This window comes from Erpetoichthys calabaricus, chromosome 17 (assembly GCF_900747795.2).
Source record: "Erpetoichthys calabaricus chromosome 17, fErpCal1.3, whole genome shotgun sequence".
NCBI classification, from domain to species: Eukaryota; Metazoa; Chordata; class Cladistia; order Polypteriformes; family Polypteridae; genus Erpetoichthys; species Erpetoichthys calabaricus.
In genome coordinates, this window is record NC_041410.2 from 19,452,089 (window position 1) to 19,739,538 (window position 287,450).

General features: G+C 39.3%; 1 protein-coding gene across 1 annotated transcript; it reads left to right on the forward strand.

Annotated features, from left to right (window-relative positions):
- The first annotated feature begins 15,312 nt into the window (after positions 1 to 15,312).
- Positions 15,313 to 140,101, forward strand: polr2m (RNA polymerase II subunit M). Its single transcript, XM_051920775.1, has 18 exons — positions 15,313 to 15,692; positions 24,706 to 24,795; positions 43,822 to 43,908; positions 47,524 to 47,682; positions 48,599 to 48,691; positions 55,041 to 55,154; positions 65,319 to 65,471; positions 72,906 to 73,031; positions 76,225 to 76,353; positions 78,328 to 78,425; positions 92,410 to 92,515; positions 96,628 to 96,711; positions 104,328 to 104,434; positions 107,443 to 107,557; positions 121,542 to 121,708; positions 131,858 to 132,454; positions 132,904 to 133,129; positions 139,603 to 140,101. Exons 1-18 carry the CDS (start codon positions 15,630 to 15,632, stop codon positions 139,744 to 139,746), a joined length of 2,658 nt encoding a protein of 885 aa, XP_051776735.1. The 5' UTR covers positions 15,313 to 15,629; the 3' UTR covers positions 139,747 to 140,101.
- The last annotated feature ends 147,349 nt before the right edge of the window (positions 140,102 to 287,450 follow it).

Consider the following 287,450-nt stretch of genomic DNA (forward strand, 5'->3'; position numbering starts at 1 on the left):
GGGCTTCTGCTGAGGGAAAAAGTAAAGGCAATTTCTATAAAAAAAAAATGAAAAGAAGGTTTTGGCAAAATGTTGCATCTCTAATCTTCTGTTTTTTTTCAGAATTATCTTTACTTATTTTCTATTTGCTGCATAAAGTTGATCAGAAGCCAAAAAGAAAAGACACCCACTTGAAGGAGGAGAGTGTTTTCACAGCCGGGAAGGAGTTTGGTTTTAGAAAGTGCACTGCATGCTTACTACCGAAGTCCAGCTGATGGACCCTCTCCCACCCGGATGCCATCTGTGCATTTGGAGTCAATGCCACATAGTGAAAGGCGCTACATAAGTTCCACCCCCACCCATCTTTTCTGAACTCCCCAGAGATTCTCCTTCATCTTGAACATTTCTTGTCTTTTTTGGATTTTGGTCTTCTGCAGGATATTCATGGTTGATTCTTCTCATTTAAATTTAATGCCACCCTTTAAATAAACCATCTCTTCAGGTGTATTACGTCTGAGGAGAACCTGATAATGAAAACATCACAGCATCAAATGCCAACAGCCAAGAGAAACCCGTCTCCTCCTGAGGCTTGGGTGTTCATTACCACTTTTTAGTAATGCAGAACGCCAAGGGGCATCACCACTGGGCTATGAAGAAAGCACGCCAGGCCTTACGCCATCATGTGTGTTCACTTATGGATTTCAGAGGTTTTTTTTAATCTCACCAGTTTTCCATCCATTCATTTTTTCACCCACTTGATCCATTACAGGGCCACAAAGGCCAAAGCCAGCTGCAGCACCAGGGCACCAATGTGGAGATGAGCGCCAGTCTGTCCCAGTTACTGTACCTCTGCCAGAAATAAGCGGAGCCACACTGAATGTGACCAGGCTTTGCTCTGCCTCACACCTTTCTTAGAGGATTTCTGACATACGTGTGGATTAAAACAGAAGAACAAATATTTTGAATGTGGATTGTATTTGGAGGCTGCAGCACTTCTGATTCATACATGCAAACAGTTGACGCCCTGTGACAATAGGAAACGAACGGCGTGTGACAAGGGAGTCACCACAGCCCCACATGGCTGCATACTGTATGATGGACGCCATCAGAACAACGTCAGCAGCACAGCAGGGTGGGCTTCTTTGAGTCCACAGAACATTAAGGAGGCCATCCGACCCCTGAGTCCACAGGTCATTTTGGAGTGCATGCGTGAGATTCACCAAAAAAAATTAAGAACATGTGAAAGTCGAGACATAGCCGTGAGCCTGCTGTTAGCACCAAAATGAAGAGAGCAGCCACAACCCAATATCCGATAACATGCTGCCTGATGGGGCTGCTGTCCACACCACAGGTTCACAGGGACGGAGAGTTCGGCCGCAGCCTCTGCACAGAACACCAGGCAATTGAGCCTTTCTGTTTACGAGATCCAAAATGTCTGCATTCCTTATTTGTGTTGCACCTCCAGCTGAGCGCTCGTTTGTTCTCAACTCTCCTGCACACAAAGGCTGTACTAGCGGGGAGTGAACCGCTGGGTATGTCAGATTACAAAACCGGCAGTCACGGGGGCGCACCGCGCTGTAAGTGAAGCCTGCGTCTCCATGTTATTAAGTCATAAAACACAACTGGGCTTTATACGGAAAAGAACTGGCACACGATGTGCACTGTGCAGTTCACATGGCACGTTTGATTGGTTACACATGAGTTTGTACGTTCACCTAGATATTCTTCTTTAATTATGCATTTCAGGGCTTCTGTATGAAGTAGTGTAACTAAAGCTGAGGTCACGTGACACGACTTCTGGTCGGAGGGGACGTCAAAGTTGAGAATTGCCACCACTGATCTCATCGCCTGAGTGAGTCTCTCAAGTGACACGACTTTTTCATCACATTGGATGACCTTCCAGCACTGTTCCACATTCCCAAAGTACGGCAAACTCATCCACTTTCCTTTTTCTTTTTTTTTGCATTTTATTAAAATCAAATAACATTCCATACAAACAAGTCAAGTTTTACAAAACTTTGAAAGAAATCAACCGCCACCCATGAGAAGAAGAGCTAGGCCAACAGAATAGAACTTTAAACTAGTAAAAATAAGTAAATAGTGTGGACGCTAGGGGTCGCTGGTGACCCGTGAAACCCAACAGATAGACGTTTAAAAGCACCAAGAAGAATTTTGAATACTTTCTTCAATAAAGTGCACAAAGCACCACACACTCCACAATTCTCCAATAACAATAATTAATAATTATACAATAACAATCCTCCACACCCAGCAGCTTCGTCACCCAACCCCCCAACTCCGGCTCAGCTTGCAGGGTCTCCAACAGTCCTTTATATATTCCATGATCCGGAAATGTTTCTCCTCTTCTTCCGGGTCAAACACCACATCATCCTCCTCAAGCATCCCCGAAGTACTGTGGGCTTCCGTCCTCGTGACTCCGAAGTACTTCCGGGTTGTAAGAAAAGTAGGAGTCCCCAGGTCCTTTATTAGCTCCCCTCACGGCACCCAACAGGGCTGAGAAAATGGACTCCATGTCCCATGATGCCCTACGGGAATCCGGGGTACACTTACCGTCCAGGGGAGCTGCCACCTAGTGTCCCGGGGGAGGCAGTGTCCTGGAAAGGCTGCCCTTCTCCATTCTTCCCATCCTGGGACATCCCGGCCGGATTGAGCTGCCAGCCGTCTCTCCCAAGAGATAAATTAATAAATGAATAAAAAGAAGTAGAATGAAAAAAGAGGGGAGAGAATCTGCTTCTTCAATTTAAAAGCTTATTCTAAAATGTTATTGATCAGATCCTGTCAGGTTTTGAAAAAGTTCTGCACAGATCCTCTAAGTGAGAATTTGATTTTTTTCCAGTTTCAAATAATCTAAAACATCAGTTAGCCATTGACTTAAAATGGGAGAGTTAGGATTCTTCCAGTTGAGCAAAACAAGTCTGCATGTAGTGAAGGCAATCACAGTTTGTTTGTCCTTCTCCACTTTAAGCCCCTCTGTGAGCCCACCAGACACAGCTGTTAGTGGGTTAGGAGGGACTGGGACACCAAGGCTGTCTGAGAGGCACTTAAAGATTTTGTCCAGAATGATGTTACTTTGGCGCAGGCCCAAAAAATGTGACCAAGTGAGGCTGGAGCTCGATTGCAGCGTTCACAGGTTGGATCTTGCCCTGGAAACATTTTGGACAATTTTAAACAAGACAGATGTGCTCGATAAAAGATTTTGAGTTGAATAATTGTATGCTTTGTGCATATGGAGCTCAAATGAATTCTGTGCATTGCTACCTTCCACTCCTTTTCTGAGATGTTGAGTTGATGTTGATCCTTTTCCCACTGTCCTCTGGGATCTTTGAAAGGGAGGGACTGTAAAATGGTTTTATATATTACAGAAATGCTGTCTGAGGCCTCAAGACTGTGCAACATTTTTTCTGACATAGAGGTAGGTGGGAGGTGAGGAAAATTGGGCAGGTTTTGTTTAACAAAGTTTCTAATTTGAAGGTAGTGAAAGAAATGTGTTGTTGGAAAGTTAAATTTAGAGTTCAATTGTTCGTAGGATGCGAAGATGTTGTCTATGTACAGATCTCTAAGTGATTTAATCCTGAATGTTTTCCAGACATTAAAAACTGCGTATGTTTGAGAAGGTGGAAAAAGGAGGTTCTCATGCAGAGGTACCAGAGATAAGAGCTTCTCTTTCTTAAAATGCTTCCTACATTGGTTCCACAATTGAGTTATTAGTATATTGGCGATAACTTGTATTTATTGGGGTACAAAGAAAGGAATATAAAGAAGTACTGCAGGATTTTATTTCTATTGCGGACCAAGCCTGCGTATGCTCATCTATTTGTGTCCAGGTTTTTATAGCTTGTATATTTGCCGCCCAGTAATAAAATTAAAAGTTAGGTAGAGCCATGCCACCTTCTGCTTTAGGTCTTTGTAGGGTTGCCCTTTGGATACGTGGATATTTTGAATCTTTATATATAATCTTCATTTGGATCTTGATCTTTGTTTGTCCGCGAATTCACTGCCTTGTGTGGTGTTCCTGCTGTGTTCAGTAGAGGGCAGTAGTGATGGAGGAGGATCGTTGGATGAGGTTGGAGTGTGGTGATTAAAGAGGATTGAACTAAAGGAGACTACGTGCTGTTTGTACTGGCTGAATACACAACACCTTGGTTGTTACTTTTGTTTACAAACACTGTCGATACCACTCTTTGTGTTTAGATCTGGCGTCGACACCGTGCTTTGTGTTTAGATCTGGCGTCGACACCTGCTTCGTTGTCGAGACTGTGTTTTTTTGTGTTTCTATCGACCGTTGTTGGCAGCACTTCATCCAAATCGAATATTCACCCACTTCTTGGAGTCGGCAGTCAGAGTATATAAGTCGGGCACACTTCTGTGATTTTCCATCAGTCGGCGTTTGGAGTTCAAGAAAGAAACATTAGTTCTTTCTTACTCTTTGGATTGCCACAAAGCAACCTGCGAGATTGGAGAAAGGTTGAGAAGAGATCGTGAGAGGAAACGACAGCGTCATGAAAACGAGACGGACTGTGAACGGAGAGAAGCAGAAATGCTCCTACACCACCACATAATTACTATTCGGACAGTGATTCCGAGTAGGCCGTTCCTATCGAATCAATGTCCAAAAGTTTTGTTTTGTAATTTTGTTTCCCTTATAAAAAATCATAATGTTGTGCGACGAAGGACCCAGTTCACGACTGGCAGCCGCATTTAAACAGGGAGCCCTTCACAGACAACTTTAACACGCGCAACGTAGTTGGGCGCACATGGCTAATTCCAAATAAATCTCGTCCCTTTTTCTGACAGCCAGTGCCGTGTGCCTGCTTTCCAGGTACAGCAACTTCAGCTGTCATCTCTGACCTTTTTTCCTCTTTTTTTCCCCGTATTCTGCTGTGGTACATAAAGCACAAGACATCAGACAGACGAGCCTTTCTTGCATGTGGAAGTGGAAGAAACTTCCAGAAGGACAACCATCACTGCAACACTCCCCTGATCCGTGTCACAAATTGTGCACTATGACTTTTTTTTCTCTTCTAATTTTATCATGGATTTAAGCTCTCAACTCTCCCTCTGTGGAGTTTGCTTCCCTAATTTTCTCCTAATTACGACAACAGCCGGCGGGGGCGGATGACACACAATGCTGAAAGGCTTGAAGATTAGGAAATGACGGCTTAAATCAGAGTCCTGGAGACCCCCGTGGCTGCGGCTGTTTGTTCCACCTAGCGTCTCATATTCAGTACGTTTTTTTTTTTACTTCTAATCTCATTTTAATTAGCTCGTCTTTTTTCACTTCTCTCATTCTACTGTATAGTCAGAAAAGTACAGTTGTGTGATTTTAATGTTGTTAAGACATTTACAGATATTTGTTATTTTTGCCATGGCTTTAAATGCTAAACTGTTTTTTTTGTTGTTTTCCCATTTGCAATAAAAACAGAGAAAACAGAAGAAGGTTTGGAGTAGCCACCCCATATTCTTGAAAACAAGTGATAAATGAACAAAAACGCAGGTCTTCACGACAGATCTGAGATAACAGAGTCAAGATGGCGTTTATATAGAAGGGCCGGAGGAAGTGATGTCATTAGGACGGAACCGGAAAAGACAACCTCGGGATTTCCTTCTGTTGGTCTGCAGAGGAGGGAGAGAAAGGTTAGTGAACACTGCCACCCCCTGGTCTGGCACGTAATTACAATCATTTGAGCCTCCCATGCGAATGTGTGTGGCACCATACATTTGCACTTTTCTGTGTGGGTTAATCCCTACGTTGCACCCTAATAACAAGCAAAGCAGACACCCAGACGAACGACACTTCTGTTCTTACACTTCCGAAAAAATGCTACAGTGGGTTTATTATATTAGAATTTAGACATTTACCAAACAATCAATAACAGAACACAAAAGATTGAGACGCTCCGTGTCGGCCACGTCAGTGGAAATGTTAAATGTTTGGTGCGATTGGAAGACAAACCATTCACAAGGACGCGACTCGTTTACGGTCTCCTTATTCTTATTATTACATCACATTACATTTCTGATTTAGCTCTCCAATGTCATGAAGTACTTCCAGTGGGGGGAATTCATTTACATGTAGGTGCAGAAATATTTTCAATGCTTACCTCAGCAGAGATGCTCCACGTTGTGAAAGTTCTGACACGTCTCCATGACGTACTCTCAGTCTGACTATGTGGTGTTGACATTCGAAATGGAGCTGTCACCATTTCAGATTGTGACCACCCTGGGACCACCTGCTGTACTTAACTTCATGGGCTCTTCGTTTTAATTTCTTTCATTATTGCTGACAACTCAAATGTATTGAACACGTGCTTATTGCTTTTTCATGTTTATTTTGCTTACAAGGAATCATAATGATAGTTAATTGAGCCAATCGTTGAACTTACTTAATTGAGATGAAGGGTCACAGGGAGCTACAGATCATTCCAGCAACACTTGGCATAATGCAGAATTCAACCCTAGATTGTGCATAGTAATGATAAAAGTACTACTATTAATAATAATAATAACAATAACCTATTAACTTATTGAACCACTTGATCGAGTTCTGGGGTTACAAGGCGCCAAAGCCCATCCCAGCAACACTGTGCACGATCCTGGATTGGGGGTGTCACACGTGTGCACATGGGGGGCAGCTAAAGGGCCTGAATGAGAGTAACTCCACGCCTGACCAGGGGGTGGCAGAGTACACTGACTCTTTATCTCACTTCTCTGCAGACCGGTTATGGAAAATTCTACCTGGCCCTGATGACGTCACTTCCGGTTCCAGCCCCATTGATGACGTCACTTCCTCTGCTTGCCTTTAAAACTGCCATCGTGACATTCTCAAATCAGTTCTGTGTTGGACTTGAACCTGTACACATCTGTACAACTAATTTATCCATTTGCAGCCAGGAATATTATACGGGTGGCTGCCTCAAACCTTTTTTTTGGCTCCTTTAATTGTCTGTCGTTGACAGGGGGCATAAAAATAATCTGTCAATTTATTGAGCCCACTTGATTGAGTTCCAGGGCCATGAACTCACATCCCAGCAACACTGGTACAACCGTGGATTGGGTGAAGTAATAATCATTTAAAATAATGATAATAATAAATACATCCCTCTATTTTCTTAACCCATTGAGATTAGAAGCAGAGCAAAGGGCAGGGCTGCAATGTAAGAGTGCCCTCAGGTGGCCGCAGATATCTGGTCAGTCCCTAAAATGCCAGCCTTCAAGCTGGTTGCCTACTCTCTGTTTTGCATATTAGGGTCCCATCAATCTCAGGTAGCCTACCACTACTACCGGATACCAAACTAAAGAAGTCCTACTGTCCTCTTGGTCCTGGTGATAGGGTGAGGCGCTGTGTTGTCATAGTAGGGTCCTAGAGTGACCCTATTATCCCCTTTATACTCTTTATTATGTAGATCTGACCAAACTGCTCCCAAATCCCTCTATAGCCCTCAAATGTTGCATTACATTTTATATCTATGACCTCATCAAGACAGAGCACTAAAACAGGCAGGAGAGAAAGTTACTCATTGATGTATTATAGACAGAATGTCCAAAATAATAAACTAAGTAAAATGAGTGTGACAAAAATGCCATTACAACGTATGGAGCAGTTCATCTTGTGTCTATATGCTCACTAGCAGGGGGCTCTGTCTCCAGTCCGGCTTGGTCTTTGCTCCAGCTTGGCCTTTAAAATGGAGTCATCACTGGCTTGGTCTCTTCCTCCTTCACAGATGGAAAATGGCAGAGAGAAAGAGAGAGACAGAGAGTAAGCCTCCATATCAGCCTTCATTTCAATGAAATCCTCTTTAATAAATAGGTGTGTGGTTCCCAATGAAACAGCTCAGACAGATTCAGCCCCCATTCCAGCCCATGCTTTCCTCATGGAGGTGGATGGAGTGTTGGAATTTTACCTACCTCTTCCACTCCCGGCTATGCCAGCCTTTTAATGATCTTTCTTCTGTGCCTACCTGTATTCCCCCAGGCTAGCCGACCCATTAGTTTATTAGATTTTATCATTACTAGTTTTATTCTATTTTGATATATACTGTATTTTTATCATAATATTATTACAGCAACCTCATGAGAGGCACCCAAAGCAAGTGATGGATTACCCACACCCCCGCATCTTGGGAGAATGTTACAGGTCATGAACTGTCACAGGAGTTAGATAGATAGATGTGAAGGTACTATATAATAGATAGATAGATGGATGTTAATGGCACTATAAACATGTACAGTGTGTTATATTATTTCACATGGTGTGCTGTTGACTTATAGGAGCTCCAAGCTTATTACATACACGGACCACAGTAACGCACTGAGTTAGGCTGGAATTGAAACTTTGTATGAAATGCAGTGCCTAAGCTGCTCGGCCACACTGCTTATCTCATCACGTAGCTTGGAGCAGCTCCAGGTGCAAAAAAATAAAAATCGGGAGTGTGCTCCCCTCGACTTCCTCGTATACTGGGATATACTGTGAATTTCCCCTTGGGATTAATAAAGTATCTATCTATCTATCTATCTATCTATCTATCTATCTATCTATCTATCTATCTATCTATCTATCTATCTATCTATCTATCTATCTATCTATCTAACTAATTGATAATATAGATACATAATCATTTATCTCTATTTATCTATCTATTATCCATCCATTTTCCAACCCGCTGAATCCGAACACAGGGTCACGGGGGGTCTGCTGGAGCCAATCCCAGCCAACACAGGGCACAAGGCAGGAACCAATCCCGGGCAGGGTGCCAACCCACCGCAGTATCTATCTATTATCTCTATTTATAATCAAACGATATTTTCACAGTTAGGGAGGTCGAAAATGGTGGTGGAATTTTTTCATGATTAGATAGATAGATACTTTATTACATATGCATTACCTAGATTACATGCAAAGTAAAAAGAGTTATAGTCACTTAAAAACATAGAAAAAGTGTTAGTATTATATAATATTTGTTGCAATAAATTGCTATAGGTAAAACTTCATTTAGCTACATTTAATTATAATAATGATGATGGAAATAAAAAAAAATCATACAATTAAATGTATTACCAGGAACACGACGGGGGCATTGCAGTTTATTGTTCCCATTACATCTTTATATTTGCATGGCATGTTCAATTTTTACATGTTATTATTAAACTGATTATGTATAAATTAAAATAAAATTAATAATAGTTATTGAAAAAATATGCATTATATTGAATACAGTTTTCAATATCATGTACACATTTATATTTCCATGATACAAAAAATTTGAATGGTTGTTTACTCAACCGGAAGTTGTATTTTATTTAATTTTTTTCAAATTTCATATCTGTTAGCTTTTCCATCCATCCATTATCCAACCCACTATATCCTAACACAGGGTCACGGGGGTCTGCTGGAGCCAATCCCAGCCAACATAGGGCGCAAGGCAGGAAACAAATCCCGGGCAGGGCGCCAACCTACCGCACCGAGGGCAAAGTGTTTACAAATTATCATGTTTACACACAGACAGAAAAATATCAAAAACGGTATTTTCAGATGCCATTTTGTGTACTGTTGTCAGGGTCACATCCCACGTTTCTAGGGGGCGTGGTCCCCGGGGTCGTGACCTTCAGTTAATCAGCAGATAGAAGGTCAGCCTTTCGCTCGGAGCCTTACTGGATCTGTGGATTAAACCTTATTTACGGTTCTGACTTCTTGCCTATTATTTGAATTTTGCCTCTCGTCTGGGTTTTGCTCAATTCGATGTATTTTTATTTTTATTTGTTTTGCCTTCTCCTTCAATCTTCCGGTTCACTCTAGAAACCAGTTATCTGTTTTTTCCTGCCGAATCAGGTCAGGAAGCCAATATGCTGGCTACTACAATACAGTTTGGACCACCTGTGTGTTGGTACCATGGTATCACTTGCTATTCACATATGTGTGCCCATCCACACTTGGGGCAATTATCTTTACGTGTGTGCCCAATTATATGAATGCAGTTTGCTTTAACATTATCTCACATGGATTGGTGGGTAAAATGTATAAATCTGCAAATCATCTCACGTGTTCTAAGGACACTCAAAGCTTGGTGCATATTTCGAGAGATGGTTGGTTGGGACATACCAAAAGCATTGCTATTGCAAAGGTGCATGTTCCCCGTGGCCAAAAAAACATAATGTTACCAGCATCTTCATTTCGGTTGGCTTCTCTGTGTAGATGGATCAATCAAAGAATATTATAATCTTACACATATTATTCCACCTCTGTCATGTCGATGTCTTTTTATGAGTTCATTGTTGTCCAGCATTTCCAAAACATTGTGCTTTTCCTGGACTGTGCATGCCAATCTCTGTCTGAACGCCATCTTCTCTCTTCAGCTCACAAGTTCTCCTAAACTCTGGTGAAGTCAGAAGCAGAGTCCTAAATTATGAAAACTGATAAAATGCCATTACTGATAAACTTGTGTCACTTTGACAATTTCGATCCACTTAGGCCTGTTGTCCTACTCTGAGACCCTCGACAAATCTGGGCACAGATCTCAGTCTAGCTGAGAATTTGTGGCGGGGCTTGAAAAGAGCTTGAGCAGATTTGCAAAGAAGAAGGGGAAAAACGGCAGAGTTCAGATGGGCACAGCAGACAGAAGGAAGGAGAGAGACCGACCTGTGCACATGGCTGACAAAAGTGCGTCATGAATACTTTTCTGTCTGCTGCTATCAGGCAATTCAATGCTTCCTCCTGATGACCAAATTAAATGCTCATAGTCTAGGTTCATTTTGCAATTTTAATTTCATTTTTCAATTTCTTCACAATAAACATGATTTATTGAATGATTGTATTATCTGTCTGCCTTGTTTTTTATGTTACTGCTGCTATATGCATCTAAATTTCCCCTTGGGATTAATAACGTTTATCTAATCTAATCTAACCAATTATTTTGTGATTTATATTTTGTTACACACATGCATCGAAGGATCTTGTCAGGGAATAACTCGAGGTACAGTATGTAATAACCCACCGGGACAAGAGGGGGCGCTGTCACTAACACATATTTCTCCTTCTCTCCCTGCAGCACCAAGAAACCGCCCAATGAGGGCATTTACAGCATTAAGCCCCGCCCCTTCTGGTCTCGCAGCACATAGACATATATAGATAGACACCGCATTCCCTGTGTTGCTCAGTCGACACGATACGTCAGCACGTCCGCCATATTGTGAGTGGCAAAAGTGCCATTTAAACTAATAGAGGTAGACGTGGAAACCGGGTTTTCTGATGTAAAAACAATAATGTTTAAAACAGTTTCGTTTACATACAACAGATTTTGGTGAAGTGTTTAAATGCAATTATTTATATCAATATAAACACTAATAATGGCAATTATTAAATAATAATAATAATAATTATTATTATTAAATGATTCCTCCCATCTCGGACTGCCTTCTTCCATCTCTGAAACATTTCTAGACTTCGTCCTGTTCTTACGCAACACAGTACTGAAGTATTGGTTAATGCCCCAGTCACCTCATGTATAGATTACTGTAATGCTATTCTATCTGGCATCCCACAAAACTTACAACTTCTTCAAAATTCTTCTGCCAGGATAACAGCCTGCTGTTCTAAATCCACTGAACATATTACACCTCTTCTCTCTCAACTTCACTGGCTCCCTGCTAACTACTGAATACAATACAAAATCCTGCTCTTAACATTTAAAGCTCTCCACAATCTCACTGATCTCCTACAGACTTACACTCCTCTCGCTCCCCGAGACCCTCATCTGCAGCTCGACTTTCTGTACCGCACATCAAACTCAGTTCTATGGGAGCTCCAGCGTCTCTCATTGTGCTCCTCAACTCGGGAATTCTCTTCCCTCTCATATCCATCAGCTCGATTCAATAACACAGTTTAAAACAACCAGGGCCGGATTTTCCTATAGGCTAACTAGGCTTCAGCCTAGGGCCTCAAGATCAAGAGGGGCCTACATTCAAATTGTTAGCAAAATTTTATTATCTCTCATGTAATTTACAAACTTAAAAATGGAAGGTGAAAGGGCCTCATAAGTGGAATAGCCTAGGGCCTCTTTTCATATAAATCCGGCCCTGAAAACAACCCTCAAAACTTATCTTTTCAAACTGGTGTACCAAGTGTGAATTTTACACTGTTACTGCCAGTTATCTTTGTTTGTTTGCTAATTATTGCTTTTTGATTTATCATTCTCTTGTTTTAATTTTAGTAATGTTGTTTAATTTTATTGTAAGGTGACCTTGAGTACTAAGAAAGGCGCCTATTAAATAAAATGTATTATTATTATTAATTATTGAGACGAAAACTTGACCAATGTCTGAAAGTCAAAATAGTAAGACTGCAACTGGCAGTCTGGTCTTTCTTTTAACAGTGAAGTGATACACTCAATGACAAAAAAATGCAAGTTTATTGTATACAAATTGGCTTAATAATTTCTGAAAACATTTCACTCATCCCTCTCTCAATCTCTCACTCTCTCACACAGACACGCACACACACACAATGTGGTTACTTAAATATATACAGGATAAGATCTAAAATCCATGAAACAGAACTGTCTTTCATAGCTTTTTCCATGTGTTGCCACTCTGTAATCTGAGAGTATTCAGTTTGGCAATATGGTGCAGCCTTAGTTTGTGGAAGACAGACACAACTAAAGACATGAGCATCAAATGATGGTTGTCAATTTCAAACTGTGTTTCTTCAATGTGTTCCTTGAGAAAAAACTCATCATCTGAACCAATCTCAGCCCGAACAAACTGATTGATCAAAGATCCACTGACAGCTTGCCCTAATGTCGACTGTCAGATAACACGCTCAGCTACTTTGCCCACCTTGACTGGACCCTCAGAAGGAATCATCAAACCTCCTTTGTTTTTTAATGTGAGCAAGTGGTAGGTTTGATCATCTGATACCGGTACAGCATCTGTTACCAAACTAGCACGGCACACATCACAGGACAGCTTTCTCAAAATCCCGTCTAAGGGCTACCTCCCACTGCTTCCTGGGGTGGATTTCTTTGGGAAACCTTCAAAGTTTGAGAAATGTTAACAGCTAACAACAATCTACATAGTTAGTGACTAAATACGTTTAGCCAAAACGTTGCTTGGAGGCGCACTTGAGCACATAAATGCACAGCTTTGCTAGCTTAGCCTGACGTAGCTAAAGTTAAGATTATAAAACGGGATTTTCTAATGGCCAAATATAACCAAAACAATTGTTCAGCCTTACCTATGAAATGTAATCTCTGTTATCTGGTTTGGAGCGTTCAGCGGTTTGTACAAGCACAAGCAGCACATGCGTGAGGCATCTTTATCCATTACTTCGCTCCACAGCAGTGCCACTCACAATATGGCGGCGACGTTGACGTACAACGCTGCTGGTCATGAGGCGTCTAGTAATTCTATGTCTATGTCGCAGCATAAGAAGCCTGGCTGCCCAGAAGGAATTGCCTTTTTATATAGAAGAGACTGCTGGATGGAGTTCTCCGAAAAGACAATGAAGAACCTACTATTTTCGTTTTGTTGATTGCGTTTTGAAGCAATAAAGGCACTTATTTTAAATTAAACTGTAGAATTACACAAAACAACCCTGTTGATGTCCCGATCATTCTTTCGTCTTTGCCCATTCATTCTGTCACTCAGCCACAATTTCTAATTTACATCATTTTGCAGAGATTTTTTTTTTTTTGTTTGACATTAAAGAGGCTTTTTCTGTTGGTCATTTTCTAAAAAAGACAAAGTTAATTCCCTGTGAATCAATGTTGGAAGAGTTCACATTTTATTATTATAAGCACTGATTCCATCAAACTTACCTCCTTTCCCACTAGTAGAGTGTTTCTCATCCTTTTTACTTTCTCGTATACGAAGTACAGGGAAAGTATTGTAATTGTCCAAACATTCTATTGTGAGATGTTCATGAATCTCGATGTTTTAGACCTTCCTGAGTTCGAAAATACAATTTTTAGAATTATGTCTGTGTGTGTGTGTAAACTTGAGGACGCTTTCACTTTGGTCAACCAAATTTTGCATACAAGTATTAGGAACAAAACGTAGATCTGAATTTAGAGTGAATAGATGTGAAACGTAGATGTGAATTTCCCCTTGGGATTAATAAAGTATCTATCTATCTATCTATCTATCTATCTATCTATCTATCTATCTATCTATCTATATTTGTATCAACTTTTGCGCTATTTTCGCTAACCGGAAGTGGTACTTTACCTTTTACTGTATTCATGCAACTGCAGAGTCCGATTTATTCAACTTTTCTTTTATAACAATTGTTGAATATATTGTTAATTTGATTTGCTTTATTGTTGATGGTTCTTTAATGTACATAATATAAAAATATAATTATTGTCTTGCGGTGTATTCCTCAAATATCCATCCCCATATCGGAGTATACGAGAAAGTCGAGGGAAGACCACTCCCGATTTTTTGTTTTTGTGATCCACTTCTTCTTCGCATACACAGTAAGTATCTTCACTACGGGCGAGTGCGATCGTCGGAGTGACCCGATGTGCGACCCTCCGCCACGCACTACCAATATAAACGATAGCAGCTCGTGACCCACCAGCGGCAGCAGCTGCCCACAAGTGGGCCTCGATCCCCTCGTTGAAAAACACTACATTGGTGATCAGGCTGCTTTTTGTTTCCCAGTCTCACTTCTTTACTAGAAAAAGACGAGTTGGCACCTGGTAGTAGTTGCATAAAATATCATTATAATAATATTTATACCACAGCATTAAAAATGAGATGCACAGTTTCCTAGCACACTAACACTATTTTAATTTCTTATTTAGTCTTTTATTTTTCTTTTCTTCATTATGTAAAGCACTTTGAGCTACTTTTTGTATGAAAATATGCTATATAAATAAATGTTGTTGATGTTGTTGTTGTAGCACACTAACAGTTTGGGTCATTACTGTTTCTCTGCACTCCAAGCCACATACACTGAGTTGGTTCCCCATCCATGATAATGTGTACTCGATTATGTAAACCACTCGGTTAACAGGCTGTGCTCTGTGTCAAATTACTTTCGGGAAATACATGTGGGTTTATAGTCGTATTTCCCCGTTTATCGACTAAAGTTGTTGAACACTTCGTTCGGTATGTGGCCGCTCACACGCTGATCAAGTGTCAGACGCTCCACGCGCGTTTCGCTCACTGATGGTATTGGTGAGCTGACGCTGACAGGACCGTCACTACATAGTGATAGGAAATGCAGCCTGACAGGTCAGGTGAGATGTCAGGCCCAGAGGTGTCTTTGCGTTGCCGAGCAACAGGCGAGCGGGGATGTGCCCAGGTGTTCTCGTGTCTCCGTCCGCCCGAGCCTCCTACCAGTGCAGTCTGACACCGCGAGCTACTCCGACCGTGCGTGTTCGTCGCTCTGCTGCTTTGTTTTCTTTGGATTATTTCGGCTTGTAGGTCTTTTTTTTTTTTGTTCCCTTCATCTACGTTTCTGCTTATCAGGCGGAGCTGGAATGTGAACACTGCTGATCAGCACTGCACGCTTTCTGTTGGGGTGGAACTTTTTCTTCATTCACAGGCAGGGCGAGTGACAGCAGGGGAGTCGACAGCAGGACTGGGCACGGTTGGTGTGCGCGTGCAGCTGGGCTGCCCTGCATGGGAACATGTTAAAGCACGGCTCGGCTTCTACGGTGACCACCGCCGACGTCCAGGATTCCAACAAAAATGTAAGTTTGCTTTAGTGATTTTAAAATGACAAAAGGGGGACACCGCGCAAAGTGCACAAAAGCGGGGTTCTGCTTCTGTCTGTCTGTACTTATTTATTCATTTATTTATTATCACACCGGCATATATATGTTTTCATTTTATTACTTCGATTTTGCAAGTTTGATAAAAACACTGGAATTGTCCTCACCAACTTTTTCAAAGTGCGGTGTACTCTCGATGAAGGGTGTAACTCACTTTATTAAATCCAAAGGGCGTTTTCGTTCCATTCGCGTGTCTCTTTGCAATGCTGTCTCCATAAATAAATTTGCAAAACTGCAACTGTTTGTGTTTCCCACGCGCTCTTTAACATTGGGCGTTTATTAGGATTACATTAAAAAAATTATGACAGCGTGCCATGAACTGACAAGCGTGACAAGGACTGTCGTCCCGAAGAAGTGTAAGTAAATAAAAATGGCGTGGGGTCTCCTTGCTAGCTGTGCATTTACAAAATCCTGTTTTAAAAAGTTTGCAGAAGTTTCACTGATAAATAATAAAGTCAATAATAAAGGGGGAAAAAAACATTGTGTGTTTACATGGCGGCAGAGTGGCGCAGCGGGTAGTGGGGCGGACTTCTCACAAGGGTCTCGGTCGAGCTTCCCTCCAGCATCCCAAAGACAGTCGCCTTAGCTTAGTGGACTGGCGACTCCTCTAGTGCGACCCAAACAATCAGGCAAAGCAGGTGGGCGATTACTGCATTACATCATCATGGGCTTCAGCAGCAGGTGCATTTCTCCACATAGTCAAAGAGTTTGATGATTGTCAAGAGCGGACAAGAGCGGCGTTTGGGGGTGGCAAGTGGGCCCGCTTATATACAGTATATACAGTATATATATATTTGAGATGCTTCTAAGAGGACCCCTTTTAAAATCCCTCATCAAGGTCAAATCCTTTACATGTACATCTTTGAAAACATTCCATAGTCCACCTTCATCACCCGAAAACGGTGGCCAGTATAATCCCTTCCTAAAACAGGTATAGCCCCTTAGTCGCTGGGTTGGCTTCTCCTATCCATAGAAAAAGACATTGCAGATCCAGATTAGACCATGAAGATGTCATCAATGACTTTTCCATTCAAAAGTGGATTTTCGTCCCTGAACCTGGAAACCGGTAACAGATTTCATGATGATACCTCTACGTTAATTTCACACTTCCTGTCGAAACACTGAAACTCACATTTCATTTGTAGGCCATAAACACGTCTGAATGTCAATGCCCAAAAACATGTCTCGCTAATGATAACTGGCTGACATGACATCAACGTGAGTTATGACTATGACATCCTGCATATCGAGACTCAGAGTAGTCTCGCAATTTGGGTTCGTTTTCTAGAAGAGGCCCTGCTAATTTCCGCATGACCACCACATCACATTTCGCACTGTCGTGGTATTGTCATGAATTATGAATTGCACTTTTTTAATAGATTATATCGTTATATTTTGATAAAGTCCATGTTATCATGCAAAAATGTAGCTGTATACTGTAATGAGAAAATCTGGTGTGTACAGTATTAACATTACTTTTATTAAATTTGCAAGCAACTTTATACGGGCCACACATACCAGTAACAGCATTTGATGTAACCGGCCCCGCATTGTGATTGGTCAGCCTGAGGCCCCCCACACCCCTAAGGCCACCTGAGATGATTGATGCATACTTTATGTATATGCTCTGTGGAAACTGGTCCGGACACAGACAGGTAGACATGTTTAAATCACCCAACACACGTTTATTTTCACAACTAATATTTACAACAGTGCACACAACCCCAAAACTCCCCCAAAGTCCACCTCCACTCCTCTCCACCAAGACTTTGTCCTCTGCCATCGAATGGAGGGAGGCGGCCCCTTTCATACATACCTGGATGTGCTTCAGGTGCCTCCTGATTAGCTTTGCGCCGGTGCTCCCCAGTGTCCCTGGTCTTCTTCCCCCCCAGAACTTCTGGGTGTGGCGGAAGCACTGAGTGCCAGGGCTCCACAGGCATTGGGGCGTCATCCTGGCGGTGACCACGGGCCCCTATAGGGTTGAGCTTCAAAGCTCTGTTCTTGTGGTCCCTAAAGCCACCAGGGCGGTTGCCCCCATGTGGTCTGGAGGAGGCGTAATCCCTCCTCCGGTCCTCCTGGGCGTCCCGGCAGGGTACCACCCCCAGCCACTCGCCACAGCTCTTAAAAATAAGAGCGCCAGTGTGGTTCTATAGAGCGATGCCATAGGGGAACCAATTTTGGTTCCAAAAAGACCCATCCACATGTTCCAGAATGAGCCTTTATGTATTTAGATCAGTGACGGGCTCCATACAGAAAATAATGCTAAATGGATGGCAACAGATTTGTGTGGGTCATCATTTTAAAAGAACTCGTCCAGCATACACTAACACAGGCTACAGTCCCGGTGTTCTTAATCTGTTCCTGTCCTACTAGGTAGCCTGCCGTAAATTCAAGATTTGTTTTTTTTTCCTACATATTAGGAAGTCTTTCAAAGCACAAAGCACCAACTTCATATGCAGAGACCCCTTCCCAGAATGACAAAGGCTCTATGAGGGACCACACATCCCAGAAAAGAGCCACAAAGTGCTATTAAAGAACCAGGATTTTTTTAAGAGTGTTTATCGTAGTTTATTTGTCCCAATGGGAAGCGTAGCTTTTAACAGAAGCCGAGCCATCGTGGCTAAATAACTTGTTGGATGAAAGTCGTCAACGCTAGTGAGTCAGAAAGAGAATGCGCAGTATTGTTCATAACGGCCCTATTGGTTTCCATATGTTTTGTCTATTGGACTTACTCAAGGTGGGCACTGAACCTGCATCATTGACCCTTAAAGTCTGATGCCTCAGCCACCATGTCAGGAGGCTCTCACAGGCACATGAAGAGGCACCTACCAGGCTCCACTCCTATGCAAATCCCAAAGTCTGTGCCATGTACAAAATGCAAAAACTACTTCAATCAATCGATAAATCATTTACAGCCAGCGCCACCGCAGGGGTGTTAGATGAAGCAAGCAAGCCTACCATACACCGTAGCCACTGTGCCACCTGGATGGTCACTGAAGAGCAGGCCACATGGAGTCAGTAGGCCAAAGGGGGTCACTGCATGTGCACAGCTGTCAAGATGGCCAGTGTGCATTCTAAGTTTTAAAATTCTCGCCTATTCTTTGTGTTTCACACAACAGAGTGGAGTGACAGTGGCAGACTGCCAGCGCCGTGCCAGGCCCTTTTATTTACTTTGTAACAGGTCTGAAAAGTCTGTGTTGTGAATTCCATGATGGGAACATGATGTGTGACAACACTGGCTGAGTTAAGCTGCCTCTGCCACACGCACCGTTGACACAGCCTGGGGACAACTGAACACATCACTCAGCTGTGAGCCTGGAGGCTGGCAAGAGTGTCATAAGCACTGTCTGTGGGTTTTGAGTTGAAGGAAGGGAGGAAGAAAACCTCCAGTGGCAGGAGAACCTCGAGTGCATGGAGAGCAGGTGATCATTTATTTACTCATCTCCTGAACCTGCCTATTTCAGCATAGGGCTGTGGACAGATACTGTAGAAGCCCTCCAGAATGCATCAGACAAGTGGCAGACACCAAGTATGGATGAGGTGCCAATTCGTTGAAGGGCGCATGGACACACACATTCTATCTACTACCACTCACAACTGGGTCAATCGAACGTTAGTCTGCATATCTTTGAGATGTGGGCAAAAACCAGAGGACCCAGATTAAAAAAAAAAATACATGAATGCTGGGAGAAAATGTACAGATGATGGGTGACCAGGCTACGAGTGCATTGTACGCCTCTGGAGCTTTCAGGATCAATTTGTGAGGTGAGCATCACCTCAAATCCAGGCTTGTCTTACAACTACTAGCTGCAGGCCTCCCTTTTAGCACGGGGAGCTGACAAAATAACTCGAAATCCATCAAAATCCCCACAAAAAAGGAGGGTGACCGTAAACCCCTGGCCTGTGCACAAGAGAGCAGTAAATAAAGGAATTATTAGAACAAAAAAGAAGAAGAAGCCAAAAATTCTCACAAAAATAGACACAAGGTGTTGCCTAAAAGGCAATCGTACCACAAACACGTATAAAACCACAATCTGAAAGAGAAAACCAGGAACAGAAACAAAATAAATCTGGGAAAACCAGAAAGTCCAAAGTAAAAAACAATACTTGTAAAGTTCTTCACAAACTGAATGATCTCCTACTCTTGAGCTGTCTCTGCTCTGGCCTAAATAGTTGTGGGGGGGTGGGGTGTATGGGCTCAGGAGTAGTCATATCAGGGTGGCCCCACCTCCTAGGGCTCCACTCACAAAGAACGAGGATCACAGATAAACGATTAACTATTTATACACAAAATCGACAGCACAAAAATCTGAAGAATAATAATTCAAAACATAAAATACACATACAGTAAATACAGACTAATAAAAAAACGCCTTTTGGTCAGGGGAGGGATGAGCAAAGGGAGCCACACAAGCAGACAAATATAAAACAAAACACTTTGGCTTATCCGTGTGATGCTTGGCGGCCATCCACTAGACTAGCACTTTATAATGCACCTTCTCATCTTTGAATCGGCCTATGGGAGGCACACATGCCTCAGGTCAGGGGTCATTTGAAAAGCTGTATATCTCCCTGGCACCCCAGCATTTACTTCACCCCTAAATGTAAAGTCAGTTTAATAAATGTGGCATCCTAGGATCAGCTCCTCCTTACAGAACTGTGCCATGGCAGACCTGCTGCACCAGTAAAGAACGACAAAGGCGTAATTGTTGCCTTGCCAGTTTTACAGGAAACTTCCTCAATAAGCAGCATGAAAAGCTAACACACCTGCCCTGCACATCTTTGGAGCACCCAGAGGAAATACCCACTCAGACTCAGGTAGAATGTGCCAGTTCTACACAAATAAAGACCAGGGAGGAGTGCAAACCCAGGAAGGTGCTCTGGGAGGTAGCCGCGCAGTGTTTTTTGGGCCTGCTTAATCCATTTGTATAGCTGAGGGAAGGTAGAGCCTTCTCAGCAACATCGACACAAGGCAGGAATGAACTGCCTTTAGTGATGTTAGATCAGGGGTTTAGTGGTGTTCTGTGCCACCGCCACCTGACCAAGGCATCATGCAGCCCCCTGTTCTGGCAGATTGAAGGTGGGTGTCCCAGCATCCACAAGACAAAATCCTCAAATCCTATCATGTGAGGCCTGAAAACAAAGAGGACTGATTTACGACCATTTATGTTATGTAGAATGCCCAGTGGGGGCTGGTGGTCTTTTTGGCCTTAGTACCCCTGCAGATTTTTCCTTTGTTTTAATGTTATCAACAACTTTTTTTAATTTCATATAACTATCATTTTGTTGCCTTGTAAAACACTTTGAGCTACATAACTTTTTGAAAATGGACTATATAAATCAATGCTGTTGTTGTTGTTGTAGTGCTTTTTGTAATTTGCACAAAGAAATTCATTATACAGAGAGAGAGCGTGAGAGAGAGAGAGAGAGACAAATACCGGTCATTCATTCTGTGCTATATGATGCCTTTCATACCTTTTACTGGCACAAAGGACTTTATGAAGAACCTTCATAATACAATAAAAGCAGAGTGAAGGGTCAGTCATTCAAAGAAGTGAGAAAGTAATTAAGCAGTTTTCACATAAAGTCGTGCCTGCTGAGGTTCGTTATAAAGGCGACAGTAAGATCAAATAACTTTGTATTTGTTATTTAACTAAAGACTGTACTAAAGAAGAGAAAGAGATGAAATGAGATCAATTATTCAGTCAACAATATAGTGCCTTTCATATCAACACACGTAACTGTTCATGCAGTATACATAAGAGCGTATTATTATATAACATCATATTCTCAAGCCTATTTAATCCAATTCAGGTCAACAAGGAGCAGAGCCAATTCCAGCAGTTTCAGAAGCAAGGCACAAACCATCCATGGATATGCCACAAGGACACTGACAACCACACAGGGACAATTTCGAATCTCTAGTTAATGTAAGCTCCGTGTCTTCATGTTGGATTAAACTGAAGTCTCTAAAAACAAAGCCATACATGCACAGGGAGACCATGCATACACGATATAGACAACAGTTCGGCGTGAGATTCAAACCCAGGATTTCTGTTCCTTGAGGTAGAAGCAGCACCATGCTGCCTTTGAGATAAATCTGTAAATCAAACAGCACTTTAAACCGCCAGCACCGTTGCAAAACACTTTGAAACCCAATTCATATTGCAAGGTATAAGAGAGTGAGCAATCAATCAAACATTTACAAGAATTTCTCTCCTTGTTGGCCCAATGTTACATCTTTAAAAAGTACCGTATATACTTGTGTATAAGTCGGGTCTTGAAACCCGAAAAATGGTTCATAAACTCAGACCCCGACTTATATGCCCGTTCAAAAATTTTTGCCTCAACTTTTTGCCTCCTCCAATTTCACATCAGTTTCTCAGACGCATCAAATTTTGTTGCAGCAGCACAGTTACCAATTTCTTTCGCCACTTCAACGACTTTTAATTTTCAACCAGCTTCATATTTTCTTCTGATCGAACGCTCCATCGTAGATAAGGGATGCTCTTACGATAAAGGTGTATGAGGATGTGAGATACAAAAACAGTGCAAACGTCGCTTCGGAATAGTTTGGGTCTTACCGTGTGGTCACGTAAGCACAATAGAGAGAAATAAAAGGCCGTGTGCTCTGTGGTTAGTCTCTTAGGTACGGAAGTGTATTAGGGCCACGGAGAAAAAAACAATACAGACACAGTGAAGCAAAAAGAGTATATGTCGAGAATAAAGTCGAGGAGAGGAAGTCAGTTTAAGAAGCATGTACCGAGTAACATGGGACAGGGAAAACTTAACACAAAGCATTTAATGTGCTACATATGACGGGGTTTGAGAAAATCTAGTAAATTAAACATTGATTTTAAAATGACATTTACGACGTTCTACTTTAATGACAAAATAAACTACGAGAATAAAGTCAACATGTCGACTTTAATCTTGACACAAACTTCTAGAATAAAGTGGAAAAGTCGACAATTTTTTCTTCACTGTGTCCGTATTTTTTTCTTCTTCTCCGTGGCCGTAATACGCTTCCGTACTCAGGTGGGTGTTAGCATAGCATAATCTTTTGGACCAATAGCGTGAGTTTTCTGCATTCAACTTATACAACCACCATTATAAAATACTGGAAATTATACGGTAAAATCAAGTCCCGACATATCCGCAAATATATATGGTAATTTGCATTTTGTTACAAATGCGAGTCATCAATTCATCAAAGTTTCTTCTTTTTAAATCAGTTAAATTCCTATAAATTGATTTCCTTCACATTAAAAAAATGTTAATCAAAGTTAATGGTGTATAGAATAGTGCAGCCTGATTATCTAGTATCAAGCATATGATGCAGGACTCCTTGGCACCTTTAGGGTGCAGTAGTGTGAGCGTTAGCCAGTCGGACCACCAAGCAATCCCCCTTACTTAAAGAGTAGAGGTCAAAAACAGAATCGTCTTTGGACATACTTGTGTAAAGTCAAATACAGAAGATCTCTACAGACCTCGTCTTGGGTGATGCATTTAGTCGGCCATTGTTGGATCTGTACATAAGACACTTCTGCAACACTCCATTCAAATATTTAGAGGCCACATGGAGACACGGCTAAATAGCTCGAATGGTAAGGACAACAGCGGCTCACTAATATTGGTTTAGTTGTAATCGTCACTTGAGTTTTTGTTTTTTACGTCACTATCACTGCCATAGAGCAGGCTTCACCATTCAGGGTGTTGATTTTGGTATGCAGTGGTCAGTGTGGCTAATTAATAACTGAAACATAAGACTGCAGGTTTAATCTTGACTGAGACTTGCCACACTGTAAATTAACAAAACAGAGAGGGACCCTGTATGAAATAAAGCTCACCCGCTGATTATGCCTTCAAGGGGAGCTGAGGCTGGTCTGAGTCAATCACAGCAGCAGTGGCGACAATGGATAGGCCCGCTGCCTAACAGCCCCAGAGTCTTGGGTTCAAGTCACCTTCCAGCAACAGCGGTGTGGAATCTGCCTGTTCTTCTCCATGTCTGTATGGTTTTTTTTCTGGAATCTCATCACATCCCAAAAATGTGCAGTTTAGTTAACCTGGGACTCTAAATTTGCCCAGTGTGACCAGATAAGTCTGTGTCTGTGATCGTCTAGTGACCGATCCTGAGATGATTTGCTGCTGGCATAGACTCCTGTCTCCCCAGCCATGAATTGCGATTGATAATGAGTGAAAGTGAACATATGCGTGAGTGTGTCCAGAGGACTGGTGTCTACAATTCAGTTTAGAAATTAAGAGGGCTCAAAAAAATGAATACATAAATGAAAACCATGACTGATATATGGGGCTTTGTGCCAACCAGACTGTTTGTGAGGGATATGGAGGTGAAGAAATTGTCATGGACTTAAACCATTAAACAAATCATGGCAGTCTATCTGTGTGGACATTTTGAACTTTAAATTTAAAGCAAACAAACAAAAAAGGTTCAGCATCAATTATTTGAATTGCACTGAAAACGGCACATAACAGGAGTGAAGAGCGGTCAGACTCCGTCTAGTAGATTACCTTTACCATTGGGTCCAGTTCAACAAATATCAGTTACAATAAAACATTTGGGTCAGTCAGTTCATTTTAGTGACCAGTGTGGTTAATATCATATTTCATAACTAAGCATCCACACTGCAGTTATTTCCTAACCCCAGTAGTAATATGATTTACTGTATTCTACTCTCTTCTTCTTTCGGCCGCTCCCGTTAGGGTTTGCCACAGCGGATCATTTTGTTCCATATCTTCCTGTCCTCTACATCTTGCTCTGTCAATTTACTGTATTCTGCTATGTTTGATATGAATTTTACTCAGAGGATGAGGTAACAAGGCTGAAATGAACAAATCACCTGCACTGTATGGTATCTTCATCTTTTTTCTTATTTTATTATAACTCCGGCTCATTTTTGATTTGTGCCAGGGGAACATCCGCAGACTGCGGCTCACTCTGCACACTCAGGAGTTGCCAGAAGAGAACAATGAAGTCCAAGAAAAAGGAAACAAGGGGAGCGTAAGTACACCAAACAATGGCCTTTGTTATAAGGAGAAAACAAGTGTTAGGGCCGCCGCTCCTCCAGTACAGCACTTGTTGGGGATAATGACTGTGATGTGATGTTATCGCCGGGGTTTAGGTGTATTTTCTGTTTTATTGTCATTTTTGAATTATTATTTTTATGACATTTTGTTCAGGTTTGTTCATTTTTTTATATCTATGTATTATTTCTTTAAGTGTTTTTATACCTTCAGCACTCTGAGGGTGGCCCCTCGCCCTAACTTCTAAAGGGAGTAGCAGTGCACTGGATTTGCTGGTTTTCTGATTCATTTGCTTTTATTTTTTAGATTGCATAGTGGGATGTGTCTGCCTGTTTTGTACTTTTGAGCATTATTTGTTCTTTTCCTTATTTAGCTAAATAAATCTTCAAGTTAAAAAGATTAACAATTTGGTCTGTCTTTACAAGCTGGAGTTTTCTGTGGTTTCTCCCTCTTCTGACGCATGTTTGGTGGAATAAGTGACCAAGTAGTTTGGTGGACAGTAGACCTTTAGGGATATCCAGAATTCAACTCGATGATGTTTTGGAGGAATTAGGTGGATAGCACTGGTGAGCTTCGTGTGTTTGTTTTTTTTGAATGTTCTAAAGCCATTCACACTTTCCAGTTGGATTCAAGCTACATTTTATATAGTGCCTGTCACATCTGTCTCAGTTTAAAACAGTCCCTGGCACATCTGTATTTCTTGGCGCTTAGGATAGCTTCTCATATTGATACATTTTTATACAGTAACGTCTGCTCTGTCTTCCTTTTATATACTAAAGTGGCTCTTATGCCATAATTCCTAGAAGTGTACAAATTTTAGATGCAGATTCATCCAGCCATTCTGCTGTGACACATTCCAGTTGAAGGAGGGGCGGGGGGGATGTGGCTGTGCATTCATTCCACTGCGTAGGAACCATAGAGTTGTAGAGATGTAGTGCAAGGTTTCAGAAAACAACAATGGAGAGGCGTCAGCTGCATTATTCACACAGATATGCATGTGTGAATCCTTATATATACAAGCACGCACATTTATTTGAACCTATATACAGTATTTCTGAAAATACTTGCTGTGATGTAATCTCACATTGACACATATTTTAAAACTTTCAAGTGCTTTTCTTTTCAGTATATGCAGTTCCCTTCACAAAGCTATAAATGATTGTTAGGCAATATAATGGTACAGTGGTCAAGGCTTGGGACCGAATCCTGTGCCCAGTCAACATCTATATGGCGCTGTGTGCAGCAAATGGACCAGTTTCAGTGCTGGGAGTGACGGTCATTCTGCATGAAAGCCACAACAGTGACAAATTAACAGCAACAAAAAACAAAAAACAAGAATCACAGCACAAATAATAATTGTATACTTAGCTTGCATTAAAGAATTTTTCATCGTAGAATCCAGGTCAGGCGGTGAATGTTCATGAAGGACCCTCGCTCACTCGCCCTCTCATTACACGACTTCTAGTCAGAGGGGATGTCAAACATGTCAAAACAGCCACAGTCCCTCTCTCCGACTCTCGCCCCATTTACCTTAGGCAGTACCCGCTGGGGAGCTCAAACCCAGACCTCCTCATTTCTACTGCTTCCATCGGTGTCTACAGGACCTCTCACAGTACCCAGTGCTAAGTGTGAGTGACCTGCCCTTGAAACACCGCTCCTCTCGCTTCCTCACTGGACCACTGACCGCTCTGCCTCCTTGCCATCACGCCTGCCCAATTCAGCCTTTAGTTTCATTTTCAACTGATCTCCTTTGTTTGCTGCTCAGGCTGCTCTTTGGACTTCTATGGTTGCACTAATGAGGCAATCGACTGAACTGCAAGTGAATGCGTAGTCGGCCGATCTCCCCATGAACCTCCAGGGTTGAACTACCACACACACCTACATGTCCTTCAGGTCTGAGCGTAGTGTCTTTATTTATCACATAGTGATAGATAGATAGATAGATAGATAGATAGATAGATAGATAGATAGATAGATAGATAGATAGATAGATAGATAGATAGATAGAGTGCATCCAGAAAGCATTCACAGCGCATCACTTTTTCCACATTTTGTTATTTCTCAGTTTTTTTATTTTTAATAAATATGCAAAAACCTCAAGTAAACTTTTTTCACATTGTCATTATGGGGTGTTGTGTGTAGAATTCTTAGGAAAAAAATGAATTTAATCCATTTTGGAATAAGGCTGTAACATAACAAAATATGGAAAAAGTGATGCGCTGTGAATACTTTCCGGATGCACTGTATATAGGTAGATAGATAGATAGATAGATAGATAGATAGATAGATAGATAGATAGGTGTGAAAGGCACTATATAATAGATAGATAGATAGATAGATGTGAAAGGCACTATATAATAGATAGATAGATGTGAAAGGCACTATATAATAGATAGATAGATAGATAGATAGATAGATAGGTAGGTGTGAAAGGCACTATATAATAGATAGATAGATAGATGTGAAAGGCACTATATAATAGATAGATAGATGTGAAAGGCACTATATAATAGATAGATAGATAGATAGATAGATAGATAGATAGATAGATAGATAGATAGATAGATAGGTGTGAAAGGCACTATATAATAGATAGATAGATAGATGTGAAAGGCACTATATAATAGATAGATAGATGTGAAAGGCACTATATAATAGATAGATAGATAGATAGATAGATAGATAGATAGATAGATAGATAGATAGATAGATAGATAGATAGATAGATAGATAGATAGATAGATAGAGTGCATCCAGAAAGCATTCACAGCGCATCACTTTTTCCACATTTTGTTATTTCTCAGTTTTTTTATTTTTAATAAATATGCAAAAACCTAAAGTAAACGTTTTTCACGTTGTCATTATGGGGTGTTGTGTGTAGAATTCTTAGGAAAATAATGAATTTAATCCATTTTGGAATAAGGCTGTAACATAACAAAATGTGGAAAAAGTGATGCGCTGTGAATACTTTCCGGATGCATTGTATATAGGTAGATAGATAGATAGGTGTGAAAGGCACTATATAATAGATAGATAGATAGATGTGAAAGGCACTATATAATAGATAGATAGATGTGAAAGGCACTATATAATAGATAGATAGATAGATAGATAGATAGATAGATAGATAGATAGATAGATAGATAGATAGATAGGAAAGGCACTATATAATAGATAGATAGATGGATGTGAAAGGCACTATATAATAGATAGATAGATAGATAGATGTTAATGGCACTATCAACATGTACAGTGTGTTGTATTATTTCACATGGTGTGCTGTTGACTTATAGGAGCTCCAAGCTTATTACATACACGGACCACAGTAACGCACTGAGTTGTATCCATCTTCACTGTGCCTACAGGTGTTTACGTTCCTCCCAATGGCTGTGTTGGTTTTCCTCCAGGCACTCCAATTTGTGTTCCACATCCCAAAGACTTTGTCAGGTTAAACCCCAACACTAAATAGACACACAGTGTGTGTGTGTGTGTGTGTGTGTGTGTGTGTGTGTGTGTGTGTGTGTGTGTGTGATCGAGTGCTGCTGTGTGATGGATTGGTGCCCCCAATGCTGACTCCCTGTGACCCCATATTGGATAAGTGGTTTAAAAAATAGACCAATGGATGTAAGGCAACTAAATATATATCTATATATATACATTCTATAACCAAGTACAATGAAGAAGAGAGAATATAAATACACTAATTATGGTCTAATATTTGCCACAGGAGGATTTTTCTGGGTGAATTTGCCCTTCTCCACCTCGCACTTTTTAACAGGTCTGGCTGTGCTCCTATGTAAGTCACAGCGGCCATTAAAAACTAAAGACCAGCTTCGACCTTTGAGTTACTGTTACTCCTTACGCTCTCAGTGCAGGAGGTGTTACAGTGAATGTGCCTGCCACAGACCCTAAAAAGGCCTGCCGCTAACAAGCAGTCTGATAAAGAGCCATGTGTGAAACCTGCCGACTCCACAGGAGGAGACAAAAGCTGGAGCTCAGTTAGCAATGCCGGGAATGCAGTCTGCGGAGCTGATGATGTCAGAGGTATAACCAGTCAATTTGAAGTTAATTGACCTCAAGTTGTTGCCAGCCCAGCTGTTAACACTCATTACTTGCACAGAAATGAAGCAGATTAACAAGAGGCTCGAAACTAATGAGGTGTGCAAACTGGAGGAGAAAGAACATGCTGCATGTGAATGTTCAGCACAACACACTATTAGCTCGGGTGAACAGCTTGGAATGTGATTATGGCACCTTGGGCTATGACTTAACCCTTCAGGGGGGAGATAAAGAGAGGCAGTCTAATAGAATCCTCAGTCAGAAGCCTTATTCATCGAGATGAGGGATCTCTTACAGTGGTGGTGTGCTCTGGATGAAGAGGGTGATCTGCGTCTCCTGTGCTCAAGGTCTGAACTGTGTGTGCAGAATACCAGCAGCCCACTGCACCCTTGTATCATTTCAAGCTTCCTTTTTCTGTCAGTGTTAAGCCAATACAGCGAAGATCTCAAAATGAGATCTCAAAGACTGAAATGTCGTGTTGCTCTTGGACACACATTCCTCTCCTCATCTTCTGTAGTGGATGTTCAGGTTCCAATGGGAGAAAAGGAGAAAAATGTGTTTTTGTTGGGCAGGACCTTGGCAGAGCTTTGCTTGAACTGTCACTGTTGTCAGAGTTGTAAAAATAATTAGCTTTTATGCACATCTTTTATTATTGCATGTAAACTGTCTTTTGTTCATTACATTTAAGTTTATTTTTCACCTTGTTCAGAATTCATTTGTGCCTTATGGTTGATGCTTCCCGGAGAGACTCTGGCCCTGGCAGCCATTGCTGCAGGTGGGTGGCAGCCAGCTGGAAAATGATTGTTTTTTTGGCGGTTTATTCCATTAAATAACCTTTCGGCCCTAACATCCCATTACTAGTACATAAATATACAGCCATTTTTGTAAAGCACAGGCACGTTTGTAGCCGTTGGAACCGGACATGCTACTATTAGCGCAGACTGGAGAGACAAGCATACAGTCCATGAAACACGGAAGTGAAAATGGACACTTCCAGACTGTGCGCACCACATACTAAGTAGCTCCACTTTCAGTTTTATTTCCTCAAGAAGATTGAAGTATTTGGCAGCTATGGCATAATAATAGTGATAATTTTTGAGCTTCCTAGACACCCCAAAGGTAGAATATCTCACAAAATATTTTTTCCCATAAAAACAGAAAATCCAGGACCAAAAGGGTTAATGGCTTATCACCTACTATAAAAAGCAGCACGATCAAAACTTTGTTTCATTTTAGAATCTGAAAAAAAATACTGTACAGTTTTAGAGATCGTATTAGTCACAAAGTGACAGTTCTGTGAAGTAATCTTGGTTAGTAAAAATCCATGGGTTTCAAGGTAGGACCCCAGTATTGACAAGTAATAGTGGAAAAAGTCCAAACAGACTCGGCACATCCTGGATGGCCTGGATTACTTAAGGCAGCAGTACTAGTCAGTTTATATATGTGTGTATACACTGCTCAAAAAATGAAGGGCACACTTAAATCACACATCGAATCTCAATGAATGAAATATTCAAGTGGACAATCTTTACTGAGTTATGCTGTGTAATTCATAGAGAACAAAATGGTGTAACAACGGTCAATGGAAACCAAACTCACCCACCCACTGAGGGCTGATTCAACATCACACCGACAATCAAAGTCAAAAACTGAAATCACAGGCTGATCCAACTTGCGTGAATTTCATCATGGCAACTCCCAACCAATATGACTCAGTAGTCTATGACCCCCACTTGTCTGTATGTACTCCCGACAATGTCTGGGCCTGCTCCTGATGCCCTGGGGGTCTCCTCCCAGACCTGCATCAGGGCATCAGTGAGCTCCTGGTCAATCTGTGGTGCTACTTGGCAGCGTTGGATGCACCGATACATAACGTCCTAGAGGTTCTTACATTATTTATGGATCTTTTCAACATTAATTATTAAACTTTGTAGGTATTGTCATGTATGGATTAGGACATTTGCATGGCTGAGTTTCTCTGGATCACCATACCCATTACTAGTATTATTAATATATTTAATTGTTAGAAAGAGGTTTTGTCATATAAATGGAAACGAACAGAATGAGAAATTCTAAGTTAAGAAAATAAGCTTATTTAAAACACCATTGCTTCATATGTATCTGTCATGTTTCGCTAATTCCGAGCTCCAAGATCACTTATAAGATCTGCACACAATTCAGCTGTTAATGTATGGCTGGATGTTAAAGTACATTTGAGTGGTTTGCTCAGGAGATGGGAGCCTTGTGCCTGCCTAACAATGCACTTAAATTTATAAACGTGTGCAACAATCACCATAAAGTAACTTGATTATTTCTTTTACAGTTCACTCTCTGTATGTTGTATCTGCTGAATATTGGCGGTACCAGGATGTCACTGCTCTGTGGCAATCATAAATAGGTGTGAATTTTAGTAATATGTTTGGACTACACTTTGGAATTTCTTCATTTCTTTGATACAACATAAGTATAATCATTCAGTTTCTAGAAGTGTCTAACATCTTTTGAGGTGTAACACACCCTACCTTTATATGTATTCTCTATGTTTAATGGAGGAAATAAGGACATCTGGGTGTGCTGCATCATTAAGCTGCATTAGGATGAGAAGTGTATTAACACACAAACACATATATACAGTACTGTATATAATATATATATATATCCATCCATTTTCCAACCCGCTGAATCCAAACACAGGGTCACGGGAGTCTGCTGGAGCCAATCCCAGCCAACACAGGGCACAAGGCAGGAAACAATCCTGGGCAGGGTGCCAACCCACTGCAGTATATATATATATATATATATATATATATATATATATATATATATATATATATATATATATATATATATATATAGATATATATATATAGATATATATATAGATATATATAGATATAGAGAGAGAGAGAGAGAAGTAAATAATACCCAGTATAAAAATTATTAGAATTAAAGTAAATAAAAATGAGTAATAGATTAAACTATGTTTCTGCCCTGCTCATAAGTCAAACTGACAGACAGACAGACTTGCCACCTTTTTTTATATTCACACTCACTGAGTAAATTCTTTGAAACCACAATACCAATAGTGGTCAGGGCCTCCTTTTATTCTCAAAACAGTCTCATTTGTTAGAAGCATGGATTCCACAAGGTGTTGGATTCTGGTCCATGTTGACTTGATTACATCACGCATTTTCTGCCGATTTGTCAGCTGCACATTCTCCTGTTCTGCCACATCCCAAAAGGAGTTTTATTGGATTCAAATCCAGACCACTGAAGAAGACTGAACTCACTGACATGTTCATGAAAGCAGTTATCTTTGTGACATGGTGGGTAACCATGCTGGGAGTAGCCATTAGATGGGTAAACTGTGGCCATAAAAACACCACATGGTCAGCAACAACACAAGCGATGATTGATTGGTATTAATGGGCCCAAAGGGTGCCAAGAAAACATTCCCCACACCATTACACCACCACCACCACCACCCTGGACTGTTGACACAAAGCAGGTTGGGTACATGGATTCATGCTGTTGGGGCTGACTTCCCACCTTACCACCATCATACCAGGCAACGTTTTTCCAGTCTTCAACTGTCCAGAGTCTGTGCCCATTGCAGCCTTAACTTTCTGTTCTAGGCTGACAGGAGTGGAACCCTCAATGGTCTTCTGCTGTTGTGGTCCACACATCTCAAGGTTCAACGTGGTGTGCATTCTGAGATGCTTTTCTGCTCACAGCGGTTGGTTATCTGAGTTCCCGTAGCCTTTCTGTCAGCTCAAGCCAGTCTGGCCATTCTCCTGTGATCTCTTTCATCAATAAGACATTATTGTTCATAGACTGCCACTCACTGGATGTTGTTTTGTTTTTCTTACCATTCTGAGTAAACTCTACAGACTGTTGTGTGTGAAATTCCAGGAGATCAGCAGTTACAGAAATACTGAAACCAGGCAGGTCCTCATGCCACGACTGAAAGTCACTGAGATCAGATTTTTTCCCCATTCTGGTGCTTGATGTGACCAGTAACTGAAGCTCCAGACTTGTATCTGCAGGATTTTATGGATTGTGTTGCTGCCACGTGATTGGCTGATTAGATAATTGCCTGGATAAGCAGGTGTACAGGTGGTTTTAATTATTAGCTCAGTGAGTGTGTGAATATTAATACATCTATATATATAAAAATGGAATGGGTGGGTCGTCGGGTGGGCCTTTTTTTCATTCCGTCGTTTTTTCGACGTTTTGAAAATGTAGAATGATTATTTGATTTTTTTGTTTTTATTTGATCGTGTCTATGTAGCCGCCGTCGTAATAAAGTATCGCTAAAATCGTCATTTATCGTAATTTATTTTTGACGTATAACGTCACCGTCGTCGAGGTCAGTGATACCAGTGCAAAAAATCTGCTTACGGTTGAAAGACACGCCCTACTCACTGGACAGTTAAAAACACCAATCAAACTAACGATGACATCAAGTATTACCCAATCAAAAGTAGGAAAGGAGGCATCTTCATAAAATGCGTGTGGGATGATTTGCATGAGACGCTGCTTTAAAAAAAAATGATAAAAAAAATACGGGATAAATCCCGTCCAGTATTGATTCAAAACGGGACGCGCAATTTCATTCTCAAACGCGGCACGATTCCGTATTTTAAAGGACGGGTGGCAACCCTACAGTGCCAGGTAACCACCCATACAATCACATTGTGATTCAGACTAGGAATGCAATGAATGTAATTACCCCGATCTACATACAAGGCGAAAGTCTTGCAACATTCAAAGATGATGGTTTGGGATAAGTACACCATACAACATAAAAGAGCTTATGAAGTCTTGAACCAAAAAAAGCAACATCTCAGAGATCGTAAAAAAAAAAATAGGAGCTAATGTCGTTTTACTCGCTGTAGATTTTAGTCAAACATTACCAGTTATTTCACGAGGGAGACCAGCACATCAACTCAACGCGTGTTTAAAATCCATGCTTCTCCCACGCTCGGTTATATGTCGCGTGTTCTCGGGTAGGTGCACCAAAAAATTTATACATTTAAGCATGTAATGGGCAAACAAAAAATGAGGTATACCCGAAGGCACAGCAGTAGTACTTAATGTAACTTTACTTCTTAAATGTTAATGTTTTACTGTTTAATAATTTATACGCTTCTTATATGTTGTTCAAATTCTTTTATCAAAATACCACTGACAGCGCAATGCACGATAACATCGAGTGAATACACCATACGCATCCGCCCACGGCTGCCCTGCTGTGCGCAGATAGGACTTGATTGTACAATAAAATAAAATAAAGATAAAAAGACTAAAACAATCATCACCCATAAAGCGGATAGTAGACGTGACGTACTATATGTGTACCACATTTCAAGTGTATAGGTGCAACGGTTTGCGAGCTACAGGTCATTTAAAATCCTGGACAGACACACAAATTGCCACGGTAGCAAATTACAGAAGAAGATTTTACTGTTTAATAATTTATATTTATATGAAACGATCTGTATATACCCGGCGTTGCCCGGGGCAGAAGTAACGTAATCGGTCAAACACTTACATATATACCAAAGTAAACGTAATCGGTCAAACAGTTACATATATAAAAAAACCGAACCTAATCGGACAAACAGCTTCATATATACAGAAGCAAACCTAATCGGACAAACAGCTAATCTATATACATAAGCAAACCTAATTGGTCAAACAGTTACATAAATACAAAAGCAAACCTAATCGATGAAACAGCTTCATATATACAGAAGCGAACCTAATTGGTCAAACAGTTATGCATGTGCAGAATAATTTTACAAAGATTATGCGTGTTAACAATCATTAAAAAGAAAAGATTGAGGAACTCTTCTTCTATATGTGATGAAGCTGGATAAAGCTGACTTGACGAAGACGTAGGTGGCATAGATTGGTTTTTCTAAAACAGAAGAAAAAAATGAGTATCTATTATTATTTTAAATTAGAATGAAAATGAGAACCTTGATTAGAGATAGATTATCCGTATTAAAATATGTGCATGAATAAACTTTTGCTAACTCTCTAGCAAAAGTTTATTCATACAAATTGCCATGGGATGGCTTTGTGAAAAAGTAAAAATTAGATAAAAATAAATTGACAATGCGTACTTCGATTTGACTGAGATTATCTGTAATGATGAAAAAAAAGTTTAGTATGTTTTTTTTTCCATACGGGAAGGATGTAAAACCTTACATAGGCACCCTTCAGCCCGTACTGAAGGGTAGTGTCAGATTCTTACTGACTAAAAAACACCCTTTTTATTCCACAGCCACCCCAAAAAACCAGTATTAGGCATTACTTTGGGGGTGGCAGTAGTTTAGTTATGAAACAGCTGGGTCCTGAAAAAAATCTGTCTTATTAGTGGCTTCATCACATATAGAAGAACAGTTCCTCAATCTTTTCTTTTTAATGATTGTTAACACGCATAATGTTTGTAAAATCATTCTGCACATGCATAACTGTTTGACCAATTAGGTTCGCTTCTGTATATATGAAGCTGTTTGATCGATTAGGTTTGCTTTTGTATTTATGTAACTGTTTGACCAATTAGGTTTGCTTATGTATATAGATTAGCTGTTTGTCCGATTAGGTTCGCTTCTGTATATATGAAGCTGTTTGTCCGATTAGGTTCGGTTTTTTTATATATGTAACTGTTTGACCGATTAGGTTTACTTTGGTATATATGTAAGTGTTTGACCGATTACGTTACTTCTGCCCCGGGCAACGCCGGGTATATACAGCTCGTACTCTATATACTGCATACATTCTGTGTATACAATATACAGTATCTTTGTATAAATGCCAAAAAATCTGTAGCTTTATTTCCAGGATCCCGCTATCTTCAGTTATGCAGCTGCAATGCAGGTGTCATCATTTATTCCATCCCCGTTTTCTGACCCTACTCCTTATACCACAGGTTATCCCAGAGCCCTGGAGGGACTTCCAGTGCCCACGGCACACACTCGTGTGCCCACCTCACTAATCCTGTTGGGCCAGTTGAGAGTCTCCAGTCGGGCTCTTTTAAAATTCTTCTCTTGGCTCTGTTGAATCCGCCATTTGCATGCTTCTCCTCTTGTGTGGTGCGCGGTGCTTGTAGCGTTACATTCACGTCACGTCCAGTCGTTTCAAGTTGAAGTTTAAGTTTATTATCATGTCTGCTCAGAAAAGTTCACGAAAATACAATGGCAGCAAAGACACACACATACAACACACATCCACGCAGAATACAACATATACAGTATGAACAATTATATACAATATATATATACTTATCTGCAAGTATTTGCAAACCTTTTTCACAAGTTTAACGTGCCAAGTTGTCATCCATCCATCTTCCACCCCCGCTGAATCCGAACACAGGGTCACGGGGGTCTGCTGGAGCCAATCCCAGCCAACACAGGGCACAAGGTAGGAACCAATCCCGGGCAGGGTGCCAACCCACCGCAGGATACACACAAACACACCAAGCACACACTAGGGCCAATTTAGACTCGCCAATCCACCTAACCAGCATGTCTTTGGTCTGTGGGAGGAAACTGGAGCGCCCGGAGGAAACCCACGCAGACATGGGGAGAACATGCAAACTCCACGCAGGGAGGACCCGGGAATCGAACCCAGGTCCCCAGATCTCCCAACTGCGAGGCAGCAGCGCTACCCACTGCGCCACCGTGCCGCCCCAAGTTGTCATACTTTGCCATATTGTTGAGTTCAGTTAGAGCTCTGGTCTGCTCAACCTGCTACTATTTTTCTCTGTGACATTTTCCACCATTCTGAAGCTCATGCATTATTTTTTTTCCATTTATTTTTATTTTTTATGTATGTGTGAAGTGGAGCAACACAATGTTGCATTGTTTTTGGGAGATGACAAATGAATAAGAAAGAAGATGCCATTAATGCAAGCAAACAGAAGAGAATTGTCTTGAGTTACAGATGAAAGGATTCAGTTACCTGCTTGATGAAGGCAGAGGCAGCGCGGCAAGTCAAGGTTAAATAGGCCAGAACATAGCGGTGAATGCAGATAAAGGCCACGGAGTGTAACTTTTAAATAATAAACAAGGGCGTGTCGCAATAAAAGCCTCCCTGGGAGAACACCTCGTCAGATTGGCTTTCATTCCTGATCCCTCTGCTTTTGTAGCCATTCTTGTCACTTCTGGGAGAATTAAAGAGACCCGCGCCTGTAGCCATTTAAAGCAGGCCGGGGTGGATTATCCTGTGAAGTGATAACTTGAACAATAGAGCAAATAGTTTACACGTGTCTTGGGATGAGTCGTGTACAAAAAAGATTTTTGTGAAAGCGGTCAGTTCCATTCGCATTAAGAAGTGGATTCTGGCAGGCCTGAGTATGAAGTCGCATAAAAATGCTTTTGATTGTCAGTAATGACTTTTTCGAGAAAATATTTGTGCCACTATCGCAAGAGTGAAATGAACAGGCAGAGAAGCAGCTGGACTTAGAGGCAATAAAATAACAGGTTCAAATCTCATGAGTGCTCACCTTCATTCTAGAAGGGTGAATTTGCACCATGTCTCTGTTACCTGGGCTCTCCTACAATACATGAAAAACCCCCTGGGGTTGGTGATCAACGTAAAAGGCATGTGCAAATACAAATTCACTGGTTAAAAGATTCATTCTCAGTCCGGAACTGGAAAAGCAGGTTACGCAAATGGAGCACACAAACAGCCTCTGTTTGACGGCCGTGAATGGCGCTGTGTATTTGTGTTTTATCTCCTGTTGTGTGTAGTGTGGCTGCACCTCTGCTAGAATTAATGATGGGATTGCTCTGCGACACCAGCCAGTTAATCAGACTTTTTTTAAATTGAACCCATTATATTAAGGATTATTATGGGCCATTGCAAAACAAGCATTCATTTTATATAAGACCTTTTGTGATAAGCGCTATCAGCATGTACTGGGCAAAGCAAATACAGGGTTCAGAGCGCATTTTATATTGGAGTGTTCATGTAGGATTCTTTACAATGCATTATTAGAACATTACAAAAAGTTTTGATAAGAACAGGTCATACAGGCTGAGAAAGCTTCCCAATCCTATCCATGTAATTCCTCCAAAATAACATCAAGTCAATCTTTGAAGGTCCCTAAAGTTCTACTGTCTACCACACTACTTGTTCACTTATTCCATGTGTCTATGAGTCTCTGCACAAAAGAAAACTTCCTAAAGCTTGTGTGAAATTTACACTTAAGGTTTCCAACTGTGTCCCCATGTTCTTGTTGAACTCATTTTAAAGTCACCGTCTCGATCCACTGGACTAACTCCCTTTCATGATTTTTAACACTTCAGTTAAAACAGTTTTGTTTAAACTATAAAGGCTCAGCTCTTTTAATATTTTAATCATAACTCACACCTTGCAGTCCTGGAATTGGCCTTATCATTCTCCTCTGGACTTTTTGTCATATTTTTTCTGTTGTCCGGAGACCCAAACTGCACACAGTACTCCAGATGAGGCCTCACCAGTGTGTTATAAAGCTTGAACCTCCTGTGACTTGTACTCGACACATCAAGACGCTATATAATCTGACATTCTGTTAGCCTTATAATTGGCTTCTGAACAATGCCTGGCAGTTGATTCCACTACAATTCGTCAATCCTTCTCATAAATATTAAACTTAATCTGCCCAAAATCTACCTATTATATTAATTATATTAAACTAATATTCAATTTTATTGCATACAGCCCTGATTTATGTGGCCAACAGTACCATAAAGCAATGTGCACAGCAAACATTTTCTTTTATGTACTACATGAGTTCATCAAGAACACAGCTGGAAACTTGTTAAGTGTAAAATTTACATAAACATTAGGAAGTTTTTCTTTACACAGAGAACCACAGGCACATGGAGTAAGTAACCAAGCAGTGTGGTAGACAGTAAGACTTTAGGGAATTTCATAAATTAGACACAAGGTTATTTTGGAAGAATTAAATGGATAGGACTAGTGATCTCTATAGTGTTGAATGGCCTCTTCTCATCTTGATTGTTCTAATGTGCCTGTTGAAACATATAATAAAACACAAAAGGTTATGTGTGTGTGTGTGTGTGTGTGTGTGTCCACTTCCTCAGAGCATTCTGATTGGTCCGTGTCTGCGTGGGTTTCCTCCCACAGTCCAAAGATATGCAAGTTAGGTGCATTGGCGATGCTAAATTGGCCCTAGTGTGTGCTTGGTGGGTGGGTGTGTGTGTGTATGTGTGTGTGTACGCCCTGCCTTGTGCCCTGTGTTGGCTGGGATTGGCTCCAGCAGACCCCCGTGACCCTGTAGTTAGGATATAGCAGGTTGGATAATGGATGAATTCTGATTGGTCAGTTTGGATTTGATGTGATTGGTCAGTTTGGCTTTGGTGATGCGATTATAACTTGTACTTGTAATATTTTTATTTTACTATCATATTGTATTGAGGATTATGTGTGTTTTATTCTTGTATTGTATTGTATTGACCCCCTTCTTTTTGACACCCACTACACACCCAACCTACCTGGAAAGGGGTCTCTCCTTGAACTGCCTTTCTCAAGGTTTCTTCCATTTTTTCCCTACTAAGGTTTTTTGGGGAGTTCTTCCTTGTCTTCTTAGAGAGTCAAGGCTGGGTGGCTATCAAAAGGCAGGGCCTCTTAAAGTCCATTGCGGAGCATCTTGTGTGATTTTGGGCTCTACAAAAATAAATTGTATTGTATAAGACAACGAGAAAAGGCATAGAAGGCATGCTGAGGGAGTTGCCTTTAAAGACAGTAAAGTAGAAAACTGGATTGTGGGTGAGAAAGGCGCCTCGAAAATGATGACAGAGTCTGAGAAGCAGGCTTTATGGGAATGTGCTTGTAAGAGACATTCACACACACACAAATAAAGAGGAGAAGCACTGAAGGTACACACAGGGTAAGAGATAGCAAATATTTGTAACAGGTACAGGTTCTGTGGCTAATTTATATAACACCTTTAGTATGCACACCATCTCAAAGTGCTTTATTGAACTAACTTTTGTTTATTTCAAACCAAGCAGCATTCCAAAGTACTGTACAAAACAAGAATTCATGTTATTCTGTATAGTATCTTTCATGCTGACGATTACACAAACATTCACACAAAGCAAGCTTACATTCATTCATTCTGTATCCCACATCAGCCAGTTCAGGATCATGAGGGCCAATGCCTATCCTAACAGCACTGGATGTCAAGCAGGACAATACCCTGGGCTGGGTGCAGGGACCACTCACATACACACCCACAGGGGGCTAATTTAAAATCATTGATTACATGTTTGGGTTGTGGGAGGGAAAACAAGCAGAAAAACCGTGGAGAACGTGGAAACACTACACAGACAACCGCCAGGTACATAAATCAAGTGTAATAAAGCTGGAACTACGAAGCAACAATGCCAACCTCAGTGGTATGCTGAGTGCTTATTTTTATATAGTGGCTTTCACTCTGAGCATCACCATCACCAAGTGTTGTACATTATAAACTGTAAGAAACTTACACTGAATAATGAAAGTAAAGTCAGCTCTTATTAAAAAATTATTACAATATTAAAGTAGGTCGGGTGGCACAGTGGTGCAGTGGTAGCGCTGCTGCCTCACAGTTAGGAGACCCGGGTTCACTTCCTGGGTCCTCCCTGCGTGGAGTTTGCATGTTCTCCTTGTGTCTGCGTGGGTTTCCCCCCACAGTCCAAAGACGTGCAGGTTAGGTGGACTGGCGATTCTAAATTGGCCCTTGTGTGTGCTTGGTGTGCGTGTGTGTGGGTGTGTGTGTGTGTGTGTGTGTGTGTGTGTGTGTGTCCTGTGGTGGGCTGGTGCCCTGCCCAGGATTGGTTCCTGACTTGCACCCTGTGTTGGCTGGGATTGGCTCCAGCAGACCTCCGTGACCCTGTGTTCGGATTCAGTGGGTTGGAAAATGGATGGATGGATGGATGGAAGGAAGTAGGTCTGACTGATGACTTCTGTTGTTGTACAATACAGTATTCATTTTATCCACTGGAAATCTTTTTAATTTTTGGCTGAGGATGAAAAGAGTCAAAAGGCTTAACTGCATTTTGTTTAAAATCAGTGCCAAGCATGAGATTCTACTCACAATTCAGCCCTTCATAAACAGTGTAGAAACTCCACATAAAGGGTTACAAGATTTTTATTCGAGTATGCAATTTGAAATTAACTTTATGAGTTCAAACCAGGAAGACAAATCAGAACCAATTCCAAGGGACAAAAAAAAAAAAAAGTCAGAAATAAGTCTTAACCAAAATATGAAATCTACCAATAGGCCTACTTGAATACCAAACTAATTACTGGTAAAGATTGCAAAGATGGAGTTTCTGCCAAGGGATAAAGTGGTACACAACTGTTGCCAATTTATCACATCACATCTTGTGACATCAGAAGTGGAATGAGCGTGAGCATGTTACTAAACGCAAGATGGCATTGTATAAGTAACATAAAACAGTAATAAAAATCAACCTTTAAATTATAAAATAAATCTTGAAAGTGACTTTAAAAATGAAAAATAAACATACAAAAGAAAAAGCAAAAATGTATTTATAACAAATGCTAATTATGACACTGACATCATGTCCGTGGTGCTTTATTTACTCTTTTGGAACTAGTTATTTCAAGCAGGCACTCTCGTCTGTACACTTAAGGACAGATGACTGAAGTAAACCCTTGTCGATTCATCCATAAGGCCTACATGTTGAATTTCTTTGTCCTTGGCTGATGACAGAATGTGTTGTGGTTTATTAGCATCATTGCTGTTCTCATTATTATTATTATGATTATTTAATCCATGGCTTCTCCTCAATTATTTATCAAATATTTTCAGTCTCACCTATACAAATTGTAAGAACCTGGATTATTTTTTTTTAATGTACATCATAAAAAGTTGAAAGCCAATGTTTTCATAACAAAACAGTTTATTTGCGTAAAAGCATGAGGGTATGGTGGGCATCTCTCCAAAGTCAGTCATTAACTGTTTTTTTATATAGTGCCTTTTGTAATGACAGAGCGCATATGTAATTTGAGAAAGTGGGGAGAACAAGTAAGTGGTAAGAACATTCCTGGGGCTCTTGGTGCTAACTGGGCATCGGTGTCCTTTCCCTTCGTTTGGCTCCATAATTCTATGCTATGTATAAAAAAAGGCACACTAAAGGTCTCTGAAACGCAGACATCGTGAAGTCTGTAAAAAGCACAATTTGTGACGTTACCATTATTGAAGCTTTAGAAATGATTGGGTGTGCATACCATAATTATCTTAGAGATATCAAGTTATATATACTGCCGACATTAAGCCTTTCTAATAGAAATGAGACTTTCTCATTTTATTTAAAAGAACCTTTAATTAAAGAAAAAAAGCCTTTATACTAAATTATGACTGGATAAGTGACAAATACCAAAAGCTCTGTGAAATGTTAGTGACCTTATGTTTAAAAGTAAAAAATAAAGAGAAGAACTGCAGGTGAGGATGAGAATGATGATTTTTTTCTTCTTAGTCTCGCTCTCACATCTATTACCCAGGAGTCTGTTTTAACACTTTTCTGCATGAATGTGAGGAGGAACTGGACTGGAAATCACGAGGGCTTCAGGTTCAAAACACTATCACTGCCTGCCTCACTAGGTGTCCCTAGGAAAGTCGCTTGACTCAGCCACATTACAAATGGTGTTCAACTTGACCTGCGTGTGGTCCAAGTGTGAAATGGTAACAAAATGGGAAGCACAAATGTGAGCTCAAAAGCAGAATTGCGTAAAGAGATGTAATGGCACAGTGGTTATGGTAGTAGGTGCCTTAAATAGCCCTCAGGCGACTGCAGCTCCAATGACTGCAGCACCTGAGGGCAGTAATTTAACAAGACGCTCTACCTATGGAAACAATAAAATACAATAAGGGGCAAGAGACCTGAAAAAAATGAAAAATTGTAAGTTAAGCATGAAGAAGAGTAGGTAAAGGTGCAGAGGAAACCAATCAACACATACGTAAAAAGGGGCGAGGCACACCAAAAGTCCTAGCAGATACTGTTGCAGCACCTTTCACATGACAATATGGAATACTGTGCATACACGGTCAGAAACCTTTTCTCAGTTTACAAAGCATATGTAGACAGGACTGGCAATTGTCAGGTTTGGGAACAGAGACATCAAATTAGAGAATATAGCCAATTAAACTCTGAAGAGGGAAAAGGTGAGGTTTCTAAATGTTATTTGAATGGACAACTGGTGGATCTTCACAGACAAACCCTGGGGTGAGTGTTCCACAAAGCTCAACAGCCTAAAGCTGCATTATGAATCTTTAGAATGTCGAGAAGGTTGTCCTTGGCAGATCTTAGTTGTCCAGCAGGCTACAAAGCCTAAGGGCTGAAAAGGTAAAGCAGCATCAATACTCTGGACCAGCTGTTGACTTCTTGGTACACCAACAACAACATTTATTTCTATAGTGCATTTTCATACAAAAAATGTAGCTCAAAGTGCTTTACATAATGAAGAAAAGAAAAATAAAGGACAAAGTAAGAAATTAAAATAAGACTGCATTAATTAACATAGAATAAGAGTAAGGTCCGATGCCCAGGGGGGACAGAAAAAAAAAAAACAAAACTCCAGACGGCTGGAGAAAAAAAAAAAAATCTGCAGGGGTTCCAGGCCACGAGACCACCCAGTCCCCTCTGGGCATTCTACCTAACATAAATGAAATAGTCCTCTTTGTATTTAGGGTTCTCACGGAAGGACTTGATGATGATGGTCATGCAGACTTCTGGCTTTTAATCCATCAATGTTGGAACATCACGGTGCTTTGAGTAGATGGTGGTGGCGCAGGCAGCCACCACAAAGAAACCAGAAAAATAAACAGAACACAGGGCTTCTTGAAAAAACGTAAAAACGGCAAAGAGGCAAAGCTTTAAAATAATTCCCAACACCTTTTTGTATCTTTTCATTACAGGATGAGATGACAGCTGGCTCTGCTAGGCGAAGGAAGAATGGCCACACGTACATCGAGAATGCTGCCATCATGGAGTCACCCATACTGGTACTGTAATTACTGATAACAGAGAACAGGACTTTAGGGACATTCACAACTCGACTCTGTGCTATTTGGGTGAATAGAATGGACAAGCTTGTTGGGCTTGTTGTTCAAATGTTCTGATAAGCCAATTCAGGATTACGAGGGCTCTTTGACTATCACTAGCAGTACCGTGCGCTGGCCAGTTCATCTAAGGGTCCACTCACACACACACCCACTCACTTTACTCATATGTGGCCAATTTAGAGTCATCAGTTAGCCTAACACATACACGTTTAATTTAGGAGTACCAGGAGGAAAACCCCTGCAGACATGAGGGTGTGGTGGACATCCAACCAAAGCTGTCAAGTGAGAGATTTAACCCTGGACTTTGGATTTGTGAGGCAGTAGGGCTGACTACTATAGGGTTGGGCTATAGTGAATATTGTGAATTTCCCCTTGGGATTAATAAAGTATCTATCTATCTATCTATCTATCTATCTATCTATCTATCTATCTATCTATCTATCTATCTATCTATCTATCTATCTATCTATCTATCTATCTATCTATCTATCTATCTATCTATCTATCTATCTATCTATCTATCTATCTAGTAGGGCTGGGTTCAGAGTCAGTGTTTCTTGTCTGTTTTGTTAATTTTTATGCCTTTTATTTATGTTACTGTTTCTTTTGTTTAATATATGCATTGTTCTTTGTTTTTGTCTGTGACTATTAAATGCCTTGATTATGTCTCATGTGTTTTATGGGTGGTCCCCCAAGAGGCGGGGCCACCTGCCAATCACTGCCAGGAATGTCCCTCCGTCCTATAAATCCAGAGGGTCTCCCCTTCATTTTGAACAGAGTCGAGTGTTTACTTGTGTTTTGCTGTGCTTTATAACTTTTGGGATTACTGGATTTTTGAACCTGTGCTCTGTTTTTAACTTTGTTTTGGATTTTGTATTGGGACTGCATTTGCCTTTAGGTAGTTTCATGTGTGCTCCCCAGAGCTTCTTGGGCACTGAACATTTTTTGTTAAAAATAAATCTTTTATTTTACTATGATTCTTTAAGGCACTTTTTGTTTCTAGTCGAGGTTTTAACAGTAATCCCCAATGGGCAATTTTGGAATTATTTATGGGACTTATCTGCTTTTGGGACTCCCAGTTCTCCCACCATTCTCTCACAATCTTAAAGTGCTTCACAACTTAATAAAGTAATCATTATTTTATGAAGAACCTTTCATGTTGAACTATCTCGAAATGCTACTAAAATCAACTTTTTATCTAAGCAACCAAATCTTACAGCAGGCTGTGTCTGGACAGGCGAAACTCCCCCCTCCCCATAATCCCTGTAGTAATAATTCGCTTGGAAATATACATTAAAGAAAGAAATCTTGTCTTCACTAAAACCTTATTGAGTCAGGAACCAGGCAGGAGGAAGCTGGTCCATAGGGTCTTTAATTACTGCTGAAGAGGGAACATTCATCACAGCAGTGTATTAGTCTGTCTGAACAGTCAAAACAATAAGGGCAGAGGTCTGTTTTGTAAACAACTGAATTTACATAACAGTGCTGATTAATTCATACATTTACTCTGATTGGTTCGTTGACTTACATCCAAATGACATATAAATGAAAGTCTATTCTTCTACACTCTTGTTTTCAGTCTTCTTGTTTATAGGACATCTGCTGCTCTTTTAATCATCTCCTAATACATTTTGTGTATTACACCAACCATTCTCCTGGTACATTCTTGTCTTTTATTTACTTAAGCATTTCAGTAGTTCTCTTCATGACATTTGTAAAACAAATGCTTACATATTTCAATGTGCACTCCAACCCAGAATACGTAACTATTGTTACCTTCAAATTATTCTCTCACATCCCTCAATCATTTTAAGATATGTGACTGGTTGGGAGCATGCACTCATAGTGTGTTGTGGCACCCACCACACGACATACCACCTGGGTGAGACCTCAACACCACACTGGAACAGTATGAGATTTTTTTTACAGTGGCTGGAGTGCCAATCCTGCCACCAACCCCTAATTTTTCCCTGTAGGTTGGAGGACCTGCTGCTGACCTGGATGCAAGTTAACGTCACACCCAGGACGAAGCAATTGCAGGTTAAGGGCCTTGTTCAAGGGCCCACCGGAAATGAGTCACTTCTGGTGTTTACGGGATTCAAACCAGCAATCTTCCAATTGCCAGTGCAGATCCCTAACCTCAGAGCCACCACTTCATGACAGGGCTGAGACGTATATCCAGGCTTACAGTATAAAAAGATCATTACCAAGTGTAAAAGCTTAAAATGGAAAATAAAAAAAAAAAATCACTTCACAGAAGTACAGAAAAGAAAGGAAAGAAAAGAACAAGCAAAGATAAAGAAGAGGAGGAGGAGCTGGTAAAAAAAGCTGTCAAATCTGCCTTCTGTCAAAGAGTTGGGAGGGTAAAGTAAATGTGCTGCAGCTATGGATGTGGTGCAACTATAAAAACGTAGAAGGCTCGCATCTACAGAGGGCGCTGTTTGCACTCTGCCAGTCACATGACCATCGCTCTTTATTTGACAGGAATCACTAAGGCACAGCAGTTATGTTGTTAGGCACAAAATGTTAGTAACACCCACATGTATCAGTATGTGTCACAGATTTAGGTGGGATGGTTAGCACTGCTGCTTCCCATATCCAGCAAATCCCAGCCAGTACCCCAAGTTCTCCCTGTGTCCGTATGGGATTTTCCTCCCACATCTCCAAAGATGTGCTGGTACAGACAGCTGATGATTCTTAGTGGCCCATGTGGGAGTGTGCATCAGTGAGTTCCACTGGCACCCTGTCCTCATCTGGGCAACCCTGAATTGAATTATGCAAGTTTGAGAATGTTATGTATTTAATGTTTTATGATATCCTGTAAATATCTTGTGCTCTTTAGGGAAAGTCCATCCATCCATCCATTTTCTAACCCGCTGAATCCGAACACAGGATCACGGGGTCTGCTGGAGCCAATCCCAGCCAACACAGGGCACAAGGCAGGAACCAATCCCGGGCAGGGTGCCAACCCACCGCAGTTTAGGGAAAGTCACTGTATAGCAATACATTTGCTTTCTTTTCCATCTATTTTGGTTTCCAATGAATCTAGGTCAGGCCAGGTAAGAAAATATTAAAAATAAGTGATCCATACACCTGATCAAATATAAATGAGATTGTTCTTACATATCTAATTGCATATTCTATTTATATTTCATGCCTATGAATAATGAATATGATGAACTGCCCCCATGTCTTGCCTCACACTTGCATTGCTGCATTGTGCTGATATCAGATCATCCGTCTGTCCATCCAATTTCTGAGTCTGCAACCTTGGAAAGGATAAAAAACAAAAATAGAAGTAGGATGGAGACAGAAGTGCCCTGGGTGCCCTTGGCAATTTAAGGGGAAACTGCTGCTGCCATGCCACTCTCTCAATGTCTAGCTTTTCAGATGACTTCCATGCTGATCCTTGACCTGTTAACAGTGACTGCAACCCAGCGCCAAATTACTCAAACATGACAGCCACTTAGTGGGTAACCTCAGCTGGGCTCACCTTAATATCACCTCCAAGATGACGCTAATCTCCTCTGTTCTTATCTTGTGCTCCTCTTTCAGCATCTATCCACAGCGGTGTCCAGAGTGCCAGCCGAGAAGCCAAAACGAAGTGTGGTCTATGGGGTGGTACGCCGGCCAGACACGGAGAATCAGAGCGAAGTGCTTGTGTACCAGTGGTCTGTGAACCAGGTGAAGGAAGACATGGAGTATATTAAGGAGGTATGGGGGCATCCCACCTTTTTCAATTTTTAATCTTGAATCCAGTTTGGCTCTTTCTGTGCCAGGATGCCTTTCCATTACCATATTGTACATCTGTTGGGATAGTCCTGAATTTTGGTCAAACCCAGAAGAAAGCAATGCCAGCTTTATATGTGCCAGTGGTTTCCATTCATTAGAGTGTGTAGATACTCAAAACACTAAAGTAAGCTTCAAAAAGCCTGGTAGCTTGAGGGAAAGTCCTAATGGGCAACCTCACAATGTCCTTTTATCTGCACTCCCCTGTTCCTTTCCTCCTATACTGTAGGCCAACCCTCCATCCACTTGCTCCTGATTTAGAGCTTAGCGTGACCCGGCAGATTATACCTTTTGATAACCATAGACAGCTCCAGAGGGTATGGTTTAAGGGAGCACTTTGGGTCCACTTCATCCCTGCTGCCTTTACATTCACAGCAAAGTTCAGAGTTCTTTGACTTTACCAAAATGAAAAAGAAAATATAACTGACCACATATTGTACTAACATGCTGACAATTTATCCCTGTAACACCGTTATCAGGAGTGTGTCCTCTAGTGGTCCCCCATATTTCATGGGGAACCACATAAAATTTTGCCTACAAACTTAGCATAATCTATGACAGTGCCCTGCTGGGCTTCAGTTCTCTTATAAATACCCAGAATCCTCTGCTACAGCTCCAGGCCAGCCACTGAGGTGTACAGTAAGTCCCTATGATAAAATACCAGGAGACAAAACAGCAGTAGGCATGAAAGGGCGGGAAAAAATGTCACTATGGCCCAGTAAATAAAAGAACAAGGTCTGTGTCCAGTGAGTTCTGACCATGACTTTTGGAATCTGTACTCTTGCTGAGGCAAAGTCTGTATTTTCTTAAGGAGCTCTCTCTGTTCTTGTCTTTCCCGAAGGTCAGGAACTCTTTGGAAAAAGTCAGCGAAAGGATTTATGGAGAATTTGGAGGGATGCAGGAGAAATTACAACAGCTGTCTAACGAAATTCGAGTAAGTGGACGTGTTTTTGTAGAGCTTCTGAAACGGGCTTCTCAGTGCCGATCATATCATCAGGCTTTGAGGATTAAAGTTGGAGTGTAAAGTCTAGTGGGAGTACAATTAAACCAACACGCAGAGGGGTCTTCAGTGTCACATGTGCAGTCTGCTTATTAAGCCGAGAGGTCAGCGTTTCCTCACATTATTTGTGTGGATCAGTTCTGTGTGTATTTCTTAGACTTCATTCTGACATGAATGGAGCAAATGCTGTCAGTAGGAGGTCTAAGAAACACAAGGTTTGTTGACCATAAGTGGATTATGGGAAATTAATACAAATGAGGAATGGATTCTTTATTTATATATCATCCTTCACTGTGAGCTCTGTCTCATGTCAATCTGCCTGTCGATCTTTATAGTCTGTAGCAACTTTCACGGTGAATGCCGTCCCAAAGTGATTTACAGATCAATTGTTCAAGCAATGTACTGATCTTTGATATAGCACCTTTCATGCTAAACAATTTACATAGCAAATCAGTCCACCGCCATGAAGTGCTTCACAGAGCTTTCAATCGACCAGTCACTTTATTTTATATCTGGAAGTGGGCAGCGTGACGGCACAGCGCTTAGCACTGTAGTGGTCTTTGGTTCAAATCCTACACCCTGTAATAGTACTGGTAGCATTTCCAAGAGCAAAGAGTACGGTGAAAATTCTTACTTACACCACATTGCCACTCTCTGCTGAAAGATGCAAACTACATGACTCCATCATATTTAATAGAAAACACACGTTAGTGCACCTGGTGTACTCCTTAGTCCTGTATCCATAACCCATGTTCAGTGCTGTCTGCAACATTTTCCATTTTGCTCTCTTCTGTTATCTAGGAATTTAGGTGCATGCATCTGAAAAAAATAAAAGAATTATTATAGCTACAATATACAAATGTTCCATGCTGTTTTTAGGTTAGGTTAGGTTAGGTAGGCTTTTATCATCCCAGAGGGAAATTTATTTTCAGCAGGAAATACAAACCATAGGGCATTGATAGACAGAGGCAAGGAAGGTAAGCCAAGAGACAACAAATAACAAGCATTATTAACAATCAGAACACACACATAAGAGATTTCTAACAGGAAGAGCAATGATGGTCTGTGCACAATTTGAATGTTCTCCCAGTGTCTGCATAGATACTTCACCTGGTACTGTTGTTTCCTTTCCATATTTAGGAAATACTGCATGCTCTGTGTGTATACATATATGTATACTAGTGAAACATGCAGACAGTGGCCTGGTGCAGGAATGACAACTCCATGCAGTAAAAGAATGTGGGGCACCAAGCAGGTAGTCCTGTTTATTGTCCAAAGTCAAGTCAAGTTGGGGAGCATGCACTGGTATAGTATGTTGCTGCTCCCACTACACAACGAAACAACTTGGGTTCCCGGTTTGCAACCCCCCAGGCAGACACGCCGTCCAGTCCCACCCTCCGGAAATGACCCTCTATCTGCCGCAGCCAGGTGTTATGTGGGCGACCCCTTGGCCTGGTCCAGCCACTCGGGTCCCCAACAATGAGGATCTTACGAGCTGATCACCCTTGGGGAAACGCGCCACATGGCCGTAGTGCCGTAACTGACGCACCCTCACAATGCAGGTAATGTGCCTGATTCGGAACTCCATGAGCAACACAAAGTCAAACCAACGGTACCCAAGGATTCTTCTGAAGAGACACAGTACTGAAGAAGTCCAGTCTTCATCTCAGGTTACTGGATAACATCCATGTCTCGCAACCATATAGCAAGACAGGAAGCACCAGAACTCTAAAGACTTGAACCTTCGTCCTTTTGCATAGATATCAGGAGCGCCACACACCCCTGTCCAGCGACCTCATGACCCCCCATGCTCTCCCAATCCATCTACTGACTTCATAGGAGGAGTCACCAGAAACATGAATGTCACTGCCAAGGTACGTAAACCTCTCAACAATGTCAACACTCTCTCCGCAGACAGACACACTGCTGATGGCCGTGCCCAAGAGGTCATTAAAGGCCTGATGGTGGTTTTTATCCAGGACACTCGCAAGCCCAGACACTCCAACTCCTCACTCAGTCTCTCGAGCACCCCGATCAGAGCCTCCATTGATGCTGTGAAGATCACAACATTGTCAGCAAAGTCAAGATCCGTGAATCTTTCTTCACCAACAGATGCCAGATGAACCCCAGAATCAACTGGGAAAAATGCAGAGGTTCTGCCTCCACTTTGTACAGCACTCACAGTACCAGTGTACAGGCCTGCCATGATATCCAGCAACCTCGAGGGGATACCGCAAACCCTCAGGATGTCCCACAGGGCAGCTCAATCAACTGAGTCAAACGCTTTGTGAAAATCGACAAAGGCTGCAAAGAAACTCAATATTCGCGTTTGCGCTCCATGAGAACCCTCAGTGACAGGATGCGGTCGATGGTAGACTCCTTAGGCATAAAACCAGACTACTCCAGTCGCTGGTAGGTGAGCAAGTGATCATGGATCCTATTGAGGATGACCCTAGCAAGGACCTTACCCGGCACCGAGAGCAGTGTTATCCCCCTGTAGTTGTTGCAATCCAGGCGATCACCCTTCCCTTTCCAGATAGGGACGATAAGTCCCGTTTTCTAGTCAGTTGGGATGATGCCCGTCTCTCAAATGGAAGCAAAGATTGCTTGCAATGCCAGTAGGACAGCCTTACCACCAGCCTGGAGAAGTTCACCCCGGATACCACAGATTCCTGCAGCCTTTCCCCCCTTCAGCTGGTTCACCACCTGTGCCATCTCAGTAATTGTCCAAAGACGCAAAATTAAAAAAACAACAGGCAATGCTCTATGCTGTATATTCTTCGCATTATGTGGGATCATCAACTTAGATTTAAAGCTGATTGGGCTGATTAGCCAAGGTCACTGTGGTAGTGGAGCTCCGTCTGGCAGGTTGCTCGTGCTAATAATGACACCTCCTTCCGGAAGGTTACGGTTTTTGTGGAGGCTGAACCAGATGGGGCGGGGTTAGTTGCCCTAACTGGGTTGCTTCTCCGCACTGTGGAGAAAGAAGGAGATGACCGTTTTAGCGATAGCACCCCATCTCATCCCGGAGAGTTATTACATACCCCGACAGAGCCTTTGTGGAGGTCCTCTGACATGCATGCATGACAGGACCTATGATCTTAAAATAAAAGGTAAATAAAATCATACGAGTATTTTACTTCTTTTAGTTTCTCTAGAAGTTTTAATGTGCTTTATTATTGGTAGTGGCTCATATAGAACAAGCTGAAAATGGGCTTGTGGGCACCATGGAAGTTAAAAATGGAAGAAGTACTTAATTTAAAAACAAAAATGTAAAATACAAATATGAACTTTAGATCACATAAAAATGATGTGGAAAATAAATAAATAAATAAGCAAATCTAAAAATATGCAGGCCAGAGAAAACATAACATAGACATTTTTACACACTACTTGTGTAAAAATGCGCGGTGACCTTTATTGAAGAGGAGTGTCTTTTATCATTACTTTAATGTCATTATATTTATAAACCACTGAAGACATTACATAGAGTGGTCCATGAAGAAAGCTGGCAAATCTTAAAAAAGTATGACTTTGCTGGATGTTTGTCCTTGAGCTTTATTTATGATAATTTCAAAGGCTGGGCAAATGAGTAATTGCCTTCTTTTCATTTTAAAAAGCCTTGTTTGGTTCTCAGTAGATCCATGCAAGATGAAAAAAAATCTTTTCGCCAATAAAAGATCCTGTGATGACCTCAACTTCAATTACGTTTTGAAGGAGAGGCCTTATCCCACTTCTGGTGCCAGGGACTATTCCTTTATTGCCGTTAAGGTTTCTAAGAACATTGATGGTTGGATCTTTTGTAACAGTAAGCTTGTGAGGTGGCAGTCCTGAAGGTGTCAAAGAGTTAGTGAATTCAGCAGGGAACTTAATTTGGTCATTTCCATTTTCAAAAGTAAAACAGTACATTCAAAAATAGGATTTTGTTTTTATAAGCAGATTTTTTTAAGAAGGTAAAGAACCTTCTATTCTAGGAAATGGGTTGTGTGACACAACAAAAGGCTAGATATGAACAACATTAAACTTTACACACATAAAAGCTCTCACTTGATTATGAATTCTGAACATGTATTTGACCATTGCATGCATTTTTCCATCTTTGTCGTTCTTGCTTTCTATATCCTACACTTAATGCTATGCCAGAATGGGCCCCACTTCTTGTCCTTTTTCTTTCTATAATGGTGTTCTTTGTCACCTCTGCGATTTATTTGATGCTCAGCAGATGTTGCTGCTCTTCTTTTTTGTTTCTGCAATGTCACTTTGCTGTAATAAACGCATAAGCGCTGGTCAGTTTGGTGAAGTTGCCGCTACCTAATATTGTTTGAATTTCCAGAACGTCATAAGTTTTCCACCAAGACCAAGATCAAGGTTCAAGCCCCAGTAGTTTGCAAGGATTCTCTTGACAGGCGGAAAGACCTTAGCATTTTATATATATACTAGCTGTATAAGCCCATGCTGTAAAAAGCCTGGATGTTCCTAGAAACCATGGATTCTGGCACTTCAATCAATCAGTCGCATTAGTTGTGTATTAACGGCTCCTCGTCGGTTTCATTTTGCTCATGTGCTCTCCTCCATTGTGTATCAGTGGCTAAGCAAGTTCTTCACTCTTTGGAGGTTTTGTTTTGACAATGTGCTTGTCTTGCTTGTGTATAAGTGGCGCCGGTTTCACTTTGGCGACAGAGTCGCTTTCTTTGTGCTTCATGCTGTAGTCTCGCACTTCCGGGCTGGACAGACAGACACACTTCCATGCGTAGACGTTTATATATATATATATATATATATATATATATATATATATATATATATATATATATATATATATACATATATATAGATTTGTGGCTAGCACTGCTGCTTCATGGCTCCAGCATCCTCAGTGCAAATCCTACATCCAGTTCTGCACGTTCTCCTTGTGTTGACATGGCTTTTTCTTCAGGTTTCCCTCTCATATCCCAGTGGTGCTCATGTTAGGTTATGAAACCTGACGTGTTTCCTGACTCACACCTAAACCCCCAGGATAGGCTCTGGGTCCTGAGCCCTTGAATTGGATTAAGCATGTTTGACAACGTTATGTTACCATTCAAAGGGGCTTTACAATTAAATTATTTGCCCTATCTTTGTTTTATATAGTACTATCTTAAAAGTGTGTTTTGAAGCAATTGTTAGGTCATCAAGCTTTCTTTTATGTAGAGCTTTATTAAAACACTTATAACAAATAAAACACTGAATGAATCACTTCATTTATAAGTCATTTTTTCTGTTATACAGTGCCTAATTATTTTTCCCAATTTACTTTCACCTTTATTTATAAGAATCATAATTAGAATTTCTCCCATGTATGCCATCAAGATAATTGTAGAATGTAATTTTTACCTGAGAGACGTGCAAAAGTCGTGAACGGTGATAAATGCAGGAGAGAGAATATACACAGGATTCATCATTATAAGTTGAAGCTACACACTGAATTGTGAAAAAGGCCTTGAAGCCTCGAGTGCTTAGGTGGCTGGTGCTGCTGCCCCATGGATCCGGCATCTTGGGCTGAAATCGCACGCTCAGCTCTTGTCTGTGTGAAGTCTTCATGTGTTCCTGGTGTCGGAGTGAGTGTTCTTCTAGGCGCTCTGCTTTTACTTTTATATCCTCAAAGATATGCAGGTGAATTGAATTGACAATTCCAAATTGTCCCCACATGCATGAATGGACCCGGTCCAGAGCTGGTTCCTGCCTTGCAACCGTATGAACTTGTTTAAGCAGGTTGATGCTTTTGATGTTATGTTATGACTTGAGGCCTACAGGGAGGAGCTCAGTGTCACTGTCACCTGTATAAAGTGGATGGAGCTTGGTGTGGCACATTAAGACGCCAATCTTCTCACACACTGGTCTCTCTTTTTTTTTTAGAACATTAGAACAGGCTTGACAAGAACAGGTCATTTAGCCCAACAAAGCTGGTCAATCCTATTCACCTAATTTTTCCAAAAGACACCATTTCAAGTTCTGAAGTTACCTAAAGTTCTATTTTTTTCTAAAGGGAACATGTATCTCATGGAAAATGGCATCTCATTAGTTTAAAGTTGGCTCCCCTCAATGCAATGTCATTTGCTCTGGTTGCCTTTGATATCGGGGGCTGGACAGAAGTGAGCTGAAAAGTTTTTTTTTTTACCCCTAACAATTATAAGCAATATACCAGCCTTGTCAATAAATCATAAATCCAGAGGTCACTTATGCCCATTCCCTCAGACTGAACTGCATCAGATGGAGCTTCTCATTCTGCCTTCACCCTACACAGGTCGCCAATACACAGCAACAGGTCTGGCAACATGAAGCAAAAGTGAAATCGGCAGCCCTTGACAGCTACAGCCAGATGAACAGCGCTCTGTCCACGGTGACACTGGACTTGCAGGTGAGTGACATTAAAACCTGACCAGAATCCTCACAGTTCAGTTCTTCATAAATTATGCCAGTCCTTTGTATGCTTCTAAAGATTTTACTTTTGACCTTAACATTCAGTATGCAAAATCTCCTACAATTTACATACACATAATGGTAGATAATCCAGCTATCTTTGCTATCTATCTTTGCTTGAGAGCTCTTCTTGTAAAATAAAGCTTGTTTGCTAACATCATTAAGACCTTCAGACTACCTCCTGTCTGTTGTGGTGTAGTACCACAAAATGGCTAAAAGGGGTGTAGACCTCAAACATGAACCTAAACCCAAGTAGGTACATCACTGGTCTGCCTAGAAACAGGCCTCACCACAGGCAGGCTGTTCTCAAACTCAAAAGGCTGGCTTATAGGCCTAGACATCCCAAAATGGAGCTGGGGCTTTTAAAAGTTCACAAGTACTTCAAGTGCTCACAATACATAAAAATACACCTCAGGAGGAGGATTACTGTAAACTTATGGCTTGAGAAGACAAAGGCAAATGAAGTATCTTCATAAATCAGGAATTAGTTTTCAAAATAGGAAACCTTTAAACCACCAGAACCGGCTAGAGTCGGTTCCCAATGCAATTTGCCAGCATGCCGGAGCTGAGTATATTAGGAAAAGTACATTCGTTGAGCACAGCAACCGGATAAAGTCAGTTTCCAGTGCAATTTGCCAGCACGCCGGAGCTGAGTATATGCGGGGACATACATTCGGTGATGTACATTCATTGAATTCCACAACCGGCTAAAGTTGTTTCTCAGTGCAATTTGCCAGCACGCCAGAGCCAAGTGTATTCAGCGATGTATATTCATCGAATGCTGCAACCAGCTATAGTCGTGTCTCAGTGCAATTTGCCAGCACGCAGGGAGCGAGTGTATTCGGCAACGTACATTCATTGAACCCCACAACCGCTATATTTGCTTCACAGAACAAATTGCCAGCACGCCAGAGCTGATCAGTCAGTGCCGTATATTCGTTGAGCAGCCAGCTCACAACCACTGCTGGCCGTGGCAGAACTGCAGCCCCACTGTCTCTGGGATTCAGCCGCTACACTAGACGAGCCTGCAGTTATCAGCGTTTACCTGTTCAAACGCAGTTGGCTCGGTGATTTACTGAATTTCATCAATGGCGTCAGTTGCACCTTGAACATATAATAATAGATTATTGCAGTAGTAGTTCACATTGCCAGTGTGTAAAATGATCAGTGTTGCAGTAATTGTGATGCTGTTTGCATGAAAAAAAATATGCGTTCCATTAAAATTTCACATTTTATTTGTGAATTGTGACGTTTACTTAAAAAGTACAGCTAAAAAGTATTTGGTGTCCAAGGGTGTGTTAACCCCCAAGACAAACAAGTCCAAACCTTCAATTCAGAGGCAAGAATACAATAAACAAGAACAAGCTAAACAATACCTGCAATAATGAACCCCACTCAGCAACTCTTAATAATAATAATAATAATAATGAATTTTATTTGTATAGCACCTTTCACATGCTGAAGAGGCTGTAATAAATCTCTGAGGGGTCTATGCCACTCCCTGAAATATAAAGGCTGGGGGGATGGTAGCTAAGTAGTGATGTCATGGTGGTCCCATCTCTTATGGTTCTACCTACAGAAACCGAAGAAATAAGAAACATTAAGTAAAGAGCATAAATACAAAATATATAAATATTAAACAATAAACATAACTATATTAGAAAAAATGACATAAATACAATAATTCCAAAACAACAGAGATAATCAAAAAGAGAAAAACAAACATAAAACAGGAAGCAAATCCTGGCCAAAACATAACTTTGTTGCATTAATTGTTTATTATGATGCCCACCCTTACTGATTACCCCTCAGTTGCTAGCACCGTACCACCACATTCTGCTGTATTCACAAATTGATTGGCCACAAGATATTTTACAGAACTGGTTCTAGCTTTATTGTTTTCTTCATTAGCCCATGAGTGCACAGTTATTTTCCCCACCTAAAGCTTAGGACACCTTCGTCTTTGAAGCAATGGTCAAATACATGTTCATCTTTTTAAATGGTTAAAATTGCCTATAAAGACGACAGTCATTCTTAAATTGAAGGAAGTTTCACAGGAGGTGGGAGACTTTCCTGACTACATCAGACGCAAGGCAGGAAATATTCCTGGACAGGGAGTGTGGTGTAGGCTGAGTGAGAAGATGATCTCAGCTGACATTACCAAGAAGTGCTGCACTTTGCACTGCTCATAGTCTGACCCTGCACAAACAATTAATGGAGTCCTCCTTCAGCTAACACTTTAGGGAAGCTGCCTCTGATGCCGCTTGTAATCCGGACTCAGCAGATAATGCAACTGACAACTGGCAGTTACCACAGTGTAAATTGTGTGACCTGGCATGTATCCTGGTTTGATTTCACCACAGTACACTTGGCGTAGTCAGCAGGATTAGCTCTGTGGAGAGGAGGAGAGGGGTGGCAGTGCTGCACAATATGTTGGAGGCTCTGAGTGCGATGGAAAGCTCAGCAGACATCACCAGGAAGCACTTTGCTTTGCATTGCTTGCAGCCTGTTCTCCTTTGGAACCTGTTTCTGAGGGTCCCTGTAATCCAAATATCATGGGTAGTTACCACGTGCGAATTAGTGTGCAAAGTGGTGGGACACCATGACAATACAGGAAGCCTGTCCACTGCTGGGTTGAATCTCATAATTAGCACAGCCTAAAAAACGCATTTCAAAAATGAAGTCCTTTAGTCAGAATGGAAGTCATTTCCATAGAGAAATAAACCATAGCTGATTATTTCAATAATCTTATATAAGAACAATCACCAGACCAAAAGGAGCATCAATTAATCATAACCATGTAACCAAAAACAAAAGGCAAAACCAGGAAATCTTTAATGAACTAAGTACTGTATAAAAACAGGCACTTAAGAAGGCAATATCACAGTGAACGGCAGTGGCATCAGGTCCTTTTATTTTCCTTTGGTTCTCTTTGAGCAAGTTTGTGTAATTTTTCAGTATATTGTTTAAAATAACATAATGATTTTGGTGTAATAATGGTGCCATTTTGTTGTTATTTTTCATAAGCACATAGTACCTTATGCCCCGAGGGTGATCCGCCTCGCAGGTCCCTCATTATTGAGCACCCGAGCAGATGGATCGGGCCAAGGGGACACCCTGGCTGCGGCAGACAGATGGTCATTTCTGGAGGGTGGGACTGGAACACATGTCTGCCGGTAGGGGGGGTTTGCCAACCGGGATCCCAAGGTGTTTTCTTTCGTGCTGTACCAGTGCACGCTCCCCAAACTTACCTGACCTGCAGTACTTTAGCAGTGATTTAGTTAAGGAAAGGATATTAGACAGTTTTGACTCATTTTGCTTTGTATTTTTTTGTAAACTTTTGTTATGCTTGTTTTGACTTTGGTGATTGGTTCTTCAGTCTTTTCTTGGCATCTCGAATCCTGACTTGTCTCTAGATTACATCTTCATGCTGTTCCATATTAATTTGTGTTCTCTTTTTTAAACAATGATCCTGCCGCTTGCAATCATAAGTTTGGAGGAATCTTTACACTATGGACCACAGACCTATTTGACTTTAAAATAAAACTGAAAACAATTAACAAAATTGGTAAGGGAAAGAGGGTTGTAACAACAAAGGCAGGAGTTTCAACGACACCATGACAGTTTGGAAAACAAATGAATGAAAGAATGTCATCTTCCAAAGTACTACACATGTAGCCTGAGACACGCGAGGCGTATGTGACGCTCACATCTTCTAGGCTACCATTTGTACTCCAGCTCAGGGGCGGAGATGAGCGGAGTGTGATGTTCCGTTTGTTCATACCAGCCAATCATCTTCACTCCTCAGAATGCAAAGTTATTTGCCCCAGGGGCACCGTTAAAGTACGTACTTCTTATTTTTGCAAACACTATTTTAGACCCCAGAGTGGTATAACGGGTTTAGCCAAGATCCTCAAAGATATCCATTGCAGTAAGGACAGCTTAGAGACTGCTGTTATTTTAACGGCTCTCGTTTCCCTTGTCATTCCGGATCATTCTTGTTTAATGTCTGAAAGAATGTTAATAAGATTTTTCACACAGCAGACGGCTGAAAACAGATGTTATTGTGCTGTGCTGCCTAATCCGCCATTACCTCATAATCTGAAACATGCAAGTGTTTGTGAAGGAAGCACCTGAGGCTACAAACAGCGGGCATACTATGGTGGACGCCGGCAGCTGTGGCACACTGCAACCTTCTTACCGTATGTGTTTTCTATAGGGCTGTAGTCTGATTGTCAAATGTTTCATGATTGAATACTGGGAGTCTGTACTGCCTAATGCAGGCATGCGCAACCTTTCCGCTATTGACGGCCGCACTACAGACTTTTTACTTTAATAACGGCCGCACTACAGACTTTTTACTTTAATAACGGCCGCCAGTAAGTCCAAGTAAACTTAATAATGTTTTATGATTTATGTAAAAATTTACAGATTACACATTAAAACAGAGTATGATATATCTGACAATATTCAATTTACTGGTCTACATTTGTAAAAAAAATGTCTACGAAACGTCATATAGGACAAAAAACCTTTACAGCAATTGTTTCAGGAAGTTTGGAAAACATCGCCATTAATGGCTTCCTTGCTCTTGCATGTTTGCAGACAGACTTGCAAAGTCAGGGGACTCGCTGGAGACCATTAGCCGTATTCCAGACTCTAGATTGCTGTCTACCAATCTGGTTCGGTACTTGCGGTGTTTGAGATTCTACACTTGCAGGAGTCTAGAGACCCCAGAGTCCAAATCGGCTTTCGGCGTCACCATACCGACCCGGCCGACAAAGATTCCGCGGCGTTGAGACCCCTTACTCGCTGGAGTCCAGAGACCCTACACCTGCACGGCCGCCATTACGTACACTTTAATATACACGTCCACGGCCACCAAAGTCCTTGCCCACGGCCGCATGCGGCCGTACGGCCGCAGGTTGTGCACAGCTGGCCTAATGTATTCTGACCTGAGGGAAGCATGGGGGACATAAACTAAAAGTGTTTTTTAGATGTATAAGCTAAGAGTGGACTCAAGGAGTTTATAGCAATGAACACAACACACCCAAATTCAGCTGCATCTGAACTGCTAAAAGAGAGTGTCAAAAATGAATGAATAAATGAAACTCACCTTAACAAAATGAAACCTGCAAGAGAAGAGCTGTCAGTTTGTGGCTTACAGGGATAGTTAATTTGTCTCATATTTCTTTCACATTGTCATTGTCTATCGGAGGGGTATGAGTACTTCCAGATTCCAGAGTGAAAAGACCTGTGTTAGTTTGTAGCAATAACCTTCCGTAGTTCCTTTAACTCTATGAGGGCCGAGTATTTTTTCCAGTTTTCTGAAAAAGCACACAAAGCAATGGTTTCACTCATAAATCAATATAAAATGTTTTTTGCTGCAGTCAGCACAGGGGCAGCTCAATGACCAGCAGGAATATGCGATGGGCCGGCTGCCTGGCTGTCTTCGTGCAGCAGTAGCAGTCGCAGTGTGATGCACTCTGGTTTGTACCTCTTGTCATCGGTAAGAGGCAGTCGTCCTAGGTGAGGTGCGTAGGTGCATTAGCTACACGGACATGTTCAGCGCCACGATCAGCTGACGATGGCCACTCACTTTCGTTTTCGATCTCCAGATCACTTACATCAAAATCCGACAACTCAGAGTCTGACTTGGTGATATGATATGCAAAACGTCATCCACAGAGTATTTTGCTTTGCGCATTCGCTTTGGTCTTTCAAAAGATGTCGATGCCATTTGAGGGGTTGTTTGCACTTCGCTACTCATGCACACGCAGGAAATCTCAGTCAAATCAACGAAGCTAACTTTAAAGAGAGTCAAACTAAAACATAATGGTTAAGGTTAGGGGTAGGGTTAGGGTTACAGCTGATCACAGTCCTCTACCTGTGAATTTCTACAAAAGTCGACATCCGCCCTGAAAGAGTTAAAGCATTCTTCATCTCCTGGTCAGGATTGTCACAAATACCCAGGGCTTTTCACCCTTTCTATAACAAGTAAGTGGCTACTCAGAGCCCTAAGGTGTTGTCCTAAAATGCCAAAATTCCTGGAGAGAAACGGAACCTTTTAAGTCAACAGACAACAAAGAGGAAGCACTAGAATGGTACCCTGTATCTAAAAAGGGCCACTCTCCCCCAACCACAGGGGTTTAAATCTGCCATATAAATATGACAAGATTTGGGGTGAAGACTCCTGACAGGAAGGTTCAAGGTAGAGGGCTTATAGTGAGCCTGACAGACGGGGATCAGACAAGTAAAAGAAGGCCTAGTGGGCCTGCTAGGTGTTTTGATATTTCTTTTCAGTTACTCTTGTCTTCTTGCTTGTCTGACCCATACTTGAGTGGCTTATAGTTTTACATAGCTGTACGATTTTTGGGAAATTTTCTTTCTATGGCCTTATTTCAGGTGAGCGGCAGTGCAATGTAGAGGCACATATTGTGCATTAATAAGAATAGAAACAGAATAGAGAAGGGCTGGAAACAGTTTATAGCCATTTTTGTGCAAATGACTGAAATGGCATTGCTTATAAATTGTAAGGAGACACATTACTCTATGGCTTTGGTGCCCCGCAAGTAACAATTTCACGGTAGTCTGAACTTGTGATTATTCTACTTCTTCTACTACTTCCTCTCGAGAGGTTTACTTACCTTGGCGGTGACCTTCATGTCTCTGGTGACTCCTCCTATGAAGTCAGTAGATGGATTGGGTGTGTGGCGCTCCTGATATCTATGCAAAAGGATGAAGATCCAAGTCTTTAGAGTCCTGGTGCTTCCTGTCTTGCTAGATGGTTGCGAGACATGGACGTTATCCAGTGACCTGAGACGAAGACTGGACTCCTTTGGTACTGTGTCTCTCCGGAAAGTCCTTGGATACCATTGGTTTGACTTTGTGTTGAATGAGCGGTTGCTCATGGAGTCCTGATTGAGGCACATTATCTGCATTGTGAGGGTGCGTCAGCTACGGCACTACGGCCATGTGGCTCGTTTCCCTGAGGGTGATCCGGCTCATAAGATCCTCATTGTTGGAGACCCGAGTGACTGGACCAGGCCAAGGGGTCGCCCACATAACACCTGGCTGCGGCAGATAGAGGGCCATTTCCGGAGGGTGGGACTGGACCGCGTGTCTGCCTGGAGGGTTGCCAACCGGGATCCGAAGTTTCATCATGTAGTTGATGCGACAACGCACTATACCAGTGCATGTTCCCCAACTTGACTTTACTTGACTTGATTACTACTACTATGCTCCCTTAAGGCACCTGATGAAAGCCCTACATCTAATGCAACTTACAAAAGTGGTAACATTAATTGAGTAAACAGGACAAAGGTACAAAATTGATCGCCACATGTGTAGAGCTCAGAACAAACTACAAGCATGTTACAATTCCTAGGTTACAAAACCAAACCTAACATCAGCTATTTAGAAACTAATCAAACTAGAGAGTTTTCATGTTGTGGGTGTCACAGTTTCAGATGGAGGTGGGCAGCTCATTTCATGAGATAGGAGATACACATGACAAGAGTCTGGATTGAGATTTGATGCCACCTCTATTCACCACTGGACCTGAGTGGTTGAGAAGGAGCAGAGGAACTCACAAGTGTCTCCATATATATAGATGCTGACCCACTGGCTACTCTGTAGGCAGGCATCAAGGATTTGAAGGCAATACGTGCTGCTACAGGGAGCCAGTGGAGTGATCTGAAAAGAAGAGAGTGACGTGTGCCCACCTTGGATGGTTAAATACCAGATCTGCCACTGCATTTTGAATCATCTCCAGCGGCTTGATACTTGTGCCAGCAGAGAGAGATGCAGTAACCCAGATGTGACTACTGGACCAGGATTTGTGATGCATACTCCATCAGATACGGTTTGATCTCGCAGATGTTGTATAGAGTGAATCTGCAACACAGAGAGACCGTTGCAACATGGTCAGTGAGAGACAGCTGATTATCGAGCATCACATCAAGGTTGCGTACAAACTTGGCAGATGTTAGCAGTAATGAGCCAAGATGAACAGAGGAGGGGTGCTGAAGTGACTAAAGAGCTGAGAAAACAAGAAGGCCAATCTTTGCCAGGTTGAGCTGGTGGTGGAGCTCCTTCATCCAAGTTGCAATATCAGTGAGATGTGCAGAGATTCTAGTTGATACCGTGTGGTCCTCTGGAGGAAGTGATAAGTGCAGCTGTGTATCATTGGAAAGCACTAATAAGAGAAACCACAGGACAGGATGATGGTGCCTCGTGAGGCGGTGTAGAGAGAGGAGAGAAGCGGAGAGGGCCCAGCAGCGATCTTTGGGTAACTACCATGCTTTCCCGGTACACCCCTGACATCAGTCCCATTGATGCCAAGGTCAGAGAGAGTGACAAGGATGATCTGGTGGTTGACGAGAGACTTACTATCTTTTTTCAGATTTTTGTTTTAATATTTTGTCCAAATGGAGTGAAAATTAAACTGTTTTTTTACATGTCCCTATATTAACAATTGCAACCCTTTTCAAAAGGGAAATCATGATAGCCAAATTATAGTTTGTCAGTGAATGTGGGTGTGTATGTGAGTGGGCCCTGCAATGGAATGCCACACACCCATTGCTGCTGGGATAGGCCAGGTCCAGCATGTCTCTGATTTGGATTAAGTGTGTTTGAGAATGTTAGGTTATATTATGTTACAAATCTTAAAGAATGTTATACACTCAGCACACTGAAAAACAAAGATTTTTTGCTTAGTATTTAAAACAAACAGTACTCATAACTCATAACACATGCCCAGTGCCTAAGGAGCCCTAACGTTTAAGGCAATGTGACCTCAACAGCCTCTGCTAAAGACGTGGACAATAAAACTGTTTGGGAATTCCAGCAGTAAGGCATTATACATAGAAAATCAAATAAATCATCTAAGCCAAGGCATCTCACTGTCCTGATCTCACACTGTAGAAAAGTGAGTGGACCACACAGTACAGTATGTGTGGAATGGCATGTGATGGTGAAAGGCACTAATAAATAAAACTTGAATAAACTTGTTACTTTTGATTATATTATCTGTCCATGGACTTTCTAGCCCACTTCTTCAGTTCAGGTAGCTTTAGCGGACCTCAGTAGCATAGGCTAGAATGTAAGAGAACTAGTCCTGGACAGGGGACAGTCATGCTAGGCCACTTTACAGTCACCTATTCAACAAAGCAGCCCATCTTTGGGGTGTTCGAGGAAAACCCACACAGACCCAAGCAGTGGTGGGTCAAGATTGGAACCTGGGACTCTGGGGGTGTGAGGTGGCAGCACAAGCTATGGTCTGTACCCACTAGAGGGTGTTGCCACACCCCAAACCAACAGACACAACAACAGTAACACATGGAACTGGATTCAAAGAAAAAGTGTATTATAATAAATTACCTTAACAAAAGCTTTGACATAGTAATTCAAAGGGAAGTACAATCATAATTCTTTTCTCTGTCTATTCTTCCTTTTTTCCTTTTCTGACTTCAAATCGCCTGGCTGAGACAGAGCAGCTCCTTTAATGGAAGACCTGGCAGTACTTCTAGTGCCACAAAGTATGGATCACGGATCCCTGTAGCTGCAGCTCCCCCTGGCGGCACCCATGGAATCCAACATGGCTGCTCCATGACACTACAATTCCCAGCATGCCCTGCAGATGTCCATATGAGTGTGGAAGCCCAGGGATGCCGCCATCTAGCATATTGGGGGAGACTGTAGCCATGTCCAATAGTCTCCCCCTGTCCTTCCATGATATTGGACTCTCAGCCGGGTAAAGATCCTTACTCAATCCCAGACAGGATGCCGATACACTTGTTGTATTGTTGGCATCTTCTACCAGCTCCCTGACAAGGACAGGAATTGTTCTGTCCTTCCTTCATCCTGGCCTCCCAGCCAGGTAATGGGTGGGCACCCATCCTGGAAGAAATGCCAGCCCCATAGGTGCTGCCCATCACAGGTGCCCCTAAAAATGTATTCTTTATCATATTTCAGATGGTGTTTTTGGCTGATACCATTCTGCATTTTTGTGTGAGAGTGTCGTGTCCTGTACTTTCTATATCTTTGTGTTATAGTATGTGCTCGCTATGCATTATTTCATTTTACTTATTTATTTTTACAGAAAGCTTTGGTAGATAGCAGCTTGGAACGGAGTGATATGACAGAAGAGATGAAGAATCTGAGAGAGTCCTACCAACAAGCCATGGAGAAAATGAAAGAGAAGGAGCATCAACTGGAAGCAGCAATATCAGAAAATGAAATCTTGAAGCTCAAGGTATGGAACATTAAGTTAAAAAGAAAACAAATGCAACTTTAAAAACGCAGGTCTAGTAATTCAAGACGCCAGACTCACTTTGATCTTAGCTGTCCAAGTAGAGATTCAATAGCAGGGCATAAGCAGAAGGAGAGGCCACAAGACTGCTGCCTGTTGACTTTTTAGAAACCTAGCATGTGTGTGACAATCATTAATTTGTTTGTTTGGAGTCCACCTATGGTCAATTCAACTGACAGGATATGATTAGGAGGGGCACACAGCTATCTATGGAAGGTCCTACAGCTGACAGTGTGTATCAGAGCAAAAACCAAACCATGAGGTCAGGACAGGAGAAATCACTGCAGAACTGAAGGTTCTCAAAAGCACAATGGCTTTCACAATTCTTAAATGGATGATGTTTGGAACACCCACGACTGTTCCTAAAGCTTACCACTCAGCCAAACTGAACAGTCATGAGAGAAGAGCCATTGTAAGACAGGTGACCAAGAACCTAATGGTCACTCTGACTAAGATCCAGCTAAGCTGTGGAGATGGGAGAAACCATCACTGCAACACTCCACTGCTCTGGGCTTTGTGACAGAATGACCAGAAAGAAGCCTTTCCTCATGGAAAGCCCATTTGGAGTTTTCATAAAGGCACTTAAAGGACTTTCATACTGTGAGGAATAAGATTCTCACATCTAAAGAAACCAAAGTTAGTATCATGTCTGGAGAAAGCCAGGCACGACTTATCACCTGTGCAATACCAGTCCATCGGTGGAGCATGATGATGGCAACGTCATGCTGTGCGGTTGTTTTTCAATGGGATGGACTGGGAGACTAGTCAAGGTTGAGGGAAAGCTGAAGAGAGCAATGTACAATGATACCCTTAATGAAAACCTGCTCCAGAGTGCTATGGACCTCAAACTCAAAAGGAGCACAGACCCTAAGCACAAAACAAAGAGAACACAAGAGTGGCTTAGGAAAAACTTTTGGGAATGCCTGGACTTGAACCCAAATGATTGTCTTTGGAGAGAGCTGACAATGGCTATTGTGGAAGATCAGCCCAACCCAGACAGACACACAGACTCACAAGTCCAAAAACGCACATGTTTATTTTGTTCTTTCTTCAGCACAATACACACAGTGCACAAATCCCAATAAACTCGGCCCTTTTCTTCTTCCGCCTCCACTCCTCTCCCGCAAGCTCGGTCCTCTTCCTCCTGACTCCGGCTCCCCGAGTGAAGTGAATCGGCCTCTTTTCTACTGCACCCGGAAGTGCTCCAGGTGCTCCCCGACCAACTTCCGACAGCACTGTGGTGGAAGTGTTAAATGGGAATCCAGCTTGACTTCTGGGTATGGCGGAAGTGTTGCATACCATGGCTCCGGAGCTGTCCAGGCACCCCTTGTTGGTAACCACGGGCGGCAGCAAGGTTGACCTTCTAAGCTCTGATAAAACCCGGGGGGATTTGCCCTCTCTTGTCCCGGGGCAGGTACTGCTGTTGACATGTCCTCTCCCCTGGTCCTCTCCTCAAAAGGGTGTCCCGAACAGGCAAGGACCCCAGCCATCTGTCACACTGACCATCTTCATCTAAGCTGACAGAGCTTGAGAGGCTCCACAGAGAAGAATCCCTAAATCCAGACCATACATAGCAAGACTCCAAGTGCTTCGACTGAGTACTGAGTAAAGTGACCTGAACACTCGTGTCAATGTGATATTTCAGTTTTGTAGTTTTAACAAATTTGCAAAAATTTCAAAAATCCCATTTTCACTTTGTCATTCTGAGGTATTGAGGGCTGCTTAATGAGGGGAAAAATTAATTTTAATGATTTAAACCCATGGCTGTAACACGGCAAAATGTGAAGAAAGTGAAGGGGTCTGAATACCTTCTGAATCCACTGTATATAACACCTTATATTAGGAGCACTGTGAAAAAGATGGCATTCAGCCATGAAGGGTAATGGTGCCAATCAGCTGTTGACCACATAAAAAGGATCTAGTGAAATCAAGAATATATAGTGCCTTGTCAGTAGGAAAAAGGTGGACTGTCCTCTCTGAGTGGGAAGTGAGTTACTGCCTCAAGTGGAGGAGTTTAGGTACCTTGGGGTCTTATTCACAAGTGATGGGACAAGGGACAGTGAGATTGATAGACGGATAAGGGCATTGAGCGCAGTTATGCAGTCACAATACCGATCTGTAGTGGTGATAAAAGTGCTGAGCCAGAAGGGGAAGTTCTTGATTTACCAGTCAATCTGCGTCCCCTACCCTCACCTATGGTCATGAGCTTTGGGTAATGACTGAAAGAATGAGACTGTAGTTACAAGCAGCTGAAAATGAGCTTTCTCCGCAGGGTAACTGGGCTTTTCCTTAGAGACGGGGTGAGAAGCGCAGACATCTGGGAGAGGCTACAAGTGGAGCTGCTGCTGACCCTCCGAATTGAGAGAAGCCAAATGAGGTGGTTGGGGCATCTGATACAGTTGCCTTTTGGATGCCTCCCTGTGGGGGTTTTACAGACTCAACCAGCTGGATGTCCCAGGGCTTGCTGGGAGCATTATATCTTCCAGATGGCCTGGGAGAGCCTTGGAATCCCACAGTATGAGAGGGCAAGTGTGGCTGGAGAAAAGGATATATGGGCCTCGACCTGGCTTCGGATAAGTAGTGAAAAATGAATGAATGAATGAAATAGTGCTCTGTAAGGGGAGTGTTATTAAAAAAGATCTTTGAATAGCAGTGCAATGTTCATATTTATCAAAAATGCTTTATTTAGCATCTTTCAAGGGGATCTCACACTGCTCCATTCCATTCGAACTAGTGTGGTGCTGAGGTGTCACCCGTTGCACGAATACACTTGGGTCCTAACTTGGCATCCTGCGGTGGTTTGTCTTGTGGTGGGTGCAGCAACATGCTGTGTCAGTGCATGCTCCCCACCTCAACAGCGATCACTTTACAAGGCAGCTAACAAGTATGAATTCATTTATGTATTTTCTAAAGCCTCTTATTCTGGTACAGTGTCATGGCGGGTGGGCAGAGACCATTCTAACAGCATCAGGAGTAATGCAGGTACCGACCCTGGATAGGATGCCAGTGCATTGTGGGGCTAACTCACATACACTCCCTCACACAAGGCCAATTAGGATTCACAAATCAACTAAAGCAACACCTTTTTTGAATGAGGGAGGAAACAAAGGTACCCTGATTAAACCCACTGGGGCACAGAGAGATGACACCCAAGAGCCAGACTTGAGCTCGAACCCAAACCCAGGATTATGCGGAGGTGATGCAGCAGTGCTAACCCTTGAGCCACCCGTTAAATCATAATACTGGAGAGTGGTGACATATTAGCACATGCTAGTAAGAATTGCAGTGTACTTGTGGTAATAATGACCCTATAAACCTATAAAGAATGAATACCTTTATTTTATATAGTGGATTTCTTTTTTTTTTTTTTTGATTTTATTAAAATCGAAACACATTCCATACAAATAAGTCAAGTTTTACAAAAAACGGGTTGGAAACAAATCAACCCCCACCCATGAGAAAGAGAGCTAGGCCAGCAGAGTAAAGCTAGTAAGCCCCTCTGTGAGCCCACCAAACACGTCTGTTAGTGGGTTAGGAGGGATTGTGACACCAAGGCTGTCTGAAAGGCATTTAAAGATTTTGGTCCAGAATGACGTTACTTTGCTGCTCGCCCAAGACATGTGACCCAGTGAGGCAGAAGCTCGATTGCAGCGTTCACAGGTTGGATCTTGTCCTGGAAACATTTTGGACAGTTTTAAATGAGATAGATGTGCTCGAAATATAATTTTGAGTTGAATAATTGTATGCTTTGTGCATATGGAGCTCAAGTGAATTCTGTGCGATGCTACCTTCCACTTCTTTTCTGAGATGTTGAGTGAGAGATCCTTTTCCCACTGTCCTCTTGGATCTTTGAAAGGGAGGGACTGTAACACGGTTTTATATATTACAGAAATGCTATCTGAGTCCTCAAGACTGTGCAATATTTTTTCCAGCATAGAGGAAGGTAGGAGATGAGGAAAATCGGGCAGGTTCTGTTTAACAAAGTTTCTAATTTGAAGATAGTGAACGAAATGTGTTGCAGGAAAGTTACATTTGGAGTTCAATTGTTCATAGGATGCGAAGACGTTGTCTATGTACAGATTTCTAAGTGATTTAATCCTGAATGTTTTCCAGACATTGAAAGCTGCGTATGTTTGAGAAGGTGGAAAAAGGAGGTTCTCATGCAGAGGTGCCACAGATAAAAGCTTCTCTGTCTTAAAATATTTCTTACATTGGTTCCATATTCTGAGTGAGTGAAGCACAATTGGGTTGTTAGTATATTGGATATACAGTAACCCCTCCTCCATCGCGGGGGTTGCGTTCCAGACCCCCCCGCGAAAGGTGAAAATCCGCGAAGTAGAAACCATATGTTTATATGGTTATTTTTATATTGTCATGCTTGGGTCACAGATTTGCGCAGAAACACAGGAGGTTGTAGAGAGACAGGAACGTTATTCAAACACTGAAAACAAACATTTGTCTCTTTTTCAAAAGTTTAAACTGTGCTCCATGACAAGACAGAGATGACAGTTCCGTCTCACAATTAAAAGAATGCAAACATATCTTCCTCTTCAAAGGAGTGCGCATCAGGAGCAGATAATGTCAGAGAGATAGAGAAAAGCAAACAAATCAATAGGGCTGTTTGGCTTTTAAGTATGCGAAGCACCGCGGCACAAAGAGGTTGAAGGCGGCAGCTCACACCCCCTCCGTCAGGAGCAGACAAAGAGAGAGAGAGAGAGACAGAGAAAAACAAACAATCGAAAATCAATACGTGCCCTTCGTGCTTTTAAGTATGCGAAGCACCGTGCAGCTTGTCGCTTCACGAAGCAGCTGCACAGAAGGGAGCAAAGTGAAGATAATCTTTCATCATTTTTAGACGAGCGTCCGTATCGTCTAGGTGTGCGAACAGCCCCCCTGCTCAATCCCCCTACATCAGGATCAGAGAAAGTCAGCGCAAGAGAGAGAGAGAGAAAAGTAAGTTGGGTAGCTTCTCAGCCATCTGCCAATAGCGTCCCTTGTATGAAATCAACTGGGCAAACCAACTGATGAAGCATGTACCAGAAATTAAAAGACCCATTATCCGCAGAAATCCACGAACCAGCAAAAAATCCGCGATATATATTTAAATATGCTTACATATAAAATCCGCGATAGAGTGAAGCCGCGAAAGGCGAAGCGCGATATAGCGAGGGATTACTGTAGTGGATTTCTTATCACAAAAAAATACAAAGCTTCTGAGAACACCAGCACATTGTAAGTAGTGCAGATCATAACACAAACCTTTAATACAGCAGCTAATTATCCACTCTTCTTATTGAAATATACGTTTGTTTTGGGGCCTGGGATCATTTGGGCAGAGGCCAGCCATGGTACTGTGCCAGTTCAACAAAGGGCTCCCTGTGTCAAATAAAATGTCTTAGTGTTGTGGCAGAAAACTTAAAAACTTTGAAGGAAAACCAACTGGGACCAAGAACATGCAAACTCTTAACAGCCAGTGAGCAGGCTGGGACACGACCTCAGTTTCCTGGAGCTGTGGAGGCAGTTGTGCAATGCAGTTATGCGTCTTCATTTTACTGAATCCTTCTCAAAGCCAACAGAGAGCTGAACTGGCACCATTACTGTTCAATAAGTGTAAAAGGCAATCGAAAATCCCTTGTGTTGTTTAAAAAACTTTTAAAGGGCAGCAAAATACATATGGCACATGAAGACACCAATGTCCTTGCTGGCCTTTGGTGATTACCATACAGGAGATTTTGAAATGTCAAAAGTTTGTACTTTATAAGGGCAGGGATTTAAATCAGCCATGGGTCTCGTCTGGATGTTTGCTATGCAAACTGCAGCTGGCATTTTTGTCACTCTGTGAAGTGCTTGCCATTTTAGACAAATTTAATTAATTCTTGCAAACTGAAACACTTTTGGGTAACACTGGGCTTGGCTTATGGATGAGACAATTTTGGCTGATAGGTTTTTTTGTGTAAATTTAACAACCTGCAAGCAGGAGAGGTCCGCTGAGCAGCTCTTTTACCTAAAGGGTGGAGCTGCAGTTCCTCACGTGGAACCTGACAAACAGGACTGGACAAGGAGGAAAAAAGGACTTATTTATTCTCACCACGTGTGAAACACACGCACACATCCAGGGCAGGGGAACAAAGAAGAAAGCACAGGTAACGCAAGTCTGCCCCTTCGGCCTGCTCAGCCTTCAGGGAGGCCCCTTGTCAGCATGTCCTCTGCACGGTGGTCTGGCAGCTTCAGCTCAAATATGAATACATACTGCATGTGCCACATAGTGCTTGGTATAGAAAGGCACTATATAACATAAAGCTTAGTTTGTCCAATAGTCTCACCCTCTGTGTTATGTTCAGTATTTTTATTTTTGAAACTTCCTATGTCTCCTTGGGCTTATAGTCAAACATTATGTCATTTCTAGGATTTTGACACCCAAAGAATTCTAATCTACCGTTTGTTTTTGATTTCGGGTTAATGTTAAAACAGTTCATTTTTTTCTGGTTTCATTTTGTGTCTCTGTTGCTGTGATGCTGTGACCCGTTGTTAGGTGACGTGGTCTCGGAGGTCATGAAATGTGACTCAGCGGTGTGATGGTATGAGAGTCGACACAATGCAGTTTGTGGCCATCTGAGATTACAGATAAACCAGCGCTAACAAGTGCATTTTTCTGTTTGACCTTTGTGTCCTAAAACTATAGTGTACTGTACAAATTTTGGCTTCTGTTTGGGCTTATGTTAAAAATAGGAGGGTCCCTGGTTTGGTGTTCTGGTCTCGTAGCATTCCCATCTGCCCCTGGGTTCTGTCAAGGCAGGACTCTCTACACCTCTTACCTTTAAGTCTTAACCTGTGAAGTGCCACCAGTCATTATAAACTAGAGGGCACTGGGGGGGGGGGGGGGGCATTGTCATGTTCCCTCTTGGGGTTAGTTGCACACTTATGAACATATGAAAAGTTTTTGATAGAAACAGGCCATTCAGTTAATTCCTTTCACCTAAACAAAGAATAACCCTGGCATAAAACTCAGAAAAAGGGTCCAACAATTACACTGCAGTGAATGTGTTGCCCCTTTGCACACTGAGGGTTGATGCTGTCCGAGAGATGTGACCCTAGTATGTGTTTGGTGTTTGTGTGTGTGTGTTTGTGTTCACCCTGTGATGTACTGGCGCCCTGTCCTGGGTTTGTTCCTGCCTTATGCCCAATTGCTAGTTGGCATAGGCTCCACTCCTTTTGCAACCCAGGTCTGGATTAAATGGGTTAGAAAATGACATGACATATTACATACTAGAGGTACACCATGACACTGAACCTCACAGGCAGGATATTTGAATTACAGCTGATGTTCTACACTAGATGAATCCAGTTCAAACCTAAGTGCTCTTTGCTCACTTGTAGGTGGAAGCATCTCAGGAAGCTAATGCCGAAGCTCTCAGGGACCTGACAAGAAATCTCCACAGCGAGCATGAATATAAACTTAGAGAAGAACAGCAGCGTTACCAGGCTGAGCTGGAGGCTTTACAGGTACGACTGAAACACATCCTGCAGCTTCAGTGCTGCAACAAGTGCCAGAAAAAGCTGCTTGATTAGGCTTTGAAGACTGGCACATGCTGCCATCTTGCGGCGGGATGCTGAAACTGCATACTGTTACAAAACCCAACGACTTTTTGATAGTTGATAAAAGAAAATATAAGTAAATCGTATCACATTTAAACAGATTGCATGATTATTTAATTTATATATATTCTCTGAATAAAGGCAAGGAAACAAATAATTTAGTAGAGATGTATTTCCTGTGTGTCTTACAGTTAACTGTGCTGGTTCCTAACTTAATTGGTATAACTTCCTGCTTCTGGTGACCCATCAGGTTTGAATAAATGAATAAATTAATTTACTGAATGTCTGCAATGCTCTTATAACGTATGGTGCACAACAGTGCAAATTTTCAAATCAAAATTAGCTGGAATTTAAGTAATTTTGTGTCACAGATTTGAACTTCTTCTCCTCCTTCTTTCGGCTGCTCCCGTTGGGGGTCACCACAGCGGATCATCATCTTCCATATCTTTCTGTCCTCCGCATGTTTTTCTGTTACACCCATCACCTGAATGTCCTCTCTTACCACATCCATACACCTTCTCTTAGGCCTTCCTCTTTTCCTTTTGCCTGGCAGCTCTATCCTTAGTACCCTTCTCCTAATATACCCAGTATCTCTCCACTGCACATGTCCAAACCAACGCAATCTCACCTCTCTGACTTTGTCTCCCAACCGTCCAACTTGAGCTGACCCTCTAATGTCCTCATTTCATGTCCTGTCCATCCTCGTCACACCCAGTGCAAATCTTAGCATCTTTAATTCTGCCACCTGTAGCTCTGTCTCCTGCTTTCTGGTCAGTGCCACCGTCTCCAGAACAATGTTTGTTAATATTTCCACAGGCAGCATACTTATTATTACCTGGTAATTTAAAAGGAAAGCAGTATCAATCTATATCTGTTAACTGAACATTAGAGCAATCTGGAAGAGAAAAGGCCATTCAGCCCAACAAAACTTGCCAGTCCTAGCCACTTAATTCTTCCAAAATAACATCAAGTCGAGTTTTGAAGGTCCCTAAAGTCCTACTGTCCACCACACTATTTGGTCACTTATTATGTGCGTGGTTCTCTGTGTAAAGAAAAACTTTTTAATGTTTATGTAAAATTTACCCTAAAAATGTTTCCAACATTGTCCCCGTGTTCTTGATGAACTCATTTTAAAATCACAATGTTAATCCACTGTACTAATTCCCTTCATAATTTTAAACACTTCAATCATGTTTCCACTTAATCTTCTTTTGCTTAAACTGTAAAGTCTCGTCGGTTCTTTTATTTTTTTCTTCATAATTCATTCCCTGTAGTGCTAGAATGAATCTAGTGCCGCTTTGTTGATTATAAAGCCTGAAGACCAAAACTGCACATAGGACTCCAAATGAGTCCTCACCAGTGGGTTATAAAGCTTGAGCAGAACCTCCTGTGACTTGTACTCCACACATCAAGGCGCTATATAACCTGACATTCTGTTAGCCTTCTTAATGGCTTCTGAACACTGTGAGGATGTAGATAGTGATGAGTTCATAATAATAATAATAAGGACTGATAGGTCCTTCTCCTAAGCAGTACTTTCAAGTCTCAGACCTCCTACTGTGTATTCTGATCTAAAGTTTCACTTCCTACACTTTACATTTGTTTCCATTACATTTTATCTGCCACAAATCGGCCCAAGCCTGTATGCTGTCCAGTTCCCTTTGTAAAGATTACATGGATTCTGGATCATCTGCCTTTCCACCTAGTTTCGTAATCTAGTGCCTTACGTGTCTGTCTAGCTATCTGAGTAGATAACTTTAAATTTTCCACTCGGTAAAACTACATGCTAATTAGTTTAAAAGCAGCTGTGATTGTGTTGCCTTATAGGTGATTCTCACAATGCCTGCAATTTTTCACCCAAACACATTTCCATACCATATACCCTTACTATGTTATTACCAGATGTATCACCTGTAGAAACATGAAATGAGTGAACTGGATTAATGATAGAAGTAAGAATTGCTGAAAGAGTACAAAAAGATCATTAATGTGTATGCTTTACATAAATGTCTTGATTATTTCTGGAAATGATACAGGGCTACAGAAGCCCCTGGGTATCTCTGTTGCACGGCCTGCTTTGTTACTGTACTGCACCCATGGCCAGTGCCATCATTAAGGTGAATTAGGCATTTTACAAGGGTGCAAATCATAAGTGGGGGAAAACCCAGCCACACGGGTTAGTTACCGAACAGTCAGTTGGCGCACTAATAAGCTTGTCCTAGTGTGCAAAATAACCTAGCACCAGCACTGCCTGCACCGGGGCATTAATCTTGGAAAAAACCTGCCCAGTGTTAAACTTTAAATGGGTTTAAATGCCTTTCATTCACAGGAGTCAAACACTTCTGCAAGTAAAGCTGCAAAAGTAACAATTCAATACACTTCAGTACAAAGCATCCATCCATACATCTCCTGTGAGGCCTGCCTAATCTAATTCAGCATCACAAGAAGGACCGGGGAAATCCAAGATCTGGCCCTCCTATCTTAGACATCACAACATAGATGTCTAACCTAAAACACACATGTTAGGGATGTGGAGGAAAAAAACAGAATATTTCATGGAAGCACCACAGAGATCCGTTTTAAGTGAGAGAGTTCCACATTAGCGGCACCAGTGGTTGGGATTTGTGCTTTGAGTTATGACAGAGCTAACCACTGAGCCACCATACCACAACAATACAATGCAATGTGGGGAATATTAAAGAAGCTGAAAAAGGAATAGAAAAAAACAAAAGACTGCCTACTCATGTAGGATGCAAACAGAAGCAAAACAGTATGAAGTGAAAATTTGCTAAATGTATGAGCCCATGCATCCCGGAGTGTGTGAGTGAGTGCACACATTAATAATAATAATAATAATTCATTACATTTATATAGCACTTTTCTCAGTACTCAAAGCGCTATCCACACAGGGAGGAACCGGGAAGCGAACCCACAATCTTCCACAGTCTCCTTACTGCAAAGCAGCAGCACTACCACTGTGCCACCTGTGAGGACATTGAGCTTTTGTGTCCTTACAACACATGAAAATTGAGCAGGGCTGCAGGGAATCAGGCAGACCCATTCACTCATTCATTTTTCTACTGTGTTCCCCTCAATAAAGGCTCAAGTCACCAGTTACGTCCTGCAGATTGAAGAAGCCAACAGAAAAGTGAAGGAAACAGAAGAGAAAATAACTGAGAGAGATCAGAAGATCGGTGAGCTGGACCAATTCATCAGCCGCATGGAGCAGGTGAACAACTCTACGATATTGAGTTTAAGGGTATTGCATAAGTTTAGAAGCCACAAGACCTGAAATGATGAGAATATCAGATTAATTCTGACTTCTGACTTGTCATCAGTATTATAGTTTATCAATGTTGAGCTGACACCTCAGGATTATTTTACAGTTGGAGTGCAGGCAGCTGAGGCGAATTGCTTGGTGGGGCAAAGGCTGGAATTGAAACTTTGTATGAAATGCAGTGCCTAAGCTGCTCGGCCACACTGCTTACCTCATCATGTAGCTTGGAGCAGCTCCAGGTGCAAAAAAATAAAAATCGGGAGTGTGCTCCCCTCGACTTCCTCGTATACTGGGATGGAGGAAAAGGTCATCAGAACCACTTCCAGTTGCACAATATTTCTCAAATATCATATCTCTATGTTTCTCATCATAACTAATTGATAATATCGATACATAATCATTTATCTCTATTTATAATCAAACGATATTTTCACAGTTAGGGAGGTCGAAAATGGTGGTGGAATTTTTTCATGATTACATATGCATTACCAGGTAATGATTACCTAGATTACGTGCAAAGTAAAAAGAGTTATAGTCACCTAAAAACGTAGAAAGAGTGTTAGTATTATATAATATTTGTTACAATAAATTGCTATAGGTAAAACTTCATTTAGCTAAATTTAATTATAATAATGATGACGGAAATAAAAAAAAATCATAAAATTAAATGTATTACCAGGAACATGATGGGGGTATTGCAGTTTATTGTTCCCATTACATCTTTATATTTGCATGGCATGTTCAATGTTTACACGTTATGGTTAAACTGATTATGTATAAATTAAAATAAAATTAATAATAGATATTGAAAAAATATGCATTATATTGAATACAGTTTTTAATATCGTGTACACATTTATATTTCCATGATACAAAAAATTTGAATGGTTGTTTAAATAAAATACTACTTCCGGTTGAGTAATTTTTTTTCAAATTTCATATCTGTTAGCTTTTCCATCCATCCATAATCCAACCCGCTATATCCTAACACAGGGTCACAGGGGTCTGCTGGAGCCAATCCCAGCCAACACAGGGTGCAAGACAAGAAGAGAACCCCGAGCAGGGCGCCAGCCCACCACAGTGTTAGCTTTTTATCATTTTAAATATCTATACAAAATTTTAAACATCTATCTATAATTATAACCATAACTTACTTGAAAATTCGCAAAAGTATTCAGTTAAAGTACCATTTCCGGTTGTCGGAAGTGGCCCAAAAGTTGATAGTATTCCTTATTTTTGATATAAAACAGGTGTACAAAATCTCATTGACCGAGGGCAAAGTCAGTCAGTCAGTCAGTCAGTCAGTCCGTCAGTCATTTTCCAACCCGCTATAGCCTAACACAGGGTCACGGGGGTCTGCTGGAGCCAATCCCAGCCAACATAGGGCGCAAGGCAGGAACAAATCCTGGGCAGGGCGCCAACCCACCGCACCGAGGGCAAAGTGTTTTCGAATTATCATGTTTACACACAGACAGAAAAAATATCAAAAATGGTATTTTCGGACTCAGGAAGGTCTAAAACGTCAAGATTCATCAAAATCTCGAGGTCACAATCTCACTATGTATATGAGAAAGTAAAAAAAACGAAAAAGTAAAGAACTCTAAAGTATCCCATTTTCGTATGTTGCCCAGAGTAAAGCTGTGTATCTAATATACTGTACTGTATAATAATAATTATTATCATCAACCTCCTAATAATGCCTACCTCTGACTCATTGCATGTCCTCAGGCCTGCCTGTTCCCCAATTGTATCCTAATGTATATGAGACCTAAAGCCACTTTGAACATCAACAAGTGTTTTTAGCTTTCAGAGTGAACCCCAGGGCTGAGACTGGCTATGTCTATATAAATTTAAAAAAAATAAATAAATCACCACTTTCTAGTTGGTTATCCTCATAAGGGCTACAGCTTATGCTAATGATTTCAGGAACGAGAGCTACTGCAGAGGAGCCTGGAGGAAAAAGAATACGCCTTGGTTCGGATTCGACTGGCAGATGAACCAGACAGCTTGGCTCATAACAAGAGGTTTGTGTCTACCTTGAATGGTCACTGGTCACTGGCCCTCTCTCTTTCACATCCTCACATGAAGAGAATGGACGCAAACCTTTCGCCTCTAAGTCAGTAGGTGGCAACTTATCCAGTCGTGCTAAAGCAGAGCTCCTTCAGCCCAACAGCCAGTTGAGTTTCTAACTGTGAAGGCACCTCTTATGCAACAGTCATCTCTTTGTTTCACTACACTCACTTCCTCTCCTGGTCAAGATACCATTTTTCTCTGCGTTGGGTGACAGCCCCCTCTGAGCTGCTCATCCTCTCTGAGACAGCAGAAATGGTGGGACTGGACATCTTGGGATTACAGGGTAGCTTTCTCTGACACTTTACCAAAAGAGTTTTCCTTTAGCTCGACTGGATAAACCATAGCTTACTGACTGTGGGTCCTGGGGTTCATGGGAGAACGTGAAATGGAGAGGGACAGGATCCTGACTTATTTCTCAACATACTACTATGTCGATACTTAAATATGGCTGCGGTTTTGACTCAAAGTAAGGAATTTGATTTTCTCCAGCCAGTTCTGGCTGCAGTGTAAAGAAACATTACAAAAGTGACTTGTGCCTTCCGGGTTGTGTGTAGCTCTTGGATTTTAGCTGTATTATTAAGAGTGTCACCCCTTCTCCCACCATCTGTCATGCACATATTGGTAAAGCAATATTGAAACATGATGCCATTTAGAAGACAGAGGTATTCAAGGTAATACTCAATGATCATGGCGCACGAGAGTGGTGATGTGTCGCATGTTGATTAGCACATGCAAGTAAGAATTTCACAGCTGTCTGTATATGTGTTAAGGATAAGGAGAAAGATTTAGGAGTTATAGTGGACTTGTCACTATCAACTGCTAGACAGTGTTCAGGAGCCATTAAGAAGGCTAACAGAATGTCAGGTTATATAGCGCCTTGATATGTAGAGTTCAAGTCCAAGGAGGTCATGCTGAAGCTTTATAACACACTGGTGAGGCCTCCTCTGGAGTATTGTGTGCAGTTTTGGTCTCCAGGCTACAAAAAGGACAAAGCAGCACTGGAGAAGGTCCAGAGAAGAGAGACGAGGCTGACTCAGGGCTACAGGGGATGAGTTATGAGGAAAGATTAAAAGAGCTGAGCCTTAAAAGAGATTAAGAGGAGAGACATGACTGAAGAGTTTAAAATTATGAAGGGAATTAGTTCAGTGAATCGAGAGTGTGACCTTAAAATTAGTTCAACAAGAACACAAGACACCATTGGAAACTTGTTAAAGCTGTGACAGATAGAGGGTGCTCTTGTCCCCTTGAACCCTCAGACCACACATCAGACACCAGGTAAAATTCCAATATTTGAATTTATTATAATAGCAGTGTGCACAAAGCACCTACACTCCACAATACTCAATAAATCACTACAATAATAATCACAATACACTAATCCTCCACTCCCAGCAGCTCAGTCACCCTTCCTCCCAACTCGGCTCACTGCTGGGATCTCCCACAGTCCTTTTAAACCCCTTGACCCGGAAGTGCCTCTGTCCCTCAGTCCACGTGACTTCCTAGCACTTCCGGGTCAGATCAAAACTCTTCTTTTTCTTCAGCCCAGAAGTACTTCATTTCTTCCGCCCTCGTGACGAGGTAGTACTTCCGGGCTATAGTGAAAATATAAATCCTTGTGCCTCCTTGCAGCATCTACTGGCGGCCCCCATGGTATTCAGCAGTGCTGTGAAGGAAAACTCCAATGTACATGATGCCCTGCGGGAATTCGGGGTAACTCCATGTTTCAGGGAGGACTCCACCTAGCGGCGTGGGGGTATTGGCCAGGATACACTGCTGGCCATCTCTCACAAAGGTTAATTTCACACAAACATTAGGAATTTTTTTCTTCACCCAGAGAACCAAAGTTACATGGAATTAGAGACCAAGTAGTGTGGTCGACAGTAAAACTTTAGAGACTTCTAACACACAACTTGATGTTTTTTAGAAGAATTAAGTAGACAGGACTGGCGAGCTTTGTTGGGCTGAATGGCCTGTTTTCATCGAGCTTGTTCAGATGTGATATTCACAACCATATGACATATGTTGTCTGCAACTCTGCAACTCTTGCTTTCTACACTGTGGTCAGAGGCACTGCCTTTATGATCAAGAGGATTCAGCTCAGCTGTGAAGGCTTTGGCATTTGGATACCTCAACTTCAGTGGGCAAGAGTGACCCCTCTTTGTTATTTAGTGATTAGCACTGAGCTAGTCTAGGCCTTCTTTAGTTTGCATGGCAATACATATCCATCCAACCCGCTGAATCCGAACACAGGGTCACGGGGGTCTGCTGGAGCCAATCCCAGCCAACACAGGGCACAAGGCAGGAACCAATCCCGGGCAGGGTGCCAACCCACCGCAGGACACACACAAACAGACTCACACACCAAGCACACACTAGGGCCAATGTAGAATCGCCAATCCACCTAACCAGCATGTCTTTGGACTGTGGGAGGAAGCCGGAGAGCCCGGAGGAAACCCACACAGACACGGGGAGAACATGCAAACTCCACGCAGGGAGGACCCGGGAAGCGAACCCAGGTCCCCAGGTCTCCCAACTGCAAAGCAGCAGCGCTACCCACTGTGCCACCGTGCTGCCCAGCAATACATATAGTAAAAGATTTCTTTTTATCTTTTTAAATTATTAATTTTAAAAAAGTTGTTTATATTTAAATCATCCAGTCTTATCACTTTTCTTAATAACCCGCTAATCCATTGCTTGTATGCACTGGGGATTAATACAGTGTACCAAACACCAAATTATCCACCGCACCTCGACTATGATATCCAGCTCTCCATCATCTTTCATGAACTGTTCCTTAGGATTCAGGCCCTGGAATAATATTCTACAGTCAGTTGGTGTGGAGTTGGTCTTGGCCTACTGAGTACCTTAACATCACATTGTGCACCTCCATGACAAGTCTCCTTTAGATGATGAAGAATCTTTTCCTGAGAGTTTCATGCTAATATCACCTCAAACATTGCTCATCAGTGAGTTATCTGTCTTCACCGTTACTGTACTGCATGCCAGACATGCCTGGATATCTTTCAGAGTCAGTGAGAGTTTCTCGTCTAGATTGCAATACTTACATGCAAGAAGGTCTAGTCATCATTTTTAACTAAGCATTCTGGAATGTGGTTTACTTTATTGAATCAGTAAAAAAAAAAGTTATGGACTCTATCATTTATTAATTAATTTCCAAGCATGTTCACTCTAAATTAAGGTTGTGTGGAAGTGGAGATTATCCTTACAGTGTAACATCAGGTGCAAGGAGGAAAACAACTCACGATGCAATACCAGGGCATCCTCATTCATAGTCTCATACAAGACCAGTTTATATGCACCAATCACCCTAACGGGAACATCTGGTACCCACATTATATTTGACTCTAATGGCATTAGCCAGAGCTTTGGCCTTGTAGCTCAAGTTCCACAGATTCCAATTCCAAGTTGCTTAGTCTTGGTCTGCAGATACTGTATATCAGCTTCTTCACCATTATAAAAATAATGCATTTTAGGCGTGTTGGTGACCCTAAAGTGGCTGGACATGAGTCAGTGTTCCCCTTGATGGTGCACCTATCCCATTTGGGATCCTAATCCATCAGGCCTATCCCATCTAAGTCTGGCCACTTTCAGGTCCAATTCCTGATGCTGCTAGGTGAGGCTTTGGCTCTGCCTGCTTATGAACCAGTTATGGAAAAAGAGATCTATAAAATAAATGGATGGATGGGCTGTTCATAGCTTCTGCCACTATGGTAAGGATGTTGTAACCTGGCGCTGGTGAGTCATGAAGTATTGCATGCTGATTAGCACATGCAGGTAAAAACTATGCTCTGTACACATGGCCATATTGACCCTATAAAATAAAAAAGATTAAAATGAAATTGTTTTATAAGAAATAATTTATATTACCTAAAATGAAACTTATATAAACAAAATGTATTATTATTATTATTATCATCTCTGTATTATATTAAAAAAATTTTCCGTCATGTCCACGTTATTCAGCCTTGAGCACTCCCCTCCACACCACTCACCCAATCGTTACTCCTACTGCGCACATCCTCTCCCCATCCCACCCCGTGACACTCTCTCCGTGCTGCTCACTCCCCCTTCTACGTAGTCGGTTATAATGGCAGGCAGAAAAGCAAATTATCTATTCAAGAACGTTGAATTTTAGATTACGAAAGAAAACAATTGGCAAGAGCTAATAATGAACGTCGAAAAAAAGAAAATGAACAAAAAACAGCTGCATATAATGAAGATCAAGAGCAAAGAGAATTGTCCAATAAATGAAAAAGAGAAAAATATTCTGAACAATATGTGAACAGAAATACAAAAAAGCAATGTTTGTAGAATGAAAGTTAGAGGATAAATTAATTCATAATATTGTTTATGATGAGGCGTTATTGTAATTTAATTTTCTATTTACTTTTTATTACATTTTATTATGTATCACTATTTTACTACGTTTTATTATTCATTGGTATTTAAAATAGACAGTTGTAGTGAGACACTCAAGTAACTGATTTTCTATCTATAATAACAAAGGACTAAACCGTCTTCCTCCCACACCCTGCAAACTCTTCTATATGCCACCTCTTTAAATGCAATCACTTTCTGTAATGGAGGAGTGCCCTAATACCCTTCGAGTGGGCACCTAGCACCTGTCCCTGGTGATTGGTGAGCAAAGGAGGCTCCGCCCCCTAATTATTATAAATAATACTTTCATGGGATGCATTTATCAAATATTAAAAATGAATAACATCTTTGTTTTTAATTTTACCACAATTCCATTCTGAGGCATGAACATTAGGCAGGCAGTGGTGTAGTGCTTAAGGCTCTGGACTTCCAATCCTGAGGTTGGGTTGGATTTGAATACCCTCAGCAAGTCACTTCACCCAATACAAAAAGAAATGTAACCAATTGTATCTCAAACATTGTAAGTCACTTTGAATAAAAGCGTCAGGCAAATAAATAAATGTAAATATTACGTGCAACCTTTGGCGGTTAGTTGGTGTGTCCCTGGAAGTCACGTTTGAATCGCCATCTTTGCTATAATATAAATAGCAGCCTTTTTGGCAACTCCTTTGTCCAACATGACTTTTCTCAAGTTTATTTTTTGTTTTTGACTCTGCTAAGTCTTCTGACTTTGATTCTTGGCGTCTCCACTGCATGTTGATAAATAGACCCCAAGATCGAAGTGCTTACTGTGCTTGTTTGTTTGTCATTCACTGGCCATTCTCCTCTGACTTCCCTCATTAACGAGGCGTTTCCTTCCATAGAGCTGTTGCTGGATGTTTTTTGAACCATTCTGAGTTAAGTCTAGATACTGTTGTGTGTGTAAATGCCAGGAAATACTTAAACCAGCTTGTCTTGCACCAACAATTATGCCCCAGTTGAAATCAGCGATATTTGTTGTTTGATGTAAACATCAACTGAAGGTCCTGACCTGTAGGGTTTTATGCACTGGGCCGCTGCCACATGATTGGCTGAGTAGATAACCATGGCTAAGCAGGTGTACAAGTGTTCCTAATAATTTGATCAGAGTGTATATTATGCCATCCAAAAGCAAATGCAGATATATTTTCTGACCAGCAGATGGCACTGCCTGTCCTGTAATGTGTATCCGAAACGCACAGTGAAGTCATTGCAGACAGCGTCATTTCCCAATCGGAGGGAACCTCATCACAAAAGTATTATTTCAGATGGATTTGTAGGTGAAATCAGATGAGCTCAGCTCTACGTCAGCAAACCTCATATTCATTAGCTGTCAAGTGAGTGAATACGGTCAGCAGTTCTCAGAAATGACTCATTGAAAATCAAAAGCTACATCTTGTAAATGTAATTGTGAATTGACTTTTTTTTTAGATGTCAGACCTGTATTGAATAAAGAGAGGCAGGAATGAGAGGAAGTGAGGGAGGTGTAGGGATGAGTGTGCATGGACATTACAGTAGAAGGCCAAGAAATGCTCCCCTCACTCTCTTGGGAAGCATAGAAAGTAAGTAAGGCTTTCCAGCAATGATGATGAATAAATGTCTGGATGAGATATTTCAACAACTACAGGAGGTACAACAGGAATGGAGAAGACGGGGCCCACTGGAGACATGAGGAGCCTAGGACAGCTGTTCAGAGCAAAAAGCCAAAACTAATTGGACGAATGGTGCTGAGATGTTAGACCCCAACAGCCAAACCACTCCCTATTCCCCCACACCCTGGGGTTCTTTGGCCGAGTGAGTAATGAAACTTTCACTCATGAGTATTAGAGAAAAAAACAGACCCTGGCTTCAAATAAAATAAACACATAAAAGTCATCCTTGAGCAGCAGCACACTGGCCGAAATGCTGGCTTTCATCTCTTACTCATACTTATAGGAAATGGGGCTGGCAGCCGGAGGTGTGTGTGCTGTCCGAGTTGCCTCTCAGAAAGAGTCGGACTGTACGTCATGTCTTGCTCTCACTGAGGAGTCCCTCGACAGACAGCCCGATGGCTTGCACACATTGCTTGCACAATTCAAGATACCGTACAGTGGTGATTTATTAGGAGAGAGACTGAGGTGAGGGAGGAGAAATTTGCAGAAGCAACAGCTGCCAGTCTGGTCAAATGTCTCTCCTGCTTTATCTGCTTAACGCTCCCTAACAGATCACTTTCCCACGAACCTTCTGGCACATAATTCATGTTGGAGACTGTCCACCGTTTACGCCCGTCTCTGCCCTGCTCACTCCAGGCCAATAAGTAAATGAAAGCACAAACATTTAGAGCTTTATTTTTTGTTTTATTTTTCAGTCGGGAAAAGTGGACAGAGAAGTGAACATTTACTTTATTCAATCAAATAATTTGTCAATGTTCAGCTTAAATAATGCTGTTCATAGTATGTGTTGAAATAAGGCACTTTATAAAGCAATGTACCTGACTGCTGTAGAGGGGGCACTCGTAACGAGCCTACATAGATGAGCCAGTGTTTAGGTGGAGAAAGCACCATGTTTAACTACTCCTCAGGTGTATGTAGAAAAGATGCTATCACCAAGAAGTGGCAGATAACATACTGTATCAGGAGTCCATCAATCCAAAACATGGCTCTCAGGAAGTCCTTTACCTTATTTGTGGCTTTATGTTATTTATTATAGTAGACAGGCTACTTGGGGGTTGTGGGGGGGTTCTCTGATGTATTAGCAGAGAGTCTGAGCTCAAGATTGCTGGAGTCACTAGGAGCAGCTGTAGTAGGAACGCTCCAGAGGTTCCAGAAATCTTTTATGATTACAGTTATAATGACAGCGATGTCCTCGGAAATTGGCGTGAAAACTCCTTTTCAGACAAGTTTAGAGTTGGGAAGATAGGACAAGGAGGAAGAGAAACCCAAAATTGTGGAGTGAGAGGTACAAGTGGTGAGATGGAGAGAATGCTGGGGACAATTGCAAAGATCAGGAGGTACACCAGTCCAGGGCCATCTTAACAACACCATAGTCCCCCAGGCAAAGTAGTGCACTGGGGCCCCCCTTTTGATAGCATAGGCGTAGGCATACACAGGCATCAGAAACATTGTGGGCCCCTGTGCTCCTGGGGCTCTCACCCAGTGACCATTTGTTAAGATGGCCCTGCTTGACCAGCCAAGTAACTGGGTGATTTGGGTGCTTGAAGAAGGCCCAAAGAGGAACTGAGTTTTGTTATTTATGTGCTTTTTGTATATCCTCCTTTTTTACCCATTTTCATGGAATAAATTTCTAAATATATGTTGTCACAAAAGCAGACCATAGACATAAAAAGGTTTGGGGCAGCCACCCATATATTGCGCCTTGGCTGCAAATGGGTTTTAAATTGATCAAGATGATCACAGGTTCAAGTCCACAACAGAACTGAATATAACAGAAAAAGATGGCATCTTTAAAGCCCGGGACCAGAAGTGACATCATTGGGACTGGAACCAGAAGTGACGTCCTCTGGACTGGAAGTGACGTCATCACTGGCGCCGGAAATTATGTGTTTTGTCCTGGAAGTGACATCATCTGTGGTGCTGGGACAGGAAGTGACATCATCACGGGTGCCAGCAAAAAAATGGAATTGACGTCATCACTGGCATCGGGACCTGGCGAGACTTCCCGTGAATGGTCTGCAGAAGATTGAGAAAGAGAGATAGTGCAGCTCGCCACCCCCTGGTCTGGTGTGGTAGCACTATTCTTAAGGCCTTTCAGATGTCTCCCAATCGCACATGTGTGACAATATATATATAAAGTGCATCCGGAAAGTATTCACAGCGCATCACTTTTTCCACATTTTGTTATGTTACAGCCTTATTCCAAAATGGATTAAATTCATTTTTTCCTCGGAATTCTACACACAACACCCCATAATGACAACATGAAAAAAGTTTACTTGAGGTTTTTGCAAATTTATTAAAAATAAAAAAACTGAGAAATCCCATGTACATAAGTATTCACAGCCTTTGCTCAATACTTTGTCGATGCACCTTTGGCAGCAATTACAGCCTCAAGTCTTTTTGAATATGATGCCACAAGCTTGGCACACCTATCCTTGGCCAGTTTCACCCATTCCTCTTTGCAGCACCTCTCAAGCTCCATCAGGTTGGATGGGAAGCGTCGGTGCACAGCCATTTTAAAATCTCTCCAGAGATGTTCAATCGGATTCAAGTCTGGGCTCTGGCTGGGCCACTCAAAGACATTCACAGAGTTGTCCTGAAGCCACTCCTTTGATATCTTGGCTGTGTGCTTAGGGTCGTTGTCCTGCTGAAAGATGAACCGTCACCCCAGTCTGAGGTCAAGAGCGCTCTGGAGCAGGTTTTCATCCAGGATGTCTCTGTACATTGCTGCAGTCATCTTTCCCTTTATCCTGACTAGTCTCCCAGTCCCTGCCGCTGAAAAACATCCCCACGGCATGATGCTGCCACCACCATGCTTCACTGTAGGGATGGTATTGGCCTGGTGATGAGTGGTGCCTGGTTTCCTCCAAAAGTGACGCCTGGCATTTACACCAATGAGTTCAATCTTTGTCTCATCAGACCAGAGAATTTTCTTTCTCATGGTCTGAGAGTCCTTCAGGTGCCTTTTGGCAAACTCCAGGCGGGCTGCCATGTGCCTTTTACTAAGGTGAGGCTTCCTTCTGGCCACTCTACCATACAGGCCTGATTGGTGGATTGCTGCAGAGATGGTTGTCCTTCTGGAAGGTTCTCCTCTCTCCACAGAGGACCTCTGGAGCTCTGACAGAGTGACCATCGGGTTCTTGGTCACCTCCCTGACTAAGGCCCTTCTCCCCCGATCGCTCAGTTTAGATGGCCGGCCATCTCCAAGAAGAGTCCTGGTGGTTTTGAACTTCTTCCACTTATGGATGATGGAGGCCACTGTGCTCACTGGGACCTTCAAAACAGCAGAAATTTTTCTGTAACCTTCTCCAGATTTGTGCCTCGAGACAATCCTGTCTCGGAGGTCTACAGACAATTCCTTTGACTTCATGCTTGGTTTGTGCTCTGACATGAACTGTCAACTGTGGGACCTTATATAGACAGGTGTGTGCCTTTCCAAATCATGTCCAATCAACTGAATTTACCACAGGTGGACTCCGATGAAGCTGCAGAAACATCTCAAGGATGATCAGGGGAAACAGGATGCACCTGAGCTCAATTTTGAGCTTCATGGCAAAGGCTGTGAATACTTATGTACATGTGCTTTCTCAATTTTTTTATTTTTAATAAATTTGCAAAAACCTCAAGTAAACTTTTTTCACGTTGTCATTATGGGGTGTTGTGTGTAGAATTCTGAGTAAAAAAATGAATTTAATCCATTTTGGAATAAGGCTGTAACATAACAAAATGTGGAAAAAGTGATGCGCTGTGAATACTTTCTGGATGTACTGTATATAATATAGATCTTGCTCCTGGTGCCTTGTTTTTCTTCATGAAATTAAAATTGAAGCTAAAAGGAAAGAGATTTGCTACCATGGAAGAAATCCAGGAAAAAAAAACACAGGAATTTCTAGACAACAAAAGATGAGTACAGGAAATCTTAACAAGGATGGGATAAGTGCTAGGACAAGTGTATTGCATTTTGAGCAGCAGTATTTTGAGGGTGACTGAAAGGGAATCGCTCTAAATTTTATAATAAAGTTTTTTTTTTTTAATAATTCCAGGAATTTTTGGCCCCCCTTCATATAATCATGTAGCTCCTTTTATTAGATCCATGATTCAAAAAAAATTCAGAAAGCGATTGGCATTGTTGCAGAAAGAAAAGTAGACGGTCAATCATCTATCTTGTTTTAATTGTATTATATTCAATCGTAGTTATTAATTCTAATCCTGTAATGCCATTTTGCACCATATTATAAAAGGGAAGTGAAAGATAAATTATCTTTATATTACATACTGCCTGGACAGGTGATCCCAAAGCAGTTCTCAATACAGTAGGCTCAAGTATTGTATTCATGAAACTTTTTAGTGCCTTTCACTGTGCATATGATCCCACATTTTACAGTGTAGTGAAAAAAGGACAAAAAATGAATCCTCTATCTATCTATCTATCTATCTATCTATCTATCTATCTATCTATCTATCTATCTATCTATCTATCTATCTATCTATCTATCTATCTATCTATCTATCTATCTATCTGTTATTTAACAGCTTTCTTTGTGCTCATAGTCCCCAAGCTTTTAACTTCACAACATAAAAGGTCACAGAGGATCACATATCCATCATTCCTTGTATTGTACAGGGGGTTTCTCTGGGCACATCATCGTAACGCAGAATAAAAAGCAAGCTACACTACTCCATAAAGAATAGAAGAAGATCAACTATCCTCCAATAATCCATCCAGTTTCTAATCTAGCACTTCCATTTCATGACTGCAGGCAGCCAATTGCTATTTTGGAAACACCGGGTGCAAAGTGGGACCTGACCATAACAGCGTGCCAACATATCACATAACACACTAACACACAGAGAGAAACTCGCATACATCAGACAGTGTTACAGTTGTTGAGTAACCTAACGTCCAAGTCTTTTGAGATGTGGGAGGAAAACCCACACAGGCACATGGGAAACATGCCAACTCCACACATGATGCCAGAGTCTGTGTTCAAACTTAGGACTCTGGAGATGTGAGATGACACTGCTAGACATCCATCAGATGTTGCTTTTTCAAGTGTCTTTCAAAGAGAGTATGAAATGACTTCACAAAACTGTACAAAAGTTTCTAGAACTACAAATAAATTACCAGCATATTAAGATCTGTGGCAGTGGCAGATCAAATCACCCACCAGACTTACTATATGTTTTATACAGCATCTTTCCTCACATTCATGGTCCTAACACAAAATGCCAAAGTAGACATTGCGTGTCATTGATGAAGGCTGAAAATGCCATTTGTGTTTGTCTTTAGCAAAACCAAGCAGCACTGCACCCCCACAGGATATCATTGGCACAAAATGAATGTACTGCCATGACGCTGTAAGGCGCTTTAGCTAGCTTGATGCACATGATTGCATCTTGGCTTTGTGCTTTGCATTGTATTCTTGTTTGCTTTGCCTAGCGTTTTGTGGGCAGACGATCAACTGATCACCAAATGGCATAAAGTTAAAGATGACACATTTCTTTTCAGCATTTTATGCAAGATTAGTATATTGTTTTTGTTTGGTACAATTATACAGTGAAAACAGTAAAGGACCACCATACAAAAGTCTGGGCACCCCAAGATATTTGAGGTCTCATATAACTTTTCCCAAGGTGGTCTCAGACCTTCATGAGCTCTGTAGGCCTATGGCTTGTTCACAATCATTGTTAGGAAACCCCAGGTGATGCAAACTGCAAAGATGTATAAATTCTCAGACTCCTCAAACCTTCTCCCAACTATCAGTAGCCATGGGCTCCTCTAAGCAGCCGCCTAGAACTCTGAAAAATAAAAGAATTGAGGCTCACAAAGCAGGAGAAGGCGACAAGAAGATAGCGAAGTGTTTTCAGGTTGCTGTTTCCTCAGTTTGTTATGTTATTAAGAAATGGCAGTTAACAGGAACGGTGGAGGTCAAGTTGAGGCCTGGAACACTAAGAAAACTTTCTGAAAGAACTGCTCATTGGATTGCTAGAAAGGCAAATAAAAACCACGTTTGACTACAAAGGACCTTCAGGAAGACTTAGCAGACTCTGGAGCAGTGGTGCCATGTTCTACTGTGCAGTGACACCTGAACAAATATAACCTTCATGGTAGAGTCAGCAAAAGAAAACCTTTCCTGTGTCCTAGCCACAAAATTCAGCACCTGAAGTTTGCAAATGAACATCTAAACAGTCCTGATGCATTCTGGAAATGAAGTCAAAATAGAACTTTTTGGCTACAATGTGCAAATGGATGTTTGTGGAAAAAAGGTGCAGAATGCTAGGAAAAGAACATGTCTGCAACTATTAAGCATGGCAGTGAATCAATCAGATTTGGGCTTGTGTTGCACAGAGTGGCACAGGGAACATGTCATTGGTAGAGGAAAGAATGGGTTCAAATAAATACCAGCAAGTTCCGGAAGCAAACATCACATCATCTGTAAAAAAGTTGAAGTTAAAAAGAGGAACAACATCATGAGCTGAAACACACCTGAAAATCTGCAGTGGAATACCTCAAGAGGCACAAGCTGACGGTTTTGCCCTCACCTTCACAGCCACCGACTTAAACATCATTGAAAATCTGTGGATGGATCTCAAAAGAGCAGTTCATTTATGATGGCCCAAGAATCATGCAGAGCTAGAAGCCTTTTGTAAAGGACGAATGGGTGAAAATACCCCAAGTAAGATTTGAAAGACTCTTAGCTGGCTACAAAAAGTGTTTACAAGCGGTGATACTCGCCAAAGGGGGTCTTAACATTTGCTTCAGGCCCTTTTCATTTTTTTGGTATTTTGTACCTGTGAATGGTGGAAGTAAAAATATAATTGTGCTAAAAATATTAAAGAAATATGTCATCTTTGACTTTATGCTTTTTGGTGATCAGTTCATCTTCTGCTCACTTAACTATTCACAGTAACAGACAACTTTTGCATGCCACTCTATTTCGTAATATGTGCAGTTTGTAATATTTGTGAATCACACAGATTGCTGCCAAATATCCATCCATCCATCATCTAACCCGCTATATCCCAACTATAGGGTCACAGGGGTTTGCTGGAGCCAATTCCAGCCAACAACGTCGCGCAAGGCAGGAAACAAACCCTGGGCAGCCCACTGCAGGGCATGCACACAGACGCACCCACCAGGGACAATTTAGGATCACCAATGCACCTTACTTGTATGTCTTTAGGAGGAAACCCACACAGACACGGGGAGAACATGCAAACTCCACACATGGAGGACCCGAGAAGCGAACCTAGGTCTTCTAACTGCGAGGCAGTAGTGCTACCACTGCGCCACCGTGCCGCCCGCTGCCAAATATAATAAATTGAAAGAGAGAGTTTCATGCAGTATAAAAATTACTCAATAAGTAATTTTCGGAATCTTACTCTTGGATGTTGTATTCTGTCTGCCTAACTATTCAGTCATTCAATTAAAGAAGTGACTACCTAAGCTTGTAACCCATTGGGTCCTCGGCCACAGTGTTACCTTGGTTTGTAATTCAATATTAGAATTCTAGTTGTGTGAAAACTTTCTGCTTGCATAAAAGGGATGGATCCTCATAATCTGCCAAAACCAAACACGCATACTGTAAAACACACAAGAAGGCCAAGTTTGTATCTGGTATGGCTGTATTGTTTTTGATAGCTTCTGCGGAGGGCATAAAAAACATCTGGCAGCAGACGGAGAATTTTGGTGAGAAAAGCTACTGAACACAAAACAAAAACAAAAAAATAAAAAAATAATTAATGTTTGTTGTTTCTTCATTTTGTGATAAAAGTCCAAATGACACAATAATCTGTTACATTTTCAGATTGGCACCGCTATAGCAGATCTCAAGGACTAACTGTTAACTGGCATATGTTTTAGGTCACAGCAGCTGCAGGAGGAGGCGTCCAGTCTGAGGGAGCGAATTAAACACCTGGACAACATGGTCCACTGCCAGCAGAGAAAGGTCAAGCAGATGATCGAGGAGGTGAGAAGCACAGGCAGCGAGGCTTGACTCCTTAAACGAATAATATGCACAAATGAGACCCAAGTCAGCGTGAAAAGAAATCAGAGTGTGGGTAAACAGGAATATTTAGATTTACCATCTGGAAGGATGAGACAGTGAGCAAAAAACAAAGGGCAAAGTGGCCCTAGTGCAGATGTGATGAGCATGACACTTTGAATCATTTATTTTATTGAGTTTCTTTATTTGTTCTTTACCTAAATTTGATAAATAGCATATACCATATAAAAATACCCAAATAAACTAGAAAAATCAGTCCAGAAAAGGTCATTACAACACATCTTCTGCAAATAAAATGTATCTTTATTAAAGTGTCTATCTGTATGTACTGGATAGACAGGTAGACATATAAATATATTGTACAGTAATATATTGTAATAAATATTAATATATATATAGTAATATATATTGTATATGATACAGTACATTATACATAGATATCAGAAATTATTCTAACAAAGATGCACTTACATTTTCTATAGCATAGGTATACAGTGCCCTCCATAATGTTTGGGACAAACACACATTTTTCCTTGATTTGCCCCTTTGCCCTGTTTCTGTTTAAAATCTGTTTAAAATTACAAATCAAACAATTCAGATAATTGTGACTAAAGTGCACATTGTTAGACTTTCATTTAAGGGTCATACCTTTTGGTTACATCATGTAGAAATGACACTTTTTCTACATGGTCCTCATACTTCAGGGCACCATAATGTTTGCAAAGAATTGCCAGAGGCAAGCAACTTTTGTGCATAATTTTTACACAACATTTTTTGACAATTCCTTGTAAACACTGAGCTCCTACAGAAATACACAAACACTGAACACACTTTGTGACAAAAAAAAGCAGTGATCCCATTTACACGGAAAACGTCACAAGAAAGAAGTAAAGTGAGGAGCTGGCTAACACTGTTAGGTGTTTATGTCTGTTATAACAGACTCTAAAGTGCCATGCAGCGTTTTGTAATAAAATGATAGTAAGTGACGGTATTAGTAAACCAGGGACACACAACTGACCGAGAAGGCCTAGATGACATATTTGTCAGTTGTACAAACAATGAAGTGAGTTTGATGGGACCAGATCTTTGATCTTGGCGAGATCTGGTGCTCAGCTTAATGTATTGGCACACATGGTGGCCATATGTATGGGAAAATGCTGGCAACAATGGATGCAGGAAGGCTTTAAAGTTCAATTGTAGGAGACACAGAAGCCCTCAGAAAGGTAGCCACCAGATGACCAGAGGATCAGGTGGCAGAACTTCTCAGCATCTTAATCGACACTTTACTACAGCTATGTGTTGCCTTCCCTGGGTCAGTAGGCAATGCTTCAGGTCATGTGTCAACTTAGAGATATAGAATTCCATTTGTGGCATTCATTGTAACATCTGACACTGATCACTGGGCTTGAGCAGTTGGGTTATCTGCAAGTAATGAGTCACGCTTCTGTGATGATGCTCACCAAATGAATACTCTGAACATCATTATTAAGTGGTACACCATTAACCTAGTGTGGGTCACAGTTAGCATCTTAACTTCAGTCAGACTGCATAATAATATACCTAGGAGAGTCTAGAACCTATTATAAAACCTTAAGTGACAGGCCTACCTGTTGAAGTTTTTGCAAATGACAACATTCACATAGCTGTGGCAGCCATATCAGTCGATTGCATATGTGACAAAGGCACACTGTTTGCAGTATGACCCACACCAATTTTCTTCTAGAACAGCAACTGCACCTTCTTTGGCTGGATAGCAGCTGTCTTCTGTATGGCTCCATGCCACGACACAGCTCTTTTATCCCTAAATGTAGCCTTGTCTTGGGTCATACACTGTGCTTTATTCTGGTTGTAGACAAATTTCGATGTGAATTGGACTGCTGCTCCTGTTACATTTTTCCAAGAGTATTTATGTAAAAATTTGAATAAGGCTCACATAATTTAGTTTATTGGAGAATATTTTTAAATGCCAACAAACCTGATGTTCTTTTAAAAGTGCTGCCTCATATATATCTTTCTATCAACATACCTGGCCATGGTGTAGTGGTACAACAAGTGACAAGCAGTGTTTGAGCTTCGGTTTCATTTCATGCAACACTAACCGGGCCTTTGTGAGCAGGTTTAGCCGTGCATGTACAAGTCTAGCATATGATGAATGACTTTTGGCTTGCATGCTCTTAAAAATATACACTCACCAGCCACTTTATTAGGTACACGGGTTCAACTACTTGTTAACGCTAATATCTAATCAGCCAGTCACTTAGCAGCAACTCAATGCATTTTGGCATGTAGACATTTTCAAGACAACTTGAGCATCAGAATGGGGAAGAAAGATGATTTAAGTGACTTTGAACGTGGCATGGTTGTTGGTGCCAGACGGGCTGCTCTGAGTATTTCAGAAACTGCTGATCTGCTGGGATTTTCATGCGCAGCCAGAGTTTACAGTGCATGGTCTGAAAAAAGGGAAAATATCCAGTGAGTGGCTGTGCTCTGGGCGAAAATGCCTTGTTGATGCCAGAGATCAGAGGAGAATGGCAAGACTGGTTCAAGCAGATAGAAAGGCAACAGTAACTCAAATAACCACTTATTATAAGCAAGATATGCTGAAGAGCATCTCTGAATGCACAACACGTCAAACCTTGAAGCAGATGAGCTACAACAGCAGGAGACCACACCGGGTGCCACTCCTGTCAGCTAAGAACAGGCAACTGAGGCTACAATTCACACAGGCTCGCCAAAATTGGACAATAGAACATTGGAAAAACGTTGCCTGGTCTGATGAGTCTCAATTTTTGCTATGACACTCAGATGGTAAAGTCAGAATTTGGCGTCAACAACATAAAAGTATGGATCCATCCTGGCTTGTATCAACAGCTCAGGCTGGTGGTGGGGGTGTAATGGTGTGGGGGATATTTTCTTGGCACACTTTTGGGCCCCTTAGTACCAACTGAGCATTGTTTAAATGCCATAGCGGAGCTGAGAAGTGTTGCTGACCATGTCCATGCCTTTATGACCATAGCGTATCCATCTTCTGATAACTACTTCCAGCAGGACAACACCATGTCACAAAGCTCAGATCATCCCAAACTGCTTTCTTGAACATGATAATGAGTTCACTGAAACTCACTGTACTCCACAGTCACCAGATTTCAATACAATAGAGCAGTTTTGGGATGTGGTGGAATGGAGATTCGCATCATGGATGTGCAGCCAACAAATCTGCATCAACTGAGTGATTCTGTCATGTCAGTATGAACCAAAATGCCTGAGGAATGTTTCCAGGACTGTGTTGAATCTGTGCCATGAAGAATTACGGCAGTTTTGAAGGCAAAAGGGGTGTTAGCAAGGTGTACCTAATAAAGTGGCCAGTGAATGTTACTGTGGTATCTTGATGTTTAATTTAATACATTGTAAAATATATCTATTGTTTCAGAGTTTCATATTACCCATTATTAAACCCAAGTTTAACAGGGCTTATTCCAAGTCTATTGATCCATCCAATTTGGTTAATGTTACCTTTCTCAGACGATAGGCAGAGGTATAGAAGGATAGCTAAGGACTGCACACTGGAGCAACATGGTGTATTCCCCAGCTCACTAGGAGGGTACTCTGGTCTGGACTCCTACAGAGTTGTTAGGGAGTTGTAGTTTGTCCAGGCAACCCTGTTGGTGGGCGGTAGAGCTACTAGGGGGAACTCTCAGGAGGCAGTCTCACTGTTTCAATGAAGATTTAGCTGTCCTAGAAAGAAGTGTTTCTGTGTTGTGCTCCTTATATGTACCCCCAGGTCTGACTTCCAAAGGAGTTCCTGTTGAGAGTAAATCATTGCAAAGGCTTCCTTAGTAGAGAGGAATATAGAAAAGAGGAAGAGGACAAGGCCTACGTTACTAACTTGTCTGTTTTTGCGTGTTTTTTCTGTACCCTTCTCCAATCATTAACCCCCTTTATTGGGTCCTTCAATAAACTCCCATTTGTTTTTGCAGCCCTGTGTTTTGAGACAGGGCTAATCAAGAACACCCCAGCCTTTTCACAACATGTGTTAATACACCACTGAAAATGTTAACATATATTTGTATTTACAGATTGAAAGGCTGAGAGACAAAATCATGCAAAAAGATTTATATATTGAGCATCTTCTTGAGAGAATATGTGCCGTGGAATGTGAGGTAAGTGCTCTTTTCACAAGAAGGGTAATAATAAGCATACCTAAAGTTACTGTATGCCTACTGTAAGGTCAGCTTAGCTGACTCCAAAGAAAGAGCTGTACATGTTAATGGCTTGAAGCACGCCAACAGACTGCATACAGAAACGTTTGGTAAGAGAAGGAAGAAGTCATCTGCAAAAAAGAACATTTAAATCAACCAACACCTGTTGTATGCCAAGATTCTTGTGTACTAGAAAGCAGAGTGACTTATTTTATCAATGTAGTCCGTGATGCTTGGTGTGAACTCCTAGGCCTGAGTTTCATAGTTCACTGACAATGCTGTCATTCTGAACATGTTAATGAAACATGACACATATATTCTTATACCCACTTAATCCAATTTTATGATCACAGCAGGTTGGAGATGAGTATTAATAGCAGAAGTACTGGGAAAGTGAAATCTAAATTGCCATTTTTACTGTGTATACAAACAATCCTAATTTAGGATGACCAATATTGAATGTTGCCTTTTACTTCAGTGCATATTTGTGCAATATACATTAGTGTTTTAGAATATCTCACTTTTGAAATGAGTGGAGTGAGTATAGCAAGGCTGAGAAACAGAGAGAGTCAGTCTGCTTCTATGTAAGACACACTCTTGTAGTTAGAAGTCCAGTCTGACACTGTTACCAAAATTCATTCTTCTTTAGCTATACTGGCTAAAAGGGATTGTCCTGCACTCCTAAGGCCCCTTACTTTGACTACTGTCAATGCTGTCTCAAGGAAGTCTAGTAACTGATAGGAGGCCTTCAGCTTGACTAAATTCCTTCCAGAAAGAAGTGGTGCTGTGACCCGAACTCACTCAGGAGAGAGGCAAGGGCAACACGGCAGAGAGAAAGAGCCGACAGTTATAGCTGGAAGTCTGATCTACCAGTGTATCAAAGTGAGTTCTCCTTTAGCTCTACTTGCTAAAACATTTGCTCTATAATCCTTAGGCCCTGAATTCAAGTTATGGTATTACTGTCTCAGGGAAAGTGAGCAGCAGAGTCCTATTAAATGATAATTATAGGAGGAAGTCTTTATACTCTGCACATTGAAGAGGTGATGATATGCTCTTTCTGTGACATCCGGTTGGCCTAAGCCATATTGATTGAGTAATATGAAGTCTAGAGAGACATTTTTGAAGAAAACTAGACCAAACAGTACAAAACTTGGGATTGCAATAGGGGAAGATCCTACTCATTTATGATGGGTTTAGAGATTTATTGTTCCATGTACTGAGTACAGTGAAGATTCTTACATCATGTGCTAATCAACATGCAGCACATCGCCATCGTCCTATGCCATGATTAGTGAGTGTAACTGCCTTACCTTGAAACTTCTGTTCTTCTTACCTAAAAAAGCTTAGAACATACCTCTCTTATCCATTTGATTTGGTATTGGTTGTCTAGCAGTATGGAAGAAGTGGAGTGATTCTCTTACAGATATGAGGGAGTTTTTTAAAGGTCGTACTAGAAGCTTTGCAGGTCAATTACAAATTTCTTTATCCAGGTCAGACTGCAATGAAAACAAAAATACAGAATATGTCCCATTCTGGCTTAGCCACAACTCCTTCCATTGCCCCTGTTAAATTAGTTCCTGTAAAGACAGAAGAATTATCAGACCTTCAACAAATTAACTAAATAACAGTAAACTATCTACTATATAATAAAACACTAAGGTGTGTGTGTCTGTGTATGTGTGTGTGTGTGTGTGTGTCTGGTATTGGTGTCATTAGTCCAATATTGGTCAGTTTGGCATTGGTGATGAAAGAGAAAGTGTGAGTGAGAGACATGTGATGCAGAATGATGGTGTAGGAGGCCCTCTGAGAGTCGCCTTCAAAGACATGAAGTATAAATCAGACAGGTTAGCAAGGTGCCTCAAAATGACAGTCTGAGAAGCAGGTGTTATGGGAAGGCGCTCAACAGGGGCACATCAGGCAAGACAGGTTTAGAGACACAAGCGTATGTTGAGGAAATGCACTTAAGGTACTGAGGGGAAGGGTAAGAGATATTACATATTTTCATTTTTTTTTGTATTACCTGTGGTTGTGTAATAAAAGAAAAGAGGAATGCAATTGGAATCATGGTAAAGAAGCTGCATAGCTAAACAATTAACAAGTTGGAATATCTTAAAAAGAAGGTAACAACTAGTACGCATAGAAACTAGTAAAGACTATTGTGAGAGTTTGTTGGAAAATTACCAGTGCTGTAAAGTAAACCACTACAATAAATATTCCACAGAAATCATTAACAACCTCCACAGTGCAAGGTTGAAAGCATCACAGTTCTGAGAAACTTCCATATTGAGTTGTAAAGATCATTCTGCAAGATCTCTCATCTGCACCAAAATACAAAGGCCACATGCAAGTCTGTTGCACAGTTAAGATCATGAGCTGTAAAGTTATAGAGAAATGTATAAAAGGAAAGATGAGACAAAGGTGACCCTTAACCAAGTTTCAGAATTGTAAGAGTGTGGAAAACGAAATGAACTGCAGTCATTTCTAATCATAAGACTTCAGTGAAAAGGGGTACAGGTGATGTCAAGCCATGCACAATCATGAGCACCTCAGAGCAGGAATCATGAGACTGATGAATAGAGCTGCAGAATAACTGGGAGGGAAATCATCAGAAGGAGGTCAATGTCCAGGATAAAAGTGGCCAACTAAGTCTTCTGATGTAAATCCAAGCAAGCATGTATGTCACTTCAGGAAGGTAGAATGATGTCAACCAAAAAATAAAAATAAAAAATGGCTGAAAATGGCTCAAGGAAAACCTGGGCACACATCTCCAAAGAAGAAACCAAGGAGTTAGTGATGGCATTGGGTGGTCTCAGGCTTGGTGCAGTTTGCACTGATTTATTTATTTAAAACCTAATTTTCCCAATGCAGGGCCAGTGGATCTGGTGGCTATCCTAGCATCACCGGGCACAAGGCAGGGATAGACATCACTCATATTGCATTTTCATTCACACTCCTACACTCACTAATATAATGCTTATGCACAATTAGCCAGTGACCTTTGGGAATTAAATGAAGAGCAAAGCAACAGGACAGAATTTTAAAATGGTCTTTTATTACTGTGCTTTCAACAACCTGTCAGGTATCGTCATCATCAGAGGAAAATGATTTGACATACAGGAGTCAAGGCAATATATAGCAAATGAGAAAGGGTGGTGGGGAGAGTAAGAGGGGTGGATTATTAAGGTGGAGTTCAGAGGGTGTTGGTCTTAAAGTCTTTTTGATTATTTGGATGTTCTTCTTTTTAAACCTGCTTTATGATTTTCTTTTTAAGCCAGCTTCACGCTTTTGCAATTGAAATAATATTCAAAGTAATATCATATATGTAGCAAAGCTAAATAAATATCCAAGTATCAGTTTTATACATTCAGGAACAAGGGTGGGAAATTAAACCAAATATTTTGCAAGAATGAAATAAACATCATTTTACAACATCACAGCTATATGATGCAACAATGAGACGCTGTGAAAAAGTTTGGCGTTCATCTAAAAATATGCAGCACTGTGTAAGAGGTTACTCATTACTGCATTTAAAGGGATAAATAGTGTTGGACATGAAGATGAGGTGTGAGGAGAAAAACACCTACAGAAGAAAAGGGTTTGGAACATATGAGTAACTCATTGTAGTCAGCTATATGTGAATCTTATAAATTGAGACTTTAAATAATAAATATGAGAAGGCAGGCCGCTTCATGTGGAAATATCTGTTTGAAGGCAAAGGTTCAAGTTCAAGTGTTACATAGACAAGGGTGATAAGACAGCCAGATCTGTAACAAACTGTAAATGACCCCATGTACTGTAGCTGAATAACAACCATGACTGAACAATAATGCACCATGGAAATAAGAAAAAAGTACACATGACACATGAGCATAAAATTTCTGAGATCGAGACAGTGAGTGTTAACTATAACTACAAAGTTACAAGCAACGATGACATGAGCAATGCAGTTTAGGGTAACATTTAATATATTACCACTACATTTTGGCTTTCAGTATTACAAAATGCTGAATACTAAACATAAGTTATGCATTCGGCTCCTACATACAAGATGGACAAAGGTAACCAGCAATGAGCAAAGGATTTTGAAACTTACATTGATTTAGCATTTTCACTATTCACGCGATGTGCTGAGGCAATTAGAAAAGGATAAGCAAATGTCATTTAATATGGCAAAATGGCCAAATACAAACAAAAAGGACTGTCTGCTCAAATTTAACAATGTACTAACAGAACTGCTTTTGACATGCTGTATTCAGTGTGGTCATCAAAATGTTAAAAGACATGGTAGCAAATTGGACCGTACAGAGAAAACCAACAAAATGCACTTTTGGAGCACAGAGAGTTTGCTACAGTGGCAGGCAGAGGGATTGTCATCATTTGGGAGAGAAGGCTGAGCATTGACCTCATTGCACAGTGATCTAGATCAGGGGTAGGCAACGTCGGTCCTGGAGTGCCACAGTATGTGCAGGTTTTTGTTCCAACCCAGTTCCTTAACGAGAACTCAATTATTGCTGATGAAGCACATATTGCTTAAGTGACATTTTAATGCTTCATTTTAGTGGTCTCGCTTGTTAAGGTTCTCCAACCTTAATTGCTTATTTCAATCTTAAACTGCTGCATTCAGTGTTTTAATTGCTCCTTATTAGCAATAAGATGTAAAAGACAAAGCAGCCAGCAGTTCTCCAGCTAGCTTTTTTCCAATTACATCTGTGTGTGTTCATCATGCACGGTTTGATTTAATAAAACACTTAATAGAAAAATGTGACAGACTGAAAATGATCTGTTTTAGGCTTCAAATCATTTGGATGATATCCTTGGAAAGGAAAAAAATCTACGATATAAAAGCCTTACATTGCACAGACTAACAAGCCATAAAATTAAATAAGGTCTGAGATTGGCAATGATTGGTTTCTAATTAAGCAATTGGGTTGAATGAAAACCTGTAGCCACTGCGGCTCACCAGGACCGACATTGCCTACCCCTGTTTTACATCTTATTGCTAATAAGGAGCAATTAAAACACTGAATGCAGCAGTTTAAGATTGAAATAAGCAATTAAGGTTGGAGAACCTTAACAAGCGAGACCACTAAAATGAAGCATTAAAATGTCACTTAAGCAATATGTGCTTCATCAGCAATAATTGAGTTCTCGTTAAGGAACTGGGTTGGAACAAAAACCTGCACATACTGTGGCACTCCAGGACCGACGTTGCCTACCCCTGATCTAGATGACTACTCTTGGTTAAATACTCGAGAATCTCAATACAAATTATGAAAATGTGCTTTCACGGTGGGATTAATATTAAGCAAAATAAGCTTGTGTTTAGGGTATCAAGGGAAGGCGGTCACCATAGAAATGTCCCAGTGCCAGATCTACCATGGACCGACCATATAGTGCAAAACTGCAGATGGTGCAGCTGACCAGGTTTCCACAAAAAGGGGCTCCCACATTAAATAAAAAAATAACATACATACAGTATATACAGTAATAAAATAGTAATAATAAAGGTTAATGATATATATTAATCTTGGGACTGCAACAAAATTAGAATCTGGTAACTGGCAAATGGTCCACTGAGGCTCATGTGATCTTTCTTGTCTTGGTCCTATCGGCTGCCCCGTTCAGTCGTTCACTGAGAGTGAGTGCAGCTTATATATATGGGGGTGCCAACATCTTTTCAGTGCTTAGGGTCACCAAACGTCTTAATCTGGCCCTTGATGCTTTTGAGGTAGCAACTAGGAAGAATTTTTCCAGAAAGGGGTGGTCTGGGAGCTTGCACTGATACAGCGCATTGCTGCACCCACCACATGACAATCCACCTAAGGGTCCCACTTTAGGACCCGAGTGCAGCCGTTACACCTCAGCACCACACTAGTTCATATGGAGTGAAACAGTGTGAGGTTTTTTTTTACAGTGGCTGGAGTGCCAATCCTGCCACCAACCCCCAAGTTTTCCCTGCAAGTTGGAGGACCTGCTTGAAGGGCTGGGTGTAGTGTAACGTCATACCCAGGACGGCTTAGTCCTGGGTTTCCAAAAAGGGTTTGTTGAATCTTGAATAAGTCATGTAATTAATGTAGAAAGCTCCTTAAAGTCTGCCCTGAATGAGACCTTGGGACAAATTAGCTACTGACCAGTCATCTGAGTTTGACGGATTAATCATTTTCCTCTAGTAAGACTTGTCAGGTTTTGCTTTAAGACTTTGCATAAAGAATGCTAGGCTTCTTCTGGATATTCTGGTTTCCTCGTTAAGTTCGCATCAGTTCATTTTATTATCAGTATTACTTACAGTATAATGTAAAATATTTGTTGCTCGTTCCTCTGGTGTAGAAGTACCCAGTGACATTCGACTCCAAGGTACAGCAGCACCAGACCTGATTCCAGGGGGTCATTTAGCTGAACCTCCCCGTCCCATGCTGTTAAGTGTGCTATTACTTGTTGGATTTGTGAGACTTTATCACACCCAAAAGTACTTCAGATGCCCCCTTTACCATTTAGGTCTGGAGCTGGGGCTCAACAGCAGATTATTAAAACAAATAAATGACCATAAAAAAAGAAAGAAAATTCTCAATATAAAAATGCAACATCTATAAGGGAGAACAAATAAGGATCAGGGAATACAGTTAATTAATCTCTTAATTATCAGTAAAGTCAAATAAGGAGTGTAAGTTGGATGCTTTCCACAGGGAGTCTTGGTCGCAGGTCAAGCAGCTAATTGAATGGGAGTTCCCCCCTTTCCAAGATATATAATTTTTTAGATTAATGGGCATCTCCGAATGGACCCTGATGTGAATTAGAGTTGGTGTTTTTGTCAAGAATTGTAATCCAATTACAGTTTATTCCTGCCTTGTGCTCTGGGTTGCTGGATTGGGCTCTAACTCTCCAACAACCTGCAATGGATTCAGTGGATTAAAAAAAAGTATGATGTGTTGTTGGAAGAACTGAAGGGTCACACAAGTGGAAATACTGGGGTGTCAACCTGGTCTTCCCTGTTTAATAAACACAAGTCCAATAAAACCATGCTGTCAATGGCACTAAACAAACAAACTAAACTAGCATCTTACCGAGTGTCGTTTCTCTCAGTTCTATTGCTCCATCATTCAGTGTGTTCTTGTAATGAATGTCACCTTCTTCTGGGAATCGCGGGATATTTAGCGGGGAAACCAGAAGGGGCGGAATCAGTTGCTCTTACTGTGCATCTTCTCCAAACTGTGGAGGGAGAAACAGAGGATAAGGTTAGCACCAGCGCCCCCTCTCGACATGGGGTGGAAGTACTTACCTCAGAAGAGCCTGGAGGATGATCCATAGACGGACAGGTGTAACAATGGATAGGTGGACTTTTTAATAAAACTGCAATTTAAATTAATGGTAATGATAGCTGATTGTATTGCATCATTATTCTGCTTTAATTATTTTTCTTGTTTGCATCATTTAAAACTACTAGTGGAGTTAGTTGATATGCTGTATTAGTGTAAGTGGAATGCACCTTTAATAATCTGGTACAGTAAGCAGAATTTCAAAGGGAATTCCTCTTGGTGTATGTATATACTATGTGAATTTTTTTATATGTTTATTTTTAGAATAAAGAGCTACAAGACAAGCTAAACTACTTACTGTCCAGAAACAATGTACCAAGAAGTCCTGCTGAAACAAGAGAGGTTGGAGTGGGCTGCAACCTGTCAGACAGGTAACAATTGCTCAGTTTGTACAGCACCATTATTGTCAGATTAAGATTCATCAAAGCCCTTTTTGGAATAATTATCAATCCTCAATTCGTACTATACCTTTTAGAGCAAGTACTATCCTCAAACATTTTATATGGCCTCTTTCTAGTCGATATGGCACCAAATCATTTTACAAATCAAAACTCTTAATCATTATTGTATATGGTATCTTTCACGGCAAGCAACATCATATGACTTTACATTTTCAAACTTACCTAGGGTTGTGAGGGGTAGACCCTCCAGCAGCAATGGGCATAGTCAAACACAGGGCCCACTCATTCAAACACCTATGCTCACCAGTTTAGAATGGCCATTGATCCTAACACACATATCTTTTGATATGGCTGGAAAACCATAGACTAGGCGTGGGCTGAATATTTTTTTTTTTTTTTTTTATTGTTGTTTATTTTGTTCCTTATACAATTTCTTGTATTAGGAATTTGTTAGTTTTCGCATACCCCTTGGGGTCAGAGCGCAGGGTCAGCCATTGTACAGCGTCCCTGGAGCAATTGAAGGTTAAGGGCCTTGCTCAAGGGCCCAACAGAGTAGGATCTCTTTTGGCAGTGATGGGGATTCGAACCGGCAATCAGCGCAGATCCTTAGCCTCAGAGCCACCACTCCGCCCTAAATCTTTAAGGCTATAGTGGCTAACACTGCACCACCATGCCACCCAGACTGCTTTAAAAAATAAAAAGGAGAAAAAAGTATAGGCATGTCTCATGACAAGTATTCTCTGGATTCAGATATAATAAAACTGACATTATGAGACAAAGAGAGAACAGGACTGCACTTGAAGTCAAAAGAGAAATGAATATAAGACTACAATGACATTTTAACCTTTTAACTGTTTAAATATCTTTCACAATATTTCTTTTTCCTATAGCATGCCATCTCTCTACAAACTAAACCAGGGTAAAGGTGAATATACAGCTATCAATAGTACAGTATAAGTTAATAAAAGCTTTTTGCACAAAGCAAACTTAATCATTTCTTGAAAGTACAAAGGTTATCAGCTTCTGTTTGCTGTTGGTTTCCTACTTCAGCCTGAGCAAGTCAACAAACTATTGTCCATTTGATTAAAGAAAAATGTATTTTTGTTTCTTTAAACTAGTGTGCAGTTTAGAAGACAGTGTCACGAAATATTTGCTGATTCCCTGCATCATTTACATCTTGCATACTGAAAGCTGTCAGATGATTATTCAAAACCTAATATTAGATAAAATGCATTCTCAAATTAACAAATAATACACAAAAGCATACCATTTTGATTATGAATTCATTTATTAAAAAACATTTGCAATATGTAATGGCCATCCATCCATCCATCCATTCTCTTCCGCTTATCCGAGGTCGGGTCGCGGGGGCAGCAGCTTGAGCAGAGATGCCCAGACTTCCCTCTCCCCGGCCACTTCTTCTAGCTCTTTCGGGAGAATCCCGAGGCGTTCCCAGGCCAGCCGGGAGACATAGTCCCTCCAGCGTGTCCTGGGTCTTCCCCGGGGCCTCCTCCCAGTTGGACGTGCCCGGGAACACCTCACCAGGGAGGCGTCCAGGAGGCATCCTGATCAGATGCCCGAGCCACCTCATCTGACTCCTCTCGATGCGGAGGAGCAGCGGCTCTACTCTGAGCCCCTCCCGGATGACTGAGCTTCTCACCCTATCTTTAAGGGAGAGCCCAGACACCCTGCGGAGGAAACTCATTTCAGCCACTTGTATTTGCGATCTCGTTCTTTCGGTCACTACCCATAGCTCATGACCATAGGTGAGGGTAGGAACATAGATCTGTGATCTCTCCTGTCAGTATACTTTCAGTAATCCTGGGGTAGAAGCTAAGTACATCTCTTGCTCTTTATTCATTCTAATGTGGCCAAGCTTCTGTATTCTGCATCTTTATCTTGCTGCGTAATCTATGATTCTGGTAAAGAATCCTTTGATGCAGAGCAAAATTTATGATTCCTTCAATTGTCCAGATCTTCATGCAGAAAAGCGTCCTCACACCATAACAATGACATGACTATGTTTGCCTGTTGGGATGAAGTTCTAAATGGGAAATGCAATATTAGCCTTTTTATAGGTATAATAAGACTGTTGCACAAAATGCTTCACTGTAGACCCTTTCCTCTATAGAAAATTGTTCCAAACCTTTCTAGGATCACTTGGGCATAAAGTCCCATGTTCTTGTTAGTGAGAAGTCATTTCTAGTTTGCTGTGCTGGTATTATCTGGTGGAGTCATCAACACTGCAAAGACAGGAAGAGTCTGTAGATCTCTGGATATTTTTCTAAGGATCTTTTGAACTACCTTGCACTTTGAGAAATTTTGGTAAAATGCACATTCTGGGGTAGACTGACCACTGTCCCAGACATTCTGTGTTTGCAAAATGGCTTTTACTGAGGTGAAGTAAAGCTGCGGGCCTTTAGAAATGGCTTTGTGTCCCTTTCTGAAATACTAGACACCAGCATCTTTTCTGACTAATATTTTCATTACTTTCTTATGATCATGATGTGTCTCATGATACCATGTGCATTGTATTGGGCAGAAGTAGCCTGAATTAGTTAACAAACCTCTTCAAAGCCTAGTTGTGCCTTTAATTAGGCTGAGCAATCAATCATTCCTATCTGGTGATTGCGTGTTTGATTATCTTGCACACCCACCAAATACACTTTATTGTCATTTTTTTTCCCACTCATACAAATTCTCCATATATAACTAGCACTGACAAATAAAAATGCATTGATGCAGAAGATCAGATGAGAGGCACAAGTTTCCATGGCATTGTATATATAAAGAACCTTTTTAGGACATGAAAGGCACTATAAAATTTGCTTTCAGTGGTTGCAGCTACCTTTTAAGTGTCATTTTGAGTCTTGACTCAATGATCTAAGCATTGCTTGGTGTAGAAGTCTCTTTCTCCAAGGTTACATTCCATTTCATTCATTCCTGTAAAGTAATATTCATTTTTGTTTCTTTTCCAGCAAACAAGCACAGCCACAATCCCAGACCGAGGTACCTGTTCAAAGAAAGAAGACGACCATATCTACACCCTACATGCGTCTTATGGAACTCAGTGAGAGGAGAAGTAAACCAAAGTAGACAAAGCGAGTTTCAAAGCCTGGCTGCTTCCTGTGAACTCATTATGTATAATATTGTGATGTATATATTTTTGTGGAATGACAGATATTTTTGTAGCTTATCACTAGAACTGCCAATATTATAGTTATTTAAATAAGCAGTTTGTTTTTTGTATACACTGAACATACAGATTACAAATAATGCCATTCTGTAAGTGAATTCTTTAAAACTGTTGGCCAAGGTAATGAATATTCATGGACATTCTAATTTAGTATAATTATTTTTCAGCAACTGCATAAGTCACATTCAGCTACATCTTGCAATTCTGTTACATGCACTGTAAAGCACTTTCTAGTAGGGTACACTGTGAAAGAAATTATATTTAGAGAAATGATAATTGGTCTAGAACTTCAAAAATGTTTAAGAGATATTCACAAGTATTAATATCACTTATCTGAAGAACATATGAGAAAGGTAGTCAGCCTAACATATTAAAAACGTATACATGTACTATGAGCAGATTTGCTAATCATGAACTTCAGTTGGGATTAAAGTCAACAGATGTTACATTCTTATGCTAAGAAAATCTTTTCCCACAGCTGCAGTTACACCATATGGACAGCAGATGGCGCTACATGGCTAGAAAACCTGTTGTTTATCATGTCCATTCTAATCTGCATGTTGTGTCCTAAGGAGTCCAACTGTAAGGTATAAAATATATAATGAAGGCATGCTTAACAAAGTTATTCTCTTAAGAATTTAATAGAATTTAAAGACATAACAGTATTTATGATTTTCTAAAGTTTAATGTACTACATACACTGTTCACCTTTACCCAGGTACATTGTTATTAATGTAGTAGAGTCTCTTTGCAAATGGGAGTGTTTAATATTATACGCTATACATAATATATAATTTTGACATTGCTTTCTTGGTTTATAAACAATATATTGTAAATGAAGGTATTAACAAATCTTTATGAAAAGCTTTCTAAAATATTTATATTAAAATGCATTTTTATGCTACTGCACTTTCTTTGATTTAATATTATTATTCTTTTTCTCACTGGTCAATCAAGAATACAACTTAAAAAAGAAGCAATCAGCTTAAAAATTCTACTTCTTCATATTGTTTTTACTTAATAATATTATAATAATATTATTACAAATCATAAAAAATCCTCCTCTCCTCACCAATATGTTTTCCCTTTTCCACCTTCGTTCCATCTGCATCACTGGAGATTACGTCTTTATGTCTCTGAGTGTTTAATGTTTTATGGTCAGTGAGCTGTTTCCAGATCAAAATGTGTAACCAGCAACAGACTTGTACAGGAATTGTGGAATTGTGTTCAGTTCATGCCTTCTTCATTGTTCATTCATGTTCTTTTATTTTGTCCTTGCTCATAAACTGATCTGTCTTATGCACACAAAATGTAAACCTGGAAAGATTACGTGGTGCACTGACTTAAAAGTGCTGCCAGAAGAAGACATCTCATTGGAATGAATACTGAGCAAAGCAGCAGCCAGGTTTTCAATTCATTTTGTTGTACTGCTTGATGATAAACACCACTTGTGAGTAAAACACTGTTTAAGTTAAGACTTATTTATGTGCACATGACTCTGGCAGATTAACTGGCTTGCACTATTGGGGGGAACAAACACCTTCCGTTTCCAGTACAGAATGTTAGCCAAAAAGTCCAAGCCAGCTAGAAAATGTTAAGCAATAAACATACGGGCTAATAAAACTGTTGATGCAATAAATTCCTTACTATGCTCTATGTATGCCTAATCAGAAAAACTGGCACATTCTTGGAATGGTCATTTTTTAAACTCTCTTTTTTACTTTAAGTTCACAAGTCTGTCCATGTCTTTGTAGGCCTTCACTTAGCACTCTGCTTTCCACTAACATGCAGGTCAAGGTCATTTGTGACTCTGCATCGTCACCATACAAGGGAGAATGGGTGTGTGAATGTGAAAAAATAAATGAAAGAGTAGTAAAAGATAAAAGAAATATAAAATGGAGAAATAATAATGGTACAAAAGGATAGCAGTTAAATGATATAATGTAAATGAAAATACATGTATAAATACAAAATAATATTAATAACAACACTATCATACCTGCTTAATCCAACTCAGGATCAGGGGCTGTAGACTATGCTGTCAGCACTGGGTGCCAATCCATCACAGGGCCCACTCACGCAGTGTCAATTCAAAGTTATTAGTCAACCTAATCTGCAAATCTTTGGGATATGGAAGGAAAACCAACACAGACATTGGGTGCATGTGCAAGTCCCACTTGGAAAATGGCTATGCTGTGTATTTAATGTAAGGATGCTGGATCTGTGATGCAGCTGTGCTTATCACTGTACTATCACAGAACTCTATAAAGTGTGTCCAGGGTTCGCCCCGTGATGGTGCAGGCTTTAATGATAAGTTTGTTCAAGCCTTGTGCTTCCTTTGAGCTCAGGTTGCGTCCCTAAGAGACTGCAGCGTAGAACACCACACTGGCTACTATGGACTGGTAGAACATTTCCAACAGCTTGCTGTACACATCAAAAGACTTGCATCTCCTCAAGAAGTACAGTCTCCTCTGGCCCTTCTTGTCCAGAAGCACTGTGTTGTCAGACCAACCCAGTCTGTGGTTTATGTGAACCCCCAGCTGCTTGTAGCTCTTCACCACTTTCATGTCCTCTCTCTAAATGGTGACTGGTCTCAGAGGCTCCTTGGCATGTCAGAAGTCCACCATCAGTTCTTTTGTCTTGCTGATGTTGAGTTGCAGGTTATTGTCCCTGCACCACAAGGCTCCTGTACAGTACTCTGACTCATCTCCATTATTAATGCAGTGTATGATGGATGAGTCTTCTAAGAATTTCTATAGATGGCAAGCACTGATATTGTGCTGGAAGCCCGTTGTGTAGGAGGGAGTAAACAGGAAGGGAGACAGGACAGTTCCCTGTGGTGCTCCAGTGTTATTATCATTTCTGACACACAATTCCTTAGCCTCACAAACTGCTGTCTGTTGGTCAGGTAGTCCATGATCCAGGAGACTGGGGGGGCATCAAAATGCAAGGCCTTGAGCTTTTTCCCCAGTTGATGAGGAAGAATGGTGTTAAAAGCACTGGAAAAGTCAAAGAACATGATCCTGACTGACTGACAGATTAAATATAAACTCTAAAAAGAAACAGATAAATCTAAATTTAGCTGTTAACACTTTATAATAACTTACACTAATTCATTAACAAATACTGCATGTAATACTTAAGTTATTAATGGGATTTAAGCACATACCACAATCAGCCACAACATTAAAACCAGTTGCCTAATATTGCGTAGGCCCCCCTCGTGCATCCAAAACAGCTCTGACCCACTGAGATATGATCTCCACAAGACCTCTGAGCGTGTCATGTGGTGTCTCCGGCAGCAAGACATTAACAGCAGATCATTTAAGTCCAGTAAGTTGCAAGATGGGGCCTTGATTGATCAGACTTATTTTTCCAGTACATCCCACAGATGCTCGATTGGACTGAGATCCGGGAAGTCAATGCCTTGAATTCTTTCTCGTGTACCTCAACCCATCATCCCTGAACAGTTTAGTTGCAGTGTGGCAGGGTGCATTATCCTGCTGAAAGAGACCACTGCCATCAGAGGAATAAAATTGCCATGAAAGGGGTGTATGTGGTCTGCAGTAATCTTTAAGGAGGTGGTATGTGGCAAAGTAACATCCACATTAATGGCAGGACCAAAGGTTTCTCAGCAGAACACTACCCAAAGCATACTATACTACTCCCTCTGTCACCTTGCCTTCTTCCCATAGTAGATCCTGCTGTCATCTCTTCCACATTTAAATGACACACACACAAGATCATCAGTGGTATTCACTTCAGTTAGTGCTTTTAATGTTGTGGCTGATAGGTATCTTCTATATAAACATCTACGCATGGAAGTGTGTGTGTGTCTGTCTGTCTGGCCTGGAAGTGAGAGGTGGAGTTGGGGTAAGGGCTCTGCCTCCGAGGAAACAGAAAACTCGCTTAGCTGCTAATAACACAAGTGAGGTGAGCGTGTCGGCAAAACGAAACCTCCTAGAAGAGAGATGCCCAGAGTAGTTCCTTTCAGTTACCTGACATCTCTACATTTTTTTCTGACAATTTCAATAGTTTGTAGGACCCCGGTACAGCACGGGCTTACACAGCACGTATACAGTGGTGTGAAAAACTATTTGCCCCCTTCCTGATTTCTTATTCTTTTGCATGTTTGTCACACAAAATGTTTCTGATCATCAAACACATTTAACCATTAGTCAAATATAACACAAGTAAACACAAAATGCAGTTTGTAAATGGTGGTTTTTATTATTTAGGGAGAAAAAAAAATCCAAACCTACATGGCCCTGTGTGAAAAAGTAATTGCCCCCTGAACCTAATAACTGGTTGGGCCACCCTTAGCAGCAATAACTGCAATCAAGCGTTTGCGATAACTTGCAATGAGTCTTTTACAGCGCTCTGGAGGAATTTTGGCCCACTCATCTTTGCAAAATTGTTGTAATTCAGCTTTATTTGAGGGTTTTCTAGCATGAACCGCCTTTTTAAGGTCATGCCATAGCATCTCAATTGGATTCAGGTCAGGACTTTGACTAGGCCACTCCAAAGTCTTCATTTTGTTTTTCTTCAGCCATTCAGAGGTGGATTTGCTGGTGTGTTTTGGGTCATTGTCCTGTTGCAGCACCCAAGATCGCTTCAGCTTGAGTTGACGAACAGATGGCCGGACATTCTCCTTCAGGATTTTTTGGTAGACAGTAGAATTCATGGTTCCATCTATCACAGCAAGCCTTCCAGGTCCTGAAGCAGCAAAACAACCCCAGACCATCACACTACCACCACCATATTTTACTGTTGGTATGATGTTCTTTTTCTGAAATGCTGTGTTCCTTTTACACCAGATGTAACGGGACATTTGCCTTCCAAAAAGTTCAACTTTTGACTCATCAGTCCACAAGGTATTTTCCCAAAAGTCTTGGCAATCATTGAGATGTTTCTTAGCAAAATTGAGACGAGCCCTAATGTTCTTTTTGCTTAACAGTGGTTTGCATCTTGGAAATCTGCCATGCAGGCCATTTTTTGCCCAGTCTCTTTCTTATGGTGGAGTCGTGAACACTGACCTTAATTGAGGCAAGTGAGGCCTGCAGTTCTTTAGACGTTGTCCTGGGGTCTTTTGTGACCTCTCGGATGAGTCATCTCTGCGCTCTTGGGGTAATTTTGGTCGGCCGGCCACTCCTGGGAAGGTTCACCACTGTTCCATGTTTTTGCCATTTGTGGATAATGGCTCTCACTGTGGTTTGCTGGAGTCCCAAAGCTTTAGAAATGGCTTTATAACCTTTACCAGACTGATAGATCTCAATTACTTCTGTTCTCATTTGTTCCTGAATTTCTTTGGATCTTGGCATGATGTCTAGCTTTTGAGGTGCTTTTGGTCTACTTCTCTGTGTCAGGCAGCTCCTATTTAAGTGATTTCTTGATTGAAACAGGTGTGGCAGTAATCAGGCCTGGGGGTGGCTACGGAAATTGAACTCAGGTGTGATACACCACAGTTAGGTTATTTTTTAACAAGGGGGCAATTACTTTTTCACACAGGGCCATGTAGGTTTGGATTTTTTTTCTCCCTAAATAATAAACACCATCATTTAAAAACTGCATTTTGTGTTTACTTGTGTTATATTTGACTAATGGTTAAATGTGTTTGATGATCAGAAATATTTTGTGTGACAAACATGCAAAAGAATAAGAAATCAGGAAGGGGGCAAATAGTTTTTCACACCACTGTATATATATATCATTGGCTGAGCTTTCAAAGTAGCAACTTCCTTTTAATATATGACATGCCTTATGGAAACAGTAGTATTTCAGCAGTGACATTAAGTTTATTGGATTAACAGAAAATATACAATATGCATCATAACAAAATTAGACAGGTGCATACATTTGGACACCCCAACAGAGATATTACATCAATACTCAATTGAGCCTCCTTTTGCAAATATAACAGCCTCTAAACGTTGTCCTCCTCTAGCCTTTGATGAGTGTCTGGATTCTGGATGGAAATATTTTTGACCATTCTTCCAAACAAAATCTCTCCAGCTCAGTTAAATTTGATGGCTGCCGAGCATGGACTGCCTGCTTCAAATCATCTTATAGATTTTCGATGATATTCAAGTCAGGGGACTGTGATGCCCATTCCAGAACATAGTACTTCTCCCTCTGCATGAATGCCTTTGTAGATTTCGAACTATGTTTTGGGTCATTGTCTTGTTGGAATATCCAACCCCTGCGTAACTTCAACTTTGTGACTGATGCCTGAACATTATCCTGAAGAATTTGTTGATACTGGGTTGAATTCATCCGACCCTCGACTTTAACAAGGACCCCAGTCCCTGAACTAGCCACACAGCCCCACAGCATGATGGAACCTCCACCAAATTTGACAGTAAGTAGCAGGTATTTTTCTTGGAATGCGGTGTTCTTCTTCTGCCATGCAAAGCACTTTTTGTTATGACCAAATAACTCAATGTTTGTCTCATCAGTCCAAAGCACTTTGTTCCAAAATGAATCTGGCTTGTCTAAATGAGCATTTGCATACTACAAGCGACTCTGTTTGTGGCATGAGTGCAGAAAGGGCTTCTTTCTCATCACCTTGCCATACAGATGTTCTTTGTGCAAATTGCGACGAATTGTAGAATGATGTACAGATACACCATCTGCAGCATGATGTTCTTGCAGGTCTTTGGAGGTGACCTGTGAGTTGTCTGTAACCATTCTCACAATCCTGCGCATATGCCGCTCCTGTATTTTTCTTGGCCTGCCAGACCTGCTGGGTTTAATAGCAACTGTGCCTGTGTCCTTCTATTTCCTGATTCCATTCCTTACAGTTGAAACTGACAGTTTAAACCTCTGAGAGGTTTCCCTACACCATGAGACTCAACAATCTTTGTTTTCAGATCTTTTGAGAGTTGCTTTGAGGATCCCATGCTGTCACTCTTCAGAGGAGAGTCAAAGGGAAGCACAACTTGCAATTGACCACCTTAAATACCTTTTCCCATGATTGGACACACCTGTCTATGAAGTTCAAGGCTTAACGAGCTCATCACACCAATTTGGTGTTGCAAGTAATCAGCATTGAGCAGTGACAGGCATTCAAATCAGCAAAATTACAAGGGGACCCACATATTTGCACAGCCAGTTTTTCACATTTGATTTAATTTCATACAACTAAATACTGCTTCACTAAAAATCTTTGTTTGGAAAACACCCCAGTACTCAGATGTTCCTAGGAAATGAAAGACATACCACTGTTATCTTTTTTGTTGAAAGTAGAGGAAATTATTATGCAGGCTGAGAGGGGTTCCCGAACTTTTTCATATGACTGTATATATATATATATATATATATATATATATATATATATATAATATACTAGGGGGCTTCGCCCACTGCTCGCTTTGCTTGCCAACCCCTCCCCCCACCCACCTGTGCTACACACCGTTGTGAATAGGGGGGGTTGAACGCACCCCAAAGTGATGTGGTCACTCCTCTGAAACCCCTCTTAAATGGTGATACAATGGGAAACAAATATAGTTTTTTTTTACCTCATCTTTGCTTCATCAGCTGTTGGCTTGCTGCTGCTGCCGTGCCACGTGGACTTCATCTCATGTGGTGCTTTGAATGTTTAAAAGCCTGTACAGCAGCTGTTCTTTTGTCTCACTGCCTTGTCTCTCTTCTCCCCCAGACATCTTCAAACACTATGCAATCTCTTTTTGGTGTTCCGTTATTTCACCGAGTAATATTTTCCATTTGTTGGCGTTAATGCGATCTTTACTATCATTTTTTGAGAGTTTTGAATTTTCCTACTTCCATTATCTCTAATCTGCTCTGCATGTGTACAGTGCCAATGTTTCTGAATTCTTTATGATGTTCTACTTTGTCATTTACTCTTTGTCTTTTTCCAGCTCCGGGTGTGGTTAAATCTCTTGGCACAAAGTCTTGTCTTGTGGGATGTGAAAGTCTCTTTTGGAGAAGGTCACGTCTCGTCTCTCTGAACAGGTCTCATCTCGTCCCAAGTTTTTTTTTTATATAATATACTGTATATATTCTAAATGTCCTCTTGGGATTAACAAAATTTTATCTAATCTAATATATACCAGCTGTTTTACCTGGATTTGTCTGAGCGATTTCATAATACAATTGGCATCCATTATAGTGCTGTCAGTTAATCAGGTGTATCAGAAATATTATCTAACTAACTAAGCTCTTTTCTTTACACGATATTTGTATTTTATTTTTTTGTCCAAGGGCTAATATTACTGGTAGACATTGTGGTGTAGTGCTTAATTCTTTGGGCCTAGGACTTCAAACCCTGAGGCTGTGGGTTCAAATCCCAATACTGCTACCTTGTGACCATAAGCAAGTCACTTCATCTGCCTGTATTCCAACTGGAAAAACAAACAAAATGTAACCAATTGTGTCTCACATGTTGTTAGTTGACTTGGATAAAGGCATCAGTCATATAATAAGTAGTTAATAACAATATTAAGTCACTGAAGCTGCTTACTCATTTACAATAGTTCAGGAGTAAAACATTACTGCCATTGATTAGTTCCTGCTCTTTATTTGCATAAAGCTCATTCTCAGCACAGTGGGGGATATGTTAGCATAATATTAATAAATATCAATAAATAAACAATTTATCAAAAAATACAATAACACATGTTGGCTAATTTTCCTTTATCTTTAACATCTTCAAATTTCAATCAAATCCGTCACAGCATTTTAGAGATTTTGAGGTATTTAGGTTTTCTATTGGGGTAGGTAGCCCCTAAATATTAAAATACAGAAAGTACATTTTTTTTTTTTATTTTATTAATTTTATTGTAATCATTCCGTACAAATATATCAATTTTTACAAAAAATAGGATTAAAAACAAATCAAACCCCACCCCTGAGAAGGAAAGCATAGCCAAGGGAGTAATACTTAAAGCTTGTAAACATACCTAAGTTGTTGAGTTTAATAGGGCAATAAGGATAAATGGAGAAGGAAAAGAAATGCGGAAATAATTATTTCTTCTTATTCTAAAATAAAATTGATTAGATCCTGCCAGGTTTTCAAAAAGTTCTGTACAGATCCTTTAACTGAGAATTTGATTTTTTCCAATTTCAAATAATATAAAACATCAGTTTCCCACTGACTTATAAGAGGAGAGTTAGGATTCTTCCAATTTAACAAAATAAGTCTGCGTGCCAAAAGTGTAGTGAATGCAATCACAGTTTGCTTGTCCTCCTCCACTTCAAATCCATCTGGAAGAACACCAAACACAGCTATTAATGGGTTAGGATCGATTGTGACACTAAGGCTGTCAGAAAGGCACTTAAAAATTTTGGTCCAAAATGATGTTAATTTGGTGCAGGACCAAAACATGTGACCCAGTGAGGCAGGAGCTTGGTTGCAGCGTTTGCAGGTTGGATCTTGCCCTGGAAATATTTTGGACAGTTTTAAGTGAGACAGATGAGCTCGATATATAATTTTGAGTTGAATAATTCTATTCTTTGCACATATGGAGCTCGAGTGAATTCTCTGCATTGCTACCTTCCACTCCTTTTCTGATATATTAATTAAGAGATCTTTTTCCCAATGTCCTCTTGGATCTTTGAAAGGAAGGGACTCTAATAAAATTTTATATATTGCAGAAATGGTTTCTAAGTCCTTGAAATTGAGCAGTATTTTTCCAGCATGGTGGAGGGTATGAGATGAGGAAAATCAGGCAGGTTCTGTTTAACAAAGTTTCTAATTTGAAGATAGTGAAAGAAATGTGTAGCTGGAAGGTTAAATTTGGAATGTAAATGTTCAAAGGATGCAAAGATATTGTCTATATAAAGATCTCTGAGCAATTTAATCCCAAATCTTTTCCAGATATTAAAAACTAGATATGTTTGTGAGGGTTGAAAGAGGTGGTTCTCCTGTAGAGGTGCCACAGATAAAAGATTTTCCATCTTAAATTGCTTTCTACATTGGTTCCATATTCTGAGTGAGTGAAGCACAATTGGGTTATTAGTATACAGTATTTGCGATAACTTGCATTTATTGGAACGCAGAGCAGGGAATATAAAGATGTACTGCAGGATTTTACTTCTATTGCGAACCAAGCCTGTGTATGTTCATCAAGCCTGTGTCCAGGTTCTTATAGCTTGTATGTTTGCTGCCCAGTAATAAAACTGAAAATTAGGCAGAGCCATGCCACCTTCTGCCTGAGGTCTTTGTAGGGTCACTCTTCGGATATGTGAATGTTTTGAGTTCCAAATAAATGAGGTTATGGTTGAGTCTAATTGCTTAAAAAATGATTTACTGATGTATATTGGAATGTTTTGAAATAAAAAAAGAAGCTTAGGAAGAATATTCATCTTAACAACGTTAATTCTTCCAGCTAGAGTGAGGTGAAGGGTTGACCATCTATGCAAGTCTTGCTTAATCTTTTCCATACAGACGGCGAAATTTTGTTGATAAAGAGCTTTGTGTTTACTTGTGATATTCACCCCTAGGTATTTAAACTGATCTGCTATGGTAAAAGGGAGGGTGTCCAATCTAATATTATATGCTTGTGAATTCACTGGAAAGAGTATACTTTTATTCAAATTAATTCTGAGACCAGAGATCTTTTGAAATTCTGTAAGTGCTATTAAAACTGCAGGCAAAGTGTTTTCTGGGTGTGATATACTGTATATAAAACCATATCATCTGCGTATAGAGAAATTTTCTGTTCCAGTCCTTCTCTGATAATCCCCTTTATCTGATAAGAATTTTGACAGTGAACCGCCAGTGGTTCAATGGCGATTGCAAACAGCAGTGGTGACAAGGGGCATCCTTGTCTGGTGCCACGTTCTAGTTTAAAGTAGTCTGAACAAATGTTGTTAATACAAACTGAAGCTTCTGGATTGGTATACAGTAGTTTGATCCATTCACAAATATTTGGGCCAAACCCAAATTTCTCCAATGCAGTGAAAAGGTAGTTCCATTCAATCATATCAAATGCTTTTTCTGCATCCAATGATAATAATATCTCTGGGGTGTTTGACTTTGCTGGTGAATATATTACATTAAACAGGCGTTGAAGATTGGAAGATAAGTGTCGGCCTTTAATAAATCCAGTTTGATCCTGTGATATTAGCAAAGGCAGCACTTTCTCCACCCTTGTAGCTATAATTTTTGAGAGTATCTTAACATCATTATTCAGAAGTGAAAGTGGTCTGTATGATGCACATTGTAACAAGTCCTTATTTTGTTTTGGAAAGACGGTGATTAATGCCTGACGAAAGGTTTGAGGTAGAATTTGATTGTTTCTAGCTTCTGTAAATGTTGCCAATAAGAGGGGAGCTAGCTGAGTGGAGAATTTCTTATAAAATTCTACAGGGTAGCCATCAGGGCCTGCTAATTTCCCTCCTTGAAGTGACTTTATAGCATCTAGTAATTCTGATAGCGTCAGAGGTTTGTCCAGTTCCTCAGCACTAAAAGTATCTCTTTGTGGTATCTGTAATGTATCCAGAAATGCATTAGATTGTTTGTTGTCTTCTTTAAACTCAGTAGAATATAAGGTTTTATAGTAGTCTCTAAATGTGTGCATTATATTTTTATGGTCAATGATTTCATCTCCATTCATGTTGGTGATTACTGGGATTGCATGGCGAACTTCTTGCTTGTGGATTTGTTGAGCTAAAAGCTTATTAGCTTTCTCTCCGTGTTTATAGTAATGATGTCTTGATTTATAAATAAGTTGTTCAGTTTCTTTAGTTGTCAAGATGTTGAGTCATGTATGCAGAGCCTGCCTTTTCCTATGAAGAGCCTCACTTGGGTGCCTGGCTTGTTCTTCATCTATTCTAGTAATTTCGCTTCTTAGCTCTGACACTTTCTTGGTTTCTAATTTATTTCTGTGGGAAAGATATGAAATAATCTGTCCTCTTAAGAAGGCCTTTAGAGTTTCCCAGAGTGTTCCTGCAGAAACCTCTGAGGGTGTGTTTGTCTCTAGGAAGAAACTGATTTGTTTGGATATAAATTCTGTGCAGTTCTCATCTGGGCAAAATGAATCATCTTTCTCTACAAACATGTCAGTCTTTTGTTTTTTGCCATAATGGAAATATTCTTTGTTTTCAGCTCTATTATTAATACTATTATATTAATATTAAATTAATGACAGACTGTGTGGTGTAGCTGTCAAGGCTTTTGACTTCATCCCTGATGTTGTGGGTTCAGCTTCTACTACTGACACTGAGTGACCTTGAGCAAGACACTTCATCTGCCTGTGCTCCAACTAGAAAATCAAAAGAAATGTATGCTGTATATCTTTTTTATATAAACCCTTGACACATATTTTTAGGAAGTCACTGCGCACTGGAGAGATTCCGAAGGACAGAAAAATGGCAAATATCATCCCATTATATAAAAAGGGTGACAGGGCAGATCCAAGCAACTATAGGCCAGTAAGCTTAACATGCATCACAGGAAAATTAATGGAAGAAATTATTAAGGATAAGATTGAGCAGCACATGGCAAGGACAGGAGTTATTAGGAATAGTCAGCATGGGTTCAGAAGAGGGATTTCAAAGTGGATCACATGATATTATTTATCTTGACTTTCAGAAAGCATTTGATAAGGTGACACATGAGAGGTTGGACATCAAACTAAAAGAAATGGGAGTTCAGGGTGATGTTTTTAGATGGGTGCAGAATTTGCTCAGACTCGGGAAGCAGAGGGTGATGGTGTGAGGAACCTCCTCAGAATTGGCTGATGTTAAGAGTGGTGTTCCACAGGGGTCAGTGCTAGGGCCGCTGCTATTTTTAATATATATACATGATTTAGATAGGAATATAAGTAACAAGTTGGTTAAATTTGCAGAAGATACCAAGACAGGAGGATTAGCAGATAATTTGGAATCCGTTATATCATTACAGAAGGACATGGATAGCATACAGGCTTGGACAGATTTGTGACAGATGAAATTTAATGTCAGTAAATGTAAAGTATTACACATAGGAAGTAAAAATGTTAGGTTTGAATACACAATGGGCGGTCGGAAAATCGAGAGTACACCTTATGAGAAGGATTTAGGAGTCATAGTGGACTCTAAGCTATCGACTTCCCAACAGTGTTCAGAAGCCATTAAGAAAGCAAACAGAATGTTAGGTTACATAGCACGATGTGTGGAGTACAACTCCAATGAGGTTCTGCGCAACCTTTGTAATGCACTGGTGAGGCCTCATCTGGAGTACTGTGTGCAGTTTTGGTCTCCAGGCTACAAAAAGGACAGCAGCACTAGAAAAGGTCAAGAGAAGAGCAACTAGGCTCATTCCAGGGCTACAGGGGTTGAATTATGAGGAAAGGTTAAAAGAGCTGAGCCTATACAGTGTAAGCAAAAGAAGATTAAGAGGTGACATGATCGAATTGTTTAAAATTATGAAGGGAATTCGTCCAGTGGATCGAGACTGGGACCTTAAAATGAGTGACAACAAGAACACAGGGACAACTTGTAAAGGGTAAATTTCGCACAAACATTAGGAAGTTTTTGTTTACATAAGGAACGGTAGACACTTGGAATAAGCTACCAAGTAGTGTGGTAGACTGTAAGACATTAAGAGACTTTCAAAACTCGACTTGATCTCAAATGTTGTAAATCGACTTAGATAAAAGCATCAGACAAATAAGCAAAAGTAATCCTAATAACTAGTCTAGCACGTTCAAAACTAATTGCAATCTGCTAGCACGACTAGAGAAATTAAAAAGCGACCAACCTCACTTTACGGTGTTGTCGGCAATTTTAATAGATACCTATGAAATGACCGGCAAACGCCGGGATGATTTTGTCTATAAAGTTTTGATTCAGGCGCGCAATCGCCGTTGCGTCACTTCCTGAAACATGGCGACATCCATCGGCGCTGTCAAAAGTTGACAACATACTTTGTAACACTGGGTTCGTTTTTTTGTGCATTCGTTTGTCCCTTTCCCCGTCACCCCATCCGTAAATATTATGGCTACAGTATGGACCGAACGACAGGGTCATCTTGGTGACCTAACAAAGAAAAGCAAAGAAGAACTGCTCGACATTTTAAACCGGCAGGAGAAACTGCTAACAAACAAGTGAGTAAACAAAACAAGGGACACGTCGAATTTCAAATCGCTTCGAGATGAAAGTTAGCTGATCCAGGTTGTTTAACCTGTGTTCTATTATATGCTATATTGTTATAGTCTGAGAATCGATGGCATAGTTGAGACCAGTGAGACCCAGTGCGTTTATATTGGCATTAGACCTAACCACTTTATCCTGTTTTCTGTTTAGGTTTTAAAATGCCTGCAATGTTTGCTCTTGTTTATCTTGCTTGTGTGGCTTTTCTCGGGCTGCTTCGGTTTCCATCCACACCATAAAGCTGTACAAGCTGGCTGGCAGGCAAGGCGCACTATCTTCACCCGATCCAAGTGTAGTTCGTCCCCCGCCAAAAGCTGGCGCCCCCTGTTCCCCCTATTCACAGATAATACATGTCTGCAAAATTCAGATCATTAAAATGTTTTAAGTGTGAATAGTTATTCTAATTTGCATTCATGAACACAATCTCAAAATATAACTTTAATGTTTCCAACAGACCAATTAAATTACATTTAATTATAAAAATAAAAAAATATATACAGTATTTAAAATGTAACAAATCACACAATTTACTCGTGTATACAATACTGGTGTGAAGCAATTTAACAGGAACATATTTAGTCAATTTATTATTTTTAACATATATGTAAAGTAAACAACAATACATATTCACTAACTTATATATCACTTCTCTAGGGTGGCATGGTGCTGCATTCCAGTAAGGAGGTCAGGATTCCCATCCCATTTCCTCCTGACATGGAGTTTGCGCGTTCCCCTTGTGTCTGCGTGGATCTCTTCCAGGTGTTCTGGTTTCCTCCACTGTTCAAACTGGCCCTAGTGTGTGTGTTTGCCCTTGCGATGGACTCTCACCGTGTCCAGAGTTTATTCTAGTCCTGTGCCCAGTGCTAGCTGGGCTTAGGCTCCAGTCACCCCAATGACCCTAGTCTGAATTAAGCGGGTTAGAAAATGGCATGACATAAGTGCTCGAGTTTTTGTCACTACTTAGTTTTTCATTTGGTGACCCATTGTTCGTCCACTTTTTCTGCTGTGTCCAACCCTGTGAATCATCCAGCAGTGGTCCACTATCAGATTGATATCCCAACGTCCCTGGTACCTTTTTTCCATGTCCTTGATATCCTAATGGAATGTTAAGAGAAAAATTCCAAATGCAATCTAAAAAGTGAACTGTAAGGCTCTTCTTACAAATTAATTCCATAAACTCTACTGATACATTGTTCACAGTTTCTTTATAATCTAGATCTTTATTGTTACCAAAAAACTTAGAAAATGCTTTTTTTTTTGAATGATACCCAAGCCCAAGTTCCAGGCTGTTCATCACAAGTTCCGTATCAGAAATCCATTTTCTAATATAAGGTCAGGCAAAAATGCCTTCTTTTTTAACATTTTATTGATTTATTAAAATCAAGTAACATTCCATAAAAGCAAGTCAAGTTGAACAAAACTAGGTTTGAAACAAATCGGCCCCCACTCTTGAGAAAGAGAGCTAGGCCAGCAGAGTAAAACTTTAATAATAGTAAAAATATGTAAATAAATAAATGAATAAAAATAAACAGAATAAAAAAAAGAGGGCCTTCTTTTAATTTAGCCTCAGAAACACCGGGAAACTTTCAGCACAAATCCATAAACCTGGCTCAATGTTTTGATAGGACTTTGTCAAAGTGCTTCATTAAATCAAGCTTAATTTGAAGTGATGATAGCAGCACTTGATCTGGATTCACCAAGCAAGGTCGGAAGATGTTTTTCTCACCAAGCTGTAGATTTTTGTTTTTCTAGCTGGCAGTTCCTTCTGAGCCTAGTGTCAATTCTTGGTTCTGCTGTCCCACGCACAGAGAAAATGTGGGAGCTGTGTGAAGCCCTGACTGTGCACCCAGTAAGATATATAGAACTTTCAGGTCTTCACATATGAACCAATGGTGCTCATTGTAGTTTAGTTGTGCTTTAAACATAGATTTTAATGTTAGAAAATATTACATTCAAATTAATTGTTAAATGAAGTATTGATATTTAAATGTAGTGAGAAAACAATAAAAAATATAATTTACAGCTAAAAAAGTATGTTTTGTGAAAAAATTTTAATTGATGGAGTGAAATTGTTTTCATTTTTGAATTCAGAGGCTAAAACTATATACAAATCACATGAAATAACCAATACAATTTTTTCAATGTGTACTTGTGTAAGTATTGTATTATTATGTAATTTTTCAGTGCAGTTTCTTTAGTTAGTTTAGATCAGTCCTCTTTATGCCTACTCTCAACAGAATGACCAGTAAGGTGTGATTGAGTCTTGAAATTTGAAATGTGTTAAAGTTGTTCCCTAATCAGGTGATATTTTCACTTCTGGCCTGCTTGGTGGCGTAGTTGTTAGCATTGTTGCCTAGCATATCTATCATCCTAGTTTCAGATCTACCCGTGCCTGCTTGGGTTTTTATCTGGATGCTCCCCCAAATTTGTCTTGTTTGTCAGGTTCAGTGGAGATTCAAAATGCAGCCATATTTGAGTGTGGGTCTGTGCATCAGTGAGCCCTGCAATGAACTGGCAACCAGTCCAGGGCTCATTCCTGCCTTGCACCCAGACCATCTGAGGAATCTCCAGTTCCCAGTTACCCAATTGGATTAACCAGGCTTGAAAACGATATACATGTTATATTATAACTTGGCAAAATGTTAATCACTTAATGAGTTTCTGTTCCAAGCACCTTAGGTAATTGTTGGTGTGAATTGTGGTTATAAATTGAAACAGTTAGCCAGAGCCTTGCAAGAGCATGTGTTTAGTGTAATTGAAGACAGAGTGTAACATTAATCATTTAAAATAAATGTATCCACCATCTTATAATTGCTTTTTAGTTACCTGCACCCATAGAACTTTCATTTTCAGATTAAAATATGAACCAACACATAAATCATGACATTATAAGATACACATTTTCAATTTCTGACTGATGTAGAAATAAAAACCAAATGTACTCTGATTAGTAAGTGACTTTGATTATATTCTGACTGAGTAAACGTTTGAAAATTTAACTTGGAATTAAAGAGAATTCTAAAGTTGAACATGTAGATTTTTTTTTCTATTCAGCTTACACTTCCTTATGCAGTGTCAGACTCTTTTGAAGTTAATTAATACAGACTGCTACAATCCCTGTAGGAAATAAAGCTAATAGCTTTAAGAAGGAAAAACTTCTGACTTGGCTATTGATAAAAAAAGAGCAGTCACTCTGAGGCATTGTAAAGGTGCATTGCCATAAGCATAGAGGAGCTCCCATGGCGTTTCCTGACACACTTGTGCTGAATAATTCATTGGCTACAAGTCCTCAGTATTTGTATGTCTCAGAGATGATGTGCAGAGTTGTTCATAATGGCAAGCAGTTTTGTTTTTCATTCTCTCCTTCACTATGATCTGCAGTGTGTTGAGAGTGCATCTCATAATTTTTAAATCTTTTCTTGCCTCTATTTAATTAACTTGTTGTTTCGGTCTGCCTCTGTTGAATTGTTGTTACAGTGAAAGCACAGTACACTATAGAAAAATCACACTAGCTGTCACAGAATTGTATAATATATAAAGAATGCATTAAAGGTGTGCTGTCTCCTCAGACAAAAATAGTCTATTATGCCCTTTCTTACATGGTTCCTGCATGTTATGAGACCGGTCCAGCCTGTCATTGATGTGGACCCCCAAGTATAGGTAGCAGTACACCACCTCTTAATACACTCCCTGAATAGTGAACAGGCACAGAGGCTGTTTGGGGAGGCGAAAGTCAATAACCATTTCTTTGGTTTTGCTGATGGTACTGTAAGTTCTCCACCTGACTCTTATACTCTGTCACATCCCCCTTGTCAATACATCCCATTAGTGAAGACTCATAAGAGAATTTCAGCAAGTGTTATAATTATAGTCTGAGGTGTACTGAGTGAAAAGAAAACATGACAGGATTGTTCCTTTGTTCCTTGTGCACCTCCAGTGTTGCTCACATCCACGTCAGAGACACAGTCCTTGATCTTCACAAACTGCAGTCTGCCCAGCAGCAGCACTTCAACGTGGTTCACATTTGGTTCCATGAATGTGACATTTTGCGTTACTATGGTGGCCTGCACAGTCCCCATATGTAAATCCTATACAACACCTTTAGGATAAGGTAGAGTGAAAGCATTTGTAGCATAAATGAGTACCTGAAAAATCTGCCTAAACTGTACAAACTTTCCCTGTACAATGAAATTCTTTTTTTGCTGTCCACACCAAATGCCAATAGTTAACAAACCGACGTATAAAAATAAACATAAATAATAAGTAGCAGGTAGATAATAAGTAACAGAGGCAGCATAAAGTATAAAAGCAGAATAGAAGTATAAAGATAGATACTTTATTAATCCCAAGGGGAAATTCACAAGTGTAATGTGCAGGTAGGTGTGTGATGGACAAGTCAAATACAGTTGTGTGAGGTATATAGAATGAGGTGGACCATGGTTATAAACTCCAGTCAGTTATTTAGGAGTCTAATGGCCTTGGGAAAGAAAGAGTTCTTTAGCCTGTAAGTCCTGCATTTCATACTTCTATACCTTCTGCCTGAGGGTAGAAGTGTGAACAGTTCGTGTTGGAGGTGGGTGGGGTCCCTGAGGATCGAGGCAGTTGTAGATGCTCTGCAGAGAGGGCAGTGGGGTCCTGGTGATCTTCTCAGCAGTCTTTTCCACTCTCTGCAGGTGTTTGCGGTCCATAGCAGTAGTGTTGCCGTACCATACGGTGATGCAGCTGGTCAAGATGCTCTCAACAATGCAGCTGTAAAAGTTGTGGAGGATGTTAGTCGACATACCAAACTTCCTCAGCCTCCTCAGAAAGTACAGCCGCTGTTGAGCCCTCTTGACCAGCAGTGTGGTTTTAAGTGTCGTCACTGATGTAGATGCCTAGGTATTTAATGCTGCTCACCCTCTCCACTTCAAGCCCTCAGATGAACAGTGGCCAGTGAGGTCTCCTCTCCTTCCTCATGTCCACTATTATCTCCTTTGTCTTGTCTGTGTTGAGGGTGAGGTTGTTGTCCTCACACCATGATGCCAGACTGTCCACCTCCCTCTTGTAGGCCACCTCATCCCCACCACTGATGCGTCCTATCACTGTGGTATTGTCTGTGAACTTTAGGATGATGTTATCTTTGTGGGAGGCGACATAGTTGTGGGTGAACAGGGTGTAGAGGATGGGGCTGAGGACGCATCCCTGTGGGGTGCCTGTGTTTGTGATAACGGTGGCTGCAGTCCTATTACCAATCCTGACAGACTGGGGCCTGCCAGTCAGAAAGTCTAGGAGCCAGTCACAGAGGGTGGGGTGCAGGCCAAGTGCAGACAGTTTATGGGTGAGTTTATGGGGGCTAACCGTGTTAAAGGCAGAGCTGTAGTCAACAAAGAGTATCCTGATGTAGGAGTCTTTGTTCTCCAGATGGGAGAGGGAATAATGTAGTACAGCCGCGATGGCATCTGAGGTGGGCCGGTAGGCATACTGCAGGGGGTTCAGAGTGTCCGGTATGCTGCTCTGAATGTGGGCCAGCACCACTCTCTCAAAACACTTTGTGATGATTGAAGTGAGTGCTGTAATCATTCAGGCAGGTGGGTGGGCTTTTTTTAGCTAGGGGTACGATGATTGTAGTCTTAAAGCAGGACGGAACAATGCTCTGACTGAGGGAAAGGTTGAAGATGGAGCAGAGAACATCAGCCAGCTCGTTGTAAACATGATCCAGTGTGTTCTTCTCAGGGGTGGCAATGTTCACATGTTAGTGGTATTTAGGAAGTACAGTCCATTAATTGCACTGATTAAAGTCACCAACTGTGATAAAAACAGCATCGGGATGAGCTGTCTCTAACACACTGATGACGTCATGGAGTTTGCTGAGCGCTGCCGTGGAGTTAGCTCGCAGGGGGATATAAACAGTGGCCAAAATCACAGCAGTGAATTCCCTCGGTAGATAATAGGGTCAGCATTTCAGTAGTAAAAACTCACCAAAATCCTTTAAAAATATTTCCAGTACCTTCCTGAATCCGTGCCTCAAAGAATTTGAGTTGTTCTGGGAGTAAAAGGAAATCCTCTCAGTCCTCTCAGTAATAATTAGATGTAACTATAAAGTGTCCCCAAATGTATTAATGATATTTAAGTGCATTGAAAATGTAGTTGTTTAATATTTCTTCATTTTTGTCTGTTTTTCATAGTAAATTTGTCTGGATTATAGTGATATACAGAGGAGATTGTGAGAGAACAGTATGCCCATAAGTGTCTGGATAAGTGTCTGTCTGTATGTCCTTCTGTTGCTATGTCTCTGTCATTCCAAAAGGTGGCATATCTCAAACATTTTTAGTCATAAAATGCATTATATTTTTCATCCCAATAGATGGCGCATCACAAACATTAGCATTGCTTTTACAAATCCTATTTCAAATGGAATATAACAGAGAAATATTCATTGCATGGTGAACTGCGAACATTAATTCTTGGGTCTACGTTATATAGATTTCAGCCCACCTTAGATGGGTAGCACAACTAGACTGTCTAGAATATCCATCCATCCATTTTCCAACCCGCTGAATCCGAACACAGGGTCACGGGGGTCTGCTTTAGCCAATCCCAGCAAACACAGGGCACAAGGCAGGGAACCAATCCTGGGCAGGGTGCCAACCAACCGCAGGACACACACAAACACACCCACACACCAAGCACACACTAGGGCCAATTTAGAATCACCAATCCACCTAACCTGCATGTCTTTGGACTGTGGGAGGAAACCGGAGCGCCCGGAGGAAACCCACGCAGACACGGGGAGAACATGCAAACTCCACGCAGGGTGGACCCGGGAAGCGAACCCGGGTCTCCTAACTGCGAGGCAGCAGCGCTACCACTGCGCCACCATGCCGCCCCTGTCTAGAATATGATCAGGTGTAATCAAGTTATTGCACACCTAGTGAACTCAGGCCAGTTTAAGTTATAAATTAAGGACAGCTAAAGGGTTTGAACATTTTGGTTAACAATGTGACCTAAATTAGGCCAGCACTGCATAATATATAGCGAACTAGCTTGGATACCTGCTATTGGAGTAAAGCCGTCAACTCACTGGTTATTGAGTTGGAGTTCCTGGAGGGGCACAGTGGTTTCTTAACCAGTTTGGAAGCCGGTCCCTAATGTTAACATAATTTGATGTGTTTGCTAGTGTTTTCATTCAGCCAGGTGTTTCTAAAATTGTGGAATATGCTTTTATAAGGAGCTCATCCAGATATTTTGTTGACTGGAGCAGATCAGTATTATTTAGAACTTAATTTTTTTTTCTTGGTAATTATTTTATTGAAAGACATTTAATGCTAAATGGTGTAAAGTTACCATGTTGGCTGATGCACTTCTTGTCATTTGCACCTTATTACTGCACAGCTGGTTTTAAAAAAGCAGATGCTTAGTGATTAGGAGGAATATAATTAATTAAGAGTTATAAACCTTAAGGGACAAACCCCCCAGAAGTGAACAGTACTCGTTAGGGTTTGAAAAATAGATTAAATAGAATGAAAACCTACAGCCTACTTGGAACTGAGTTGAACACCTTTTTTTATAGAAGTGCAGCATATCTTAATCAAAAGAATGTGCTAAAAACAACAAGATAATCATATAATCATATAAATGAAAAAAGTCTGGTTCAGCAATCAGTCTTACCAGTTATTGCTATCCTTTTTGGTCACTGTGTACCCTGTTATGTTTATATAAAAAAAAAAAAAAAAAAACTGACACTGCATGTCAATACTACAGAAATATACCTATTGTCAAGCAGGGTAGTTGGTGGTATTCTCAAAGCCTGTGGTTAGACAGCTCACCTTCAGTGAATTCTGCTCCGCATCAAAGAACACTTTGGATTCCTTATGCTGCCTGTCTGAGCTGAAGCTGAAATGCAGCTTTGTCATACAGCAGGGAAATGATCAGAAAAATGGGAGAAAGTTTAGATAGATAGATACTTTATCAATCCCAAGGGGATTTAAATTTATTTATTAAATTTATTTATTTAATAAATAATTAAGTCAGACTAGCCAATATAAAAAGAATCAGAGCATTGTAATGTCGTAAATTCCAATGAGATGTTGCAGTAGGTTCTGAAACAAGTTTATATTCAATAACCTCAGTGCAATTTCGGCGTAATGCATTGAAGTCAATAGGGATAGAGAAATTGAGCTAGTTTTGTGTGGATTATAATGGTGCAGTGGTCTTATAAGTGTCCCTGAGGGCTAGGGAAACATCAACCAACTATACTACAGTAAACCGATTATTGTGGTCAAAAATGTGGCCATAGCTGAGAGGAAGCAATGCAAACCAAATAACATATTTCTATATATCATTGCACTTACAGAGTTTTACTCTTCAGGATGCTGATTGGTAGTGCCTTGCAGCATTTTTTGAATATTGGCTCCCCACAACTGGCAGATCTTTTTTGTTTCTGATCTATCTGTGCAGATGTTTTGCTTTTTTTTCTTTCATCAAGAAAACAGAAACACCTTATAAATAGTACTAATCTGTTGTTGTTATTAATTCAAAGGGTCTCGTATGTTTTATGACTCTGTGAGGAGGAGGGCATTTGTCTGCCTTGTGCAATTAGCCAAATTGGTATCTATTCTACCTCTGGTGATGAGCATAGCATACTTAATCCAGCAGTGAAGGCACAACATACAATGAGTCTATAGAGAACAAAAAAATATTTACCTAATGTTGTCATTATGATTAAGCTAATGTACCTCTCAAATGAAAGTACTTTTTTTTTTTTTTAAACACATGCACAAAGAAGATCAGCGAAATTGGCATAAAGTTTGAGGTGGAAGAGGCCTAGAGTACGGCAGCTCTGTGACGTCATGCTGGCCTTGCAAAAGTATCATGGGGCACTGAAAAAAAAAAAGTTCACCTGACTCAACCGCACAGCAGATTTTCAGGAAATAATTTAGAAAACAAGTAAACCTAGCAAATTCACTGCAAAAAATGTTTTTGCGAATTTCACAGATCAACCCTATTCATCAGCAGAGCTGTAAATATCTCTGGGTTAAAGCAAGTCTGCAAGGAAAAATTGGCCAGAGTTCCTCCATAGAGCGGTGAGACATTAAACTGTAACTATAGGAAATACCCAGTTGCCTTTATTGCTGCAATAGGTGGCATAATCCATTATGAAGACCAAGAGGGCAATGACTTTTTCATATAGGATTTAGATATTACATAATTTCTCCTTCTTTTGGCTGCTACTGTTAGGGGTTGCCACAGCGGATCATCTCCTTCTATATCTTTCTGTCCTCTGCATCTTGTTCTGTTTCACCCATCACCTGCATGTCCTCTGTCACCACGTCCATAAACCTTCGCTTCGGCCTTCCTCTTGTTCTTTTGCCTGGCAGCTCTATCATTAGCATCCTTCTCCCAATATACCCAGCATCTCTCCTCTGCACATGTCCAAACCAACGCAGTCTCGCCTCTCTGACTTTGTTTCCCAATTGTCCAACTTGAACTGATCCTCTAATGTCCTCATTTCTAATCCTATCCATCCTCGTCACACCCAATGCAAATCTTTGCATCATTAGATATTACATAACTTACTTTAATAAATTAGTGAAATAAATATCAGTATTTTATATTTTGCCTTATGATCCCTTTGATCTAATTTTAAGCATTGGTTGAAGATCTGATAGCATTCACTGCGAAAAAATGTGCAACAATGCAGAACATCAGATGGGGGGCTGATATTTTTATGGCAATACTGTATGTATCCCTTACTGGAATGTTCCCTAAGGAATATTGTTAGTGACCGTTGATATGTGATAATTGAAAATGGACCAAAGAGTGATTTCCTACAGAGAGTAGTTGCAATCTACCAAAGGCGAGTGGGTACATCTAAAGGGGGAAAACCTCAGGGTTTTGTTTCAGTTAACTGTCCATAGTAAATCATTTTTATTGTTTTTGGAAGCATTTTTCCTTTTTGGCAGGGAAACTCCATTTTATTTTTAATACACTTCCTTAGAATCTCTGTGGTTTTACTTTTATCATTAAAGAAACATTTGCAAGGAAACAGAAATTCATTTAATGATTTGTGTACGGAGTTTTCTGGTAACATCTACTAACCTCATTCCATCTTTTCTGAATTTTAGGCGGTTTATCCAGTCACTTCCTGATAAAGGAAAGAAGATTTCAGATTTTGCTGAAAAAATCAAAGCTGCTCTTGCATATCATGAAGACATGAAAAATAGAACTGAAATGTTATCTGCTGTAAAAGTAGAACTTTATTCTAAATATCCACATAAAAATACCAAACCAAGTGTGTTGGAGGATAGAAGTATTCATCAGAAAAATGTCAAACCAACAACACCGATTGGAAATTATACTGTGCAGCCTCAAAATCCATCAACAGCCGATAAAACAATGAAGGAGTTTGATTTAACACAACAAGGATACTGCAGTGCACCACCGTCTTACAGTAACGATGGGGTTCATAGTGATTCACTTTCTGTTTGCTCTTTAGAGGAAGAAGTAAACAAACAAGAAGAACAACTTGCTAAAGCTTTTGAGAAAGTCACACTGGCTAATTCCACAGCTGTTCATGTAGGTGAACAAGATATAAAAGACTATAATGAAGAAAGGTGGTCAGATGACTGTTTAAAAACTGATAGCAATTTAAAGTTGCATTATGTTCAAGTTCTAGAAAAAGCACAAATGAATGCAGTTAAACCCAGATTCAGGCCCAACCAGTAAGTAACTCCTAACCAAATACATATTCTATATTAAAATATTTTAATACGCTTCCAGTCTGGCATGGTGACTCATTGGATGGCATTGCTATGCTACTGTGCATGCGCCTCAGATTATTTCCAAGGATATACTGTTTGGCTGGTTCTTTATTGGCTTAGTATGTGCATAAGCATACACTCAGTGAACCATTGGCACCCCCAGCAGGTTTTGCACCTAGCTTATACCCAATATTGTCAACATACTATAGGCCTCCGTTCCCATTAGTCCATAGAGATTCCTCTGAAATTGCATGGATCTAACGTTTTCTCCCTAATGAAATACAAAATCAGAAAGAAATGCTGAAATTCAACTCTTATCTCAGTTCTTTGATGAATACAAAACTGTTTTAGGTTTATTGTTGTACTAAAATACCATGTTTTGGTGATGTCATATATTGCTGGCTTTGCAGGTTATCTCAATCTCAAAACTGTTTATCATCTGCCTCCTCATCGCCAAGCTATTCTCCACAAAGGCCAGAGTCTCAGCTTTCAAAAGAAGAAAGAAGACTTAAAGAGAAGAAACATCTGGATGACATCACATCGGCTAAACTTCCTCCACTTCATCACATGCCAGCAATGTTACTGACCTTGGATGAATCAGCTGCACTTCAGATTTCACAGCAGAAAAAATACGAGGTATGGAGTCATTGTTACGCTCCCTGGGTCTTTAAGGCTGAAGGGAAAGTTTTCCAAACAACTGTTATTTGTCTATTCCTAGCTCATCAGTTCATAATGGCATACTATTTAGCTGAAAAAGAATGACATAAGGTGTTAGAGTTGACAGCATAAAATTGACAGTGGTCAGCTCCACATCCCTGAAACATACAGGTTTAGTTAATTGATTCCTGTAAGTATAAATAAGTGTAGAAACTGCACAGTACAGTATATGTGTGATTATACCGTGCTATGGACTGGCATCACTTCCATCATTGGTTTCTGCCTCCAACATTTGCTGCTAGCTCACTTTGACATTGTAGGTAGAAAATCTATAGGAAAAATTGTTTTGATTGTCCTAAAATTTTGACTTTTAAGTTTTAAGTTACAGAGTGCTGTCTCTGTGTCACTGGAGTGGTGTTGCTTCACTCTTTGGCCTGGATCATTCCCCATTTGACTCAATTCTGACTTTCAAATTATGACTCTGACTTACTGACTCGTATTGCTCAAAAATCCCAAAGACCCTGAAACCTGGGGGTCTGATTTTAATGGTGGTGCTTTCAAGTTAATGGTGGTGGTAATCGCATTAAACAGGCATTCTTCCCCCTGTTGTATATGAATTAGTTATAAAGATTTCTAGGGCCTGTCTTTGTGGATAAACCAAACCAATTTTACATATGTAGTTTTTTAATGTTAATAATTTGTATTATGTGTTCAAAATGTTAATTTTCAAAGTGAACCAAATTGTGTTCAAAATTTAATTTTGTTTTTCTGTTAATAATAGACAGCTGATGTCAAAGTAACAGTTAAAAGATCATACATCCTAAATGTCATTGTTTAGAAAAATAGATTAACTGACCTAGATTTTTTCATAGTAAGTCAAGCTGCAGTCTTTCATACTCGTGACTGGGATGATGTAAGGTTTTTATAAGTAAAATGTATTTTATTATCAGTATTTTAGGTTACAATGACAGGAAATATGTGCAGCCAGACAAATTCCTCACTTATAACACAATCACATTGATCCCACATTTCAGGTGTAATTCATGGGGGGTAATAATGAGCCAATACTTGACTGACAAGGACTTTTACAGTTTAGGAAAGTGCACGGCTCTGCTTATAAGATGAGTTTTGGTTTTGTGTTTCTGTGGTATTGGTAGCGTAGGCTTATTAAAGTTTTATAGTATTGCAACTTTTTGTTTGCACAACATACTAAGAATGGTTTGGAGTATGTCCATAAGCCCTGATAAAAATTGTTATGAGCCTGTATCAGAAAAAAGGTGACATTTACTTTTAAGCGATCGTGCAAGTTATAGGGTCCCTGCTTTGTTTTCTTTGAAGTGATGTCTAATTTTTGAATATTGTGTCTTATTTCTGTTTTTTTTTTCTTTTTCAAAAAAACCATGTGTAGTGATGCTTGGGAAAGACCAGATTGTTTTGTCATTTCAGTGTGTTCTGCACATTCAGTTTGCTCATGTCATGTATCAAGTAAGCAAGTGAGAAAGGGAGAAATAATTGCACAAAAGGAATTTTAGCCCTTTTCACAATACATATTTTGCATCTTCCAATACTTTAGCACCCATTACTCTGTTTTTCAGAATTGAAGCTGCTTTGAGTTTTAGTGTTGTCTGCATGCTCACTTACTTATGTTGGTATGCCTGGCTAATTCCCTTCCAAAGCATAGAGCATACATATGCCTTATATTGCTCCCTTGTGTTCTCAGTATTTCCACAGTTACAGGAGCAGGATTCGACCTTCAGGCTAACTGCAGAATTGCTGAGACCAAAAAGGAGTGGTAGGCCCTATATGTATGCTACGTGCTTTGGAAGACATTAGGCAGGCTTGCCAATGCAAGTGTGTGTGAGCATGCAGTGCTCCTTCAGAATAAAAAGGCATAGGTTACCAGGCACTGGGAAAGAACACCTGAACCTGTGATGAAAGAGAGAGTAAGATCAGAAAATAAAAGCCGGAGTTGGCGTTTTCATTAGAGGCCCCATGGTTCCAGATAGAAACATAGATACTGTGCTGTCCGTTTAATGTACAAGGACACTTGGCTCTTTAAGGACAAATGAAAGATTGGGGTATAAAGACACCAGCACCTGCTAGGTAGGCTGTACTCTGGTGTCTTTGGATTTTATGTAAGGCAACCCCTTCATTTTGAAAATGATTCATTGTTTGAACAGAAGTAACACTGGGCTGGAGTTCAAAGCTGCCTCATAACCACATCAGTACTGTGATGTAGCTATAGCTATACAGTACTGTATTTGAAATACTGTTTAGTGTGCTGTAGGTTCTTTTTTCCTGTGTGTGTGAAAGCAATTAAAGACATCACTGATAAACAAAACTCAGTATCTTTATTTTCATACTTCTGCTTTATTAGATTAATTTCTTCAGATCAAGGACATTTCTGTTATTTGTACTGAAGTAGATTGATAAATTTAATTTTAGTTTTTAACTCTAATCTATACCCCATCACACTACTTTCACCCCATTCATTATTTCTTTTCTTTCATCCCTCTTCAAAAGCTGTTCAGGAGAAATCACTTCCTTTGCGTTTTTCTTTATTAACAGCTGTGCCATATTTTTAGCATCTTGAGCAAAAATCTTTTTATTGTGTAGTTTAAACCTTCCAAAAATTATCTTTTATCAGTCTGTTTTCTTTGTTAAATTAAAATCTGCTTGTTTTATAGTTCTCCATTTGGCCACATTGAATACATTTATTTCTTATGCTTTTTTCCTGAATGTCCATTTTTATTCAAATATATTCTAATACAGCATTGGATTTTATATCTTTACTTGAGATAAGGATTGATTGTTTTTTATTTTTTTTAATCTGCACACACTATTAGTATATTTGTTTTTTTCTCTTTCTGGCCTTTTATCTTCATTGAATCATTTTCAGAACTGCTCAATGCAATTCAGAGTTACAGAGGAGCTGAATCATCTTCTGGCATTGTCTCTGTAGTATAATAAAAAAATCTTGAGACAAGACTTTTTAGCTTGAGACGAGACGTGACTTTTTCAGAGAAATACTTTCATGTTCCACGAGATGAGACTTTGTGCCAAGAGGTTTAACCATGCCCGGGGCCAGAAATAAAAGACAAAGAGTAGATGACAAAATAGAACATCGTAAAGAATTCAAAAACGTTGGGGCGCGATACACATGCAGAGCAGGTTAGAGATAATGAAAGTACTAAAATTCGAAAGTCTCAAAAAAATGATAGTAAAGATCGCATTAGTGCAAAAAAATGGAAATTATTACTCTGTGAAATAACTGAACAACAAAAAGAGATTGAATATATCGTTCGGATTTAAACTTTAAGTCGGAGACTTGTAGATTGTCTAATTCGTGTTGCCATCAGGGAAAAGTAGTGTTGCTTCTCAATGAAGAGGTGTATCCGCGAGAAATAAAAGATTTGTTGTTTGGTGAAAGTGAAATCCACATACACAAGCGGCAGAGATGGGAAGTGGTTGGCGCATAGCGCAGGCTGGGGAGGTTGGAAAGTGAAACAAGCAGGGGGTGAAGCTCTCTAGTTCTACACAAGGAAGAAAGCAGCCTTGAATTGTGTGATAGTCCATCATAGGCTTCATTCATGACATCTAACATTCACTGGGTTTAATCACCAGTTACTCTTACATACATTTTTTAAGATGTGAGAGAAATCTACAGTACCTGGAGAAAAGCCACAAAGATGGGGAAAAACAAGAAGGAACATAGATTTTGAACCCTGAAAGCTGTATCAGTGAGCTAGCAGCTGAATCCATAGCACCACTATGCCACCCTGTTTTCAACATACTTATGTTTAAGCTGTCTTAATTCTATTCTGCAGATTTTAGTTAAATGTTCCAAATATTTTCTTTTTCTTTCTGTATTGCCAAAATCTTGTATTGTTTTCTTATTTCATTACTGCTTTCTTGTTCATTTTCTTATTGTTTTTTCTTCAGTCCTCTCCAGCTTCAATTTCTTCTCCATTACAAGGTGAACCATCTTCTTGTTTTTCCGTAAAAAAAAAAGAACTATCTTGACCTTCTACTTGTTCCTTTTTTCTTTAGGTTTCTGTCTTTGCATTACACTGTATGTACACTGTTTCACATCTCATCCTATTCAGTGAATACAATGTCTTTTTATTGAAATCCGTCTCTGTTCTGACTACGCCTGACCTCATTATCACTTTTCATTTCTACTCCCTAATTTGCTCATTTTTGTCTGATGCTTCACATCTGTTTTAACTTCATCTATCCTTCACTGTTGAAGGTCATTTTTAAATATGAATCACTACATAAATTGGAACTACGATGTTCCTGACAGTTATTAAATACATTACCACTCCTTATGAAATTTAAACATTTCAATTTTTTTGGGAATTTGTGGCAAAATGTTCCTCATCCCCATAGTTCCAAAAATCTTTTGGCAGACCTTAATAAACAATTTATAGTTGAAGATCCCAGTGTGTGTTCATAAACAGAACTGGTGCCCTATTGAAGCATGCCATCCATTTTTTCCTCAACTGTACTTAACCAAAAAGGAAATGCTCACATTGATAATAAATTAGTACGATTTTAAGTTTTATTTCTGAAGTTGACTGAAAATCCCCCATCTAAGTGCACTGTACACACAAAATAATGATAAGCACTGGAAGAATGGCAAGTGGTGCAGCCGTATGCTGAATCACAATGGCTGACTAGTGGCTTTACTTGTGTCTTGTACACGCAGGTGTTTTTTGAAAATGCTGTATTGAACTGCTAAGTGACTGAAACATTTTTGCAGGATTAGGGAGAATTGATGTGTACTCTATTACCTTGCTAGGAGTTAGAATTTTTAATGATCAACATACCTCTACTTACTGTGTGTTTTGGCTTCAACGTATTGTGGTTTCTGTGCTGTTGCATTTCATTATGTGACAAGATAAGTCCACTCAGGGTGAGCCTTTTTTGTCTGCATTCAAACCAGTTGTAGCTGCGTTTACCCAAAATTACCAGTCTGCTGTTTCAGTATGCTTAATGGGATTCTGGCAAAGCTTGACGCATTGAAATGATTCCACAGACAAAATACTGTATCTTTGTTTTAAATACTTTAATATAATTTAAAAGTAAAACAATTTACACAAAAATAGAGAAACAATTAATATAGCAAAGAAAAGTTCTTGTTTAAGAAAAGTTTTGTTTAAAGATGAAAAATTTTGTTTCATTTCTGTAAGTTTGCTTATAAAGTTGAACCATTTCTAAATGATCAAAAAACTGTATGCTTATCCCATTTTCATATTGTAAATGCGTCTTTCAGTCCCTGCTAGCAGTGGGACCTGTTCTAACAAACTGTATCTTAGTTATAGCAAGAAAGTTCTATCTCTTACTAACTTAAAGGGGGTAAAAGACTATACCATTGACTTTGGCAATGAAAGAAAATTATATTCTATTCAAATTAAGCAAACACTAATATGAGCTTAACTTAAAGTGTTAGCTTTCTAAGCTTGGCTCTTACACCAGTGATTGTTGGACTTTAATTACGGAAGAAACTGGCCTAAATTTCAGTTTGCTGAGGACCTTTTGTGGTCTGTTATTTTTACAAATAGTGTCTCTGTGTTGGCTCTAAGTCATATTGTAAAAGACAGTGAATGGAAGAGGGAGCAATTGAGTAATCGAGTTACTCCAGATCAAGTTAAAAAGTTAGTATGTTCTTCATTTTACTGTCCGATAATGAATATTTTATTAGATTAGCATCTTATTAGGAAGTTGTCAACATTTCAGTGAAATATCTGCTCTTGGCTTACATTTTAAAAACGAAAATTGGTACAAAACTGTTAACAGAGCAGTCATTCGAAAATAGCCCACAAATATTAGCTCATCATTCGATGCATCTTAACCTGGGAACCACAAATACTGACACAACTTTTTTCATTTACCAATACAGTAATAAGAACAATTCTGACAAATGAAAACCCATTTTGTTACCTCAACAAGTCAGTCAGTCAGTCATTTTCTAACCCCCTATATCCTAACACAGGGTCACGGGGGTCTGCTGGAGCTAATCCCAGCCAACACAGAGCGCAAGGCAGGAAGGAAACCCTGGGCAGGGCACACACACACCAAGCACACACTGGGGACAATTTAGGATCACCAATGCACCTAACCTGCATGTCTTTGGACTGTGGGAGGAAACCGGAGCACCCGGAGGAAACCCACGCAGACACAGGGAGAACATGCAAACTCCATGCAGGGAGGACCCAGGAAGCGAACCCGGGTCTCCTAACTGCGAGGCAACACCCACATACCAAGCACACACTAGGGTACATCCATTAATTTATCATTTCACTGCTTTTTGTGAGGGCAGCAGTCTTCTTGTTTTCCAGCAGCAAATTTCTGTGTGGCCCAGTGTCCCTAGGTGACTCAGTATAAAAAAAAAATACTGTATATGCATTAGGGAGCAGATGTTTTAATTATTCATATTTCCCTTTTAGGAACTGCAGGTGAAGCTTGCTGCACAAAAACTAGCGCAAAGGATGGATTTCAAGATGGTAAGATTTGATCCAGAAGGTTCATCTGAACGCGTCTATAGAGAAGTTCATGACGATGGCGCCTACAATTCATCAGAAGAAGACTAATTATGTTTAAAAAAAAAAAAAAAAAAAAAAAAACACCTTTGTGCAAGAGGTAGATGTGAGACATTTTGAAAACACATTGAAGAAATCATTTTAAATACAAAAAAATACTCTCTTTAAGGAATGTGTTTTTATTATTATATTTGCAGTGTTTAAAGCTATTTCTTTTAAAAAATGGGTTATTAAGTTCAGCAGCCAACAAAGTGCCCCCAAGACTCCGTCTCTCACAGTGATTTTTAAAATATATGATCAAGGACATTTACAGTGTATTTAATTATAATACACACATTACAGAGAAGCAATCCTTTTGTTACAGTATTTTTTTCAGATTTACTTTAATAAAACAAGAGTTTCTATATGTTGCTTTCCACTTTGCATTCTTGAGTTGTTTGCTGTAGTCACATAGAGAGCTAGTGTGAAAGTTTAGATGATAGGCTAGGGTACATTTTCCTTTACACAATCTGTACCTTATTAATCCTGTCCAAACAGAAAACTTGTTTATTTATAGTGAATGTTCCCATTTTAGGAACCGTTAAAACAAAAGGTTTAGTTCAAAAAAGGTTTACAGGTATAGTGGCTATAAAAAAGGTATTCATCCCCATAGGGGGTTTCACGTTTTATTCTAGTACTATACTAAATCACAGTAGATTTAATTTGGCCTTTTTGACACTGAACAAAAGAGAGAGACTCCTTAATGTCAAAGTGAAAACGGATCTCTGCAAGGCAGTCTAAATTATAAGTATATAACCGAAAATAATTAACTGCATAAGTGTTAACCCCCTTTAATATGACAGCCCTAAATCATTAGTGGTGCAGAACATTGGTTTTAGGAATCACAGAATTAGTTCAATGGAGATCACCAGTCTGGGGTTTCAATTGATTGTAGTATAAATGCACCTGAATGTGCATAGGCCAGTTTGTGGTGAGTCAGTATGGTGTTCTAACCTACACAATGAAGACAAAGGAACACTCTGAGCAACTTCATGAAAAGGCATTTGAAAAGCACAAATTAGGGGATGGAGTCAAGAAAACACCCAAGTCACCGAATATCCATTGGAGTCCAGTTAAATCATTCATGAAGAAATGGTAAGACTATGGCAAAGCAATAAATCTGCCTGGATCAGGCCATCCACAAAAACAGTGTAATTGTAATGCACATTATCAAACACACACTATCCCCACCATAAAGCATAATGGTGGCCTTATGAGGCTGTTGGGATGAAACTCTGCAGCAGGCCCTCAAAGGCTTGTGAGGACACAATGAATGAAGCAAAATATAGAGAAATCCTAAAGGAAAACCTGATGCTGTTTGTAAGAAACCTGCACTTTGGGAGATTTGTTATCCAGCAAGTCAAGCACTATAAGAATTGTTTATATAAAAAAAAAAAAAAACTGTTCACTAATGATCACCATGCAGCCTGACATTTTCAGCAGTTTTGCAAGAAAGAATGTTGAAAATATCAGTTTGCAAAGTTGATAGAGAGATGGGTGTACATAGACTCAAGGGTGTTATGGCTGCCAAAGGTGCATCTATTAAATACTGGCTTGAAAAGTGTGTGAACACTTATGTGATCAATGATTTTGTGTTTTACATTTGCAATCAATTTCGACCACTTTGTGGAGATCTGTTTTCACTTTGACATTAAGGAGCCTTTTTCTGATGTTCAGTGTCAAAAAACCAAATGAGAGTCACTAGGATTCAGTGTTGTTTGACAATAAAATGTGAAAACTTCTACAAGGCTGAATACTTTGTATAAGCACTGTATACGGAGAGCAAAAGATTTTCTTAGATTTTTCAGCCAGTTTGTGACTAGTACTAAATAACATTTAACTTTATTGAAGGTTAGTTGTAACATTGTGTTGTTTAATTGTTAGGCTAACTGGGGACTCTCGATTGATCTGGAGTGAGTGAGTGAGTGTGGATGACCCTCAACTGATCAGTACCCTGCCCACAAATAGATGTTTTCCGTAATCCTACTAAAAACCAGTTAAACTCAACTCGTTTAACCAGCTAATGTCAACTTGTGGTGGATTAAGGTGCTCTCCGGAGTTAGTTTTTGCCATAAACTTGACAGTATATGCTTTGACTTCTCAAAATTCTACAGTGAAAAAAGTAGATTCTGAGTGTAGATCGGTAGAAGATCAATGGATTGCAACAATTTTAAGAGTAAGTTGGCACTATGAAATATAAAATAGCATTCTTATGATTTCATTTTTCTGTTTTGTAATTTTTTCACTATTACATTTAACTGGATTAAGTAGCTTTGAAAATAGGTGATTGATAGCTATTTTATGATGTTTTTATGTGTTTGGAAGAAAGCACTTTTATATCTGTATCCTTCAATCCATTGTTGAATCTACATAACTCAGTTATATCTTATGGTGTTTGGAGCCTTTATCAGCAAACACCTTTACACAAGAACCAGTCTTGTGTGGTGCAACAGACCATTGCACGACATACTCATTCACACTTTTACTGGTCCAATTTTAAACTTGACAGTTAACCTAATATGCATTTGGGATGTGTAAGGAACACCAGAAAAACACATGCTCACATACACACGAAGAACATGCCGTCTACACTCACACAGTGACTTAGCCACAATTAGACTCTAAAGCTCAGCAGCTGTGAGGCAGCTGCACTAACCAACTGCTGTGTCACCACGCCACTTGTAATTAGCACCTGATTAATCACATACACACATATTATCTAAGTAATACTTTAAAACAGTAATAAAATTATAAAAATACTTTTATGTCTGTTGCCCTATTTTCAAAATCCAGGTTTTCTTGAACATAATTGCCAGGTGCCAGAGCCTCAGTAACACTGAGATAAAGACAAAGTGAGTTCATTATATGGCATAATTCCCAGTCTAGATTTACCAGTCAAGCTACTGTACACACCTTTGGGATATGGAAAGACACAGGAGTACTGGGGAAAAAATGTAAGCACAAGGAGAAAGTGCAGAAACCAGAAATGGTTAGTTGAATCTCCATGTCCCAAGTACAGATTGGTAGCAGTACTAACAAATATAGCTCCCCAGAGAAATTATGTTTAAAGACATTTTTCTAGGCAGTTTGTTTGTTTTTTTTAAAAGCAGTAGTCACTTCTGAATATCTGATTTCTCCTTAGACCTGTCCCTACTCTGTTTTTACCTGATTTGTATATCTGGACAGCATATAGTTTGCAAAATGGTATCCTTTTGTTCCCTTCATGATAGTGCAGCACGTTCTGTGAGTCTGTTGTGTAAGAAAAGTTCAAGGAAATATTCATAAAAGAGGAATCCACTTGGGACATCTCACTGTTTTCTGAAGTGAGAAGTAAACTTCCAGTGCATCGCATCTACTCACTCACTGAATTGTGAAAGGGAATACACTTTAAATTAATTCTTTGTTAGTTTCCAGTACCTTCCATGTGAAAACAACCTCATCACCATTTTGAATGGGTCTACCCTGTGGCTTGTTTTGATATCATTCACCTTTGTAAATTGCAATTAAAATGCTGGTTCTCACTCTGATCAGTTGCTGTACTTTTAAAAGGTTTCAAAATATGTACAACTATAAAAAATAGTATAGTGGACTCAGTCAATAAAAGAGTATAATAAAGTAATTACTGGTACTAAAAAACAAAAATAAACATAGTGCAGCTGGTCACACATTGGGTTTAGCAGTCTTAAGTCATGAAATGATGTGAAGAGCACAATGTAACAATAAGCTGTTCCTGTTGACTGGGTGAATTGCCAAGATTATGGTTATTTTTCCAAGTGCCTTTTTGCTTCTTTTGAATTCAATTTGTAGAAATCATTTAATAAATATTCTAATGGGCTGTGAAAAATCTCTGTGCACATGGCAGTGTTTAAAGACAGTAGTGCATTAAATAAAGTGAGCCGCACTCACTCACAAGTTGTGTGCCTTTTACAAAAAAGACAAAAGCCGTCTGAACAGACTGACCTCATTATGTTTGTGCACTGAGGGCGAGACTCAGAAGCTGCGGTGAAGACAGATTAAATCCAGCTGATGGCTCTGTCGCGGCCACTTCTTTAGTAAAAATAAATAAACTAATAATTCATGTTTCAAAAGTCATATAAATTATTCTTTTGGGAAGACTAGCCTAAAAATTGCAAAAATGTAAAAAAAAAAATATTTTTAATTAAATACTTACGGGAAAATAAAAATGACAGCACAGATTATTTCAAGTAATTTATCAGTTTTCTTAGCAATGTGTGGTAGCTATTAAAAGAGCCACATCCTTTCTCATTAGAGTTTTTTATTGAATTTGTAGATTTATTTTTGTATAGTTTCTTTTTTATTTTTTTCTCTGCTAAATAAATGTAAGTAAATGATTAAGATTTGGGGTAATCTAAAACCCTGAACTGAAATAATCATTAAAGCCATTATATTTAAAATTCATTTTAATTTGTCTTGTAATTTGACCAAACTAAATTCCCAGGTAAGCTGCCTTCTGTGTGGCGTCTGCCTGACCAGTGTGAACAATCTAAAGACTGAACTGTTGGGTCAATAAGTGACTTTAAACTGGCCATGTGTGAGAATGAGTCCTGTGACGGACTGGTGCCTCATTCACACTGCCATCTCTTTGGATGTCCAAGATCCTGAACAGGAACAAGTAACTTTAACTAACATTTGTCAGTTAGATTTTGTAATTAACCTATGATTTTTTTCTTCAATTTCACTGACATGATTTTCAAATAGTTTTATGTTAACATTGACAGAAGTTTTAGTTTTAGAAATAACCACTTAAACTGAATATAATCAATAATTATTAAACTTCTCAAATTTTCCTTGAAAAAGTATATTTAATCATTTTAGCTGTACAGACTTAATTGGTTTAATCCTCACAATGCCTTCAGGTCAAATCTGACACGTTATTGTGTTTAAAATCTGTAAAAGCGCCTACAATTTCATGTATTCAAGATGAAACCTTGTAACATTTCCTACCTTTCCTCCAATTAACAAAAATGTAAACATCCCATAATTTGTAAAGCTTCTAAAAAATGTTTTATTCTGCCATGCCTTTCAGGTCAGTTTTGACCCACCATTGACTTTAATGGATTCTCCACTGCATTTAGGGTAGTTTGGTTGTTCAACACCCATAAAAATGTCCTAAATGTCATCTTTTCAGGTCAGAAATGTGGAGGCTTTTAGTAAAGTGCTCTATCTTTGCAAAAAAGGTTTCAAATCTTACATTTTTTGTACAGATGCTACACAATTTGAACACTGCCATGTCTTTCGGGTTAATTTTGACCCCCCCATATACTTTAGTGGATTTTTTACTCTTCATTTAGAGTGGTTGGTTTGTTCACAACCCAAATAAACATCTTAAATGGCAGATTTTCACCTCATACATATGAAAAGTTTTAGTAAAGTAAGCTAATTTTACAAAAAGCAAAGCATTTCCCAAATTTCATATTTTTGTACATCTGCATCTTTTGGGTCAGGTTGGGTGAATTTTCTGCTGTATTTAAGTTGCTTTGTTTGTTTACAACTCATAACAACATCCTAAATGGTATCTGTTTTAAAAGTTATGGTCATTGGTACTATGGGTTAAAATTATTAATCAGCATAAAACAAGTTTGGGGGAAAGAAAGGATTTCCAGGGAACATAAAAAAGTTCTGAAATCAGGTGAAAAAAGACCCGTAAGACACAGGATTGAGTCCACACTTAAAAATGTGGTGAAGGTTACAATTTCTAGGATGTCAAAATACAAAAAGCATTCAGAATGCTAATAAAATGGTTACTGTTAATGGAATGTAATCATGGCAGCATTTTTATAGGAGCAAACTGTACCCCAGATAAGAAACCTCAAAACAATACACCTTTAAAGTGTAAAGTACTGAGCATAAATCTTTGGAACCGGAAGAAAATATTTTTAAATTAGTTGATTGAATATTTAAATGTTTGTCTGTGTAAACATTACGTAATCTCTCTATTATAATAAAAAATCTTGGGAAGAGAGACGAGACGTGACTTTCTCAGAGAGACACTTTCACGTCCCATGACGTGAATAGGCCAGTCAGTGTGCCTATTTTAACCCCTGTTTGCCATTGGAACTAGACATTGGATCAATGGAAGGAAGTTGCCTGGTTCAATTAATCCCATGGAGGTGGCATCTTTCAGAAGGGTAATGCGCCCTGCCTCACTGCACAAACTGTTCAAGAATGGTTTCAGAAACATGATGAAGAGTTCAAGGTATTGTCTTGACCTCCTCATTCACCAGCTCTCAGTCCAGTTGAGAATCTGTGGGATGTGTTGGAACAACTAGTCTGATCTGTGATGGCTCCACCTTGGAACTTAACAGGAGTCAGAGGATCTACTGCTAATATCCTGGTGCCAAATGCCACAGGACATCCTTGCTGATGTAATATTTAAGCTGTCATTAGGGAATCTGAAAAAAGGCAAGTTGCAATCAACAACCCAAGAAGCCATGTTCATCTGATGAAGGTTATTCAAAGACTGTTTCCTTATGGAATAGAAGGAAGACCAATGAATCATTTGCTTAGCATCTAGAACCAAGAGTACATACTTGGGCCATGTGAAGTAGTCATAAAAGAAATGGTCTTACAACTAAGAAACCATTGTTAAGGAAAGGCAACAAAGAGAAGAGACTTAAGTACAAGAAAGACCATAAAGCACAGAGAACCAACCAACTTAATGATGAGTCCAAGTTTGATTTTTTTTGGTTCACAAGCAAACCAGAATGTTAGAGGACAAGCTGGTAAGATATGCATTGATGTCTGAACTGTGGTTCAGTAATGCACACTGGGTTCAAATGCCATTTTGATCACAATTTGTGCAGTTTGTGTTTAAAGCTTTGTGTCTAGCTAGCCTATTGGTGGCCCAGTTTGATTATGAGTGAGTGTGATAGACTTGGCACCACATCCAGCACTCAGCAGGGTTTGGCTCAGGCTTCCACTATCCTCAACTGTATCTTCTCCTATTTGCCCTCCAAGTCATTCTAACAGTTTTATTGCACATGTAGTACTTTATTTATAATTGGTGCTTTAAATCATATTTATATGCATTTATTTAGTACACAGTTTTATTCCTAGTTACTTAAAAACAGGTATATGAATAGAATTAATACTAATATGAAATTATAAGTTTAGTGTTGACTGAAAAGTAGCTTTTATTTGCTTTTGTATCTTTTCATTAGGTTTAATAACATCAAACTGTCTGTACTTAATGCATTGCCACGTGCACATGCCCAAGCCAAATGCAGATATACAGTTTATATACTTTATATAAATTTATTTTTATATAAATTAGATCTGGTTGTTCTCTTGCCATCTTTATGTATAAGGCTTTTAATTAGAAAACAATATGGACCTGTTTCTGATATAAGTAAAAGTTTGTAACACTAAAGTGTCCAGATTGATTTTCTATTTAGTACACTTAGATCCATTTGAAACTGTCGTAATGTTGATTAATGATAATATCCAATTAACAATGGTATATCTTTATTATTTTTGTTGATGAATCTATGGAAAACACCTTGAGTTGCATGTTAATGTATGATAAGGCGCTATATAAATAATGTTATTATTAATATAGTTAACATTACCAGGGAGGATATACACAATGTAAGAGCTTTATTGCAGAACATGACTGTTCCTAATTAAAATGCTTTTTAATGTTATATTTATTTCTATGAATTTTAAATCCATTTGCATATCTAGAAAAACATATCCATGGTATGAAGATGGCAAAGGGAATTAGGCACCTGGATAGAGCAGAATTACAAATTATAGTTAAGCATCTGGATCAAATTTGGGTTGTGTTTCTCCTTTTAGCACTTCGTCTTGATTACGCGGTTTCCTATTGAAGCCCATAGCTGATACAACTGACAGCTTGAGACATTTTTTTTTCTTTTCTGTCTTCAGGAAGAGATAAGAAAGAAGAAACCTAGGCGTTCACAGAAATCCTCACATTATTTTGATTCAGACATAAGCAAATTTCATTTTATGAGCCTTTGGTAGGAATTTTAATTAAAGGAAGGTAAAGGAGAAGAAACTTCAAAGTTCAAAAAAACAAGTATGTAAGGCAGAAAAGATACACAGTGATGCTCTTTGATAACCCTGATAATTGACATTAGAACTATGTGGGCGTTGCTTAAATAAACATCTGGACACTGTGTTTAGACATTTTTGCTGACGGACTCCAGACATATCTTTCGGACATGCAATAATAAATATTTCAGCAGGCTTGAAGGATCTTCCTTAGATACTGTTCTCAATTATCTAGCTTACATAAATATGGAGACTGTTACCAATTTAAGTATTAGATTTCTTTTGAAGCTTTCGGCATCCGGCCTGTGCTATCAGAGTATATCGTAGCTTTTGATATGGAGATAATATATAGATAAAACCCCTTGTTAGTCTAATTAAGATGAATGCCAGTTTGCTTTATGGTTTTTTATTGCTTCGGTATTTTGTTCTCTTTTTGAATATGGTTAGATTCCTGGGCTTCAGTTGGACTAGCATTGTAAACATCTCTTGCCGGTCTGGCTTGGTTTTAAACTTTTAAAAGGCAATAATTGCATTTACTTTAAAAAAATGAGGTGACTTCTGTTAAATCCAGTTTAGGTTTAGCAAACATTTGTTGTATATATTTAAAAAGGTACATGTAGAGCTGCTTATTTGTAACTGCCTCCCTTTTTTGAAACACGTATTGATTGATTTATTTGGATCTGAGTGTTTTATGTAAAATATATATAATTATTATCAATATTGTTATTCTATGTTAGTTGTACAAGCTATTTAGCTTGGTGGCATGGTGGCACAGTGGTAGTGCTGCTGCCTCGCAGTAAGGAGACCTGGGTTTGCTTCCTGGTCCTCCCTGTGTGGAGTTTGCGTGTTCTCCCCATGTCTGCGGGAGTTTCCTCTGGGCGCTCTGGTTTCCTCCCACAGTCCAAAGACATGCAGGTTAGGTGCATTGGTGATCCTAAATTGTCCCTTGTGTGTTCTTGGTGTGGGTGTGTGTGTGTGTGTGTGCGCCCTGCAGTGGGCTGGCGCCCTGCCCAGGGTTTGTTTCCTGCCTTGTGCCCTGTGCTGGGTGGGATTGGCTCCAGCAGACCCCCGTGACCCTGGAGTTAGGATATAGTGGGTTGGTTAATGGATGGATGGATGGATGGAAGCTATTTAGTTTATTCAAAGTACAAGACAAATTAAAAAGCATTTTTAATGTAATGGCTGTTTGGCTTTTATGATTTTTATGATGTGTCAGTTTAGTTTGTATGTACAGTCGGTTATATATAAAGTGGGTATATTTATATATATATATATATATACACAGTATATATATATATATATATATATATATATATATATATATATATACAGCATACTGTATATAGATATACATAGAAGATAAAAATATATGTATAATTAAATAGTAAAAAGAAAGAAAAACCTCTAATCCGATGAGATATAAAAAGTGCAGTCACAGTCCCACTGAAGCACTATAAAGGTGTATTGCCATTGTTACAAAGGATACCCAGTAGTATTTCTTTACGCATGTCTGCTGAATAATTCATTGGCTGAAAGCACTCCGTGTTATAAATCAGAGAGAGGATGTGCAGCTTTGTTCATAATGGCATTCAGTTTTGCCCTCACTACTAAATTGTGAAAGGGCCTGAAGGAATGGGACCTTCACAGTCTATTTGGAAAGTGATGTCATGGTTCTCCCAGTGCAATCTCCTTCACTCTAATGTTAGAGTATGTATATGCAGGGAATGTATAAAGCTCTTAGGACTATTGAGAGGTGATGCCTTTTACTCACTGTAACTACAGATCCATTATAGGTTTATGCAGTATTTCCTTACTGTCACATACATAAATTACAGAGAAATTCATAATTACATGTGTTAATCAACATACTACATGTCACCACTCTCCAGTAACTCGATTAATTACTTGAATAATCTCAGAGAATTACTACAGAATTAAATTAAAGACTTAGATTTAAAAAAGCATTAGTCCTGCAAAGAGCTGCTGCAATCAATCAAATATCACAGCAGCATGGGGGCCATAGCTGATAAATTGTTCATCATGTGAAATTAAGGATTCTTTGAAAAAAGTATTTTGAAAAATATCTACATTTCAGTAAATCCCTCTAAGTAAAATACAAATCATTATATGCTGTGATTACCAATATGTTAAAATGTAAAAGTGCTGATGTCTTTTAAACTTACCTTCCCTTTCTTTGAAACATGAAGTTAATTTTTTTTATGCGATGTGATAAACATTAAAAAGCAGATTTTGGTCAGTGTTGACTAAAAGGTGGCTTGCTCTACAAAGTATTCAGAGTGGGACTGAATACTTATGTGAACAATGTATTTTTTTTGGAAATATTTTTCAAGCATAAAACAATGTGACATCAAAAATAATATTTTGTCTTAGTTAAGATAGAAATATCATGCAGAACAAAATTTCAGCGTAAGGTTTGCCGTTCAGTAAAATTCGAGAATTGCTGAAGGGTCCAGGCACAGGTGATAGTGAAATGTCCTTGTGTGTCTATTGGATTGGTGAGGTTGAGTTTCTGAGCACAATGCTAGCTATGTCTTTTTAGACATTTCTTTGCCGTAGGAGTAGCTAATCAAATTTTTAAGAAATATTATGAATAACACTTGTTAGCTTGCAGAATAGCCTTCTTTCCTTAGAAATAACAGGCTCAATCAAGTACTGTAGATGCTATTTACACTTCCACCACTTTGGCCATTTTCAACATGTCGATAAACAAAAACTTTGAATGCCTTCAAATAACAATCCCTGTTGCTATTGCATTAGCTAAGTTTGTTGTTAGCTCACTTGGTACAGTAAATAAAAGTTTGACTAAGTACTTGTTGCCTCTCAGTGCCCTGAAAGCCATTTTGCTTTAGGTATGTTTCAGCTGGAGCTTCCCAGATACATTTATTTCTGTATCTTATGACTTTATTTATACTATTTAACTAAGGATTTGGGATGTTAGCAATTAACCCTTGTTCAATTAACTTACATTAAGAATTTAAACTAATCTTATGGATTATATGCTTAAATAGCAGGGTTACCTGGTGCTGCCCAGGGTGGAATAAAGTGCAGGTGCAGTCAATAAATAATTTCCCAGGGGGAAACCAAAATTTCACTGACTAAACCCATGATAGGGAGCAACTTTGCATACCTTTGCCAAGTCCCAGAAATGCCTCTGAGGGGCACTTCCTGAATAAAGTGCAAGTGCGGCCACTAAAAATATTTCAGACTAAAAATAGTCTTTAGTCATCAACTTGTAAAAATTGGGAATCTTCAAAACTAAGCAGAGATGGGGCCAAGAGTATGGATGTGAATATCAGACAAACACACATTCAGCTTTATATATTACATATACATTTGGGCTGGAAAATGGAATTGTCTTCCTGCATGCATAATAGAGGCAAATATTGTCATATATTGCTTATTTAAATAGACCTGTGAGGGCAGCATTTAAACTGCATTTCTCATTGTTTTCAATCAGGAAACCTAATTTGTTAAACCTAATTTGGATCAGAAGCATTCTGTGCTAAAGCGTGTGGAAGTTTGCTGAAAATTGTGATATAGTCTGCTGAAATAAAAGACCAGTTCATCTACAGTGCATTGCCACATACAACTAGTGTACTGCTTGTGAGGTCAGAGTTTAGCAATGTACAATATCGGCAGCATTGGCAAGGAAAAACTGATGGACGGCGGTCAAAGGAGATAGTACAAGGAGTACAGTGAAGTAATGAGACATGCTGCCAGTTAGCATAGTTGATGGTAAAGGTTTTCATCAGTTGTTCAATTATCTTCAGCCAGTGTACCATGTTTCTAGAGGCATCATTACCAACTACAGAAGAACAATTTAGAGAGAAAATGGTTGATCAATAAATGGTCAAAGTGGGTTGACTACCAATTCGTAAATGTAATCAAAACTTACATCCTTACTGTGTATATAATTTGATAAAGAAATTAGGTTTGCAGACCCCAGCAGTGCATTCGTTTTTCTTTTACATCTGGCTACTGGACTCAGCATTTCCTGATCTTTGCTAAGATCAATTTGAGCAACAATTTCCACTTTCCCTTCCAGAGTTTTCGATTGCCTTTCATTGACTCACAAGAGTCCTCCCAACTCCACACACAGGCATTCACTGTGATCACTACAGCAGCATTTACCTTCTTGATTAGCCAAAATTGCAAAATCAAATTGAAACACACAAGTAAAGTTCAAGGAAATCTATGTAATCTCGGATGACCACACACGCATGTACGCTTCCAGTCTGATATCCATTATGACATGATGTAGTCACTCCATAAAATGGGGTTGTAAAAAGATGCAAATATTTGCAACTTAATTAACATGAAACTGAAACAAAAAAATAAATGCTAGAAATGGATTCTGAACTTCACAAAAATATAACAATGACAAAAATCCATTTAAATAACAAAAAGTAATAAAGCAAAATATTCAGAACACCAAGGCTATCAAAGAGATATACAAAAAAATTCCTCCGATGAGTTTTAGTGTAGAATGTTCCTGAAACATGACGTAGTGATGTGGGCAAAAGATGGAGGTATATGTGAATCATGAACAGTTATGGATGGTATGCTTGGTGCATATTGAACTAGAATATATTTTATGAATGGCTGAATTCCATTGCTATTGTGTAATTTTAATTGAGAGATCCATTTCCAATGTATCCCTAAAATCATCAAGGGTTAAATTCCTTCAAGTTGGTTATATATTATAGAAAGATTGCCTGATTTTTTATCTATACTAGCTAGTATCACCTCAGAGAATGATATTGGTGAAAGATTAGGGAAACTGGGTAGGTCGCTTTGGACAAAGTTTCTAATTTGTATATGGAAAGAGTGCCACTGGAAAATTCAATTTGGAGCATAATAATTCAAAAGATGCAAATACATTATCAATATATAGACTAATGTATAGGTTAAAGAAAGCCAAAACAAATGATTACTAGTGATGAGCAAAATGAGGTATACAAAATTTAATTTTCAGCAAAGTTCAAGAAACAAATTGCATATCACTTCCACCAAAATTTGTGCCATTGAGACAAGATGAAGAGTGTTTAGTTCGTGTCCGGAAGCATTTCTGTGTGTTAATTCTGCATGTTTCTGTCATTTAGTAGACATTTTCGTGAGCTGCCTCAAATGTTCTGGTAGTATGATCCCCACCTGGCCAATTATGATGACAATCTTGGAGATTACAATCCTAAAGATGTATCAGAGACAGAAATGAAATTTGAAGCTCTGCAGCGCTTGGGAGAGTGCATTTCCTTAATTTCTTCTACAGGAATTCAAGAAAAAGGAAAGGGCGGTTGCTAGGTAGTATAGGTAGTATTCCTTGGGGTGTGGGCTTTATCCTGTGTAGTGAGAAAACGCAGTAAAACACACCATCATTCACATTACTATGTCTATGTTTGAAATATTTGCAGCATGTCACATTTTTAAAAAATGTACTACACTCATCTGCGGTGATGTGAGAGAACACAAGCAAACATTGAAATGTGAATTAAGCTTTAGGGTGTAGTATTCCTTGTTTTCCAACCAAGAAAAACCCTAGAAACCTCCAAAAAGCTCTTTTTAGTAAATTTGCAATTGCTAAATTCACTGTGAATTTGTATACAAACTGAAACTTGCCTGTTTTGTTCATCACTAGTGATTATCATGCATTGAGCTAATGTGTCCTACAATGGTTCTGTATCTTTAGTGAGTGTTGAACCACTGGATTTTTGGTAAACTGACGATATCTAGATTGACTGGAGCACAGAGCAGAGCACGCAGACAGAATTTCCTTTCCAAAGCTAACCAAAGAGATTTAGATTCTTGGACTTCTGCCAATTTGCAATATTTTATTCTACAAATATTTACAGCCTAATAATAAAACTGAAACTGCCAACTTCCGCTTTAGGTCTCTGTAGAGACGGCGCCTTTTTTAATGTGTGGCCATATTGAAAATGATGTTACAGCTGAGTCTAACATCTTAAAGAAGGATTTGTTGATATGTAGTACTGTATACATGGATACTTGGAAGGGGATTTAGGAGCTTGAGGAGGATATTCATACTAAAAATTCTCCTAAATAAAGTTTATTATTTTGGACCCACATGTTTCAAATTGGGCAAATGCTTCTGGGTGACACTGTTATTTGTTACTGAGTGTGTAAATGCATACATCGGTTCTGGATAATGGACAGATCAAGCCTATACATGCAGAAAAGAATAAGGGTGCCAGTCCATAACAGGGTACACACACACAGATGGTCAATTTAAAATCAATAATTAACCTAACCCGCTTGCCTTTGGGAATGTGGGCAGAAGGCCCATGTACATACAAAGAGAATGTGCAAGCTCCACACAGAAAACAATTAGGTTCAGGATTTGAACCCAGGATGTTGGATCTTTGAGAAGGCAACATTATTCAGTTTACCAGCATGCTGCATACTGAGTATATCTATATTATCTATGTGTATTGTATACATCCAATCAACCATCCATTTCCCATGTAATCTTTAAAGTACAGAGTGGTAGTTGGTAAAAGCCGCTTCCAGCAACACCAAACTCAAGGCAATGGGCACTCCTTGACAAGTCATCAGGTCATGGCAGGAGTGTATACTATGTAACATATGTAACTGCATTTAATCCTGTTTATTCTAATTCAGGCAGGAACCAACCCTGGATGAAATGTTAGTTCATCATGGGATCATGTACTCTTACACTGGGCCAGTTTAGAACTTTAAATCAACCAGACACACACAGGCATGAGGAAAATGTGCAGACTTAACATGTGTAGTGACTGAACTGGGTTTTGCTGTGAAACAGAGCACTAACCGCTGCACCACCATGCAGCCCTGTAGCATGTAGTACAATGAAAATGTTGCAGTAAGGCTATGACTTATTTGTATACAATTTTAAAGCAGAAATAGCCTTAATCACTTATTAGACTTTGTGTATTATTAAAGCTATGGGACTGTTTTAGTTTTCTCAAAAAATATTTTTTTCCTAAAGTATAAATGCCTCCTTATGTCAAAGTTTGCATCCATCAAACCAATATTTCAGTAATTTAATTTCCAGGAAAACATGTGCAGTCAATTAACCTCTTTATGAAATGCCAACAGGTTTATCTCATTAATCTCTTGCTGCTTTATCACAGCCATGCTGTGTGTCACCTGGTTTGGCAAGATGGATGCCCACCTGGAAAAAAAACACCTAACTGCATTCCTACAACTTTTTAAATGATGTTTCAGTTTTCCATAAGTTTTATATATTTGCATAACAAGGAAAAATTGACCTTATTTCTTAACATACACGTATAAAACACAATGAGAATGACCTGTCTGTGTAGTTTGCATGTTCTCATCATGTTCAAGTTTTCTTTCTCAATGTACTTGGGTTATATCTTATATTCCAAAGATATGCCCATTATATTAATGTATGACTGTAAATTGCCCTGGTGAGAACCAGTGAGACCTGTGAAGGACTGGCATCCCACCCAAGGTTGTTTCCTTCAGTGCACCTCATGAACCTGTACTAGAAATAGTAGTTTAAGAAAATGGATGGATTAATATCCCATATGTGTTTCTATTGAAACAGTTGCTGTGTTACGCTGACCAATATCTATCTCCTTATATTTCATTATACAATGCACATAATACTATTGCTTAGGGCACCATTCACAATGACAGGTGATACATAACATACTGTAAAAATTACCTTTGATTAAAAAATGCTTGTTCATTCATGTCTGAGAGTGTTCCACTTTCATAAATAAGAGTGTTTTTCTATAGGTTGTTTACTTAACAATACTTCAATTGGAACGAGTGGACAACCTGACATGTGAATTATGCCACATGATTAATGTGAGCTTTTTATTTTCATGGACTTTTTGATATTGTTTGCTGATGCCCATTGTTGGCCACCATAGATGCCTATTATATCAGAAACCTGTTACTTCTGTTCTTCATGAAAACATGAGATTGAAATTTTCTGTTAGCCATCACTACAAACTACATGAGGTAAGTAACATATAAAATAAAATTATAATTTTTGGGTGGAGTATTCTTTTAAGTCAAGTCATTGATAATGTGATCCCATCATCTCCGTCTTGGAAAGTGTTTGCTGTGTAGAAAAGATACAGACTAATATATAAAGATAAAGAAATGAAAATCTCCCTTACAGACACTACCTGGTGTCTATTAATATGCCATTGTAATACAATTGTAAATAAAAGTCTGTTTAAAATCTTAAACTATCTATCTATCTATCTATCTATCTATCTATCTATCTATCTATCTATCTATCTATCTATCTATCTATCTATCTATCTATCTATCTATCTGTTTGACTGCCTATCTTTTAGTTTATTTATTTTAATTTTAACCTCATCAACACTCTTCTCAAAGTACAAAAAATGAAAATAAATCGTTAAGCTCATTTCTCAAGTCAGTGGTATAAAGTTTTCATTTGTATTAGGCCACTGATAAGATTTCCAGGCTGAGCGTGAAAGAAAGAATGAAAGAAAATAAATAAATGTTGCAATCTGAGGAGGCGGCTGATTTTCAGAACGCGGATGCCACAGCACCCCTGCCCTGCTCTGCCCCGTCCCGCCCCTTTCAGACTTTTGAACTCTCCACTGCTTTACTTTTCATTAGGGTGTTGGACTGAGCACATTTAGTGCCCTGAAAGACTAGGTTCAGTCATTTGTTTGCTTCAGCAGTTTAACTGCATGCTAGTTTTTGGAAAGGTTATCATACAGCACATGGTCATCATACATTTTCCTTCTTCTCAAATCTTCATGTTCCTTTAATAAAGTAAGTTGTACCTTTTCTATACAACTTAAGTCCAGTTCTTAATGAAGAACAGGCAGGGTGGTGTACAGAATAAGGTGTTGGAGTTCAAACCCTGAGGCTGTTGGTTCCAATCCCGACACTATGTGACTACTTCACCTGCCTATTCTCCAACAGGAAAAAAATAAATTTGTAAGTCACTGTGATGGACTGGCGTCCTGTCCTGGGTTTGTTCCTGCCTTACAGCCTATGCTAGCTGTGATAGGCTCATGCATCCTCCGCGACCCTGTTCAGGACTAAGCTGGTTATAAATTGACTGACTGACTGACTGACTGACTGACCTTGGATAAAAGCACCAGCCAAATCAGTAAATATAAAGAGCAGATTTGAATGTAAAAAACTGAATCCTAGAAATTTCATGTGTGCATATAGCCATTAAAAAATTTTTTTTAAAGGAACTCTTTTAATCATTTTTTAATTTTTTTTTCAGTCCATGCTACATGTAGAAACATAATGCCTTTTCTGGTATTAAAACAAACTTTTAAGTATTCCCAGTGTTTAACAAAGCTGTCTGTAATGAAATTATTAATACATAAAGTACTAACTTTTCATTATAAAACTAGTTAAAGCACTATGATCATAAGAAGGATGTGATTTAAGAATAAACTGTGTTAAACTGAATACAGTAATATAAAAGATGAAGCAGCTTGAGTTATGGTGGGTAGGGTTAATGTAGTGAGCAGTCTAAGACAGCAGATGGCACTAATGTTATACTGATGACAGTGAGTCATGTGGCACAAAAGCAGACTCTACCCATACACAGCAGATTGTGTTTTCTGAGTTTGACCACACTGGGGCAGAGTTGTAATATCTGAGGCCATCATAGTAACTTCAGTAATTGGGACTGCTTGTGAGCATAAAAGCTAAAACATAAGCGGGTCGGGGTGGGGGGTGGATGTTTTTAACTAACTGTCTGCAAGCAAGTAAGCTAAAAAGAAATAATAATAAATGGGCCCAAAGCCACAAGCAACATGGACTGGAGGTCTTATTGTGCATACATTTTCTCATGCCCTTTTTTCCGAACTGATGTGTTAGCTCAGCAGAACATGTTTCTAAATGGCAGATTTGTTAAAGCTGCACTCGTCTACAAGCAGGCGTATGCATTGTTGTTCTTCTTTCCCTATGTCATGCTGTACATAAAAACCTCACAACCTTATATGCACAATCCCAACACTACTCAAATGGTCATTGGATTACTATCAACAGAAGGAATGGCTAGGTAACTGTCAAGTCTTTCCTTTCAATAATGTAGTAAAGGCAGTCAAGTAATAGCACCAAAATTTGAATGGGATACCACATTGCTACAATCCATTGGCTACTCTTATTGATATACTAACAAACATGGGTACCACTTCACAATTGGGGCTATGTAGGTGCCTCCAATAGTCAGTTACTGCTATGTAGTGAGCCCATAACAAAGGCTTAATTTAGTCTAAATTAGACTTGTAAGAAACTAATAATAATATTTAACCTATTAGTCACTTACTGCTGTGCATAAGGGCCTTAACAAAGGATGTGTTTTTCAGTCATAATAAATCATATAGAGTGCCATAGATTGTTTAGTACAGTGCATCAATTAATGATTTAGTGCTATGTAATTAGGCCATAACAAATGCTTTCTTTATGTTTTATAGCAGTTAGTGACTAACAGACATTCAGGTAAGCCTTTAAAGCCACTATTCTAGAGTGTTACCAAAATTTTCTCAATATTTTTCAATTAAATATGACATATTTCATTTCAGTATTGGAGCTCCAAGCAGTAGGTAAGTAACTACAAGTATTTATATGTATGTAGTTCTTGCCTTTATGGTAACATTCCCTTGATGTTAATAACTGAAAGAGGTGGTTACCTGGGAGAGTGTAGTGTTTGATTATACACTGCTCAAAAACTAAGGGAATGGTTAATCATGACAGTCTAACACACCAAGTCAATGAAGCTTTAGGGATATCATTCTGTCCAGTTAGGAAGCATAAGCGATATTGAACAAGCTTCACCTGCTTTGATGCAAATGAAAGTGACAACAGGTGCACTGGAGAGGCAACAGCAAGATACCCTCCAAAAAAGGAATGGTTTTGCTAGTGGTGGCCCCACACAATTGCTCTCTTCTTGTCATTCCTGACTGGTTCTTCTCTAGTTTTGCATTTTGCTACTGTCTGTGTCACTACTGGTCTGTATGTGAAGGTATACTGTTTCACCCAGCACAGTCTCATGAGCATGGAGGAGATACCAGGAGAAGGGCTGTTACTCGAGGAGAGCTGGGGGTTGTGCGGGCCAGTCAATGGCATCAATGTCTTTGTCATCCAGGAACTGCCTACACACTCTGGTCACATCAGGCTGGGCATTGTCCTGTACCAGGATGAACTCAGAGCCCATTGCTCCAGTGTAAGGTCTGACTGTGTCTCTGAGGATTTCATCAGCAGTCAGGGTACCATTGCCTAGCACTTGGAGGACTGTGCGACTCTCCAAGGATATGCATTCCCAGACCATCAATGACCTGTTGCCAAAGTGGTCATGCTGAATGGTGTTGCAGGCATTCACCACTGTGTTTCCAGACTCTTTCACATCTGTCACATTGTGAACCTGCCATCATCTGTGAAGAGAACAGGGCGCCAATGATGGAGCTGCCAATTGTGGTATTCTCTGGCGATTGCCAATCGAGCTTCACGGTGATGGGCTGTGAGCACATGTCCCACTAGAGCAGGGGTTTCAAACTCCGGTCCTGGAGGGCCGCATTGACTTCAGGTTTTCCTTCTAACCATCTTCTTAATTAGTGACCATTTTTTGCTGCTAATTAATTTCTTATGCCTTAGTTTTAATTAGCTTGACTCAGACTAATTAGCAGCCAAACAATAATGAGACACAAAACAAGCCTCCACATGACCAGCTCACCTTTGCCCATCATACAATATCTGAAAATAAAGAAATGTTAGGGTCTCAGTAAGGCTGATCTCTCAGGTCACCAAAACATTTTAATGGTGTTCTCAGAAAAAAACAGAAAATCAACAGTTTTGCAAATGTCCACTGTGGCAGAATGAGAGCAGCAACTAAGAATAGCATGGAATTAAATAACGGGTTTAATTAACAGCAAGTATCAGCTTCTCATTAAGAAACTGGTTAGAGTGAAATTGTTTGGCATTTGAAGCCCCAGTTTAGATGATCATCTGTCAGCTTGTTTCACATCTCATTTCTGTTTGACTGTCATTAAACGAAGAGAAGAACCAATTCAAACAACTGAATCTTTAAAAACAAAGTTATTAAAATCAAGGGAGAATAAGTTAATTAGCAGTGAAAACTGGTCACTGATTAGGAAAAGGGTTAGAAGGAAAACCTGCAGCCACTGTGGCCCTCCCAGCCTGGGATTCGACACCCCTGCACTTGCGGATGTTCGGCAGTCATGCCACCCTCATGGAGTCTGTTTCTGACAGTAGGGTTAGGAACATGCACACCAGTAGCCAGCTGGAGGTAATTTTGCAGGGCTGTGGCAGTACTTCTGCTGTTCCTCCTCGCTTAAAGGTGCAGATATTGGTTCTGCTGTTGGGTTGATACCCTTCTACGGCCCTGTCCAGTTCTCTTTGTGTAATGATCAGCCTCCTGGTATCTCCTCCATGCTGTTGAGGCTGTGCTGGGAGACACAGCAAATCTTATTACGATGACAACGTATGGATGCTCCATCCTGGAGTAGCTGGACTACCTATACAGCATGAATCAGCTGCTGGTACTGCCTCATGCTACCTGTAGTGACAAGGACACAGCAAAAAGCAAAACTAGAGAAGAAATATTCAGGAAGTATAAGGAGAGAGCAATTGTCTGTGGCCACCACTTGCGAAACCATTGTCTTTTTGGGGTTGTCTTGCTGTTGCCTCTCCAGTGCACCTATTGTCACTTTCATTTGCACCAAAGCAGGTTAAGCTGATTCTCAATCTCTTATGCTTTGTAACTGAACAGACTGATATCCCTAAAGCTTCATTGAGTTGGTGTTAGACTATCATGATTAACGGTTCCCTTCAATATTTTGAGCAGTGTATTTCCAGCAGGTTTTCTGACCTGTGATACAAACTGGACCTTGATGGAGTCCACAATTTTTTCTGCTGTCCAAGTGAAATGCTGCAGTTTATGTTTTAAGGGATATAACACTACATTTTATGAAAGGGGGTTTAATCTTTTGGAATAATACTGTGCAGGCACCATATGTCATGAACTTTGGAGTTCCTTTATAAACTAAGTCCTAAAAAACACTGCAAAAATCCCCACAAGAAGAAGGATCTGTCAACCTTTAGTTTGTATGACAAAGGGGCAAATGATTATAAAAGATTTATTATCAAAAATGTTCTGTATCACAAAAGCTCCAAGCAGCATAAAAGACCCAGGAGGAGGTGCCTTAGCACAATAGGCAATCCACTGGGAACATGGTCCCAAAAACATAAATCCAAACAGAGGTCAAGAATCTCTTAGAATATGTGATGGTGCATTGCTCTTAACGGTGCGATATTAAATAAAGATTGATTGATAATTTTTTTGATCATATACATATAGACAAAACATTTGCAATAAACCTTTGCATCACAGACCACTGGATTTTCTTTTTTCAATTTCCCAAAACACAGTCTATTTCATAACCAGTAAAAAATATCAGCATACATAAATAAACATATACTGTATGCTGTGCAAATGTGCATCAAGGAGTTTTTTTAACTTTATTTTTATTAATGAAATTCCTCACTTGGGAAGTTTTTTTTTTATCATTTTCCCTTTACATTATTTTTATTCAGATGTGAATGTTATTTGACTAAGTGTTGTTAAAGTATATATCACACTTCACACAGCAGAGCATCAGACCACCTTTAAGACCCCCTAAAACATGATGACTCTGATGGGACGGGTCATATTAAGTGAGGATCACACTGAGCAGGGAAAGCCCAACTGAGCTCAGATGGCTGACTCCTATTACCCCTTTAATTTGGTTGATATAACTGGGGGCAATTACTTTTTCACATGCAGTTGTTGTTCATTTAATAAATGAAAAAAGTGTAATATTAGATTTTGGTTGAACACCTGAAAACATTCTGTATAAAAATATAGAAAAATACAGTAGATAAAATCAGGAAGGGTTGAATTCTGCAAATTATTTATTACTTTCAACTTCCAGCCCATTGCTTTGCTATCAAAGTGCCTATTTTCAGAAAACCTTTAGGAAAGCAGGAGTTTGGAGAAGACAAACATATTTGGTAAAGGCGCTATATCTCATGTAACACTGAACCTCGTGTTTGAAGCTGTGCTGTCAAAAGCGTACTTCCATTTCTCTCCAGTAAATTGCTGCGGTGCCTTTAAGGAAAAGACGCCTGGAAAATGCAAACATTATTATCTTAGCGGCAGACTGAGCTTGTTTCTTTCCTGCTGAGCATTGGGCTGTCATTTGACAGCTGCAGAGAACATGCAAGAGCAACGTCTACTTCTGTCATGTAGTCGTGCATTGGGGGTGGTTCGGTAGATGGTGTACCTGCACCTCATACTCATTGACTGCTCTAAATCACCCAAGGCCTGGAACCTCTAATGTCCACAAAGCTGCCAGAACCTTGGATCTGCTGGCAGTACATGAAGCAGCTGAGTTTAATGTCCTGTCAAAACTTCAGCACTTGGAGGAAACTGGCACAACAGGGATTCGCAGGCCTCGCCAAGTCACGGCAGGAGAGAGAAAGCAAAGATTCCCAAGCAAATGTGTGTTAGGCATGCTGCCGTGTGCACGTCAGAGCTCTTGGTTCAAGGGATGGATGCAGGAGACTGAGCCCACTCTTGGGCACACTGTTCTGTGCCCATGTAGCCCACTAGAAGTTGGACTTTACAACAGTGTGTACTATACAGTATACGATTCTGTGACTTGCTGATCACACAGTTGTCTTGCTTTCTCACTCATTGGGCTTTTGTGTTGTTAGTCAGAAGAATGTGTGCAAGGGTACAAATGTGTTATAGCTGGGATCAGAATCAAAAATGGGTCTTCCATTTGACTAGAATATTAACAAATTGAAAATCAAATCCAGGAGTATTGAGCCCAACATTAATGTATATGAGAGCTTACCAATAAGATAACTCTGTGCATATAGAATACTAATAGATATTAGATGATTCAATGAAAAGGCCTTTCACCTCATGATAGCTCATGAGACAAGGAGAGCCAAGGCTTATTTTGGTGGATCAGGACACAAGGCATCAACAATTCCTGGATAAAATGCTGCTCCACTGGGGAATGTACTCACTCAAACAGGGAGCATTTAGGATGCAAGTTAAGATAACACAACACTGCAATGTAGTGGGTTGGCAGAGAACTGGAAAAAATATACACAAAAATGCTGAGAATGTATGACCTTCCCAAAGACAGTGACTGGGCTAGAAATCAAATACAGCTAGGGCTGTGAGGCAGCAAAGCTACCCATGGTGCAACCAAACCATCCAATATGCATGTTATATCCTACAATACACTGAGAAACACATTAGGAGTTTGGTCCGAGAATATTATTGGTTGGTATTCACTAGTAAAAGGGTGACCCGCACAGCACTGTCAAGCTAAGCCTGAATAAGCCACATGGACTTGCCTGGTGGGTTTACCACCTCAAGTAGTAGAAATTGATCAGACAGATCTAGGCGGACTAAAATTTAGCAAATGCTGAGGTTATGGGTTCAAATCCTGCTACTGATACTGTGTGACCATGAGCAGGTCATTTGATCTGCCTGTGCTCCAACTGGAATACCAAAAGAAATGTAACCAATTGTATCATAAATGTTGTAAGTCACCTTGGATAAAGGTGTCAACCAAATAAGTAAATGTAAATACAAAGGAAAAAAGATCTTGGTATGTGGACTGTCACTTCACTGGTGGTCAATGATCTGGAGATCCTTCAGTAGAGTGAAAAGAACCAACAAGATATTAATTGAGCGCACCTCTATGCATAGAATAGGCTTTTTCATCTGCAGTGGTCTCTTCCAGGCTCTTGAGTTTTATTTAAGGAGAGGCCTTTGTTAGGTGTGAAGATGCTCATATGGGCCCCACCAGATGCTTTGTTATTGCACCTTCGACTGGTGACAGTTGTTACAAATGGAATTCAAATTGCATGAAGAAAAACTTTGATTTTGAATATTCAGAGAATTGTGCCTTGTTAGAGGTAGTGGGTTAGACATTTAACAGTGTCATGTATTGACTCTTTAGTTCTTTTGGAAAACTTTAATGCATATAGGAGAATGAAAGATTCTTGGAGGGATATGGCTATCTGCAATGGCCTGCCTGATGTGAATCTGACCAGTCAATTTCTGCTTAATTACTGAAGAAAAAATGTCATGTTTGAAGTCAGGGATACTAGCAGGGATATCTGGTACCAGAGCACATTAAACCAAAGGTCCCACTTGTGTCACCTGATCTGAAGCCATTTGGTCTCTAATACTACCAAAGAGACAGGTGTTGAACCAAGAAATGATCAACACTTGGTTAGAAGACTCACACAATTAGTCAGTGTATCCCTGGAATTTCTAGCAGACGTCTAAGGTTCAGTGCTTAACTCTTGGAAAGCTTACATTGCATTTCAGAGAAGGATATCTTTTTGACTTTATTTTGTTTTAATCATCAGCGCAAGCTCCCAACCTCTAAACAACACAGAGTCACATAAACACAATCACACATAAAGTATTAAAGAGACAAGCTGATTGGGATGGATTGCTAGCACTGTGGAGCCTGTAAGTGCCATAGATGTAATATACAAAAACACAAAATGATAAACAGGAGAAAAGACAAACACAACGAATTGTTATGGTTTAGCCAGAGTGTTATGTATATTGATCTTATTTTGTATCTTATGTTATTCATGGTTTTGCCATCATGGGCTAATTATTCATTTGTTTATTTTTTGTGTTTATTACTGTTGTGTTACAGGCAGGGTATATGTGCATTTTCCTTTTATTGTTCTTTTTGTTATTTTTGCAGTATTATTCTTGTTGTTTTTATGCAATTTCTTTCATGTTTCTTTATTATTCAGTACTTATTTGGTGTTTATTTAAGTTTATTTCTTTTCCTTGTGTTTTGTGTGTGGGGTTGGGGCCACTTTGATATCACTGTTGAAAGACTGCCTTCAGCCCTTATAAGAGAGGTTGGGGAGCTGGTCCTCCAGTGGTTCCAATGGCACATTTCTGTCTTGTGTCACTGGGGGCATTACTGCCCATCATTGCCTACCTTATACCCCATTAACTAGACAATTACCATCAAGAACAGCATCCAACTATCTGATCTGCACAATGAGGCTCTTATACAATGGCACCTGTCTCAAATCCAAATCCAGTGTTTGCCCAAAAAGACAAAGTTGTTACCAATTTGTTGTTACCTTATCCACAGCCCAGTGGATAAGAATCTGCTAAGCATGGTACAAAATAGAAAGACATGAACAATAAGCCATTGAATCATAAGTTGGGGGCTGTCATGAGATTTACAGAAATTGAAGTATGAAAAGACCCTGAAAAAGATTTTGTGAGTGAAGGGATCACCAGGAACTGTTGCCAAAAAAAGTGCTGTTCCACCATTATGCACATGTGTGCTAGTGTCTAGCAATGTGTGCAAGCCCACTATGATGACATTATGACTTTGTGGCCATCTTGAGAACACAGGAATTAAAAGATTGCATTAGCCAGACAAAACAACAAGAAAATGCAAACCAGTGGAAGAAATACACAGATACAGTCACATGAAAAAGTTTGGGAACCCCTATTAATTCTTTGGATTTTTGTTTATCATTGGCTGAGCTTTCAAAGTAGCAACTTCCTTTTAATATATGACATGCCTTATGAAAACAGTAATTTTTCAGCAGTGACATTAAGTTTATTGGATTAACAGAAAATATGCAATATGCATCATAACAAAATTAGACAGGTGCACAAATCTGGGCACCCCAACAGAGATATGACATCAATACTTAGTTGAACCTCCTTTTGCAAATATAACTGCCTCTAAACGCCTCCTCTAACCTTTGATGAGTGTCTGGATTCTGGATGGAGATATTTTTGACCATTCTTCCATACAAAATCTCTCCAGTTCAGTTAGACTTGAGGTTGTGGGTGGTACTGTAGTTTGCTGTCCAGGTTGCACACACAGTAGTCCTCTTCTGTTACCATAAAATTACATCTGCTGGACAGTTGGCAACCAGTTGACTCCTTTCTTCAGAAAGTCAAACATATTTCTCTATGCATTGCCACTATTGCTTGTGTATCTTGCTTTACTTTAGCAACTTTTGGACTCGTGGCATCCTTGTCCAACTTTGTTACAGATGGTCACTTTAGCACCACGTTACCCTTAGGAGTAAAAGGGATCGATCCAGCCTTTGTTACAGTCACACTCTGTGTAACAGGGTTCCTGCTGTGGAGAAGAAGTTATAGCCAGACCAAGAGTGTAGAGAGCATATAGAGAGCACAGATCTAGTGCTTGCAATGGGTTACAAAGGAAAGATGGACATTTTGCTATTGTTTTCTTGGGTGCATATAAGCTCAACATTTTGGATGACAATTGGTGCAAACTTTTGTCCATTAAGGTTGCCAATCGCTGAGTTATGACTCTTTGTTCACTGACCAAGTGTATAAATGGTACATCTGGATGTCAGTTGCCTGTGTTTAATCAGCCTTGTCAATTGAGACCCAAAAACTGCATTCCATTGAGAGGGACTGTGAGGAGTAGGCAATGCCTGTCTGTTCTACAATGGTTTGTTAAATATTATTTTGAATATTGTTATTATTCATGTTATACCACATATTATGTGTTGAATATTATTTTATTTGTTGTTTTTAATATGTTTAGTTATGTGCCCAATCCCATTACAATACAATTTTAGAGGGTGGGGCCACTATGACATCACCACTGAGGGACCACCCCCCACCTTTATATTTAGATGCAGGAAATGTATTTTAAGGCATTAATTCCACATGCATCTGTCTGATAAGAATTTCTAATGAAAATAAAATCACTGGAAGTAAGCATGCCCTCAGCTAGAATAAGGTTTTGAGTTTTGTGGAGTAAAGAAAATCATAACATTTTGAACAGTGACTAAAGAAATGAGACAGCAGAGACAGATGACCATAATGCAATTCTTTTGCTAGGATACTAGGCTCACTCTGTGGGTTACTGAATTGAATTCGATATACTGTACAGTGAAGATCATGGAGCACAGCCACTGTTACCTTGGATTGAGAGGAGCCAGCTGAGATAATTTAGGAGTCTACTGAGCTCTCTGGGTACCTCTCACAGGCAATGTATTATACAAAGGCCATTAAGACATGCTTTATACCTCCCCAATGGCCTACGAGCAAACGTGCATTACCCGACAGGGGCTTAAAATTGATGCTAAGAAGAGAATAGCTTGGTGTACTCTGCTGATTTTGTTACTAACGTAGCCCTCTTCAGGAAAACTGGATGAACCTGTCAGTGAGTTTAACTAGGCACATTTAAACCAAGTGATGAGTGAGCAAGGCAAGGAGAAAGAGAGTGACTATACTGAAAGAAACCTTTGCAGAAGCCTGTTTGTAAGCTGTAACTGCTGGCTAAAACTTTTGCCAGCAAGTATCTGTTGAAAGAGGGCAACACTTTGAGTGTGTGGGATGGCTACAACTCTGATAAAATGAGTAAACAGAGAGAACCTGACTTCTGTAGTCTCTGCCAGGTCCGCTGAGAGCAGAAGACTACTCTCCATGATATCTGGACATCTACAATTACTCCTAGCCCAGCACCACCTTCAACAGTATTGAGATATGGTGGGCCTAACTAAGGATGACAACATAAAGGCAAAGTCACGATCCATATCTGAAACCCAATATTGTGAGGAAGCAGCCAATCACACTTTCTGTTGTTTGTAGTCTACAAAACATAAAACGTATTGTTGAATGTTTACATAGTCAAATTGTAGATTAAGATTTAAGCCAGACTATTTTTTGTTTGTTTACAAAGATCACATTTCAGCTATGTAGCTTCTTAAATGGTCCTGGGCAGTCCAGGAAGTGTCTATTTTTGCTTACAAGATTCCTACTTCCAATCTCCACCACTAAATATGTCAATCAGTGCCATAAAGGATGGTATTATTGGCTTGGCAACACTGACTCACAGCCAGTGAGGCCAAGACCATCAAAACTTGCTTCACCCATCTTTTTAAACACATGGAAATGGTTTTCAATCACGCATTGGCTGGGAGAAGAGAGACAGAGATGACATACTTCATATCACATTGCCAGCGTCATGAGTCACAAGCCCCTGCTGACTTATTATCACTTCATCTTCCTCCTGGCTTTTGGTGCATCTTTTCTTAAACATTTTATATTCTGAATAAGAGAAACCTGGAATCAATTATGTTCATTAATTCACTGCAATATGTTAGCAGTTCTGATCATTTTCTGAGGATTTGCTATCAATCGCGCCAGCTCACTTCCTATCTGGGGTCACAGTGCTGTTGATTAATGTGTGTTTACTTCAGGATTATAGGACCAAGCCGAGTATTTAAAGGTAGGGGGTGCAGGTTTTAACTGCTTTGCCACAACTGGCAAGCCAGAAATCTATCAATCATAATGCAAAAAGTACAGCACATGGTACTACCAGGAAGGATTCTAATGTTCTTTTTTGTTGTTAATTACCTTCATGAAATAATTTATGGATGTGTAATTTTTTATTTTAGTAATGTGACTCCCAATGCTGCAGCTTACCTTTTTCCCCTACTCACTTTGTAAGCTGTTTAGTCAAATAGACAGTTCTAAATACAAGCAGAGAAGGCATGGTTATTTTAAAGGATTTGTTTGCTGTTTTTTTTAATTATCTCCATTTATTTGTGAATCATTGTCATAGTTTGTTTCATTTATAATACAGTACATCAAAGGCAACATTGTTATTTAATTTGATTTTATATATATATATATATATATATATATATATATATATACACTAGTCATTTTGCCCGTTACAATAACGGGCGCTAGAACAGTAGTGCATAAACATTAGTAGGAACAGTCTATATTAAATGGCAAGGGACTTTGACCTCATTCTTTTTGTTGGTCGTATTTTAATTTCTTTCAGCCTTTCTTTTCTTGATGTTTATTTGCTGAGCTGACCATCCTTCGTGGGCTTCCGTCGTGTATTGTGTGTCTTTAATTTTCTGTGACAGTAATACTGTCTTGTACGTCCGCTGGCTTGTACGTCCGTAACATACCTTTAATTTTCTCTGGTGGTAATACAGGCGTGCGCGTCGGTAATATGCCTTTAATCTCCTCTGACAGTAATACTGGCTTGTATGTGGCTGTAATATGAGTCACTGTATTGTGTACCTTTAATTTCCTCTCGCAGTAATACTGGTTTGTATTTCCGTAAAACGCCTGCAACTTTCTCTGACAGTAATATCGCGCATCGCACCGTGCCCTGCGCATGCGCACTTCACCAGAAGACACACACACACGGACACCTGGACGCACAGAGGGATTTTACTAAAGATGATATATGTATTTATATATACATATATAAATAAAAATAAAATGTATTATTATTATTATTATTATTTCAGGATAAAGAATCACATGATATATATCAAAGGCAGCAGGGGAGAATCTATTTAACATTTCAGTACATCCTTATGTAAAGACTAATACTAAAACTAATCCTAATATAAAGACTGAAGATAATATCTATTATAGAATGCAGGTTTGAAGTTTAAAACAGTAATAAAATGTTTGCATGACATAACATTCAGATGTGTTCTAAGACTTGGTTAGCTGGTTTGAAAGTTTAATTTTCTAGTCAGTTCATCAAAGACCTTGTTATCATAATTCTGTTTATTGCATATGTTTGTAACAACGAGTTATTTTCCAAAGTAATAGTGATAATTGACTGCAATTACATGTATTAGTAGTGTACATACAATATGTTTTAATACCATTTTACAATTTCATGTGGCAGAAACTTAATTTATAAATAGCAGACTACAACTCTAGTGATGAAAAGATTCCTGTGCTGTTGTTAGTTGTTGGATGTGTAGGGCCTGTGGCTAATTGTAGTTCAAATTTCTTAAACAAAATATTTCAATGAATTACCCAATGGAGATTTGAAATCTGTGCTGACGTCTCAAGCTACAATTGTTGACTGCATCTGAACATAATATATAGTGGGTAATTGTAGTGCTTTGTCGATAAATTACAGTGTCAGAGAAATACCGAATCATTATAAACTTTACATAACTCAGCCATGAGGCTCTTTTTAGTGTGATAGATATACTAAGTACACTTTTAGCTACTGTATTATAAGGTGTCACTGAGACATTCTTTATGCTCTTCTACATAAGTTAAATTGCTGTAATTTTTTACATTTATGGACATGAACATCATGTCACTTACATGCTTCAATTTTAAGTAGCAGGAGAAATGAGCAGCTGTGATTGAGGTTCATATAAGACATACAGACATGCGCGCACGGGATGAGGCAGAGAAAAAAGGCAGACTTTTAGTATATAATGAGACCTACTACTGAAATTTGGTAGAGAAAGGAACAGTATTTTGTACAGTGATGAATAAATAAACAATGTTATTACTGCCATATCAAATACATAAAGACTATCACTTTTACAAATTGAATAAATAAATATGCATCTAATGTCACTGTGTATTAGTATTTTGCTATCATGACTAGCTGTGAAATGAGTAAAAGAAAAATATATTTAAAAAGTACAAGTTAAGTAACCATTCTCAGGGTAAAATTAAAACAGTAAACCAACTCGTAGTCAATGTCGCACAGAATGTTTCTCTGTTTTAAGATTGACCAACTTGCACTTTCACCAATGCTTTTCAATGGGGAATTTTGAAAATTCAGAAATGTGTATAGCTTGCTTTATTTAACATATCTCAATAGAAATTGAACTGTCCCAACAAATGTCCTTGAAATGTAATCGTGCCAAATTTCATCAAAAGGAGTCTACTTGGAGCTAAACTGTTTCATGCGGAGAGACAGACAGACACTGCTTTTGCATTAGGTGCAGTTCGCATTATATATGAATACACATAATAAGACACTTGTTAATAGTGTAACCATACCATGTTGCCATAAGACTATTCCCAAAATGAAAAGCGTGAGAGATAGAGAGGAACCATTTGATGTTGAAAGTGACTGTGTAAATAACAGCAAAAATATGATAGGAAGGAAGACGGATCAAAAATGAAGGCAAACTGACATTGAAAAGAGTGCAATGGATGTAGATGAGAACTAGAATAATGAAAGAGAGATGGACATGAAGCAGATTATGAACAAGACAGCGTCAGTGTCCAATCACAATTTACCAATACTTAAAATTCTACTTCAGGTTTAATATTCAAGAAAGCTACTCCACTGATCAGTGAGATGGGGATCACTATTGAGCTTGTCCACCACAGTTGAAAAATTTTGATGGATGTGTTTGGGATCTGGGAGAGACACCAGAGTACCTAGAGAAAAGCACACATAGACAAAAAATTCAAGTCACCGTTTTAAAAACTTTGAGATTGAAACTTTAATATGAATGAATATATAGGTCAATTGTTTTGAACAGAGCACTGGAAATGTACATACATACAGTACATATATTCTGAAGCCCACTTTTAATTTAACCATTTAATTCAGGAATTGGATGGAGGGTCCCACTTTGGGCCCCATTTACCCACTCTGGTATCCCTGATATATATTTACAGACAGAGAGAGAAAGAGAGCAGCTTGAAAGTCAGTGAAGCATTATTTTAATTCTTTAAATGTTGGTTTATTTCTTTGATATCCACATTTTATCAAAACTAGTTCCTAATTTAATATGAATAACAAGTTAATAATCAAAAATTGTATATATTGTTATTAGAAGGAATTATTCAATTAGCAAGTGCAAAAGAACATGAACCATGGATTTTTCATCTCTTAAACTGGTTATGATTAGCAAAAAACAGGTGCAAATGATTAATGAATAGTTTGAAGGACCCATCTTTTCACATAATTGTGATATTTTGTCCTGTATGCTCCAAGTGGCAACACATCATCTAGAGTTTAAACGTGTGTGTGTGTGTGTGTTAGGTGTGACTGTTATGGACTGCAATTCTGCTTGGTTTCTGCCTTCTGTCTCAAGCGGCTGGAACGGGCTCTGGCCTTCTTTGACTCTGTATAAGAATAATCAGGATTGAAAAATGAATGAATGACTGGACAAGAGTTGGTGACAATCAAAACATCTGATCCTCTCAAAAACATCTTATTTAATGCATCTCGGGATACTCATGAAAAGACTTTCAAACATTCTTTTAAGTATCCATCTATCCATTAATCCATTAATTTTCTACACAATTCTGAAAACAGGGTTTGTCACTTTGAACAGCTAGCTAACAGAACAGAAAATAAATGAATAACAACATAACATTTTAAAGCCACTTAATTTAATCGAGGATTACAGTGAGTAATATCCTTTAGCAGCTAGGATGAAGGCAGTAAACAGCTCTGGACAGGGTGCCAGTCTATCACAGTGACCACTCGTGCATACTCAGGCCAATTTAGAATTGGCAATTAACCTAACCAACATGTTTTTTGTAGGGATGAAAACTTATGCAGCTATGGGAGGAATCTGCGGACTCCAAACAGATAACATCCTAGCACAGAAAGCTTCATTTATGAGGCGGCAGTACTGTGTTGCTAATGGCTAATAAACAGTAAGATTTTTTCATTGCTATGTATATGTGCTCCTGAAATAGGCCATGTATTGTAAAAACTGCATTATCTGCACCTCTAGCTGGTTTGTCTTGTAAAGTTAAAACCAATGAATACTCATCCGTGCATGCTCTGCACCTTTATGTCCCATTGCAGGGATACAGGGAGTAATAACAAACCTGATAATCCTGAATCAGGATAAGAGAAGCTTGCCTTAGTAAAATCAATTGTTTTCCTCCAGAATGGAATGAACAGGCCTTATCCCCTTATGCTGGTGGTCACTGTTATTCTGTGAGTCATATAAAAAAATGAAATATCCATCAGCAGTTGTTGCATGTCAGACTTTTAAGTCTGAACTGTCAAATGAAGTGCAGACTTTTTCACCTATTCTTGAAGCAGAAAAAATGGATATGAGAGGAAAAAAATACCCTTTAGCTGTATGCATAAAGGGCAAAAGTTTCAACAAGCCACATTGTTTCATCATGATAGATGAAAATGGCTGTTAGTTCAATGAATATGCTTGGACTACTCTCTGCATTCATTGCAGTTTTCAAGTTTCTTTTGCATAGGCAAAAGCATAAGTAAGTCAGTTTGGCAGATTACCTTAGCCTACTTGCTAGCATTCTTAAACTTTCTACTTTTTTCTTGACACGGCCTTCAGGTTTTCAGGAGTTAACAGTGTCTCTTGAACAATGTGTTGTTTTGCCACAGGGTATACCAGAAAAGCCCACTGTGATGGGTTCCAAGGGCACCCTTTAGGGTTTATACAGCTCGGTTGACCTGGGAGTAGGTATGGCGAGTAGGTATGGTGCCAGGTTAGGGCAACACTGTTTTTGCCTAATTCCACCCATATGGAGCAATATTTTGAACAAAACTAAATCAATAAATATGCAAATAAATAAAACACTGTTAAATATGTCAATAAGTACAACATAATGATATATAATCATAAATAGTTAAATGGGTCATGAAATGTGTTTTTTATTTCTTATTTCTTTATTTAATTATTTTTTCATTTACTTAATTCATCGACACCGCATGCAAAATTAAATATGGCTTGAAATGAAAACTGTCATTTTTACCCATCAAAGCTGAGAGGGTGGGCTCTGGTGAATGGTTAATAGAATGTGCATAAAACTCTGACCATTAAGTACTACACTTAAAGGCAGACACCACACATTAGATTCAGACTCCTGACAGAATGATAAATTCAGGACTTTTTGAATTAAAGTAGCAACTTTGTACAGTAATCCTAGGCAACTTTTTCTTGCACTCATATCCTCCACAGATGCACACAGTCACAACTGAGCATGGCTGATGCTTGCCTTGGGAATTCTGTGGCTCATATGAATATGCAAAGGTTTGATTGTGAAAATCCTTGCTAATGATGATTCACCAATCAAAACACAGTACTCACTACAGCCCACCCTCTCAACTTTAACAGGACTCTGCTGCCAAATGTGTACGGATTGGCCAAGGTCACACGTTTCTCAGATATGCATGAGCCACCAACTCAGTCACTACTAAAATTTCCAACTGCTGCTTTGTGACTGATTGCTACACCACATAACACTATATGCATGGAATATTGAAAGATGCCATTTTAGCATTTTGGTGATAATCTAACTGAGGGCAGATTCACTCATAGATTCAGAGACCGGAAACGCAAACACTGGGCAACTAGAGTCATGAAAAACTAAAAGGATAGCACTTTGTAAATACACAAATTACAAGGAATGCCGATTTGCTGTTATATAATGTTACTGGTCAAAATTATTACAGACGTTATTTAGACATAGGTGATTTTGGTATCTCATATGTATCATCAAAAGGCAGATGGTCAGTTTATTTTCACCATTTGTAAATATACTTATAATGTTGTTATCAAAAACATTCAAATTAGATGTGCAAAAAAACAATGGTTACATTTACTCTGGTATGACTTGACTTCTAAAATCTCTCTATTATAAAAAAAAAAATCCTGGAAAGCAAAAAGCAAGGCTACGATACGTGATCTTCTCAGAAGACATTTAAAAGACCCACGAGACAAAAGAGACTTGCCACGGAGCTCTCGTGGGGACCATAAACATGAGATTTGGTGCCAAGAGATTGTCCCAGGGCCATCTCGCGGGGATGTGGAACATGAGATTCGTGCAAGACACGCCCTACTTACAAAAGATATCATATAAGAGCTCACCCATCAAAAAACACTCAGTCGTGTAGTACACACGGATCATGTGCTCTCAGGACATATAAAGCATATAAGGACAATATGGAGAATAGAGACCCAAAGGCGTTGGAGAAGAATAAAAGGCAGATAAGAGATTATGAAAGCTGTGGAATTCGAAAGGCTCAAACAAACGATGGCGTGATACACATGCAGAGAAAGGTACAGAATATGAAAGCAGTAAAATTCAAAATATTGTAGCGTCCCAGCCAGGTTGAGGGCTTTTTGGTTTTAAGTGACTGTTAGGTCTGATTGAGGGAGGGCGGAGTACAACACTGAAGACTGATAGCGGGGTATTGATTGATGCGGTAAGGGGGGGGCATTGGAAAGGGTGCTAGAAAGTTGTGTTTGGGGTTAGGAAGTTGGCAATTGTTCAAGTAAAACTTTTGTGACACTTTATCATGTCAGTCGCTACAGTATCAAAGAAAAGATAGAAAAGATCGCATTACCGCAAACAAAAGGTGATTAATCATCAGAACCAGGTGTAATTGAAAAAACAGCAGGACAAATCGAGGTCAGAAATAAAAGGCAAAGAGTAAACAACAAAGTCTTTTTGCATTTGCATCATTCAATGCACAAAACGTGGATTTACACAATAATGCCATACGCTATCAGAATCTGTGGTCCCGGAACAGTTAAAGCAACGACAAGTTAAATTTCAAAGAATACACAATTCGGTCAGGTGTATATTGATGATCACGGAGAAGCGATGCAAATTTTAACAGGCAAAAAGAAAGGTAATGTATATATTCCGCGAATAACATTACACACCAAAGGAGATTGTGATATCATTCATATTAAAATGTTTACAGTTTACCGTGAGAATAGCGTTTGCTATGACAATCAATAAATCACAGGGACAAACATTAGAAAAAGTTGGATTATTTATTAGAGAAACAGAAACAATATTCACTAACGGGCAGTTATATGTTGCATTGTCACAATGTGTCTCCAAAAAATATTGTTTTTAATGAAGCTTTAAAGTAAAAGTGAAAATAATGAAATTGAAACAATTCCAAAGAAAAAAAAAATTAAAATTGTATATCTGATTAACCAAACACAGAGGTTGGCGAGCGAAGCGAGCAGGGGGCAAAGCCCCCTAGTATTAGATAAAATTAATGTATATTTACTGTAACAATAATATAAATAACATTAAGCCCATTGATGACCAATTTAGGCCCATTCTTTTATGCAAAAAAGATAACTTTGTCTGCTCTGCTCATTCTGTTAAAATCACCACCTTCTTCCAGAAAATTGCAAAATTTAACCAAGTGACAAGTTAAAATGGCAGTGAGAAAGACAGCCATACAGGGAGAACTTTTATGGGCCAAATTGAGTTTGAGGGTAAACTGTAAGTGCAGGGTAAATATTTCACTTCACATGACCACAGCAGTGCCTGCAGAGAGAAGGGAAGACCATGAGTGTGAGAGAGTTACAATTCTTACAGATAGGGTTCTTACTAGAGGAGACTTGAATTCCATAGCCTCTATTTGGTCAATTGATAGCAGAAGAAACCTGTTCTTCATAATATCTGGCCATCTGACATCCTAGCCAGCAGGACCTCAAGAAGTCCTGAGATAAGATAGACCTGACCAAAGATGGAAAAGCAAAGGCAAACGCATATTCACCATACAAGTTCCAAAGATCGTATGGGATGCAGACAAGCACACATCTGTATCTGTTATTTGTTTAATATTCACTAGCTGCCAATCTGATATACAACATATGCCTTACAAATTAGAATGTTCACAGGCACAGTTTAAATGGTACTGCATCCAAGGTTTTTCCTGTGCTGTTCCCAATGTTGCTAGATACCAGGTTTCCTGTATTGGAATAAGCAGGTTCAGAAAATTAAGGAATGGATATGCACAGTTTATCCTCTAGGGCACACTTACCATTTATTCCTAAGACACCAATTGCCCTGGTTAGTCAAACCCTTTTCATGAAGAGCTGATTTCGGGAATTAGATATTACAGCTGCCCAATGTGGTCACTGTCTGCTCTATGCTGTTGCGCTGCAGACCCCTACTGTCTTGTCATTTACGTTAATTATTACACTCTTAAAAGGTGTCCTGATGCACCTTTCCATTAATTGACATGATTTAAACCTTTAAGTGAGCCTTTGTATTGATTTTATATTTGGCCGGCTATGGATTTTAGTACAGGTCTCCCATTTATAATGTAGCACTTTTAAGAAATGGTTTTCTGTTTGAAAGGGTTCATTAATTGAGAGGTTTTCTGGGAAGCAATTAGCAGAGAAAAGCAGGGATGACACCTGTCTACCAAACTCAAATGAAAACCCCACAGTGAAAAAAGAAAGAGTTCTGAGGTGACAGGTGAGCTATTTATCATAATGGCTTCTCATTGAAGGGAAAGTCTTTAGGTGTAGCTTGGGGGAAAAAAAACAGTCTGCCAAGCAGCCGCATGCCTCTGCAGCTGAACGGTATTTGTAAAAGCCAGAAAAATAAAACAGTAATCTGTTCATTGTAATCATGGGGCTTGCGGTTCATTTAAATGGAATCCAGCTGGAGGAAGCTGAATTTATTTTTTGTAAGAGGAGCAGATACTTATCTGCAGAACTCTTTCACTTTATCTATACTATATACAATGGCAATGTGAGTGAAATAAAAAACACAAAAAAGAAAAAGATAGAAAATACAATAGGACATACTTTTATGGTCCTCTACTTCTTCATTGGTTGATTTAATTCCTTTTCTCATATTGATCTCATGAACAAACATTTAAAAGACACAACCGGCTCTGCAATCAGGGGCAATTACTTTCCATTCTTTTTGCCTCCCGAATCTCTCTCAAAACACTTGGACTTAACTGGATTTCAGAAATCTTTGGAGTGAATTATTTCAATAATGTAACTAATAATTGTAGAAAGCCATAAAGCAAGAAGCTCTTTGGTGCTCTCTTTGTGTTGTGCAGTGTGAAAATTTTATATGTATCATTTCCCCCAAAACAGAATGGTGCTCTTACCCTTTTATCCTAAGGCACCACTCAAACCTTCTATGTAGAACAGACTCCATAAACAAGTTTTAAATTGATGTTTAACCACCCATATTCATGATACAAACACTGCAGTTTCACTATGTGAGATGAAGGCATTGTCTTTGGGTTGGTATATTAGGGCTGGAGTAGAAAATTAACTGGAAAATTAACTGGAGAATGGTACTTCTTTCTGTACTCCCCAGGCCATATTTCATAGGACAGCTTCTCTCAGCTATTTAATCATTCTCTGTTTAGTCTAGTAAAAGGCTATAGAGAGGAAGAGTGTATCCTGGACTCACAAGCTTCAAGGCGTGAATCAAACGCTGGATAGGGTTCCAGTCCATTACAGAGTACAGTGCTGCACAAATCCACACTGACTTGTACAGCCTCAAAATATAGTCAACAAATAATGCAACCTGGACATTTTTGTAATAAGGATGCAAACTGGAGTATCTTTAGCCTATGGTATCTTGTATAAAGGACTATCTGTCTGTTGGACCACAGTTTGTAATGCTCAAGGACAGAGTCTCTGATGTGGATGTGAGGAACATTGGAGCACTGCAAAGAACTGCCCTTTCATCTTTTCTGTTCACCCTGTACACCTCAGATTATAAATATAACACCAGGTCATGTCACTTGCAGAGATTCTCAGATTATTCAGCACTAGTGGGAAGTATTGGTAAGGGAGATGAGACAGAGTGTATGAGTCAGGTGGAAAACATTGTTTCTTGGCACAAAGACAATTGTTTGCAACTTAACATCAGTAAAACCAAGGAACTAGTTATTGTCTTTCATTGACCAAAGAGCCTTTATGCCTAGTCACTGTTAAGATAGTGGATGTGGAAATGATGCATTGCTACAAGTACTTTGGGGACTGGACTGGAGCTTTGCTGATACATCATAGTGTCACAAAAATTTTGAATGAACATAATGTACAGATAATGTAGCCATGACATTGTTTTTATTGTAACGTAGTTACTGAGTACATATTTGATCATTCTGTATTTACAGAGGGACACTAGCATAATTAATTTTCTCTTCCATTCATCTCTACCAAAACAACAGTTGCCTTTAATTTTTCACATTTACATTTAACATTAATCTCAAACAACAGGAGAAGTGAGCTGGTGTACAAGAGGCTTGCATGTGTACATCTCCCCATGTTTGATGAAGTTTCTATTATGGATCTGTTTAGTTGTCAGGAATGTGTGTTTATGGGTAAAAAAGGAAAATAAACAAAATAAACATGTTAAAGTGACCTCTCTAAAAGTAAATTTTGCCACACAAATATTTCTCTGTTCAAATGTAGAGGTTACAAATTTTCTGATGCTTTTCAATATGAGGGTTTGAAATTTCACAATTGTATACAGCATGGTGCATTCAAGATATCTCAAAGCAAATTAAACTTTAATGACAAATTTTCTTGAAAATCAGATAACTGGGAACTAGGTGTGTCATGCAAATAGACAGATGGATAGACAGACAGACATGATGATCGCAGTAGATGCTTTTCCAATTATATATGAATGCATATGAAAAGAAACTATAAAGCCCAATTTGCTAACCAAGAATCAAACAAGAAGACATGCAAGTTTCAATTTGTGAAGGTCAATAACACAGAATAACTACCACCACAAATTTTGTTTGTTTGAATCCAGAATTCTGTACAACCAGAATGTCTATAACACTGACCTTTATACCATTGTGACAGTGACATCACCAGACGTGACTTCTGTTTGCCCAGGAGATAGCACTTGTACACAAATGCTCCCTAAATCATGGTGCCCATAAGAAAACAAAACGACAGTGCACCAAGAAGTGAATCAAGATTTTAAATCAACAAACTAATGAAGGAATTTAATTCTATGTGTTCTGTAAATGCCAACTAGAAGAAAAAGAGAGAAAATACGTTTAGCCAAGACAGAGAAAAATAAAAAAAGAGTTGCAAATTATAAAACCAGCTCATAATGTTGTAAAAGTTATTTTTTCTGTGTTTGAGACATTTCCACATTTTTATTATTTGTGTTTAACATGCAATTTTCAATGACTTTCATGATTTTCAATTTGTAACAATGACATCTTGTTGAGTTTTTTTTAACCTTTCGTATTGCCATTTTGTGGTATTTTCTGATGTTCACAAGTCTGTTGTATTATCATTACTATGCCAGTTAGTACCATTAGATTACCATCAACATGACGTGTAACTTCATAACATGGTGACTACTTAAGATAGAGATGTGGCATTTGAACTATTGTAGCTTTGGGATTTCAAAAAAAAAAAAAAAGTTGTTTGCATGCACACAAGTTTATTTTTGTGAGGGATCTTTTCTTGATTAGTTTGGTTTCTGAATTGTGCTCTCTTATGTAAGTCTATGATTCTCTCTTGCACCTAAAACGGTACTTAATTTATCGGCAACATTAGTCTTTCCTAGTTGCTGAATGTTCCCCATTCTTGACTTTGAGATTGCCTAACCATTTTATCTAATGAACCTTCCATTCGAAATAGTTCAGACACAGACATTTTTAAGTCTGTTCTTCACACATACAATGGAAAATTACAGCCAAATGGGTCATTAAGAAGCCCATAAAATAGAACAGTTCCATAGGCTAGCAACTGCAGTAATTGACACCTGCTTTGTCATTATTTCTGCTGCTCTCATTAAGAAAATGTATGACTGTGATGATGTGTAAAAGGGTGGTTAAAAGAACTTAGCAATTATAGAATTAGCTTCTATCTATGGTAGCAAAAGTCTGAATTTTACTCCAAATTAATATTAGTCTAAAACAACTAATTTATAGTGTGGGAAGTTAACCTTATTAGAGATGCCTGATAGACAAGTCTGTGAGACCGAGTGTTTTGTGGACTTTAGCCTGTATTTCCCCCTTTCAGGGCATTTTTGTTAGACCTTTGGCTCATTTTGAACAGTGCTGTAAACTAAAAATCTGTTATTTTAAAGTGAGAGTGGGACGAATACTGCAACGGCCTATAACACCTATGAGATGTAACCCTTGGATACTTGTGTGGACATCAGGACATATCTGGATTTGGGTATAACAAACCTAAAATTGGTGTGGAATTTCATTGACCATATAATAGCTGACAAGCAGCTTATAGACACACTGAGGCATGGGGAAAAAGGACAGAAAACCTCAAACAAGGACAATATGAAGGCAAAGTCACCATCCAAAACAAGTGAGGAAAATCATGAGAGGTTAAAGAGCAAAAGTAATGCTATTACTACAGAATAAAAGAACTCCAAAAATAAACAGCAAAAGATGATGGCAGAAAAAGGGGTGTGTTCTGAGGAAGAACAGGCATAACAAAAATGAAAGTACTGTAGTACAATATATAATGGTTAAATGTGATTTGTCTTATTTACTTTAACTAGTCTGGTCAAAGTGTATTAGTTGAGGCCCTGTCAAATTACACAATGTTTCCTCGCCCTGAAAAATGTTTTAAATCTCACAGACAGGCTCTATGTGTTTGAGAACCAGTTGAGAACCAATGAGGGCTTATCCAGAAGTACAACACATTCAATAATGCAGCTACAAGAAATAAAAATTCAGACACATTGGACCTAACAAAAAGAAGAGAGGCTTGTCTGTCTGGTGTCTCAAGTTTTATGTACTGGAAATAGGAAAAAAAAATAAGGCAGAGTTTGCGAGCATGTCATACTTGCAAAGTCTTTTCATGGAAAGTGCTAGAAAGTTGTCACAAGACTGTGCAATCTGACATCCTCAGGTGATGAGATCAGCAACTGCAGCTGTTAAGTTTGACATCCTCTCCAGCTAGAAGTCATATAATGTGTCATCGATTTTAGTTAGCGCATTATTGTTCAGTGTGCATGGTCACTGAAACTAACCAGCAGTTGTGAAAACATGTAGAATGTGGTGATGGTGATTGAGTGCATGTAGGAAGTCTCAGTCACAATAGGCTATGTGCTAAGTTTGGCACACACAATATGATAACATAACCTCTGCTGTTTGCGGCAGCAATGATTTGGAAGATGTCATTAGACATAAAATATGACTTGAAACACAGAATGACTTCATGAATATGGTGACAAAAAGAATGAATAACCTGAAAGAATTATCCAAAAACAATAAAAAAAAATTCCCTCCTAAAACTGCCATGCATATAATGCTTTGCCTTATGATATACACCTTTTGGCACCAATGTTGGTCTCAGCTCTTAGCTGAGTAACTTATATTTTGCAATGCACATGTTGTATCAGTCTCCATTTCACTTTATCTATAGTTTCTTTTCGAGTACCAGACTGCTGGTGGCTTGATGTCTTTTGTGTGATGGCCCATTCTCAAAACACCAGTGACACTGCCTTGTCTTAAAGCATGTTCTGCTCCTGATTTGTTCATGTTGGCTAGGGAAGTAAATCTTCATTACATCTATCCATTCATCCATCATTCAACCTGCTATATCCTAACACAGGGTCACGGGGGTCTGCTGGAGCCAATCCCAGCCAACACAGGGCGCAAGGCAGGAACAAATCCCGGGTGGGACGCCAGCCCACCACAGGGCAAACACACACCCACACACCAAGCACACACTAGGGACAATTTAGGATAACTAATGCACCTAACCTGCATGTCTTTGGACTGTGGGAGGAAACTGGAGCACACAGAGGAAACCCACGCAGACACGGGGAAAACATGCAAACTCCATGCAGGAAGGACCCGGGAAGCAAACCAAAGTCTCCTTACTGCGAGGCAGCAGTGCTACCACTGCGCCACTGTGCTGCCCCACTTCATTACATTTTACAGTATAGTCAATAGTTGATTCTCTTAAAAGATTATTAATCGTTCCACAAATAAAAAAGAGACATCCTACTTAATAACATGAAAAACAATGCAAGAATAATATTCTCTATTAATGGGTTTGAGGATTTTATATTATGGTATATTATGTTAGGTTTTATGTATGCATTTTGCATGGAAAATTTTGTTTCATTTGAAGTGAAAAGCAACGCAATCTGTCTCCTTACATTACCAGAACATGCTTCATGCATTTTGTTTAGGAATAGGAGCAGATTGATGAGCTTGGGATCCAGCCACATGCACAGTCAATTAACTACCAGGCTGTCATCTGAGAACATCCAACAGCACTGGGTATGATCAATATATGCTCAAGTAGCCTCTTGTCATTAAATCCACCATTACTTACTGAGCATTATCTTGAACAAACAATGGCTTCCTTCTAGGCAAGGTTGTAGTGGCATATTATTTAATATACAATGTTGGTTATTAGAATATTTTAATAGTCTGGGGTGAGTGCAAACGTATTGGGTTTTTAATTCTTGCATCATCACAGTACAATTCTTTTCTATGCAGTTTGTGAAAGTGCATTTAGATAGAAGTGATTATTAATTTTACACTATAGATATGCAGATGCAGGTTAAGTGAATTGGTGTTATTAAATTGGTGTGTGTGTGTGTGTATGTTTTCCTCCCTGCAATAGACTGGTGCTCTGTCCAGGTGTAGTTTCTCCTTTGTGCCCTATGCTTGCTAGTGCAAGAAGATGGATGGATGGATGGATGGACAAAAGTTAATTGTCCATTATATTTATGTTTATTATTGTGTTTATGTTTATTATTAACATCCCTACTGTTGACATATTTGGTACCCACTACCATACTTTGCTCAAAGTCTCATAAATCTCTAGTCTTGATTATTCCCTTTCACAATCCTGCACACGATCATACTCTGTAGTCACTGCCTACCTACTTTAAACAGCGTGGCCTGCACATGAGATGCTGTTACTAATTAAGTGATTATGTATAAAGAGGAGGTTTACATAATAAAGTGGCTAGTCAGTATAATCTAGGTGTGATATGTACAACTGGATATCATCAGTTTGTTTAAATACACATTGAAAACGCTACCAGAGGTTACCAGCCAGCACTCACAGACTGCAGATCCTAATATGGCCATATTCACTAAAATGAAAATTCAATTCAGATAAGTGTATATAATACACTTCCATTAACATACCCAGAATTATGCAAATATTTATAAATATGGTATAGTTGGAAAAATGCAACATAATATGTAACAAAAACACATTATATAGATAGATATTTAAAAATGTATACATACATATTTATAGAGTATTTCTTTAATAGCTTTTTTAAAACTCCTAAATATTAATAGTTTAAAGAAAAATACAAATAAATGAAAGTAAGACTGGTGTGATAACATGGTTGTAAGTGCATTCTGTATTTTGTTTCATGATTTTTTAGGCTCAGGATTACTTACTTGAAGTCTGCTTTTGATTTTAACTCATTTTGACAATTTTAAATTTTTTTTTTTTGTTTTTATCACTTGTCCTTATTGTTTATGTGATGCTCCGAGTAGCATCTCATGACCATTTTGCTCATGTGTATGATGTCGCAGAAAGGGAAACTATAAATACTGTATGGTGGTGCTCACTGCATTCGCTATCCCTCGGTGAATACACTGTCAGTTTTTATCAAATTCTTAGAGGCAGTTAGCTTCAAATCCAAGTAGGCCCTAGCACTAGCTTTTTTGGCTCATTTTGTGACTTTTGACTTTCATTTCAGTTATAGTGTTATGGTTTTGGTAACACAATCTTTTTCTGTAATAGTAATGTCCCCTCAACTATATTTCTTGCCTTGTGTTTTCATCTCCCACTCCTTTTTGCTTACAATAATCTCAACACCCTTAGGTCTTGTAACAGCTGACAATGAAGCAATCAAAAAAGCAACATTCCAACTTGCATTCCAGGCCCTCATTGAGTCTTTTTTCAATGTACCATGACAAGTTAATGAATCTGAAAATATTGTCAGCTAGGAAACACTCAAATCTTCAGTACTCAAAGAAAGGTGGTTCATGCTCTTGTTACAAAATACAGCACCCTAGGTCACTATGGCAAGAGTGTTACCACCTTTTTCATGCCCTAAAGTTGTGTATGACTGTGTTTTATGCACAGAGTATGTGACTTGTGTTTACAATAAAAATGACACAAACCATAGAAATAAAGTTTTGCTGTAATTCTTTATATGCCCCACTTTGTGCCCCAGTAAATGCAAATTATCATCAATATACAGTACCAATAATCCACTTGTTCATAAATCACTCAGAATATGGAACCAATATAGGAAGCAATTCTGTTGCACCTTTACATGATAATCACCTTTTCCTACCATCTCAGACCTACACAGTATTTAATCTTTGCAAAATGTCTAGGATTATATATAGATAATATATAATAATTTCACTTAATATCCTAATAAAGGAGTGGAAGGCAGTCATGCATAGAATACCCTCCAGCTCCATATTTGTAAAGCATTCAATCATCCAACTTAAAATCTTTCATCAATCTCATTTATCTTGTTTAAAATTGTCCAAAATGTATCAAGAGCACAATCCCACCTTTGAACGTTGCAATTTAGCTCCAGCTTCACTGGGCCACATGTTTTGGAAGCGCACCAAATTAACATCATTTTAGACAAAAATCTTTGAATGCCTAACTGACAGCCTTACCCATAAGCAGCTGTGTTTGGTGTACTCACAGATGGGCTTAAAGTGGAGAAGGACAAATTGATTGTAATTGCCTATACCACACTACTAGCATGTAGACTTATCTTGCTCAACTGGAAGAACCTCAACCTACTGACATTCTATACTGTTTGAGACTGGAAAAAATAAAATTCTTGCTTACAGGATCTATTCAAAACTTTTTAAAAAATATGGCGAGATATAATTAGTAAAATTTCAGAATAAGCATTTATATCAGGGAAAAGGATATTCTCCCTTCTTTGTTCTTTTTAAAGATTTTCTCTAGCTGTTGGCTCTCCTCTCTTTCTCTCAGTTGGGGGTTGAATTGATAAATAACATAGTGTGACTTTCAGACAGGATCATACTTGTATAGTTCTATGGAATGGAATTCCATCAACCCACATCGTCTTTTAGGAATGGTGTAGCATAGGGCTCTCATGAATGTATGGTGCAGAAGATGCAGAGACAATGGCTATTTACCTAGGCTGCTTCCAGGCTGTATTGCAAATGCCTTTTCATGTCTGTTTAACTATATGGTACCTGAACACTAAAGCTACATGGTATTAGAATATCTTCATTTTTGGGATAGATTCTGACTTACAGATATTCAACCACAAACCAACAGATAACAGCTTTGGACCACTGGCTTTTCAGCCAAGAATATATACCAAATGTTTGAACCTATACTGAATTTAATTACTATTATTGTGAAATCATATCTTCAGTAAGGTAAAATTAAATTGTCTCATGATAGTCTTGCTGAGAAACTGCTCAAATGCCACTCACCATTACCCACGGAGCTATCCTTGTTGTCATTTTTAAGCAATTTTTTGCCTTGATTTTATCTTTTTACATTTTTGTTGACTTTTTGTTACTCTGTTGGCATTGACATTTAAGTCAGAGGTTTTATGGTTTCCTCTTCTTTGAAGGGCTTATTTATAAATTTGGAACTTTTAAAGAATCCTTTTGAACTTTAAAAGCCTAAGCCCCATTTGAATCTTGTGCAAGCCCTGAAGCCTACATGTTGAGTTTGGGGTCAGGCTGCCTGGGGTGAAGCCTGATTTTTTTTTTCACCAGACCAGGTGAGTACTGGTGTGGTTTAGGATACTTTGAAGCCTGCACCCTTTGTTGATGTGCTCACAACAAAACCAGGCATAATTAATAGAACAAATTATAATGGTAAATAATGAAGACTGCTTTGACTTTGTTTATGTTGTTTAAAGACTGTTCAGTGTAATTACCTTTTTCAGTCCACTTGATTACTTTATTCTTAAAAGTTATTAGTGTGTCATCTTGTTGTAGCTAGTTAACAGTTAATTATAAATTAAAAATGTAAATTAATTCTGAAATTCCAGGTGATCATTTCACTGTGTTTTTCCACATCTTTAAACCCCAGTTGAGAGCTTAATCATCCATGATGCATATCCTTTTTTAATTTACTTCCCTTAGTCATCAGGTCAAAGGGCAACTGCCACCATTTTGTTTTTGACCCCAGTAGCTAAAAGAGGATTTTCACTCTCAACTAGTTACTCCACTTAAAGGACTATGGCCCCACAAACATTTTGACTTTTTCACAAAAAAAATTATAATCTAATGCATCTAAGAGGAGTTCACATTGGTAATTTATCCAGGTACAGTAGTACCAAACTTTTGTTAGTGTCTCCTTTCTACAAGTTTTTGGAATCCTGGCAGTACTTAATTGGATTTAAAAAAAGTTTCTGGAGGAGATTGCTTGCTTCTTTAAGCTCTACAGCTCTAGAGGTGCTTTTTGTCCCTATTTACCACTAGGCTATTTCAGCATACCCACAAAGTACTAAAAAACTTTGCTATAATTCTTCCCACTGTTTTTCTTGTCAAAACAGTTTTAAGTGCTTTTGTGCAATTTATTGAAAAGCACACCAAAGAGGAAGTCTTCCAAAGTAAGCCGATATTTCCCACATGTTCCCTCCTTTGCTTAGCCTCGTGCTGAGATGATTCAGTCACTCTATCTATATGTCTATTTTGATCGATGAGAAGCAGGATTTCATGCATAAAACTGCATTAGAAGGGAAGAATACATAATCTCCAGAGCTCTTAAAAGTCAGTCAAGGTCATGCAGGTAATAAATTGTGTCATGACTAGGCCATCAAGTGCCTGACGTTTCACATCTTTGAGTTACAAAATGCCTGAAGGTCACAACCACCACTTACCAGCTCTCTGACATGAGTTCATTATCAAGAAACAAGCTAGCCATCAATCAGTCCTCTACCCAATACATCTGGAAATTGATTTTGATTGCCTTATGACTGTACTTGAGACACCTTTAATGATAATAGTCTCTCTTATGGCCTTACCATTCCTTCTAAAGATGCTCTTGCACAGTTATAAGGTCAATGATGACATGAGCACACTGTCAGAGAAATACTTCCTGGAACCAATGTGCCAAAAGTACAAACAGAGGACGCTTTTTCATTTTAAAACCCTAAGAAACAACTCTGCACATAAAAATGACATTTGAAAGGATGGTAATGATATTTAATATGGTTCCATGACAGATATTTCAATCCCAAATATTGGGGTTATAGACAATAGCTCTCATGTTTTACCTTCAATCAACTTGCCTTCAGTGTCAAAGAAGAAGATAATTGTGTGAAGCATTGTTTAATCTGTACTGAAAATAAGACTCTGGAAGATCAAGGACAAGGAGAGATCTGTTTAGAATAGGTGGAAGTCAGTATACAAACAACAGTGATAAAGAACACAATAATTGAGCCAAAACTAAAGCAGTTTTTTAAAGAGTGAAAGCTCTAAGATTTGCAGCTAAATGAACCACAATGAATATAATCTAAGTTAGCAAAAACTATTACAAATGCAAAACAGGAGAAAACAAAAACGCAAATGTAAATTATTAGGGATTAGGAGTGAAAGTCTAGATTCAAGAGTCTACTTTAAATGACAAGTCAAACAGTCTTAGGTAAATGAAGTGCAGATGCCAGCTTCAGGAAACAGAAAATGTCTTTAGTTAAGTAGGTTTTTGGTAGGGAATGAGAACAGGCAGAGATACATGGCAACCAAATGAAGGTAGGTAGATTCTGAAGAAGTTAAATCATTATGAGGTGAATGGTCAGTGCATTTATTGTGCATCTGGGCCACTAATAAAATGAGAGAGAGAGAAGCTTTGTGTTGTAAGTGTCTGGGAATCAAATGATAAGAGGTAGTAGCTGGGATTCTGGACATTACATGCAGTTTTGCAAGCTCAGACTGATGGCTGTTTTTATCCAGATTTAATGCACATTCATGTGCAATACAGCAGGAATTAAAGAAACGAGTACACTATAACTTGCATTTGATTAAAGTCCTCGAGGCTGTGTCAAGAGAGGTTTCATGAGAGTGTATTCAGATTTACAGTAGGTGGTGAGCTGGAAACTCCTTCAATGAAAGTTGAAGTTGGCAGAGTGTAACAACATAAGGTGACTCTAGGAATTCAGGATCTGAATAGCAAAGCTATACATCCTGTTCAGGTGATAGTTTAAAGTCAAAGGGCAATATCTTCTTAGTGGAAGAAATATTCCTCGTGGACACTAGGGATCCTATCAAATTTCTTGTCATGTTTTGTGGTTTTGAATTTTTTACTTTAATTGCACTTATTTTAAGTAATATAACAGTGATGTCATTAAGCTGAAATTTTTGTGCTTGTTGTTTTTGTGGCCACAACAATGGCCATTACCAACCATGTGATTGCTGGGAAAGTTACATGTGATGTTATCACATGGTTGCTTAAAAATGAGAGTAGTGCACTAACATGGATATCTGTGTATTGGATTCAATTCCAAAAACAACTTTATGACTTGTGATAGTTTGTGACAAGAAACAGACAGTAAAAGGACCTTTTGCTTGCTCTCTTTTGATTATAAATTTAGTTTCTATCTATTCTACTTCTGACTACTTCTTTCAAACACTCCTGTATTCTCAAATGTAATCTGCAGGCAGCCAGGGTTCAACAACCATACTGAATCATTTAATAAGTGACACGGTGTAGTCACTTTGCTTTCTCCAATTCCAAATATACTCAAAGATGCAATGTTATGTGGTAGTGATTCTACTAAAAGGGTGCATCTGCTGTGCCTGGTCAAGGAATGGACCTATGTTGTAAAATGGATTACGGTAAAACTCTGTTTGAAGGGCATCCTGAATAAGAAAAGTCACAGAGATAGAGAAAAAGAGCTGAGCTGGAAGAGTAAAGTGGCACTTGGCATTTGGAGGCAGTCCACAGTGGCTGTAATGTTTTGTCAGTCATATAAGCATACAGTAAGTGCCTACTCCCTGCCTACTGCCTCACATGTCACTTTAAGATTTCCTTGTTCAAGTTCATTTCTCAAGTTCTACTGTATATTTAACACACTGCTCAATACATACAAGCAGAGGTGGGGATATAGGCAAAAAATGATACCCTGATATTTTATGGATATAATTTTGATGATAATATTTCACTAGAATCTGCAATGTCATCTGTCACTGTGAAAAGAGTTACCAGAAAGCCTTTTTTACAATTCAAAAAAATATTGTTAAAATCTTCAATCTTTAAGAAACTACAGCTCATCCAGGCAAGCATAGGGTACACTGCAGAAACAATCCATAGACAGGGTGCCAGTCCAATTGTAGTGTGAACATACACACACACACACACACATATGCAAGCACACACCAGGGACAATTTAGAATCGCTAATCCACCCTAACCTGCATATCTTCAGGTTAAAGTGGGCTTGGAAGATGGATGGATTGTTAAAAAGCTGAGAACAGACATGTTTCTCAAAAATATCAAAATAATTTATTGTAAACATTAAAAACAACCACGAAAAAATGTGTGTGTAGTTTACATGTTGCACAGTGCAAACTTTCATCAAAGAAAAACATCACATCTGTCTCTGTACATCAACACCAATAATAAGCAATAATAACTATTAAATTACCTTAAGTGTTTGTACAAAGAGACGAACCTCCTCAAACTAAAGAAAGTTGACAGATTTGAAACATAAATATTAAAAATGATGTCTTGAGATTTCAACAATGAGAAATATCTAACCACTTTCTACCAAATCCAAATTGCTCAGTCAGTTTTAGGATCCCAAATGCTTTTTTTTGTTCCATAAAGCATGGAAGCATGGAAGAAATTACTTGGTTAAATTTTATGTAAAATTAGTAATAATAAAAATGGTTTATAATGGCCTGTAAAATAATTAATATATGAAAATATATAAAAATGTAAATTGTAACAGCACAAGTATTGTGAAAGAACACCTAAAAGGCAGATATAAGATTGGGGTCCTGAAGCAGGCCCCGTTTATTGTCCGGATTTGAAAAGGATAAAAGTAGTATTGTGGACTTCCGTAGCAATTCACCAGTCATCATAAGCTAGTGCAAAAGTGGAGGAATTTTTCACATATTCCGGTAGAGGAGATAACTGGGCGACTCCTCCTCCTTGTCTTGAGCTGCGAGGCTCTGTGAAGTAAATTGATCCAGATGGTGTTACCTCCATGAGAGACATAAAGTCGTTTGGTTTTTGCCCAATTTCTGTTAGGCAAAGCATGTCGAGTTTAGACTCTGTAATTAATTCTCATAGCACCATCGATTTGCCATTAAGAGATCTACCTTTTAATGCCTGGGTCTTCATCTGATACTTTGCCACTCTTACGGTTTTTAATCGTTAACCAACCACATTGTTAGTTACAGTATTGCTAGCACAATATCACAGGCCCTGCTTCAAAACATTGACAACCAATGATATCATTAAGAGAGGATTTGGTATAGTAGGTAAATTTCTGATTAGTTTATGTAAATGCATACTCAATAATACAAGATGACATTGTACATGCATAATAACATTGATATCATTGCAAATCATATCAAATCACCCACCCCTGCACACCTGTGTACATTTCTCAAGACAGACATCCACCTATCTGCCTTTTGGCTCGAGCAACAGAGTTTGGAGTTCAATGAAGTCATCTAATTTTAGTTAAACAGACAAATTAGTAACTAATAACCACCCTATGACACTTTAATAATACCAGACCTACACTGTTTACACCCTATTTCTGATATACACCAAGAATGTAAAATTGTCAAAATTGGTATTTGAATTGTGTCTTTATTATTATGCAAAGAAATTGCAAGAAAAGTATACCCTACTATGTATAATAAAAATATTGTTACTCTGTCCATTAATGACAAATACGTTCTCAGATTTTTCAGATAAGGAAGGCTGATGTTTTGATATATGATAGTTCTACTCACTAATCGTGACAAAGTATTACATTTTGCTTAGCACATGCAATTAAGACTTTCACTGTACATATGACAATAACTCCTGGTGACAGGTGAACTGCCTAAAAGGCGTGACCAGAATATAAATGTGAAGTTTTAGGAAAAGTCATGAAAATATTGTAGAGTCAAAATAAAACATTGTATATTCAAACAGTTTACACTTGTGACCTCAAAATGAATATTTGAGGCAAAAGTATTGAACATCTCATTTTAATTCTGAATATGGTTGCACATATGTATTTTAATACATTTGTGTTTTTCTCTCCATCTCTTGACACTTTTTCATATTTACATGATATCCTTCCAGTTTCTGAACCTACTAGTGTAAACCTGGCAAGAATTTATTGTTGCCATAATCTCTATAGTACTGTATTACAATACCTGTGGTTGAGTTTCACCCAGCAACATCAGAGCACACAACTCAAAATGCAATGCAATGCATTAAAACATTAGGTACTGGTAGCTCTACTGATTCAATACAAGGAATAAAATTACAAATTAATTTAAAACAAATGCTGAAAAAACAAATAAAAACTTAAATGTTTTCTTTCAGTTCCATGCCAGTCATTTCCTTGCATAAACCTTAAGTGTATTACATCCATACAACTTGCCTTTAGTTTATTACAGTGTGATCCTGCGGCATTGCCTTATGCACGATGAAGTTCTGTTTCACGTTCTGTTTGCTGTGATCTGTTTCTTATGTACTCTCAGGCATATTTGTTATGAATTTAAAATAATGTGAACTTTGATAGTAATCATACATGGGCCTCCCATGAAAATCCAGTGTCTCATGCTAAATTTGTCATTATGCTGACCTAGCTTTGTGCTTTTATTAGTTATGTATTGTGGTTTTCACTGCCAACAGTAAATGGAACATGGAAAAAAGAGTTCCGTTTGCAGCGTATTTTAATTTTACTAATTAATTAACTTAATAACATGAATCCATACGTCCATCTTCCAAACCTGCTTATCCAGAGCAGAGTTGTGTTGCAGTTCAAATTCTGATATTTTTCTGCATGGTTTCACCCCATAAGATTTTTCAGTAACATAGTATCGAATAACATTTACCTACCTCTAAATTACAAGTCAATCATGTTACATGACATGCCCAGTCATTTATATCATTTTCAAAATGCCCATTTCAAGGCATACCTTGCACTTATTCTCATAAAACACCCTTATATCCTTGCTTACCTTGGTTATGGTTGGAGTTGTGTGAGGGTTATCTGAAAGGTATGTCATATTAGATGACTTTTCCAGCGATGTACAATACATATAATGAAGCAATGCAGAATAAAGAACAAGTGTCTTTTGGACCTCAAAAACATAAGAAATGCTTCTGTGTATTATGTTTTGTGTTTTACATACCACAAAGGTCAAGTCAGGTTGGATCCTGGTTGGCAACCCTCCAGACATACATGTGGTTTAGCACCCCCCCCCAAAATAACTATTTATTTGCCGCAGCCAGGTGTTATATGGGTGTCCTGTTGGCCAGATCCAGCCGCTCGAGTCCTTAGCAATGAGAATCCTGTGAGCTTAATCACCTGTGGGGAATCATGCCACATGGCCGTAGTGCCATAACTGATGCTCCCTCACAATGCAGGTAATGTGCTTCATTCGGGACTCCATGACCAACTGCTTATTCAACACAAAGTCAAACGACCAGTACCCAAGAATTCTCTGAAGAGACACAGTATCGAAGGAGTGCAGTCTTCGTTTCATGTCACTGGATAGCGTCCATGTCTCGTAACCATATAGCAAAACAGGAACCACCAGGACTCTAAAGACTTGGACCGTCATCCTTTTACAGAGATATCAGGAGCTCCACACGCACCTCTCCAGTGACCTCATGACCACCCCCCCATGCTCCCCCAATCCGTCTACTAACTTCATAAGAAGAGTCACCAGAGACGTGAATGTCGCTGCCAAGGTAAGTAAACCTCTCAACAAGGTCGACTATCACTCTGCAAACAGACACACAGCTGATGGCTGTGCCCAAGAGGTCTCTGAAGTCCTGGATAAAAACCAACAAACACCACAAAAGAATGGAAAAAGGAACAAAACAGGCACAAACTGCATCTGAACTTGCTGTACCTGTTAGCCCTTCGTACAGTACTGGCTCCATCAGAAAGCATGCTATTGTCTGTCAGAAAAAGGGGCAAGTAAGACCATACTTGACAGTTGCAGTGCATTCGTTATATTTGACATGTCCTGAGATTTTCAGTTGTGTAATTTCACATGGTTTGGCAATGAGATCAGCAACTGCATTTGGCAACTCTGACATATCCCATGACTAGAAGTCCCAAAATGTGACATTGTCTTTACTCTTGAGTAATGACAACTTTTGACATAAACATGCAATCCGAATTATCCAAGCCCGGATAAATGGGGAGGGTTATGTCAGGAAGGGCATCCTGTGTAAAATTTTGCCAAATCAATATGCGGACAACAATACAAATTTCCATACTGGATCGGTCGAGTCCTGGGTTAACAACGACTGCCACCACTACTGTTAGCCAACAGTTTGCTGGCAGAAATTAGGCTACTGTTGGCCGAAGAAGAAAAAGAAGAGGGGGGAGATGTGTCAGGTGGCAGGAGGAGAGGAGGAAGGTAAAAAGAGTGGAACTGAGGGTAGGAACTTTGAATGTTGGCAGTATGACTAGTAAGGGGAGAGCGTTAGTAGATATGATGGAGAGAAGGAAGGTTGATATATTGTGCGTGCAAGAGACTAAATGGAAGGGGAGTAAGACCAAGTGGATCGGAGGTGGATTCAAATTGTTCTATCATGGTGTTGGTAGGAGCAGAAAAAGAGTAGGGGTTATTCTGAAGGAACAGTATGTCAAGAGTGTTTTGGAGGTGAAAAGAGTGTCAGAGTAATGATTATGAAGCTGGAAATTGGAGGTGTGGTGATGAATGTTGTTAGTGCATATGCCCCGCAAGTTGGGTGTGCAATGGATGAGAAAGAATATTTTTGGAGTGAGTTGGATGAAGTGATGAACAGTGTACCCAAGGGACAGAAAGTTTTGATTGGAGCAGATTTCAATGGACATGTTGGTGAAGGGAACATAGGAGATGAGGAGGTGATGGGTAGGTATGGTGTCAAGGAGAGGAATGAATAAGGTCAGAGGATAGTGGATTTTGCCAAAAGGATGGACATGGTTGTGGTGAATACGTATTTTAAGAAGAGGGAGGAACATAGGGTTATGTACAAGAGTGGAGGAAGATGCACACAGGTAGATTACATTCTATACAGAAGAGTCAATCTGAATGAGATTGAAGACTGCAAAGTGGTGGCAGGGGAAAGTGTAGTTAAGCAGCATAGGATGGTGGTCTGTAGGATGACGTTGGAGATCAAGAAGAGGAAGTGAGTGAGGGCAGAGCCAAGGATCAAATGGTGGAAGTTGAAAAAGGAAGACTGCAAGGTTGAGTTTAGGGAGATGGTGAGACAGGCACTAAGTGGTATTGAAGAATTACCAGACAGATGGGAAACTACAGTAGATGTAGTAAGGGTGACAGCAAGAAGGGTGCTTGGCGTGACATCTGGACAGAGGAAGGAGGAAAAGGAAACCTGGTGGTGGAATGGGGAAGTACAGGAGAGTATACAGAGGAAGAGGATGGCAAAGAAGAAGTGAGATAGCAAGACAGATGCAGAAAGTAGACAAGAGTACAAGGAGATTAGGCACAAGGTGAAGAGAGAGATGGCGAAGGCTAAAGAAAAGGTGTATGATGAGTTGTATGAGAGGTTGGACACTAAGGAGGGAGAAAAGGACCTGTAGACAGAGAAACCGAGCTGGGAAAGATGTGCAGCAGATTAGGGTAATAAAGGATAAAGATGGAAACGTACTCACAAGCGAGGAGAGTGTGTTGAGCAGATGGAAAGAGTACTTTGAGAGGCTGATGAATGAAGAGAACGAGAGAGAGAAGAGGTTGGATGATGTGGAGATAGTGAATTAGGAAGTGCAACGGATTAGCAAGGAGGAAGTATGGATAGCTATGAAGAGGATGAAGAATGGAAAAGCTGTTGGTCCAGATGACATACCTGTGGAAGCATGGAGGTGTTTAGGAGAGATGGCAGTGGAGTTTTTAACCAGATTGTTTAATGGAATCTTGGAAAGTGAGAAGATGCCTGAGGAGTGGAGAAGGAGTGTACTGGTGCCAATATTTAATAAGGGGGATGTGCAGGACTGTATTAACTACAAGGGGATAAAATGGATGAGCCACAGCATGAAGTTATGGGAAAGAGTAGTAGAAGCTAGGTTAAGAAGTGAGGTGATGATTAGTGAGCAGCAGTATGGTTTCATGCCTACAAAGAGCACCACAGATGCGATGTTTGCTCTGAGGGTGTTGATGGAGAAGTATAGAGAAGGCCAGAAGGAGTTGCATTGCGTCTTTGTGGATCTGGAGAAAGCATATGACAGGGTGCCTCGAGAGGAGTTGTGGTATTGTATGAGGAAGTCAGGAGTGACACAGAAGTATGTAAGAGTTGTACAGGATATGTATGAGGTAAGTGTGACCATGGTGAGGTCTGCAGTAAGAGTAATGGATGCATTCAAGGTGGAGGTGGGATTACATCAGGGATCGACTCTGGGCACCTTTCTTATTTGCAATGGTGATGGACAGGTTGACAGACGAGATTAGACAAGAGTCCCCGTGGACTATGATGTTTGCTGATGACATTGTGATCTGTAGCAATAGGAGGGAACAGGTTGAGGAGACCCTGGAGAGGTGGAGATATGCTCTAGAGAGGAGAGGAATGAAGGTAAGTAGGAACAAGACAGGATACATGTGTGTAAATGAGAGGGAGGTCAGTGGAATGGTGAGGATGCAAGGAGTAGAGTTGGCAAAGGTGGATGAGTTTAAATACTTGGGATCAACAGTACAGAGTAATGGGGATTGTGGAAGAGAGGTGAAGAAGACAGTGCAGTCAGGGTGGAACGGGTGGAGAAGAGTATCAGGAGTGATTTGTGACAGACGGATATCAGCAAGAGTGAAACGGAAGGTCTACAGGACGGTAATGAGACCAGCTATGTTATATGGGTTGGAGACGGTGGCACTGACCAGAAAGCAGGAGACAGAGCTGGAGGTGGCAGAGTTAAAGATGCTAAGATTTGCACTGGGTGTGACGAGGATGGATAGGATTAGAAATGAGTACATTAGAGGGTCAGGTCAGGTTGGACGGTTGGGAAACAAGTCAGAGAGGCGAGATTGCTTTGGTTTGGACATGTGCAGAGGAGAGATGCTGGGTAAATTGGGAGAAGGATGCTAAGGATAGAGCTGCCAGGGAAGAGGAAAAGAGAAAGGCCTAAGCGAAGGTTTATGGATGTCGTGAGAGCGGACATGCAGGTGATGGGTGTAACAGAACAAGATGCAGAGGACAGAACGATATGGAAGAAGATAATCCGCTGTGGCAACTTCTAACGGGAGCAGCCGAAAGAAGAAGAAGAAGAAGATGAAGAACTTCAGGGTAACAAATCTTAAAAAAACAATTAATTCAAAAAAAGTTAATTAGCAGCAAAAACACTGCACTAATTTAAAAAATGAGTTAGAATGAAAACCTGCAGCCGCTGAAGCCCTCCAGGACCAGCGTTGGGGACCCCTGCTTTAGACAATGGAAGGAAACAAATAAGAACAGAAAGAGAATTGTTTGAGCACAGTCAGGTACCACACATTCCACAAAATATCCCTGTTACTACTAGTCTAAAAACATAAATATAATTTAAAAGATTTTAAAGAAACTCTTGTGAGATGATCTGGCTATTTTACAGTTACACATTCAGTCACCCTGAGACCTCAAGGATAGAGATATTTATAGAGATATTTATAATTTTTCATGTAAAAATATAAATATTTACCTGATGGAAGCAATTCCTCTTTATTGGGATCTCCTTTTGTGTTTAGCATCTTTCCTTTTTTTCCTCAGGAAGCAAACTATGTCATTGTTGACATTTACTGAAATAGGTTTAACAACAAAGTCTTGTCTTCAAATGCAGCTGAATTCACTTTTCCAGTGGGAACAATTCATCTCGAACTTTCATTTGGCCACGTTATAAATTTTAAAAATGAAAAACATACGCACTGCAGTTTATGGACAAACGTGTGCCCACCCAACAGGAATAAGTACATGCTCACGTGTACCACGGGGACAAACGCGCGCATCGCGCCAAATAGTAGAGCGTCAGACATGCGCACCCGCACCAAATTCAGCTTTGGTGGGGGGGACCGCGAGTATCGCAGAGACAAACGCGCGCCTAAATAAGCGAATGGAAACATCTGCGCACGCGCACAAGTTACCGCCAGTGCAAAGGCTCACAGAACGTCAACGGTGGGAAAATGCGGCTGTACAAGAAAAGGTGAGGTCAAAACGCGAGCGAGTGTCAGGTAGTAATTCCTTCAGGGCAACCGCGAATTCTCCGTTAGCAGAGTGCATGATCCTCGGCAGGCGATTTACAAACTACTTGTCAGCGGGACCCTTTTTATACTCTTGGGGCATCTCAAGTTTCCCTGAGAGCGTCGATCATTTCACTCCAGGAACAATATCTTCATTATCAAACTAAGCACATGAATGCTTTCCCGTCGTCTCCATCTCCCTGAATTAGCTCTTTAGTTAAAAGAGTAAAAGCGGGCTCAAGTTGTATTATTCAGGAGACTGTGTTCTGCCAGCTTCATAATGGCCAGGGCGGTGTTCCCTTACAGCACTTTCTAGTTAAGTTAAGTGCTGCAGGAAACTTGTAAAAGCAAGGTGCCTTTGACGATTGTGGGTTGGGGGTTTGACTTGGATGATCTTCTTTTAGTCCAATTGTATGTTACTTAAAAGGGACATCAGAACAGAAATACAAGTAATACTGATGGCGCATTTTTTTCTCTTCACTGATTCACTGATTAAAATTAAATGTTGACAAAATCTTTCCATATGTGTATGGAAAATGTGAGATCCAGATACGTAATGGACTGTGTTGGATTTCACATTCAAGACAATAGTATCTTGCAGTTTTAGCTTGAGAGTTACACTTAATGTAGAATCAAAGCATGATTGGATCACAAGGGCTATATTTATAAATGACAAAATGAGAAACTAAATGACAAGATAAACTAAATGGGAAGATAACACTAAAGAAATAGTCAGTCCAATGTTTAAAGCTAACAGATTTTTAAAATCATACGTCTGAGCATCTCTTTTACAACCTCATTTCATTCATTTATATCATGGCATATGGAACCAGCCACTTCTAAGTGCCAGTCAAAAGCACACCAATACTCACTTCAGCCAGGCTGGTTTAAAGATGGCAGTTAGCCTAAAATCCATTTCTTCCCATATGAGGAAAAACAGAATATACAGGGGAAAATACACATAGGCACAAGGAGTACATGCTGTCTCCCACAGGGATAGTGACTAAGATGAGATTCCAGCCTTGATCTCCTGAACCAGCACTAACCAATGTTCCACTTTAGAAAAACCTCAGATTTTAAATCCTATTTATTCTAATTAAAGTAGTGCAAGTCTTCAGCGTCTAATACGTAAAAAACTGTCATGGGTTCAATCCTCACCATGGACTCTTTTTGGGACCTTGAGCGAGTTACTGCTTTGCTGCCACTGTAGAACTGGTGAACAAGGAAATAGCTGTACTATGCTTGAAAGGTACCTTAAAATCGTGCTTAACATAAAAAGAACTGTACACAACCACAAGGCTTCCAGTTAATTCCACATACTCACAGTTTAATGAAACTGCAATTTCAGAAATGTGGAAGTACTGTAAGCATACCGTTGGTATTTGTAAGTTGTTTTGATGGAAAGCATATCATAAACTGAAAAACTATAATTGTTAATGTGTGGTTACATTTTAATGGTTAATCAGTCAATGTTTATATTCTGTACCATATCATCTTTTTTACATTTTTTATTCATACTGATGCTGATTCACTGTGAGCCCTGGGTTCAGATCCTGTACCTAAGGGCTGCTTGTGTGAACTTTGAACGTTTTCTGCAATTGTGCATGTCTTTTTTCATTTTGTTATTGAAGTGCTACATTTTTACATTGCATGTACTTATTTGGCTGACGTCTTTATCCAAGGTGACTTACAATATTTATGATGCAATTGTTTACATTTCTTTTGGTTTTCCAATTGGAGCAAAGGCAGGTCAAGTGACTTGCTCAGGGCCACACAGTGTCAGTAGCAAGATTGGACCCCACAACTTCAGGGCATAAAGTCCAAAGCCATAACCACTATGCCACACTGCCTGCCATGATTTTTCTCTTGCATCCAAAAGATGTGCAGATTATGTCCATACCTGGTTGAAGAGAACATTATGTTTTCTTCATGAACAAAAATCCTACTTCAATGGAACATCTCTTTACAACTCAGTATCTTTATTTTGTGGACTTTGACGGAGTGTATAACCTTCCTATTGTTAAATGTACACCATATTTAAACAGAGTGATGATCAGGGGTAAATACCACAGATTTCTGCTTTCCCCCAAACCCCTCCAAGATTATAATTCAATTGATTCTCAGTTAATTTTTGGGTTGCTCCATATCAAACAAGGAAATAGTAGAATTAATTTAGAACATTCAGAATTGATAGCTAAGAAAAACGTAATGTCTTGGTGCACTAACCTTGTAGTTTTTTGCATTAGTACTGTAAGATGGTTCTTTTTCAGGATTAAAGGAGCCGGTTTGTAGCTCAGAATTATTTTGACTGGATTCTCTAGTGCTGGAGTTGAGGAAGCAGCTGCAGCTTCTATATTTTGTTGCAATGCACCGAGTTCAAGTACAGGCTGTTTGCACAGTAATTGTCAATTAAGAAACCCACACTTGCAGATTAGAATTCAGCCTCTTAATCTCTGTTAGTTGTTTATTTCTGATCTGAACATATGTCATGACTATCACCATTTTCCCAATAAATTCCTGATGGGCCACTTTTATTAAAATGATTGGGAACGATTAAGAAATGTTACAAAAGAGAGAGGCTAGTCAAGAGATCGATTATTAACTTGTGACGGCAATCTTCTAACCAGAAGGACTCTCCAAAACAAAGTTTTCTCACTAGATCTCTGCTTTATTTTTAACAAAGTTCAAGCACATCTTTATTACAAAGACACCATGATATAATGGGTCACATGCATCACAAGATTACCAGCTATATAACACAAGAACATTTTGGTGACCGTGAAAAACAAACACACAAATCAGAGAAACCAATGATGAAATAAATGTGCACAATGGTGAGGAAAATTACATCACTAAAATTATGATAAAAGCATCCATCCATCCATTATCCAACCCACTACTGTATATCCCAACACAGGGTCACGGAGGTCTTCTGGAGCCAATCCCAGCCAACACAGGGCACAAGGCAGGAACAAACCCGGGCAGGGTGCCAGCCCATTGCAGGGCACACCCACACACCAAGCACACACTAGGGACAATTTTGGATCACAAGTGCACCTAACCTGCATGTCTTTGGACTGTGGGAGGAAACCGGAGCACCCGGAGGAAACCCACGCAGACACGGGGAGAATGCAAACTCCATGCAGGGAGGACCCGGGAAGTGAACCAAGGTCTCCTTACTGTGAGGCAGCAGCGCTACCACTCCGCCACCGTGCCGCCCATGATAAAAACACTATATTAATAATAAAGCATAAACAGGTTTATAGGGTAATTATTGTCACATCTACAATGGAACATTATTTTTCAAAATATGATGTTTACAAGTTTCCTTGATTCCAACAATGCATACTTTTTTATGATTGACGTATCCTTGTACCAAGCCTCGCTTCTGTTTTACTCAATGTCTTCTAAACATACATATAATTTTTTAGAAAAGTCTTCTTTGTTACAAGTTGTGTCAGGTTAAATAGTTTGGCCTGGGAATTGCTTTTATCTGTTTTTATCAGTTCTGTTTTTTCATTCTTTGCAAATACTGTAAAATTAAGCAGCATCAAGTTTGTTCTGGAACATTTATTTGACATTTGAACTCACTTTTGCCATCTAGTGGTGACCAATAGGACTTAATCATTTCCAATACTGTAGAGACATTTGAGGTATTTGTTAGTATTCAGGCAGTTTGACCACAAAGTGGTTAAAATTTTATAGTCTTTAATAATTAGGTTTATAGTTTAATGTTCATTGCAAGCTTCCTATATGAACCCTGAGTACGATACTCCACTTGCAAGTGCTCTCAATATAAACTACCTGAAAATGTACTGTGTACTTTCAATTTGTTGGGTCTCCAGATAAATACGTCAGCTAGAAAAAATAACAAATCATGCATTTTATGAAAATATTTAAGATTTCCTTCTTTGAAAGCTGGAGCAACCTCTTGGGAAAAGTTCCTCTTTCTCTGCTTAAGATAAGCAAGCTGTGGTTCTGTATCATTATTCAGCTTTTATATCCTTTTGACAGTACATGGTCAGAAACAGTGACTTCCCAGGCTTATGGACTGTGATGTACCTCCTGGACATTCAGTATTCCTTCTGGAGTGTGCATATTTTTGATTTTTTTCCAGAAAGAAGACCAGATCATGCTGTAAGATTCCAGGATTTCACAATCCCCTTTATAGTGATTACACCATATATAGTATATATTATAAGTATTTTAAGTTTCAAAGTTTTACCTGACCTTAGAATATAGGCAGCCGCAATGGAATGTAAGTATATTTAATAGCACTTTTCACCAAGTTGGTCAGTTTTAGCAAGGCCAGTTCATGGTAAACTGCATCCCAAGGTTTTGTCACCAGATCTGTTTAGTATAATCTCCACAGGCACTTGTTCACACAGCTGGAGCTAAGGCATACAAACTGATTTGTACATTGAGTCCGTACAGGTGTTTGTTGGATCAAAGGCCAGCTTCTGTCTTCCTGCAAGTGTACTCTGCTTGCCTTTAAGTGGAATTAGTAAATTATATTCAGAGGTAATGACTGATAGCATTCTTTTGTACTAAAATCAGAAAAAAGTAATCATATTGTACATAAATTATTATACATTCAAGCTTCAGGAAAAGGTAATTACAAATAAAATGACTAAGCTATATAGAAAAGGAATTGAGCCCCATGTCATTCTGTAAAGTGTCTGAAATCCTATTGTTTTTAATATCACTCCACAGTGGGCCCAGTTTTGGTTGGAGAGTACTGTTTGTGGCTTGTAAGAATCTTAAAACCCCTACAGACATTGGACAGAAAGATGGACTGAGGGACGGCTGGAATATCACCCAGGCATGGAACAAAAAGGAACAAAATAATAAACTAAATCCTAGACACACCAGGGACCCCAACTAAATCAATTACTTGGCATACCTATCCTGGGAAAGTTTTCCAAGTATAGCCTCCCCCAGCCATACAGGAAACAAAAGGGACAGAGTGGGCCACACATTCTGCTGCGCCCCAGGAGGAAGAGGGAAAAAAACCTCTTACACGCACGCACACACACACACACACACACACATCATGCTGTTAGCTCTCTGTCTCTATACAAAGTTACATCAGCTATTGACTTTACAAGTCTTTTAGGTTGCTTCTCCGCCCGCAGGTTTTGTTGCCACCTTTCACCTGGTGCTTTCCAGCTTTTTCCCAGTGCCAGTCTTATCATACAAGTGAATTTTACAAAGCTTCCAAATTACTCACCCACTCACCAGATTTTCTACTATCTTGTACCTGATTCTTAGCCAGCTTTCTCCCTGCTCCAGTGTCATCATGTAAATGTATGTTGGATGTGTATACCCCTTCTTAATTATACTGTTAATTGTTGACAGCCCATAGGTTATGTTGGATTTCACACCTGTTCACTTCTTTGGCTTATGTTTTTGGTCATTGTGGGGACAGCACTGAGGCAAATAGAAGTAAGCCGGTGCAAAATAATACAGTCATATAGAATGGTGAAAAAAGCAAGCATTCCTAAACCTAAATATCATCCTATCCATTAGTAAACTTGAAAAACTGAAGTTGTTCTTTGAAAAGCTCTGTATAAAATACTGCTTAATTGATTGATGGTGAATTTAATTAATAAAGATCAGTCAGTTAATTTACTGATATTTATTTTTGTTGGCTTCAAGATTTTTAATCTTTTGACTGATGGGTAGATGAACAGATGAATTTTAGTTCTTTTTTTTGATTCGGCACAAGTAGTGTGGCAAGTATTGTTTATATTCACCTAGGAAGTGTCCTACTGAATGGTAAATGACACTAGAAGGAAGAAAAAGTGATTCAAGTAAAAAATAAGCATAAAAATTGAATATCATGGGACCCTGCCAGTGCCAGGTATTTGAATAATATGATAATGGAAACATCTGTTTTTCAAAGAATTCTTATGTGTCTTTTTATAAATGTAATAATCTGCAGCAGTGTAAAGCTTGTGGTCAGATAAACTCCCACACTGAGACATGTGCCATTATACAGGGAAGCAACTGCTAGAAATAAGGTAGATGTTACTTGAAGTTGCTCTTTTTGGCCTCATCACAAATGAGTTTTTTGGCCATTTTCCCATCTAGTTCATGCCAACTACATTTACATCAATACATAAAATAAAAAAGGCAAACCATTTGGCATGTGTTCTTTTTCAAATCTTTGTCTTACACCGTACTGGCATGGGCTCTGTGGGCAATATTCATATGATGATTTCAAATACCCTGTAAAGTTAAGTAAGAACTTGGTAGGCGTTATAACTGTTTGGACTGCTAGACACTAAAATTGATTTGAGGATTAGAGGGTTTGAGAATATTATGTTACTAGCCAACCCGCGGCGTAACATACACCGCATAATTATGTATTGATGGGTGAACACTTGCTGAACGACACAGTTGTCCAAATGGGGTGGGTTTGTGGATACCACTGTGAGTGAATGAAAAGATGGACCTCTGGAGAGAGCAACATACAATTGTCCGTGACTGAAAGCGGGATCGTCTGTGACGATGGAGGCCACGCTGGTGAAAGTTACTTCGTCGGTAGGGATAAGTTTCAGCACTTGTTCATTAAGGTGTAGCGAGTCTTCGTTGTTGATGCTTAATATAGCTTGCGTACTAAGTTGTTCCGGAGTCACAGTTGAGAAACACTTTTTTAATGTCTTTTAAGCACAGGGAAAAAAATTAACATGTGAAACATCCATAATGTAATAAGCCACCAAGAAAAGTAACATTGCAACAATGCACGCTACGATCCTATCGCTGTAAACAGAAGTGAAAACAAAATCGAGCCCGGTGCATTCTTTAACTGCCTTGTAGCGCAGTGGTAGTGTTGCTGTTTTGCAGTAAGGAGACTGTGGAAGATTTTGGGTTTGCTTCCCGGTTTCTCCCTGTGTGGATAGCGCTTTAAATACTGAAAACACCGGTATATCAATGTAATGAAGTATTATTATTCTTATGCGTCCAGCGCTCTCTCTCTCTCGTGCGCCTGTATGCGTGTGTGTGTCGCTCGCTCTCTCTCGCTCGCTGCACATGTTCCTGCAGGCATACCAGTAAGTGAATGAAAAGATGGAACTCTGGAGAGAGCAACATACAACTGTCCGTGACTGAAAACTGGTTTTGGCAGATACATGCACATCTTTTTGAAAGTTTGGCCCTGTGCCTTATCAATTGTCATCGCAAAGGCAAATTTAACAGGAAATTGCCTTCGTGTTAAAGTAAAAGGCAAATTATCCGCGACAAACAAACTGTTTTACACGCTGCATACCAACCCGCGGCGTAGTATGCGCCACATAATCACGCCGCTTTTTTAATGTTTTTTAAACAGAGGGAAAAAATGAACATTTGCAAAATCTGTAACGCCGCTTTCAGTAAGTACAATGCACACGCGTTTAATTTGTCAGCCACTTTTTGCCACCCGTCTTTTCTGGTTTGGGCTGCTTTTGCAGTGTTACCGCTTGTGCATATTAAATCTTGAAATCCTTCGAGTAACTAATTAACTAACTAACACCCACCCACCCAGCTTGTGAGAAAAAAATGTGCCCGTTCTTTCATCATTTTGTTGCAGCCTATCAAAGACTTGCTGATCATGTTTTCTAGACTCAATATACAGTGGAACCTCAGTTCACGACCATAATTCGTTCCAAACCTCTGGTAGTAAACCGATTTGGTCGTGAACCGAAGCAATTTCCCCCATAGGATTGTATGTAAATACAATTAATCCATTCCAGACCGTACGAACTGTATGTAAATATATTTTTTTAAAGATTTTTAAGCACAAATATAGTTAATTATTACACCATAGAATGCACAGTGTAATAGTGATCTCTCTCAGCAGCACGCGAGCCTCCCCAACCCCCCCCTCTGTTTGTGGCGTGAGTGCAGAAAGGGCTTCTTCCTCATCACCCTGCCATACAGATGTTATTTGTGCAAATTGCGCTGAATTGTAGAATGATATACAGATACACCATCTGCAGCAAGATGTTCTTGCAGGTCTTTGGAGGTGATCTGTGGGTTGTCTGTAACCATTCTCACAATCCTGCGCATATGCCGCTCCTGTATTTTTCTTGGCCTGCCAGACCTGGGTTTAACAGCAATTGTGCCTGTGGCCTTCCATTTCCTGATTCCGTTCTTTACAGTTGAAACTGACAGATTAAACCTCTGAGATAGCTTTTTGTAGCCTTCCCCTACACCATGATACTGAACAATCTTTGTTTTCAGATCTTTTGAGAGTTGCTTTGAGGATCCCACGCTGCCACTCTTCAGAGGAGAGTCAAAGGGAAGCAGAACTTGCAATTGACCACCTTAAATACCTTTTCTCATGATTGGACACACCTGTCTATGAAGTTCAAGGCTTAACAAGCTAATCCAACCAATTTGGTATTGCAAGTAATCAGTACTGAGCAGTGACATGCATTCAAATCAGCAAAATTACAAGGGGGCCCACATTTTTGCACAGCCAGTTTTTCACATTTGATTTAATTTCATACAACTAAATACTGCTTCACTAAAAATCTTTGTTTGGAAAACACCCCAGTACTCAGATGTTCCTAGGAAATGAAAGACATACCACTGTTATATTTTTTGTTGAAAGTAGAGTCAATTATTATGCAGGCTGAGAGGGGTTCCCAAACTTTTTCATATGACTGTAAGTGGCACTGTATGATTGTTGGAAAAACACTGACAGGCTGCCTATATAAAAGCTTAAAGATTTTGCCGAATAGATTACTCTACAACTAAATTTCAAAGACTGGATGGAGAAACGTAAATGACATGCATGAGTAAATATTCACCCATCCATTGTTAAAACTACTCATCCAGTTCAAGGTACCTAAAACAAGAAGTCACTGTAAACAGGGTACCAGGCCATTGCATGCATGTACACACAGTATCTTCATGAGTGAATATAAAGAATGTAAACGTGGACACTGAATTTAATGTTTTCGCACAACTTTCACAGCTCATAGCATCAGGGAGTGGTGACGTGTTGCATATTGATTAGTATGTGCAAGTAAGAATTTCACTATACTCTACATGTAATAATACTAACCCTATGAACCTATGAACTTATTTTCTTAACAGAAGATTCGCCCAGCCAGTTTGACTGCAGTAACTGAGCTCAAGGAAACATGAGAGGACAAAGCTTTTAGCAGGTAATTCTTGTTGTTCATTTTAAGGTTGTGATGTTTAACTCCTGTTGTTCCTTTTTTGCTACTTAGTAACGTTCTGGAATGGATGGAAAATGCACTGTTACATTTAAGTTCAATATCAGTTTTCCATCTTTTTACACTTGAAGATTGAGAGAAGTGTTTCAGGAGTGTTATGACAATTCCATGAGTTAATACATACAGTATCTGGCTGCCACAGCTTCCAGGCCACTTCTACTGGCAGAGTTTCCGTCCCTCTCTGTCATTTCTTTTTGTTGCTGTGTAATTTATCCAAATCACAGCCCCCAAGTTTCGCTGTCTGCTCTGTCACATCTGCCAGCTGGTGCGTGTGTCCAAACAGTAGGAGGCAGAGAATGTCTCTTGCCGCGTCGCCGGAATCATCTATAAAATGACATACTCCTACAATGCCAGGCAGCCTAGCCATCTCCTCTTTGACAGTGTTAGACTTCCTTTTTCGGTAGTAATCCTGCTAAGTTTCAAATAGAGGAAATAATGCCAGGGTAGACTCTGACATCACTACCCCGCTGCAGACATCCGCTTGACATATTTGCGGCTCTTTGGCCAAAACATAAGCCAGGGTTACCTTCGCAACTGTTTACTAATTAAATGTGCAAACACCAGTCTACATGGAGTAAGCTGTGGAGTGGTGAGGTAAAGACAAGCAACGTATCCGTGTCATAGAAATGCATTACAAGAACCACCTGTTGGTTTAGGATAAGTCACTGCTCACCTAATTTTGCAGTTCTCTTAGAGGTATTTATTGGGACACTTAAGGACACCATAGTGTTTTTTCTACTTGGCTTGCTGTATTGCTCACCACCAAAGATTAACTAAAGTTGAAAGTGCTTCCTTTGTAAAGCACTTTGTAATGCTGCTCACCAGGAATGGCACTATACAAAATACACATCAAAGAACATGCTTTTTATGTCACAAAGTCATCTTTAACAAATAAAAATAGATGTAATTGTATTGTCATGTGCTTCATGATGGCGGTCATTAGGAAAGCAATACATTAAAAGGATGGATAACTTGCTGTATAAACCAGTTGTTAATAGTGTTCCCTGGGAAAGTCACTGCTGAAAATAAAAGTTGGAACAGTTATTTTCAGTGGACATTTGTGCTCCTGCTCAGTGGAAAAGATACCTTAAAAGTGAGGATGGAGTGTTTATATATTAAAGCTTAGTGTAGCATTTCTTGGAAACAACACTATAAAATAAAAATGATATGATTGTTTTGTAAAGCATTTTGTGTTTCTGCCCCTAGGAAGTGCTATACATTATATAAAGGTGGACTTATTAGTTATTTGTCTTATGTGCAAAGATTCATACATGTACTGTACATGCATTTTTGTACTCTACTGCCTAATATAGGTGCAAGATTGGGAAAAAAAAACTATAGACAAGATGCTTATCTATCTCAGAAATTACCAACGTTCCATTCATCTGCCCATTTTCTAACCCACATATCCAGTTCTTGAACCCTGGTTGAGTTGGGTGCAACAGGTGGCGCAGTGGTAGTGCTGCTGCTTTGCAGTAAGGAGACTGTGGAAGATTGTGGGTTCGCTTCCCGGTTCCTCCCTGTGTGGATAGCGCTTTGAGTACTGAGAAAAGCGCTATATAAATGTAATGAATTATTAAGGTAGAACCCAGTCTTGAACTGCAAGCACTGGCAAATGTGTTATATAAAACAAAACAAATTGCTTGATTTGTAAAGTGCTTTTTGATAACAGTTTAATGAATATAGAAAGTAATGATATTAATCTTAAACATACTTTGTGATACGATTCACAAGGTAAATGTTATATGCATTAAATTTCAGGCCCCTGCTTAATACTACTAATGTGGAGAGGTTCTATGTGAAATAAAAATCGACAATAGCTCCATAATGTCTATATGGTTCTCATAACATGAAATAGGAATCATATAAAATAAACACAGAGCACCTTATCACTAAAGTAGTTGGAATATTCCTCACCAAGAAAGGTGCTATATAGAACAAGCATAAAGTATATTATGTATTGTGTTGTTGTTCACAAGGGGCCCCGTGTATAAATGGTGCGTACACCCGTTTTCACGCTCACTTTGAAATGTATAAAAACTAAACTTGGTGGAGAAGAACAAACAAACTGTAATTGCCTTTACTACACTATATGCACGCAGACTTATCTTGCTCAACTGGAAGAATCCTAACTCTCCTCTTTTAAGTCAGTGGGTAACTGATGTTTTATACTATTTGAAATTAGAAAAAATCAAATTCTCACTTAGAGGATCTGTGCAGAACTTTTTCAAAACCTGGCAGGATCTAATAAATAACATTTTTGATTAAACTGTTAAAGCACTGAGGAAGCAGATTCTCTCTCCATTTCTTTTTCTTCTCCATTTATCTTTATCCGCTTATGAATTCATCAATCTACTTATTTTTACTAGCTTTAAGTTTTACTCTGTTGGCCATGCTCTCTTTCTCAGGGGTGGGGGTTGATTTGTTTTCAATCCTACTTTTGTAAAAGTTGATCTCTTTGTATGGAATGTTGTGCGATTACAATAAAATCAATAAAATAAAAAAAACTAAACTTGGCGTAAAGCTACGCACATTTTCACAGCAGCCTCACACTGTGCATATGCACTTTTCTGCTCGGTTTTGCAAATGGGTGGCATCCAGCGTCAAAGCAGTGCTGCTGTTTTTATGTCATTTCCTTTTCTTTTTTAGATTCACATCCATGATGCAGGCTGTATCAAATACATTGAAAATAATTTCATATCGTTTACAAATTTAAGGCACTTAATTATAATCATTCTGTAGCAATATAATGGTGCACAGAATAGCCAAAAGGTTTCAAATACCACAGCTGCTTTACCACTGTTACTCTCAGTGCATGACAGAGCATTTTAACCCATTTTATCTATGTGTGGTATCACAGCTGCACAGCAGCTGAATGGAAAGCTCTACAGAGGATTGTGCCGAGCACGCAGAGGATTATCAAGATACAGTTTCTAGCCCTGTAGGACATTTATAACACACGCTGCCACAGGAATGCCACCAGCATCTGCATGGATTCCACTCACCCATACGCGCAGTCTCTTTGAACTTCTCCCATCCAGCAAACGTTCACACTCAATCAGTCCCTCAAGTGCTCCCAGTAGAACTGTAGTTATAATTACAGCTACTTCACTGTAAACCTGCACTACAATGGTAATTTTGCACATTCTGAGCCACTTTATGAACCATTTGCCCTATCTGCACTATATGTACATGTATATTGTACTTATGCTTTCATATTGTATATTTTTCATTTTTTATTGTATTATTATTCTTTATAATTTTATAGAAAAATCAGTTTATGAAGGAGTTGTATATTGAATCTCACTGTACCATACTATGACAATAAAGGAATTCAATTCAATTCAATTCAATAGAAGAGAGCACATATTTACAGATGATTATGACTGGCTTCTAAGTCAATTTAGATTTCCAAAGCTATCCTCTTGGAGGTGTGCTGTTAGAATACTAGGGTATATACTTGATATCATTTTCATGATGAAATTTAGTAAAATATGTATATTATATTTTACAGATAAATTGTTAACTTCATTTAAATATTGTATACTGTTAATAATTAAACATGTGGGAGCACGGTGGCTCAGCGGTAGTGAAAATTAAGACGTTTATTGTGTGATGATTGGTACATTGAGAAAGAAAACAGAAAGACAGGAATTAGGGGCTGGAATGTTTGACAGAGACAGTACTTCTAAAATAAAGAATAAAGAAAGTTTATCCAGAAGAACATCCATTAAATTCCTAGGAAACCTTGCCACAATATCTCTGTAAAAATAATTGCAAAAGCAGCTGTACTTTCAATGCAGAGAACATTTATAATAGTTGTGACTAGGCTCCAAGAGGCTAGATGTATGAATGAGTATCCCACTGGTTTAATTGATAAAATGTGTAAATGTTGGGTTCATGAGCTGGTGGTCAGGGACACAAACATAGAATTCAATGGATGTTCTTTAGAGCAGTGAATGCAATGTATTTGGTGTGGCAAGCATTGCCTACGTGCTACTGCTGGCGTAAGGGAAAGCCCGTTTAAGAAGTATGCATTGATTAACGACTGGGTTGGGGAACACTTAGAATACAAAGAATTTAATGTGCTACTTTAGTTACAATAGAGTTTGAGAATCTCTAGTAAATTAAACCTTGAATCTAAGATGAAGTTTACAACTTTCTTCTTTGATGACAAAATAAACTGCGAGATTAAAGTGGAAACTTTGAGATTAAAGTGACAAAATGGTATGTTTTTCCATGCCTATACTTTATTGAGCAGGACCTACATTTCGCATTCGCTTAAATTCTTACTTTTTCTACATGCTTTTGCCATTGTCTTTTAACAAAAAACTGAAAGGAAGTGGCTGTTTAATTTGATTTGCTTATTCAAATATGCAAAATTCTAGGAGGAGTTGGAGTAGGCCTGTAGGCACATGCATGTGCGTTAAAATTTGCATTGATTGGATTTATAAAGGGGAGGTGCGTGGAAATTTGCTTACATATGGTTTTATGCATCTGAATTTTTTTGTGTGTATGCATATTTCTGTTTTTTCTGTATGCCATGTTTTAGTGTGAATTCTACACACAGCGTTATACATGAGACCCAAGGACATTTGCCAAAAAAAAAAAAGAAATAACTTACTTGGAAAATTGATTTGCGTTGCTGGGCAACGTGAAAGGTGCTGTATAAAATAAGCATTGAACATTTAGTCAATAACGTAAAATAAAAATAAGGCATTTGCTTGTGAAGCATGTTATGTTGTCCCTTCCTAGGAAAGGCACTTTATTAAATATTGGTCACCTAATGGGGTTTATGATACTGCTTACATGGAATGGAATAATGTACAAAATTGCTTTGTGATGCTACTCACATGTAAAAGTGTGATGTACAATAAAGAGTAAATAATTTACTAGTGGTCCAGACGCCAAACTAGAACCCCAAAAACCATCTGTTACGAATGATGGAAGTTTCAGACCTTCTCCATTGTAGGCATTGAACTGCAAAGAAAAAAAAATGCAGAGAGAGACACACCTAAAAATCCAAGCATCTATACGTAAATGTTTAAAATTTAACCAACTAAATATTTATTTTTAAACACACACACACGTTTTTCAATGTGAGACACAAAATTGTTTCATTTTCCTCATTTACTTTTTGTTTCTTTTTTTTTGAATCAATCCTAATATCATCAAGCTGTGCTTGCTTTAATGAACTCCATGTGCACTGTCGTAGACATTTGCTTGTGGAAATGAAATACGTCCTGATGGCATCGCAACTCTTTTAAAGTACTTTTAACACTCGATGGATGGATGTGCAATTGTGTAAACTTAGCCTGAATGTGAGTGATTTATGATAGGCAACAAGCCACAAGGGAGCACTTTCTATTTTCTCATGCTATGCTTTTCATGGCTATAAAAATGCACAAAGACACAGATGCACAACAATAAAACATGTGATATGTAATCTGGGGACAGTACTGAACATGGCAGAACTCCTTCAGTGGCACCTCTCCTGCCCAGAATGTGCCACCAACACTTTATTTAGAATTTAGATCGTTCTGACATCCCCATTCGTCTATGAGGGGTGAGGAATCAAGCTGTTTCAAGACCACCTCCACACACACCCCTAACCCCATGTGGGAGCCGTGCAGCTGCAAGCTGAGGAAGGCTTCAGAGTGGTATAAGGAATGGCATTCAGGTTTACAGTCCACAACAGCTGATTAGTGTTTTATTGCACTTTGGAAAATACGTTATTGTTTTAATTTTTTTTTTCATTTGGTTTATCCATTTAGAAAACTGGGCCTGCAGGCACTTTTAAAAGGTGCTTAGAGGCTGCATCTCCCCATTCGAGTAAAATTACATAAATATCTTTAATGGAAAATGTGAAGGAAAGAAGTTTAACATAGAATATTTGGGGTACATAGGGACCTAGGTTAAAACCTGTGTGTTGTCAGAATGGGTTCTCCGGGTACTTTTTGCTTTTCTATCATATGCTAAATCAATTTGTGTTAATTGTTGTCTGTAGATTATTCAATGTGAGTAAATGTGAGTGTTTTCCAGTCCTTTTTGCCTACAGTTCATTTTTTTATTTGCCTTTTGCTCTTGCTATCAGAGTAACGTCATCTAGTTTTTATCGCCATGAAAATGACACCATCAAACTTAATTATAAGTGAACTAATTCATTTAAATTTATGAATTAATAATATCAATTTAATAGACTCCACAATGATGTGAGGAATTTATCATTTGGCACAATAGTGAAAAAAATTATCTATTTATCCATCTATTATTGAACCACCTAATTCAGTTTAGGGTCACAGGATATAGAGCCCATCTCCTCATTGTCCAACTCAAGGCGGAAACCATCCTTAGATGAGGCACCAGTCCTTTTAAAAGGCACACATACTCATCACTTACTTCCTCACTGTGGGTGAGTTTAGAGTTTCCAATTACCCAAATATGCATATTGTTGGGAAGTTGGAGAAAAGGCAGAGTACACATGGAAAATTCTGTGCAGATATGCGAGAACATGCAAATTTGACACCAACAGCAAGTATACTGGGATGCATATCCTAGACTAAGAAGCTGTCAAGCAACATTGCTAACCACTGTGCCTCCATCTTGGCAAAATGTTTAGCGCTTGTGCTACACAGTATCAAGATTTAAATTTCAGCCAAATGCTAAAGACATTCTTGTTAATTATTGGCTATAGATTGTTCCAATGTGAGTCAATGTGGATTTTGAAACTGCACGTTACCCCTGTGTTTACTTGTGATTTCTTTAGGTCCTCCTCTTTTGTCCTGCATCAGAAAGAGAAGATGGATAGGCCAATTGGTAACTCTGAATTGTCAGTGTATGAGTGAGTATATTCTATGATGAACTAATGTCACATCTTAGAGTCAATTACTTCCTTCACCTGATGCTGATGGCATTTGGTCTAGCCCTGAGTGACACTAAATTGAAATAAACAGGTTGTTGAAATAAATGAACGATAATTTCTCTGAGATATTATATTATTTACTAATGGTGTGGTGGATCAGAGCTGAGATTGAGAGAAGCAAACACTGAAATGAGCCATCAAGCAATCAAAAATCTTTTCTCGTTTCTGTTCTCCTTTGTGCTGGTGAGAGTCATAATAGTAAACTGATGAGTAGGAAAGACCAGATTTTTGATCTGGCAAAGCACGTAGCTGTCCAGGTCAGCCGAGTAATATAACGCAACTAGTGTTTTCAGGTCTGCTTATATGTCAATGCTCAGGAGGTTATGCCTAGCATACCTTACAGTTTTTATTACTACTAGGGGGCTCTGCCCCCTGCTTGCTTCGCTCGCCCACCCCCACGTTTGGTTTACTGATATATACAATTTAAAGAGATTGTTATTTTCAAGGGAATTGTTACATATGCATTATTTTCACTTTTACTTTAAAACTTTTGTAAAAACGATACTGTACTTGTTCTTTATTTCTGGCCCCGGGCATGGTTAAATCTCTTTCACGCAGGATGTATAACGCTGCTCGCATTGTGAAGGGGGGGCGACTGAACACACACTAAGGAGAAGCGGTCGGATCATCTGCTGGTGAGCTGCATATTCTGCTTGTCGCACTGCGCGTCGATCATTTAAAAGCATGTACAGCAGCTGTCCTTTTGCCACTTTGCGTCTCTCTCACTCGCGTTGTGTGGGGTTTGGCTGAACGCACACTAAGGAGAAGCGGTCGGATCATCTGCTGGCTTGCTGCTGGTGGCGAGGTGCGTGTTATGCTTGTCGCTTGTTGTTGTTTTAAAGGCTGGGAGCACATTAAGCGTGTGTGCCAAAAGCATTTCCAACAACTGCTGGGTTTGATGACCGTGAACTTGTTTTAAATGTTGTCTCACTGCCTTGTCTCGCGTGACATTAAAGTGTCTCTTGCGGGACGTCAAATTGTCTTTTGAGAAGATCACGTCTCGTCTCATCTCCATAGTCTCCCTTCCAAGATTTTTTTTTATAATAGAGAAATAAAATTCTAAAATATTAAATTATTTATATTAAAAATTTTGGATGAACTACATCAAGTGATTAAAGGTACAGGTACACTGTTCAATCATTATTGCCTCCAGATGTTTTACATCTCAGATTTATTTTATGGTTTTATGGCTTTATCTAGGCAGCTAGCAATCTATAGGAACCTAACTTAGAAGAGCTATCAATTCATTGTAAAGTTCTCACACTCATGCACACACTCACATACACTCGTGTTAGAGTCACTACTTAACCTAAGTCACCTATTTTTGGGTATTGGGAGGTAATGCAGAAACCCAAACAAAACTCACATGAGATGAATAGAATGTTAAAGGCCCACACAAACTGTAAGGAAACTCAAGTTCCTAGACCTCTCAGCTGACAATTCCAACACTGTGACATACAAAATGCATCCTACAATGAAAAGGAAACACAGTGACAGGGGCCTCTGTCAATAATGTATAGAAATGAACATAATAGTTGTGTCATGTTTTGGCAAATAAGAGTGAAAAAAGCAATTGTTTCCTTGTTTTACTGGCAGAAAAGTCTGTTTGCCTGAGGTATACAGCATCCATGTGCTTTTGGCACACGATTGTATTTTTTTTATTATGATTTTAAATGTGACCAATTAAGGAAGTGTTATTTGTGCAAGAAAGACCTTATTCATCAATCATCCATAGCAGTAAACGGCTTGGTCAGGACTTCCAGAACCTAATGCCCATGCCTTGGGAGATGCTAATTAATCAATGGTACAGCATAATGTGTATGGAAGCTCACTTTATAAGGACCATTATATTAAATTATATTCTTCATCATAACGGACAGCAGTTTCACCCTTCAGCCCAATCTTCTCACATTTGAAGACCCTCCTGCTTCCCAAGAACACTCTGTCCTCTTTAAACATTCATTTTTTAGCACACTTTGCATTGCTGTAAAAAACTGGAACACATATCTCATTTGATAGTTTTGTAAATTAAAGTTCCCAAGTAACCCCATTTGAGAAGTATCTACGTGATCAGCATTTCGAGTTCAACAAGTCACACTACCCAAAAAATAAATAAATAAATACAACCAAAAGAGTTGTGACAGGAAACGATGCATGTGATCTTATATCTTACCCATTAATAGTATTCATTTTGGGTTATCTGCAAGTACAACAGCCCCGACACTACTTATTAAATATGCAATGCTAGAGCTGTGTCTCTTGTACATACACAGAATGTTGCTGTAGGCAACTTGATAGGAGGACACTCACAGAGGTTTTCCAGAAAATGAGAGAAATATTTATTTACAAAAAAGGGCAGGAGAAATACATTAGAAAAAAATTAACAAAAACATAAGATGCTTAAAGTATAATTTGTGAAATTTCAAATGGATGTCTATTTAGCTCAGTTACATTTGCTTATCAATATGGCCAGCAGTTTAATTGTTTCAACTAATCAGTAAAACGGCATGTGCTTATCTTGTTTTACCTAATAATTATTAATTATTTCCAGCTGAGTTGCTTTTTTAATGCAAACTGCTTCCAGAGATTTATCTTTTTCCTTTTAATAAAAAATTCTGTAATTCTCAACAGATGTTCTTTTTCCAATTGATTTCTACTATTTATAGATCCCTTCTAGGAGAAAATTGACAAGTTTCAATCAGCACCTAATTTAAACTGTTGCCCATAAGAATGTGAAAAATGCTTATTTGTAAAAGCATGGTGACAAATCTTCTGTCCAGTTATATGATAGGCTGGATATTCTTCTTAAAGCAGTCATATTTAAATCCCATTTGTTTGCACTGGGCCTTGGCAGACTCTGATTTACCCAAACTAATGCTGTTGTTGCCAGTAATCCCTACTTTTTGTGGCCCAATATAATAGACTAGAGGTTTTCCTATCAGTATCTGGGGCAAGACAGGCCCTGACTTAGAAAGGGCATCAGTCCACTGCAGGGCCCACTTACAGTCACAGAGGGCCAATTTACAATGACCACTTAACCTAACCTTAATGTTTTTCGGCAAATGAGAGGAAACTGGATTATCTCGAGAAAAACCCATGCGGAGGCCAGTCGAACAGGCTAACTACACACAGACAAAGTCCTGGCTCAGGATTCAAACCAAGGATGCTGGATCTGTGAGGCAGCAGCACTAACAAATTAGTCACAATACCACATTCCTGCATTCTGGCAGGCGGTACAGGTACAGGTTCAGGGACAGTTTCTACCCGCAAGCCACCAGGCTCATAAACAGCTGAATAATGATCACTTTGATAACAACAGTCATTTTAAAAATACTAGTCACTTTTAGACGTACTTTTTGTATATAAGGTGAAACGTAGATATAGACGCAGTACATTCCCTTGTCCTACAGACATTGCATATTTTACTATGCACCTTACTATTTTACTATATTATTCTTACTTTTAATATTTTAACTTTTTTTATTAGTGTTAATTGTTGTCTTACAGTGCAATTTGAAGGGGGTTCTGAGTTCAGGAATTTCATTACTGGTAATGATGTTCCATTGTTATCTGTACAGAATATGACAATAATAGATATATATAAGCTTATGGAGTAATGGCACCACTGAGGTGGCAAACGATGTGTACTGTATGCTCGGAAAGAAAACAGACAGGATCAACAGTGCAGAAGAAGATGTGTGTCTGCCTGGGAAGCAAGACTCTAGAAGGAAGATGACAAAGCCTACTACAGGTGCCCCAGACTCTGTACATGCAGAAAGGGAAGGAGACAGAATAATGCCAGGAAGAGAGAGTGACCAGTCGCAAGACCTCCTACCCAGTAAAAGGTACGCTATACCAGGCAGAAATTTAACAGAGCAAACAGCATTGGTACTGCCTAGAAGACTAGTCATTTTCATGGCAACAGAAGGATCAGAGGGGCAGGGACACCAGGAGCTGGTAGATGATGTTATAAGTTGGTGTAAATGCAGTCTACTTGTGCCAGTTCCGTCTGTGACCTAGAAGTCACCCCTGAATGGAGTTGGAAGTCACATTATGGCATGTGTGTTTTGAATCTGGTTATAACAAAAGAGTTTGGGCCAAATGATCAACAGGATGAGGTAATGGTTGGGAGAGAAAGATGAGAAATGACAAAGGAAGTGTTTTTGATACTGGGCAGTGGGCAAGCAAATCTCAACTGATGGTACAACAAATGTACAGAAGAACTCACAGTGGGTAGCGTTTTTGATTTTATTGTATTTAACGCTTTCCCTGAGTTCATCCATTTATTGTGGCAATTTTGTTAATAAACACATGATTTTTGGTTACTTTTGACTGCTTTGGTGTTGCTCTATTGGCAGGGGTTAGCCATATAGATATTTTAAGTAATTAGGGGTCATATATGTTGTTTTTTCCATATTTTAGCCCAAAACCGAAGAATGTAGAAATGTTTAACTTTGCAGGAAAATTAACCTTGCATTAGGCTATTAATTACATTTGTGACCATTTCATATCTTTTGCCATTCATCTTTTCATACTTCCGTAGGTTTTATGCATTTCTTCATTAGTTTGTTTGTAATTCCCCCACTTGACCTGTACATGTTGCTGTACCTATATAAGAGCAATAAATGCTATAAAAACCCAAACTGGCCTGGGAAATATTGTGATAAAATGGTTATCATTTTAATCTCCTGTAGAAAAACTGTTCATTCTTGATTCATAAATTTTATCAGTTTTGAATAATTATGATAGGCTAGATTGAATGATAGCCATTTTGGGCTATAGTGCTGAAATTGTGCCCAGCTGCCTGGCCTTCTCATTCTGCTTTAGATTGAACATTTAAGTTCCTGAACTTTTTCTTTTCTTTTTTTTTTTTTTTTTTTTTAAAAGCAGACTTTTTGTTTTAAGTATTGTTAAGCACTGAAAACATGTTACTGTAATCTACATTTGGGAATCTATTAATTCATTTGTCCAATTTAGTTCAGGGTTGCAGGAATCTGTGCCTGTCCCAGAAGTACTCTGCACAAGGTAGGGACCAACACTTGATGAGACTGTAGTTCATTGCAGGTCATACTTACACATACAAATGGGCACACTTGCTTACATCAGACCAAATTAAAATTGCACACGTGCACACTCGCATACAAGCATTTTGAATGTAGCAATAAGAAGTTCCTGCTGATCATCAGATTGATCAGCTGCTGATTGTAGGTGAAAAACTGGTAATCAAATGTGAATGATAAGAAATTGGGACCACTAGAATTATGTGCAGTCTGTTCACACTCATTGCTAATCTGCTGCACTTAAGATCAGTGCATGCTTTTGTAATTGTGATGGTTTAGAATCGTTGAAACTTTAGAAGTGCAAAATAAATCTGAAAATAAATTTCTGTTTCAACTACTTAAAATATTCTGTTTGGACTAAAACGAGAATGTCACAAATGTTGCGAGGATGTAGGCCTTGGGGGAAAAAAAAACAAATGTGTAATTGTACCTGAGGCTATGGTGCTTGTAGGCTTTTACCTAGAGAATAATTCACAATTTTTTCCACTTTTCTTTTCTTGTTAATGAGGCAGTGGAGAGTTATTGGCCAGTCTGCAAATGTGTTATAATTATCAGGAATATGTTGTCAGTCTTCTGAGAGCTATTCTAAAATGTGTTTATAATTATCTTTTTTCATTAACAATTCACCTTTAGGCCAGTCACTACATTGTCAGCTTGTACATATGTCTTGCTTCTGCATTATATCATGGCCGAATATTCATTACAGTGTTTGAAATTAGCTTATTTAGTCATCATCTTGCCTACTATGCCATATTCTTCAAGGTCACATCTGTCCCCCAACCTATCACCTTGCAATTAGAAAAATAATTTCCTGGTAAGCCCCCAGTGAATAACTCAGATTTCACTATTTTTATCCTCAAATTACCTGGAAATTTTCATGTAGACCTTGTGCAATGCTTGTCACTTTGTAAATGTAGTATCCGCAAAAAACAAATAAGTTCTTTATGTATTTTTGGCTGTTGAATTTTACACAAAACCTTTTTGAGTAAATATATCTTTGCCTAAATTGACTGAGATTCTCATATTTAGAAAATTACTTTTCTTTGAAGACTATCCACTGCCCTGCCAAAATTAGGGTCTTGTGTAATGACATTCTGATCATAGTTAAACAAAACATTGGTAACTCACTCGGGAGGTTTTTGATTCAGGTACTGTTTGTGTGATACACATGATGTTTTTATACCTTATATTGTTGATAATCCACATGTAATTATCAGAAGAGTTCACTTTTATTAGGAGCAGTATAAAGAATGTACTGATTAATGGTACTACATTTGCCTTAAACACAGGACATCCACATTGCTTAAAGCTCTGCCCTCATACCAATACATTAGTATACTTAAACAAAGGAACTATATTTTCTTCCACATTATGTTAACAGAGTGATGGATGTCTTAACAAAATATAATGGAATGGAATTAACAGGCAACAAAAGACAAAAAACTCAAATATTACAGACAAATGACAATTAGCTTGACTTACAATGCTGAACTTAACTTTTCACATACAACTATAACCATTTAAAATCTAAATCACACATGCCTACACTACAGTAATTGCTATATAATTACACTATACAATGCACGGTTTTCCTGAAGTAATTGATAAATACATCCATCCATCCATCCATCCTCTTCCGCTTATCTGAGGTTGGGTCGCGGGGGCAGCAGCTTGAGCAGAGATGCCCAGACTTCCCTCTCCCCGGGCACTTCTAGCTCTTCCGGGAGAATCCCAAGGCGTTATCAGGCCAGCCGAGAGACATAGCCCCTCCAACGTGTCCTGGGTCTTCCCCGGGGCCTTCTCCCGGTTAGACGTGCCCGGAACACCTCACCAGGGAGGCGTCCAGGAGGCATCCTAATCAGATGCCCGAGCCACCTCATCTGACTCCTCTCGATGCGGAGGAGCAGCGGCTCTACTCTGAGCCCCTCCCGGATGACTGAGCTTCTCACCCTATCTTTAAGGGAAAGCCTAGACACCCTGCGGAGGAAACTAATTTCAGCCGCTTGTATTCGCGATCTCGTTCTTTTGGTCACTACCCATAGCTCATGACCATAGGTGAGGGTAGGAACATAGATCGACTGGTAAATTGAGAGCTTCGCCTTGTGGCTCAGCTCCTTTTTCACCACGACAGACCGATGCAGAGCCCGCATTACTGCGGATGCTGCACCGATCCGCCTGTTGATCTCACGCTCCATTCTTCCCTCACTCGTGAACAAGACCCCGAGATACTTGAACTCCTCCACTTGGGGCAGGATCTTGCTCCCAACCCTGAGAGGACACTCCACCCTTTTCCGGCTGAGGACCATGGTCTCGGATTTGGAGGTGCTGATTCCCATCCCAGCCGCTTCACACTCGGCTGCGAACCGATCCAGAGAGAGCTGAAGATCACGGCCTGATGAAGCAAACAGGACAACATCATCTGCAAAAAGCAGTGACCCAATCCTGAGGCCACCAAACCGGACCCCCTCAACGCCCTGGCTGCGCCTAGAAATTCTGTCCATAAAAGTTATGAACAGAATCGGTGACAAAGGGCAGCCCTGGCGGAGTCCAACTCTCACTGGAAACGGATTCGACTTATTGCCGGCAATGCGGACCAAGATCTGGCACCGATCGTACAGGGCCCGAACGGCCCTTATCAGGGGGTCCGGTACCCCATACTCTCGGAGTACCCCCCACAGGATTCCCCGAGGGACACGGTCGAATGCCTTTTCCAAGTCCACAAAACACATGTAGACTGGTTGGGCAAACTCCCATGCACCCTCCAGGACCCTGCTAAGGGTGTAGAGCTGGTCCACTGTTCCACGACCAGGACGAAAACCACACTGTTCCTCCTGAATCCGATGCTCGACTATCTGACGAACCCTCCTCTCCAGGACCCCCGAATAGACTTTTCCAGGGAGGCTGAGGAGTGTGATCCCTCTGTAGTTGGAACACACCCTCCGGTCCCCTTTCTTAAAGAGGGGGACCACCACCCCGGTCTGCCAATCCAGAGGCACTGTCCCTGATGTTCATGTGATGTTGCAGAGGCGTGTCAACCAAGACAGTCCTACAACATCCAGAGCCTTGAGGAACTCCGGGCATATCTCATCCACCAAAGGGGCCATGCCACCAAGGAGTTTTTTGACCACCTCGGTGACCTCAGTCCCAGGGATGGGTGAGCCCACCTCTGAGTCCCCAGGCTCTGCTTCTTCATTGGAAGGTATGTTAGTGGGATTGAGGAGGTACTCCCCCCACCGACCCACAACGTCCCGAGTCGAGGTCAGCAGCGCATCATCCCCACGATATACAGTGTTGACACTGCACTGCTTCCCCTTCCTGAGACACCAGATGGTGGACCAGAATCTCCTCGAAGCCGTCTGAAAGTCGTTCTCCATGGCCTCCCCAAACTCCTCCCACGCCCGAGTTTTTGCCTCAGCAACCACCAAAGCCGCATTCCGCTTGGCCTGCCGGTACCTATCAGCTGCCTGCAGAGTCCCACAGGACAAAAGGGTCCTGTAGGATTCCTTCTTCAGCTTGACGGCATCCCTCACTGCCGGTGTCCACCAACAGAAGCTGGCTCTCGGGACGTGGAATTGATAAATACTTGCTTTACAAATGTACATTATGCATTGTCAGCTATATAATTACTATGAAAACATCACCTGTAAATCCACAGCTAAGCTGTAACAACTACTTAATTATTACTGTGTAACTACATTTATTAAAATGCATATCCATATTGCAGTAATATATTTAATGTTCTCTCTTTCAGACTGACCACCACATCCAGATTTAGCTCTTGCCTTATACCTGATGCTGCTAGGGTAGGCTGTGTTCTCTGTGACCCTGGGTGAATGGATGAATGGATGGATAATGCTCAAGACAAATGAGAATTTGTTAAAAAGGAAATAAGTGAGAAAATTACTCATTAAAAAATATTACGGGGTGCAGAGATTAGAGCATGATAAACAGAAACTGTGACCTTGAGACAAACGAGAAATCAATATCAAAAGCAGTTAGTTGATAATGTAAAATTCTTAAAAATGCCATTCTTTAAATTATTTTTTGTTTGTGACAGTTGAATAATTACATTGCAATTGTTAATTTATCTGCTAAAATATGTACAAGTCTACACTGTGGTGATTACCGTTATAATTCTAGTTTGAATTGTAATTAGACTGAATATATACACAACATGAATAATACTATTATTCAAAAAGTGGAGTTAATACTGTGAAAAATCTACAATATTGCAAATTCATAACTAAACTTTTTATTGGGCATTTACTATGCAGATATTTATGCCTTCCATTTCCTCATTTACAGGGAGCTGGCACTAATCCTGGCAGTTTTGGGTGTCAGGCATATATATAACGTAACATAAAATTCTCAAACCCTTTTGAGAATTACTGCAATGCAGGTTCATAGCTGTACTCAAATCATTATTAAGAAGTTAGAATTTAATCACTAGATGCATTGCTATACTGTAATAATTAGTAATTATTGTGTAAATACTAGTCATAAATAGACAGGCATTCTATAATACTTGGTAACTCCTTGCTATTTAAGTACCTTTATACACTGTTTGAGAACTCTAATGTAAAATACATTCAAGTAATTTTATGAACAATGTTTTATGAGTAGCAGCTCATACATGTTTTGAACATTGAATGAGCTGATAATCTACACAGTATCCATCCATCCATTACCAAATCCTCATCACCCTGTTAATTCTTGCAAGAGCCAGAGCTTATCCCAGCATTAGTGGACAATAAGCAGAGACCAGGTCATGATGGGATGTCAGTCTAATTCATGAAGCAGTCACCATCTCTCCCACATTCACTCATGTGGGTCCAACTTCTGGTCAACAGTTGTCCCAATGTAAATGTCTTACATGACACCTGGAATAGATTTGGGGGGGGGGGGGGGGGGGTGTTTACCAGGACACACCAGTAGAGTTCAAATTAACAAATAGTAATTTGAAGGGTTAAGTGTTACTGGGTCATCACATTTTTTCTGCTCAGTCTGCTGCATCTAAAGGTGATCAAGTCTATTCTTTCACTCCTTTGCAACCTGTGCATACTAACATTCCTGATTTTTTTTTTCTGAATGGTGCAGTCTTTAATTGTCAATATATAAAATACTGTCGTCTTTGCCTGTAGGAGCGGTTGATCACAACACATATTAGGGAATTTAGAGTTGTCAGTTTACTGAACATTGCACTAAACTGGTTCTAGTAACTACTCTAATATATTACTCTGGTAATATATTACATGTAAAAATATGAATTCTGTGACAGTGAAATGCAGCTCCTTTTCTTGGGTTTACTTATCAAGATAAATTATTTGCTGATGTGGTGTCAGAAGAGTAACCATAGCATTGCTTTTACCAAGAACACAGGATAGAGCCAAGCCCTCAAGCAGTAAGTTAACAAGGCTGGCATTTACCTTCTAGTGCCACCCAAAGTTAATCTGGCAGAAACATACTCCCTAGAGCAGTTGTAACTTAGACTGCCTGAGAGAAAGTAAAAAAGAAAGAGAGACTTCAAGAGACACTTGGGCACATGATTTAAACACAAGATGCTAGATCTGCTAGGCAGCAGCACTAATTACAACACACCATATAGGAAACGGTAAGACTCATTTACAAAAGCTGGTGATACACGCAGAAACGTTCTGTCTGTGTCCATGTTGGTTTTCTGAGAGAGTATAGTTTTCACTGTCATGCCAGACATACAGGTTACTTGGTAATTTGAAACTGATCCAAGGTGAGCAAGTATACTTGTATGAGTGAGAGTGTTTTGAAATGGACTGGCCTATTCAAGTTGGATGTCTGTCTTACACCTTTTATTGCTTGGTTCCAGCTGTCTGTAAAAAAAAAAAAAAAAAGTAAATTCAGAAAAAAGGATGGTGATAAATTCTGGTAGGAGATGGTGAGGGCTACACAAACATAATCCTTCATTTCACATGATAGAGCGGCAAAGTAAATATTAACATTATTTTTGTCCAAGTCACTTCACTGTATTTTCCACACTACATGGTGTTTGGACAAGTCTCTCATTTCTCTATGTTGAAAAATCTAGGATTACAGAATATTTATCAAGTAAAGAATGTCTTACATTAACCTGCACTCTTAACATATGGAACTAAAACCCTTCACACATAATGAATCATCTCTTTCTAAACATTTCAATGTTGCCTTTCAACTACTGGACTATGATTTATAATATGCTCTGTTCAAGTGCAGTGGACTGGTGTTGATTGCTCATAGATTGTCAGGTGTCTGAAAGGAAAAATAAAAAGGAGCAAAAAGTAAAGAAACAGCAATGCACCAAAAAGCAAATGCTGATATGTACCTAAAGGTGCTATTTTTATACAGTTTAAGAAAAATGTCACATTGAAACTATACACCCACCATCTGTTACAAATCCAATCTATTTTAGGGTGACTAGGGTTAGAATTCATCAGGAATGGATCACATGCAAAGCAGGAACCAACTCAATACCATACTTGTTACATAACACACTCATGTACACACATGAGTGTCCTATGTTTGTCTCAAAGTAACCTAAATATCACATATTGAGGAGATTGGGAAACATGCACAGTGCACACAGGCAGTGACCACGCCATGATTTGAATTTCAGACTAGCCCTAATCACATGCCACTGTGGTTACACCACGTGGGTATAAACACATGCTATTTGTCCATTATAAAAATGGAAATGTGACAGTCAATATATAACTTTTCATGTTATAAATTAGGTTTTACTGCGGTGGGTTGACACCCTGCCCAGGATTGGTTCCCTGCCTCGTGCCCTGTGTTGGCTGGGATTGGCTCCAGCAGACCCCCGTGACCCTGTGTTCGGATTCAGCGGGTTGGAAAACGGATGGATGGAAATTAGGTTTTAGGTGCACGTGGTGATGAAAAATGAAAGTCATATGAGACACGCTGAGTCAGGAACACATTAGTAAGTTGTTTCTGCCAGTTGTCTTTGGTTATAATGGGATAATAGTTTTTCTTAACTAATGTCTGTATTTTTATTGTTATCCATCCATGTTTCTTTTAAGCCCACTTATTCAAAGCAGGGTCATGGGGAAGGTGGATGTTATCCCAGCCAGTGTTGGGTACAAGACACAGACAATCCATTGGAAGGGCACCAACCCATGACCAGCAAACACATAGCAGATGGCCAATTTAGCATTGTCAATCCACCTAATTTGCATGTCTCTGGACTGTGGGTGGAAACCAGAGCACCCAGAGGAATCTCAAATGGGCACAGGGAGAACATGCAAACACCATGCAAGGAGAGCTTGTGACGTGAACCCCAGTCTTCTTGTTATCATGAACGTTGCCATTTTGGATCTATACCCAGTTAAATATCTCAACTAGTACAAGGTATTGGAGTTGTTTGTATGTGAATGAGAACGAAGGGTGTACTCAAACTAGCAATTTGTTCTGTGCACGAGCATGTTTGTCTGCAGATAACCCCCTGCCAAAGTCTAGTTCGTATGGCTAGTGTGATCGCTCCATGCTGGGGCAGCTGTAAAGTGCCCTGGCCCACTTGGAAAAGGTATGCCCAGGCACAGTTCAGTAGGATTTCGGAAACAGTGTGATCACTAAATGTGCCAGAACATGGGACACCAATATGATGTCAATGATGTGACAAGTCTTATTATTAGGTAGGTACTGTAATTCTCATTTCATTCGATACCATTTGAGTTAAAAACAGGTTCTTACTTTCACCTTACAAATGAACGTAAATTATAATTGGCAAGAAAAGCTGCAAATTCCTCCCTTGACATCATTTATCTCTGTAAAAATCTTCTCATACATGCAGCATTAACAGCAAAACACTGCACTGTACACTCAGTCTGTAAGAGAGTAGAACATTATCCTGCCCCACACAACTCCAGAAAAACACAGAATTAGAAAAATCATTTTGACCTGCATTCTGTCACTCCATGTTCGATCTTGTTTTGGCTTTACACAAAGTCGCATGGTGATGATGTAAGTGTGGCTGGGCCCAAAAAGTTAAATCGCAGCATAAGTGCAGGCCAGTTGGATGGGGGAAACAATTGTACTCGGGCACAGTACAGAACAAACGCGCCTACTGTGAGTACATCCTGAGAGACAGTTTCTTATTTCCAGTACCAACCAGACAGCACTTCGAACAGAACTGTTTAGTTGTGAACAGACACACAGTGTGAATGTGGTAGAAATGGAGCCTCAACCACTAGAAGTCCTCACTCCCTACACCTTGATGTTTCTGTACTGTTTATCATATGTGCATAGAGCTTTTTTATGAGACCTGCAAAAACTTTAATGAATCTGCTTTAGGTGCTTTGACATCACTATATTACTTCCTTAACAACCTTTTTCTGACTAGCGAATGTGAAAATATCACTCTAAAAAATGAAAAATGCCGAACGGTTATACATGCCCTGTTGGAATTACTTGATATTTTTGCTGAATGTGATAGATTCACTTCCATGCCAGCAAAAACTTCCACTTGTATGACTTTTTTAATGCAAATTGAATTTGCATCTTCAATGTCAGTTTGTAACATTTGTCACACATATGAATGATAACAAAAGATGGCTGTACATTCTACCCATTTTAGCACTTGCTCTGCTTTTTTTCTGCCTTGTGGACAAATGCTAGCTTTATCCAAAGTGTTCCAACTATATCTTTCTCCTGACCTTGCCTTTAGTTTTCTTGATAAGCTGTGTGTTTTTCTTGGCCTCTGCTGCTTGCACATAGTTAAACGTTAACCATTTGCTGCCAGTAAGCACAGGTGAGCTCAATCTGCAGACTCAGTACATTCGTACACACAGATAACCTGCCTTTTCTTTACAATAATTATTTACTTAATGAAAAGGAAACTGTTCAGATTGCTGATTTTGAGTTGTGTATCTATCTTCCATATTAAATAACAGATGCAATTTTCAGTTAACATGGTTGATAGAGAACTCTGAAGTGTCATGTACTCTGACATTCACTTTCTGATCACCTTTGGTGTTGCTGCAAATTTGACTCCATTTGGAATGAGACTCTGGCCAAACAGAATGTCCCATCGGCTTCTCTTAGGGGATTGATTTAACTAAGGCATCTTTGGCTTACCCAAATGAGTCACAACACACAACCACAGCAGAAAGATATCAATCAGTTATCATAGTCATTCATCCAGTCGTCCACTTTTCCATCTTTTCCCTGAATCTGTTAAACCCAATTCTTTATCACATGGAGACTATAGTCTTTTCTGGCAAAACTGGGTGTGAAATAGGACAAATCCTAGAAAAACTGTGTTTATACAGGTACAGTATATAATCTATCAGTAGTTGAAATCTGTTGCAAAATTACTTACTTAAGGAACTACTAAATTAATTGGTCAATTATCTAATGAATTACCCACGTTCCTAATTGTTTAATGAATCGATCAATCAAATGATCTTTAACATGTTCTTAATTAGTGATTTATGTATTGATTTTTAATGAGCATTCTTACACCATTTTGCACTCAACCATAACTGAGCCATCACTAAATGAATGAATGAATGATTCCCATTCTCCTATTGCTAAATAATAAAATCATCCAACATCAGTTTGTATATCTGTTCATTTCCTGGAACAACTTTTTTCATTACATGGTTATATGTGAGCTATCCCAGCACCATTGGGTACAGGGCAAGGATCCACCCTGCATGGGAAATGTGTACATTGACCATCTTTAATTAATCAGTCGAATGATTCCAGTTCTCATCTTAATAACTAATAGTATCATTCATTCATTCATTCATCCCTTTTATGAAACCACTTTTCTCTTACATGGTTATGAAGAACTAATGCATGCCCTAGGGGTATTTGGGAGCAAGGTAGGAAACAACCATGGATGGGAAGACTGACCATTGTGTCTGGTCATTAATTAGTCCATTAATTTTTTCTATTCTCAAATTAATAAAATCACCTATAAATCCATCTAATCCATTCATCCATCTATTTTATTAAAAGCCACTTGTTCTACTGCAAGCTTATAGGGAGCCAGAGATTATCCTAGCAACACTGGCAGATGAGCAAGGTCTTAAAACCAGAAAAACCTTTCATACAACCACATCCACACACAGGGTGACAGGATCAGATAATTTAGAGGCACTAGTTAACCTCACATTCACAAATTTGGTATTTAGGAGGAGCGCCCTGAAAAGAACAAAAAACACTTGGACAAAAGGAAAGTGTGCTAACCATTACCCACCATGCTGCTCAGTGATGTTTTCTTTTTGGCTACAGGGAATAGTCAGTTGAGCTATGAGATGGTTCTGGAATTAGGTAAAGTTTTAGAAATGTACTGATCAGTAATAAAGAGCATTCTGTACATCCAATAATATGTACCCCAGTAAATGGGTTAATTCTTCAAACACCTATTTTCATCAACCATAATTAAAAAATAGTGTTTAATTGGCCAGTTAGTTAGGCAAATCAGTATCAGTCTGGTCAGTTTAAGTAATTAATGAGTAATTGAATAATTGACTTTTCAATTTTGTTAATTTTTTAAAAAAAACTTGTAATCAGTTTCATTGTCCTGTGGGCTAAGCCTTTCTCTGCAGCACCAAGTACAAAGCAGGATGCAATGGTCTACAGGCTGTAGTCCATTGCAGACCTCACTCTCTTATACTGGGCCTTTTTATGGTTGCCAATAAATACACATCTTAAGTATGCTGGAGGAAAATGGGGTACCAGAGGAAAACTCACTCTGACACAGAAAAAAGGCATAGATTCCTCACAGACAAAGGAGCAGGCCAGATATCACAATCTGGGACTCAAGAGTAGTACAACAGTGGCATTAAATACTGTCCCTTTACAAGGCATTAGCTCTCTAATCTATTTGTCTGTTCATTGTTTAAGTACTTAATCAGTGCAGTATTCATTTATTCACTTCACTCAGATGTGAATATTTAATCAATTAATGGGACTCATTGTAAATAATTTATGATTGAGTGATTATTTACTTAATTGATTTTAGTATTCAAAACACATTTCTTCATTAATATATAATTAAATCCCATTTGACTATTAATCAGCCAAACATAATATACCTTTTATAGTATTATTTTTAGTGTGCGTTTGGTGTGCTTGCCAGTAATTTTCTTGCATTTGTAGGCTAGCAAAAAAGACTGTATGTACATAGCAAGGACCAGTTTCTTTTCAGTGCAATTTTTTTAGCATCAATGATGTGCTGCCTTCCTGCTGCTCACCCATTTTTAAAGCTGGTCTGTACCCATTACTCAGATGAGGCACCTGATACCTCCAGGCTTTTCCATCTGTATTGTCATCTATTTTCAGGAATTCAGAGATTATCTGATCCAGAATGTGCATTACTCAGTCCATGATCCAAATACAGTATAACACAGATACAGACCTCTTATTTCATTTTCTATTATTTTAAAGAAAGACAACTTTTTGTCCACCTATTAATTTTCCTGTTGTATCCAGTTCTGGGTCTGAGATAGCTGGTCAGCAGTAGTCATCCACTCTCACTCAGGAGGTTAATTTAAAGTCACCAATAAAATCTAGTGAAAGATAGGAAGACCAAGCAAATGCTATGCAGGTGTTACTGTACCAGGGCTGAGATTTAAACCTAGACCTCTGGAAATGTGATGTGGTGCTGCTGAGCACTGGTTCTCCATGAACGGCCTCCCCACATTTCTATGAGGAAGTTATTCAAGATTATGTAATGGATGTATGACCATTTATTTAGCACACCACTTCCAATGTTGAAAGTGATGAACACTGGGAGAGATTTTTCAGAGAACTTAACTGAGAAATGTTTGTCAAGTAGGACAATCAGATTAATCAGTCTTCGTACCTTTCATAATTATAGAACTTCATAGTGAGAGGGTATTCTTTTTTTCCATTTTTCAGATTTATAAAAGGAGAGTTAAAAATAACACATATTCTAAAGATTGTGTGAATCAGACTTTATTTAATATAATACCATCTATAATGAAGGTACTTTAAATAAATTCTGGGGGAATTCCAACAATCAGATTCTAGCAGCCAGAGCCCACAACTTCAGCCTTTTAGCAGTCAGGGACATGTAAACTTTTTTTGAAATTTTGTACATTGATATGCCATGTTTTGCATGAGTACTGGCTCATTCTGGAATTTGCCAGTATATTTGGATTACCCTCTTGAGTGCCATCATGTTATGGTACCCAAAAGTAAAAGGCTGGCTCAGAAGTGTTGTGTGTTCAGTACCCTTTTTGATCCTTAGAGATGTAAATTGGATGCAGCACCCAGGATATAGAGAAGGGATGTCTACTATTGAGGTACTGCTTATGACCTGAGTTCTTTATCCCACATTATTAGGCCAAAAAAAACAGCAACTTCAGTTTTCCAAGAACCTTTGGTAGAGAAATTGAACTTGACAGGACCTCTCATACAGCATCTGTGTCTTTGATTAATTAATAAGTGGAGTTTGTAAAGGTGTCCCTCTGCAACTATATAATCTCCCCAGGTTGTTTGCCCATACAGTACTTTCTTTGAAAAATTGTCATGAGATATGGTGGAAGTGGCTATAGTGTAACTTCTCTACTTTTCTGTACTTGTAATAAAACACTAGGCGCTGATGTGAGGAAGGCAGAGTGACATTTGTCAATCACACACTCAGTCCTTGGTTTATACTTATATGTACAACATAGTCACATAGCTAGGCAAGGCCTTGAATAACAGAGCAACAAATTATATAAGGCATCATAATACTAATGAGGGTGGCACAGTGGTAGCGCTGCTGCCTCGCAGTAAGGAGACTTGGGTTCGCTTCCCGGGTCCTCCCTGCATGGAGTTTGCATGTTCTCCCTGTGTCTGTGTGGGTTTCCTCTGGGTGCTCTGGTTTCCTTCCACAGTCCAAAGGCATACAGGTTAGGTGCACTGGCGATCCTAAATTTTCCCTAGTGTGTGCTTGGTGTGGGTGTGTGGGTGTGTGTTTGCCCTGCGGTGGGCTGGCGCCCTGCCCGGGGTTTGTTTACTGCCTTGCGCCCTGTGTTGGCTGGGATTGGCTCCAGCAGACCCTTATGATCCTGTGGTTGGGATATAGCGGGTTGGATAATGGATTGATGGATGGATGGATGGATGGATGGATGGATGGATAGTACAAATGAAGTGCAAAAATGGAAAAGCAATGGGGTTGTACCATTATAGAACATACAGCTTAGCCTGAAGAAACCTTATACATAGTAAAAGAGTAATAGTTGATCCCAGGATGAAATTCATTAATAAATGTCTCATATGGCATGACCTGTCTTCTTGTAGGCCTAGAGAATTCCTACTACCCTACCTATCATCCCTCACTGTCCTTCTGATACATTACTTTCATAAAGCAGAAGACAGGCAACTTCTCTTGGGTGATTTCAAGTATCATGTCACAAATGCTGTCCTTCTAGGGCACATATCACTAGGGAAATTTACCTGCAGGAATCCAGACTAGGCCCTCTTTTAAAACCTATATGATGTATGCTTATGAGATACGACTAATTGCAAGACTAGGTCGGCAGAAGACTTGGGTATGGCTTAAGAATGGATTAAAAAATGTTAAGTAGGATTTGTATGATATTCAGCTTCCTTTGATCTTGGCTTAAAATGAAGAGTTATAGTGATAAGCAGACTTGGCAACAGATTCAAGGTAAAATCACAGTCTTATGCAATGTAGGTTCCATTCTCTTATTATTATGTGTGGGGTCTCATAGGCACAATATAAGTGCCACCACCTTTAAGGCAACACGCTCTTGCTAGTCGTCTCTGTTTACATTATATAGCAAAAAACTGAAAGAGGAGGAGGAGGAGGCAAGCATCTGTCCTAGATACTGCTCATCTTGAAGGAAACACAACATGTGTTCATCTGGTCTTCTGCCATAAGGAGAAACTGGATATATTAATGTAGTAATAAAATATAGTTCACATACATCTTTTAATTTTATTGTGTTGAGGGAATCTAATTCCTTGGACCTTCCTAGATATAAATTAAACCCACATTATTTAGTAAATTGTCATGTACACAGTGGTGTTGGCAGGAGAACCAGACTGCAGAGTAAATGCTTAATGTGACACATCTAGAGAGTTAAAGAACTAGCCAAGATGATGCAAAAAAAGTATTTTAAGTGTCTCTAGTTGAAGAACATGCCTAGGAAAGGCGGTTGAAATGTATTGATGAAAACTGTTCATGATTTGTACCTTTTAGAAAATATTTAACACACACTTATTGTTTTCAATCTGTTTCAGTACACAAGCCTGGTATCACCCAGGTATTTTCAAAGAAAAATGGTCAGGGGCAGATCACACCTAACTTCTGTGGGCCCACCACATGATTTAATTCAGTTCAGTTCTCTTCAGTTTATTTTTCTGTTGCACTCTTCACTGAGTGCTAGGACAGGGTGCTGTGACAAGTTCGCAAGTAAAATGAAAATACAAATTTTACTAGTTGCGTAGTGAGTACATAAAGACATAAAGTAGCATGAAACTGATTAACATAATGGAGCCCAGCACTGTCTTTATTTTAATTAATTGCTGAAGTATGGCTGGTTGACATTAGCCAAGAGGAATGCAAAAACTCCAGTTGGCAGCAGCCCTGGAGAAAATAAACCTCTGGAGAGTCTACTGTCAATTGTAATAGAGAAAATCAAAGACAAAGTCAGACACAGTCAGAGTCCTAATGACCTCAGCCAACCAACCACCCACCCTCTTCTGGGCATTCTGTAATAGATTCAATGCTGGGCCATCTAATCTGAAGGAAGAATTGTTCTGTCTGTTGATTCCAGGGCTCTCAGTATCTCAGTATGCTTATATTTTTGTACAAATGACTAACAAACAGACATGCATTATGCACAAGTCATCAGCTGTTCATGTGAGGATATGTGATACTAAGTAGTGAGTCTACAACCTTCATTGAAAAGCTGAGGCTAAAGGTGTATCCCTTTTTTAAGCAGACAGATCATTGCACAGCTTTAGGGCCCTGAAACGAAAGGCTCAACCTTCTACTGTTATTTTATTAATCACTGCAATTCTACTAATCTCTCCCTGACTATTGCAATTTTAATATGTGCTCTGGTTGGTAATAATTAGTTCAGATAAGTAAGCAGGGCCTCATGATTTTAAAATTAGCTTTAAGCTTAACTGGAAGCTAGTGTAATAACTTAGAAACTGAAGTTCTGTGGTCACACTTTCTAGTTTTTGTAATGATTCTTGATGCAGCACTTTGAATTAACTGAGAGCTGAACAATTTGAACAGATAATAAACTGCCCTGTAGGGGCCATATAGATCAACAGGTTATAAATATTTTATGCAAAGCTAAAAAGGCATTCAAAATGAAGTCCTTTCACATTTCCGATTAGCGAAACACCATTTGCCACCTGGGGCTTCAATTAAAGAGCAGCTGTGTGTCTCTCAAATGGCGTTCTTTTCTCTGTGAATTGACCACATTAGTTTCTACATATTTGTGTACCTTAAGGCAATAAAGCAGGTGGCTTTGTATAAAGGTCATGTCATTCTCACTAAAACATTCATATTGTTGTTTATCAGTGGCTAGTAATTTAAAGAAAAGGAGAACTAACTTCCAGACTTGTAACAAGAATTTCACTTTGTCTGCCATTCACTTTCTTACATGTCTGCTGTTTACAAGGTAGTCTCCCTCAGTAAATTATTCATTTAAGTGCCATTATGAAGCAACATAAAAGTCAAAAACAAGGTACCTAACTCTCTGGTTATTCTAGTACCTTTGACTACTTCATATTAATTTTTTCCCATTTCTGCTCCCTTTTGGTGGTTAAAGGAAGGGTTATTTGAAATCAACTTGTGGCAGAATGACTAGCACTGCTGCCTCACAGATCTAGCACCATTGGTTTGAATCCTGTGCCTGATCATTATCTGTAAGGATTTGCAACATTCTCCCAGTGTTTTTTTTTACATTTTCTTTTGACTCCCTCACCCAAAAAGACATGCTGGATTGGCTGATTGAGGATTTCTGATATATTGATATGTGTCAGTAGACTCTCTGATGGACTGGTGATCTGTCTAGGGTTAGCTCTTAAGCCCTGCATCCTTAACTTGAGATTGTAATGTATGTTGGATGGAAGTTTCTATTTGTTTGTGTACTTATTAGTTCCATATTAATTTTAATGAAACTTTAAAGGCAATTAAAAATAATTAGGTTTTATTGAAAGAGGTAAATAAACAGATAGATATGAAAAACACTATTTTAGATAGATTCATAAATATATTTTTGACTCCCTCAATCCAATTTTGGATGGCAGGGAGCTAGAGATAACGTATGGAAAATCATGTATTTATTCATATTTCTGCGTACTGAGTTCTGCCTTCAACATATTTCTGAATAGTCCTGAGGGAGTGTTTATAATGCCATGGGTCCTACTAATTTGATCTGACGCAGAACATACATGCTTATGACTTCATCTGATGTAAAACAGAGCCGTAACTGCTACATTCTTGCACATTAAGGGGATGACTGAGAATTTAAAAAATGTCATTCTGAATTGCTGTACTTCAGCCACACTGTTCAGAAGCAAAATCATCCTTTACAAGAAGTGACATAGAAAACAAGAATGCTGTGTGTAGTATTAATACAAAAATAAATATGACTGCAATGAATTGGGTGGTGAGTAGAATCTAACAGAGAACTGTGAAACCTGAAAGGAGGTGATGCACTCAGAAAATAAAAAAGGAAATAAAATCCCTAAGGAAATAAGGCTCACAAGACCAGAGGCACTGGTTTGTGAAGCTTTCATCAGAGTGATTAAACCATGCAATGTTGAGAGGTTGAATTTCTTTAGATTTAATTGGTGAAATCGTGTGAGGTGAATTGCAGCTTGTCTTTACTTTTTTTCTTACAACAGTCTCGTCAAGCTTGTACAAATATATCTAGAAATGTCACTGGAAGTTTATATGTATATACAATGTAATGTACAAGTGAAACATTATTGCCATGCAGTGCCTTTGCATAGAGGTTGTCTTGGTGTAAATTTAAATAATGTTAAATAATAATAGTAACATATATTTTACTCAATATATACTGTACATATGTATATCAAATATAAGACACATTACACTGGAAATACTGCAAGTTATGCATCAGTATGTTTAACATAGCGTATGCAGCAGTATTCATAAACCTGGTTACTTTACTTCAGGATTGCTGGGACGAGGAGCCACAGTATATATGAAAGTACTATATACTGTATATATTACCCAATACTGCAGAAGCATCAACATTCTTGTTTATGTGTATATCTGTACAGTATGCAGTATACACATTTTTGTTGAGGAGAGGACTTGTAATAAGATGTTGCTGAAACTCAGTGGGTTTCTACTTTCTAGGTTCAAAAAAAGAAGCTTCCATAAAAGTAAGTTCAGGGTGGGTCATCTCAAAACAAGACATTACTACAGCACCAAATGTGAGTAGCCACCATTAGTGGAAAAAACTAAATGTAGGCAGAATGTCGACCATGGCAGGAAGCAAACATGCCTATTAGATACTGATACTTTAAGCCATACTCCTATAGTGACACCTGGGTTTGTTATAACCGTCTGCCTGCTGGTAAAGATATTAACAGTTAATGCAGAAGCAAGATGTAGCAACTTTTGGTATAGAAAGGAATGCATTTAGGTGAGAGAACAGATAGTGTATATATGATGTGTTTGAAAGCAACCAAGTAGATGGACATCTCCAAATTTTAGAGTGGTCAAATCCTACTTACAATAGTAAGGTCTGAGATAAACAATTGGTTGTTTTAATTCTTCTTCTAGGAAGCTTCAGGTAATTTAATGAAAGCTCTTACTTTGTATGTTTTTCATATGTTACACATTAGTGTAAAATGCAAAGTAACACCAAGGAACAAAAACAACAACATGCATATATCCATAATATGCTATTATTTGCTATTATTTCATGACCATTATCAGTTGTGCTTGATCCAATTTAGAGTTGTTGGAAATACAGCTTATCCTAGAAATAAAAAATAATGTACTAATGCACCAACCCATTGCAGAGCCCATTCAAATAAGATGCATACACTCACTTTTACCAATTTAGAGTAACCATTTTACATACAGTATCACACAACCTTTGTGATGTAAAAATAATAATATTTCTTTACATTTATATAGCGCTTTTCTCACTACTTAAAGTGCTTAATGTAGGAAACTGGGATATCCAGAGAAAAAATAATGTAGACAAAGGGAGAATGTGCAAACTACAAACAGACCATGAGTGAGCTGAAATTCAAAACCTGGATTCTAAAGCTGTAAAGAAGCAACATTATCTATTGTGCCATTGTTTTATCCACTGAGCATATATATTATTATATATTTGCAGCTGTCTTTATCAAAAGTGACTGACAAGGTAACGATACATTAAAATTGATTTACTCATACTGTACACTTGGCACCGGCTGATTACGATAGATAGATAGATAGATAGATAGATAGATAGATAGATAGATAGATAGATAGATAGATAGATACTTTATTAATCCCAATAAATATAAAATAGTGAATCAAAAGAAGGTGTTGTATGGAATATGTACATTATTATTCTTTATACAAAGTTACAGTCTCACATGTATACTGGGTAATTACCCTTTCATTCATGCAATTTGTAAACCAGCATTATCTAATACAGGATCATAATAGTTATATATTTATTATATATACTTATACTATCAATGTAATTATACAAATATCTAGGCTACTGTATATATAAAATGGGACTTGAAAGCTTTATTTTTTAAAGTTACATATCTGGGGCCTCATGTATAACGCCGTGCGTAGAACTCACACTATAACATGGCGTAAGCACAAAAGCGGGAATGTGCGTACGCACAGAAGAATCCAGATGCAAGAATCTGTGCGTACGTAAACTTTCATGTTCTTCCACTACATAAATCCCGATCAGCGTGAAAGTAACACACGTGCACGTGCCTTCTGTCCCTCCCCAACTCCTCCCAGAATTATGCCTCTTTGAATAGGCAAATCGATATAAATAGCCTTCTGTGAAAAGACAATGGGAAAAGCACGGGGGAAAATATAAGAATTTCAGTGAATACCAAGTGGAGGCAAAGGAAAAACGTACTATTTGTTGGTTTAAACAGTGGTATAATCAACAAAAGAAAGTTGATCGAGTGACATAGTGTCGGAGAAACTCGAAAGCTCAAGTTCACAAAGTCGCACAGTGCCCGAAATAAAAAAGAAATCACATATCAAAGTCGGCGTGAAAAGGCGACTCGCAGTGGACTATCTGAGTGTTATATGAAAGCTTATTAGGGTACAACGAAAAAAAATAGGCACACAGTGGGGAAAAAAGCACGAAATGTCAACTTTAATCTCGAAATTTCCACTTTAATCACGTAGTTTATTTTGTCATTAAAGTAGAACATCATAAACTTCATCTTAAAATCGTTTATTTTACTAGTTTCTCAAGTAGCACGTTAAATGCTTTGTTCTGTGTTTGATCTTCTATGTGCTCTATGTGTGTGAATCACTACGTGCTTCCATTCTTTCTCTTTCTCCGACAGGACACAGAATCCATTACATTCGTGATATTACAGCTCTCTGAATAATTAAAATACTGAGATGTATACGTGATATTTTTTTCATGATGACAGGAATGAAAGCATGTTATTAAACATGGGAACACGGTGGCGCAGTGATTGTTCATATCTCACGCAAGAGGCTTGCTGAGCCATGTGCGAACTTTGATGAAATAAATTATTACAGAAGTACTGTCTCTTTCAAACGTACTAACCTCCAATTCCTGGCCTTACTTTTCTTTCTCTAAATACCCAATCGCCACACAATCAGCTCTGTAATAGACGTTAAGCCATCTGTAAGCTTAGAACGCCGATTCTTCAAAACTTTTAAGGAACATTGAAATATCTTCGTAGTACGTGTTTAATTATTCTATCCGTCTATCCTTCCAGTGTCGTGTCAGCACCAGCAATAATACAGCGCAAGGCAGGAGCTATCCGTGAACTAGCTAGTGCTGCGGCACCGTGTCCTCACATGTTTAATTATTAACAATACAGATTATTTAAATGAAGTTAAAGTTTTATCTGTATACTATAAGCAACATATTTTGCTGCATTTCATCTTAAAAATGATATCGTCATCATACGCGCTTTATAAAATGGTGCAGGTTGTGTAATATTATAACTCTAGTGCAAGTTTACAGTGGGGTAATTGTACTTATAAGTACAAACAGTTCTACAAGGAGCACTTGATGGACTGATTGAGTGCGTTTATAGTTCTTGGGATGAAACTGTTTCTGAAACGCGAGGTCCATACAGGAAAGGCTTTGACGCGTTGTGGCTGAGGTAGCGTGTGCTTGAAACTGTATACCGATAATTCTCTTTCCGATCAGCTGCTGCTGTGATTCCCACTCAGATACAGTGATATAAATACTCCGAGTGGTGCAGTGAGAGTAATATGGAAAAAGATGATCCGCTGTGGCAACTCTTAACGGGAGCAGCTGAAAGAAGAAGAAGATGCAGTGAGCGTAACAATGCTAAAGCAGTTATGGTATGTGGAATACTATGGCTATTCCCTGGACCATTATATTGCTACAGGTTAATTACAATCAGATGCATTACACTAATAAACAATATACAGTTAATTTCAGTGTATTTATAAAGCCGCGTCAGGAATGTGGGTCTAAGAAAGAAAGGGTGACCACACAGGAACAGTAGCACTGCTTTGACACTGGGTGCCGCCAGTCTGCAAAACCGAGTGGAGAAATTGCGTACCCCAGGGTATGAATTACCGTGGAAATGTGCATGGCTTTACACCAAGTTTAGGTTTTATACATTGCGATCTGAGCGTGGAAACGTTCGTACGCAACATTTCTGTGCGTACACACTGTTTATACATGAGGCCCCTGGTCAGTAAATGTTTTTTTGCAGTTCATAATGCTATATAACATTACAAACTAGTACTGATGCAATAAAAATAACAAGAATGTTCTGAATGTTCAAAACAAGTGGCCTTCCTTCAAGTGCAAAACTGAATCATTTCACTTTCTTACACCGCTGTTTAATGTATTTGAATAGTCCTGTAGTAATTTCTTTCAAGCCATGTCAGGATTGGTCATAGCTCTCCTGTTGAGTTTGTTTTTTTTTGTTCTTTTCTCTGTCCTGGTGATCCTACACAGAATAGAGCGTGCAGAAGCCTGTATTCTGATGTGACCAATCTATAAAGGCTCCATCTCCACACTTATAAGGGAGTCTAAATTGTATCTGCAATGTATTGGGTCATTAACATGCTAAAAAGATGAAGTTTTTAGTCAATATGTCATTTTCTTAAAAGTAGAGTATGATGTATCAAAATCTTTTTAAATTTTACTCAACAGTCATTATTCTATTGATTTTGATTAAACCACTTACAGCGTGGGATGAAATGCAACCCCAAGCCATAGAATCACCGCTTTGCTTCAGAGTAAGATAGCAGTCAGGCAGCAATGTGTTTTTCTGAAATACTGATGTGCTTGTGACCCAAACATTTTCAGTTTGTACTCATTGATTTATGACCTTTTGCATGTTGAAATCTTGTTTGCTTTATTGCCTGTCTGTAAGTATGGCTTCTTAGCTGCATTCATTAGATTTTCTTCTGTCCCTCAAGGAACCTATCTTTTGAATACCATTCATCAGATTAAGACAGCTTTTTGGGTATGTCATTGCATATTCTACCTTCAACTTGCCCAATTTTTTTCAGATTTCTTTATGACAGTTAGAATGGTACATCCTGAAAATCAAGTTTATCAATATACCTAGTTATTTGTTAACTTGCACCACAAGCCCACTTGCCTCAGCTAATCCCTACTTTATTAATTTCAATCAGGTGTGCCACTGGTGGAATTTAACATATACAAGGAATGACTGGAGTGCCTTGAGAGGAAGTTTCAGAATCAAACCTCAGAAAATATCAAAACATTTTTGGAAAACATAAGCAATTGGTGTATACATGAATTACATGAATATTATGCCATATACGGTATAAATCTCTATATATAAATGTATAATAATATTTATGGTTCTATATATACATACTATATATACGGAATGCTATTATTTCATGTCATATTTAATGTCAGGATTCCAGAATGTGACACCAGTTGGTACTGTGGCATCACTGCTCTTAGAGATGAGTTTGATTCCCAGCTATGTCTATATCCAAGTGTGCATGCTTTCCCACTGTCTTTATGAGTTGTTGTTTGGGTATTTCTGTTTTCCCCTGCATCCCAAGTATGTGCAGAAGGGGTTATTTGGAATTTCTAAATTGGCCTGATATAAATGTGTGTGGCTTATTTAAAACAATGTGCCCTGCAGTGAACTAATTGCCTTTTATTTTAAGCAAATGTACTGTGTTACAAATGGATGAAAAGTCCTGTAACATGTTAATCACACTTATTATTAAACATGAAAGTATGCTTTCATAAAAATTGTGATACTGAGTATAAAACAGAAGCAAAGGACATTCATTTTACTGTATATAAAGAAATTGTGTACAGTATTGTAGTATCTAAGGCCGTTTCCTGCCTTGTGCATGCTGGAATAGGCTGCTTGCACTCACAATCCTTACCTGGATTAAACAGGTTGGAAAACAAATGAAAGAAAATTAACAATATCTCATTCCATTACTCACAGACTAAATGGAAAGTCTTGTTCATAATAAATGTACTGACCAATTAAACACTTTAGTGTGTAATTAATTAACTAACAGGTGTACTGTATGTGTGTACATTGTATATGTGTGTATGCATATACTTTGGAAGATGCATATACATTTTTATATTTGTCTGTAAGCATACTGTATAATACATATGTATGTATGTATGTATGGAGAATATTTGTAGAGTTTTCATAAAAATTCTCTTCCAGTTCCTTTATGATTTCATCAGTAAGACAGGACCTAATTGAGTCACTTTCGCACAGCTCAGCTATACAAGCACAGTGCTGTCATCACCTGCGGTTACAAGGCTCAACCACATCTGGCTTCTATTACCATTAGACAAGGTGCTTTTTTGGTACTTTAATCTCTGGTGCATTTTTCTTAAGTAAACTAGAAGAACAAATTATCATGTGAACTGTGCTGAGTAAAAGTGATTTCAAGCGTCAGTAAGATTACAGTGCATTTTCTCCAAAGGACTTTTCATTATTTTTTGCTGCTTTGAAGGATTTGCAGTTTACAAAAATACATTGAATGTAGTATCAATAATTTGTGATAGTATGCTAATTATAGAAATCTCTAAAGAAGACTTTAGAACTGAAATGTTTACATAGGTTTTGCTGTTGATTTTCATTGATCACCACAGCCACAGATCTAGACTAGTCAACTATATTGAAAAGTTGTTATCCAGATACACACAAAAAAATCAAAGTTGTTCATTCCATAACTCAAAGTTTTACTGAGGTGTACAAATCTGAAATATATGGTATACACTCAGCCTGGGGATTTGTGCTTGTCTTCTCCTTTAGGGTAAGTGAGCGTCAAACAGAATCAGCTAATTTAGCCCTGGGGGTAATGCTTTGATTAGAAGTGAACCTGAGTGTATCAAGCCACTATTTTCAGCCTCCCAGGAAAACCCATAGTACTTCCTCATCAGTTGACTGATTTTTCAAGTCTTGGAAGCCAATAGCCTCTGTCATTTGTCCATATATGCTAATGGATATTGCACCTTTTTTGGCTGTAGGTCAACAAAATGTCATCATTCTCAGTTTGCCCAGGCTACATTGTTCATTAAATACTTGCAAATGAACAGCATGCTCAAGCCTAAAATGATAGCTTAGGCTATAATAATATAATAATGCGGTGGCTACTTTTGTCCAACCTTTCCCATTTGACAAAAATGCAAAGAGTAACTAGGAGCACAAGGTCCTTAACCACAAAGATCTAAGACTCCAAGATTTTATCTGTCAATACACCTTTGTCCCTAGTGTGTGCTTGGTGTGTGGGTGTGTGTGTGTGTTCGCTGCGGTGGGCTGGCACCCTGCCCGGGGTTTGTTCCTGCCTTGCACCCTGTGCTGGTTGGGATTGGCTCCAGCAGACCCCCGTGACCCTGTGTTAGGATATAGCGGGTTGGAAAATGACTGACTGACTGACATCTATAGTCAAACCCTCTTAATCCAGTTTAGAGTTGTGGAGACCAGCGCATATCCTGGCAATACTCAACATGGTAAGCTATCCATCCATTATCCAACCCGCTATATCCTAACTACAGGGTCACGGGGGTCTGCTGGAGCCAATCCCAGCCAACACAGGGCGCAAGGCAGGAAACAAACCCCGGGCAGGTTGCCAGCCCACTGCAGGGCACACAAACACACACACCCACACACCAAACACAAACCAGGGACAATTTAGGATCGCCAATGTACCTAACCTGCATGTCTTTGGACTGTGGGAGGAAACTGGAGCACCCGGAGGAAACCCACGCAGACATGTGGAGAACATGCAAACTCCACGCGAACCCGGGTCTCCTAACTGCGAGGCAGCAGCACTGCCCACTGCACCACCATGCCGCCCTACGGTAAGCTAAATAACCCTTAATTTAGCACGATGAAGGTTAAACATTGAAATGAAAAAGAATAAGAGTCATAGGTTTTGGTTTTAGCTGTAACTTATATGGCTCAGAAACGTGTGTGCCATAAGGTTATTTTACTCTGAACTAGGAGGTTGTTTGAGTAAGTCTCTTAACACACTTATGTTCAACAGCAAAAATCAATGTAAACAATTGTACAGTGTAAAGTTCCATGGGACTGTGTTTACCGTAGAGAGGTGGTATATAAAATAAAGATTGCTTTCATTGTTTAAGATGCTCAATTTGTTTTTCTTTACAAATCATGACCACCAGGGAAATCATTAATGTAAGCTTGGGGGTGAAGCTCAGCAGTCAGTGAATGATGAATAAAAATAGTGTGAAATCATTAGAAGATCTTAGGGATAAGAAACCAGGAGTGAAGTATGCAGTTAGACAAAGTCACAAATGATGTGACATTAAGCCAAACATTCTTATATGTAGTGTCTTTCCTAGCTAAAACCATCTCAGTTATTTGTAGGTGTTAAGTTTATGACTTATACAGTAGTAGAACAGGGTGTTAGCAGTGGAAATTGAACCTGAAATCCTTTTCAATAAAACCCATCCTCGGGTGATTTTTAGGTACAGTGACTGCATTGTTTCCTCACAGATTCAGCAAATGGAATTCAGTTACCAAATGAACGTCTGCACATCTCACCTTTGTTCAGATAGGTTTTCTTTGGATACTTCTCTATCACCTCTAGTGTTAATTGACAATCCAGTATTAGTGATTGTAAATTTTTGCCTTTATCCTTGATTTCTGTTTTTTCGGTAGGTGCTGGGTCTCCTTCACCCTGGATGGGTGAATGGTTAATTTTTTATTTTTTTTTTTTTGTTTGTGTAAGTGGGATCGATCCATATATGTATCACACATGCATTTATGAGCCAGAATATTATGACCGCTTGTCTAATATGTCATTGTTACTCTTTGTGCCACCAGATCAGCTCTGACCTGCCAAACATGGACTCTGTAAGACCTCAGAAAGCGTCCTATGGTAACTGGTACCAGAATGTTAGCAGCAGATCCTCAAACTCCTGTAAGTTCTGAGGTGGAGCCACCATGGATCAGACTTATTATGCCAACACATCCCACAGATACTTGATAAGATTAAGATCTGGGGAATTTAGAGCATAGGGCAACACCTTCAATTCTTCATCTTGTTCATCAAACCATTCCTGAACAATTTGTGCTGTGTAGCAGGGCACATTACCTTCCTGAAAGATACCTCTTGTATCGAGATATACTGTTGCCTTGAAGGAGTGTATATCGTTTGCAACAACATTTAGTTAAGTGGTACATGTGAAATTAAAGTCCACATAAATACCCAGACCCAGGTTCTCCCAGCAGAATATTGTCCACATCATCACACTTCTCCACCAGCTTGTCTTCTTTCCACTGGGCATTACTGTGCCATTTCTCTCCCAGGTAAACAATGCACACATACCTGGCCGTCCACATGATAAAACTGAAAACAAACCAGGAAACCTTCTTCCATTGATTCAGTGTCAGTCAGTGATTAAACGGTGGACATAGGTTAGCATGGACTGGCCTACAGCTATACAGTCATATGCGCATCAAGGTTCGATGTACTTTATACACATTACTCCTGAAATCATTGTTAAAATTACCTGTGATTTCCAGGGTTGATCACCATATAGCCCTATTATATCAGAAATGCATATCAAAAAATACAAGATTTAAAATTTTTCTTGTTAATTACTACAAAATACACGGGGTGAGAAATATATAACAAGATATATATTAAATCAACACATTTTCCTGTATTTCATGTTTATATGTACAGTAGACAATACTGATTTGGTATATCAAATACTGATTTATGTATTTTGAGCCCAAATAAATGTTTGTTGGCAAGCATGAGATTTGTATTTTGTGCACCTATTTTTATTTGGTTATTTATGAGATGTTTTTATCCAAATCAGTTATAAACTGAATGCAGTTTTGATTATTGGGATTATTGTATGCATTTAAGATTAATTTTCTTTAGCTGAAAGTGCAGCCTAGTGGTTAAGTCACTGGATTGTGTCCTACAAAGATTTGGGCTCAGTCCACAACCTCGAGCAGGTGCTAGAACTCCAACAATAAAAAACATTTATTGAATAGTCTACTTGACTTTGGGAATGTGTTCAATACACAAAACCTTTTTACCATTTAGAGTTTATTTATTTATGTTGTATTAGTGTATTTGTGTCGTTTTTAACACCCATGGCTCCACATTACATGACATATTGTTCTTTAAGACATTTTGATCCCAGTCTCATTTAATCAGAGGGATTGTTCTTTTGCTAATTTCAATAAGTCTCACTGATGATTTCTGTTTTTTCCTTCCTTCTTCCATGACAAGAACAACACAAATATTATCCACACGCACGTCAAAGTGAAAACATTTTGCTCTGGGCTGAATAAGAGCCCACAGTCTAAATGAGAAAAAGGTGCATAAATGTTTTGGGCAGTATCTGTGTCCCCTATCGCCGGCAGTCGCGCAGCTGTTCTCTCGACTTATTTGTTCTACAGCGCTTCTTAACTGTATCCTCCCTTGTGTATTTAAGGAAGCTGTAATGTCATGCAATTGGGCCCATATTATTTTTGTCTGAATCCCTAAGAGTGATGTAAGAGGAAAAAGGAAACTAGCTAACTCCCAACCAGCAGAGCAAAGGTCACATTAGTGTTGGCAGCGTCCCAGTCTGACTTCAGCTTTCCCTACTTTTACTCAAAAATCAGTTACACCCACATTAGAGAAGATGTGCTTCCTGTTTTATATTGTTTTTATTTGCAATAATTTATTAGCAATGACTAATGATTCTCAGTGGAGCTGATCACATTTCATATAATCAAACAAAGTGCTTGAATAAGGCAAAAGTTACGGACTGCTGAAATAAAAATATACAAAAAATATGATTATATGTGTAAAACGTATGCACTTTCCTATTCCTTTCTTGTACCAAGATCCACTAGATGGCTAGTGGTAAGTAGTCCTTTTGCTGGGGAGAGTTGCAGGGCTAGGTACCCATAGGTATAAAGCAGGGGCATTACCTGGAGGTGGCACCAGTCCATCACAGAACAAGCCATAGGCCTTTGGACAGTCAAATTGTGTTAAGTATCCATCCATCCATTATCCAACCCGCTGTATCCTAACTACAGGGTCACGGCGGTCTGCTGGAGCCAATCCCAGCCAACACAGGGCACAAGGCAGGAAACAAACCCCGGGCAGGGCGCCAGCCCACCGCAGTGCGTTAAGTATTAGCTTAGGAAATATGCACAGAATACACTGTACCTGTGAGGTAGTAAATCAATTAATTTATCCATTATCACTACCTGCTTTTTTCAATTCAGAGTCACTGTAGCCAGAAAAAAACATTAGAATAGACCTGAGGCATCATTTGTGTTTGACTATGCCAGGATGTTGAAATGTCATGGATTCAGGTACACATTTAGTTGAATTTACCACTGACCTATGCTGATGGGAGAATGATTAACATGAAATAATCAAGATGTTTGGTCGTATCTGTTAGCAGTAAACTGCAGAGCAGTTAGCACGTGTATATCATGAGTTAGGGTTGGTTACTGCTTTTTCAATGACCTTTGTCAGTACACATAGTACAGTATGCAGCATAGTAGCAGTATGGTCAAATGAAAAAGGAAGATAAAACATGGAAGACATGACTATGGGTTGGTATTAGAAACTAATAAGTCATCTATTTTTATAGCAGCTTTCCATAATGAATATTACATTACCAGCGCAGTACAGTGTTGGTCTGTAACTATAATCATTATTAATCTGTTGATCCATTAGTTTGTTTAATAAGAACATATGAAAATAGGCCATTCAATCTATCAAGCCTGTTTGTTGAGCTAGTAGCTAAGCCGACCCAGTACCTCAACCAGATTCTTTTTAAAGGTTGTCAAGGTTTCTGCTTCAACTACATGTCTTGGTAGTTAGTTCCAGAGACCCACAACTCTTTGTATAACAAAGTGCTTTTTGGCTTCAGTTTTAAATGCACTTCCTGTTAATTTCCACTGATGTCCACCCTTAAGCTGAAAGAATGTTTCTGGATCTACTTTATTAGTGCCTTTGAGGATTTTAAATACCTGGATTAGGTCCCCATGCAGCCTTCTCTGCTCGAGACTAAACAGTTTTAATTCTCTGAGTCTGTCACAGTAGGACATGTCCTTAAGTCCTGGGATGTATGTGGTTGCTGTCCTCTGCACAGCTTTGTGCTGATTTGTCTTTCTTGTATCGTGGTGACCAGAACTGCACACAACGCTCCAGATGTGGTCTTACTAGTGCATGACATAGTTTGTGCATAACTTCCCTTGACTTAAATTCATCAATTTTTATGATATAACCTCACTTTTTATTTGACTTTTTAATTGCTTTCGTGCATTGCTTAGTCAATGAAAAATTTGTGTCAACATAAAACCCTAAATCCTTTTCACACGTTACTTCCTATATGACAGTGTCTCCTGTCTTGTATTTATAATTGATGTTCCTTTTGCCTATGTGAAGCACTTTACACTTTTCTACATTAGACTCCATTTTCCAGGTGCTTGCCCAGTACTGAAGGTGGTCCAGGTCGAATACTAATACTAATATTTAATAAATGACAATAAATAAATATAGCCGAAAAACAATTGATTCTATATGGTTCATGCATTTAAGGTAATGGTTTGTGTATATTTAATATTGATTTATGGGTAGTTGGATTATCTCCTAATTTATCAGTGAAAATAAGTGAATGTGTGTGTTTATATAAGTGAATGTGCCCACCAGTGGAACTGACTCTCCATCTAGGGTTTGTATCTGTCTTATGTCCATTGTTGTCAAGAAAGAACTGCATAATCATGTTAAGTAATGGAAGGACAGATGGGTTCATCACAGCCAGCCAGCTTTGGTCTGATAACTTGTTTCATATAAGACTATCTTGTAAATGAAAACACATCATAACATTCTCAATCCCTCTTAATCTAATTCATCGTTGCAAATGGTAAAGATATGACATACTTTATTGAACTTTAGGCAGATAGTGTGTACAAGAGGGAAAATCTTTCACATTGTGTTACTTTCCTCTTTGTTACACTTGCTTGGACAATCGTTGTTGATGTGATCGACTTTTATTGATTGAGTTATTTAACTGTCATTCTCAAAGACACAAACTGTAAACTTGTAAACAAACTCACCTTTCATTGACGGGAGTCATGTTTTATAATTACATTAATCAAAGTATTGTATTGACATTTTACTAAAGGGGTCTACATGCAACACTTGTCTTGGACTAACATGGGCAGAGTTATAAAGACCAGTTGTAAAATGTAAATATAGGATTTGTTTGTAGTGATTGAATTCCCACATGGGACGTTTTATTGTTTTTAATAAAAAGACTTAATCTAAACTAATAGTGACTCTTGTTTCCTCCACTCAGTCAACTCAAGCCAATACTATGCAGTACTGAGCACAAGGCAGGTACCAACTTTGAACAAGATGCCAGACAATCAAAGGGCCCATTGGTAAATGGAATTAGTCTTTAAATGTGATCAGCTACTATTTGCCTGGGTATCATTTAACCTAAAGAATATTGGTTTGCATGTGCAAACAATATTTATTTGGCAAGATATTGTCACGAGTAAACAGAATTGGTTTGTGCATATTTAATACTGATTTGTACATTTATAATTCACATGCAGATAATATTTGCCTCTAAGCACAGTATTGCAGTAATATTAGTGGTACTCCAGCGTGTCTTTCCAGTACAGTATAACTGTGTCAATGTTTCTACACTGCGAATGCTTGAAAGTTAGGTGACTTGGTTAATGTTTCTCACAGTTAGTGGTGGAACCATTCAGCACAAGCTTTATTCTCATAAGCCTTGGCTTGAACCTTTGTTGTTGCTACTGGGATAGCCTGTTACACCTTATAATGCTGAAAAGGAGGGAGCAGGTATAGAACAATGATTGATGGAAAAATAGGAATATAACATGTACGCAATCCCTGATTTTTATTTCTGTCTTTTGGGAACTCAAAAGCTCTATTGCAGGGGCAGCAGGGATTCACCTTTTATGCTGGCACTGTTTGCAGCATTATCAGAGGTCAGCGTGGCAAATTAAAAAATACTGTGCACACATAGAAAGTGTGTCTTATTTAAGAAAGAGAATAAAGCAACATAAATACACAAATTTGCTAGTAGCCTCCCTGCATAGAGTTTGCTTGATTTTAGAAAAAAAAAGTTCCTTTTGGACACGAAATAACAACTATAATTATAAATATCATGGGTACAAACAGGCAATCATTTTATACGGCTTAGCCAGTGTGTAGTATTCTGCTTTAGTCAAAATGCGTCTGTTTCCTAATTTGTATTGTTAAAAAACAAAAACAATTTATTTGACTGCAGTACTTGAAGTATTCTAACAAGTGGCCCAAGTATTCTTTTGCAATTCACTCGCTTCAGTTCAGTTTGCCATTATTCTTCCAGGTTGTAATCTTTCATTATTGGTGCAGGCATGCAAAACCATGTCATTACAGCAGTCCAGTGACAGAGAAACAGTCTGAGAGTGTACAACTTCCACCCCCTTCAACTTAACCTAGCTTGGTCACAGCAATAAAGACTAATGACAGCAATAGTTACAAGATGAAATCTGAGTCCAGATTTATAGACATAAGGCAGTAGTAAACTGAAGTGCCTTTCAAGGATATATCCGCTAGACATCAAGACAGAGAGAGACACACAAACACAACAAGAGAAATGTTTTTTGGGAATTAAGGATGAAAGGATAAAAACAATAAATCTCATGAACCCATACATTTGAGAAATTTAGCATTAAAGACAAAATTCTCAAATTCAAGAAAAAAGGGAAAGTTTATCTGCTTCTGAATGCTTAACCATTCCAGAACCATCCACTGGCATGTTATGAGTATAACCAAAGTCATTTGAACAATTCAGCCAACTATTGAAGCACCTGCTAACATGTTCAGCAGCAACATCACCAAAAAGATTTCCTGCATGCTCATTAATCTGCCAAAACATATAATGTCCACATTACGTTGAGTTCACTATGTTAAATTATACCAGTGGTGTATCTTCACATGATGAAGGATATAAAACAGTATTTAAATGTCTTTAGATCTGTATTTGAGACTTGCTTTCTTTGGTGGTTGTGCTATCTTGGAAGTGATGCAGGAAAGGTAAACTCAAGGTTTTGAGATTAGGCAAAAATGGGTATTAAAAGCAAAAGGCGTGGTCGAAATAAAGTTAAGTATATTTTAAGAGTGCCATGATTTAGTTACTGGGATAGACCTCAAAGTCTAAGTATCGGCTACTTCAATTTATACATGGAAGGATATATTTTAGAACGTTGCAAAAAATCGACAAAGATGGGCCACTCAACCCAGCATATCTCTACTTGATTCCTCCAAAGCAACATCAAATAGAATAATGTCTCTAGAATCCTACTGTCCATCACAGTACTTGGGAGCTTACTCCATATGTCTATAGTTATCTGTGTGAATAAGATGCTCCTATGATTTGCGTGAAGTTTGCCTTTAACAAGTTTCCAACTGTACCCCCAGTGTTCTTGTTTAATTCATTTTACAGCTTAACAACAAGCTGCTTCTGAAAGTCAGACCTACAAATACAAATCTATCTGTTATAATAATAATAAGAAAAAGAAGAAGAAGAAGGAGGAGGAGGAAAAGAAAAACATACAAGAGTGATAGTCTTCCTCAGCCGAATACAGTAACTTCCCCTACATTTTTTCCTGGAGTGTGTGTGTCCAAATTAAGTGGCCTGTCTAGTCAGCCTTTTTTTAAGGGATGAAAGCCTCTAGCTCCATATCACTAATAAAACTCAATGCCCTACTGCACCTGCTGCAGATGGTAATTGATTCCTTATGTGTCCACTTGGTGGAAGAAGATGGCCTTGCAGATTAGCGTTTCAGGAGCGAAGCCGCTAATACACAAATGCTTTTTTTGTTGTTGTTGTTTTCTCCTACATACCACCATTTACGCAGTACTGACTGTAAGTGTACATTTTATGCCAGTCTCCCTTAACTGTATTACTCAATCCATTTTAAGATGTAATTCTCTCAGTTTTGTAACAAGGGTTTTTTTAACACTATCCCATTTTAAAGGCACCATAAAGGGTGAAGTTTAACTGAATGATAATTCAGAGACAAAAGAATGCTCTTCTTTATGATCTCCTGGAGGCATGCAGGATAAGGCCTCAAAAGGTGGAAAACAAGTGAGGATTGGGAATAAACAATTTCGTGCAACAGAAACATAAATTATTTGCAGCTGGCTTTTTTTTTGGTTCTAGGAAATCCTAATCATTTTTACAAAGCTTTAGATGTTTTAGCTTCACAAATGCTGGCTAATGCACAGCAGGCTTTGCCACACAATTAGCTGGTATTCATTAACAGCGCACATTTGTTCTCTTTTGGCTAAGCATTAGTTGTCTGCATATTGTTCCTTTTGCAAGATCAAGGTCAACCATTCCCTTATTGCCGACTTCCTTATAGTGTATTGTTCCTTTTACAAGATCAAGGTCGGCCGTTCTCATATTGCCATCTCAGGCAAATAGGACAGGTCTTAGGTCTTCACGAGAACAGAAAGGTTTGATATTTGGAATATTCACATGAGGTACAAATGGTCCAAAATCCAGAGTTGTGATGAGAATAATGTTTTTCTTTTAAGAATGTAAAAAACACATTAGAGTGGGTATTGGTGAAACCACGTTTTGGTCTCCGGTCTGATCCGTGTTTTTGTTCCAACATTCCGGGAATGAATAAGCTACAGTATGTCAATCTGAAACCACAAATTGATCCAAGTGAGCATGACTGTGCTCAATGGTGAAGTGGTACTCCAAATAGTGTTGCCTTTTGCCTGTAGTTAAATAAAGGCCACGCCAGAAGGTGAATAGGAAAGCGCATAGATAGAAGTTATCATGTCACTTGTAAATAATTGGTTGTCTTTGTTACAGATTGGGTTCAAATCATGTAAGGCTTTAGTGACCTTTTTCCATTGCCTTAGTTACCCTAGTTCATTGCTGTAATATACTATACTTTTATACAGTGTATTGTTGCTATTTTTGTTATAATATTCTCACTGTCTTAAGAATATAGGTGAGTATACACGTTTTAGAGCTATTTCTTCTGGAAGGCATTCTTAGCCACACTTTTACTCAAGCTGCTCACTAAGTCTATTGTAACAATGCATTGATTTTCTTCCCTCCATCATCAATGCCAATAAAATCTGTTTTTGGGTTTAAAGGGTCAGAGTCTGTCCTGGCAGATGCTAGCTCACTCACATTCATAAGGGCAGTTTAGAGTAGCAAGCTGTCATAAACTGCATGTGTTTAGGATATCAGAGAAAGAACGAAATGCCTGAATAAACTTTTGTAAAGACTTTGGAAGAACATGCAAAGTTCACTCAGACTGCAGCTGGACCACAATATGAACAGTGGACTCTGGAGATGGAGGCTGCTGTTTTTACCATTCTGCTAGCAGGCTGTCCGTGTATGGTTACATTACAGTTCAAATGGACACAAAACTAAAGTATGACCTTTACCCCTCACTATTAGCCACTTTTACATTTATAGTTTATGTCAGGCAAAGGGGTCAATTCCTAGGCCCATACCAGATCTCCAAATGTTCTGTACTGACAAAATTACTTGGGATAAACAATACAAAACATTGAATGCTATGTATAGCTAACAAAATATATATAATTAAAAGAGCACTCTACCCAAAAATGATTCTTTACATGTTACTTACCCCATATAGTTTGTGGTGAATTTTTGTTTTCAATTTCATGTTTTCATGCAGGTCTCCATAGACACTGATTCTATCAAAAATCTTTTGAGGCCTTTTCCTACATGCTTCCAGGAGATCATAAAGAAGAACTCCATTTTGCATGAAAAAAATCATTTTTTTCTTTACAATCATTACAAACTACATTGAGTAAGTAACATATGTGGGATGGATCATTCCTGTAAGTTATTTTTAGTTTTCCACATTCTAGTATCCATAGCTGAATATTTTCTTTCACCCTTTCATTATCAGACCCTTTAATCTACTTTAGGAATACAGGTAGGTATCTTACAACATGTCACAGACTAGAATTCATAATTGTCATATAATCTGCCAGTGGCCTGATGTTGGGCCATCACTGATGATTTCACTGGCTACCAACCATTCTGATGGGTCATTACATGGCCAGGAAGAATAAATGAAGTAAAATGATAATGTAGGAAGTGTTGTCACTACTGACATAAATTGAATTGACAGTGGGTGACATGTTGGGTGATGCTGCTGCCTTAACAGCTCAAGAGTCCTAGGAATCCTGGCATAGTCACTGTGTGTGTGTGTGAAATTTACTGGTTTTCCTGATTTTCTCCAATTACATTGGCTTTCTTCTTGCATCCTAAAGATATGCATGTTAGGTTAATTGGCCCAATGCAAGTGAGCTCTGCAATGGACTGATGCCATATTCAGGCTGCCTTTCACCTGATGCTGATGGCATAGGCTCTCGCTCCCCATAACACTGAACTGGGTTAGACAGGTTTGACCATATTATGTTATTGGTAGAAGCATAAGAATGGCAGAGTGTTTAATAAATGTATTTAAAGGCAAAAAGAACTGTGAAATGCAATATCCCTACTCAATTTTGTTGCTGTTGATTTTTACCTGACTGTTAATGACCTTGAGACTTTGCCTTTTGGAATGTGGACTTTAAGTAAAATATGTGTTTGTACTTGCTTGCAATGGATTCTGTCTTGCCTGCTTATCCAGTGCTGTACCCCAACTTAGTTCTCGCTGATAGCCTCACTTTACAGGGTAGCATGCTGTGTTACAGTCCAATGGTTTGGCTTTTTCTGCAAGAGATAGAACAGTTTAAACAGCGATGGGGAAAAAAGTGTGTATGTATTTGGTGTAGTGAAAGATTACAAAGCCTCTTTATAACAGCTGGATGACTATGTTTTGTGTTATTTTCAAGCATTTTTATTATTTAACTTTTTTGTTTTACTTTGTGTATTGTTTTGCTGCCAGTCTTTCTTTGTTCCATAGATTAAGCCGGCCACAGCATCATTCCATCATGGGAACATGGTTTTGTAATATGGTGGACACTATCACCTGATTCAGCAAGTGACATCACTGTGACCATTTTCTAACCTATTAAAAGAGGCCTACAAATATGGTGATAGAGTCAGTTATTCTGATTTTGTTGGGAAAACCCAACATATGATGGCGCTGTTTTAAGAGTTGAGTGACAGTTAAGAGCAGTATTATGTCAAAGGTAGGATGTAAAGGCACTGCATAATAGTTGAGTTATCATCAAGGAGATCCGTGACATTAAACACACTGTCTAAAGGTGCTATATAATATTTAAGTGACTGTCATGGATCACCATTACATTATACACAGACAATATTTAATGAATGTGTGACAGTCAAAGAATACCATTAAGTAATTTTCATCATCCTCCGAGAGCAACTTCTCCCAACCATCCAAGAACAGTTTGTTGATGAACAATGCCTTTTCCAGCATGATTGAGCACCGTGCCATAAGGCAAAAGTGATAACTAAGTGGCTTGGTAACAAAACACCAAAATTTTGGGTCCATGGCCAGGAAACTCCCTAGACCTTAATCCCATTGAGAACTTGTGGTCAATCCTCAAGAGGTGGGTGGACAATCAAAAACCCATAAATTTTGACAAACTCTAAGCATTGATTATGCAAGAATGGGCTGCCACCAGTCAGGATTTGGCCCAGAGGTTGACTGTTAGCATGCCAGGGCGAATTGCAGAGGTCTTGAAAAAGAAGGGCCAAGACTGCAAATACTGACTCTTTGCATAAACTTAATGTAATTGTCAATAAAAGCCTTTGAAACTTATTAAATGCTTGTAAGTATACTTCAGTATACCATAGAAACATCTGACAAAAAGATCTAAAAATACTGAAGCAGCAAACTTTGTGTCATTCTCAAAACCTTTGGCCATGACTGTATAGTTCAGTGACAGTCACCATGTCCCATTAAATCTTACCCAGCATCCCACCCTGACCCCAAGTTCTACAATCTGTACTTTTTATGATGGTGATCCTGATATGAGACACTGAAAGGGTTAAAATGATTTTTGTTCTCTTGATTATTCTGCATGAATTTCCTGGCATTAATAAGCCATAATAAGACTATTAGATGTGGAATGCACAGCACACTAGAAACTCTATACTGTTTGTACTGTTTTTGTTCTTATTCCCTGAGGGAATGTCAGGTGATTAACAAGAAAAAAAAGAATTTCCTAATTGAGTCGATTGATAGGCTGCCTGAAAAATCTAGACAAGGACATTGTCAAATTAAAAACAATTTGGAGCTTGTTAGGCCTGTAAAAATCCAAGGTAAATAAAACTGTTAATTTTCTCTTTTTACCATTGGCTGCTGCCTCCAGCCAGAATTCATTTCAATTGTCACATGCTGAGTGGCTGGGCAGGCAGGTAGGTCCCACAATGACATTTGACAGGTATTTGTTTTTTTATTTATTTAATCAGCTGTTGCACTTTTCTGAAGAAAATTTAAAAAATCTCTAGAACACAGTATACTTAGTTTGACATTTCTATAATGTGAGCTCTGCCAGGTGTTCAGTGACTCAGTGAACTGGCATACTTGTGATTTGATACAGCACCTTTCAAATTGAGCACCATATTCTATCCATTCACAACTACAGCATCTACAATATTAGCCTTGTCTGAAAGGGTGATTCACTCTTTGACACAATCAGAGGTCAAAATACTGTCAATCCTATAATCGTATAGAGGACCTTTTAATTGAGCATCATTCCAATGTGTTTTATAACGAGCAAGTGAGGTGATACATTTCAGGGTGACACAGGGTGTCAGCACAAGGAACCAAATTGGCAAACCTCTGATTTTATATAGTGATGTTTATAGTGAGCACCATCCCATAGTGTTTTATTGTTTTAATATCTACAGTCTGAGCTCTGATAGGTGAGGTGACTAACTCAGGATTAAACTGGGTGTTAGTGATGAGGACAATCTTGACATTTTATATAGAAACTTTCATAGCTCGCACATCTTACCAAAATACTGCTGTTACAGTATTATCACTGTGAGCAATGTGCAGTGAAATGAAAGACTCATACATTCTGGTTCTTTGACCTCTGGGCTGTATCTCAGTCCTAGGAATAAAAGGGCTTTAGTTTGAAAATAGAGGTGTAAGTGTGGGACTGTATTAGAAGCACTCACTCACAGAGCCTGGAGAGGGTCACTCTGAATCTGTGCTATGCTTTTGGTTCTGCCCAAATGAACAGTCTTGGTTAAATATTTCTTAACAATTCAACTTGATGAGCTGTTGTCTCTACTAAGTCATAAATTAAATCATCCTGGTGATCTTGTTTCTCTTTCCTTTTAGATAAATATTCTGTTACCAAACCGCAAGTGTATAATTTGTCATATTTTGATACTAAGTTTCAAATAGCTTTTTCCAATCTGCCATAAACTTTCTGAACTCTGAATCTCCTCAGTCTGAGATCATTTTTAATTGAACATGTGCAATAAGCTATATTGGTAATGTGCAATATACTAATGTAATACAATATAGAATATGTAATGTACTATTCATTAACAGGCGCAATAACAATTTATGCTGTTGTACTTTGTGCAATAATAATTGCTCTGGTTACTTGATCACTTAACACGGTATACGACATATTTGGAATTATTTGACTTTTCTTTAAATGCACCTTGGGGCTGTCACAAAAATTGTGTTACACAATGACAATAAAGTGCTTGATCTTGAAATGATTTCCATACTCCGATTGTCTGCAGCAAACCCTTGAAAGAAGCTGCTGAAATTCAGTTTGATATTGCTGTGGCCATGCAAAATATAAGTAAATAACTATGTGGAGTGGAATGACCAGTAAAGAAAAGTGACATTCAGAAACTGACCTTCTTGGAAGATGTCCCACCCAGGTTTCCAATTAAGAGATTAAGGTAAAATAAGCTTTTTGGGAGCATCTGGTCTTTGGGCTCAACATTTGAACCAAAAGTAAGTGATCTCCTCTTTTTAATGTTCTTGTTTAGCTCATTTCTGGCTGTGTCTCACTCTGCACATACAGACTACTATAAGTTTTCTGTCTAGATCTTTAAATTCAATTGCTTTATTTTTCTCCATCTTGATAATTAGTGTCCACTATGAAATAATGACTAGTAGATTAATGAAGTGATTCAGAGATTGCAGTTTATCTGGTTCTTTAACAAACTCATCAGTTATTTATTAATTTATTCTTTTAATTATTACTTTACATAACAAGTTATCCGACTCATCAGTTGATTGATTAGGTTGACAAGTTGTTTAGTTAATTAAGTAATTAAATGTTTGGTGGGATGATTTCATGTTCATGTGTGTATTGGTTGACTGATCAGTACATTGATGACTTGCATGATCTGTCTGAATGTGTGATGGATGGATGGATGGAAGGCCTGATAATTTAATCATGGGTGATTAACTGATGATTGAGTGGGTCATTGTATTTGGATTGATTGATTGATTGATTGACTGGCTGGTATTTTTATTGGCTGTTTGGTCAACTGAATAATTTAACGCTTGATAAATGAAATGATTTATTAGCTGATTGACTACAGACTGATTTGGTGATTGGTGGGCTAGTTTCATTTTTTTTAATAATTAAAGTTGAAATTGTTTATTTTTATTGATTGATGGTTGCGTTTTTGTACTTCAGTTAATTAGTTAGCTTTTTTAGGTTAATTGAATGACTGATTTGTTAATTAATTGATTGAGTATTTTAATGTAATCCTTTAATTAATCCTTTGATCCACGGGTTAAGTGACTGATGATTGACTGAATGTTTGGCTGATTGATGAGTTGCTTTTTGACTGATCTCGATCTCAGCCTGGTTGCTGCCCTGAAACAACCAATGTCAACCAACCTCATACATATGCAATCCCGATGCTTCCAAACTTCATTGGCTGGTAGAGTAGCTTCCATTCTAATGCACTCAATTCCTGCATTCAAGACTGTCTGGCAGCACTCTGCAGCTGAGAGTGTAAGGTCATGCTTGGCATTATAGTCCCTCATCTTCTGCGTTTTTGGGGTCAAAGTAAAGGTGTAAGGCGTCTGAGTGTGTAGCTCGTGTGTAGCACGTGTAATGGCATGATTTCGGTTACAATAAACAGTACAGGCCATATGAAAAGAGGTTCAGCCACTTACTTTACCAACAATCTACCCACCATGTACAGTACCATGAAGTCTGCCAACACTACATTGCCTCAAAATAAGTGAATCATTGATTGATCCAGGCCACTGAGCCATGACATGTGTAAGTCTCATCTGGGCATTACAGATGACTTGTGTGTTAATGGAATGTCACTTCTTATGGTTACCAAAAGCCTCTTCATTCTTCCTGTATGTACTTATTACAATATGAGTGCAGCAAAGTGCTCCGATTACGTTAGGAGAACTGAAGACTGCTGAATATTGCCTTTTTATGTTGGCAGAAGCATGTTATGTTTTAAATTTGTTCACCTACACAATAAGAAAACTGGATGTAGCTCCTTGCTTTTCAGTTAATTGCCTCCAGCACAGCGGGCATGATGGAGTGAAGCATAGCTGAGATATTTCTGACCTATCAGTCAGTTCTTTGAGAAATGACAATAGGTACCCGAAATCAACTGATAAAAAAACAACAAAAGTTCTTTGTTGCAAATACACAGCATTTTTCATCTTTAAAGGAACTAAAGAATCATCATCATATTCATCACTTTTTGGGTTTAATATGTTCACATCAATACACATTCTAATAACGGCTCGGTAATATGATTATTATACATGTGAGATGTCATTTCTCTGGTTTGGTAGCATTCTCTTGCTTGATCAATGGTGCCATCATTTCTCAGTTTCTTCAAAATGTTGTATATGGATGGATCAGAGTTTCCGTAAATATGCGTAAGATCTCCTGTTAAATTTTTATAAATCCAGACATTTGCTTGGGTAGATGCGTATGCACCTTATGTGCCTCTTTTTGTGAGTACACAAGTTTTATAAAACTGATCTCTGATCTGGATTTGAACCCATTACTCTTGCTTTGTGAGGCAACAGCTGACTACAGCTCCCCTGCCTTCATCTGATTTGTGCAGTCACTTGAGTCTTGATTGTAGCCTAGGCATGAAACTGTTAAAATCTTCCCAGTAGCTCCACATGGACAGCCCACTCATCCTTTTCAGGCCTCATGTAATTGTAGCCTCCCACTGAGCTTCAGCCAGGCGCCTCCAGCAGGGAACTTGGTGTGCAGTGTGTGGGCAGAAGTCCTGCATATAGGAGGATGAAGCAGGTGAGCCATCCAGTGAAACTCTACCATTCAATGACTTACAGTCATGCAGGCATTGTTTTAGTATATAGCACCACACTGTCATATTTATTGACTAGTAGAGTGCCTTCATTTTCTTTTTTTGCATTTATTATATTTTACTTCTGTTTCTACTGTCAACAGTTCATTTTAGTTTGTAAGTGAAATTTTGTGAAAGGTACTATTCAAAAGATTTTTATTTTTGTACTGCCACTACTGCTTGCAATGTTCTAATCGGGCATGTCATACTGTTATTGTAACCTTGCTTGCGTTTGTAAGGCACAGAATAATGCTGCTTCCTGCCAAAGATGCATCATAAAATAAACATTGACTGAATCTAGATGGGTCCTGCATGTACAAGTGTGGATGTGTGTGTGTGTCAGTAAGCTTCACAATGGCCTGGTCTGTCCAGTGTTGGTTCCCACCTTCTACAAAGTGCTGCTGGAATAAGACCGCAGCTTTCATAATCCCTTACATGTATTACAAGGATAGCTGCCTGGATGTCAATGCTTTATAGATAGATAGATAGATACTTTATTAATCCCAAGGGGAAATTCACATACTCCAGCAGCAGCATACTGTTAAAGAATAATATTAAATTAAAGAGTGATAACAATGCAGGTATACAGACAGGCAATAACTTTGTATAATTTTAACGTTTACCCCCCCGGGTGGAATTGAAGAGTCGCATAGTGTGGGGGAGGAACGATCTCCTCAGTCTGTCAGTGTAGGAGGACATTGACAAAAGTCTGTCGCTGAAGCTGCTCCTCTGTCTGGAGATGATACTATTTAGTGGATGCAGTGGATTCTCCATTATTGACAAGAGCCTGCTCAGTGCCCGTCGCTCTGCCACAGATGTCAAACTGTCCAGTTCCGTGCCTACAATAGAGCCTGCCGTCCTCACCAGTTTGTCCAGGCGTGAGCCGTCCCTCTTCTTTATGCTGCTTCCCCAGCACACCACTGCGTAGAAGAGGGCGCTTGCCACAACCGTCTGATAGAACATCTGCAGCATCTTATTGCAGATGTTGAAGGACGGCAGCCTTCTAAGAAAGTATAGCCGGCTCTGTCCTCTCTTACACAGAGCATCAGTATTGGCAGTCCAGTCCAATTTATCATCCAGCTGCACTCCCAGGTATTTATAGGTTTGCACCCTCTGCACACAGTCACCTCTGATGATCACGGGGTCCAGCTCCTTGGTTTTGCTGCTGTTCAGTTGTAGGTGGTTTGAGTCACAACATTTAACAAAGTTCTTGATTAGGTTCCTATACTCCTCTTCCTGCCCATTCCTGATGCAGCCCACGATAGCAGTGTCGTCAGCGAACATTTGCAGGTGGCAGGACTCCGAGTTGTATTGGAAGTCCGATGTATATAGGATGAACAGGACCGGAGAAAGTACTTTCCCCTGCGGCATTCCTGTGTTGCTGACCACAATGTCAGATCTGCAGTTCCCAAGACGCACATACTGAGGTCTGTCTGTAAGATAGTCCACGATCCATACCACCAGGTTTGAATCTACTCCCATCTCTGTCAGCTTGTCCCTAAGGAGCACAGGTTGGATGGTGTTGAAGGCACTAGAGAAGTCTAGAAACATAATTCTTACAGCACCACTGCCTCTGTCCAAGTGGGAGAGGGATCGGTGTAGCATGTAGATGATGGCATCCTCCGCTCCCACCTTCTCCTGGTATGCGAACTGCAGAGGGCTGAGGGCGTGGTGGACCTGTGGCCTTAGGTGGTGAAACAGCAGTTGCTCCATGGTCTTCATCACATGTGATGTCAGAGCGACAGGCCTGATATAGCATCTGCATACTCGAGACAAGAGGGTGCTCACGCCATTATCCTGCTTTAGTGTGACAGCAGCCCTTTAATGCTGGATTTACAGTATTAACAGTAGAAAGAGCAAAATTATACTTCACCTGGGAAAACAAAAAAACGAGAAAAAATCAGAGGGATATTTAATATTTAAACACAGAGAAAGTGAAATATAACCATCCTAAACAGGACTTGAAATTAAACAGGCACCTATATTGATTTCAGTTGAGGCTCCTTGTTGGCAAAGTGGTCCTGCTACTGACACTCTGTGACCTCAAACAAACCACTTCACTTCCCTGTGTTTCAAATAAGAAAAAAAATCAAATGTCGCATGTTGCCTTGGATAAAGGTCTCGGCTACATAAGTGAATGTAAATGTTTTAGGACAGTGTCCTCTTGTTAGAACTGCTACTTCATCTGCCTTTCTCATTTCTACTCTGTGTTCACTAGTGACACTTGACTTGGTGGCATTTCTGTTGTCATAATGCTATCCCTTCTGACCCTGGGACAAGAATTTCAAATGAATGTGCCATCACCAATGGCACACTAAACATCACAGCTCTGTTGTATTCATCTATTTTCATTGGTTGTTTGAAGCAGTAAAAGTGATTCAGGATGGCAAAAGGAGATTGAAATTGTGTAGGTTGGGATTTTGTGTTTCTCTTCCTCACTCCCTTTGTGTAAGCATACCTTATTCTGACACTTTAAAAACCTATTAAGTAAAAGCATAGTTTGATGTATATTTCTCCGGTTGGATGGGTGAATGAGTGGCACAGTGGTTATTGCTGTGGCATCAATAATCACCCAGAGACCTGGATGTCAGTTGCAGCCTGGTCACTCTCTGTATAGTTTGTATGTTTCCCCAGTGTCTGCATGTGTATTTTATCCAGATGCTCCGGTTGTTTTTTCCTACATCCTAATGACTTGACTGCTATACTGAGTGTAGACTCTTAACAGGTTCAATGTTAGTGAGTTTGGGTGTGTTCCTTAAAGTTACACAATGGCTCAGTTGCTAGCACTGCTTGGTCACAGCTCTAAGGAGATGGGTTCAAACTTGGCCCAGTCATTTTATATGTGAAGTTTATATTCCTCCTAGACCCTATATAGTAGATTTGTTCCATTTGCTTATTCTTGACACATTTCACATGCATGAGTTTATGGAGCTTGTTCAAAACAGTGAATTGGACTCGGCATGACTCTTCCTAAAGGTCTCTTCCACTGGATATTGTTAATTAAGCTTGTCTTACAGATTCTACAAATGAAGCCTAACACATCCAAGCAATTCTTAGTTCAAAGGCAAAACGTAAGCCTGGTGGGAGCAGTGCTTTAAATCTGGCTGGTACTCAAGTCAAAGTGTTTAAATAAAATAAAAAGCTCCCCTGTCAAGGAAGCAGGAGTCATGCCGCTCAGTCAGGTCCTTTCCCATGCTCCCCGGTCAGTTTGTCCGCATTTGAAGTGCAAAGTGAGAGATGTGATTCATCTTGGCTATTGGCTTTAGAAAGTGGAATGACAATACGCTTTGTGTTTGTCAGTCTGGATAAAGTATAGGTGACTGGGGGGTGGGGGGAGGGCAGGGTGTGCACAAAGAAAAACATTTCCAGTACACGATGCTGCAAAGCTGCGTTTTGTTTTCACAGGGTTTTCCTGTGAATATTCGTTATAGAACTTGATTGCAGAATAACAATTTGTCATTTGCTTTTCCTAAGCAGCTTCAGATGTTTCTCTATGTGTGGTAACAACGGGAAAAATTCACGTGTGGCCTGCTGCGGCAAGCTGTCACTTTGGCACAACGTCTCTTAAAACTGCAGTAAGATGCTATTGGATTGGATCCTTCGGCAGATAGCAATGCATGGAGCTCGCCCCCACGCACTCATGCCACTCTGGCAGATTCCAGTTCTCCTGGTGGGGTTATATGAAGAACCATCAGGAAAAGTATTTTAATCTGTTAAAACGTTGTAACTGTCTTTAAGTCAGCTACAAAGAGAACAGCATAATGCCAATGGAGCAAGGCTAGTTACAATTAAAGATATACACTCACCGGCCCTACTAAAAGTCTCAAATGAGATGCTGGCAAGTGCTGTCTACTGATATTGCTTGATCTTAGTTCAGCTTTTGATACTGTTGACCATAAGATCCTTTTTGACATGTTGTCCCACTGTGTAGGTATCACTGGCTCAGCTTTAGCCTGGTTTTCATCCTATTTAGCTGATAGGAGTTTTTCAGTTTGTCTGGATAAGTTCACGTCAGTTAGTGCTTCGCTGTCTTGTGCGGTGCTTCAGGGTTCTGTCCTTGGGCCTATTCTTTTTTCATTATATATGCTACCATTAGCTCATATTATCAATTCTTTGAAGGATGCTTCTTATCATTTCTATGCTGATGACATCCAGCTCTATTGTTCGTTTACGAGCTAACAACTATACAAGTTTGCTTTGCTTTTCTTGTTGATTGCCTGACGGAGATTAATAAATAGCTCTTAGCCAACAACTTAAAGCTAAACTTCTAATTTTTGCCCCTCCTGACTTATACACAGCAATTAGCCAAAAGCTTGCATCTCTCTACACAACTTAGGTATTGTTTTTGCTCAATCCCTGAATTTCAATGACTATGTGAGGTCCCTTAGTCGCTCCTGTTTTTTTCATTTCAGAATCTTACCCATATTAACGACTGTTGATTCTAAGGCCGAGATGGAAATGATTATTCATGCTTTTATCTCATCACACATTCATTTTTGTAACTCTCTTTTTACCTGTCTAAACAAGTCTGGTTTAACTAGCATTCAGACCATTCAAAACGCAGCTGCCAGGCTTTTAACACACTCCCTCAAGCGGACTCATATTACTCCTATCTTATTCTCTTTGCATTGGCTTCCAGTAAAATTCAGGATACAATGTAACATGCTCATACTCACTTAACAGAGTACTGTATGGTCAGGCTCCTCAATATATTGTGGATCTCCTACACCATTACACCACTAGTCAAGCCCTGAGAGCCAGCCAACAAGGCCTACTTTCTTTCCCCAGCTCCAGGCTAAAGACGCGTGTGGATTGAGCATTTCAGTCTGTTGCTCCCAGAGTGCAGAACAGTCATTCTCCTGCACTAAGATCAGTGCAATCGGTTGAACAGTTTAAAGCCCAGCTTAAGAATGATCTTTTTAGATGATCTTTTGGGTAGTTTTTTTAAGTATATTTTTTCTTTATTTTATTTTTATAATAACCTTTATTTCATTGTACAGCATTTTGAGAAAAGCATTTAATAAATAAATTTTACTTTATTAGGTACACCTTGCTAGCACCAGGTTGGAACCCTCTTTTTCCTCCAGAACTGCCATAATTCTTCATGGCATGGATTCAACAAGGTTCTGGTAACATTTATCAGACATTTTAGTCCATATTGACATGATAGCATCACTCAGTTGCTGCAGATTTGTCGGCTGCACATCCATAATGCAAATCTCCCGTTCCACCACATCCTAAAGGTGCTCTGTTGGATTGAGTTCTGGTGACTATGGATGCCATGGTCAGCAACCATACTCAGATAAGCTGTGGCATTTAAACAATGCTCAGTTGGTACTAAGGGGCCCAAAGTATGCAAAGAAAATATCCCCCACACCATTACACCAGGACCACCAGCCTGAACCGTTGATACAAGGCATGCTGGATCCATGCTTTCATGTTGTTCATTCAAAATTCTGACCTTACCATTTCAATATTGCAGCAGAAATCGAGACTCATCAGACCAGGCAACATTTTTCCAGTCTTCTGTTGTCCAATTTTAGTGAGCCCTTGTGAATTGTAACCTCAGTTGCCTGTTCTTATCTGACAGGAGTGGCACCCAGTGTGGTCTTCTGCCACTGTAGCACACCTGCTTCAAGGTTTGATGTGTTGTGCATTCCAAGATGCTCTTCTGCATACCTCGGGTGTAACGAGTGCTTATTTGAGCTACTGTTGCCTTTCTATCAGCTCGAACCAGTCTGACCATTCTCCTCTGACCTTTGGCATCAGTAAGGCATTTTCACTGATGCTTACTGGAAATTTTCCCTTTTTCAGACCATTCTGTGTAAACCCTAGAGAAGGTTGTATGTGAAAACCCCAGTATATCAGCAGTTATTGAAAAACTCTGACCAGCCTGTCTGGCACCAACAACAATGCCATGTTCAAAGTCACATATCACATTTCATCTGCATTCTGATGGTCCGTTTGAACTTAAGCAGGTTGTCTTGACAATGTCTACATTCTGATACACATTGAGTTGCTGCCATGTGATGGGCTGATTAGATATTTGTATTTACAAGCAGTTGAACATGTAATAAAGTGGCCGGAGAGTGTACTGCAGGCATATGTGAGTAAAGTCTCACACAAGTAAGCTAAATGGAGAATATCTGAAAACAGTATTCATAGTATATGTACAGTATGTATTCCCATTTCCTGTATATACTAAATGTATAAAAAAACAGTCACACCTCCATTGTGTTCAGTACCCAGGCCATTCACTGTCTATATAGACTATGCTGTTGTGGATTTCCTACCACGTTCCAAAGACCTAAAGGCCATGTCACATTATCAGCTTTTCCCATAATTTTCACTTGTAGCCTTAGCTTACATAATCTTCACAAATCAGAGACAAGTTAGCAACACACTTCCATGAAATCAGTCACATAATGTGACATATCCAGCAAATCACTCCAACTACTCTGCAGCTCGCCTCGACAAAATCAAGAGAGTTTGAAAGTGTGGGAGGCAACCTTATTACTAGGGGCAAATTGTTCCACAATTTAGGACCAGCCACTACAAAGGCATGAGCGCCCCTTAGTTTCAACCGTGTTCGTGGGACAATAAGCAATAGCTGATCTGAAGACCTCAGCTGCCTGGCTGATGAATATGGAACAATAAGATCAGCTAAGTACAGTGGAGCTGACCCATGTAGGGCTTTAAAAACAAACACTAAAATCTTAAAATTCACCCTGTAACTAGTAGGGTGTATACTGTGCGATGCGCTGGTACCCTGTCAAAGGTATGTTTTAGCCTTGCACTTTCACCCTTGTTGGAATAGTTTCCACTTCCTTTAGACTCTGCTCTGGATAACTGGGTTTGGAAGATGGATAAATTCCTTTCTAAGAGACAGAATGTGAGTCAGACAAAGAAAATCAGTAATGAGACATAATGTCTGTAGTCAAAGGTTACTAGAAAGCACTTATTCCTGTCTGCAGGACCAATGTCCCATGAAATAAAATCTCAGTGGACACCAGAGCAGCAGAGAGAGAGAGAGAGGCCACAGCTGACAGGATTTGGCTGGGTCTCTGGCCTTTGGCACTCCTTTTGACTGCAATTTACTTTTGGCCCCTTCTCTTCATGTCTGTTGCTATGCAACATGAATCACCTGATAGGAGTGGCAATAGAAATGAAAAAAGGGAGTTTGATCGAGGCTGTAGTTTTCGAGCTCTCCTAGTGCTTTTGTGTCTTGATTCTCGTTCTTTTTCGCCTTTTTCCTGTTTTTGGATTTTATCTTTGCTGTGCATTTTGGTACATTTGATTGTTCTGTTCTGCTTATTTTTGTTTTTTAAAATCATGGACTTTGGAAATAAATTAACATATTTTTTATAATATGCCATCTCATGTCAGCTCATACAAATCCTGCCTGTCATGCTTTTTACATGGCAGCATGCTGTGCTGCTGATGCACACTCTCCTGCTTGTCTGGTTCAACTTGTGACAACAGTAAGATACTTGAAGACCTCTAGACTGAATGGTGACAGCATCTGTTCCCTAGCTGTAAAAGAAAAGGCTGTGCTTTTCCTTTAAGGGAGATGCCATTGTGGATGGATAGACAGTCTGCATTTATCTTCTGGGCCAGCAGGTGGTAGCAGATTATTTAAGTTGGCACAGGTGGGACTCTCCTACTTGAGATACACAGAAGGCAGCACAGTCATTTCCCCAGACACCTATGCCTTTAGTGGTTATGTTGGTGCAGGAAGAGCAGAGGTGACTGGAAGGAGTTCTAGTGATGAGAGTGAAAAACAGTAACCCTGGAAGTGTCACTGAGAATGGGTTTTAAAAGCCACTCCTTGCCAGAGCATGGCACCAGGAAGAGGTTTATGTCAGAATTTTTAACATGTCTCACTTCTGATTTTAGGTTTATTTGTCTTTCTTTTGTTCTCCTTCCTTTTTACTAATTTTAGTAGTCTAGGTTGTTTGTTAATTAAGAGCAAAAATGCTTATGTGACTGTGCTCTTTGACCTCTATAGGTTTTGAAATTTGGATTGTAAATTTTGGCTTTTGTTGTTAATTTATTTGCTGTGTTTGTTTTTATAGGCTACATCCCTCATTTACTGCAGTTGCTGATGGCACAGAGTAGCAGTTGTTTTGAGTAGAGTCAAAATGAATAATAGAAAATAACTAGCCTAGGTCAAAACCAGAAAGACAAGAGTCATAAGTAGGGATTTGTAATGAGAATGTCAGAAACCACAATAGTGAAAGACATTAGATGCCTAAATTTGAATCAAGAGTGAGTTAAGAGTTCCAAACCCAAGATTCTTTTAAATGTTCACATAGTAATACTAGGTATTAGATTGTATCCGCAGTCTTGAATGATGAATGCTTTGTGCTGCAGGTTTATAAGTCATAGGCCGATGATGCCATTCTGTGTAATTTCCCAGAGAATTTACCCCAAATACGGGTACTTGAAATAGTGGCGCTCATAACAAAAACAAGATGATGTCATAGAAGAAGGTGTTTCATTGTTAACACAATTAAAAATTCGTCTCATACAAAAACCAACATAATGACCAAAATCAACTATTTTTAGAGGAGAAATGCCAGCTCATGACACCACAGTCATTAAGAATATAGTTACAAGAGGGCTAATTTAAATAACCTGTTAGTTTTATTAACTGTGTTCTTTGGCTGTCTTTGTGTTTCATAGGTATTATGGTTATTTTTGATCATTATGTGGCTTTTGAAATTTTTTTTTGTTTATAGGTTTTGGAATTTGAATTGTGAATTCTGGATTATTTTTTGGTTGCATTTTTTTTATTAATTTGGAATTTAATATTTGAACTTTCCGAGTGGAAATGTACATAGTAATTAAATATTATGTGTGGGTTAGGTCTTTTGATTGCTCTGGCCTCTCCTTTTTGGCCTCCCATTACAGCAATTTAGATTGGAGGCTGACTGCTGGATTGGAAAAAAGGTCAAAGACAAGAAAAAGTGACAAATGACAACTAAAAAATCAGAAAGTTATGGAATGCTTGAAGGGAGAGAATGTGGGTGAGCCGCCATCTCCATCACTCAGTGGATTGAGCCTGTGTAAGAAAGACCAAGAAGGACAGCAGGTTTCACTTAATCTTAGTTATTGTTTTTGATATTTTGTATCTGCTTTTTGTTTATGCCTGCCTTGTGCATCCTTTCAGAGAAGCACATAATTTTTAAAGTATTATGTATCGTTTGACATTATTCTTTGTACATGGAAATGCTCTTTTTATTACACATGTATTGAACCAAATGCAGATTCCATAGGCCTTGGCTTCATGTACTCTTATATAGAAACATAGCTTGAAGTGTGCCTTGTTTTAACCTCATTGTTCCTGGATGAGGTGACCTCTCTGGATCGTGCTTGTTGTCCATATGTACCTGTAGATTTCCTCCCACAATCCTAACACATATAATCATATTGATTTGTAACTCTTAACTTGTCTTGTTATGAGTAAATTCTGTCATGGCCATCCTGTCCATTTTGGGTTTCAGCCCTACACTTGCTACTGCTACCAGAATAATTTTAATATGGAAAATGCTGGCTGTGAAATTGTATGTCAGAGTAAATTGAAAGTATAAATATTTAATGTAGAAAAATGGCTACTCAACATACACTGTGGTTCATCACACCTTCTCCCATTATTATAGTTCCTGTACACAAAATCTCAAAAATGGGTACAGGCCTCAGAAGGCAACCAAAAGCCAGACCTGCTTACTTCTCAGGATTGGGTTCAATGAACAGGCCTCATCTGATGCAGCCTAGACCCAAACTTAATTGGCAGGCTCCAGCCTACACAGGCCCAAAAATGGGGCTAGGGCTTTTAAACAGTAAAATCTCAAAATGTCCCAAAATGGAGAAGAGGAAAACTGATAAACCTCTGGTCCAATACAACCTAAACATTCATATTTAAAGATTTATTAAACTTGATTCAAAATGAGAACAAGAAAAGCAAGGAAGGACATAAAAATAACAAAAATAGGTAAAGGCAAAGCCTAAAGGAAACAAATACAAATATCACAAATCAAAAATCAAAAATGAGCAGGGGTCAAAAGCAGAAATCCAAAATCAGAAGCACAAATCACAAAAGCACAAACCAGAAAACAGGGATGCAATGCCAAAGATGTTAATCCCTCTTCAGTTTTGGATTAAGTACTACTGAGGCCAGGACCCCAACTGCCTGATTAGGTGGCCTTACAAATGTATGCTCCACATACAAGAGGCAAAGCAGATAACAAAAATCATAATATTACATAAATACAAAAAGAAAATAAAACATAATTAACACTACACATAAAGTTATATTTAAATAATTACAAAAAGATAAATAACCAAAAAAGTAAACTTGAGCCAGGACAACAACCTTGCCTGTGCCGTAACACCCATCAGTTCATCTCCATTACCTTTTTACCCTGACATCTCCTCTAAAAGTGAAGCTAACGTTACACCTCCTGTACTTCTCCAAATTAACTAGCAAACAAATCAAAATATAAGTAAGATGATTAAGAGATTTTATTTCTAGACCAGGGATCTCAAACTCCAGTCCTGGAGAGCTGCAGGTTTTCATTCTAACCCTTTTCTTAATTAGTGACCGGTTTTTGGTGCTAGTTAACTACTTTTGAATTAATTTTAATTGACTTGTTTTTTAAAATTTGTTTAAGATTTGTTCCCTGGAATTTCTACATTGTTCCTCTGAATTTCTTTATTTCTTTCTTTAAAGAGAAATGAAATGTTGAAGTGAGTGAGCCAACAGAAGACCAACTAAGTCAGGGCCTCAAACTCAAACCAATTTCACTCCAACCAGTTGTTAATTAGGCGCAGAAGCTTGTTGTTAATAAAACCCGTTCTTTAATTCCATGGCTTGTTGCTGCGCTCATTGAGAAATAGCATACATTTTCAAAATTGTTGATTTTTTCTTTACTTTTCTAAGAGCTGTGTTAAAATGTTTTCATTTCATTCCTGAGACCTCCACCTTTTTTATTTTCAGATATTGTATGATGGTCACAGTTTGCTGGTTATGCTTAGTTCATTTTCTATCTCATTATTGTTTGGCTGCTAATTAAGGAAAAAGAAACAATTATTGGGTCTGAGTCTTCAAGAGAAAGTCAATTAAAATTAATTCAAAAGAAGTTAACTAGCAGCATAAACAGGTCAGTAATTAAGAAAAGGGTTAGAATGAAAACCTGCGGCCCTCCAGGACTGGAGTTTGAGATCCCTGTTCTAGGCCATTTTTCATACACAAAAATATGAAAGTAAATGAATGAAAGAGTTCTTGAAGACCACCGTAATGTAATGACTATGATTGCTTGCAGACATTAGAGGCAGGGATTTGAGGGATGTCTAGAATGATGCTAGGCACATGTTGTGCTTGGACTCCAACCGCCTTTGTCTTCACACTGAGCAACACTGAAAATACAGATAGGGAGTGACAGGTAATTAGGACCAAGGGTGAAAAAGCTAACTTTGTAACAGCTAAGTAGACGTCTCTTTTTAGCACCAAAATTTAGGAACATTTTGATTGCTCCGGAAATTGATAAGGGTGTGCTTTTCCGTTTCAACATCCAAATTAAGGGTTAATGGATTTTGAGTCTACTAGTCATTTGTAATTCATCTTGAACATTCTATTTATCATAAGAGTCCATGAGATACTCCAGAAGCCTCAAAATATCACTTTGAATTCAATCTGGGACTGTCTGACTCAATAAGCCTTGGCCTTGGGAAGCAACGTTTCTATTATGCAGCTCTCTGATCAGAGAGAAAGAGCAGACACTCTGCACCCCCTGTGGGGTTACTACTAGTGATGCAGCCTTCCCGACAGGCAGAGCTTGACTTTCATACAAATGATCTGTCTGACTCTCCATTTTCCAAACCAGCATTTTCAATTTGAGGGTTGAGGGATGATGTGGTCTATTCCTGGCACTGACAGACGCATCACAGCAAACATCTCAGGATGACACATCAGTCACTTGTAATACATCCTCAGATTGTGCAATTCAGAATCAAAAGTAAGCCTAAACCTATTTAAAAAAATGAAAAGCTGTGGGAAGATGAATGTGCAGATCTCACACATACAGAGACCCAGATTACTGGAGCAGCAAGGTAGCAGATGTTATCATTGTTGACATGATGAAGCTGATGTCACATTACATGACTTCTGGTCATGTGGTACTGACTGCAGTTGCTGATCTCATCGCTAGACCGTGTCAGTTTAAACAACTAAAAATCGCTGGCCATGTATGTAAGATACGAGACATCAGACAGAACTTCTCTTCCGTTTGTGAAGTCCAAAGCCCCCCTGTGTTCCATATTTCTTGTTGTTGCATTATGTGCATTGTACTTCCAGGTGATTGTCAGTTCTTATACACACAAGCCTGCCCCTATGGCTAAAGTTGGAGCGAGTCATGGGGCATATCACATTACGTGACTGGCTTCTTGCCTTCAACTCCCTAAAATTATGTAAATGAAGGCTACAACTGAAAATTACTGGAAAAGTTACATAATGTGACATGGCCTTAAGCAGTATAACACAATTTAAATGTATTATGTGAAAATGAAATGCCAGGAGAAAGCTGCAAGTGCCTCATTAAGAGCTTGCCAACTTTGAGGGACATACAGTAAGAGAAATGCAGCATGTCACCAGCGTAAGAGGTCATGAAAGTCACTGTCCCAATAAAAATGACATTGTTTTGTAACTAAAGGGTCCTATAGTGACCCTATTCTCATTTTGGGACTTTATATTGTGGAAAGCTGCTAGACACAGACAGGCGGACACCGATGGTTCAGGCACCAACACATGTTTATTCATATTTTATGTACAATGCACAACTGCACACAACCCAGTGCTCCTGCACCAATCACCCTTAGTCCACAAAATTATTTTTATAGGTGGGTCCCCACCTTGAACCAGGCTGAGAGTCCCATCTGGGATGCCATTGTGAGCACGGGTCCGAACACCATCAGACTAACACCAGCACTTTATCAAAACACAATAAAGTTCGCCCAACACACAGTGCTCCCAGCACCAATCACCCTGCACACGGGCCTTTCTCTCACTATCTATGGCCGCCTTTCCTCTTCTCACGGGAGATTCGTCCTGCTCCTGCTCCCAATTCTAGCTCCCTGATTGGAGTGAGGCGGCCCCTTTTATTTCCACCCGGATATGCTCCAGGTGCCTGATGACGCTCTTCCGGGAGCACTTCCTGGTGTGGCAGAAGTGCTGCCCTTGCACCCGGAAGCGCTCTGGGCGTTCCTGGAAGGTCCTTCCTCCACCTTCCCAGGTGTGGCAGAAGTGTTGATCTCCCGGGCTCTACGACGCTCAGGGTGCTGCCTGGCGGTGGCCATGGGCCCCAGTGGGTTTGAGGCTCCTTGCACCTTCCCCGTGGTCCCCTCAACGTCCAGGGCGGTTGCCCACTCATGGCCCGGTAGGACATATAGACCACCTCCCGGTCCTTCCCGGCATTCCGGCCTGGTCTGGCCCCCAGCCTCCTGTGACACTATGTAGACCTGACTATCTCAAAAACCTTTGAGTCTTGCTCTATTAATTTACACATACCAGGCAGTCACAGAGATCAGCTATACTTGTGGTCACTGTTAGGTTGACTGCTTCTATGTTTAACATCCCTCCTTGCTTCACTTATCTATAGACCCCAAGTAGTTTATTAGAAAGAGATCAAGATGAAGCAGAGAAGTAGGTTCAAAAGTATATTCATTCCATATAGAATAGCATTGTGTAAACAACAGCTCATAATGTGTCAAAAGAGGAAGCAAGGCAAGTGAATGGGACAATTCATAACTGTACAACCTGGATGGATAGCAGCTCTTCTTGCTACAAGTCTAGGCACCCATTGTGCTTAAATTTCTGGTGTGTCTTTCAATATTGAGAGAGTGAGAGAGGGAGACAACCAGCTGCCCTATTTTTCTTCCTTACTGTACCCCTAGGACCAGTAGGGTGTCATGGTTTAGAAGCCAGCTCCTTTCCGGTGTTCTGGACACATGTGTCTGGACCAGTCCAGACTATATACAACCTATGTTCTCGAGCCTTCTACCAATCAGCGTTTTACCCCTAGCCACAGGCTGGGGTAAAATATTTATTTTTGTCTTACAGCCCCAACACGTGGTTAATGTGTCAGTTTAGATGACCCAAACTCATTTTTTTAACTGTTTCAGACTTGTTATGCAGTGAGCAGAGGATGCAAACAACTTGTTTTTATACATTAACTAAAATTTGTAGTGCAAAGCTTTCTTTAAAACCTTAAGGTTTTTCTGTAGTACATAGTTTATCGCTGTAAAGATACCAATGAAATAGTTCAGGCATGTCAAACTCCAGGCCTGGAGGGCCACAGTGGCTGCAGGTTTTCATTCTCGCCCTTTTCTTAATCAGTGACCAGTTTTCACTGCTAATTAACTTCTTTTCCCTTCATTTTACTAGCACTGTTTTTAAGGATTCAGTCCGCTGAATTGTTTCCTTCCTTCATTAAACGGCAGCCAAACAGAAATAAGATGTGAAATGAGCCGACAGATGAGCAGCTAAACTGGGGCTTCAAACTCCAACCAATCTCTTAATGAGAAGCCAATTTTTGCTGTTAATTAAACCTGTTATTTAATTCCATTCTGCCATAGCAGGCATTTCCAAAACTGTTGATTTTTCAGTTTTTTTCTATGAATACTGTCAAGATGTTTTGGTGACCTGAGCAGATCAGCCTTACTGAGACCTTCACCTTTCTTCATTTTCAGATATTGTATGATGGGTACAGGTGAGCTGGTCTCGTTTTGTGTCTCATTATTGTTTGGCTGCTAATTAAGGAATAAACAATTAAGGGGTGTGAGTCAAGTTAATTTAAACTAAGGCAAAAGAAGTGAATTAGCAGCAAAAATTGATCACAAATGAAGAAGATGGTTAGAATAAAAACCTACAGCCACTGCGGCCCACTAGGACCGGAGTTCGACACCTGTGAAATAGTCTGTTACAATTTGAAAGAAGACCCTTACAAATCTAGGAAATTTGAGAATTTGTTAAAAGGTTTGTCGTGCATTGATTTTTCATGCTTTGAGTTATTTTCCAGTTCTTCTTAAGTTTGTTTATTTCCATGTGGGTTTGTTTTGTCTCCTTTTTCAGCATTGGGGTGTTTATATGTGTCCCTAGCTTGTTTAGAATAAGTGCTCATGTCTGACTCGATTAAGTCAGTTGAGCAAAGCAAGTCCTTGCAGGCTCTACTGGAAAGCTCTCATCATAAAATTGTGATGCCCAGGGAAGCACTTTGCCCTATTAGTGTTCATAATGTCATGTCTTGTTTTCTGTGAGGCATCTTGTCAACCCAGCAGCATGTTTAGTGCTAATTGAAAACTTTTTTTTCCATTCCTGCTGTGTTATGACAATTACAACAGAGAACTGGGCCCAAGAGTAGTGGGCCACATATATCCAAGTTCTCAAAGCTCCAAAAGGCTTGGGAGTGGCAGTCTGTGCAGCACACTAGGCTTACACCATTTAAGGCATGCACATTCCTGCCATTTACTGACTGCCCATCATATGTATTTGCCTTTTCTCAGTCAAGGCTAATCTTCCAGGAAACAAACTCACCTGCCTGCTACAATACCCACACAAACATCGTGGAAACATGAAAAACGGCACAGAAAAGACACCCCAGCTAGGACTCAAACTGGGTTTGCGGACACTGTAAGTCGACGGTGTGATCTGTGACACATCCTTGCTACCAAAAAAAAACAAGTTTGAAAAATGGATGGACATCAATCCTGTGACAGCACACAAATGAAACTGCTCCAGCCCACCCACCCACCTGCTAGCTTATTCTGCTGTATTCACACTGCAGCCTTTGTCTCACTAAAAAATATTTTTTGCTGTCTTTTATATTCTTTGATTGATATGACAAAAGGAGAGTAGGAGCTTGGATAGTTCCTCGTTTTTGTGGTTTTCAGCCCCTAATGAGTAATTTTTATTTGATTTTCGAATGTAAAAAAGAACCCCCTAACCAAAAAGAAAAATACCACTTACATTGAGCTCATAATGTAGATGAGACTGACGAATTAGAGATGAAGAAGAGGGAAAAAACTAAAATAAACAAACTTAAGTCTCCGTGGTGCCTAAAGGAAATTCTCTCCAATACTCCAGCAGATTTCCTGCACTTCTGACATTCTTGAGATGAGTGGGGGAATTCCGAGAAGATGTGAAATTTGCTTTTTCCGTTAGTGTTGGCTCTATCTAGTGTCGTAGGTCCTTGCTTCATTAATGTGGTAATCCAAGTGACTTCAGCCGCTGAGTCACACTACACTGTGAGAAGTATAGGAACAGCGCAGGGGAAAGTGGTCAGCCCCTGTGTGGGTACCCCTAAAGGAAACCCACTTCTTTTCTGCACACACCTGAGGCAAATAGATCATGAAACAGCTTAAGTAACAAAATCAGAAAACGATTACCATGCTTCCCACTCCTCCCTCGGCTTGGCTCACCTTGGCTACATAACTTCCATTATATGAAAGAGCAATGGCCAGGCGGTATGCCACATGAGGGCACCATATTCACTCTGCTTATCTGCGTTCACAGTAAATTCATCCATCAATCCATTCATTAATCATTTTCTGAATCTGGTTTATTCAGAAATGGGTCAAGAGGAGTAAAGCTGCTGGGAGAGCAGTCAGTGTTGAATGGGATGCCAATCCGTCCTACCGCACACAAATTTAAGTTTCATATTAACCTAACACAAACATTTTGGGAAATGATGAAGAAACTACTGAATATACATACAAACATACAGTGGCTATTAGAGAGAGTCTCAGAACCCCAGACCCTAGACACAACTACACAAACACAAGTCCCAGGTTCAGATAACCTTTAAATGCTGGAATATATTTTCTAATTGGAATGTATTTTGTGAAAAGATGCACTGCATTTTTCACTCCAACAAATGCCCTGTCAAAAAAATTAGCAGTGCTGTAGAAAATCCTGTAGCAAATAATAGAAATGAGCCAACATATGAACTGACACAATAAGTTAATAAAGGAGAATTTAAACTAAAAAAAATACAGGATTTCAAAAAGAATGTTAGTGGGAGAACCAATCTCATTAGAGTTCATTGGACACTCTGGTATATGTATGTGTGCATATATTAATGTGTCTATGTATATGTAATATATATTGTATAATATCTATAAGTGTATAGTGCCTTTATATATGCACACATTCTACACTTTCAACAAGTCATTTCAGATCATAATAAATGTTCACAAAAGGATCTGGCCCTCTTTAGAGTTGTGGCTGTATGGAGATCCCATCTAAACCAAACAGTGTTTGTCCAGGAGGGCCACAGTGGCTGCAGGTCTTTGGTCCAACCGAGTTTCTTAATGATAAGTCAGTCATTGTTAATGAAGCACTTATTGCTCAAGTGTCATTTTTCTGCTTCATGTTAGTGGTCTTGGTTGTTAAGGTTCCCCACCCTTAATTGCTTATTTCAGTCCTAAACAGCAGCATTCAGTGTTTTTAATGGCTCCTTATTAGCAATAAGATGAAAATGACAAAACAGCCAGCAGTCCTCCATCTAACTTATTTACATTTACACCTGTGTGGATTCATCCTGCACTATTTGGTTTAATAAATCACTTAATAGAAACATGTGACAGACTAAAAATGATCCATTTTAAGCTTCAAATCATTTGGATGATTCCCTTGGAAAGGAAAAAAAAATTACAGTATATGAACATTACATTGCCAACTAACATGCCATAAAACTAAATAAGGTCTGAGATTGGAAATCATTGGTGTCTAATTAAGCAATTGGATTGGAACGAATACCTGCAGGTACCACGGCTGTCCAGAACCAACATAGACTACTACTGCTCTAAGGCATCAATAAAAGTCATTCCTGTGGATTTTGTACACAAGAACACCTAGTGAAGACTAAATGAAAGGACATTCAAGATGGAAATCAACAAGCATTTCTTCCCACAAAACATATCTTCAACAAATGACTAAATAATGCTGATAAAGCAGAGCATAAGTCTTGATATCTAAAGGAAATCCTGGGACGAGACTTTCTCAGAGATAATTTCAACTCCCGCAAGAGATAATTTCAGGTCCCACGAATGTGACTTTTTGCCAAGAGATTTTGACAAGTCCCGCCCTCCTCTCAAACATTTACAACCACGCCCACGGTCCACTCTCTTCTCATTCGTGTAAATGCTATTGTCAGACACAGTTCCTGCGCTCTCAGCTCCAAGCGGGGTCAAAAATAAGAGACAAAGAGTAGAAGACAAAGTAGAACATTGTGAAGAGGTTAAAAAATGTTGGCGCGATACACAGAGCAGAGCAGTTTAGAGATTATGAAAGTACTAAAATTCGAAAGTCTCCAAAAACTGATAGTAAAGATCACAATAGCGCTAACAAACTGAAATGATTACTCAGTGAAATAACGGAACAACGAAAAGAGAGTAGGCATCCATGATTGGCTCTCCCCTTGTGCCTGACTTTGTGGAGATGGTTTTACAGCACCACATAACTCAGAATTGGACCAAGTTGGTTAGAATAAAATGGATGGATGAATATATAGATGGAAGGATTCATTATTTCATAAACTGCCTTTTCAAGATGAGCCCCCTTTATTACCTTTAAAATATTAGGGACTTCATGAAATAATGGAGTTAAAATGTACAGTAGAATTATTGACACTGTACAGACAATAAAGGCAGCTAGTGTATTATTTTATAGAATAACTAGCCATTCCCCGCGGCTATGTCCGCGAAGTAGTTAAACAGGACAAACTTTAAAAATCAATGAACAAAAAGGTACTGCTAGCTAAGTGGAGGCAAGTTATGCACCAAAACACAGAGGTAGACCGACTCTCCACTCTTGACGTCATGCTCGGCCCACAGCCTCTGTCTCAGATTAGTGCGAATATATCACTCCTGCAAGCGAACTATGATTCTTAGTGCGATGTCAGAAGTCGCAAAATCAACCAGAATGTTCAAGCAAATTCTAGAAAAAAACCCGATCTAAATCCATTAAGTAGTTCTGTCTTTCGCTAGCTAAGTGGATGTAAAATACACCCAGAGGCTGGTGTGTGAGAGGAGGAGGGCTCTGCCCCATTCCCCTCAACCTGCTGCGTCTCTCTCAGATTCTAGCAAATAAATCGCTACCGCAAGCAAACTATGATGCTTAGCATGATGATGATCAACTGGAATGTTCAAGCAAATAATAGAAAAAAAATCCGATCTAAATCCGTTAAGTAGTTCTGTCGTGAAAAGCAGACAGGCAGACAGACAGACAGACGTTGGATTTTATATAAATATAAATATATATATATTGGTTGAAATAGTTTACTGTCAAATAAATGCAAAGAGTACGCGACACGTGTTTCGCCCTCATTCTGGGCTCATCAGGCGTACCTGGTAGGTAACCACCCATACAATCAGATTGTGACACAGACTACGAATGGCGTGAATGTAATTACCCCGATCTACATGCTGTCAAATAAACGAACCACACGCCGTGGCGCAACGTTAGGGGCATCGCCTCTGGCGCTGACGTCCGAGGTTCGATTCCCGAGAGGGAGTGCAGTGGAGTGTGTACGCCTGATGAGCCCAGAATGAGGGCGAAACACATGTCGCGTACTCGTTGCATTTATTTGACAGTAAACTATTTCAACCATTCTATGATCTGCTCCTCACAAACTGAGGGCACCGTGGCGGATGTTAGCAGATTGCTGGCCAACCACAAGCGTTACCTGGTAGGTAACCACCCATACAATCAGATTGTGACACAGACTACGAATGCCGTGAATATATATATATATATATATATATATAGAGATGAGTTGATACACTTTGATATACTATTTGTATTTTTCTTTAAACAGCTCTCTGTTATATAGTGCTTTTTCTATCTATCTATCTATCTATCTATCTATCTATCTATCTATCTATCTATCTATCTATCTATCTATCTATCTATCTACTCAGAAGGCACCCAGTCCAGTGTTTGTGTGGTGCATCCACATCCATTGTTCCATGCACTGTGCTGCACACAATATGAGAGAGAGATGTTAATCACTAGGGGGTGCGTTTGAGTCTTCCACCAACCCAAAATGATCCCAAAGTGTAGAAAGTGAACAGGTTTTGTTACGAAAAGTAAACAGAAGCATGCATGATTGTAATGGTGTAAAGTAAGTAAACAGAGTGCTGTGAAGACATGTGATGATCCTCAGGGTTCAGTTTTCTTTTCCTTGTATTTCGCAAATAGGAGATGTCCGAAACACAATATTAAGTTTCATTTGTATTCTGAAGAAATGTTTCATTTTTCATTTACAACAAATAATAACTTCTTCAGTTAAATCACTTACCAGATTTACTGGTGGAAACACGTATGAAAGTATGTTTAAATTAAGATAAACCAGAAGTTCTTTAAATGGATGGTGATGCTGTAAATAGTAAGACAGCACAGTAAGTGCTGTTAACTCGAAAGGTGTGATTTTTAGTTTAGACAAATTCATCCGAACTGTAGGTGTTATCTTTATATATGTTTTCGCTTTCTAAAGCTTAGGAATGTTGCAAAGTTATGGTGGCTTTTAAAGTGCACTGTCCTCAAAAGTTTGATCGCTTATTTGTATCAGACTTGTGTAGAAGGCCAAACGTTCAGCTGCAGTGTTCGAGGAGCCCACGGGTGTTGGCTTTAGACTCGGGGTAAACAGTCGTTTGCTGTTTGAGAACGCTGGGCTTGTGTTTGTGCTGCTGCTGCTGCTATTGCTGCTGACGTCTTTTTAAATTCCTGTCATAGATGAGCTCTTGGATGATTGTGCTACTTATTTTTCTTAAATCTTCTCCAAATTCTTTCCAGTCTTGGGGTCTATAGAGGCACTTGGGCTGCCTTGGAGTGGATGCTTTATCACAGCTGATAGACCAACTGCCCTTGAGATGATCCCTTGGCTGACTGGAACTCTCATTGTTTGCCTATGGGATATGCATATACTGTATATACTGTTGCCCCTTGTGATTCGCAAGCTCTGCCTATCTGCAGGATTGTCTTCATTAATTAAATGTTCCTTTTTTTGTGCAAGATTTTCAACCAACTGTGATGCATGTATGCCAGAAAATGCAAAGAAAACTAGTCATTCTTAAATGCATAAAATATCCATCCATCCATTATCCAACCCACTATATCCTAACTACAGGGTCACGGGGATCTGCTGGAGCCAACACAGGGCGCAAGGCAGGAAACAATCCCCAGGCAGGGCGCCAGCCCACCATAGGGTACACACACACACACCAAGCCCACACTAGGGACAATTTAGAATCACCAATGCACTTAACCTGCATGTCTTTGGACTGTGGGAGGAAACCCACGAAAACACAGGGAGAACATGCAAACTCCACGCAGGGAGGACCTGGGTAGTGAACTGTGCCACCGTGCTGCCCTGCATAAAATATATCTATTATTAATTATTTTTTTATCATGTACTGCCATAAATATGAACACGTTTATTATAATCAGTTCAATTTTGTAAAAAGTTGCAGTTGACTACACACTTTGTCTGGGGGACGCCATGCATCTTTGTCTCGGCAGCCAGCCTCACGCGTTATTCTTTCGGTAAAGTCGGATGCTGCAGTTGTCTGCCAGTAAGGTATATCAAGAAAAAAGAGCAGGCAATCCGTAAAGCCACTGCAGCAGTTACTTTAGCAGGAAAAGTGGATATGCCTCAGTGTACAGTAGAAACGTCAGTTTTGTATTTTCTGTTAAACTAGGGGGCTCTGCCCCCTGCTCACTTTGCTCGCCCACCCCTGGGTTTTGGTTAACCGGATATACAATTTTAAGAGATTGTTATTTTCATGGTAATTGTTACATATTCGTTATTTTCACTTTTACTTTAAAACTTTAGTAAAAACAATATTTGGAATTAACTTTTATTGAAGATCGCATTGAATTTTGATTCTGTGTTTGGACTAACATTGTGACAACGCAACGTATAACTGCCTGTGAGTGAATATTTCTTTCTGTCTAATAAATAAAACAACTTTTTCGATTGTTTGTCCATGCTCTTTCTTCTTCGCTTAGTTGGTGACGTGTCATCTAGAATGTATAAAATTATTGTCCTGATAAAATTTATAAGAGCTGAGAGCACAGGAAGTGTGTCTGACAAAAGCATTCACACGACTGAGAGGTTAGATGACCGTGGTCTTGTTTGAAAAATGGTTGTAAGTAGGGCGTGACTTGAAGGAATCTCATGGCAAAAGTCTCAGTCTCATAGGACTTCATACCACGCCAAAGTTTTTGGAATCTTTTAATTCTCGCTGGCAACATGGATTAGACGATCTACAAGTCTCTGACTTAAAGTTTAAATCCAAACAGTATATTCGATCTCTTCTCGCTGTTCCATTATTTCACCGAGTAATAATTTCCGTTTGTTTGCGCTAATGTGATCTTTCCTATCCTTTTTTTGAGACTTTTGAATTTTCATACTTCCATTATCTCTAATCTGCTCTGCATGTGTACCATGCCAACATTTTTGAATTCTTTACGACGTTCTACTTTGTCATCTACTCTTTGTCTTTTTTTTCTGGCCCCGGGCGTGGACTGTTCTCACAGGACGTATAATTGTCTCTCCAAGAAAATCACATCTCGTCTCCTTCCAAGACGAGATAATAGAGATATAAATACAGTACCATATAACAGTGTAATCATGCTGTGTGTGTGTGTGTGTGTGTGTTAGTTTACATTGTGAACACATTCACAGATGTCCAGCGCCTCTAACCCCAGCAAATTGCAAGGGCCAACAGTATAAGTGTAGGACCGACTTGGAGAAGTAAACCTGTTTAGTCTCGAGCACAGGAGACTGCAGGAGGCCAAATCCAGGTCTTCAAAATCCTCAAAGGCTGATAAATTATATCTGTAACCCTAACCCTAATTCTTTCAACTTAAGGGTGAATCACATCCAAGAGGACGTCCTCGTGGACACCAATGGAAATTAAGCAGAAGTGCATTTAAAACCGAAGGCAGGAAGCACTTCTTTACACAAAGAGTTGTGGGAACAAACTACTGAGACTTGAAGTCAAGCAGAAACCTTGACAACCTGTGAGAAAAATCTGGATGAGATGTGGGGAGAGCTTAGCAGTTAGCTAAACAAACAGACTTGATGGCCTGAATGGTCTCCTGTTGTTTGTCAAATTTCTTACACTGTTAAGAAAAATTAAATAAAACTTTGAATGCCATCATAACATATGTAACACATATTACATGCCAAGTTTATAAACCCCCACAGAAGCCCCTATGACTGCCATTATTACAGAGAAACAGAAACATGCCATAGGTGGTCTGCACTACTTCCACTATTCCAACAGTGGGGCACCCAGGCTTTATCAGTGGTTTTTCTGACTTCACTTGATCTGCTCCTAAACATCTGCTTTTGTTCTTCTTAAAAAAGTAAAGGTGATAAAACATTAAAGTAGTGCTCAGTTCCTAAAATGATGTCAGGTTAGACAACAAAATACAAAAGTGGGTTCTCAGGCAACTTGCCCGTGAGTGTGCTGATGAACCATCTGTCTGGTTATCAAAGTCTGGTTGGCAGACACATAGTGCTTTTATGAAGAAAAGGCGGTTTTCTTTGTTTGTAGTTTCTCTGCTCTTTTTCTCCATTAATCCCTTTGCAGTTCCCTTCACCAGGGCTCTTCGCCTCTCCAAGCTGCCCTGTTATGCAAGAGGGGCCCTGGCATTTCACTTTTGTCAGCAGTCGCAGACTAATTCAAGAAAAACTGTGGTTTATCCCATATCTTCCAAAAGGCCTGTAGCCCCCAGAGTATGGGTCCTGGAAGGCGTCCTCCTCTTCACTCTTAGCTGTCACTTGATAGAGCTGCCATTTTTTTTTCTGTTGTTGTTGTTTTTAATTTCGCTTATGCTTGTCTAGTTTCATGTTCATCTTGTTCACTGATATTAAACTGCATTGGCTGAGCTGCTTGCCAGCTGGTAACTGGTCCAAAAGCTTCAAAGAGTGGCCAAATGTGAAACTCCATCAGCTGGCCAAACTTTTCAGGAAATGATTTTTCCTTTTTGAGTAAAACATGCGGCCCTCCAGCTGATTTAACCCCTTCAAGCTCCTCAATGCTGGTGATGTGCCTGCTCCCAGTTTTGGGGAAGTTTTCAGTAACAGTGATGTGAGTAAATAGGAGGGCACCCATCAGATCCCACCTCATTTTATCGTTGGTGAGGTGCCATATAGGCCAGTATAGTAAATGTTAGAATATATGGCATTCATTTTATTATAAAGTATAAAAAGTCAGAAGTGGAATATACAAAGTCAAATTTTAAATATGTACAGCGAATCATTTCTGAATCTGTTAAATATGATATCCAAATATCACAATATAATAACCTGTTTGGCACTCCTAATAAGAGTAAATGCACTGTTTGTCTATCTATTAGTTATATAGTGCCTTTCATATCTATCTATCTATCTATCTATCTATCTATCTATCTATCTATCTATCTATCTATTAATTATATAGTGCCTTTCATATCTATCTATCTATCTATCTATCTATCTATGCACTGTTTATCTATCTATTAGTTATATAGTGCCTTTCATATCTATCTATCTATCTATTAGTTATATAGTGCTTTTCATATCTATCTATCTATCTATCTATCTATTAATTATATAGTGCCTTTCATATCTATCTATCTATCTATCTATCTATCTATCTATCTATCTATCTATCTATCTATCTATGCACTGTTTATCTATCTATTAGTTATATAGTGCTTTTCATATCTATCTATCTATCTATCTATCTATCTATCTATCTATCTATCTATCTATCTATCTATCTATCTATCTATCTATCTACATACACTCCTAAGCCAAAACATTTCTGCCTGCTCCCATATGAAGTGAATGACTATCTAATGACAGTGGTGCATGTCAAGGTCTGGGCTATTTTAGCTGGTTAGCTGATATTTGGTTCTTGTTGTTGTCTCGTTGAATGGAGAGGATCTGGGCAGCTGTAAAGGGCTCATTGACTTTGATGATCCTTATCTCCAGATCCTTATCTCCACATGACTGGGTCAGAGCATTTCCAAAACAGTAAGGCTTATGGCTTAGTACCTACTGACAGTGGTCCAAGGAGGGAAAAATGACAAACCACTGACACTAACACTAAGACACGTCAATGTGAGAAGTCAATGAAGGCCATCCAGATGAGTACGAACCAACAGAAGGACTACTTGTAATGATGGTTATAGGAGTAATGTACCAAGACACACTGTGCATTGAACCCTGCTGTATAGCTGCAGGCCAGTTGGAGTGCCCTTACTAAACCCTTTCTACTGTTAAAAATGCCTAGAATGGGCATGCAGATATTGGAACCAAACCTTGGATCAATGGAAGATGGTCATGTGGTCCGTGAATCTCATTTTCTTTTGCATTATTTCGATAGCTGGGTACATGTATTGTATATCATTTGTGAGAGGAGGACTAGCCAGTGGAGTGAGTGTGATGCTTTGAGCAATGTTCTGCTGGGAAAACTCTGGATCCAGGTGGATGTTAATTTGATGCCTACCACCTATAGTACCTAAACATTATTGTAGACCAGGTACAGCTCTTTGTAGCAGTGATATTCATGATAATCCACTCTGCTGCACTGCACGGATTGTTCAGAAATGATTTGAGAAACATGATGAAAAGGTGTTTCCCTGGCCTCCATATTCCTCAGATCTCAATCCATTGTAGCGTTTGTGAGATGTGTTAGAATAACTAGTCCAATCCATGGTGGCTCCTTCTTGTAACTTACAGGTGTTTGAGGATCTGCTTGTAATGTCCTGGTACCAGATATCACAGGACCCCTTCAGTGGTCTTGTAGAGTTCATACTTTGGCAGGTCAGAGCTGTTTTGGTGGCATACAGTTAGGCAGATCATGATGTTTTGGCATATTGTCAGAAACGAGAGCCTGCAAAGGGTGTTACAGGTCTTGCTGAGGGGAAACAAAGGGGAATAATAAAGGGTGACGCACAGCTACTAACTCAGATTCCACCTGAGGTCACTTCCTCTTCAGCACCACAAGCCCTGCTCCTTCTACTCTGCCAACTAAGCAAACATCTGGAAGTTGCCCCTTGTTTGAAAACCTCATTCTTTGCAGGATGGCGTGGCACCACAGAGAAACATCGTTTCTGAAGCTCTTATAAGGTGCCAGCATTCTTTTGTAAGTTTTCTAAAAGTGATTGACATGGATATTATAATGGGTGTCCCCTGAAGACCCAAATCTATAATAAATATATATATGTGTGTGTGTGTGTGTGTGTATGTATGCATGTAAGTATTTCTGTGTACTGTATATGTATATGTATGTATGTGTATATATTCATAGAAATATATTACTGCTTTAGGGGCAGTGACATGTTGCTGCCTGACAGGTTTGAGTCCAGCGTCCGGTCACTGCCAGTGTGAAGTTGGCATGTGCTCATTGTGTTTGTGTGCGGTTTCCTTTGGGTACTTTGGCTTTCCTGCCACATCTCAAAGATGTATGCATTGGGTTAATCGGCGACGTAGGTTTGAGCCTGTGTGAGTGTCGAAGGGGCCTGGGGTGGGTTGGTTCCATGTCTCTAGTTAGTTCCTGTCTTTATTAGGAGGGACCCCAAAGGGAAAAAGAAAAACACTGGAATGAAGTGATTATATCAGGGATTTCAGATGAGAAATGAAAAGGTAATTACATTTGTCTACAAGTCTGTCTTGTGCTGGGGGTCTCTGTGTATCATTATTGAAGGGGCACAAGTAACTGCATGTATTACCACATTTAGTATATCATTTGTGCTGCTTTACTTTATATACATCCACCAAAAATGCTTGCAGCTTCTTAAACCAAGTCATTTCGTTTTATTTAAATAATATTTTGCAAAATGTTTCATGTCATAAAGATTGAGGGCAACATTTTATTTTTCAATACTTTGCAACAATCTGAATTTCCACAGGTACACAAAAAGCTCTCATGCTCTTGTTAAGTGTCCATCCAACCTTCTTCTGTCCTGTCTTGGTGATGACGAGTGTGCCCGAGCCATCAGCAGAGGGTGCAGGGCACAGGCTTATGCTGAGCAGAAACGGAAGGGACCTTAGCTTAGGGTGCACTCACATTGGGGTAATTTAAAAGTCATTGGTCATCCTGACAGCAGGAGAAACTGAAGTCCAAGCATGAAAACTTCTCAAGCAACAGGAAACTGAGCCAGGATGACAGTGCTGCGAGGTGGCAAAGTTGTGTCTTTGTGTGATCCAATGCAGAAAAGTGTGAGTGAACGTAACAGTGTTTTTAAGGAACGGGCAGATGCTCATTATGTAAAGCATTATACAGAACACACACTGATTTAGGATGTGGATCATTTATAATAGTGGCCAGAGTGTGGCACCTCCAATTACAAGGGGACAGATTAAGCCCCCACCCTGGCACCTTGTGTTACCTGTTCAT

Bases quoted from the DNA above. Each gene is read 5' to 3' on its own strand.
- polr2m (XM_051920775.1), top strand. From the start codon at position 15,630: ATGTTAAAGCACGGCTCGGCTTCTACGGTGACCACCGCCGACGTCCAG. The intron at 43,909-47,523 runs GTACTGTAATTA...CTCCTCTTTCAG, and splicing joins TCATGGAGTCACCCATACTG to CATCTATCCACAGCGGTGTC. The intron at 92,516-96,627 runs GTGAGAAGCACA...TTGTATTTACAG, and splicing joins TCAAGCAGATGATCGAGGAG to ATTGAAAGGCTGAGAGACAA.